General features: G+C 36.2%; 1 protein-coding gene and 1 pseudogene across 1 annotated transcript; one reads left to right on the forward strand and one right to left on the reverse strand.

Moving 5' to 3' along the window:
- Positions 1 to 48,941: 48,941 nt before the first annotated feature.
- Positions 48,942 to 53,084, reverse strand: LOC149229192 (uncharacterized). The gene is made up of 2 exons (XM_089380975.1): positions 51,836 to 53,084; positions 48,942 to 51,349 (listed from the first exon to the last, which is right to left on the reverse strand). The coding sequence occupies exons 1-2, from the start codon at positions 53,082 to 53,084 to the stop codon at positions 48,942 to 48,944; spliced, it is 3,657 nt and encodes a 1,218-aa protein (XP_089237101.1).
- A 130,103-nt stretch (positions 53,085 to 183,187) lies between these two features.
- LOC149229193 (xanthotoxin 5-hydroxylase CYP82C2-like) lies at positions 183,188 to 184,790 on the forward strand (annotated as a pseudogene).
- Positions 184,791 to 288,358: the final 103,568 nt, after the last annotated feature.

Consider the following 288,358-nt stretch of genomic DNA (forward strand, 5'->3'; position numbering starts at 1 on the left):
ATGGCTTGGAAATAGTCTTCATCCCTGTATTCCAACCACAATCCTTCGTGTAAAGCTCCTGAAACATCCATCTCCACACATATCCTCGCACAAGAAGTGTATCTTCTTTGCAGCGTGGCTTCCGAGGCTTTGATGAAAGTTCCTAGTTGATCCCCTATCTGCTTTAGAGCTGAAAAGCCCCAGTAGTCTATTGGAAGGGAGAAAAGACGGATCCACACTGGGACCTGTGTGAAAGTTTCTCTTTCTGGCACGAAGTTGGGTTTCCAGGGTCTCATGTAGAGACCTGCTGAAGCGAAGAAGAAGGGTCCCCCATCAAATACTCTATCCTTGTCCTCTAAATTCGTAAAAACAACAGTAAAAAAACCTTTCGCTCCGAGGTGTAGTTTAACATCACCTTTGGGTTCCAATTGTTACTTGATCTACTGACATAGCGCTCTTTCTGTTGGCCACAGTCCCATGAACTTGCAGATCACTACACGTTCGGACATATGTTCTCTGTAGGCTTGTATCTCCAGATCTGTGATCACTACTCTTAGGGATTCAGCTTTTTTCGGTTTGCATGCTCCTCATGCTACTCTATCATTGTTGGGGCTTGGTTCAATCCCCTTTTCCTCTTCTTCTTTTGATTGATTCCCTTCCTCTCGTTCCCCTTCCTCCTCTGCTTGTTTATCTTTGTGGATTGTGTGTTTCTGCCCTGTGTTTTCCTTCTTCCCGCTGTTCGCCTTTCTAGTGCTCTCTTTTCCTTTCATTCTTGGGTTTCTCATTTACTCCCTATTCTCCTTTTTTTTCTTCTCATTTCCTGTACCATTTTCTTGCTAAAGTTTTCCATACCCTATTATCTTCACTCCATCCTGCGCTGCTTGTTTCTGCATGACTATTTGTCTGAAGGATGGGGTCCCAATGGACCCCCCATTTATCATTTGTCGGGTAAATCTTTGTCCTCTTTTGTGTAGTTCCGCTATTCTGATCTTGTGCAGTTCTGCTATTCTGATCCTCTGCACTTCCAGTTCCGATCCTGGTTCTGCAGGCTTCAGAACCTAAACCCTAAACTTCGAGCCAGCTCCGCGCTCTCAAATTCAATTCTTTTTTAGAAACATTATTAATCTTAATATCAATATTATAAACAATTCTAAACCTGGAAAATAAAATTTTATTTAACTTTATTAATATTAGTAAATGTGTTTTAAACCATATTAATATTATTAAACATTTTTTGCAGCAGTCGTAGGGATCTTGTGAAACCATATCACTTTACCTTTTCTATGACCTACTAGCAATTTTAGTGTGGGCGATCACTCTCTATAGTGGTTGTGGGTTGGAAATTTTTTGCAGAAGGAATGTATCACTCTGTTCTATTTCACTTTTCGTGGGATAGGGTAAATTATCTTGGGGTTTTGTAGTTGATATAAGACAAGCATTTTTTCCCTTAGCTGGAGCCGAAAATATGGGCTTTTGCTAAGATGGAAGAAGAGTTGGTTGATTATTTATTTGGTCTGCTAGAATAAGTTTCCATCAATATATGGATCTCTTTCCCAGTTGTATCTCTGGAGCACGATATGTATTGTTCACTTTCAAATATTTCCGAAGGCCTTCACTTGTCTTCTTATTGGGGTTTCATTCCTACAATACCAATGTACCTGACTATGCACTCATCCTTATGGCTTTTCGTGAGTGTGGGCATGGGAAGTCATGCATGGGAGCCATCACAAGAGATATTGGTCAATCAGGTGGTGATTTATCCTGAAACCCTAAATTTTCTGGATACCTGCACAAACCCTAGTTGTTACATGGGGATTTGGCTCGAACTTCCCCCTCCTACACCATGTCAGGGTTTTTTTTTGCAAATTAGGGCAATGATTGGATGGATGAAGTTCCCTATTTGGCTTCAAGAGATGGCTCCCTACTAGGAAGTGGAGGTCTCTTAAACTAAAGGGAGCTGAGCATTTTCGGTGGTGGTCAATTTTGTGTGGATTTTGTATAATTTTTGGGTTGTTTTCAAGTTAGGGTATGAGAGGAGCTTCTGTCCAATCCTAGTGCAACGAATGTTTCCCCCAAAAAATACAATGATGAGATTCATTCTAGCCTAGAGAAGATCATAGAGGACCAGGGTCAAAAGAAGCTAGGTAAGAAATGAAAGAGAATGAAGGTAAAGGAAAAAGGTAGGATTCTATTTCTTGGTGATGGTCTAAAATGTGATGACATAATGGATATTGCAGTTAAGGTTTTGGAGGGTAGAGTTAGAGGACAAAACTATTATACTACTGGGTTGAAAAATGGATGTAGGAGGTTTAGGTTTAGGTATTGGATGATCTTCCATCAGTCTACACCATCTCTAAAGGATGATTTACTTTTTAATTTAGTTGGGTTGGACACACGTTTTTGGCTTTATCCATATATTGACACATCGAGATGGCCCCTAGTGTTATGATGACATGTACACCACTTTTGATGCTGAGTGCAAACAACTAGGTGAAGGTCCCATTTGGGTTAGACTACCTAGTCCATCGTTGCACTATTGGTTTGAACACATTTTTCAAAAAATTGGGGAGCAATTGGAGATTTTTTTGGATTATGACCAGTCTTATCTAGAGTCAGGGAAAATGGATTTTACTTGGATTCTTGTGCATTCGCGTACCTGGGAGGGCTCATTAAAAGTGTAATTCTTGAGGCATCAGGCAACTCTCAATTACAGAATCCAAAATATGATTGCATGCATTTTCAATGTCGTCATTGTCATGAAGTTGGTCATATTCTCAAGGAAAGTGCCTTGTGGGTGGAAGATAGAGTTGGGATGGACTTCTCTAAGGATGGGATTATAGGGAAGGAAGGTATAGTAAAGGGGGGGAATATTGGCAGTTCCCCTACAACATGATTTGCATGGACGGTAAGGGGCAATGGGAGGTAGAAATCAAAATGAAGGTGAACATCAATACAAGGGAAATCGAATTCCATGAATCTTTGATTGGGGTCTATTGCATCTATTTCACTCTCGGGTACTTCTTTCCCTAATCCTAGTTCTCCTCCTATTTGTATATGTATGTTCTCAGTGGATGTTCATGTTTCTTTAAATCTATTGTGTTCTGGGAATATTGTTTTTTTAAGTGATATGAAGGTTATTACTTGTCCACTAAGATCTACACTTCATAGTTTTCTGACACCCGCCCCATCAATCCCTTCATATTCTCCTTCTTCTTTTCCCTCATTCCATGATGATGTATCTAGTGAGAGTACAGGCCATAAGTATAGTCTTTTAGATTTGATCAAGTCTTCAAGCGATCTAGTTGGGGTTCTACGGCCACTCTTTCCACCCATGATCTCCCAAATCCTAGAGGTCACCAATCTTATATATCTAAAGCCATTCATAGGGCCACTTAGGATATCACTATTGGTTGACAACTATCTTTGGAAGGCATTCTTAGAGAAAGGAATACCCCAGTCTCTAGTTCATGACGAAGTGGCTCTCTTTTAATTGTAGAGATATGGCTAGCCCTCATAAAAACTATCTCAAAAGCATATTTTGGGCTCTCTTAAACATGCTATTTTCATGCTTTAGGAAATGATAGGTTTTGGTTGTGATGTGAATTTTTCTCTCGAGGGTATGCTTAAGGAATATTAATTCTTTTTTTTAGATGTGAGGGGGTGTTCAAGGGCAATGGCATTAAGGAATATTAATTCTTTTCTTTAGATGTGAGGGGGTGTTCTCGGGCATTGGCATTAAGGATTAATTGTAGAACCATTAAGGTATTAAATGTAGGGGGACGAGAACGGATTATTGACATTGATATATTTTTTGAAGAAATGGGCTTTGAGATCCATGTGGTAAATATGTATGGCCAATGACAGGATCATATAACCTTTTGGGACAATCTGATGGGACTTTCTTTTATGAAGGAAAATAATATAATCATGGGGGGTGATTTTAATTTTTCTGTGGGAAATTCAGAGATTTGGGGGGCTCATGCACATGTTGATCCACTCTCTGATTAATTTTCTCATCTCCTAGAGTACCATAACTTAACTGATATTGATATGCCTCTATATAAAACAACTTGGAGAAATCAGAGAGTTGGTCATGCTATGGTTGCTAGACATTTGGACCGGTACATGATATGATATATTATGCTAGATAGAATATCCTGTATAAGGTAGTGGGTTGGGGTTGGTGGTATTTCATAGCACCACCAAATATTTTTGAAGTTGGATGGAAGTTTTCAAAAGCCACATGCTCCTTTTAAATTTAATTTGACATGGTTGAAACAGGATGAATTTTGATCTATTGTCGCGGAAGTGTGGCATCCATTTTTGTTGATAAAGGATTGATCTTGTGCAAGCCTTTTTGAAGATAACCTCTTCAAATTAAGGAATTATATGATTGAATGGACGAGGATTAAAAAAAATAGGGATGATGAAGCACTTAAGAAGACATAGGAAGAATGAAGGTGTTTGGAGGAGCCAAGAAGATGACGATATGATTCTCGGGAGGCCACGCAACACATTTTTCAGATAGAATCTGTTGAATGTAGAATATTAGATGAGAATGAAGGAACTTGGAGGCTTAGGAGTTGAGAAATTTGGTTAAAGGTGAGGGATATAAACTCCACAATATTCTAGCAATATGTCAACGGAAGAAGAGAATTTAACATTACTTTGTCTCTAGAAGATGTTGATGGAGTAAGGGAAACAAATTTAAGGGATTTGGAAAGAATGGGAACTCGCCATTTTCAAGATCTATTCCAGGCCCCTAGGTAAGCTATCATGGCTGAAATAATTCAGATCTCTTGATTATTTCCTGGATTTGTAGATGATGGGACTAACCAAGAGGTTATTTCTCTAGTATCGATGGGTGAGCTTGAGGTTGTTATTCACTATTTTAAAAATGAAAAGAGCCAGGGGTTTGATTGATGGACCATGGAATTTTATTTTTATTTTCATGATATGATCAGTGTTGACCTTTTAAGTGTTATTCAATCATGTAGATCGTCTAGTTGTAGATATAAGGGCTTCAATTCGATACTCATTGTTTTGATTCCAAAGTCTGATGTTTTGAGAAATTTTAATGACTTCATGCCAATATTTTTATGAAATTTTATATATAAGATTGTTGAAAAAATCATCACCAAGAGGATCAAGCCCATTCTATCGTTGAACATATCCAAAGAGAAATTTACATTCCTAGAGGATCGTCAAACTCATGAAGCTATTGGATTTTCATAAAAGGGTCTCCGCTCCATGAAATAAAATAAAAAATCAAAGGTATGATCCTCAAAATAGACATGAAAAATCATATGATAGAACCAGTTGGTTGTATAGTTGTATGTTCCTCACCCACCTTGTCTTTTATATTAATTTCATTAACTCGATCATGTGTTGTATAACATTCATTTCGTTCAGTGTGGTTATAAAGAGATCTCCATATGATTTCTTTCAAGTTGAGTGTGGACTTTGTCAGGGATGTCCTCTCTCACCTCTATTATTAGTTTTGGTTATGGATGGTTTGAGTAGATTATTATTAGATGAAAGAATCAAGGATCATTTGAAAGGAGTACATGTTGCGGGAGATATCTTCTTTACACGCCTCCTATTTGCATATGATTTTTTCATCTTCATGAATGGATCTCTTGGTCATACAGTGAGAATTGATCAGATATTGAGTCTGTTGTGTAGAGCCATAGGGATGGTAATGAACTTTCAAAAATTGACCTTATCTGCTTTGGGATGTCACAACATGAATTAGTACATGTACTTGTTCAATTTCTATTTCGAACCATGAATTTTGGTGACGGTCTCAAATATTTAGTTTTTAATCGAATTATGTCAAATGATTATAAATCGACACATTGGATGTGGCTTGTGGCTAAAATAGAAAAGAGGATTAAAGTTTGCTTTCATCGTTGGATATTTTGTGTTAGGAGATTAGTTCTGATAAAATATTTCCTTGAGGCAATTCAGGTGTATTGGATATCTTTATCATGGATAAAAAAGGTATTATTATGAAAATCTAAAGATTATGTTGTGGATTCTTATGCAAAGGTTTGAAGGTGGGTCGTGCTTTTGAACTAGTGTGGTTTTGTGACTATATTAAAAAAATATCCTACAATATTCATGCTCATTTAATATGAAAACAAACAACACAAATGTTTACACGAAAAATTAATTATCTGTTCAATTAAAATGGCTATAGGAAATTAAAAAATGTTAAACAATATAAAAGGTGAAAAAGTAGTGATTAAGTGTGATCTTAAATCTTCAAAATCTAGAACTTTACAATTTGAAAGAATCATAGTGATGCACTAGGCCCGTCGTTCAATTTCCTACTTAACCCAACAAAGGTTTGGATATATAGAACTTAAAAATCTAGAACATATACATACCAAATATAACAGTAAAACATAACTCTCTTGACATTTTATTTCAGATCTGGTACGGGTTCGAACACTTATTCTTGTAGGTAAATGATTTCTCTGAGAACCTAAACTAGCTATAGTCATCTGACTACCAACAACAACCCTAGATAAGGAACCATTGTTTGATGTTTCTGTCTCCATATATAACTCAACTTGAAATGTATCCAAATGGGCATAATAAGCCAACAGTAATGTACATAATAACAAATAAAATACTTGTCAAGGACAATCCCCAAATATATTAACCAAGTATATATTTATGATTTAGCATTGGATACCTAAGGGTGTACAATTTGCTTATATTCCCCAAATAAACCAATACAAGTTAATAGGAACCCAATAAAATATAGAAGGCATTAATTTTTCTAATTTTTTTTTCTTTTTTTTTTTGTAAGCTACGACATTTCTATTATCTACATCAAATTTAAAAGTACAAACTTAGGAACCTAAATCTGCCCAACTGGGAAACCGGATCTGTTGGCTCCTATTCATCAGACGATCAATAATGTTTTTCATGCTTAATAATGTCAAAAAACTTTGCAGGACATTAAGCCCTATCTCGCCAGGTTTTTCCAAAAAACTGTTCTTTCCAAGTTCTACTAACAGACCCAATTTTACTACTACTGCTATGGCATACAAACTAATATTCAAAAACCAGAGCAATATCATTCTAAATTCAAAAAGAAGACAGTTAACAGGCCTCTCAATTCTCCGCATTTCCTTTTCCGGATTTATTGTTGTCGTTGGTCTTCCCCAGCTCCTTCAGCATCTCTTGAATTTCCTTGAGTTGTTCGTTCTGTTGACGAAGCAGCCCTTCAACGTTCGCCACCTCCTTTTTCGCTGTCGCCGTTTCCTGAGCCATTTCCACCATCTCAGCCGCTACTTGCTCCATGGCCTTTGCCAAGAGATGCTTCAGCACCCAGTAAGTGTGAAGGGCACGGTGGTAAAGGGTTAATCTGCCTCATGTGTTGCTTGGGTCCGGCAGCTGAGAAGTCCATTATTCCATCTCCGGGTCGGACTGTTACTCTAATAATATGTCCTCCATGACATCAATAATTTTTCTTATGTCTACATTTGTCTCCAGATTGTATGCCTGTTCAGCTTCATGCACCGCCATGCTGATCGATTTCTTCCCCCTTTTTCGTCTTCTCTATGCCTGATTACCCTCCTCGTTGATGATTGGTTGTTGGGGTCAACCTCTGCCTCTCTGCTCATGCGTCTTCCTTCTTCCGTCCTTTCTACCCCGCTTAGTTCCTTTTCTGCTCTGCCTTGTTTCAAAATGTTTGCTCCTGAAACCTTCCCTCTGGCTATACTCCATTTCATCTGAGCTTTCTATTTCGATTTTTACGCGACCCTGTTCGAAATTCCTGTCACCTACTGCCTCCCTCTCTGCCTGGACTGTCTTATCCCATTTCTTAGCCATTTTGGTACAGTTGAAGCGTTGATTTTGGTTCCTTTGCCAAGTCTCCCCTTCTCTCACCACCTTCTTCGACTTCTTACTGCCTGTCATCCTTCTCCTGTTCCGCCTTATAGAATTCTCGCCACCTTTTCGCTTATGATGGGTTTTCTCTCCACTTCTTTTCTCCCTTGCGCCTTGAATGATGCTTTCTTCGGTGTTTTTCGGTGTTTGTTTTGGGTTGTGTACCTGCTATTCTGAATTATCATTAAATGCTGATGTCAGGGAGTGAGGCCGCCGTCCTTCTGTCCTGTCTTCACTGCCGCATAAACCTGCCTTATTCTCCTTCTCCCGCTCCTCACGATTTTTTGATTACCATTATGTTGTTTCATGGTTATCGTTGTCTATGAGCTGTTTTAAGCTGTCCCATCTTGTCATCGCTGCTTGATTAGTCCAGCTGTCATCCACTTTCGCCAATTAGCCAAGCAATCCGCGGGCTTATTTCCTTCTCTTCTGACATGCGAGGTGATCTTGTATTCGATCCCTTTCAGTGTTTCCTCAATTTCTTGAACTATACTCGTTGTTCTCCAGCTTTTAACTACCCTCTCCCACTGTTTCCCTTGTATTAATTTTCTTATGGTGCTAATGACCAGGGCTGAATCACCTTCGATCTCTATCTTCCTATATCCATTTCTTATGGCAATTTTGAGACCCTGATAAGCTGCCATAAATTTTTCCTCGTTATTACTCATTGTTCCTCCATGTTCTGCATAGATCCATTCTACCTCTCCTTGTCTGTTTCTAAAGACTCCTCCAAATCCTGCTGGACCTGGGTTCCCCTTTGCTGCCCCATCGAAGTTGAGCTTGATAAACCCTTCCGGTGGCTTACGATAAACTGCATGACTTTGGCCCGCTATAGGTTGGTGCTGCCTTGCTTTTTGTTGGTAGATCATTCCTTGTTCCAAGTTCAGTATTTTTAGGATTTATGTTTCTTCCTCAGAGGTCTTCCAATCTTCTTCTGCCCAATTTTCCGCAAGGATTGATTCTCTGATTTTCCTTAGGGTTCTTTTCCAAACTTCTTCCAGATTTGATAATTTCCCCTTGAAGATTTGACCATTTCCCTCTTTCCAAAGATTCCACACATTGAAGCCTGCTATCATGTTCCAAGCTCTTCTTACTACCTTGCTTTTGAGCTTTCCTTCTCCCTAGTCACATAGGGTTTGAATTACATCCTGTGGATTTTGTTCTGTGGTCAAGAATAAGTTTCTAGTCTTTTCCCATTGGAATTGGACCGTGCTGCATCCATTGAGAAGGTGTTCCTAGTCTTCTTCATCTAGATAAAAAAGGCAACATCTTGATGGACCTGAGAAACCTCTTTTTTGTATTCGGTCCCAAGTTAGAATGTGTTTCCTTCCTACTAGCCATACGAACATCTTGATCTTCGGCCACCATTTATTTCTCCATATCTTCCTCCACTTATGCTCTTCCTCCCCCTGCTCTTGCTATATCTTTACATTATATGCTTCCTTTATGGTAAACGCTCCTTTGGTTTCTTTACCCCATCACAGAATGTCCCTACCTCCTCTATTTTTTATTTTCCTGGAATCTAATTCCTTGCTAAATATAGTTTTTTGATCCTCCATTGCGTTCCTGTTCCATTCTTCCATAGATTTCCATTCCCTCCATTCTTCGTTTCCTCTTTCTTCTATCCAATAATCTTTAACCCTAATGAGGTCTTTTTCCATACCTGTTCTGTAGATTTCCTGCATTCCTTGTAGGTCCAACATTTTCTCCCTTTGTTGCCATGCTTCCTCCCAAAATCTTACATTCTGACCTCCTCTGATTTCCCAAAAAATATGACCATCAACTAATTCTCTACTTTGAATGGTTAGGTTCCATATATCTGATCCCCGGGGTGCTTCTTGTTTCCTTAGTATTTCTTTCGGGGTTGATGGCATATTATATTTTGTTGTCCAGATTTCTTTCCATAGGTCCTTCCCTCCTTGCATCCATCTCCATCTTAACTTGGCTGCTAGAACTTGATTTAGGGTCCATGGCTCCCTTAGGCCAAGACCTCCTTTTTCTTTTGGTTTGGTTAGGCTGTCCCATGAATAGAGGGCCCATTTCTTTTGTTGCTTAGGTCCTCCCCAAAGAAATTTTCTGTAAATCTCTACCAGCTTATTGCATATCCCTTTTGGTACCGCCATCACTGATAAGGGATATATTGGGATCGCCTGAATGGTGGATTTAAGCAGAACAACCCTTGTTGCCAAGTTCAGAGTGTGAAAAGTCCAATTTTCCAGTCTTTTCATGATCTTTTCCAGGATGCTCTTCCAGTTTCCTATTTTGAGGGATGAGGAATCTAGCATAGTTCCTAAGTACTTAGTTTGGAGATCCCCTTTCCTATAACCCAAGATCCTGGTTAAATGATTTTTAATGGGTTCCACTGTATTAAAGAAGAATGTTCTTGATTTCTCATTGTTTACCTCCATACCTGAGCCTTCCATAAATACCTATAAATTTTTCTTTATCCTTCTCACCTCCTTCATGGAGGCTTTGCAGTATATCATGATGTCATCCACGAACTGTTGGTGGGTGACTGATGTTTGATTGCCCCATAGTCTCAGACCCTGGATTTTCCTTTCTCTTAATTCTTTTTTGAAGTATCTACCTAATCCTTCTGCTGCTATTATGAAGAGAAAGGGGGATAGGGGGTCCCCTTGTCGAAGTCCTCTTGTAGCATTAAACGTAGCAGATGGGGCTCCATTTAGCAAGATAGAGAAATTCGGGGTGGAAATCATGCTTAAGACCCATTTCACCCATCTGTCATAGAATCCAAAGGCTTTAAGGATGGTTTCTAGATAATTCCAGCTTAACCTATCATAGGCTTTTGACAGGTCTAATTTTATCAGCATTCCTTTTTCTTTCTTCGCTTTCAGAGTGTGGATTACTTCCTGGGCCACCACTAATCCATCCAAGATCTGTCTTCCTTCTACAAAACGAGTTTGCTCTGGGGAAATTATGCTTGGTAGAATAGATTTCAGCCTTTGTGCCACCACTGATGCCACTATCTTGTAGATAATGTTACATAAAGCTATAGGGAAAAAGCCTTCAGCTTGATCCGCTTGATTAGTTTTAGGAATAAGAGTCAGCAGGGTTGAGTTTATTCCTGGCCATATTCTTTGATTGATTCTAGCTTCCTCCACCACTTCTAAAACTTCTTCAGCAAGGAAATGCCACCCTGCTTGAAAGAATTCTACTGTATACCCATCCAGCCCGGGAGCTTTGTTCCTTTTCATGTTCCTGACTATATCCTCCACTTGTTCCATCGTAACTTTCCTCATTAAAGCCAAACTCTCATCTCTGGTTACCAGTTTAGGGATCTCCCTGCTTATCTTTGTTATGGCTTCTGATATATTATCCTGAGTTTCCTTTAATAAGTTATTGAAATGATTGACCAACACTTTTTCGATTTCTTCATGCTGGAGGACTCTCTGACCTTCTTGATTTTTTATTGAGAAGATTCAGTTTCTTTGTCTATGCTGTACCATTGCTTTATGGAAGAACTTAGTATTCTTTTCCCCTTCTGTAAGCCATTGAACCCTTGACTTCTGTCTCCATAAGATCTCTTCTTGTTTCCTTCTTTCTTCTAGCTGGTTCAATATAATTCCTTCTTCCTTTGTTATATCTTCCTGTATGCCTTCTAGGATATCCATCTGCTGCAGCTCTTCCATTCTCTGCTCCAGGCGCTTTTTCTCTTCTAGAATATTTCCAAATTCTTCTTTATTCCACTTTTTTAATTTATCCTTCATCTCCTTTAGTTTGCGTTAAAAGGTGTGCATCTTGTTTCTTCCTCTTTGGTCACTCTTCCTCCACCATTCTTCAAGTTTCTCTACCAGTCCTTCATTTCTTGGGCCAAAACGCCTCAAATCTAAAGGGTTTGTTGGATGCTCTTTGCTTTAGATCTATTTCCATTTTAATCGGCCAATGATCCGATCCTGCTACCCGGAGAATAACGTTTCTATGAATACATCCTTCATCATTATTTGTTCGGAGATTAAGAATCTGTCAAGTCGAGATGCAATTTGATTAGCTCCCCCTCTGCGGTTATTCCAGGTGTGGTTTCCATTTATGGTTTGAATATCGATCAGTCTCTGCTCCCTTATCAAGTCTCCGAACTGTTCCATTGCTTTATCCATTCTCCTTAGCCCTCCTCTTTTTTCCTCTGAGGTTTTAATCAGATTAAAATCCCCTCCTACGATCCATTGTTTTCCAGGGATTAGACTTCTCAATGCTTTTAAATTTTGCAGAAAGTTTTCCTTTTCTCCTTGGATATGTGGCCCATACACCCCTGTTATAATAACCTCCTCCATTGTTCCTATTATCTTTGTTGTCCCTGTTAGTATTCTTGGGAAGCTTATCCAATTACTTAATTGAATTTCTTCAGGGTTCCAAATTATTACCAGACCTCCTGCGCTCCCGATCGCATCCTGTCCCATCATTTCATATCTGTTCTTGTTTCTATTCAGAATTTCTCTCATTTTCTCAGTACTTATTTTTGTTTCTTGTACTATCATTATGCTAGGTTTTTCTTTTTTCAGTCTATCATTCAAATACCTCTGTTTGCCTCTGCTGTTGAGGCCTCTTATGTTCCAGCTTGTGATGATCATCGTAAAAGTTTCGGAGGGGATTGGAATACCTCTGAAAGAGGTATCACTCTTCCTGAATTTACTAGCATCTCTCCAACTTCTTGAATTGTTTCACTCATTGTTCTTCTACCTCTTTTTTTACCTCCCTTGCCAATGCTGCTCATTCCTAGATTTTGTGTTTCCTGCTTCGCCATTTTCCCCTCTTCTCTATCTTCCATTATTCCTTTTTTCTCTTTATATCTTTGGAAAGCTTCTTTTTACATCTGTTTCTGATCCTCTGGGATAAATCTTCCATCGAGCCTCTTCCATTCCTGCTGAAGCTTCGTCATTACTTGTTCTTCTTCTTCTCCTTTTGTTTTCTGTGGGTCTATTTCCATTTCTCGTTGATCCTCTTGGTTTTCTATTGGGCTTTCTGTCTTCTCTTAATCCTTATTCATTTGATCTATCTCTTTTTCTGCATTTTCCTTTATTACTTCCATTCCTTCTGATTCGTCCTCCTCGTATGCCTCTTTTTCTACTTCTTCATCCTGCAGTATTTGGAACTTGTTTTGGGATTCTGTACTATGGGTACCTTTTTGTTTGCCCGTCTGTGTCTTGTTGTTTCCTCTTTTTTTCTTCCTTTGCACTTCTCTGAAGTCCTCTTCCTCCTCTCTTGTTTTCCTTGCTGCATTTCTTCTCTCATTTTCAGCTTCCCTTTCCTTTTCTGCTAGCGTAATGGGACATTCTCAGTATAAATGGCCATACTCATGGCATCTTCTGCAACGAAATGGGATATGTTCGTAGTCAATTGGTTGGTGCCAGATCTCGTCATGATATTCCAATTCTATTGTATCTGGAAGTGGCTCTGTGATGTTCATGTATGCAAATATTCTCGCATATGTCGTATATCTTCCCCTCTTTGTCGATTTTGCCACTTTCACAAACGATCCTATTGTGTTTCCTATGCCCTTAAGGACCTCTGGGTCCCAAAATTCTGTTGGTAGGCCGAAGATTCTGATCCATATCGGGGCAGCTAATGTTCTTTCCTTCTCTGGGTTGTAGCAGTCTACCCACTCCCTCATAAATAGTCCAACGTTATTCATGAAGTAGGGTCCTTCCTCAAAGATCCTTTCCCTATATTCTAGATTGGAAAATATTACTGTAAAAAATCCTTTCACTCCCAACTTTACTTCCACATGTCCTTTTGGTTTCCACCTTTGCTGGATCCATCTGAGCAGATCTTTCTATGCTGGCCAATATCCTATGAACTTACAGATCAAAGTGTAATCCCTCATGTAACTTCTATATTTCTCTAATATATTGGGCGGAATTACAAACCTCGGTTTGTTCGTCGCCCTCGGCAGAAATTTACTTGTTACTCCCGTTCTCCTTTGCGCTCCCGCTGCTGAAGTTTCTCCTTCATTTGTTCTGTCTCCTTCCTTCTGCCGCTCCTTTCTCGCTTCCCCCGTTATTACTGCTTTGTAGGAGGGGATCTCTCCCCTCCCCTGCTCCGTTCCCATTTCTTTCGCTCAGAACTTGCACTTTGATTATCCCTCAATCCTTAGGTTTTTCGTCTTTATCTTCTCCAGATTCCTATGTTTCTGAGTTCCGCACCCAAGGTTTGTCCTGGTGCGTTGCTTCCGCCCTCAACAACCGTTCTTCCCTCCTTTGGATGAACCCTCGTCTGCGAAACCCTCATCTCGCATCCGCTCGAGCTTTCTCCCGACGATCTCTTTTCCCACCTTTCTCTCCCCTTTTCTAATTTTTTTTTCAACTAGATGAGAACAAACATCATTTTTTGAAACTAAAAAGCAATCATTGCTCAAGAACTAACATAATTTCAAACATTAATTAAGATTTACCTTAAAACCAACTAGAACTATGTATCTATTTATAGTTTCCATCTAGAACTTCTAACTCTTATCCTACTACTTAAACATGAATTTTGCAACCTGAAACTATAAAATTTTCTATATACAACTCAAAAACCAATAAGCATAACAAATAAATATTTTCTTATATCTATACTACTTATGAATTCTCCTTTCCATGATAAACTATTCTTTATTTACCTTCCTTCTATAAACAAAGTTAAAAGAAGTGTTACACTAAAAAAATGTCACCTTGACTACTCACAGTTAGTATGGCTCAAATCAACAGTCATGCTACCCTCTTAGGCAAGTCTCATGCCTCTGTTATCCATCTCAAACTCAAAGAAGAGAGAAAGTCTTGTAAAAACTATGTTTATCTCTGGGGTCGCAGGTTCTCTCTAGCCTTACCTGCGGGGACGCTGACCATGTTCACAAAATATGCGTCCATGGACGCTCTGTATGTTAAGGGACAGGTGCGTCCCTCTGTAAAAGGCAAAATGCGCGAGTTTTATCTTGAAAAAGTTACTTGTGGTTACTTCTAGAACATTCTAGAGGTCGGTTTGATGAAATGGATGCGCCTCCAGTTGGTTCATGTATCTCTATTAAGGGGGAACTTATCCCATCAATAAGGGAGCTATCCCACCTATAGAGGGGGATGATCCCATTGATAGTGGACCTGAATAACCTCTTTACAGCACTATAAATAAAGGCATTGAGCCAGAAGGAGAGGAGGTTGGAGCTATACATTTTCTTTGGGTAAATGCTGCAGGATTTAGGTCTTCCATTAGAGCCTTTGTGAGGAGAGATTGTCTTCACTTGATTCTACTTGGGAGAGGGTGAGCTTTGTCAAAGTAGAGGAAAACCCTTGATGGACCCTGGGAGGAACTTGCCGTTAGTTGATCAAGTGGTCGATTCAATTTCACATTCAGTCGATCCCACTTTCCCTTTAGAGAGTGAACTTCATACCGCTCAGGTTCTTCTTGTTACATCAGATTCTTCTATACCGGGGGGTATTTCACCTGTTTCTATAGAACCCTCTCCAAGCACTGAGGTCTTTTCCTTTGATTGGAATAGACTGACAGAACCTCGTCTTCCTTCCTCCATCCCTTTCCAAATCATTGTCAAGGCTGGTGGTAGGGACATACATCGTACTCAGGTAGATGAAGGTGCTTCTGTTAGTATTTTATCCTCAACTGTTTGGAAAGCTTTGGGTTCCCCTCAGCTTGCGCCTATTACGCAGAATCTGAAAGCTTTTAACAGAACCATTAGTGAACCTTTAGGGATCCTTCCTAAGTTTTCTATTACCTTGGAAGGTAAAACTGTCTGTATTGATCTTATGGTAGTTCGAGGTCCCTTGGATTTCAATTTACTCCTTGGGCGAGACTATGTTTATGCAATGAAAGCTGTCGTATCGACACTCTTTCGCGTGATGTCTTTCCCTCACAATGGCAGTATTGTGACTGTAGACCAGCTTTCGTTCCCTACTCTTATTTCAACTACCAATAATATGACACCCCTAAATGTTCCTGATTCTAAAGTGGTATCTACCCTGCCACGGGTTAATTATGTGGCAACTGGTCCCATGACTTCAGTTACCGATGTAAGTGAGCCTCTCACTGTTTGCTCATCTTCCTTTGATTTAGCTCCGGTAATTGACATGGAAAACTCTATGGGATTACTTGAACACGATGTTCTTATCCCTTTTGAGTCCCTTGACATGTGTTCCTTCCAAAGAAGTATTCTTCCTTCTGATGAAGACCTCTTGGAAGCCATGATCAAGGTATGTCCATTGACATGTCTTTCTTCCAGTTGGAAGCCATGATCAGTGGATACGAGGAGAGTTTTTTCCTGTATCAACCTCGTTAAAAAATGAAATAGGCTGTAGTGAGGATAGTTTCTTCTAGTCTCAACCTCGTTAAAAAATGAAACTGGAAGTCATGAGCATAGTTCCTTGTCTTGTGTCAAGCTCATTAAAAAATGAAACAAGGAGTTCCGAGGAAAGTTCCTTGTCTTGTGTCAACCTCGTTAAAAAATGAAACAAGGATAGGTTATATAGATAGTTAGAAAGTAGAATTGTGAGGAAAGTTCCTTTTACTGTGTCAACCTCATTAAAAAATGAATCAGTATGAACGAGGATAGTTTGTTCCTATCTCAACCTCGTTAAAAAATGAAATTGGATACGAGGAGAGTTTTTCCTGTATCAACCTCGTTAAAAAATGAAATAGGCTAGTACGAGGATAGTTTGTTCCTCTCTCAACCTCGTTAAAAAATGAAACTGGATGGTGAGGAAAGTTCCTGTTACTGAGTCAACCTCATTAAAAAATGAATCAGGTTTGAGGACAGTTCCTGTTACTGAGTCAACCTCATTAAAAAATGAATCAGGTACGAGGATAGTTCCTATTACTGAGTCAACCTCGTTAAAAAATGAATCAGGTCCGAGGAAAGTTCCTTTTACTGTGTCAACCTTGTTAAAAAATGAATCAATTGATGAGGATAGTTCTTTTACTGAGTCAACCTCATTAAAAAATGAATCAGGTAGGTTTTAGGACATGTAGGTAGATTGTAGAAAGTAAGTGTGTGCGAGGACAGTTCCTGTTACTGAGTCAACCTCGTTAAAAAATGAATCAGGTACGAGGATAGTTCCTGTTACTGAGTCAACCTCGTTAAAAAATGAATCAAGTATGAGGATAGTTCTTTTCTTGTGTCAACCTCCTTAAAAATGAAACAACTCCCTTTTCAAGTTAAATATTGAAAGTAAACCTTCATTTCATCCAGCCGGTTGAATGCAATGAAGCCTGGGGGGCATGTACCTCATTTTGCATCATTAAACTGGGGGCATGCGAAATTTTTGAGCATAGTTCCTTGTCTTGTGTCAAGCTTGTTAACAAATGAAACAAGGGTAGGTTAAGTAGGTAGATTCTAGATAGTAGTCATGAGCATAGTTCCTTGTCTTGTGTCAAGCTCATTAAAAAAATGAACCAAGGTTTTTAGAGCATAGTTCCTTGTCTTGTGTCAAGCTCGTTAAAAAAATGAATCAAGGTTTTTAGAGTAAAGTTTTTGTTAGGTAGATTGTAGAGAGTAGTTATGAGCAAAGTTCCTTGTCTTGTGTCAAGCTCGTTAAAAAATGAAACAACTCCCACAAGTCTTTCCAAGATATTGAAAGTAAAGCTTCATTCCATCCACCTCATTGAATGCAATGAAGCTTGGGGGGCATGTACCTTGCTTTGCATCATTATGCTGGGGGCATGTGAACTTATAACAAGCATAGTTTTTCATTTCAAGCTTGCATAAACATGAAACTGAATCCGAGCATAGTTCTTTTCCTGTGTCAAGCTCGTTAAAAAATGAAACAAATCCTCCTCTAATTGAGTCGAGAGTTTGACTAGACCTCATAGATGTTAGGTTGTACGTTTAGGTTAGTTATTTCAGTTTTTGCATAATTTTCTTACAGTTTTAGGTCGAGTCTTTCAAATGATCTCGTTCTTGAACCTTCATTTCATCCACCTTAGTTGAATGAAATGAAGCTGGGGGGCATGCGCTCTAACAGTTATGCTTAGGGGGCATCAAGCACAGTTTTATCTCTGTTTCAAGCTTGTGTAAAAATGAAACTACTTTGAAGCATAGTTTTTATTTGTTTCAAGCTTTTGTAAAAATGAAACCTATCTCGAGTCAATTTTAGTTATTTTCAAGACTCGTTAAACTCATGAAAATCCTGAGATTATTTTGCTATCTTTCATTCTCGTAAAACAAATGAAAATGCCGAGTTCTTTCCGTCTTTTCTTGCTCGTAAATTAAATTGAAAGTTGGCCATATGAGTACATTTTTATCCCTTTTTCGAACTCATTAAAACTTACGAAAAAGTGAAAACCATGAGTACATTTTTATCCCTTTTTCGAACTCGTTAAAACTTACGAAAAAGTGAAACCTCAGAGTCATCTTTTAAGCCCTTTTCTGACTCCTAAAATATGAAAAGATTGCCGAGCGTTTCTTTTACACTCGTTAAAACGGAATTAAAAGACGGTCCCCTTATAGCTCTTTTCTGACCGCAAAATCAGGAAAAGATTGCCGGGTTTTTGTCGTTTCAAACTCGATAAGGAAATAAAACGACGTGTCCTTGATCGCTTTTTACTTTTCAGGTCAACGACACTATTATGAAAGTACTCCTTGGTCGCAAGATCAAGCGGTTCCCCCAGGTATTATTTTATACTTTTTCGGGCTTGAGGGACACAAATGTACGAAAAAGTTCAACGTGGAGTCTCCTTTAGTTTTTTCAGACTCTCTAAAATTGAAAAACGCCGAGTTTCTCCTATACTGGGCTCGTTAAACTTTTACAGTAGAGGACCTGTTCAATTACAAACAGGAACGAACCACTCCTTCCTAGGGTTCGAATTTAAATTAGGTTGGACTCGTCCGAAGGATGAGCTTATAATCAAGCATATGTTATCCTCATCAAGCTTGTTAAAAATAAAGAGGTACTTGCCAGAAATGGTGGGGGAAAAGAGAGAAGAATGAACCTGTTTGTCACCTTTAGTCTCAGAAGAAACTTTATTACCACTCTTGAACACGACACTTTTTATTCACCTGGGTTGGGAAATCTTTTACCTCACAGTTGACCAAACCACTTTGAAAGTCTTTAACCGGGTTCCGGGAATTAACTTTGAGTTATTCGCCACCAAGCCATCTGTTGTGTCGTTATGTGTTCAAGAGGTCTGCAAGCAAAAACTTTCATCTGCAAAATACTTGTCATCCATTTGACCATCCCTGAGTCAGTCCTTACAGCAACATTTCTTCAACTTGAACAATGATTTCGTGTTGCGGCTTGCCTGCAACGGGTCGCTTTCTATCGACATCGACACATTATCTAGAAAGATGACTTAGGAATCGACAGTACCTTGAAGTCTGCATGCATCAATGGCAGGTTTCTCGCCTTTGACGTCAGTTTACATCATTGACTTTCGATCAGAGGATTCCGTGAAGTGTTCGACATCAAAACATCTATTCACATTTCACGGGTTGTGCTTGGTACTTTAAGAACCATTGACATTACTGGTGGTTTCTCTCACGCTTGTTAACAGTTTACATCATTGACTGGTAATCAAGTGGTTTCTACCATGTTCGACATCGAATCATTTAATCACATGGTTAGAATCGTACCAATTCGGGAAGTAGAAGTGAAGACCCTGGATCTAGTTTCTACCATCCAGGCTGCGAGGAGTTTTGTATTCATTATCTATGTAGACTAATCATAAACAGATGGCTGCATCCATACTGTGTCTACAAAAGTCTATAAAAATGATGTACTGCAAGATCATTCCTGTATCAGAATAGTTAGTCCATTAGTTAAAGTTTTGAATCTGAGTATGGGAATGCCTACCTCAGTAATGATATAATCTTATCCATGTATTTTGTGTTGAAAATTGCAGGTTCCAACCAGGCAATCCACAAGGCAATCCTTGAAATGATAAAGCGCTTCACCCTTCCTAGAATTACAAAACCCTATTCTATTCCAGGCTTCGCACTTTAGGGGGCAATCTGTTACACTAAAAAAATGTCACCTTGACTACTCACAGTTAGTATGGCTCAAATCAACAGTCATGCTACCCTCTTAGGCAAGTCTCATGCCTCTGTTATCCATCTCAAACTCAAAGAAGAGAGAAAGTCTTGTAAAAACTATGTTTATCTCTGGGGTCGCAGGTTCTCTCTAGCCTTACCTGCGGGGACGCTGACCATGTTCACAAAATATGCGTCCATGGACGCTCTGTATGTTAAGGGACAGGTGCGTCCCTCTGTAAAAGGCAAAATGCGCTAGTTTTATCTTGAAAAAGTTACTTGTGGTTACTTCTAGAACATTCTAGAGGTCGGTTTGATGAAATGGATGCGCCTCCAGTTGGTTCATGTATCTCTATTAAGGGGGAACTTATCCCATCAATAAGGGAGCTATCCCACCTATAGAGGGGGATGATCCCATTGATAGTGGACCTGAATAACCTCTTTACAGCACTATAAATAAAGGCATTGAGCCAGAAGGAGAGGAGGTTGGAGCTATACATTTTCTTTGGGTAAATGCTGCAGGATTTAGGTCTTCCATTAGAGCCTTTGTGAGGAGAGATTGTCTTCACTTGATTCTACTTGGGAGAGGGTGAGCTTTGTCAAAGTAGAGGAAAACCCTTGATGGACCCTGGGAGGAACTTGCACAACACCAAGGCCAGGTTGTAAGAGTTTCTTTGTTTCGTTATTAATACAAACTGGTTTATTTTTCTCAATAGCTTGTGTTAATGAGTTATTTCATGTGTTCCTTGGTCTGCATGTTGAATATATGTTTTATTATATGAAATGCAAGTGCTTGGTAATTGTTTGATTGTTTGTGGTTGCAGGAATTGACTTGAAGGAGGAGCTCATCCGGATCGTCAAGAACGGACCTCAACAACAGCGTTTTGGAATAAGGTAAGCCTAAACACTTGTAGTTTTCATGTTGTAAAAGGTGTATTTAGAGAAAGATCACTCCATTTTGTCTTGTTTGTCATTAGAATGTCTTAGACTTCTAGGAAGGTCAGCTGTGTCCGCACCCTTGACAAATTCCGTGTGACAAGAAGTAATAATTTTAGAATCATTTATTTAATACTTACAATTTTGATTTTATACCTAATCCTAAGACTTTATTCCTTTCTTTCTCCTCCAATTAATACTTATCTATCCTCTTCCTTTTTATAGGTTAGTGGAGACAACACCTATCGTGGAAGATTCATATAAAGCTAAATACAAAGAGGATGTGTTTTCCCAAAAAAATATTGGACTAAGATGGTTGAATTATAATCAAATGAAGGAAAAGTCCAAACTAATAAGAAACAAATTAAAAACGAATTATAAGATTTTGAAAATAGGTTCTCTCACCTACACAATGCATTAGGGGTAAAGAGGATGAAGTAGAGATCTACGGGTAATCTATAGTATTGGTTAATGACTATAATCCATCGGCTATGAATTTACTTGATCCCAAAGAATATTATAATGAGAAGATCTACTAGTTCCCTATAAACATCGTAAACCAAGATCGACTAATCTTCGAGTCAACATATCTATTTATGCTGAGTTGGACAACATAATAACATATTACCCTGAGATGATATCAACTTTTTATCCAACCAAATGAAAAATGTAATATCAATGATACCTTAGTAATAGCATGGTTGTAAAGGTAAAAGTCAAATATTGTTGGATGAAAATTTTTGGAGTCAACCAAACAACATAGCAGATCATGAAAAAGGACGATAATCACTAATTTTTCTGTGCAATAAAAGGAATATTACAATAAAGTTATGATCAATAGATGACTATCATAAACAGTATGCGACAAACGATAGTTTTTGTTCCATAAAAATTTTCATCTTACCCAGCAATATGTTTCTACTCTTATATGTAGCATTTCAATCCAGATGGTTCTTTCCAAAGAGTCCGGTATGGTGATGTTTTTGAACCACTAAAAAAGTAAGTAGAGGTTGACAATTTGGTGCAAGACATGCGTGGACCTAATATTACCACCACAAAAATTCAACTCACTGCACAAAGATAGTCATTTTAAGATGGATAAGGTGGATCCAAGGGTTTTCTCACAACTAGGAAAAAAATGGATTTTCAACCCGGAATTTTGAGTGTAACATTGCAAGGGTTCTCTAATAGTTGTATACAAATAATTAATTTGTACAAAAGAAGGCACAGGATTGATTTCAAGAGTATCTTCCTCAAACAAGAAACTATGAAATTTGATCATTTGCAAAAATTAACCTTAAAATCATAATTCTCTTCATGCATATCCCCAACCTGATGAGGACATTTATTTCTCTCTAGGAATTGAAGCCAATGAATACACCCGTTGATCATACAATGAAAAATAATGGTGCTTCCATTGATTACATATGGAAGTTGGGGGTTCTTTTCCTGCCATTATTTCACAAATTATAGTGCATGGTTCTTTGTTAATTAATATGGATGGTGCATGTAGATGTAATTATATATACCTTGCATAAATAAAGATGTCATTGGGATGGGAAAGTTAGATGGTTTGGAAAGATACTACAAGTTCTCAAGATGGTAGCTGAATGACTAAGAGTGAATTCTGCTAATGGAAGCTGACAAATTTATAATCTCTCGGCTTTCCCTATTTTACATCATACCTTTATCTGTACAAAATGTATCCGTTTTGAATTCAACTCTACTGAGGGAAATACAATTTCAAGTCGTTATACCGTGTCTCGGTACGAATTATAGATCAATTATGTAACAGGTTCCACAATTATGTCCTCGCCTGCAGAGCATATTATATAAGAGTTATATTTCCCGGATATAAATTATGCAATTATATTGCAATAACCCAAGAAAATAATGAGTGATACATATTTTATATGCCATGAATACTTACATGTATTTTGGAAGGGTGGAATCATAAAAGTATCCATACTTTAATAAATTCATGAACAGAAAAACTTATGGGAAGGGAAATTGATACCTCAACCTATTTAGTTTTGTTTATAAAAATCATCTTCTAAATATCCACATAAATTTAAATTTCATTTTCCAAAGACATTCAAATATTCAGAAAAGTTTCCATACCTTGGTTATTTGGAAACTCTGTATTCGACTTTGTCGGCATCCTAGTCATAAGAAACTGCTCCATTATAGGTAGTTAATGGTACATCTACTGACATTAGTGGGCTAGAGGAGAATAATTCATTACTAGGCACTGTAGCATATTGATTGAAACTCATGTTTCTCATGGATGAGGCATCCAATGAGGATGGTTTCATGAACACAAGCACTTCCGTGACCCTTTCAACCTGACTTGTGTATAGATTTGGGTCATTTTTCAATTGGTTTCTTTAAATGCAGGGCATAAAAATCATTGTATCACAAAAACATGTACATACTAACAAGGACAACATAAGCTAGATTCGAAATCTTACTTTCCAAAATTTTCAAGTGAAAAATGTGTGGTCTAGTGTGTAAGTTAAGTGGAGAGCTCACTAGAGACTAGATAATGTTGCTTTATTCTTTGAAGTTGTTGTGGTTGAATATATGGTGAATATGTGTAGACAATATTTCAATAATATTCTCAACACATTAGTTGCTATATCATTAAAAGTTTGTCAAAATGAACTGAATGCAGTAGTTAAACAATTATGAAAAGCTAGTTCCATGCAAAATTAAGGTTTCATACATAAAATGCTTTAAAAAATTCATATGTCCAAGTATGGAAAATTTGAACATAATTAAGGATGGTTAAGTACTCATTAACCTCAAGTCTTGATGCTTTAGCTTTCTAAACAAATAGAGATAGGAGGTTACCTAGTTCCATTTATGTCACTATGAAGTGGTGTTATTTTTGAAGAAAATGGTTGAATAACATGATCTTCTCTTTTAATTTCAACCATATGTAGTAATTCTTGAAAATATCATGATTTTCCCTCTCAAGCCTTTTCAACACTATAAAATTGAGTAACAATTTTCATGTCAATTTTAATGGAACAAATATAAAATTTAGGTTTTTTTAGAAGCTTGGAAATTTTATGGATCATGAAATAAATAATTTGATCGGCCTCGTCACTCATGCTATTAATACACATAAAATACTTTTTCACAAGTTAATCCATCAAAAATATATTAATTCCTCAACATAAATCATGGTTAATTTCTACACATACATTACTTTTTCTTCCACTAGCCTTCCGATTTGTGTTTGCATTTGTGCCAATAGTTCATGTCTTCCAAGCTAGCTTCTTGTCATGCCCAACCTCGTACTCTTTCACAAGTTAATCCATCAAAAATATATTAATTCCTCAACATAAATAATGGTTAATTTCTACACATACATTACTTTTTCTTCCACTAGCCTTCCGATTTGTGTTTACATTTGTGCCAATAGTTCATGTCTTCCAAGCTAGCTTCTTGTCATGCCCAACCTCGTATGAGGTTATGGGAAAAGTAATGTGATGTGTGACAAATGAAAAGGGAGTAGATCTAGAATAGTTAAATGACTATTAGCTAGACCAAAAGAAATATGAGAGTTCAAGTTGTGATAATTCATTGCACAGATTAATAGTCTCTTTATATAGAACTTGCAAAGAATATAATGTATGGGTGTAGGTGTGTAAGCCTAAAAACTAAAAATGGTTTTTTCTAGAAAAAATGAGATGCTTCACAATTATTAGACATATTGCTTGACTATGATTTACAACTCCAATATAATCTAGCTATAGGGGGATTACATTTCCCAAAAGGAAATTAGCTACGAAAAAATATATTAAAATGGAATCAGTTTCAAAAATCCATAGAAATAATTACAATACTAGTATATCTTCAACTATTTTGTGTAACAATTTTACCATTGTAAACACACCTATAGTTCGGTGCTCTACAATGAATATTTACATTAGAAAATAGGATATCCCAATTTACTAAAAATATATTAATGGATATTTTTTTCAAGAAACTTCTAAAACATCCATCAAATCGTAGATGTAAAAATGGAATCATCTAAACTCATATCTCCTTTTCCATCTCAATCACCCTACAAATGTACTTACCATCAGGGTCAAGAATTCTTGCCATATGAAGTGCATCAGAATTTGACAACTCTACATTTGCAAGTGAAATTGTTGGAATTATGCATGTATCATGCTTGATGTATGAAAAAATCATTTCTCTAATCTGGGCTTCAATATCAAAAGTTTTATCAAGCACATGAACCTTTGTTAAAGCAGGAAAGTCCACAAGAGTTATATTAACAACATTTGGAGAAATTATTTCAACCAAATTTTCTTATCTAATACCCCCTTGTTTACTCCAACTTCCCCCTATGTATCTAGATGCACCATTCTAATAGAAAGCCCCACCATTAGGTCACCCATAATTTTCATGAATAGAATACCTATTGCAGCCAAAGATGAGAACTTCATATTTGATCACCTCCTCCTTGAACTAAAATTGACAAGTACACTCATTTAGATTTGGAAATATTCATGGAGAAGCACCTGGAGCTGAAAACATATTATGGATGGCACACTTCCCGTCAAACTCATAATCCAATTGTCATTGGGTGTAGTCCTATCCCAATCTTAACAGACCCTCCACCTCCCATAGTATTCATTGCAGTTGCTTAGTGTCTATGTTTATCTTGAATGTGACTTGTTCTAATCGGTTTAGTCATGGACTTTGGCCATATGATTTATTTATGCACATAGTAAGTTAGTTTTTAGTAAACCCTTATGGCCTAGACTGTCCTAATTTTGTCTAGCCTATGAGATGCTACATTATTTTTGACTTATGGCCACTCCTTTGTGGCCCATCCTTTTCTGTATGAATTGTTCTAAAAAATATTATAAAGTTCAAGGAAGCATTTTATCCCACAAAAAAGGAAAACGTCGTATGTAAATAACATTATCACTCACATCAGGCTCAACTAGGGGCTAGGAGAGTTTTTATAGAACTTGGAAAACCAATGGAACAATTTCAATAGTGCATATCACCACCAAACCACATCTATGTGATGTTGAGAATAGACAAAATGATACTAGCAATGTAACCTCGGTAAAATAAATATTATATAAATGTACTTCCAAACAACATCATGAAAACTTAAAAGGTGAAAATAGATATGGAGTTAAAGGCTGAAATTTTTTTCTAAAAATTCCCAATAAAGTTGTTCAAGTAGCATGTGGATATTTTTATTTATTCTCCTTAACCTTAGAATATCCTAGAAATGTCTGAAAGGAGAAAAATAGTATAGACCATAATAATGTCCTCAAATTTCAAAATTCAATAGAGATCTCTCTAGAATCTCAAGTTAAAATTGATGCGCACTATCCATACATTTGGCCATTGAGAAGTCTTACAAAGAACAATTCTTTTATAATCTATCAACTTTTAAACATCTTATTTCCAACCTACTCAATTTGTCACAACTAATAAATTCATTTGAAAATGTATGGTCCTACTCAACACAAATAATGATATTATTTTTTAATTTTGAGCTTGTTATTGGAAGAAAATTTGAGAACCTTAAGGACCATATCATATATGAGGACTACAAATACCTTTTACATCAGTAGTATTCATGGCCCTAGAAAACTCATATTCTTCATGCAGGAACTGCCAAGTCTAACGATACCATGTCTTTGGTTTTTTCATAGGACTCATAGTCCCAAATTTAGATTTATACTTATTTTCTAAGAATTGTTCAACATAGAATGAGAATAATCATGTCACATATTTGAAAAACTATAAGACACAACATATAGTGTACTACACAACTGTGTTGAATAAATTTCATCTAAAGAAAGACAAGAAGAAAATTATATTTAGTTCAATGCTACCAACCTTCCTATCACCAAGAATTAGAGTGAGGCTTCCTGCAACCTTCTTTTCAAAAGTAGAAAAACCAATTCATAGGTCAATTTTTTTTCCTACAACATGAAAAAACATGGATAAGGCAATGTTAATATAATTCAATATTAGTTTGATAATGCTCAAATTAAAAGTACTCATGTTGTAACTACAAAGAAGATAAGAACACCTTAGTTAAATTTGAACACTAAGAACAATATAAGGAGTATGTAGCTTCTCTTGTATGTCACACATTTTTTCCATGGACATTAGAGTAGTACCCCCAATGTTCATATTCTTAAGATTCAATTCCTCGTGATCTGGTTTCATACATTTTTCTTATTTCATTTTTATAGGGCCTTTTCCATGTAACTTAGGTGATAGATTCCAAATATCTTCTTTAGGTGCCATATGTAGACTAATTTCATGTTTCTATGAATAAATATTAGACTAGGAGATCAACGAGCCTAAAGCACAAGGAAATTGTAATTTTCAAACAAAGAAACTTACAATATGACCAAACTCATATAAATAGTCTAACATATCTCTTTTGGTCCATCAATATCTCGTACTCCAACAAGTTTTCTCTTTTTTGTATCCATATTGCTTCCACCCCATTCTATAGGCTCTTTCAATGAAACCCTTTCCTTCAACAATTTCAAGGCCCCAACCAAACCTTTTCATATAGAAGCTTCTTTAAATATGTCATCTATCACCACTTCTAACTCTTCTTCTACGTTTTTATAACTGACATCTATGCAAATTTCCTTCACCTCAATCCAACCACTTTGGTTTCAACAACATTTTCTTATTTGGCAAGACTTAGACACTCATTTTTCTCTTTATAAATGTCTTCAATTTTAGGCTTGTGAGTATCTCGTTCCATGAGCACAAAATTATAATTATAAAACAATGAGGCATTACAAAGAAACATCATATAAAAATCAAATATCTACTATCATTAAGAGAGAACTCCTTACAGAATGAAATTTAATAATTCATATCATTAATTTCTAAATTCCTTTTGTTTTCCACACATATTTTGGTTTCCACACATCTTTTTCTTTCTACAATAATTTGCACAAGGAAACCTTTGCTCATTCCTTCACAAGTTCTCTTTCCCACAAACCATGTTCAAGAATAATGAATGCAAAGTGTGCCTTCAATCTCCTTATAATCACTTCTATTTGGCTATTGTTAGTGAGTTCTTAAATTAGGAAGTTGAACTAGGGAATTTCTAGTTAACAAAATTTAATACACTTAGTTAAATGTATCCTCTCTAAAATTGGAGGCTAACTCCACTTAAGCATTTAGTTCCCAATTTAAATCACACTAGAACACAAATGACTTGGTCATCCATAATGTTTCATTAACCAAATTACTTCTTGAACTTTTCCACATCAATGGTGTTATCCTCACTCTCACATTAAAAACAATTCTAAGTCCAAAGAATTAAATTAATTAAAATTATGAAAGTTAGGATTTAATCCTACTTTCTAGATTGAGTTTGTTCTAGTTAGGAGTCATTTTAGGCTTAGTTGGTTGAGAGATTCTCTCCAACTAGTTAGGATCCTAGATTAGTGTGTTGTTGAGATATTTTCTCAACCATAGTGTCCAATATAGACACACTATTTTGAGACCAATTTCCTCGTGTATTTATATGTATCATAAACATTATCTTAATAATGTGAATGCGAGGAATGTTGTAAGGCTGAGGCCTTTTCCGCCATGTCTCGTTTCTATATTTTTGAGTGTTTATTTTATGTGTGTTAGTTTACTTGATGTGGTATCAAAGCTAGTATTAAAGATTGAGCCCTCGTCCTGAAGCCTGCTTCTGAGCTCCTTATAATTCACAAGATTCCCATTGTGTGCAATGCCAATAGACCCAAACCTGTAGCCTGCCACGAAGGGATGAACATTTCTTGCCATAGAGGCCCTGGATGTGGCATACGTGACGTGGCCAATTGCTGAAGCACCACTCAATTGACATAGATTCTCTTCATTAAAGACGTCTGAGATGAGACCCATGCCAGTCATCGCCATCAGAGCACCGTTATCCGTAGACACAATACCAGCTCCTTCTTGCCCGCGGTGCTGCAGAGCATGTAGCGCCAGGTAACACAGATCCCCATTGACAGGTAAGCCTTGATAAATCTGAAGATTTTTGTTATAAGTTTTTGAATGGTAATTGAGAAATGGAGGTGGCACTATGCATGGGAACTTTTCTTTCCAGGAAAACTATTGTCTTTTTTATTTTCGAGTCCCACTAGGATTGGCAGCTATCCTAGAAATAAACAATCAAAGTTATTTTCGATTTCCTCTATGTATGATAGATAAGAGAGAAGCAAAGGGACCAACCTGGATCTTCCGCTTGACTCCTTGCTTGATTTCTCTCCCCCTGGATAGAGTCGGCAACTCCTCTCCTACTTGTCCCGCTTAGAGAATATCTGTAGAAACAAAGTAAGAAAACACCATCAAAGCATCTCGATCTATTATATCATAAACAATGCAGAATCAGAAATACATTAAACATATAATAGCATTCACAAATAACAAGATTCACAAATACACGATTGTATGGAGCAAAGCTCAAAGAGCTTTATTAAAATAAAGGGAGAATTACAACCCAGCTATCTGATCCAGCATCATCCTCCTAGCATCAAAGCCCTCTTCACCTCATGAAAAGCAAAATCACCCAAAAATACAATGCTCTTTCTCAAAGACAAACTATTAGCACTTCCTTACAAATTACAAAAGTCTAGCCTCCAAATCTCTGAGATGAGGGATCCATTTATAGATGTTTGCAAGGGTGTGAGTCATCTCAGGGTTTTTGATTAGTGTCATTCCACTTGTTGTTCTTGGTTCCACTTGGAGATTTCTTCGATCTCTTACTCATCCCTGGGTGAATTCAGAGAGGCAAGTGCCATATGAGAAGTTTCTGGAAGATTCCATGAGCATCCACTTAGAAAACTATCTCGGAAATTTTTCCATCCTCGCTCATCACACCCCAGAGAAGGCCTCTTCAGTATGCATCGCACCTGCTAGTGTAGAAGTCAGTATGCATCACACCCTCACAATGGAGCAGTGAGTATGGTCCAATTTTGGCCAGTTCTGAGTGGTTTTTCAGGTGGAACTTTTGGGGAATGATGTAATCAGTTGACCATGATCCTTTAGGGTATGAAACAACACTTTCAGTGGTTAAACATCCCTTGGTTTATCAACATATAAGATTGGGGTTGTAGTGCCAAAATATGTCTATAACAGCTGCCCCCTAAAGCATGAAGTCGTAAATCTTTTGATGTCAAGTGAAATGCTTTATCATGAGGATCCGAGGTATTCGAACTGGAAGGTGACCTATATAAGATGCAATACAATACATCATCATCATATTATTTTCATGATCTAGCTGAGGTGGGCATTCCCATGCTTAGCTTTAGAAATTCAATTTTCATGTACATAGAACAAATAATCATCTGCAATTCCAAACTGGTGGTTCTTCATATGAAGAGTCATCTTCCGTAGCTTAAATGACTATCTGTGAAGCTTATGTGTACATTTGATGTCTTTATATTCCTGAATATATTGCAGCCTGGATGGATGAAACTACATCCACTGTCTTCAAAACTCATTCAACCTTCACCCGATGTACAAGTTGATCCATGTGAAAAGATGTCATGAAGTCGAACATGGAAATACATCGCATGATTACCAGCCAATAATGTAAGCTATTAACAGGTGTGAGAGGAATCACTGATAATGATAATGACCCTGAAGGTACTACAGTACAATTCACGTGGTGTGAATATATGATCCGATGTCGAACACCATGCAAAATATTTCGTTTGAAGGCCATTGATGTAAACCTATCGCCGGAAGTGAGAAACCTACCATTGAGGCATGCAAGCTTCAAAGTACTGAAAGGGTTGTTTCTAAGTCAACTTCTTGGATAATGAGCTTATGTCAACAAGAAGTGACCCATCATAGGAGGGACTTAATGTATCCCACATCTATGACATTATATGAAGCAAATGATTTTCTGGAGGTGAAAATGATCTGATGATACAAGGTTCAAGAATGGTGGTCATGAAAAATGGAGGGTGAAAGCATTGCAGTGGATGAGGCATTGACTGGATGGTGAATTCTCTGAATGACTTCTATTGAACATATTAGTGACACGAAGATGGTTTGGTAACGTTAACCCCAAAATATGGATGGTATGGAGGACCAATGGCGATATGACCGGTGAATGAAATCCCAACCCGACTCAATCATGGTGATGGAGTGAAAGTGTCATGTTCAGGAGCGACCTGCTACCCATAAAATTCTTCAAGTTTTCTTCCCTTTTTCCCCAATCATTGTTGACCAATACCTCCTTATTTTTGTCAAGTTTTAGGAGGATAACATATGCTTATTCTATAATTTTCCCTTCGGGCAAACCTATCGCTATGTTTTAGTGAGTCTAACAACAATAAAACTCATTCTTGTCTGGGTGGACAAGTTTGTCGCAATTGGTTTAATGAGTTTAACGACAAAGATAACTCGGTCCTTTTCATGTTAAAAGAGTTTGTAAAGGAACGAAAAGGAAACTCTAGTAGTTCTTTTTCATAGCATAATCCCTTAATTCTGAAAAAGATTAAAATAATACAAAAGGGATGAGTTTTCGATAACTTTAGCGAGTCGAAAAGACAAGCGCTCAATATTTTTCATTAAAATAATCTCTCAGGTTCGAAAAAGATTAAAATATATAGGAGGAATGGCACTTCCAATCACTCTAGCAAGCTGGAGAGGCCAATAGCTCGACAATCTTTTCATATTTAGCGAGTCTGAAAAGAGTTTAAAGGAGACTCGTTTTTTAGGAACGAGTGGCATTTCAGGGTAGCAGTTGGTGTGGGTAAGCTTGGAACTTCTCAAAACATGGTGATGTGAAGAGGGTGGCTAACAAGACCACTCATCGCAGTTGTTCCTCAAAAAGGCAAACAATCAAGTGGAAGCGTATGATCGGCCAAAAGAATGGAGGTGAAGGCAGGAACACAACCAAGGCTCAAAAGGCTGATGTAATGGCAATCACAAAGGTTATTTACCAAAGGTGGGTTCATTTTCTAAAGAGCTTGAAATCTGGGGGAACATATGCTATGTTGGCAGTTTTTTTCTTAACGAGCTTGAACCTTGCGGAAACATTGCTCATTTAGCAGGTTTATTTCTTAACGAGCTTGAACCTTGCGAAAACATTGCTCATGTTGGCTGGTTTATTTTTTAACGAGCTTGAACCATGCAGAAAAATTGCTGATGTTGGCAAGTTTATTTTTTAATGAACTTGAACCTTGCAGAAACATTGCTCATTGCCTTTAATTGTAGGCTAGCAACGACCAAACTACAATGCTAAATTTTTTTATTAAAGCTAAGGAACTGTTGAGGTTAGGTAGGATGGTTTCATTAGGTGTTTATAAAAAACCCTTCCTTTGCTTCTTTGGTATAATAGACGGAGGTGAATGGTGTGACGGACCAACTACCTGACCTCATGAGTTAGAAAACTAAAAAGCTAAAAAAAATGAAATTGGTCGTTTTTCGCTTGCATAAAAAGGTTTGCATGCCCCCAGGCATCGAGAAAAGGAGAGTCTCCAGTAACCATATGGGAATCACTGTAGTTAAGCAGGATTGTTTTTGTCAGTGGCTAGACAAAAACACTTCCTTGGCTTTGTCCGCCAATTAGACAAAGGTGAGTGGTGTGTCAGACCAATCACTTAACTTACAGGGAAATTCATATGGTAGGATGGTTTCGTCCACAGAATAGACAAGACACTCCCTTGGCTTCATCTATAGTGCAGACGAAAGTGAATGGTGTTTCAAACCAATCACATAACCTACTGGGAAACCTATCTTTTTAGCTGGGTTCATCTGCCAAATGGATGAGGGTGCATGCCCCCTAAGCTTCGTTACATTCACCGGACTACCCGTGGTAATTAGCTAGATGTAATGAAGGTTGAAGAGACACTCTTGACATAAAAATACCATTTAGGTATGATAATCGACTCTGAGCTATGCTTGAGCCCAGAAATGAAAGCTGGTCAATAAGCTGGACAATTTTGCCTTCATGTGGGAAACACATCACTCGAAAGAGTATGGAAACAATAGCTTCCATGCTAGAAACATAGTCATGTCCAAGGAGTAGATTGTAATCTAATGGCCCTTGGACTACTATCACGTTCAAGCGAACGATTTTCCTTCTCAAAGTTATCGACAAGTCAGGAAGGATCCCTAATAGTCGAGTGGTTCCTTTGTTAAAACCCGACAAATTCTATGTAACAGGCATAACCGATGGCGAACCAAGTGCTCTCCAAGCAGTTGAGGAAAGGATACTCATTGAAGCCCCTTCATCTATGATAGTGCCAGACATGATCATTTTGTAAACTTGTGCTATGATTCAGAATGGTACATTAGAAGGAAGGCGGGATTTTGCTAGTCGATTTCAATCAAAGGAAGTAACCAGACTGCTCGGAGGGGGTACCGAATAAATGGTTGAACTAACCCCTTGAGTCGCAGGGACTGGAGGATTCTCTTCCTGTTGTGAAGGAACGGGTGCATTTCCCCCAAGTTCATCGGACTCTGACATGACAAAAAGAATTTGAATAGTATCGTTCTCACTCTCTTTGGGAATGATATCGTCTGAAGGTGGACCTTCTGAAGGAAATACTGGGTCGATTGCCATCTCGACCTATTGACTTTGGTCCGGTATGGACTTAGAAGATTCACTTTCAACGATAGGTGTTTCGACCGATGGTTGAGATATGTCAGTCGGGTTTTCAACTAGTAAAGGACTTGAGGTGAGTTTCTTATATCCAGACGGAAGTCACTGTGGTGAAGTAGGATGGTTACGTAAGACTCTTTTGGCCTCATCCAAAAAGGGACAACGAGGAAGGTGATGATCCCCTTCACATAATCCACATGGAATTTTGACCTTTCCTTTCTATCCAGGAATTTCATTTTCACTAGTTGATGGTGTGCTATCAACATGATCACTAGAGGTTGATGACACTTGATGGTGTGAACGGGGAGACCATTCTCTCAAGATCCACAAAATGTAAGGACAATCTTGATGAAAATGGTTCCATTTTCAAATTACAAAAGGATATTTTGGAGATTTAGTGTGCGGATTTTCACTAGATGATTCATGGTTGCCCCCTTGCTTAACTGACTTCTTCTTCTTCTTCTCCTTCCCTTTCTTCTTCTTCTCAGGCACTTGTTTACTAGCATCACTATTTTCACCAAGCGAAGATGAAGAAGGGGAGGGATAAACAAACGAAGAGGAAGGTGAAGGGTCAACTTCAGTATCAACTAGATGTTGATTCTATTGCTAAGGAATCACGTTATTTTGAACCACAAAGGTTGAGAATAGCCACACCGACAGGCCAATAGTCAGACCTGGCAGAGACAATGTGGCCATATGAGGAGCACCAATATTTCCCCAAAAAGAAAATGGACTAGGATTCCCCTCAAGAAGGATTCCATGATTGGTAGACTCCATTAACTCAACCTAAGATCAACGAAGGAATAGGGATGTTATTCTGAATTTAATAAATTTTTAATGACGCTTTGACACAACTTTTCTTTGTCAATTTTTAAGAGTCGAGAAAAAGCTATAGATGACTCTATTCCCCTTTGGTTTTTAAGGAACCTGGAGTGACAAGTGCTCAGATGGACCTTTTCTTTTAAGGAGTCGAAAAGGAATGAAAGTGACTACTCTAGAAATCTAGACAGAGGGACTACCAAACCAATCCAAAAACTACAAAATACACCTTGGTGATAAATTAAAGAGAAATTACCAAGGACTTATGTATGACAGTCAATCTTCCTGAATGTTGTGTTTAGTGCATTGCGATTGAAAGGGTGGTAGACATGGCTTCCTATGGATAAAGGATATAAGCCTATTGGGGTATCCCAATATATACTCGATGGTATAGGGAGCACAAGTCAATGATAGCACTTGTCGTATCAAAGAGGAGGAATCACCCAACCTTCGATGAAAATGATAGTTACTAGATTTTACAACACAGGAACACGTCTCTAGCCTAAACCTCTAGATGTGTTGCATTAGGTTCCAAAGCATTGTTAAGTTCACTGAAACTTATTTTAGAGCTGATCTTGCGTAGAAGTTTTCCTTTCAATGGTTCACCACGTGATGTATATGTAAAATTCCTAAATATGGAATTTAAAATGATAAACAATCATTGTTTATTTTTAGCAATGAAAATCCTAGCTACTAAGGAAAGAAGATTACGATTCCTTCAAACAGAGAGAGAACAACACACATTAAATGCACTTTTCCTAAATCATTTTGTGCACAAAGTCAAAATGAAAATGCAAATATGTGTATTTTTTTCGTTCCCTTAATGTGAGAAATGTCAAAAACAAAAACTGAGTATAGATCTGAAATATTTTCTTCAAAACGACATTTCGACAATTTCCCTTTTAGAATGAAAGGAAGACTTAAATGGAACTTTTCAATTTCGAATAGAAAATGCTTTTGACACTTCAAATATCAACAAATAAAATCAAATACATGATAAAAAATTCAATCGACTATCTAGAGGAGGAAGACTTTACGACACTCCTCTTTTTGACACAAAACGATAATTACGACACTTTTTGCATCAAAATGAGAAATCAATTTACAAAACTTTCCGACAAAGGATTGAAAATCATGGAAAAATACATAAAAACATTTACTAATACTAATCAATGGAAACTAGTCTATGTAAAGCAAGGAGGCTTCAGTAATGAGATATTATTCATAAGCAGCAAAACAATCAAACAGAGCTGAAAACAGACAAAAAACCAAAATTTCAAGGAAAGAAATAGGATTACTCAGTCATTGCACCTGTTCTTCACAGACACAGGGATGCATCTAACTTTCTACACTCGAGAAGTGTGATGCATACTCGTTTCTAGTGGCAAATAGTGCGATGGGCCAGGGAGGGCAACTGAGATGGGTTTTCGCTCAAAATTGCAGCTGATTTCAATGAGTTAAGCCGAGCTATTATGGACAGTAAAGAACAAAGTACAGGGGCATGATCTTGGGAGGTTATTGAGCTACTGAAAGGGCATCTAGAATATTTTTAAGTCAAATGTTCAAATCATAAACTAAACTAGAAATTGACTGAAGCAGCATTCACCTACTTTGCAATTATAGACCAAGAGCAATTTGAAGTCTATCTGGTTAACTTCAGGCTCTCTCTATAGTTTATAAAACAAACAATCAACAACAAACAAACAAAATGTTTGCTCCCTAGGGGAGTCGCCATTTAGTATCTGGGAAAACTAGTGTCTTTTCAATCTGCTAGTCCCATTAGGATTGGCAGCTATCCTAGAAACAAACAATCAAAGTAATTTGCGATTTCCTCTATGTATGATAGATAAGAGAGAAGCAAAGGGACCAACCCGGATCTTCCGCTTGACTCCTTGCTTGATTTCTCTGCCACTTGATAGAGCTGGAAACTCCTCTGCTACTTGTCCCACTTAGAGAATATCTGTAGAAGCAAAGTAAAAAAACACCATCAAAGCATCTCGATCTATTATATCATAAACAATGCAGAATAAGAAATACATTAAACATACAATAGAATTCACAAATAACAAGATTCACAAATACACGATCGTATGGAGGAAAAATCAATGAACTTTATTAAAATATAAGGGAGAATTACAACCGAGCCGTCTGATCCAGCATCATCCTCCTAGCATCAAAGCCCTCTTCACCTCATGAAAAGAAAAATCACCCAACAATACAATACTCTTTCTCAAAGACAAACTATCAGCACTTCCTTACAAATTACAAAATTCCAGCCTCCAGACCTCTCAGATGAGGGATCCATTTATAGATGTCTGTAAGGGTGTGAGTCAACTCTGGATTTTTTATTAGTGTCATTCCACTTGTTGTTCTTGGTTCCACTTAGATATTTCTTGGATCTCTTACTCATCCCTGGGTGAATTCAGAGAGGCACGTGTCATATGAGAAGTTTTTGGAAGATTCCATGAGCATCCACTTAGCAAACTATCTTGGACATTTGTCCATCCTCGCTCATCCCACCCCACGGAAGGCCTCTTCAGTATGCATCACACCTGGCTAGTGTAGAAGTCAGTATGCATCGTACCCTAACAATAGAACAGTTAGTATGGTGCAGTTTGGCCAGTTCTGAGTGGCTTTTCAGGTGGAACTTTTAGGGAGCGATGTAATCAGTTGACCATGATCCTTTAGGGTATGAAACAACACTTTTAGGGGTTAAAGAGCCCTTGGTTTATCAACATATAAGGTTGGGGTTGCAGTGCCCAAATATGTCTATAACAATTTTGAATTGAATTAATTCCTATGAACAAAGCGTGGCAATAACCAACAAATGAATACGACCAAGGCATGATCAAGTTTTGGAAGTTGAAATATTATTTGAGAGAAACATCGTAAGGTGTGATCATTGTTCAAAATGGAAATCACCATTTTTAACTCCACATTAGACGATCAAATTCTTTGAACTGTTTATCGATGGGATCCATCATAATCCATGGTAGTTCCTGTTTGATGTATGCTCATCAGAAATGAATACAATTTTGTGGCATAATATATTGTTCTTGAGATTTTGGGTTGTTGCTGATAGGGATACTCGTCATAATGGTCATTGATATAGCTTAGTGAAAGAATTATGGGGATGACCATGGAAATTTATTCGGACATCTTTTATGCTCTTAACTAATGGAGATTTCGTGAATTTCTACCCTTGAAACAATTGACAGATCAAGCAAGAATTTGTAGGTTTTTCAATGGTAATTACATTTGGAGGCTTGCGAATTTCTAAAAAAATTGTCAGTTTTGGTACATGCCAATTTCTTTTATGGAGGATGTGATCATGACAAATCAGTCTATTTAGCAACTGATGAGGTTCTATGCTGCTCAGTTACTCTCATAGAAAGTAAATTTAGAAACTAAGATCGTAGTTGAAGAATTTCAAGGTGAAATGTAATATAGCGGACCAACACGTATAGCACATGTGAACAAAGCCAGGTTTAATGGTGCAAGTACTAGAGCCTCCCAAAGGGATTAGAAATGAAGAATGTGAAGTTCTTAAATTAGCTTAATTTCAATCAACTTCCTAGACCTTGGGTTTTAACTCTTGTTTGAGGTTCTTTTACAATTGTAATGTGTATGGTTTTCGATACAATATGTGAAGTCTTTGCAACTTTGTATGATGCACGAACCAACTTATCCTAGGATTTAAAATATAGTTGGCTTCAATTGGATTGTAGTCACATTTTCAAAGTGACATGCCACGGAAAGTTGCAAGTAAGGGCTTATTTCCTTGTAGTGGAGTGATAAGGTGTATTTTGTTATGGAAGTAATTTTAATATTTTGTTAAAGAAAACAATTGAGTCAGTGCACGCATTTTTTGAAGACAAGTTGCTTCAAGCATTTGTAAGCTTGACATTCTCATTGTTTGAGAAATTCCAATCACAATGTCGTGAAGGTTGATGTACTTCAATAATTAATAAAATCATAATTTTTGTGGTGCTTGTGTCCTAGATCCGCCTGAATAAGTGGATCTTAGGTACACCATGTGTATGTTTGTGATGGTGCATGATTCTTGATATTGTTTTTGTTTTGTGTCTAGTTTTGACACTAACCCTCCTGTGGTATCTTTCTAATATGGTACACACAAAAAATCAGTGCATTGCATGCACATAGTCAATTCCATTCAATCTCCTGTAATCAAGCTTATGTACACAAGCACAAAGCATCACATCATCAACTTGATAAGATGATCTTCCAAGCAAGCACATTTCACATCATGTAATCAAAGAAATCAAGTTACGGATGCTACGACAATCAAGAATTTCAATCCAAGACGATATCAACATCTTCAACACTTTTTGTATCGCTTTAAAATACACATTTTTTAACTGAATTGTACGGGTGCATTCTCGGTTTTAACTGACACCCTAATTTGAATTGTTAAGGTGAATACATTAAGTCAATTAAGTCTTCAACTGAGTCATAAAGATTGAAATTTTCATTTGTCTCTTGCGTGCATTTTCGACAATGTTTCACACCCTTCCTTTTTTTAAAATCAACAGATTCAGTGAGTACATTCAAGAATGCACAAAGTGTCAGTAATCAATCAACTAAGTTCAAGCAAGCCAACTAGAAAGCAATCATCATCAAACGAGTGTGAATTATAGTGAGCATCAAATCAAGCCAGTGTTTAACGTAAGTGAAATAAACAACAAAGAAAGTGAGTGTGTCATTTAAACAACAAAGCAAGCGAGCCTGCCAAAATCAAGTGCAAAATTTCACAACACGACATCTACAACAAACGAGCTAGTGTAAATTTGATTGAATCATTCACAAAGTGTTAGTGAAGCATTCAAACAAAGCGATTGTCATCAAGTGAGCGTGAAATCAAGAGTTCAAGAAACCAAGTTATAGAAATCTAGCAAGTGTTTAAAGCATCAAAAATCAACAACACTACAATCGAGCCTGAATTCAAAGTAAGCAATCTAAAATGGCGACACACATTCAACTATCCCAAATTCTTAACAATTTGATTTTATCATCAGTTGGTGACATGGTGAACATAATCAAAACAACTCTTGCTGATATTCAAGTGCATCTTCAACATGCACATGAAATGATTGAGTTTCTTCAACTAGTGTTGCAACTTCAAAGAGATGAGTTGCAACAAAAGGGTGATGTTTTCAAGTCTTTCATCCATAAAGATGAATATAAATACATTGATTCCAAGTCACTGATTCGACCAACTTCAAGTGTCGAAGTGGCCCCTGATCCAGTTCAGCTTTCTTCCAAGCCAATCATGAGGCCATGGGAAGAACTTCAAAGTACAAAAAATGATGAGGAGTAGGATATGAAAAGATGAAAAAAACTTGTATATCCCCAATTATTCTAAGCAGATCAAGTTCAGAAGTGCAGGATTTCTTAATCAGATAACATCAACAAGCCATGGGAAAGTTGCAGACAAATAGACATATACACAAACTGAAGTTGCAGTCAAACCAAAATGCCTTCATTGTCAAAGAATCGGTCATCTGGAAGATCAGTGTTTTGATCTCCATCGTTGTCACCATTGTGGCAAGTCAAATAACTCATCAGCATAATGCATCAAACATCAACAATCAAGCAGATTGAAGATAAATTATTCATGGATTGATCCTTGGGAATGGCCCACGGTCAAAAGATTGTATAATATTTACAATCGAATTCACTCACACATAATGCAACCAACAGTAAAAATGAAGATGGTACTCTCATGCAGTTGAATGGGGGAGTACACTAGTGAAACACTCCTACACCTAAAGGGGGGGAGTTTAGAAATAATTTAAAGAAGATTGTCTCTCCCTTTAGCTGAGAAAGGGGAGAAAATGTCAATGAAATTGACAGTGGTTGTCAAACTAAAAGTCTCGACAACATTAGCGAAGCAGCCAGTGGAAATCTTCAAATCAGCCAGTGGGCATCAACAACAAAAGTTGCAGTCAGCAGTTTTTGACAGAAACAAATTCGCTAGTGGGTGATCGACAGCAAAGTTAGTAGTCAACAGTTTTCAAACACAGCAAAAGCAACATTGACTTCTTTTTAACTAGTGGGCGATCATCATCAGCAGATACACCGGTGGGTGTTCACCATATTTTATCAATGGACACAAGATGTTGATTGTAAGAAAAGTATAGATGGATCCTTTTGTATCTTGGCACATGATGGAGTTGTCAAGTGATATTCGGAGATCAATCAAACATGCAACTAGTTCATGTTCTCTTCAGATTTGAGTTTTTTCAGCATCCAACTTTGGCAGATTTTTAGGCAAATGTTTTTTGAGGATCAGTAGTTTCAGCATGAGAACTTGGAATATGGTTCCTGGTTCTTAATTTTGAGGGGGGGAATTTTAGCCTCACTCTCACAGTAAAAACAATTCTAAGTCCAAATAATTAAATTAATTAAAATCATGAAAGTTAGGATTTAATCCTACCTTTCTAGATTGAGTTTGTTCCTCATGGTTAGGAGTTAGTTTAGGCTTAGTTCATTGAGAGATTCTCTCCAACTAATTAGGATTCTAGATTAGTGTGTTGCTGAGATATTTTGTCAACCATAGTGTCCAAGATAGATCTACTATCTTGAGACCAATTTCCTCATGTATTTATATGTATCATAAACATTATTTTAATAATGAGAATGTGGGGAATGTTGTAAGGCTGAGGTCCTTTCCGCGATGTCTGGTTTCTATATGTCTAAGTTTTTAGTTTATTGAGTTTATTTTATGTGTGTTAGTTTCCTTCAAATGGAACTCATGCATGATTAAGGAGATCATAATATTCGATTCCTGGAATTAAGGAACAAATCAAGAAATCAATTCCTTCATTAATTTTCAACATTATTTTATTGCACTTCGTTTAATCACTGACAATTTCCTTTGTGTGATTTTTAGCTACTCATAAATGATCTACTTCCTAGGGTCTAGACTCATTACTTTCTACTTACCTCTTCAATTTCACTTGCCGTGCCTTCTCTATTGACTTGTAAAGATCTTCATCCTCCACAACATAAACACAATGTCTATTTTCATCGTTCTACATTGGATCTGATGACTTCTCATCTCGAAGCCCTCTAGAAGCCTCCGTTGCTTTCTCATATGCATTTTTATATGCACTTTCCATGAGTTCAAGTTCTCTTTTTGAATTTTCCTTGGAAAAATTTTATTTGGTATCATCCCTAGAACCAAGATCCCTAACAACTAATCCAACATTAATTTATTCTACTTCCAATGCATCAATGTCTAGCTTATATTTCTTCCAAATTATTTTCTTCTTCATAGGTTTCTTGAATTGAATCATTTCCTCTTGAGTATAATAATTAGATATAACTTTTCCTAGTTTGGCGAGTGACTCTTCAACTTGATCAGCCATAATTGCACCTTGCAGCCTTTTGTGTATCTAAAAAGACAATATCACATGAACATAAAAGATAATATCAACATTCAACATTTCTAAATAGAAGAATTTACAAAAACATAATAGGTGATATCAATATTCAACCATGCTTTAATCCTCCCCAAACTAGTGTTATTCTTCAAAATAACATGACATCTAAAACATGATTAACAAATAAACACCAAATAAAAATCAGGATGATGAGGCTTTAGGAGCTTCAACCATCCATGAATCCAAAATATGTTTATAATTAGGTGCCCACCTACTGTCCCTTAAGTCTCTCTAAATAGTTCTAATGTTCATAAATATCTCTCCCTTAGAGGTTTAATGATCTTTTAAGGGGAACAAATATATTCCCAACTTCACTCATCTCTAATTGTTCTTTACGATAGTCAAAAATAGGAAAGGACTTCATAATCAAGTTGAATTAGATGTTGCTTAAGTTTTGATTATTTCTCATAATTTGTGCCTGTTTGAAGATTCCATAGGATTTTTTGTAAAGGAACCCTCCATATGATCATAAAGGAATGGGTTGACTTGAATCTTAAGACATTTTCCCTCTTTTCCCTTGGAAAATGTTAAAAAAAAGGGAATATCAAATGATAGTCATGGATAAGGGTCCATGACTCGTAGATCATGGTGAGTTTCAAAAAATATACATTCAAAAGGAAGAATGCTTGCATGGAGAAAAGAAGCAATGGACCATGGAAAATTTTAGGGGCTAATGTTCGCCCAGTGGGCTAATTTTCCATGATTTTTCCACAAAAAAGATTCGCCAATTTCCAATTTTATAAAAGACGATTCGCCCAAATTTTAGAATATAAAATTATTTTACCTTAAAAATCGCCAAAATTATAGAGAGACTATATATAAATTAATTATAAATTTGATTAATTTTACAAATATATCAATAAACATTTATAATTTGCATATTAGGGATTAGTGAGATTCGCCAATGTTTTAAACTTCAAGAAAATTTTCCATCCTTAAAATTTTCCTTGCAATGGACCTCGTTTGGGATCCTATTCCAAAAGGATGGAGAAAGGGAGAAAAACTAGGTTAGAAACAAAAGAAATCAAATAAAATGTGCAAAATATCAAGAATAATAAAGGAAGAATAGGATGATGAAATGATGGACTACTGTTGAGGAAAATATTCGAGAGTACTTCTAGGATATCACATCTAAAACTCACCTCTTTGATATGATATTCAAAGCCACTATCTTCTATTAGTCTAAGGTGTAGGAAACAACATGATTTAAGTTCACTAGGTTTGAATGGAATGACTACAATTTCTTATTTTATTTTTCTTTCATTTAATACATGTAGAAGATCCTCAATACATCATCCAATCATGTTTAAAGGCACATGCTCTACAACCGGGGACCATTTTTTATACTAGTCTCTTCCTTGAGTGTTCAAATCCTTTGGGATTCTTCTTCATGGAAACTATGGTACCCCTATCTTGGTATTTTTTCCTTAGATTTCCATGTTTCTAGAAACCACACTATGTCGGTTTACTGGTGATTTTATAATGCCTCCAAGTTGCTTCAATCTATTTCCAAATCTCTTAATTTACTCCCCACATTCAAGTTCCTTCCAGACACTTTGGGCCACTTACTATTGTCAAAGCATGATCTTGATAGGGAAATGAAAGGGGAAATTCATAGAAAATCCATACAAATCACTCATATGGTACCTCTTTATGGGTTCTGTTAGTGTCAGTACTTTCAGCCTTCCTCCAGTGATCAAACATGCTCTTACACAACTGATTTTAAGGTGTCAAGGTAAAATTTTATCATTTCAGTGAGTCTTCAAGTAAAATTTGGTCACTAGGCATTAGGTCTAGGGTGTGATTTTACCCTTGTCAAAGTTGTCCAAATGATGTTCCATGTCACCATTTAGCTACGTCTACCATCATCCACAGGGTGCTCATCATCATTTCAAGTTCCATTGGGTCATTTCACACCTTGTTCATGCTTGAGTTGCACCTAGGCAAGGTTCATTTCCCTCTCCTAGGGTTTTGAAGCTAATTTCTCTTGGATGGTCAAATCATCGGAAAAGCTTGTATCCTGATGTTCATACACCATCCCCTATCCTTAAAATACCTTATAAAACACTTACCATCACTAATATCCCCCAAATTCCTCATTTTCGCACAAACCCTAGTTTCTTGCTACAACTTGGCAATTTTCTATGGTTGGGCCTGTGTTTTGCCTTTTTGGACCCCTTCCCATCTCTCAATTTCTAATATTCCACTTTCCCCTACTTCCTAACATCCCTCCATACTTCCTAAAATTTCCTCAAGAATTTAGAATCTCCCTGTCCCCTTCATTTCGCTTCATTTCGCTTCATTTCGACAAATCCCTTGTTCCACACATCGGATATGTTTCACTCAAATGATGTTTCTGAGAAATTGAAGACGAATTTGGGAAAACTGAAAGAGGTTTTTGTCCATAACAGACCGGGGAAAAAAACCCTCCTTCACTTTTTACACAGGTGTTATGGTTTTGAGAAAATGTCAAAAATACGGCTGCCTTGGGAGAATTGGTGCACCTCTGGAGTGACCTCAGGAAAATCAAGATTTCTGCTAAATTGGTTGGCCAAATTACTTACCTGATGATACAAATGATAGCTAGAGACAATTATATTTCCAATGAGATATCATGAGATCAATTTGGAGTTGCGGAAGACATTCAAAAGTTGACTGTAACAGAACTCTGCCTTTAGGCAGCCTCATTTGGCACAGTTTGACCAGTCTTGGGAGATTTGATTTTTGACAGGGAAAATGAACTCCAAATTGCAAAATTCTAGTTGGGATGGAAAGTAGACAGGACATGATTTCCAATGAGCTATCACAAGATTAATTTGAGATTGAGGAAGGCATTTAAAAGTTGACCGCAACAGCACTCTGCCTTGAGGCAACCTCATTTGGCACAATTCAACCAGTCTTGGGAGATTTACTTTTTGACAAAGCAAATAAACTCCAAATAGAAAAATTATGGTCGGGTTGGAAATTAGACTCAAATACCTTTTCAAAAAGCTATCGTGTGCTCAATTTGGACATCGAAAAGGCCTCCAAACGTCACCTGGAAAAGTGCACGATGCATAGGAGGAGGAGCGCAGCGGTTTTATAGATATTTTCACTCCATATGGTCAGTTATACAAGTGGCAAAGGAAGGCAAAGGGTCACCCAAGCCATGTGTCATGTTTTTGGTGCTGCACCTATAGCTGATGCTTGGCTCTCCACCTTCATTTTGTGAACCTTGGGTGTTCTATCTCTTCATGGCACATTCTATATATTGTATGCAAACCATTTGCAAAGCATTTTTTTTTGGTTGGTTGGCTTGTAACTTCTGGGAGACTGTTGGAAAGAAAGTTTTTTTCTGCATTGTATATTTTTACAGAGAATTAATGAAAGGTAGCGGCTTTGTTTCATGAGATTCTTGTGGTTGTGAGTGTAGAAAGTGTGTCTCTAATGTTTCATATGTATCTTGTTGTGTTCCATATTTCATTTCATATTCATTTCTGGTGAAATTTTTCGAATGAGATTAGTTAGAATTCAATTTTATTGCTCTACCTGTGGGAAAATTTCATGTATAGTGTTCATTCTTCTATTGAAAAGGATTCATGTTGTCCAAGCCCTTTTCACCTTCTTAATCAATCTCTCCATTCCGCCATATCTTAAAACTTAAATTGCTATGCTTTCCACCTACCTTGCCTCACAAAATAATATGTGCCTTTATGTTAAGTTCTCTGTTCATTGAGGTCCAGTGGTCCCATAACATCCCAGAAACACAGTAATTCATAAAAATCCCTCCTTATGTCCATTGTCACTTACTAGCCTAAGATAAATTATTCTTTGGAAAGTCATCTCAGTCCTTTTCGTTCATCTATTCACTGAGTGTGACTCGGAGAGAGCCCTCTCCTGTTCTGGTAGGGCTAGCTACCAGACTGAGCGTGGTTTGTGGTTACCCTGAATTTTTCCTTCTTTCAGCCTGAGGCAGATTTAGCTGCTAACAGGGTCAACCTAAGATATATTTCTACTTTGAGTACTTCTTGGAGTTGACAGATCACGCCCATTGTGATGACTACAATAGGCTACCTCCATGTTAATAGGTTGGTTCTTGGATTCTCCTCTGATTTCTCGACACTCTTGAAAATCCATTGTTCAAGGATCATGATCTCCACTCCCCCATGGAAGAAATAAGTCATCGCAGGAAGAGGAAAGGAAGATGGTTAGGGCCTCCCTCGAATACCATTTTAATATATCTCAATGGAGTATAAGTAGGATGTTCCATGAAAAAAAAATTATGAATGGTGAAAAAGGAGAATTAGAAGGGTATCCACAGCCAAGTGTTTGGATGGTCAAGGGGATGTGGGAAATCGAAAAACCCTAGAAGATGATGGCCTTATGTTAGTTCAAAGTGATATTTAAGAAACTCCAGGTCAAATGTGATTACTACCTCCTCGCCGACATGGGATTTGTCTATTACGCCATCTACAAAAGACAAAGTAGTACCCATTCAATATGAGAAATGAGGAGGTTTCATTAAATCTATTAGGATTCTTATGTCTTCATATCCATATTTAGGCATCCATATCAGACATGTCCATATTCTTCATCTTCATAACCATACATATTTCTATGATTGCAATATTTATGTCTTCTTTGTCCAAATTCTTCCAAGTCACGTCTTTATTTGCTATTATGCTACTAATATGTGTAGCAAGTTGATAACCAAAGCAATCTTCATCAGATATTAAATACATTTTACCTAAACACACTTTCTCCACCCCAGATAGTTATCCCCCTTATTTTTATATACTTTTGTAAATATATTATCCTAGACCCCACAATAAGCTTCATAATACTAGTAGGTAGAAGAATTATAGGATGGTCTAGTGTCTAAGACACAATTCCTCAGCTTAAACCTAAGAGAATAGTGATTCATTCAAAGAATCCTTTCCTTATAAGAGTAGTTCATCTCTTCAATCTAGGGATCACCCCAAGATACATTTTAGGATTACAGAAGCAAGCCCCCTCAGTCTCTGGTACTCTCAAGACGATCTCCTCAAATAGTGTATCAACCCCTTCAAGGTGATTGAAGACTTGGATGAGGATAACTTCTAATTCTCTCGGTTATCTCATCCTTAACATCTAATGAAAGAACCACATGATACACCCATATTGAGATGGAGATTTCACTTATGTATTTAGTTCATTTCAAATTTTCATGTATGTGTCCTTTTGTTTCTTTCTTTATGGCTCGATTCTTAGGTATTAGATCTTTTCTTGCTGATGGTATCTCAGAGATCGAAGCTTCCTTTGCATTCACACTTTCAAATATATAAATTGTACTTTATTTTATCCTCGTCCACCAACTTTTGTGATCATTTACTCGACATTGATAAAATTATCTTATATCATCTTTAATTATCTAGAACCTTTTCAATATTTTGTAGGTGAAAAACGTAGATGTAAAGTTTGCTGAAAATATATCGGCTGACGAGGCTAGTTTGGCGGATGTGCCACCTCTCTCTATCCCTTCTATTTCTGAAAAATATTTCTTATCCATATTATGATAGAGAGAATGAAAGTCCTCCCCCACCTTCTCGATATCCTCCTTCAGCTCCTGAGCTTCCAAAATGGGTTCATGCTACTTGGGATGTAGCAAGTGCTCTTGTAGGTGATCCTACAGATCATCGTCATACATGTTCTCAGTTCGATAGAGTCTCTTTTTTTTTTTTTTTGAAATGGTCGGTTGCTATATATTATATTCTGAAAAAAAAACAAGGATTTAGAATCCTCTGGTACATAGATTGCGCAGACTGAGCGGGAGCAAGGGGTTTACAAAATGTGGTTGCCCCCTTGGTCCTTAGATTGCTTTTTTTCCTACTGTTGAAGATAGCGCTAGTATAGATTCTAATAAAGGAAAATAACAGAAAAATACATTTGAAATTCATTCAATCAATCATGATGTGTTGGATGTGTCTTGCTGTTGATTCCTCTGGCTTATCATGTTTGGCTCCATGATTGACACTGGAGGAGCTGGTGGCGATGGCGTTCTTTTCCAGCCAGAATTTCAGAGTGGAAAGCGATTCCTCGACATGGCCGCAGCGGTTTGTGAGCTGCTCGAATTGCTCTTGGAGGGAGGACACCCTATGCATGAAAAGCTGGATTTCTGCTTTATACTTTTCAGTGTTAATGCGGTCCTGTTCAAAGAGTCTCCTGCTGTGCTCATCAAGACGCCTATCGTGCTCTTCTAGTCTTGCATCTAGAAGGCCCTGCTTTTCCTCTAACAATGACTAATGAGTCCTTATTTCTTCTAGCTTAGCTTGAAGATCAGCACGGTGTAAACAATCCTCACTGCGCGCCATTGAAGGGAGGAGGATACGATGAAGAAAAGAGGTCCAGAGGGCGGGAGAGTTTAGAACGTTATTGAAAGTTCTGACTTGGAGACAGAATTTGGAGACGTTGTCAGAGGAGACAGTGCTTCCCGCTTCCTGAGCAACAAGGATAGAAGGGAGGTTGGCCGGGGGATAAATGCACGAGCCAAAAAGAACCAGAGGTCTATGGGAAGAGAGGTAGTTGGGGCAGAGGGGAATATCAGAGGTGAGGGCGGTGAAAAGGAGGGAGGAGGGGGCAGCAGAGAGCTCGCTGAAGTGGCGACAGAGTAAGAGGGGAGATGCAGTAAGCGGCAGGCAGAGGCGGTGAGAGGAGAGCGTAGAATGAGAGGATGGAGGAGCAGCTAAACGAGCCACCCTGCAGAAACGGGCTTGGACTTTCCTGAGTAATACCCTGCAGAGACTAGCTTGGGCCTTTCTGAAAAACACCGCAACAGAAGTTAAAATGAATTTAAATAAAACAGAATGGGACGATACCAGAGTATGGTTTCTCCTGAGATTCTGAATAAGAGCGCCTGCTTCAAGCCGATGTAGCTGCTCTGTCGCTTGACCTTGATTGACAAATCTTGGCTTGCTACTGCCCATATTTATAGGTTGGATCCAACAATGGATAGAGTGCCTAGCTGGAGCCGGACTCTCAGAAATGGTGAGATATTTTTCCAAATCTTTCATGCAATCTCCATTTGCTGTATTTTCGATCTTCATGTCGGCGCTGTATTGATTTATTTTCCTTGGATGACAGGTGATTCTCTCTATCGTGGCTCGGATTTGACTGCTTATGCATATTATGCTCTCTGCAATTTGTCCTGCTGCTGTAGAGACCATGCCCTTCGCACACTTGATGAACCTGCGAATCTGGGCGGTGTCAGGATTTTCCTGAGTCATGGCAGGGGTTGAAAAGTATCTCTATTGTTGTGCCTTAGCGCACCTTCCTGCTTTCCCACTGCGTTATTCGCATGCTTGTCTGCTTCCGTGTTTAGCATGCGAAGAATGTGATAGAGTTTGATGTTTTCAAAATGTTTAAGGAGGAGTTTGATTCGCTCAATGTGTTGTTGGAGATTGCTGTTAGGAGATCGCTGATTGTAATTCATGAGGCGAATAAGAATTGAAGAGTCTCCAAAAACTAATGCCTTTCTGATACCCATATTTTTTAATTGTAACAGACCTTGATAAAGGGCTAAAGCCTCTGCATTGTTGTTTGTTTTTTTTCCCAAGCTCCATTCATAACTGCAGATTTCATCCCCTGACTCATTTAATATTACTCCTCCCGCTCTTGCTGGTCCTGGGTTGGACTTTGATGCACCATCGAAGTATAGAGTTGGACAATTACTGCTCTGAATCCACATCTTATAATCTTGGATTGGGAGTCTAATTTCCCACTCCCTAATTTGTTCATACTGCTGTCTGTCAGTTCTCTGAGTATCCTGCTGATGGCCTGGTCGGCCTAGAATGTGCCTGATAACTGATCTCTCTTCCACTGAATAATCTGCTGCTTTGATTTTTCCTGTATACTTTGCTGCAATTGTCTCTTGCGCCAAGATGTGAGCTTTGTTGCATGTCATTCGGACATTACTCTCTTTGTTTTGGAAGACCTTTTTATTTCTTGTGAGCCAAATTTTCCATAGAAGGTTATGAGGTATGATAGCCCAAATTCTTTTGACAATCTTGCTCCTCTTGTCTTTCCATGGGCAGTTCCTTCTCCATTCATGAATTGTCTCTGAAATGTTCTGTTGGGATTGCCATTTTATATTGCCCAGGTTGGACAAGATGATCCAGCATCTCTTCGCGAAGGGACAGTCAAGGAACAAATGATGGATGGTTTCCTCTGCTGAGCAGCAGTTGGGGCATATTGAAGGACCATTGATCCCTCTCTTTCTTAAGTTTTCAGATGTGAGGACTTTGCCTTTTAACAGCAGCCATGTGAAAAATTTAACTTTGGGAATGGCCTCGGATTTCCAGATTGTTCTCCATTGGTTCCAAATGGGAATCTGATAGGTGCTATTACAGATATATTGATAGCCGGACTTGATGGTGTAGCTTGAACCCGTGGGATCCCATCGAAATCCGTCTGCTGCTCCGTTTTTAATGGGTGCTCTATTCTGAAGGTTTTTTTGGAGGACTTTGAAGTTTGCTTCTAGATTTGGAGGGATGACTGGAAATTCCCAATTAATCCAAGCTCCTGTATCTACATCCCATTTTGATATTTGATCAAGCCTCTGGATGCCTTTACTATTGAGATGGAGAATGAAAGGGATGGCTTCTTCTATTGTATTTAGAGGTTGAAGACCCATTATCTTGTCTGCAGCATAGTTGATACTGTCCCCTCCCCCAGGGATCTTTGAGGTGTTTTGATTGAGGATGGGGATTGCTTTCTTGCAGAGATGCCAAATTTTGGTGGAATCTCTGTTGGGAATGTCTATTTCAAGAAGTCTTTGCCTTTTTCCGGTAAGGTATTTGCTTTCTATGACCTGTTTCCACCATGCTTTTGGCTCGTTAATTAACCTCCAAGCCATTTTGATCCCAAATGCCAAATTTAGGATTTTAGGGGCTCTAATTCCCAGACCACCTCTGTCCTGAGATTGAATTACACTTTTCCAACTGACCAAATTGAATCTATTTTTTTCTTTTTTCCCTCCTTGCCATAAGAAATTTCGGAGGGCGGTTTCCAGCTTATGATGAAATGTAGCAGGAGCTTGGTAAAGAGTAAATCGATATAGAGGTAAGGAGGATATACCTGATTTGAGCAGAATTATTCTGCCTGCTGGATTAAGCCATTGAGTTCCCCATTGCTGGATCTTCCTTTTGACTTTGTCTATTATTTCATTCCAGGTAGCGGCTTTTAAAGATCCCAGGGTGACCGGCATCCCAAGGTAGGTGAAGTGATCCCAGTTTGCTTTGTAGGCAACTCTAAAAATGTTAGCTATGCTGTGAGCAGTTTGATTGGAGATATTCCAGCCATAGATGCAACTTTTTTGAAAGTTGACCTCTCCCCCTGAGTACTCCATAAATTGATCGAGGAGAATCTTGAAGTGCCTTGCAATGGTAGTGGAAGCTCCTCCAATGAGCAGAGTGTCATCAGCAAATTGGGAGTGGTTGATGTTCTTGACTCCGTTCCTGAATTTGATGCCAGAGATGAGGCCAACTCTTCTGTTATGATCTAAAGTACTGCTGAATGATTCAGCCATAAGAAAAAAGAGATAAGGGGAAAGAGGGCAGCCTTGCCTTAACCCTCTTGAGGATTGGAAGGCCTCACAAGGGCGCCCATTTATGAGAGGCGAAATCCAGGGACCTGAAATACAAGCGGCAATGGTGCTAATGAAGGCATAATTGAATCCCATTTTCCTCAAGACAGCGAACAAGAAGGAATGTCTTACTCGGTCAAAGGCATTGGCTAAATCGAGCTTGAGAACAAAACCTTTCTCTTGCCTTGATGTGCTGGAATGAATGGCTTCTTGGACCAAGGTGATTGTGTCATGAATTTGCCTATTTGACATGAAGCCCCCTTGATTTTCAGATATAAGGGAAGGAAGGAGGGGTTGGAGTCTAGAAGCTATAATTTTTGTGAAAATCTTATAAGAGGAGTTACACAATGAAATTGGTCGAAACCTGGAGAAGGAAGTGGGACGATTTTCCTTGGGAATGAGGGCGAGGAATGTTGAATTTGTGAAGCCCCCCATTTTCCCTTTTCTTTGAATTCCCCTCAACATCTTTGCAAGGTCTTTTTTAATCAAATGCCAATGATCCCTGTAAAAATTGATTGGGAACCCATCTGGACCTGGAGACTTGTCCGGTTGCAGGGTCCAGATAGCTTTTCTGATTTCCTCCTCTGTTATTTCTCGATTTAGGCTGTCATTCGCCTCTGAAGAGATGCTTTTCGGTAGATGCTGTAAAAACGCAGAATAGTCAGCTTCTTCTTGATTTTCCGTGAGGAGGCTTTTGTAGTGAAGGGAGGCAGCTATTTTGATGGATTCTTGGTCGTTATGTTGGCTGCCTTGACTGTCCATTATAGTATTTACATTGTTTCTTATTTTTCTGACAGTGGCTTGCTTGTGGAAGTAAGCCGTGTTTTTGTCGCCTTCTTTCAGCCATAGCTGCCTTGATTTAATTCTCCACTTGATTTCTTCCGCTCTCTTGATGTGCATTAGCTGCCCTTGAGCTTCCCATTCTTTGCTTTTCAGCTGGTGGGTGAATCCTTGATCTTCTATTTGTTTTTGGATTTCCTCCAAGTCCTGCTGTATTTTTTTCCTAATTTTTTCTGGCTCTTGATAGCTGACTTTTGCCCAGTCTTTGAGGGCTTTTCTTGTATTTCTGATTTTTGTTTCCCATATATGGCTTGGAGAGCCTTCTACATGATGTTTCCAGGTTCCTTCTATGATAGCTTCAGCCTCAGCATTGTCTCTCCACAAAGGATTATACCTGAACGGAATTGGTCCCAATTGAGAATGGGAGTCCAACGTTAAGAGGATGGGAAAGTGGTCTGAAGCTGTGGCACTGAGAATTTTTGTGTGACCAGCAGCAAAGGAGGAAAGGAGAGAGACGTTAACCAGAATTCTGTCCAATCGTTCCATGATATTGCCTGGCCCCAACCTTCTGTTATTCCATGTGTATTTTCTATTTTTTGGGATAATATCCATCAATTCATGTTCGAACATTATCACTTCCATCTGTCTTCTGAAGGGGTCGGAGGTGAAATTGCCCCCTCTTTTCTCATTCGCATGGAGGACTAAGTTGAAGTCTCCAGCTAGTATGACATTTGTGTTCTGCTCGTTATCTATATCTTCTTTCAGATCCTTCCAGCACTGTTCCTTTTCTCGATAGTGGTTGGGGATATAGACATTGTAAATGATGAGGTCACGGCTCTCTTCTTTGTTACTAAGATTAGTCCTTAACCAGTTTTGATTGAGGATGGAAGACTTACAGTCCCAGTGTTGATTATTGCACATGGTTGTGATTCCTCCAGAAGCTCCTCTGGAGTTGCTACTGGCCCCTGAAAAGTTCTTTTGGGCATCTACAATTTTCTGCATTTCGCTTTGACTTTGTTTGGTTTCTTGTATCAGAACAATTTCAGGTCTTTCTATTTGGAGAAGATCTCGTAGGGCAGCTGATTTGGAGGGGTGCCCCATACCCCTACTGTTCCAGGATAAAAGCTTCATCATGAGGCATTCGAGCGGGGAGGTGCTCGCCTCTCATGGTCTTTTCCTGCTGTTTCTTTTTCTTGGGATCCTGTAATGAAGGAGTCCATAGGGTTTTGGATCCGAAGGGCAATATCCTTTTGCGTGCTTTCTTCCCGATGCTGTTTGGCTGACTTTCTTCCTGGTCCAAGCTTCTTGTGGAGGTCACTGGAGGCGCCAATGTCTTTTGAAGAACTTCTGGTAGTTCTAGGAGGGGGAGGGTCAGAGAAAGGCTGAGAAAGGATCGAGGTAATCAAGGGAGGGTCGGACAGTTCCAGAGAGGGCTGGTCAGGTTGAGGATCATGAGAGGATAAAATAAGAAAAGGGTTGGAAGATGAGGGGAAAGAGGGTTCTTGGGAAGGTCCTGGAGGATTGAGAGGGGGAGAGGTGGGGCGGAGGGAGGAAGAGCCCGGATGTTCAGAGGATGGTTCTTGTTTAGACAGGGGTGCTGCTTTCTTTTTTTTCAGAGTTTCCCATTGTCCTCCTTGGTCTTCAGATTCCAGATTGGTTACTTTAGTGCATTTATTAGCAAAATGACCGTATTCGTGACATACCTTGCATTTAAAGGGTATTTGTTCGTAGTCCAGCTACTGTATGTAGCTCCAATCATCCACCTTCAGCTTGATGGCTTCTGGCAGTCCTTTCCCGAGGTCCACTTCTACGCATATCCTTGCACAGGCTTGCATGTTATCTTTGGGCTCGCTTCTGTCAATGTATTTACCTACTGCGTTCCCGATTGCTTTGACCGATTCGTCTCCCCAACAATGCAGGGGCAGATGGGGAAGACGGACCCATACCGGAACCGCATTAGGGATGTCTAGCTCAGGGTCGAAATCAGGGGTCCACTTGTTCAGATATAGCCCTCGAGAGTCCATAAAATAGGGCCCGTTCCTGAATATCAGATCCTTGTCTGCCTTGGTTTCAAAATGAAAGGTATAGTAGCCTTTGCCACAGAAGCGAATCGAGATCTTTCCTTGTATTTTATCGGACCAATTCCTTTCCACCCATCGCTAGATTGTCTTTGGTGAAGGCCATAAGCCTGTAAACTGTCCTATGAGCCCTTTTTCTGCTAATGATAGAGCTGCCATTCGAGGAAGAGATGGAGGCAGCTGGACTTCTTGGAGAATATCCAACTTCTTAACAAATTTTGAAGTTGCTGGTTTCGGTCGGGCAGGGGGCAGAGATTTTACCAGGTCAGAAAAGGCTTTCTCCGCATCCCCAAGGGAAGGATCTGTTTGGGCCATGGCTGAAGCCAGGGCCCGGAAGGCAGGCCTCGCAGCCCAAGCCGAGGCGGCGGCGCTGCAGCTGCACGCAGAAGGTCTTCAGTCGACTCCGCTCCCGCGATCTCCAGCGCTCTTCTCCAAAAATCCGATAGAGTCTCTTCTTTACTAGCTCAAACTTTAGCGAATTATGATCCTGACACCTTTGAAGAAGCTTTAGGCCATACAAATTGGGATGCGGCTATGAATGAAGAATATCGTTCACTATTGGGAGATATGTGGAACGTTATTCCTCTTCCAAAGGGATGAAAACTTGTTAGCTTCAAATGGGCTTACAAAACCAAGTTTGGACGAGATGGAAAAGTTGATAAACATAAAGATCATTTTGTTCTAATGGTTTTCACAATTTTAAGGCATTGACTATACTTAAAACTTCTCCCCTGTTTCCAAAATGAAATCTATCCATCTTGTTCTTTCCCTTGCTACCTATCTCAAATAGGAACTCCATCAAATGGATGTTAAATCCACATTCTTGCAAGGGTCCTTGCACAGAGAAATCTATATGTCACAACCTATTGGCTTTATACAAACAGACTCAAGCTTTGTATGTCGGCTTAAGAAATCCCCTTGCAATCTTAAGCAAGCCCCTTGGGCTTGGTATTCCAAAATGAATAGCTTTCTTTTAAACATTGGCTTTTCTAGGTGTCATTTTGACAATAATGTCTACACCAAGAAAGTGGGTAAGTCTCTTATCATTCTTGTTCCTTATGTTGATGATCCTATCCTTACCGGTAGTGATATTAACCTTATAAACCATGTGAAGTCTTGCCTTAAAAAGAAGTTTGAAATGATAGGCTTAGGGCACTAGCATTATTTTCGTGGTCTTCAATTCTTGCAATCCAAATAAGGTATTTCCCTTTCCCAGTCCAAATATGCATATGAGTTTCGATTCCACTTTCACATGGAAGACTATTAGCCAAAGCCTTCGCCCTCTTAGTCACTTGTACTTCCCCTGAAGTTGATGCTACCTTATACCGTTAGCCTATTGGAAAACTTTTGTATCTAACACATATGTGTCCTGACCTTTCCTTTGTTGTTGGAATTATTTCTTGGTTTATGCAAAACCCACATGAAAGTCATTGGAAAGAAGCTAAAAGAATACTTTATTAGTACAATACAATGAAGAATCGTCGACTCTATTGGTTGGTTTCACTGATTCCAATTGGGATAGTGACCCTGATGATCGGAATTCTACTACGGGCTATGTATTCACTCTTGATTCGACCTATTACATGGGCTTGCAAGAAACAAAGTGCCATTTCTATTTCTTCAGCAGAAGAAGAGTATCAGGATGTCGTAGAAGCTAATAAGGAATCCCTGTGACTTTGTCACTTCTTGTGAGAGTTTGGTTTTCAACAGTAGCATTGAACTGCACTTTGGTATGATAATCAAAGTGTCATTCAACTATGCAAAGATCTAGTCCAACATCAGCACAAAAAAAGCATTGAACTATACATGCAATTCATTAGAAAGCTCATTAATCACCATGTTCTTGAAGTGAAATATTTTTCAACCGATGATCAAGTTGTAGACATCTTTACAAAGGCTCTCACAGCAACGAATTTTACTAAACTTCGCTTTATGGTTGGAGTTAAGGAAGTTTTCACTAAGGGGGTATAGGCTATAATGCCTCCTTCATTATCCTATTGTGTCATCTTCATACATCCTTCAATCCTATCCCAAGTTGTTCTTAAGGGGGGATTTTAGGATATTTCGACACATAGGAAATAGTCGAGTATAACTTGTTCTAGTGCATACATAGGTAAAGTGTGTTTCTTTACTATGTACTTTTTCTAACTTGCAATCCAACAGTCACGATATGTTCCATACATGAAGTGATTCGATGGTTCATTCTCTCCTCGGTATTACTAACACTTGATCTGTTCCGTAACCCTTGATTGGTCCATGATCTCTATTTAAAGAGCATGGAGGGTCATTTTTAAAGCGACCGTTCATGAGAGAATCTTATGTAAATTTTATTTCTTTTACTTTAATAAATTGCCCAAAGTGGACACATTGGCTCAGGTCATGGACTGTTTCCCTCTTTTAGGGTTTTAACCACGTCAAGATAACTGATGTACCAATCTGTGAGCTATTTCTGAGTGATGTCCTTTGGTGTTCTATTTAAGGAACTTACCCCGTAAGTTCCTACAAGAAGGAAAAATGGCCAAGGGTATGGAATCCTATATAGGAGCCTCCAAGTCAGTGAGCAACAAAACAATCCTTTAACTCTCATTTTCTTGAAAAGTAAGAAGATATTCTTCATAAAGTTGTAGGATGTTGTGATTTTTTTATTATTTTATTGGAAATTTTGAGCACAAGACTTTCCTAACAAGTAGGAAGTATGAAATCTCAATTATCATGGCCAGCGACTCACTAAGTAGTTTTTAGTATTGAAGCCACTCGTTAGCTAAGTACAAAAGTACCAGTTTTATTTCGAGGTTCTTTTGTTGATAGAAGTAGTTCCATTTAAAAAACTCACACACCTACCTACTATAAAATTCTTATGAAAAATATGAATCCAACATACCCCGTCTAGTTTTTTATGAGCTTATTCATTTATAACTCCCATTTTATCTATAGTTACCCCCTAAAAAAAATTTGCAAAAATTTCAAATAAACATGGTACAAAATGAATGCAAAGGCATTGAGTATGTTAGAAAAGCTGTGAATAGACTAAATATCTCAACAATATACATTGGAACATCAAGGGAAAAACTCACCTCCTCCTTAAAAGGGTAATCATATTTAGGAAGAATTGATTTCATAGTATTCATATCATTTTGAAAATTGTCACAAAACAATAGTGAGAAATTTGTAAGATAAAAATTAAAAACATTTAGAAAAAATGATTATCCAATAAATATCTAGCTTACTTGTATTTATAGATCCCAGTTTTGTTTTTAGCTACTTTGTAGGATTAATTTCTTACTTTTTTCTCTCCAATTTCAATGTTTTCTAGAATATAAATTGTTGTAGTAGGATGACAACATAATGAGCGAATCTTTAATCCCCAAAAATAACAGAAAGAGGAATACAGAGACCATTTTAGGTAAAGTAAAAATTTATGATGTGGCACACAAATTCAACATACCATCATTAAAATCATCACCAACAAGAATATTATGATCCTTGAGTGTCAATAAAACTACCCCTCCTTCCATTACACTATCAGGCTCGTGAAGGACCTTAAGTCCTACCATATCCTCTGGATATCAACAACACTACGCACTATTTGGAGCAAGGTATTGACAACATAACATGGACATACCATAAATTGATATCATAATGCATATGCTACAAACATATTTGCCAATTTTGGTTGTTTTAACATTGAATGCATCTACTTCTCTATTATTTATTTACATGGAAGATATCTCCTATAAATGTAAGATTCATAAATATAGTGAAATAGTAAGAACACAATAGAAGTCATTTTTCATTGGCTCAGTAGAGAATATTATACAAAGACTATTTCAGAAAGGATTTTTTATTTTGTTTTTGTTTTTTTGTAAGCTTGGTATATTCCATTTTCTATTAATATTTCATAATAATAAGTTTGATTTCAATAAAACTACAGGTGGCCTCAACCTACCCGCAGGAAACCAGGTTTGTTGGCCACTCGTCTGCATCAAACATTGTCCAAAAATTGAAAAAGGTTATTCTAATCATCCGTGCTACATTGGTGACTCTATCTTTTATATCTTTCTTGCTGAAAAATTAAATGCTAACTGTCATCAAAACAAAAATAAACTAGCAAGGTTGCTTCATTCATCTGAAGAATCAACTAGGGCTAGGGCCTTTGCGCTTGATCCTAGAAATTCACTTCACATTATATTGTGGAGACCCTGTTCGACCTTATTCAAGTAGATGTTATTTTGATAGAGCTACATTTGGACAGATTGTATCTCCCTCTGAAGATCCCTCATAATTCGCTCTTTTGGTCTATCCTCTTCTGGATCTTCTCCTTCCTTATAGGTGGTCATAGCACGGGCGAGGATGTTTTTCATGACCCAATACTGTTGGATGGTTTGCTGAAACAAAGTTTGGCAGCCTCTGGTATTACTTGCATTGTTGTCTATTATCTCCCTTTCCTCTACCTGAATCTCTTCATTTTTGATGTTAGCGTTTAGTTCTCCTTCCCATTCAGAGATGACATATTTCACCTTAGTTGGGTTTCCTACGTAGTATGTGTTGATAAGGTTCTGGATACTTTGCTTCCATATTTTCCTACCTCTTTTGATCGGTCCTTTGCTTGTAGTCGGTTCCAAGATTTTTATCTTTTCCTCTGTCTCTCCCCATCTTCTATTTCCTTTCCTTCCTTGTTTGTTTCCTTCCTTCGCCATCCATCTCTTCTTGCTGCTTTTTACTTTTTGGTCCAAGTGGCTCAGTTGGACTGGGGCTTGGTAGTGACTGGTGTGGTTCAAGTGTCATGCCCTCAAAGTCTTCTGCACACAATTTTTTAAGCTACATATAACAGAAACTAGAATTAAAACATCATGAACCATCATCAAATTTTCCATAGTGAACACATAATAATTTATGCTCTGTAATTTGGTCTTGATTTTGACATAATTCCTTATATTCTTGTTTTGATACTCAGCCTAAGAATGGCCTTGATCCTTTCAGGATTCCAAGCATGCTTCCCCAAATCTGGATGAGACTACTCAGGAGCGGTCTCTTTCATCCACTTCATTCCCTCTTTACCATTTTTGCCCCCATCGACACCTAGGTTCCACACACTTCCCTCAAGGTTTCATAGGATAGTGACAACACCATCCTCCATTTTGCTTCCCATGAGAAGTTGAATTTCCCCTCTGTCTGGCTCCAGTAAGACCACTGTGCATCTCCAACATTGTATGCTCCTGATCCTACCAACCAGTTTCCTGAAGTTCTTTCTTTCCCAGGTTTCGCCACCCGAGATGGCAAGACAATGCTTCTCTCTTTCCCACCAAACTAAATTTTTGTCCTTAGGCCATAAGATTCATACCCTTCGTCAGTGAATCCCCTCAAAGGAGCTGGGCCAAAGCCCAATTTGAACATTCTCCATTCCTCAGTTTTGGGGCCAGTTACTGCACCCTCTTATGCAAGCCCATTCTAGATCTCGAATTGAAATTAGACTAAGGATTTGCAACTAGGCCAACGGGCCCAAGGAGGTACCACGATAATATATCACTTCAAGCGTCCCATAGTTTTATTTGAATGCTTCCCTCTCAATCCACATACCCATCCTTAAACTGCCTAAATTTGTTTTCTGAGAGGCATAGTTGAAGCCGCTTGGGATGATGCTTCTGGCATCAATTTGACCCAACATTCTCCTTCTAACCCATGACCTAGCTTCCCTAAGATGAAAACCAAATGTCCTTCCCCCCTCCTGGGATGTCTAACCAGTCAATCCCACCATAGGTTGATAGGCCAATTACCCAATGATACCGAGAGGCCTCAGTTCCTAAATCGATAGGGAACACCATAATTATTAACTAGTAATCATCTAAATGATTCATTACAGTGCCTATTTCTATTTGAAGTCTTCACAGATTCCAATTCATATTTTTCGAACCAACACAAGTGAAGACAGGGAGCACATACCAGGTTTTCTAGGCAAAAATTTGAACACTCGTCGACATCCCCCAATACTTGACTCTTTCAACCTCCATCTGTGTGTCATGCATTTTCTTCCTCCATGCAAATTTTTCTTGACCTTACCACCTTTCCTTTTAGTTTTCTCGTCCACATGCCTGACATCCCTTCCAAGAAGCACACCACATGATCTTCTCCACTATCTGTCGCCCTTCCTCTTGCGTGTGGGTCTTAGGATGGGAGTACACATACTTTCCCATAAATTCCATTCATTAATTATTTCATACCATCGGATGTTCGTGCTGTCAATTTCTTGTTTCCCCCTCACCACTTGCCGGCTTCTGTGCCAGTTGTCTGATCCTGTGTCACTATACCCTCCATGCCATCTTGTTAGCTTCTCTTTCCTCTGCCCGCCTTGATAGTTGTTCCTGTCCTGCATTGCTCGTTCCTCCACTTCTGCTTGCCGATTCCCGTGGCCCCTGGCCAACCTCTCTTCCTTATGCCCATCATGCCATCTGGTTGACTTCCCTCTCCTCAGCCCACCATGACATCTAGTCGAACCCTCTCTCCTCTATCTTGCATGACTTGGCGCATACCAATCAGTGGTTTAAGAAAGAATTATTACTCCCACTATGCATTGTCATTTCTTCATCGTCACTTTATGTATCCTCAAAATTACCCAGAGTAAACAAGGAACCCATACCAAATATAGTTTTACATTCAAATGTATAAGTTAAATAACAATTATTATTAAAAGAACTTCGAAAATAGGATATAGGATCATTATAATATAAAAAAGAGCACTCATGTGCACCTCAAGTTGTTAGAAACATACTCTTGAAAATGTTGGCAAGACGTGGTGCTTTTTCCCTCACAAAATTTTTATGCTCCTTAATTTTGTACTCCTATTTACCCACAATAAAATTTCACACACACCTTGCATCCTTGTCTTCGCCTTTTCCTCCCTGATTCTGAAAAACATTGAAATTCAATTAATGAAAATTTTAAACAAAAAAACTTGTATAGGATCATAACCCCAAAACATGTAATTGATCAAAATAATGGAAACCTTTTAGATGATGGAGATGCATTTTATTTGTAATCAACTAATATCCAGTTATCCAGGATTGTATTTTCTCCATGATAATGAATTGAAAAACTAACTTTGTGGTCAGCAATTTTTCAAATTCATACTTGACATTGGAAAAGTACACTCACTATAATGGATCTTAATGATGGTATACAAACATTAATAGGAATTGGGAGCAATTAAAATAATCATAAATATATGATTTGTTGAAATATAACTTGTGAAATGACCCAATAAATATCAACATTAAAAAATGCAAGTTTGCAATAGGTGCTTAACATAAACACAATAATAAGCTAGCCATGCCTTTAAGATAGGAAAGTGGGTTATCGAGTGCCCACTAATATTATTTCTAATCCAAATCCATTTTTTTATCTTAGGATGGGTTCGTCTCAAGAAATTAAAAGTAGGAAAAAAAATCCTAGCTAGATTAGGAATCAACAAAAGAAATATGAGGCGGTCATTAGCAGAGAACTGGGAAAAAAAACTACGTGATAAGATAACAAATATGAAATGAAATAAGACATTTCAAGAGTATAGAAAATAAATATTATCATGGTTTGACATTCTAATAACATTCTAAACAATGTAGAGGCACCATGTCCCGTTCTCCTTATTTTTTCTTTGCAATCACAAAAGGTAGTTGCGTCAAAAACCTCAATCATAAAGAATGGAAAACCAAGATATCAAGGCACTCACATATAGGCTTGGTTGGGATGGTCCTCTTTAATTTATATGGTTTGAACGAGTTAATTTTCTTGTAATATATACACAATCCTAGTCAAGGGTTTAGATTTCCATATGTATTTGGATTACCTCTTCCTAGAAATATAGGCTATAGCCAGGGACTTACGGATATAGATAGTGCAAAAATTTTTGCGTATTTTTATTTTTCTGATTCTGTATTTTAATATAGTCCATTTTTTGTACAAGTGCCAAAAATTCCAATAAATCTTATTTCCTCATGTCCCCTCCATTACGATATCAGGATAGATATCAATGCTTATTTTGAGATTCAAGAGAGGCTCCATTTCCTCTTCTACTACCCAAAACAACAATGCCTTACTCCTTTCATGAAAATTTTGCAAGTATAGATATCATTCATTATGAGTCACACACCTTAAAGAGCATCACCTCATATTTCTCAGTTGTGACATCTAAGAGGATCAACAAGTAATAATTAGATACCTAGGATACATCAAGGCACAGATCACTGAGACCTATTTTCTCCTCTTGACTCCCTCTTGCAAGGGCCATCCTACTTTTGATCAAGGGAAATACACCACCATTAAAGTAGAAAACCACCTCCAAGTGGCCCCAAAATCAAATTCCACACCTACGAACATACTACTCACCAGGTTCAACTTAGTGGTCAGGACTTAGCTTCCTATCAGCATATTCCTCCCATCAACATTAGATGTTAGGATCATAAAGCTCCCATATTATTTTTCCCCCAAATACATACAACCAAACAACTTAATTATAGTCACTCCCTTATGGATCTAATCTACCAATGGATCACTATTTTGCAATGATTCACAACTCTAACAACAAGCCGAGATCTCAATCACATCCCTCATCCTTGCCCCCATCCCCATCAATGCTTAACATATTCTCTCTTTTTGATGAAAGAGGCAATGTAATGGACACTTCACACTACTTCATGACTTGAACAACAATCCCACTTCTTGGTCTTCTCACTCATCCTTAGCCACCAACTCCAATAGGGATTTAAATCCTCTTTAGATTAGTATCATTTTTTGTAGCCTTTGATCTATAAAGTTTCTATTGTACCAACACCTTATGTACATTATCTTCTACTAGCTAGACATATAGTGTCTAGTCCCTTCCCAGCTCTTATAACTTATATCATTGTTCTTTTAGTAGAAGATGCCTTAACTCCAACTTTGTACTAACAATAGATATACTTTTATAGTCCCATTGACGCATTTTTGTGATATTTTGTTGGATGTTAATATTATTTACTTATCTACCCACAATCACTACAAACAACTCATAGATATATAGAACATAATACCTTCATCAATTTCCTTATGAAGGAAAAAGGTTTTAAAAGAGTCATTTGACTGTGAAGTTGGGTCACGAAATTATTTTAATTTATCCATTTCTCAAGCTATTTTTTAAATACCTATCATTGGGGAGAAAGAATTCGACATAGAAAACAGTTAAGATACAATGATTTTCTTCACATCTAAGTTTTGTGGTGCATGTCCATACAACAACATCATCAATGAACAAAATAAACACTAAATAATTACAAAACACATAAGTAAAATAATAATTGTAGCATCAACAACAAATATTTTCCACAAAATGTAACCATAAATATAATGAATTTATAAAGAAAAGTATTCCCAAACATATTGCATAAGGAAAAAAAGTATATGACCTAAACCCACCATATATTGTGAAGAAAGAAATGTAATAACATTGATCATTAGCATAAATAGTAAATATAGTGAAATTTTTTTAGTTATTTATGTTTTAGTGACGTCTTCTCATATTTATTTAATTCAAGTTACATAATCTATTTGTAAGCACATTAACATCATATCACATATAAATGAATTATGGTTATAAGAAGCATTTATTTGAGTTATTTTCTGAGACAAAGGTTCCTATATTCCTAAAATGTTATAACATTAAAATTATAAAAAGAAATGTTGATTCGCAATTATTTCTAGATATACATTTCATCTTCGTCTTGTTGGGATGAGCTCAAAAATGAGAAGAAAAAGAAATCTGTATATATTTGTATCCATCTACATTTTCAATTTAGGAATATTACCTAGACAATTTCATATTATAGATTAGTTTTTAGATCTTATTCTCAAAGTTTATATCCAAAATAAGATCCCAAGGAAACAACTCTGGTTTTGCACTGTCGAATGTTATCTATCAAGAACCATTAAAATTTTAATGAAATTTCCAATTTAGAGTCCAATATTTAAATGTTAGCCATCTACCCTAGGAAATTTGCAAAATTAATAAAAAATGCCCAACGATGTGTATAATATTGGTCAAATTTGTCAGACTACATATCGATATTATCAGAGACAATTCCAATATATCTTTCAAAAAAGTTAAAATGAGGAAAGTTTGTCTCTTCCAATTGATTTTTCTTTTGAATTTCTAAATAAAATCAATATAAAATAAATATGTAAAATAATAATTGCAGCATTAACAAAAAAACATTTTCCACAAATTGGAACCATAAATAGAATGAGTTTAAAAAAAAAAGTATTTCCAAACATATTGCATAAGAAAAACAAGTAGATGACTTAAACACACCATATATTGTGAAGAAAGAAAGATAATAACATTGATCATGTGCATAAATGGTAAATACGGTGAAAATGTTTTAGATAGCTATGTTTTATTGATGTCTTATCAGATGTATTTAATGAAAGTTGCATACTCTATTCATAATCACATTAATATCATATCACATATACATGGAATATGGTTCTAGGAAGCATTTCTTTGAGTTATTTTCTTAGACAAATTTTAGTATATTCCTAAAATATTATAGCATTAAAATTATAAAAAGAGAAGTTTCTTAGATAGACATTTTTCTTGATGGGAAGAGATAAAAAATTAGAAGGAAAAATAATCCCCATATATTTATATCCATCTACATATTAAATTTACTAACTATACCTAGACAGTGTCATATTATAGGCTAGTCTCTTGATCTTATTATCTAAGTTTATATCCAAAATAAGAGCCCAAGGAAAAAACTATGGCTTGTCACTGTCAAATGTTAACCATCAAGAACCGTTAAAATTTTAATGAGATTTCCAATTTAAAGTCCAATATTTAAATGTTAGTCATCCACCATTTAGGGAAATTTGAAAAATTAATAAAAAATACATAACTATGTATCTAATGGTCAAATTTGTCATACTACATATCGATATCGTTAGAGGCAATTCCAATAGAACTTTCAAAAAAGTTAAAAGGAAGCAAGGCTGTCTCTTCCAATTGCTTTTTCTTTTGAATATGAAAATACAATCAATAGTAGTAGAAAACGACTCCTAGAGACTTTGTGAATTTGTTAATACATGACATAATGAGATGTCAATCAGTAATAGTTGTAGCAAGTTTGTGTAACTTCTTTTGAACTTGTATTAGCAGAGGAAAACATATTGATTCTCGAGAACCATATTGTCTTAGAACTCTCTAAAATTGTCAATTTGGTTACACTCTTGAGAGTTAAGACAAAATTTAGTTTCCTCTACAAATTAAGGATGAATGAAGGCCTACAGTCCTCAATGAAGAGGGAAAGATCAAAATATCCAATTATGGGCATGTTTTGGGGCAGCTGAGAAAATAAACTCAAAATTGGGGCTTCCAGTAAAATTTACTGAATAAATTAAGTAAAAGAGATCCGTCTTTGAAATCTATAAATATAGGAGGATTGAATTCATTTTGGTGTGCCATTGGAGATTATCTCATTATATTTTTGAGAATTTTCTCTGAGGGTTTTAAGACCCCTTTGTCCCTTTTCAATTTCTGTGTTGAAATATTCCACTCTATTTGACACTTTTCTCTTTCTTCCATCTGTCTGGGAATATGACTTCTAACTGAACCAGAAATGTCTATGATGATTAATATTTTATTTGAACAAAGAATCTTGTAAAAAATAATTTATGTCTATGTATCAAGTTTTTTTATCTTGGTATTATAGGTATCAAGTTCTATGGTTGTCTTCTGTTGGTAACAAAACCCTAATTTTGTGGGATATTAACTTTCTGGGCTCTGAGGAATACCATTTTTGTGGAAATAAAGTCTCTCTCTATGACTCACTAGATTGTTCTGTCACAGTAAAGAATATAAGCTGACCCCCTATGGTAGCTCCCACGAAGATTTTGTTGCTTGTTTCGTAGATCAAAACTCTGTCTAAGTTCGGTGGTTGATCTATGGCACAAGATAAGGTTTTGGGACTACTTTAGAGTGCATAGGTCCAATTATCAAAGCGCTTGGTTAGTCAACATATTGTGGATAAGGCTCGAGGGTTAGGGTTGAAGCGATAATCACGAGGCTTTGAAAACAAGTTCCTGTGGCATAAAATCTTGTGTATGTGGCTAACAAAATGACTCAAGCTTACGTGTGAAAAGTTGAAATTGGAGCAATCTTCACAAGGAACCTTCTGTTGTTCAGGATTTTGATGCAAATGGACTTAATATCAGTTGCAACAAAGTAAAACTAGAGGTCAGTGAAGGTGTTACTTGGGGCATGCAACAAGAAAGAGTTTGAATTGCCTAAAGGCCTAGGTTCATTAAATCGAGAAGTAGATTTTATTTCTTATATGACAATGTCATATAGTAGAAATTAGAGTAGTGAAGTATTGGGTCATAAAATGTTGAACTATTTAGTTTCTAATGAAACCAGATATAATTTCATTGTAATTGTGGACTTAGACTATCTAATGACGAACCGTTGAATTATATAGTGGTAAATCATATAGTATTGTTGTCATGTTAATATCATTTGAATCATATTTTGAGGGACTGTAGAGTTATATTGTGAACTATAATTGTAGTAATAAGTTAAAAAATAATTAATGTTATTTTGTATTAATGGAGAAAATGGTTACATTCTTGTAACGTTCTCCCTAGTTTAGGATTAGTTCCTAAAGTTTAGGGGTTTGGGTGTAACTTCCTAATTCCTAGTATTGTATTTAATAATGTAATCTTTCATTGATGAATATAGAGTGTACGAGAGTGATCTCTCTGTTTTGGTGAGTCTAGTCTCCAGGTGCAGGCCACACCTGAGAGCTACATCTCTTTCTTTTCAATTCTGTTCACATTTTATCTTGGTATCCGAGCTCAGATTGGGTGAGCCTGATGTTTTGTCACCTTGTTGTTGGGAAAAGTGTCTACTCAGAATGCCCCTATCCCACTAAGGTGTGATAGTGCCTTAGCAACAAACAAGGAAAACTACTTTCGTATTCTTCTTTATGAATTGTAAACGAAGAGGAATAGGATGAACCAACCTGTGTCTTTCGCTAGTCCTTTGATCCAATCTCTCTTCTCTTTGACAACTTCCAGCTACCTGCTCCCTTACTTGCCCAGCTTCACCAAGTTCCTGCAAGATCACAGAAGAGGAAAACTACACAAAGACATAGATTTACATTCATAAATAGCTTAGGATCAGATTTAAGCTAAACATGCAAATATAACAAAACATCATGGATACACAAGCATGTAGGAGAAACTCAAATAGTTTTATTGATATAACAAGAAGATCCACGAGGAGATACAACCAAGTGAGTCCCGATCCAACATCAACCTCCCAGCAAAGGAATCCCTTCATCACCTCCAACAAAGCATAAACCACCCAATGCACTGATCTCAATCTCAAGACCAACAACAATTCTCCGCAAAGTACAAAATTCCAGCCTCTAGATCTTTGGGATGAGGGATCCATATATAGATGTATGCAGAGAGGGTGAGTCAGCTTATGATTTGACTTGTGGCCTCTCTCTGTCAGTTCTTGCTTCCACTTGGAGACTGAGAGCCTCTTACTCATCCTTGGTCGAACTCAGTGAGGCAAGTGTCATTGAGGAAGATTCTGGAAGCTTCCATTGTCTGTCCACCTCGTGGAATGACACTGCAATTTGTCATTTCCCGCTCAGCGCACCCTGGTAGTGCATTTAGGTGCGTTTTAATGCACCTAGCTAGTGTACTGGGGTGCTATGCAACGTAGGTAGCTAGTGGAGCAGCTGAAATGATCCTGATTTGGCCGATTGTGAGCAGTTTCTGGTGGAGAACTTCTGGGAGAAGCTGTAATTGGTTGACCTTGTTCCTTTAGGGGCAGGAACAACACTTTTAGGGACTCAGGATCCCTTGGTTTATGGACATTTCATGCTTAGAGCTGTAAGGCACAAAAATGTCTATAATAGTTGCCCCCTAAAGTATGAGGCCGTTTATCGGGTGAAATGCTTTATTAGGAGGATCCAAAGTTCTTTCAATGCTGGGAGGAGACTGTAATAAGATACAATACAATACATTATCTTCATATTGTTTTCATGATCTAGCTGAGGCGGGAATTCCCATGCTCAGCTTTATAAATTCATTTTTATGTACACAGGACAGACAATCGTCTGATGGTAGACTGATGATTTTTGATGAAGTCATCATCCTTTTGGTAGGATGATTATCTGTGCTGCAATGCTGTACATGTCAATGTTTTTATTTTTCCTGAATATAAATCGCAGCCCAGATGGATGAAACTAGATCCGAGGTCTTCAATCTCGTCCGATCTTCACTCGAAGTATAAGTCGATCCATGTGAGAAATGTTTTGAAGTCGAACATGGAAAGACATCGCTTGATTACCAGTCAATGATGTAAACTGTTAACAAGCGTGAGAGGAATCACTGATAATGATGATGACCCTCAAGGTACTGCGGTACAATTCACGTGGTGTGAATAAAGGACTTGGCATCGAACACCACGCAAAATCTTTCGGTCGAAGGTCATTGATGTATACCTGTCGCTGGAAATGAGAAACTTGCCATTGAGGCATGCAAGATTCAAAGTACTCAATGGGGTGTTCGTAGATCAACTTCTTGGATAATGAGCTGATGTCGACAAGAAGCGATCCGTCAAAGGAGGGCCTTGATGAACCCCACATCAATGACACGGAATGAAGCAAATGATTTTGATGGAGGTGAAAACGATCTGATGATATATGGTTCAAGATGGCAGTCATGAAGAAATGAAGTATAATGTATGGTAGTGGATGGGATACGGGTGACTTCTCTGGATGACTTGTCTTGAACATGTCGGCGACACTTATGTGATGGATTGGTAGCATTTACCCCAAATGTGGATGGTATGGCGTGACCATGGTGATGTGACCGGTGAATGAAACAACCCAACCCGACTCAGGCACGGAGTGGAAATGTCATGTTCAAGAGCGACTTGCTACCAATAAAGATTCTCTGAGTTTCTTCCCAATTTTTCCCTAGTCATTGCTGACCAGTACCTCTTTATTTTTGTCAAGCTTGAGGAGGATAAATATGCTTGTTCTATAATTTTCCCTTCGGGCAAACCCATCGCTATGTTTTAACGAGCCTAGTGATAGTGAAACTCGTTCTCGTCTAAAGACAAGTTTTTCGCTATTAATCTTTTTAACGAGTCTAACGACAAAGATAACTCGGTCCTTTTCATTTTTAGAGAGTGTGAAAAGGTATGTAAAGTTAACTCCGAAATTCCTTTTTCATCATCTAATCCCTTAAGTCCGAAAAAGTATAAAACAATACAGAAGGGATGAATTTTCGATAGTTTTAACGAGCTGAACAACACAAGCGCTCGATCTTTTTGTGCAATAATCCCTTAGGTCCAAAAATATTAAAATCTAGAGGAGGGATAGCACTTCCGGTCGCTTTAACGATCTGGAAGGCCAAAACTCGGCAATCTTTTCATATTTTACAAGTCAAATGAAAAGAGCTTAAAGAAGACTCGTCTTTTGAGGAACGAGTGATAAAATGGGTAGCAGCTAATTCCAGGTAAGGGTTGGAATTTTCCAATCACGACAGTGTCACAAGGATGGCTAGTGAAATCACTCTTCGCAACTGTTCCTCAAAATGGGTAAACAATCAAATGGAGGTGAATGATCGGCCAATGGAAAAGTGGAGGTGACGGTGCAAACACGACCAAGGCTTTAATGGCTGATAATGTTACATTCACGGTGGTTATTTACCGGAGGATAGTTCATTTTTTAATGAGCTTAAACGCGGATTGAAACACTTGCTCGGTCTTATGTTTATTTTTTAAGGAGCATGAACTATGTGCTAAAACTGCTCGATAATCCAGTCATATGATAAGAATGTCTCATATAAAATGGCAACATTTAAATTTTTGCCCCACATCCTTTCTTTCTGCAAGTTAGGAAACGACTAATCCTACGAGTTTAAAGGGTTAGCCTACGGGTTTAAAGGGAGGACCTAAAAATTTAAAAAATAAATAGCCGCCCCTTGCTTGCATTCCAAAAGGTTTGCATGCCCCCAGGTATAAAATACGATTTCAAGGTTACCCCTCAATTTGTAGACAAAACATTTGTTCTATCAGGAAAGGCCTACGTCTTTCAGGTTACCAAAGATTGCTCGATTCGCGATGCAAACAAAACACTTCTTCGGCGATGTCTACCGAGATAAACAAAGGTGATTGACTCAGTTCTGTCAACTCACATAACTTTGACAAAAGAATCTTGTTCTAGAATAACCCCTTTTCCACCCACGGACGGGGTACAGACTAGTCATATTCTCCCGCGGAAACCTACCCTATACCCGAAGTTTTCCTGCCGAAGCAGACCAGGACGCATGCCCCCTGGGTTTCAGTCATATCCCTCCGAATTAATCGCGCTCATCGGGAGGACGGACTGGGGGTTGAGACATTTCTTGCGTGAAGAGACCATTTAGGGATGGTATATGACTATTTGCTATGCGTTATCCGAGAAATGAAAGCTGGTCTATGAGCTTGACCACTCTTCCTTCGTGCGGAAAACACATTACTCTAAAGAGTGAGGAGACGATGGCTCCCATGCAATAAATATAGTCTCATCCAAGGAGTAGGTTATAATCCAAGGGTCCTTGAACGACCATTACGTTCATTTGAATTGTCTTCCCTTTCAATGTTATGGGCACATTGGGGAGGATCCCTAAAGGTCGACTGGTTCCTTTATCAAAGCCTGTCAGATTTCTCATCTCAGGAAAAAGCGATGGCGAACCAAGCGCTTTCCAAGCAGTAGAGGAAAGGATACTCACAGAAGCCCCCTCATCTATGATGGTACCAGCCATGACCATTCTATAGATTTGGACGATAATTCTGAATGGTATGCTTGCTGGTAAACGGGGTCTGCCTAGTTGATTCCAGTCAAAGGAGACAACTAGGTTGCTTGGAGGTGGGACCGAGTAGACGGCAGGGTACGGCTCTGACGAACTTCCTTCCTGTGGTAAAGAAATGGGTAGGTTGCCCCCGTGTTCGTCGAAGTCTGTGTTGATGAAGAGAATTTGGACGGTGTCATCCTTATTCTCTCCAGTGACTGTGTCATTCGAAGATAAAACCTCTGAAGGCAAGACCGGGTGAACTACCGCCTCGACCTTTTGACTTCCGTCGGGTATGGATTCAGTTGGTTCGTCTTCAATGACAGGCGCTTAAGCTGACCACTTGAGCGGGCCAGCTGGATTCTCAACTAACGAAGGAATCGACAAGAGTTTTTTATATCCAGGAGGAAGTCGTAACGGTGAAACCGGACGACCATCCAAAACTCTTTTAGCTTCGTCTAAGAAGGGACAATGGTGGATGGCGTGATCACCTTCGCACAATTTACAGGGAGATATAACTCTCCATTTTTGTCCTGGGGCTTCTCTTTCGCTAGTTGACGGTGTGCTTTCAACATGGCCATCAGAGGTTGACGACACCAGATTGTGCAAACGAGGAGACCAGTCCCTTAATATCCGAGGGATGCAAGGACAATCTCTGTGAAAGTGGTCTCCCTTGCAAATGACACATGGCGATTTAGGCCTGGTCGGTGCAGTGTGCTGATTTTCGTTAGACGACACTCGTTTGCCCCCATTCGCTTTTGGCTCCTTCTTCTTCTTCTCTTTCTTCTTCTTTTCCTTCTTCTCCTTAGGAACTTGACTTTTGGCTTTGTGAGCCCCATCAAGCGAAGAGGAAGGAGGAGAGGAAGAATTAGATGAAGTAGAAGGTTGGTGGGTAACTCTGGACTGGTGTAACTGATGATTCGATTGTTCAGGAATAGTGGTGTTCTAAACGACATTGGTTGAGAAGAGCCAGACTGGCAAGCCAATTGTCAGTCCTAGAAGCGACAATGTGGCCATATGGGGTGCACCAACATCTCCCCAAGAGGAGAAGGGACTAGGATTTCCACCAAGGGGAATTCCTTGGTTGGTAGACTCCATTTTCTCAACCTAAGATCAACGTAGGAAAAGGGTATGAATATTCCATTTAAAATAAATTTTAAGACTCTTGGACACAACTTGTTTTTTCAGTTCTTAAGAGTCGAGAAAAAACAAAAGATGACTCTAGTCTCCTTCGATTTTTAATGAGCCTGAACTGACAAGTGCTCAGATGGACCTTTTCCGTTAAGGAGTCTGAAAAGGAATGAAAGGGACTGCTCTGGAGATCTAGGTAGAGGGTGTGCCAAACCAATCACAAAACTGCAGAATACGTTTTACGGTACGACAGTCAATCTTCCCGAATGCTGTGTTCGGTGCATTGCGATTAGTAGGGCGGCCGACATGGCTTCCTATGGATAAAAGGTTTTAAGCCTATAGGGGTCTCCCAATATATACTCGACGGTACGTGGGAGCACAAGTCCATACTGGCACTTATCGTCTCACAGTGGAGGAATCACCCAACCATCAGTGAGGACAACAGTTACCAGGCTTTACGACGCCGGAACACGTCTCTAGCCTAGACCTCTATGTTGTGCGTTAAGTTCCAAAGCGTTGTTAGATTCATTCAATTTATTTTAAGTTGATCTTTCTTAGAAATTTTCCTTTTGGGATCACCACGAGATGTAGATGTAATTCCTAAATTCAATCTAAAGATGATAAGCAAGCTTTTATCTCTTTTCAACAATGAAAATCCTAGCTACAAGGGGAAAAGAAAGACACAATCTTTTCTCAAAGAGCAAAGAGCACACTGTAGATGCACTTTTCCTAAATCAAGCCATACAAACTATCAATATGAAAATGCACATATGCATGTATTTGTTTTCACTTTTTTAATATTGATGCCTAAAAAGAAAGTTGATGTACAAATCTGAATTTTCTTTCAAGTGAAAAACACAAACAAGCTTCTTTTTGAAATCAAAAAGGTAGAGAATATTATGACACTCTATGATTTTGAAATAAACTCTCGTTTCGACACTAGAAAGTGACAAATTCAAACCAAAGGTAAAAGTAAAAGTATAATCAACTGTCAACAACAAATAAACTTTCTCCTAAGATCAAAATCGACACTTACGACAGATCTAAATCCAAGGACGACAGTATGACTATTTTACTCTTTCAATGGAAAATTGTAAATGATGTAACAAACACACAAAGAACATCTACAGTCTTTTTGTACAAAGGAGGCGGAATTAAGGCAAAGAAAAAAGGTTTTCAGACAGGTACACACACTGATAACAGGCTGCAAAAATCAGAGAGAAAACTGGACAAAATGAAGCAAATAACCTCAACTGCACAGGGCAAAGGCTGATCAGTGCACCGGTTGCACAGAGAAACTGAATTGCAGCGCAGGTAGCCCTCTCAGGACCTGCGTCGAAATGCAGAACCTCTTCACAGAGCCTGCGCTGGGGCAGAAACGAGACTTCTATCCGGGTTCTGGGTCACGGTTTGCAGTTTAATCTATGGTTTTTGGCCGAGTAAAAGCAATCAGTAAGGTAAAATCAGAGGGATGATTTAAAGGAGGACTAAGAGCTATCACAAAGTGTAATCAGATCATTTGTGAATCAGCTGTTCTAATCATAAACAAATCCAGTGAGTGGATTGAAGTAGCAGGTGTCTACTTTGCATTTGATAATGGCAAATGCAGCTCAATTGCCACTTCTGTGTTTATGAAACAAACAAGAAGAGAAACACAGACAAACTAACTAGACACGCTCCCCAGTGGAGTCAGCATTTTGTTGTTGGGAAAAGTGTCTACTCAGAACGCCCCTATCCCACTAAGGTGTGATAGTGCCTTAGCAACAAACAAGGAAAACTACTTTCGTATTCTTCTTTATGAATTGTAAACGAAGAGGAATAGGATGAACCAACCTGTGTCTTTCGCTAGTCCTTTGATCCAATCTCTCTTCTCTTTGACAGCTTCCAGCTACCTGCTCCCTTACTTGCCCAGCTTCACCAAGTTCCTGCAAGATCACAGAAGAGGAAAGCTACATAAAGACATAGATTTACATTCATAAATAGCTTAGGATCAGATTTAAGCTAAACATGCAAATATAACAAAACATCATGGATACACAAGCATGTAGGAGAAACTCAAATAGTTTTATTGATATAACAAGAAGATCCAGGAGGAGATACAACCAAGTGAGTCCCGATCCAACATCAACCTCCTAGCAAAGGAATCCCTTCTTCACCTCCAACAAAACATAAAGCACCTAATGCACTGATCTCAATCTCAAAACCAACAACAATTCTCTGCAAAGTACAAAATTCCAGCCTCTGGATCTCTGGGATGAGGGATCCATATATAGATGTATGCAGAGAGGATGAGTCAGCTTATGATTTGACTTGTGGCCTCTCTCTGTCAGTTCTTTCTTCCACTTGGAGACTGAGAACCTCTTACTCATCCTTGGTCGAACTCAGTGAGGCAAGTGTCATTGAGGAAGATTCTGGAAGCTTCCATTGTCTGCCCACCTAGCGGAATGACACTGAAATTTGTCATTTCCCACTCAGCGCACCCTGGTAGTGCATTTAGGTGCGTTGCAACGCACCTAGCTAGTGTACTGGGGTGCTATGCAACGCAGGTAGCTAGTGGAGCAGCTGAAATGATCCTGATTTGACTGATTCTGAGCAGTTTCTGGTGGAGAACTTCTGGGAGAAGTTGTAATTGGTTGACCTTGTTCCTTTAGGGGCAGGAACAACACTTATAGGGACTTAGAATCCCTTGGTTTATGGACATTTCATGCTTAGAGCTATAAGGCACGAAAATGTCTATAACACACCTGTGTGGCTGAAGTGCCTTTTTTGTAGCTAGCTTACCTGTGTGGTAGAATTGCCTGTGTGGCTTGAAGTGCCTTTGTGGCCGCGTGTACACAAGAGCTCTGTGCTCAATTGAGCAGGTGGACTGCAGAACACCTGGCTCGGACTCAGATATTTTTTTCCTGAGTGGAGAGGATATTGGCGTGCTTTTTGCACTGACAGAAGCACCAGAAGGAAGAATTAGCACAAATTTGTTGGGATTAATCATGCCAGAGCGCCAGAACATCCAATTGGCGCGAAATTTAAGGAGGAAATCATGCCAGAAAAGATACTGTAACCGATTTTTAATTGGCGCAGATTTTTCGCTCAAGAAAGCACCAACACAAAGGGGATTTTTCGCACGCTGATTGACGACGCGCCAATCTTCCTTCAAGGGGATCTGGGGGAAGCCTCAACTTCGTTTGGCGGTTTGCAAGGGGTGCAGATCGGCAAAGTTGCAGATCTATTTGGGCGAGGCAGATCGGATCAATTTTGATCAGATCAATTCTTCGGCTATATTGGAAACGCCGAATTTTCTCGTTGGAGCGGGATTGCCAGACACTGTAGATCAGTGGCAGAGGTGACAGATCGATCTGACAGGTATTGTTTTTTTTGTTGTTGGGTAGATTCAGAATGAGTAATACGATGGAATCTTACCTTAACGAGTCTAGTAAACTTAATGGATCTAACTTCACGAATTGGAAGTTTAAGATCCAGACCTGCTCGAGGGTGCAAATGATTGGTCCATAGTTACAGGCGATGAGCAGAAGCTGAACGGAGGGTGATAGGGGAAAGATTGGGAAAAACGAGAGAACAAGGCCAAGGTCTTGTTGAAGATGTCTGTGAAAGACAATGTCATTGCACACATAAGAGACTGTAAAACGTCTGCGGACATCTGAACGAAAATCAAAAGTCGTTATGAGACCCAGAATACAAGCAGAGTCTTGGCACTTAAAAGCAAGCTATTTTCAATGAGGATGGACGAAAGGGAGATTGCTACTGAATTTTTTGCGCGAATTAAAGATGTGAAAGACGGATTGGGGGCCATCGGAGTGGCGGTGTCTGATGAAGATCTTGTTGCAATCACAATGAACGGGATGCATGATGATTTTCAAACGTTCATCATTGGAGTGTCGGCAAGGGAGAAAGCGCCCTCATTTGATGATCTCACTAGGATGTTGCAGCAAGAGGAGGAGCGGCGGCAGAACTTGAACCCCCAGAGTGATGATCTTCCACTGATGGCGAAACGGCGATCATCCAATGAAAAGCAGTCACAACAACAAACAAAGCAGAAAGGAGGAACATCACATAAGAATCTGCATTCTCATAAAGGTATGCTTGCAAATCGTTCTAAAAAGAAATGTTATTATTGTGGAAAGAAGGGTCATATACAGAGTGAATGTTATAAGAAGCAGGCTGATGATGCAAAGAGGAGGCAGGAAAATGCAAAGCACAGAGGATACTTTGTTGAAGAAGAAGACTTCAGTCATGAATTTTGACTGTTCACAGTCGACTGTGCCCTTTCAGCATCTAATGAAGATGATATTTGGTATGTCGATTCCGGAGCATCCTCTCACATGACAGGTAAAAAGGAATTTTTTGATAGTCTTGAAGAAAGTATAAATGGATCAAAAATATATCTAGGAGATGATAGTGGATACGAGATTAAAGGTCATGGGGTGATTTTAGTTAAGTTACCAAATGGAAAAATTAGTCACCTTACAAATGTTTTATATGTACCTGGAATTAAGAAAACTCTGATATCTGTATCCATGATGGCTGATCAAGATATGCAAGACGAGTTCTTCAAGACTCATTGTGTGATAAAGGATTTTAGGAATGAAATAGTTGCAATGGGCATGTGAGTTGGAAGCCTATACAGACTCGATGCAAAAAGCATACCAAAGCAAGCCATGGTTGCAGGAGCATCGACAGCCGAACAACTCTGGCATCAGAGGTTTGATCATGTGAATTTGCAGGACCTATGTTATTGCAGAAGAAAGGTATGGTCAAGGGACTCCCTATCTTTCGTAATATTCAGTTAAATTGTGATGGTTGTGCCTTAGGAAAAATTCATAGAGAACAGTTTCCTGTGCATGATAGGAGGAAGGGAACAGATGTTTTAGAACTAGTGCACACTGATGTATGCAGACCTATGCGGATAAGGTCGCTAGGAGGAGCATATTATTTTATGTTAGTTACTGATGACTGCACTAGATATTCATGGGTTTACTTTTTGAACAAGAAAAGTCAGACTTTCCAGTGCTTTATAGAATTTAAAACCTTGGTGGAAAAGCAGTTTGGTAAGAGTATAAAAATTCTCCGATCTGATCAAGGGGAAGAATACAAGCTAAAGGAATTCATGAAATTCTGCAAATCACACGGGATTGTTCAACAGTATACAATGCCACACACACCACAGCAGAATGGAGTTTCAAAGCACAAAAATAGAACCTTGGTGGAGTGCGCAAGGAGCACGTTACAGGGTAAGGGTCTGTCTAATAGATTTTGGGCAGAGGCTATTAATACTGCTGTATAATTGAAGAACAGAAGTCCTACCAGGTATCTTGGCTTCAAAACCCCTTTTGAAGCTTTATATGGATTTAAACCAGCAGTAAACCATCTAAGAGTATTTGGGTCAAAAGCATACGCCCATATACCCAAAGCTGATAAGAAGAAATTAGATCCTAAAGTTGTGAAATGCATCTTTGTTGGTTATGGCACAAAATTTAAAGCATATAAATTGTTCAATCCTAAGTCTCGTAAGACATTTGCAAGCAGGGATGTAGTGTTTCACGAACAGGTACAGGAAGGGAAAGATGACGTTGGTGATGATTGGCACATTCCATTGTTGTTGGAGGAAAGCAGCGAGGATGAAAGAGAGCAGGAGTAGAAAGAAGAGCAAAAAGAAGAGCAAAAAGAAGAACAACAAGAAGGTGATAATGCAAGCCCAGTTATATCAAAAGAAAACAAATTTGAGGTAAGTCCCCTACCAAGGAGGTTAGGTAGGAAGACTCAATCACCATTGAAATTGAGAAACTATGCTTTTATGTCAAAGGTTTTGAACATTGTAGAACCCTCTAATTACAAAGAAGCTAGTCAATTTAAGGAATGGAGAGCTGCAATGAATGAAGAGATGGAATCAATTCTTAGAAATGATACTTGGGATTTAGTTGAGCTGCCTAAGAATAAAACACCCATAGGATGCAAATGGTTGTTTAAAACAAAAATGAATGCAGACAGAAGTATAGAAAAGTTAAAAGCTAGGCTGGTTGCAAAAGGATATTCACAGTAGGGAGGTATAGATTTTGATGATACTTTTGCGCCTATAGCAAAGTTAAATACAATCAGAATGCTTATTGCTTTAGCTACTAAATGTAATTGGGAATTACACCGGCTTGATGTTAAATCTGCATTTTTAAATGGTGATTTAAAAGAGGAAATTTACTTAGTACAGCTAGAAGGGTTTGTAAAGCAGGGGCAGGAACATCTTGTTTGCAGATTGAAAAAGGCTTTATATGGTTTAAAGCAAGCATCCAGGTCTTGGTACGAAAAGGTTGATTCTTTCTTTGTAGATCATGGTTTCCATAGATGTTTAAATGACCCAAATTTGTATACCAAGTACAATAATCAGGGGCATATTATTTTGATTTCTTTGTATGTGGATGACATGATTATAATAGGAAATGCAGATGATTTAATCAGAGGAATCAAAAGGCTTATGGCACAAGTTTTTGAGATGAAATATCTCAGAAGCCTTCACTATTATCTGGGATTAGAAGTATGCAGAGATACAGGGCAAACTTTTCTTACCCAAGGGAAGTATGCCAGAAATCTGTTGGAAAAGTTTGGTATGGATCAGTGTAGATCAACAACGACACCTTTGCAGCAGAATCTGAAATTGAGCAGTGACGATGGCACTAAGGAGGTTGATGCCACAATGTACAGACATTTGGTTGGTATCTTGATATATCTTACAACAACCAGACCTGACTTGGCATACTCTGTTAGTGTGTTGAGCCAATTCATGTCGAAACCACTTGAAAGTCACTGGATAGCAGCAAAGAGTGCGTTAAGGTATCTTTGTGGTACTGTTAATTATGGTATTTTATACACTGATTTATCTGATGTCACTCTAGCAGGTTTTTCAGACTCAGACTGGGCAGGTAACCTGGATGATCGGAGGTCCATCATAGGTTATACATTCAACATAGGTTCCGGGGTCATAGCTTGGAGCAGTAAGAAGCTGAGTATTGTAGCCTTGTCTTCATGTGAAGCTGAGTATCAAGCATTGTGTGCAGCAACATGTGAAGCGATCTGGTTGAGAAGGATTCTCAAAGATGCAGGAAAAGAACAGAAGAATCCCACTTCCATCAAAAGCGACAACCAGAGCACCATTAAATTAGCATACAGTCCAGTGCTTCACAAAAACACCAAACATATAGACACTCAGTTTCATTTTGTTAGAGATAAAATACAGTCAAAAGAAATTGCTGTTGAATATTGTAAAACTTGTTTCAATGTGGCTGATATTTTCAAAAAGCCTCTTGCACGAGTGAAATTTGAATTGTTTAGAAAGATGCTAGGAGTCTAGGAGAACCCTTTCTCCATTAAGGGGGGGAGTTAAAAAATAATTAATATTATTTTGTATTAATGGAGAAAATGGTTACATTGTTGTAACGTTCTCCCTAGTTTAGGATTAGTTCCTAAAGTTTAGGGGTTTGGGTGCAACTTCCTAATTCCTAGTATTGTATTTAATGATGTAATCTTTCATTGATGAACATAGAGTGTACGAGAGTGATCTCTCTGTTTCGGTGAGTGTAGTCTCCAGGTGCAGGCCACACCCGAGAGCTACATCTCTTTCTTTTCAATTTTGTTCACATTTTATCTTAATAATTATTATAACTTATTGTTACTATCTGGTTGTATACTCATGAAATTATATGGACCCCTTGGGTGAACTAGGGAACAAAATTATTTTCCCTATTACATAGAATAAACAACGGAGATAAAAAAAGGATTAATAAATTTTGAGATCCTTTCTAGGGGATAGAGGAAAGACAATAAAACAACATATTATAGTTGTATATGCAATTCTAGGGCACCAACAACTCTAATGTATCTGACTTTATCGTAGGCACACTAACCCATGGTGTTTTTGTACACAAAGGGGATAGTTGACGGCTGACCAAGTGGTCAAGAAACATGTGACCATGGAGGTACCACCCAATTTCCATGGCCATCATGGAAAGTAAGGACTGTTAAAGCGCCAAGGGCCAGACCCAAGCACTAGGGTGGAACCGGAGAAAAATGAAGATGAAAACTAAAGGCTTCGTGTTGACTAAACCTCAAAGGACCAACAACATTCCAAGCCCTTCATAAAATTTATTATTCATTTATTATTATTTGCTGAAACTTCAAAGGTTTTAATCCAGAAATATATAACATGATATTTTTTTTCCAAAATCTCCTTAAAACTTACACAAATTTCACATCACTAGAATCCCCAACAATTAAATAAAATGTGTAGACCATAAATGAAAACTCTACGACTCTGCCATTATTTTATTGAAGGAATTCTTCGAAGAATTTTAAATAATAGTTAAGAAAAATGCCTACCGAGAATATTGTATTTATCAACCCTTTCACTCAGAATTTGGCAAGGAAATTTGACCCTCTTCATTGATGTGATTTGGCCTAGAAAATAATCTTATCTATTGCAATCGCAAAAGAACAATTAATATGCCTTTGACCATCAACTAATCCTCCTCTTAGCTCAAGAAATTCAACCCAAATCATAATGGTAATTTTTCGTTCTCGCACTGGATAAATTCGTGTTCCATGAAATAAGAAAATTATTTTATTATAATTATTTGAGCTTTATAAAATGATGAAACTCTACCCCAACAAAATGATGAACTATTCACTTTAAATACTCGTGAACTCAACCATTATAAACCCACAATTTGTCCCCTGCAGATACCATAAACTCGGTACTAGTGAATGATGGATTCAACCTCAACCGCTGAGGAGCTTAACCCTTCAATTACGATAAACTAACAAGACTGAGGTGGTTAGTGAACTCAACCTCCAAAAATCTTCAATATCTATATCATTATATCATTAGTTTTCTCAATGTCGAGGAAATTGGGAAAGGTGTTTCTTGATTAAGCTTTCAATGTGGGTTTGTGGTTTCTTATTACAATAATAACTAATTGGGATTTATTTCAAACAAGGAAATTTTTTTGCATTCCCATCAACAAAATTTCATGACCACAAGACGATCTCAAGAATTCATTATTTACAACCTTTGTTAATGACCTCCATGAGGTTGATCATATTTCACATGCATCAATGAATAAAAATAATTATATTTGTCCCTTCTCGAATTAGGGTTGAATTAATATGGTGACAAGAGGTTATGAACTATATTCACACCAATCACATTATATTTTTCCTAGTTCCTTGAGGTGGTTATAAGATCCCTTAGAGATAGAGGTTAAATTTATTACCATGAAAAGTTTTGATATTTGTTTATGTTACAAATAGAGGCACACTTTTAAGTCTCTTTTTTTAAAGTTGTGATATGTGTTTACTTTATAAATCCAAGCACACTCTCCAGTTTCTTGCTAGGAAAATATTATTTACTAGGTTATTTTCACATGGATCTTCATCCGTCATCTTGAAGTTTCCATGCACAACTAAAATGAATAACATAAACAATTGATTTGTATTATTGTAGTACATGTTATATAGTAATATATTTGTTGCTAGACTAAATTAAGAATTCATGTTATTCATTTTTAGTTCTATTACTTATTAGCTAGTCATATATTTTAACCCTAGACTAAATTAGTCATTATGTTAGTCATTTTAGGTGGGTCACTAAATATTAGTCATTTTCTGTAGTATTTTTCTTAGAAAAGTTGCAATGATTAACTTTTTTAGTCACCTAGTCACTAATTTCTCATCTTCTACTAGTGACAACCTTTGTTACATTCTCCTCCAATTATATTTTTCTTTCAAATTCAATTTCAATTTCATTTTCCACATGTGTATCTTCATTGTGGGATTCAATATATTCACCGAGTTCATGTTCTACATCTTGTACATGATCACTTTTTTCTTCTCCAAATTCCTAAAAACGAATCTTTGTAGTGCCCATGATATTTACACTCTCCATTTATTGTCTATCTTCTTTCACTTCTATAAGATCTTCCATAGTTTCTCCAAGTATTTTTTCAATATGAAAATCTTATAGTTCTTTTTTCACAATAGTCCATTCATAAAAAACTACAACACTTTGTTAATTAGTGATGCTCACCTTTCAGTGTATGTGATTTCTAGAATATTTTGAGCTTCTATATAGTTTCTTATTATTGCAATATTTGAAAGAATGTTATAAGCCAAGAATTGCATAATAAAATACAACATATTGTATCAAAAAACCTATGCTCAAAGGGAGAAGTAATAGGTCACCTATAATTGTAGTCATATATAATAAATAAAACCATATTAATCCTAAAATCATTATACAATGCCTAAAAAAGTCACATACATTCAACAAGATAACCCTAGACCCCACATAGTGAGCTCAAATTAGGCACTTACACTTAAATCTAGGTGTCAATGATGTAACCTTAGCTTCTGGAAAAAGAAACATTGAACAACAACAAGGAAAGAAAACAAAAAAAATGCACCTTTCGTGGGAAACAAAAAAGGTAGCAGTGACAATGAATAGAAAAATATTGTAATAGGAAGACCTACTAAGATTCCAAGGAACAAAATAATAAGACAATGACCATGACATATCAACACTCCACCAAGCACCCAACAAATGACCCAAGTGGGTAATTAGTTTTAGCCACACTAGCAAGGCAATTGTGGCCAGGGAATTTAATCACTCACTCCACACACACCAAAAACTATAACACAAAAATAGGTTTGACATCCTGAAATTGGGGAAAACGACTACAAAATGAAAGCATGTTCAACACCCCTAAATAGGGGACAACAAAAACTAGGGTTTCCCTAGTGGTCGAGCTCCAAAAAGGGGTGGGAAAACAATATCCAGTAGTTCATTATTATTAATTCACATCCAATACTTGTTGAATGAGAATCAATGTTATTTTCTCATCCTTCTTGCTCAATTGTTATTCTTCCTTCCTCTATTAAATCATGCCCTTATAGGTTTTCCCAATTGAGACTTCTTCAACACAAAATCACAATATCCAATAAATATTATACACAATGTGATCCTCATCTTAGTAACCCAAAAATCATAATTTGTAACAACTAAAATACAAATTCGTGAAAGATAAGAATCGATAAACAAGATCGTAATAATAAAAAGAGAAACTGTAACTATAACTCTGGTACTGAATCTATAAATATAATTGCTTTTGGTTTATATTTTGTTTGTCGTTGATGAATTATTCTCTTACTCATTTAAAATTTCCCAAAACAAATGTCTCCTACATATTATGAAGATTATCATTTTGCATAAGAATAATCCACAAATAATATAAAATAACTATCGTTTAAAAACTCATGTAGATGAAACACTTGAATCCTAATGATAAAATAAACAAAACATTGATTAAAAATAAAAACATGTTTTACAGAAAATTATTTTCCTTGTTAATAAATTGTTACCTAATATGGGAGTAATAAAATTAAGATGGCAGTGAAACTGGGTGATTTTAGATTAAAGTTACACACTTAGATACCACTAAGCTTAGTTGAGTATCTAGGAAACAATTCAACAATAACCTATAAATAATTGTCCATAAATCCTTTGTAGAGTCTATATGCTACTATAATAAATCAAAAGTTCATTTTATAGACCAATCATATTTTAAAAATTTATTTGTTTTTATCCAAGAGGATGGTTAAAAAAAATTATCAGTGTACTACTTAAAAATAATAGGATGTGTAATAATTTCAATTTTCAAATCTCTCAAATTATAAATATTTTTCAAAGTTTACACTATTAAAAAAAAATTGCTCTAGGAAATATAATACCTCTAAATTGAACCTAAATGTGTTAGGTAAATTTTTGGAATCTTTTTCCTTTTGAAGCCTTGTTCATAAATTTCTTCTTCTTCTAATGTTTTATTTCCATAAACTAAATGGTATAAAAGTTTTCTTCTCCATAAATTAAATATATCTTTATATGTTAGATATCTCTTCATGAACCAACTATTTCAATTTTTTATTTAATTTATCCTCATTCAAAATATGCTTAAGTTATTCATGTTTTCGACATCCTTTTCACTTTTGAAACCTTTTTCATTAAATATCTCATTCTTCATGATAATAAATGTGGCTTGAATGAAATACCACCACAGTTATTCTTTCTAAGAGTACTAAGGCATCCATGGGGTTGGACCATGGGGATTTGTACTTTCTCCATGATCCTTATAATCCACTTTGAATGTCACATCTTCCTCTGCAAACTCCATTGGACTAGTTTTATTCTAAAATGCCTACTCATTTTTAGTGACTTTCTCATATTTTGCATGTTACATATCCAACTTCTGCCATATATATATATATATATATATATATATATATATATACACACACTCTTGTTAAAATGATAATTACTTTACAATTCATGCCCAATCCTTAAATTTATTCCTTCAATATTAAATATCTTTAAAATAAGTGGTCATTTTGATTGGGTGTGTTATTACCAAAAAATGATCACCTATGCATTTCTAAATAGGTGGACCAAAATACACTATGTAGGATTAATTTTACCATATTAAAATAACTTTCACCATGGTAAATAATTTAGTAAACCACTTTTATTAAATTATTTTTCTGATTAAAACCAAAAAACCCCCATGAGAATAATTGAATAAATCATTACTTATTTAATTTTCTCTATGAATAATTATTAAATCATTGTTTGGTAATTATTCCTTGCCACATTTGACTAAATCTTCTAGGAATAATTAAATAAATCACTATTTATTTTCTATTCCTTATTTCCATTATTATAATAATTTTGAAATCACTATTTAATAATTATTTCAATTTCACTCTATTCTTTTTTTTAATGGAATAAGAGTCGATCCTTCTATTGATTTTTCTTAAAAAACAATAAACATATTATGCAAAATGCCCGAAGGCAGAGTGGTCCACAAAGAGCCATGGAAAACGAGCCAAAGGCCCACAATTTAGGCTAAGGGCCCACCAAGCAAAACCGCAATACCTCCGAAATGCCAACACTCACCCAAACCATACGATCATCTTCAAGAGATCTTACAGTCGGGAAACGATTTCGGAGAGCATAACTGCACACCCAATAAATGTTAAATCGAACCCGATATGTTTTATGGGTTAATGCTCTAAGAGATTTTGGCTTCACCAGGCACAATAACCCTCGGGCATGTTGTCCGCCCAAAATCCCCTAGATGGCTGCGATCCCAGCCCTGACACAAAACCTCCATGGGATTTAACATCCAAACCGGACCCAAAACCTTATTAAGTCACCATTCATGTGTATTTCGGGTCCGATATTCTATTAACTTCTTAGTTGTTTGCCTCGCGAAATTCCTCCGATTGTTTCTAATCTATCTAGCTACCGGCGCGTTAATGACACGCTCAACATTACTAATTAAGAGTCCATATTTAATATTTTCCTACATTGCTTCAAAGAGCTAGTAATGCTACCCATATCCCTTTCTATTTGTTTGAATATTGCAGCTACCCAGCTCCACAAGGTAGAGGTAAAAGAGCAGAGGTTGAGTAGGTGATCCATAGTTTCTTCTTGTAGTTCACATCGCTGGGATCTAGATGGACCAGATACTCCTATTTTCCTGACGTTTTCCCAAGTTAGAATTTTTTTTTTGTTGCACTAACCATGTGAAGAGTTTTATTTTCATCCATCTTTGGTTCCGTCATAGGTCCTTCGATACCCTATCAGGGTTTGGAAAGTCCAACCCAAGGGACATTCGTTTGACCTCTTTAAGATTAAAGTTGCCTTCATTGTTTTTGCCCCATCTTAGTTGGTGTGAAGATGCTACAATCATAATCTTTCTCTGGTCTAAGATGGTTCTTAAAGCTTCTTCCTGTGCCTTCAATGGGGAATCATCATTGTAAGCCAGGTTCTTCCATATTCTTCATTTTACCTCTCTTTTATCTAGATCCCAAAAGTCATTTACCTTGAGTAACCCTCTGTTGTCAGTTTCATTCTTGATATTGATAAATTCTTCTTTAAACAATTTAGGTTCTCGTTGCCAACTATCTTCCCAAAACCAAGCAAGGTTTCCATCTCTCATTTCCCAGAAGCTATGTTTCTGTACAATTTCTCTGTTCTCCCAGGATTTATTCCAAATGCGGGAGCCTTTAATGAACTCAGACATTCTGATATGATCCCTTTCTTGCCAATTGTTTGCATATTTCTGTTTCCAAATTTTGGCCCAAGGGGAAGCCGATTCTTTTAGCCATCTCCACCATAGTTTTTCCCTCAAGACTTTGTCTAGTGTTTTAGGGTCATCAAGCCCTAAGCCTCCATGTGTCTTAGGTTTATAGATCTTATCCAAGGCCACTAAAGCCCATTTTCTTTTCTCTTCCCCTTTACCACAAAGAAAATCTCTTTGGATATTTTTGAATTGTTGCATGACTCCTTTAGGAGCTGGAAGGGATGAAACATAAAGATGAGGATCGTTTGGAGGATAGAGTTTGTGAGCACAAGTCTTCCTGCTAAATTCAAAGACCTCTTTGTCCACTTCTAGATTTTATCTTGGAGTTTATTAGTAACAGGCTCCCAAATTGCTTTGCTCAGAGGTTTGTCTCGTAGTGATACTCCCAAATATTTGGAGGGTAGCCTATCTCTTTGAAAGCCTAGAATTCTAGAGATATTTCTCTTAATAGAAATGTCAATGTTAAAAAATAAAATCTTTGATTTCATTAGGCTTACCTCTATACCCGCAGCCTTTGCAGAGTCAATAACGATTTCCTTGTAGGCTAGAGCTTCCTTGACCGTGGGTATCCCTTGCAACATGGTATCATCCACAAATTGTTGATGGGTTTGAGTATCTCCATTCAGGGTAAGTTTGATACCCTAGATTTTTGCTTTTGCTTTGGCAAATTTGATAGTTTTTCCCAACCCTTCCATCATGAGAATAAAGAGGAAGGGAGAGAGTGGGTCTCCTTGCTTAAGCCCTCTTGAAGGTTTAAATGTTTTGGACGGCGAACCATTTAACACGATTGAAAAACTGGATGTGGTTACCAGAGCCGTTACCCATCTTACCCAGTTATGATGAAAGCCATATGCAATTAGAACTTCCGTGATGTATGCCCAACTTATTTTATCATAATACTTCTCTAGATAAAGTTGAATAATCACTCATGGCTACCTATTGCTCTTGAGTGAGTGCACCACCTCATGAGCGTGAATGATGTTGTTGAGAATTTGCCTGCCCTCCACATATCCAGTTTGCTCCTCAGACATGAGAGTTCGAAGAACGAACCTAAGCTTGTTTACAATTATTTTGGAGATGATTTTGTACACCACATTGCATAATGATATTCATCTAAATCTATCTGGTGTTATGGCATTGTCCTTCTTTTGAATCGAGGCTATGAAAGAGGTGTTGAGCGCCTTCAAAACTGTTTCATTTTTCCTTGAGTCCTCCACCACATTGCAGATGTCGTGCTTGACAATGTCCCAACATGCTTTGAGGAAGTCAACATTGAAACCATCCAGACCTATCGCTTTCCCATTTTTCATCTCTTTGATTACTTCGATAACTTCCTCTTCATTCACGGGTTCATTTAGATTATAATTGTCTTCTCTTGTCACCAGCTTAGGAATGTGCCTTGTGAATTCATTGATGAATTGTGATCTGTCTATGAGAGGTTCCTCTGCTATTCCTTGGAAATTTTGAACCAGAGAAGCTTCTATTTCTTTGTGGGTGTTGAGTTGATTTCCTTGAGAATCTTTGATTTTTGAGATTCTATTATGGAACCTATGATCCATGGTTGATTTATGAAAGAACCTTGTATTCCTTTATCCTTCTCTTAACCATTGTACCCTCAATTTATGTTTCCAGAATATCTCCTCTTACTTTAATAATCCTCCCCTTTCCTATTGATGATATTTAGCTTGTTCATTTCTCTCCACGTTGAAGCCTTCTGTGATGAGGTTTTGATTAATTTCCTATAGCTTCAACTCAACTACTTTTTTTGCTTCAAAGATGTTAGCAAATTCATTCTTATTCCAATATTTAAGCTTCAGTTTGATGTGTTTCAATCTCTACTGCAGAAGGAACATTTTAATACCTTCACCTTTGTATATCCTTTCTCCACCATTTTTCAATATTGCTAATGAAGTCAGGATGGGTAAGCAAAATGTTTTCAAACCTGAAAGGTCTATTTCTTGGAGTTCCTATAAAGGACGCTTCAAGTTGAATAGGCCAGTGATCCGAGCCACCATAAAGGAGTATCATAGTTGACAAGTCAGTACCTATAAGGATAAGGTCCTTTGAGATAATAAATCTCTCTAGTTTTGAGGCCACTTGAGCCTCTCCTCCCCTTTTATTATTCCATGTGAAGAGGTCATTACTAGTCTTTGTATCTACTAGCCTCATGTTGTTTATAAAATTCTAAAAAGCTATGGAATCTCTGCCAAGTGATCTGGTTCCACCTTTTTCTTCCGAGAGAGATCTGATCATGTTAAAGTCCCCTCCCAGAATCCAGGGGATACCTGAATGTCTTTCTCTTAATTCCTCCAATGAGGTAAGAAGCCTGAGTTTATCCTTAGGTTTTTGTGGACCATAAACATTTGTGATTAAATAAACTTCCTTGTCTCCCAAAGGTTGGATCACCATTGGTAGATAGTTCCTGGATGATTCATCATCTAGAATACCTATTCTCTGAGGCTTCGAAAGTGTGAGAATTCCTCATGTTTCATTATCCTCTTTAACTTCTAGATATTCATATTTAATCAGTCATTTGCTATGTATTTGTCTTTTTTTGTCAATTGAACATTTTGTTTCGTGGATAAATATCATATCTATATTTTCCTCTTTCATTCTATTACTAAGATTTCTTTGTTTCCTTTTGCTCCCTAGACCCCTAATATTTCATGTTGTGAGCTTCATTAAAAAATATTTGTAAATTAATAACTAGTTAGGTCTTTCATCTTACCTGAGTTGATCATGAGTTTCCCACACTCTATTAGCAACACATTCTGTCTTTTTCTACCTCTTTTCCTACCCGGGTTCTTGGGATTTTTTCCCATTGTTACCTCCATCATTTTAACTCCTCTGTCATCCTAACTATCATAATTTCTTTTCACCCCCAAACATTTTTCTTGAGTTCTTTAGAGGAATAGCTATTGCACTCTGTTAAATTCCTCTTGAGGTAATGACTCCACTCCTTTGGTTTGTCCTTGCTCTAGGAACTTTTCCAGATTGAGATGTTCCCTTTCAAGAATATCCTACAATTCATGCCTCAATTCCTACTTCACTTGGGGTCATCTCTTGGTCCCTGTCAAGTTCCATAGTGCTTGGCAGATCCTCCTTGTGTTGGTTGTTTTTAGTTCTATCCTCCATGCTATCATCCTTTTCCTTTTCTACATGGCTATCCTCTAGTTCGTGGTTCTCTTTATCATGCCCCTCTTCCTCTGCTAAAATATTGCACCTATTCTGATTAAGCTGCTTTTCCCCGTTATATTTTCTCTAGTTCTTTCTCCCTCATCTACCTTTACCTCCCATTTTGGTGAAACTTCCTATTTCCTTCCCTATGGTGGCTTTAATAATGCTCTAGATTTTGTTTAAAGGGTAGTCTCTGAAGAGATTCCCGTGTTCATGGCTTTTTCGACACCCGAAAGGGACATGATCGTAGTCCACTGTCTGCACCCATTCTTCATCGTACACTTCTAGAATTATCTCATTTGGTACAGCTCCTGAAATATCGATTTCTACACATATACGTGCAAAGGAGGTGTATTTTCCCCAGAGTGTGACCTCTAATATTTTCAAACATACCCTAGTTTATTTCCTATGCCTTTCAATGATTCTAGTTTCCAATAATCCAGAGGTAGGGAATAGAGTCTTACCCAAACCAGAATCGAAGTAAATGTCTCTCTTTCTGAGACAAAATTCATCATCCATGGCCTCATATAGAGGCCTACAGCAGCATAGAAGTACGGTCCTCCTTCAAACGCCCTTCCTTTAGCCTCTATGTTAGTAAAAATGACTGTGAAAAAGCCTTGGATCCAAGGTGCAAATCTATGTCTCCCTTAGGTTTCCAATGATTAATTATCCATGCATTTAAAGCTTTCTTTGTAGGCCATAACTGCATGAATTTACATATCACTGCATAATTCACCATGTGCTCTCTATGCGCCTATAGCGCTAGATCACTTAACACCACTCGGGGTGTGATGTTCGCCCTAGGTTTACATGGTCCTGCCCTACTTCTATGCTCCGCTTTCTAACTTTATCCCTCTGTTCGCTTCTCTTTTTTGACTTCTTCCTGCTTACCTTCCCACCCCTGTGCATTCTTGTTCTCCTATTTCCCTTTTCTCGAACTCCCGGTTTCGACACTGCCTTCTTGTAAGAGGGAGTTGAGCTCCCCCACTGTCACCCATCCATGGTACGCAACCATGGTTTTTCTTAACAAACCCTATCTTTGTGCATCTTTTAATTTCACTCTCTTCTTAATCTGAAGGAAATAATTAATAAATCATTTTATTTGTTAATTATTTCTAAATAAAGTTATTTGACCATTTTGAATATCTTTTGCCTCTCCAAAAAATAAAATAAAGTATTCCTAAGAGTTAGATTTTGATTTGGTCAATATTGTTTTATTGTTCTCCATTTTTTATATTAACTCAATACTTTGTTATAAATATGAAATTCTTTCATTCATTCTTCAGCATGATCATTATCATCATCAATATTATGAGCTCTTTTCATTTGAACTCCCATTTGAGTTCTCCACACTGTTTTGGGTTTTTCACATATTGAGAGAGAGAATTGATTATTGAAACATCAAGGACATCAAAGGACCCATCCCACAGAGGGGGATTTGTAGACCCTTTTGTAGATATCCTTCACCAGTTGTTATCAATAAAAGATTTATTCATATTGAAATTATTTCCATTTGAGTTATTGCATTGGATATCTATATTGTTGTTTACTATTTAGATCATATATGTTATTTTTATTGCAGGTTTTCCAAGTTTTATCGTAGCTCTGAAGCGTAACAAGTCACAAATTGTTGTTAGGGTAATGTGTCACCTAGTGACTTAAGTGAAGTACTTTTGGTACACCTTCCATGAAATTTCACACTAACACATGGGATCTCCACTGGTGTAATAACATAATTCTTGGGTGTCTAAAGTTTCAGTAAATTTCAAGGTTCCCTATAGCTGTTTTTAGCGTCTCAATTTCTATTTATAGTATTATTTCCTCTTTTGTCAAATTTTTGAATTATGGTGGTTTTCTGGTTCTTTCTGTGGGGTCACAGGTACCATCCGAGTAGGATACTTCAAAACATGTCCGTGATTTGATGACCAAGAGTCTTGAGAGAAAAACACACTTTTCAACCCGAGATTTGCATTCGAGAGTGCACTTTTTGGCCCAAAAACTATGTTTTCCATTATTCTAGGTCAACACATGCGTTTTGGAATTTTTCTAGAAAATTTTTAGAACTTTTTCAAATTTTCCAAGAGTGTTGTGTGTAGATTGGGAAGGGTACTTCATCTCTATTTTCAGACTCCCCTAGGCATAGAATATCTTATTTTTCCTCTTTCTAGGAAGGAAAACTCCCCCTACATTTTAGAGTACACCTCCACGTTGTTAAGAAAATATTTATTGAGTGAGGAGTCAAGGGTTTCAACATTCCTAGCCACTAATTTTAAGAGCTTGATCCATTACTTTTCAACACTTTTGGACAGGTTTATTTCAAATTTTCTCCATTTACATTTTGGGTTTCTCCTTTTCCCCCTTATGATCCCATTGAGCATCTTAGGTTTTAGAGATTCACACCTATCCTTTGCATGATTTTTAACCTCTTACTTTTGTTGATTGTCTGGACCATTTACAGTAGATTAGTGCCTCTAGATCTCAATCCTTTTGATATTATGTGTTTTAGACATTTTATGTGTCTTTGAGTAGCTTGTTTTCCCTCTCTTTCTTAGGTGCTTGATAGCATTTTTGGGTGGGGTTTTGTGTGCTTGATTGGATATTTAATTTTTCTCATTTTTAGCATTATTTACAGTATTTCAGCACTTTATTTTCTGCATCACATGACATCATAAAAAATGCTCAATTAACTCATCCACTCAACACATTATTTGCACACATTCACACCCTAAGTGAACATCAACTTCGTTAACACTGCCAAGGCAAAACTTGAAACACTACACCTTAATAATTCAACCTACATAGGTTAAGCCCACTTGGACATTAGGGCCAAACAATCTTTTCAGTTTAGGTGTAGGATCAATGCAATAGGATTCCAATAACACCTATCAATCACTTTCATTAAGACATATAAGTTGACATATTAGGGAACTTAAAATACTTCACCATCCCATGGTCCAAATCCAGAGTGCATCAGAAACCAGATTCAGAGGGTGTTAGGCTAGGTCATCATGAGAACGACTCTCCTCTGGGTTGCCCAACCCATGGGAGGGAATCTTATGTGTTGGATGACTACCAAGATTCTTACGACTCGAAAACCCCCGTGGGACAAATGTAATCGTAGTAACCAATCATAGGAAAACACCTTTTAGCACTGGTTGTGGGAAGCAGTTGGTTCTTTGCCCTACCTTTCTTTGGACATCTCTACTTGTGGTTATTACATTTCGTAAAGAAAGAAGCCCTTTGGAAGGCCATCTAAAATAATAGATTTAGGATTGTCTTAGGATTTAGAAAACCTATAGGCTAGAGGTAATTTTCTTTGATAGGATGTGTTTTCTTGTATTAGAGTAACATCATTAATATATTTAGTTTACACTTCGCACCACTGCACTAGGTTTTTTCTTGTCTTTTGTTTCTCTTTTATTCCTACCATCACCCTTTAGTCCTTAGAGTCGTCATTTTCTTGACATTATTGTGCATATATGTCTTTGTCACGGAGGCTTCGAGGCCTTCACCCTCAGTTCCCATTAGGACATATTCCTCATCCCCGTCGAGTTAGAGTACATCTTCCCAATCCTCCATCGAGTCATCATTATTATTCCAATTCTACTGGTTCTTTCGGTTCTTCCTTTGATTCTGTGTCTTCTCAACCCTGTACAACGACCATGTCATGCACTAATGTTGGTGTAAGAAACCAAGGTGGTAGCCCAGGTAACAACTAGGGTAACTCCACAAGAGCAACCCCCACTGGTGTGGTCACTTCTCCTCCATTGCTTCCTTTTATGGCTGGATTGAGTCTCCCTTATTTTAGTTAGCTCATCAACGATCCTCTTCTCCATGATCCCAATTGGCTATTTATGCCTACTAAACTTCCTTCAGGCATCTCTAAGTTTGAAGGTAATCCTAGAGAATATCCCACCAATAATATTCACTCATTCCATATGTGGTTTTCATCCAATTATATTACTAAAGACTCCATTTATCATTGTTTGTTCCAATGCACTCTTACACGAGTTCCTGCTAAGTGGTATGTCGATCAAACCAGAGCTACTTATTCAACCTTTTTGACTCTTACTAAATATTTATTGCCTATTTCCAATTACCTCTTTGTTATGACACCGATACCAAACTATTGACTTATTTTCATAAAACTTCTATCATTCACGTATCTGACCATGTTCAGAAATAGCGTAAAAGGAGGAGCATAGGTAGAGCTTTTGAATTCAAAGACCGTGTCTATATGGGTTGGTTCCTTGTATCTCTTTTGGCCCCCATTGCTAAATATGTTGCTTCACACATCCCCTCATCTAAGGAATATGTGCTCCAAGTAGCCTTGAAATTTTATATGATCAATGGTCAATCAAGTTATGTTTATATTATCATCCCCAATCTACCTCAGCTTGGTGCTACTATTGCACCAGGGGCATCTCATTCCATAGATGGCATAGTTGGAACCATTTCACACCCTCAACCATATTCTCCACCTTTGATGAGTTATGGTGAAGCCCAAGGAGGGACGAGTTCCTCTTACACCTATCTCACTGCCAATATTCCACATGGAGACTCTTATCCATGTCCAACATGCCATATGCATATCCCTATCCGCAACAAAAGATGCCAAGACCAACTGTTGCACCACCTATTTATCTTAATGATTCCCCATCTACTTACTCTCATTATTCACACCGAATGCTCGAACCCCTTCGAAAATAGTGCCCCAAACCCCATGCCTACTCCACTTCTTCCCTAACAGCGACCTCCTCCATAGGGTCAAGTGTATTCTTAGGAGAGCACAACCAATCTCCCCAAACCCAATAAAAGGAAGAAGGGGAAAGGTAACCAAAACCAACAATCTCAAGATAATAAATGTAGCCAGGGTCCACCAACCAATGCACCTTAGGTACCCCATCCTAGTCCCAGAAACCCATGATAGTGAAAACAACCAAAGGAAAAAAAAGTTCTTCATACAAACAAGCCTTGTGCATGTTCCAACATATATTTCCATTATACTCATGAGTGTCTCCTTTTACTTTAGATGTGCCAAGTATGGGAAGATCAAGAAACTTCTTTTCGAGGATCGCAACCCATAGCTCCTCCTCCTCCTACTTCATCTCAACTAGAAATGCTTACCAATCCTTATTCTCACCAAAAATATATTGTTTCTCAACCTACACAAGGTCGGGAAGCTCCCACAGCTCCCCCATCTGGTCACCATGATTACCAAATTCTAATGAAGAATTATGATGATGTCAATACCGCATAAGTATACCTCGAGACACGATCGCAACAATATGAAAAGCCACTTGTTGAGTCAACAAATGAGTCCCAATCACAATTTTCCACTGAGGCTTTATCATCATCCAATGATACCTTACAAATCTCTCTACATAAGGTAGAGGTTATTCCCAATATCCCCAAAGTTATGCTATGTCAAAACATTTCTTCTGCTAAAGCCAACCATACCTATAGCATAGTAGATGACTTGGCATAGTCTCCTATTGCCATGTCAACACTGGAAGTTCTCCAAATGTGCCGATCCCAATGGAAATCTCTACTTTCTTCTTTGGGTGTTGTTGATCCCCAAGATGATAATATGATTTTCTTTCATGTTGGAAAGTCAGAAATCCTCCCCTACCTTCCTCCATTGTGTTTCAAATACCAGTCTCCATTAGAAACGCCACTGTTCAATGGTTTATCATAGACGAAGGTGCCTCCACCTATGTGATGGATGCTAGTTTTCAGAAGTGACCTGGTTCCCCAGATATGTCCCCATCCACCATTACTCTCTATGCTTGGGATGGTCATCCTTCATAGCCACTTGGCTTATATTGCAACTACTAATCATTGTTATCGGCAAGACTATCTCTATTGATATCAAAGTCATCGATGCCCCCTTAGATTACAACACATTTTTAGGTCATAAATATACCTATGCTATGGCATTTTCTGCATTTGCAGTTCACTGTAAGATATGATTTCCCCACAATGGAAATATCGTTGCTGTCGATCAGTTGATGTAATACGATCCCAAATCTTATAATTCACCTCAATCCAATCTCTCATTAGTGACTGGTAATAAGAATTTCTCATCCTTCACCAATGTCTCTCGTGGGGTCTACAAAAATTCTAGTTTTCTTGGTGCTTATTATGGTCCACCACATACTCCTTTTGAGCCTATCTCATGTAGTGTTCGCATCCTCCAATCATCACGGGGTGTCGAAAAATGATATGGTATGCCTTCATAGTAGACAACACCTCCACAACCTATTATTTCCAACTCAACCCATCTTTTTCTTATTACTCGTCAAGGAAATTTTCCTTCTACTTGTGTCTCTCCTAATACATTTTCGCCTGAAACCGTTCCCCAGGTCTTAACCATCTCGGAGTTGTTCCCCCATGCCATTATCCTTCTAGTGAGATACCATTCATATCTCCACCCTGGGGAGTTTATTCTACACCTCTCATGGCTATGTTTAGTTTACATAACATCACTGTAAGGATCCCAATCTGGTACATTGATCCTCCCACAAACACTCCCCTCAATAAACTCAAACATTACACTACTTTTACCTCAGTAAAAATTATTTTCCCACTTCTAATTTTTATTTAGTTACACAACAACCTTAATAGAAACCTACTCCTATTGCGAAAGCATGTGGGGATGAGGACAAATCCTAGAAAAAGGGAACCAAAGACAAGGCACCCCTAGCAACTCCAGCTCCTCCTACGCCACCAAAGCCTATTCCTCCATGTGCTATGTGTGACTTTGTTGGTCATGCCACGATTAATTATCCCAAGCTCCCTGATATCAAGAATTTGGTCTCTAATACTCTCCCTAATTATAAAATTCCTAAGGTCCCTGGCACCTTATATTAGTCAGCTAAGAATAATAGATCATTATGCACGAATCACCCTTTTGCTTTGTGTGATTATTTGGTCATCTTTCTCATCATTGTAATGATTTTGAATATTTATTGATACATTTAAAGTGATTCATGAATTAGAGGTTTCTCGTAGTGATTCCACCTCTCCTCTCCCTGCATATTCTAGTCCCATTCCTACACTAGAATAGGATGCCTCTCAACCACCCATTGTGATACTCACCATGATGTCGAGATGAAGGATAGTACCTCTACCATTCTCTCACCATCATTGTCCATGCGATCGATGCATTGGAAGTCCCTTGATGTCTTCTATTATTATTATGTTTAACCTTCTTCGATGAACACTCTAGTCTCAACATCAGTAGATCTTCCATTTACTAGTCATATGTCTCCTAACATATGTGATACTTGTCTCTCTGGTAGCTCTTCTTCATCATGTGATATCTCTTCCTCCAATTCCCTCATTTTCCATTCTAATAAATACATTATGGAAGCCATAACCAACTCGAATTATCCTTGGGATGATATGCACCATTGTACGCACTTCCTTCCGTAACAAACCCATGACCAATATGTTGTGGAGTCACAAGACTTCATTCATGGTGAATTTGATTTGTTTAGAAATACCATTCCAACACTATATTATTTTGAAGAAGGAAATATAGCTAATATTTCCCCTACAATAAAAATTAACATTTTGAATAAACCAGGGATTGAAGAAAATATCATCTTGGGGGTATAACACACCTCAGAAGAAATTTATGCTTACACCAAGTTATTCAAAGAATTCTATGATTTTTTCACCTTGCCTAATTATGAAATGCTTGGACTTGATCAAACAATTTTTGAACATCACATATACACTTGGCTTGATTCCATGCCTATCTTCCAAAATAAAAGACCTATCTAGCCTTCCAAACGTGATGCTATCAAAGCTGAAATCGATAAGATCAAGCAGGTTGGTTTCATCTATCCCATTGAATACACCAATGGAGGAAAAATATATTTTTTTATTGTCTAGAGACCTAAATAATCTCTTGGATATATAATTTGGATATATAAATTATATGGGGAAATTACCTTTTCTTTTTTTTTCAATTGAATATGCTATAATTCTTACCACCATTGGTTTCCTAATTTCCCTCAATAATTTCATGGTTTTCCCCTAATATATCTCCAACACCATGGGACTTCTCCATTTCTAATTACGTAAAGGTAATAAAAAATATTTTTGTTCAAAGGTTTATCAAATGTAAGTTTTTGTTAGCTACACTATTTTATTAGTAATTTTTCTATCGTAACATTATTCTTCTTAATTTTCTATTATCCGAGTCTCAAGTATATATGTACCATTCTGGGTAGTTCATTTTATCCAGTGTGAATTCATGTAGGTCAACTTGGCTTAGGATGAAGATTATTTAAGGTAAATATTCTATTGCCTTTAAAGACTTTGCATTGGTTTTATATTTCATTTTTTTAGCACACTCTTACTCACTTCAATCAGGTTTTTTAGAGAATTGACAGTTGTAGAGTTTATTTTTCAGCCTCTTGCAATACATATGAAAAATTTGCAAGGAGTGGGGTAATTCATTCGAACTGTTTCTCTTATTGGTTTAATAGGAAATTGACTAGCATCATTGGCCCAAGGTAAGTCTTCGAGTTACATTTCTTCCAATCATTTTCTCTTTTAATTATTCTTATGTCATTTCTAGTTTGGGCAAAATTAGCTCGAATAGGAAATTTAATGTCCTTATTTTTTTCGAGGTGATATGCCATCCTACCTAAACTGATTTCCATGGTGGGCTCTCTTCTTGGTCTAACAAGAAACACAAATTAAACCACGTTACCCAAATATGCTATCCACCATTGGGGTCATGATTTCTACTACTTTTTTCCCAAGGAAAAATAGTAATTTTATTAATGAAAACAAAATTACATGTTGTAGATGCTTGAAAGAATTCCATTATCTAGTCAAAGACTAATGATCATAATTTCATACAAAATAATCAACCAAATTAATGAATAAGAAGGGTAAGACTTTTCTCCATTTTTTTTCCCACCTTTCACCATTCTCCTTGAGATGGAGAGGAGGAGATGATGGCTAGCTAATTTCGTTCTTCTATTCTTGGAATTTCCTTATCTGAATCAGAATTATCTAATGCATGATGACATTTGTATCCACTAGAATCCTTTTCTTCTAGTATCCTTGCTATATGTGTTGCAGTGGCCTGTAAATCAGTTGGTTCTTGTGATACTTCCCTCTTTCCTTATTTTTCTTGCAATTTATGATTTTGCACATTGGAAATGGGCGTTGTTTCTAGTTCATCCTCTTCCACATCTAGCTCATTTGGGGTAAATTTCCATCCTTTGGGATTTTTTTCCTGGTTTCTTCTTCCTTCATGATTATTTCTTTGCTTCAAGGCACATGTTTTGTAGATGCCATGTTTTTCGACATGTTTGGCATCTAAGGGTTGTGCTCTCGAAATCTAGGAAATTAGTCTAGTTCTTCTTGTTGTGTGTCAATTATATGAAATCTAGAAGGCCATTACTAAGGTCCACTTCTACACATATTCGAGAAAAATTATATATTTGTTCCTCCACTCTTTGTGTGTCTATATTTATGTATCTTCTAAAATATTCCCAACGCCTTAGAACACTTGGTCATGCAAAAATTGTAGGGGGTGTCATGCGGAAAGAGTCAATTTTGCGGACAAAACCGACCTCCCTAGAAGCTAAGGCTTTCTAGTGACAAACAAGACAATCAAGCACTATCTTTCCCTAAATATGCATTTAAAATACAAGCAACCTGGTGTTTAAAGCATACCTTTAGTCCAACGCTGTTTGTAGCAGTCCAGCCTCTCCGATCCAGATGAGCTCCTCCTTCTCTTTGAAACCTGCATTCACTAACAAGCAAACGATTACATAGCACCTAAATAACTCATAGAATAAAACATATTCATCATAAAGACCAAGGAGTATATGAAACAAATTATATATAACAACTTGTTGAGAAAAATGAACTTAATTGTATTAAGTGGAAACAAAAGAAACCATTACAACCAGTGCCTTGGTGTTGTGCAAGTCCCTCCCAAGGTCCAGCAAGAGTTCTCCGTTACTTTGATCAGCTCACCCACTTCCAAATGAAGCTAGGAAAGGATCGTAATATCTCCTCTCAAGCTCTATAAGGGAGTCCTAATTTCAGCAGCATCTACCTTTAGGAATGTTCAGCTTTCAACCTCCCCTCCCTCTGGCCCCATTCCTGTATTTATAATGCTTTGGAGGAAGTTAATCAGGTCCGCCATCAATGGGATAAGCCCCTCTTTCAATGGGATAGCTCCCCTCTTGATGGGATAAGTTCCTCTTCCATAGGGATGCATGAACCATCTGGAGGCGCTCAGTACACGTCAAACCATCTTCTAGAATGCTCTAGAATCGACCACAAGTAACTTTTTTGAAGTAAAAGTCGCGCCTTTTGACCTTCACAGGAGTACGCACCCACCGTTTTACAGACAGAGCGTACAAGTACGCAGGTATTGTGAACTTGAGGTGCGTACACGCAGGTAAGGGTAAGAGAAACTGTGTAACCAGAGTTAATTGACTTTTTAAGGACTTTCTCTTTTTCTTGGGGTTTGACATGAGGAGCAGAGGTATAAGACTTGCCAAGGAGGGATAGTATGACAGTTGATGGAGCCATACTAACTACAAATAGTCATGGTGACAAATTTTAGTGTAACATATTGCCCCCTAAAGTGTGAAGCATGTAGTAGATTAGGGTTTCATATCATCTAGGAAGGGTGAAGTACTTTATCATTTCAAGGATTATCTTGTGGAAAGCCCAGTTGGAACCTACAAATATTCAACACAAAATTCATATATAAGATCATATCATCGCTGAGGTAGGCATTCCCATACTCAGATTGAAAACATTAACTAACAAACTAACTACTGCTCTGATACAGGAATAATTTCACAGTACATCATAATCATATACTCATGTAGACACAGTATGGACGCAGCCATCTGTTTATGATTAGTCTACTGTATAATGAATACAAAACTCCTCGCAGCCTAGATGGTGGAAACTAGATCCAGGGTCTTCATTTCTACTTCCCGAAATAGTACGATTCTATCCATGTGAATAAATGAGTTGATCTCGAACATGGTAGAAACCACTTGATTACGAGTCGATTATGTAAACTGTTAACAAGTGTGAGAGAGACCACCAGTGATGTCAATGGTTCTCAAAGTACCCAGTACAATCCATGAGATGTGAATGAATGTGTTGATGTCGAACATGTCACGGAATCCTTCGATCGAAAGTCAATGATGTAAACTGTCGTCAAAGGCAAGAAACCTGCCATTGATGCATGCAGATTTCAAGGTACTGATGATTTCTAGGTCATATTTCTAGATAATGTGCGGATTTCGATAGAAAGCGACCCGTTGCAGGCAAGCCCACAACACGAAATCATAGATCAAGTTGAAGAAATGTAGCTGTAAGGACTGACTCAGCGATGGTCAAAATGGATGACAGGTATTTTGCAGATGAATGGTTTATTTGCAGTGACCTCTTGAACACATAACGACACAACAGATGGCTTGGTGACAATTGACCCAAAGTTAATACCCAGAAACTGGCTGAAGACTTTCAATGTGGTTTGATCAACTGTTAGGCAAAGGATTTCCCAACCCAGGTGAATAAAAAGTGTCGTGATCAAGAGTGGTGATAAGGTTTTTCTGAGACAAAGTATAACAAATAGGCTCATTTTCCTCTCTTTTCCCCCACCATTTCTGGAAAGAACCTCTTTATTTTTTTACAAGCTTGAGGAGGATGACATATGCTTGATTATAAGCTCATCCTTCGGATGAGTCCAACTTAGTTTAGATTCGAACCCTAAGAAGGAGTGGTCCGTTGCTGTTTGTAATCGAACAGGTCCTTTACTGTGAAATTTTAACGAGTCCAGTATAGGAGAAACTCGACGTTTTTCAATTTTAGAGAGTCTGAAAAAACTTAAGAAGACTCCACGGTTGACCTTTTTCATAAATTTGTGTCTCCCAAGCCCGAAAAACTATAAAATAATACTTGAGAGAACCGCTTGATCTTTTACGACCAAGGAGTACCTTTTGTTATTAGTGTCACTGATCCAAAAAAGTAAAAAAGCGATCAACGACACGTCGTTTTATAACCAATATCGAATTTGAAACGACAAACATCCGGCAATCTTTTCGTACTTTTGCAGTCGGAAAAGAGCTGTAAGTGGACCATCTTTTTAGTTCCATTTTAACGAGTTTAAAAAGAAAAACTCGGCGACCTTTTCATGTTTTAGGACTCATAAAAGAGCTTAAAGATGACTCTACGGTGTCACTTTTTCGTAAGTTTTAATGAGTTCGAAAAAATGATAAAAATGTACTCATATGGCCGAATTTCAATTTAATTTATGAGCAGGAAACGACGGAAAGAACTCGGCATTTTCATTTGTTTTACGAGAATGAAAGATAGCAAAATAATCTCGAGATTTTCATGAGTTTAACAAGTCTTGAAAATAACTAAAATTGACTCGAGATAGGTTTCATTTTTACAAAAGCTTGAAACAGAGAAAAACTATGCTTTCAAAGTAGTTTCATTTTTACGCAAGCTTGAAACAGAGAGGAAACTGTGCTTGATGCCCCCTAAGCGTAACTGCTAGAGCGCATGCCCCCCAGCTTCATTTCATTCAACCAGTTGGATGAAATGAAGGTTGAGTTACGAGATCATTTGAAAGACTCGACCTAAACTGTAAGAAAATTATGCAAAAAACTGAAATAACTAACCTAAATATACAACTTAACATTTATGAGATCTAGTCAAACTCTCCACTCAATTAGAGGAGGATTAGTTTCATTTTTTAACGAGCTTGACATAGGAAAAGAACTATGCTCGGATTCAGTTTCATGTTTATGCAAGCTTGAAACAAAAAACTATGCTTGTTATAAGTTCGCATGCCCCCAGCATAATGACGCAAATCAAGGTACATGACCCCCAAGCTTCATTGCATTCAACCAGGTGGATGAAATGAAGGTTTACTTTCGAAATCTTGGAAAGACTCGTGGGAGTTGTTCCATTTTGTCATGCGGAAAGAGTCAATTTTGCGAACAAAACCGACCTCCCTAGAAGCTATGGCTTTCTAGTGACAAACAAGACAATCAAGCACTATATTTCCCTAAATATGCATTTACAATACAAGCAACCAGGTGTTTAAAGCATACCTTTAGTCCAATGCTATTTGTAGCAGTCCAGCCTCTCTGATCTAGACGAGCTCCTCCTTCTCTTTGAAACTTGCATTCACTAACAAGCAAACGATTACATAGCACCTAAATAACTCATAAAATAAAACATATTCATCATAAAGACCAAGGAGTATATGAAACAAATTATATATAACAACTTGTTGAGAAAAATGAACTTAATTGTATTAAGTGGAAACAAAAGAAACCATTACAACCAGTGCCTTGGTGTTGTGCAGGTCCCTCCCAGGGTCCAGCAAGAGTTCTCCGTTACCTTGATCAGCTCACCCACTTCCAAATGAAGCTAAGAAAGGATGGGAATCTCTCCTCTCAAGCTCTATAAGGGAGTCCTAATTTCAGCAACATCTACCCTTAGGAATGTTCAGCTTTGAACCTCCCCTCCCTCTGGCCCAATGCCTACTTTTATAATGCTTTAGAGGAAGCTAATCAGGTCCACCATCAATGGGATAAGCCCCTCTTTCAATGGGATAGCTCCCCTCTTGATGCGATAAGTTCCTCTTCCATAGGGATGCATGAACCATCTGGAAGCGCTCAATACACGTCAAACCATCTTCTAGAATGCTCTAGAATCGACCACAAGTAACTTTTTTGAAGTAAAACTCGCGCCTTTTGACCTTTACAGGAGTATGCACCCACCCTTTTATAGACAGAGCATACAAGTACGTAGGTATTGTGAACTTGAGGTGCGTACACCCAGGTAAGGGTAAGAGAAACTACGTAACGAGAGTTAATTGACTTTTTATGGACTTCCTCTTTTTCTTGGGGTTTGACATGAAGAGCAGAGGTATAAGACTTGCCAAGGAGGGATAGTATGACAGTTGATGGAGCCATACTAACTACAAATAGTCGTGGTGACAAATTTTAGTGTAACAGGGGGCACTATGAAGCCTAAACGACACTAGCATTTTTCATTCAAGCATGGTGTTTCGCATCAAAATATTGGAACCATGGGGTAATCAAATTTTCATTCATCCCCAAAACCATGGGCCTTCTAAAGCACAATTTCCCGATCCCCGATGATGCAAACATTACGATGAAGAATCCTTTGGAGCAAAGATGTATTACATAGTTTGTTGTCTAATTTGTAAAGATCCAATTGAAAGATCCATTTGTTTTGGATATAAACTATTAAATATTCATATGATGTCTCTAGCTTCATATGTTTTGCAAAGATCATTTATTTTTTGAAACATCCTTGATGAGTTCTCATACGTAATTCAATTGTTCCACTATGTAGGGACTCAGAGCATTGAGTTTTTTTCTAGCTTTTCTATACTTGTTGGTTCTCCTTGTAGAAATCTTTTGTAGGAGAGACCACCCTTGATATGATATTTGTTTGGTTTTCTACCCTTGGATATACTAGATCCGGGAACCCCACATGCTCCCTTTGACATACATGATCCTGTTTCTCTACCTCTCAGTCTCATATTTAGGATGATGGGGGTCGTGGGATGCATTAATTTGTAATATTGAAGACTCTAATCATACTATATAGATATGCCATTGTATATCAGGTTTTGTAGGTGTAGTGGGTAGCCTAGATTGATCATGATATTATGCGTATGATGATGATATTTTAAGGTAATTATTATATTTCATTTAAATCCTTTTCATTGGTCTTATATTTAATTTTTTCAGCATACTCTTACTCACTCCAATCATGTTTTTCAGAGAAATTTCAATTCTCGTGTTTATTGTTGAGCCTCTTGCACTACATGTGAAAAATTTGCAAGGTGTGGGGTAATTCATTTCAATTTTTTCTCTTAGTGGTTTAATAGGAAATTGACTAGCATTGTTGGCCCAAGGTAGGTTTTCGAGTTACATTTATTCCAATAATTTTCTCCTTTAATGATGCCTATGTCATTTCGAGTTTGGGCACAATTCTCTCAGATAGAAAATTTAATGTCCTTATTTCTTTTTGAGGTGATATACCATCTTGCCTAAACTAATTTCCATTGTGGGATCTCTTCTTGGTATAACTAGCAACACAAATTCAACCATGTTACCCAAATATGTTATCCTCCATTTAGGCCATGATTTCTACTACTGTTTTCCCAAGGAAACATAGTAAGCTTTTTAATGAAAACAAAATTACATGTTGTAGAAGCTTGAAAGCATTCCATCATCTAGGCAAAGGTTGATGATCATAATTCCATACAAAATAATCCACCAAGAAGATGAAGGAAAAAGGTTAAACATTTCTCCATTTATTTTTTTCATCCTTTCACAATTCTCCTTGAGATGGAAAGGAGGAGATGATGGCTAGCTAATTTCCATCGTCCATTCTTGGAATTTCCTTATCTGAATTAGAATTGTCTGATGCATGATGACGTTTGTCTCTGCTAAAATCTTTTTCTTATAGTATCCTTGCTATTTGTGCTGCAGTGACCTATAAATCAATTGGTTCTTCTGATACTTCCCCCTTTTTCTCTTTTTCTTGTGATTTATGACTTTCCACATTGGAAATGGTAGCTCTTTCTGCTTCATCCTCTTCCTCATCTAGCTCATTAGGGGCAAATTTTCATCCTTTGGGTTGTTTTCTTGATTTCTTCTTCCTTCGTGATTATTTCTTTCCTTCAAGGCATTTTTTTTGTAGATGTCATGTTTTTTGGCATGTTCGACATCCAAAGGTTGTGTTCTCGAAATCTAGGAATTGAGTCCAATTCTTCTTGTTGTGTGCCAATTGTATGTCATCTAGAAGGAATTTACTGAGGTCCACTTCTGCGCATATTCGAGAAAAATTATATATTCATTACTCCATTCTTTGTGTGTCTTTCTTTATGTATCATCCTAAAATGTTCCCAACGCTTTATAGCACTTGGTCATGCCAAATGTGTAGAAGGATATTATGATACCTAACCCACACCATCATTTTTTATACAACTATAGTGTTGGCATCAAAATAGGGAACCATGGGGTAATGAAAAGTTTTTTTGATCCCCAAAAACATGGGCCTTCCTGAAGTGCAATTTCTCGATTCTCCAATGATGCAAACATTACGATGAAGAATCCTTTCGAGCAAAGACGTATTTCATAGTTTGTTGTCTAATTTATGATATACAATGGAAAAGATCCATTTGTTTTGGACAGAAATTATTAAATACAGAGAAGATGGCTCGGGCTTCATAACTTTTGCAGATATCATTTGTTTCTGAAATATCTATGACTAGTTCTCGAACATAATTCAGTTGTTCCACTATGCGGTGACTCAGAGTGTTGGGTGTTCTTTCTAGCTTTTCTATACTTTTTCGTTCTCCTTGTAGAATGTTTTTGTAGGAGAGACCACCCATAATATGTTCATTGTTTGTTTTTGTACCCTTGGGTAGACTAGATCCGACACCCCACTTCCTCCCTTTGACTTATTTGATCCCATTGACTTGCCTCTCAGTATCATATTTAGGATGATGGTGGTTGTCGGATGTATTAATTTATAATCTTGAAGACTTTGATAATCCTACATAGATCTTCCACCACAGATTAGATTTTTCTGGTGGATTGGATAACCCATATTCATCATGATATTTAGCTTCAATTAAGAAATGTTGTCAAATGTTTGTACCCAAATTGAGGTTGAATTGCTAGCAGGGGTCTTTAAAAAAAATTTGATAGTGTTCTGGTCTTCCAATTCTTCATGATCCATGGGGACGTAAGATACAATTTTGATTGTAGTGACATATGGCACCTCAGAATCCCATAACGGAGTTTTCATTGTGGGCATAAGATATACTATGTTGTCTTCTCTGACGAAATAGGGTTGAGCCGCCGAAAAGGGTTCTAATAGCCATAGATTTTATTTTGATCTAAATTTCCTGGAAGAAAATAACTTTGGATCTAATAAGGACATATATATCATAGATTGAATTAACTTTATATAAGATATTTGTGTTTCCAGTGGAGCCATGAAAAAACAGCCAACCACTTCGACAAAGAAAAAAATCTCACTAATTTGATGAGATCTCATGTTGAGTGTGATCACGGATGAATATATCCAAACCCATGCAAAACATAGGTGAGATCTGAGCGTGCATTGACACGACTCTGCAGGTTGATATATAACCCAGACAGTAAATCAATTAGAATATAAAAAATCCCCTCTTTTGTAGATAGTAACCAAATTAAATCTAATGTATGTAAGAAATCAAAGGGAGATAGCATGGCTTCCTACTCCATTTGGCTCAGTACAATTGTTCCAAATTCATCCATCCATGAACTAAGAAAGAGACACAGACCCAATGTCAACAATCTCCTCATCTACAAAGAGATGTGAAACCCTAGATTTCTCCATCCTCTGAAGAGAAACAAATATCTGATTCACATCATTCTAGAGGAGGGAGCCATAGACACTCGCTCTCTCCACATAACCTTCATCGCAAACTCTCTCCATCCCCTCACTACCTCCATTGCCATAGATCACCGGTGCCTCAGATCCTCTGTCGTTTGAGATATTTTTTGTTGCAGATCTATCCCTAACCAACATTATATGATTTTCCATAGTTTCTACTCCTCATTCACACGTAATTTTTATTAAAAATATCCCTTGTTTATTTTGGTACATGATGGGTATGGAAAAAGATTGACCGCGTCATGTTTCCTAGTTCTGTCTAGCAACACTACCCTTTTGTTAGAATGGAGTCAACACCCTTCCAGGTAAGAAACACAATCTCCACTTTTTTCCATTGTGGAATCCTTTAACTTTAATTAATATTATATTAATCATAACCTTGGTTTATTGTTATAGGTACAAATATTTTTATTTTAATTCCAAGAATGGTGCAGGGTGAAGGCTTCCATTTTTTGTCCCATTTGAGAATAAATTCTCCCTCCATGATTTTTCCAGGTTCGTGAACTATTGTGGTTCGCTTTACTTCGAGGAATGGAATCATTAAGCTATTTTAGGGTTTTCAAATGTTGGCACAAATGACCTTAGGGGATATGGAATGTACCTCTAATGTTCTTGTCAATCTGTCCTACCCACACTAGCCTGTAATGTTTAGAGATGATCTTTAAACGCTTGAGAAAAGGGATATATATATATATATATATATATATATATATATATATATATATATATATATATATATATATATATATATATATATATATATATATAGATAGATAGATAGATAGATAGATAGATAGATATCTTTTTCTGTACAACCCAAGGCACAATGTATAGTATATTTTCTTAAGTTCATATTTATCTCTTTACCTTTGTGTTCTCAAAACTAATGATCTCTAGTTATGAATCTCACCACTCTAGTTAGCATATTATAAATTCTTGTTTAGTGAGTTGTAAATTATCTTGAATGCATCCAACAATGCTACTGGAGATATAATGTTATTTAATGATATTGTTATTTTTCTTTACTGTCATGTTCATTTTCTAATAAGCAACCAATATTTACCGTGCTTATCTATTATAGTGTCTAATGCATGATATTCCAATTCATTATGGTTCATTAATTGAAATGCATGGGAGCTTTTATTAATCTACAAAAGATGGTCACTTTCTAGTATATAGTAGTCATCTATAACTATCATTGTTGACTTCTATTTTCTTTTTTATTTCTAATTATGGAAAGGTACAGTGATGAATTTATATATTTTGTACAATCCCAATTTCATCTCTCTCTCTCTATCTTCCTCATACTATAGCAAGTCATTTCATTGCTGTGGTATGTAAATATTACCTCAAAGGTGTTTTATATAATAATATGAATATTTTCACCTATAGTTACTATTAGATCCTACTAGGCTTTTTCTTTTCTCAGCATATGGTCCTGTAATCTCAAGCTAATTAGAATATTGGGTTATCTAATTCTTATTCTTTGATTCCTGTATACTTTAGAGGAATAGTATATGTTTAGCACTCTTTGTTAGTAACCCACCCTTATAACACTCTTGTTTTCATCTACTTCTTAGCAATTAATCTTGTTTGCATGTGTTTGAGAGAGTAAGGAACTTAAGGAAAGTCACGTCACAATAATAGTTTCCTTCTTCTGAACCGCAACCCAGTCTTTAGAAATGATTTAATAAATGTCCAGTATACATGCATAAAAAATCCCATACATGTTTTATAATTCCATATATAATTTCAATTTATGAATCAACTATTAGAGAAAACTAAATACAAAGGACACCATACAATTTACAAGTCTATACATATTCTGAAGTTTTGAAACCCTCATCCATACATGTTAATTTACAACTCACGTAAAATCAATACAATTTTACACCATAGGATATTAATTCAATACTATCACTAATGACTCTACCAATAGTTTAACAAAAATAAATTCTATAACACAACAGAAACAGAATACCTCCAAAGTAATTTATAACGAAAAAAATCATATTTTTGAACTAATTTATAGACTCCACATCATTAATTTACTACCTAAGATTTCTCATATATTTTTCATAGCTTATTGGCCCTTATTCCCTCTTTACTAGGAAAATAATAATTAGTAAGTTTCATATAAAGAAATGAATCAGTTTGCTTAAGCTCCCCTTCAAGCTCCCTTTCAAGTCTTTTCTTATGGTAATGTGATCCCATTAATTTGTTACCTTTTAAAGTTGGTTTACAATTGAGCATAATTGAGTGGAAAGAAGCATTAAAGTAATGATAGTGATGGAAGTTGCACAAATATTTTTTAATTAACATATTTTTTTATTTAATTTTTTAACAAGTAGTTTTTTAAATAATAAAGAATTATTAACTTGGTTGATTAATATTCTATTTTTTTATTAAACAATTTGTATATTATTGGTTTGTTAAATTACTTTCCTATGTTAATGACAATAACATGACATTATCATGACCTTGGCGTTATTACATGTTTTATGGCTTGAACTACATGGAATTGTGTGCGCCAATGGGAAATTATGTGATCCATCTAGGTCATAAGTGATGGATTTTTTTTTAATTGATAATTTCCTAATACGGAGGGACATACAATGACTCATGAATTATTATTTTCCAGGAAATCACGTGATGGCCACATTGATCAGATGAACCCCCCCACCCCCCAACACCAAGTTTTGATCAACGGTGAGGAAATATCATTCTGCATCCAACGGTAAATATTTTTCTTGGGATCCCCATATAACGCTAACCTTAATTTTCCATGGCATGTTCCCCTCTATTCCTACTTTGTTGCATTGTAGAGCACCTCTATAGATGAAGATGGCTCCTTTACACATCTTACAAGTTACGGGGATATTCACTTCCTACCTTCTATAGAAGTAATATTGCAGCATTTAGAATGCACCAGAACAAGTGCTCCACTTGCAAGTAGTGTTTGCACTCATTCTTGTCTCCCTTCTCTTAAATTTTCATTATATGAGGTTCTTAGTATATCTCTCTATTTTCCATAATGTTTTGCCTAAAATATCATACATTATACCCTTGTTTCTCATTAGGATCCAAAAAATGGCTCTTGGCGTTTACAACTAGAAGTATTACCTAAGCTAAATTCTCCACTCCAGGTGTGTAAACGCAAGCTAATCTAGGTCGTCACTTCTATGGGGAAATTATCCTTTTGTTTTTCTTCAATTGAATCTTCTATAATTCTGAGCACCATTTTTTTTCTCAATTTTCCTCGATAATTTCATGGTTTTCCCCTAATATATCTCCAACACCATGGGAATTCTCCATATGTCATTCTATAAAGGTAATACAAATTATTTTCATTCAAAGGTTTATCAAATGTAATTTTTTGTTAGATGCACTATTCTTGTTATGAAACGAGCTCAGGAAAAGATAGAAAAGATAGATCAACGCCTTAGAATTCAGCCTCTTCGAGGGGGAAACCTCCTTTACATTACATAAATGAACAATTCTTGGATGATACAAATGACAAAACCTCCTTTCTACATATAGGAGTCTAAGGAGTCACAATATAATCCAGCCGACCTAACAATAATAATATAAAGGCACAAAAATAACAATAGAGGGATTCTATGGGGCACAGTAATAACAATATGGGGGCAATAGGGGCACAACAATATTAATAATGGTTATAGCTACAATAGTAATGGGGTATTCATTAGTATTATAGGGACCCAACATGCCCCTCTCCTTCAAAAAAGTGTTGTCCTCAATGCTTGAGTAGTTTTGGATACTTCTACATAAAGTTCTCATCCTTCCATGTGGAATCTTTAGTGGATAAGTTCTTCCACTTGATAAGATACTCTGAACTTGAACGATTTCGTAGCTGTCGAGTTCTTGTTTCTGTGACTGCTTCCTGTTCCAATATAATTTTTCCTTCCTCGTCAAGTTCTGGAAATATTGTTTGAACTAGGAGCTTGGCACCCATAACCTTCTTTAAACATGAAACATGGAAAACTAGGTGCAATCGAGAAGTTGCAGGAAGCTCCAATTTGTATGCCATAATACCAATCTTTTGCAACAACTTGTATGGACCATAATACTTTGGTGATAATTTATTATCCTTCTTAGCTTGCTTGAGGGACATTTGCTTATATGGTTGTAGCCGTAGGAATACCCAATCACCTACATCAAAACTTCTTTCACTGCGATGTTGATCTGCCTGCTATTTCATTCTATTATGTGCCAACACGAGGTTATCCTTTAAGAGTTGGAGGACTTGTTGCTGATGTTCGATGTGATGTTCCACTTCCTGAACCTTAGAATTTTCTCTTAAATATGATGTTATGGATGGTGGTTGATACCCATAAAGTGACATAAATGGGGTCATTTTTGTTGCTGTATGGAAGGAAGTCTTATACCACCATTCAGCCAGAGGAAACCATTTGACCCATTGTGTCTGTTTATCAGATACAAAGCAACGAAGATATCCTTCCAAACATTTGTTTACTATCTCAGTTTGCCCATCAGATTGAGGATGATAAGATGAGCTATGAGCTAACTGAGTACCAAGACAAGAAAATAATTTTGTCCAAAAATTTCCAGTGAAAATGGGATCTCTGTCATTTACAATAATCTTTGGGTTTCCATGTAGCTTTTGAATTGTTTCCATAAATGCAGTAGAAACTGTACTGGCTTTAAATGGATGTCATAATGCACAAAAGTGTGCATACTTGGTAAGTCTGTCAACTACCACCATGATGACTCTCTTTCCCTTAGACTTGGGTAAACTTGTGATAAAATCCATTGAAACCTCCTCCCAATGTTGGCTTGGAATGGATAAAGGTTGTAATAGACCTGGTGTCTTAATTGTTTCAACTTTATTTTTTTGGCAAACCAAACATTCAGCCACAAACTTTTGAATATCTGATTTAAGGCCATCCCAAAAAAATTCCTTCTTAACCCTGTGGTAAGTTTTTAAAATTCCTGAGTGCCCTCCTAAGGGAGAAGTGTGCAATTCCATAAGAATCTTTTGTTTTAGCCGGGAATTCTTACAAAGGTATAAGAGATCTTTGTACCATAGCGAATCATTTTGCCTGCTAAATGTACCAGACGTATTGGAATCTTGTTGTAAATTTTGAATAAGTGCCCACACTTCTTCGTCATTCTTCCATTCCTCCCTTGCTTCGTTTATCCAATCTGGTTGGATAATAGAAATGGCGCACAACAATGCTTCCACATCCTCATCCTTTCTTGAGAGTGCATCTGCCACCACATTTTGATTCCCTTTTTTTTAGATGATTTCAAAGTCATAACCCAACATCTTTGTGACCCACTTTTGTTGCTCTTAAGAGGATAATCTTTTTTGTAAAAATTATTTAAGGCTATCATGATCATTTTTTACCTTGAAGTGTCTACCCATTAGGTAGGGTCGCCATTTCTTAAGTGCATGGAGTATTGCCAACATTTCCTTCTCGTAAATAGCTTTGCTTAAAAACTTTCCCTTGATTGGATCACTTTCAAAAGCAATGGGTCTTTCATCTTGCATTAGAACAGCACCAATTCCATTTACTTAAGCATCACATTCCACAATAAAGGTTTTCGTGAAGTCCGGTGCAGCTAAGACCAGTTCTTGGCACATTGCCTCTTTAAGATGTTCAAAGGCCTTTGTTGCTTCCGAAGTCCATGAAAATGCATCTTTCTTCAATAATGTTGTTAGAGGTGCTGCTATTCTCCCATAATTCTTAAAAAACTTGCGATAATACCCTATAAACCCGAGAAATCCTCGCAGATGCTTTATGGATGTGGGGATTTTCCATTCCTTAATGGCTTTAATTTTGCTAGGGTCTACCTTAACTCCTTCATGAGATACAATATGACCCAAATATTCCACCTCCTGGACTCCAAAGAAACATTTTGATCTTTTTGCATATAATTGTTTCTCCCTCAATAGTTGTAGCACCTTGCCAACATGTTCAACATGATCCTTCCAAGACTTGCTGTAGATTAGTATATCATCAAAAAATACTAACACAAATTTTCTAAGGAATGGTTTGAAAATTGAATTCATCAAACCTTGAAATGTTGAAGGTGCATTGGTAAGGCCAAAAGGCATGACCAAAAATTCATAATGACCCTCATGAGTTCTAAATGATGTTTTTGGAATGTCTTAAGTCTTCATTCTGATTTGATGATATCCTGAATGAGGATCCAACTTGGTGAAGTAAATTGATCCATGCAATTCATCCAGTAATTCATCAATGACAGGAATGGGGAACTTATCTTTAATAGTGAGCTTGTTGAGCTCCCTATAATCCGGACACATGTGCCATGATCCATCCTTCTTGTGCACCAATACTACTGGAGCAGAGAAAGAACTTTGACTCGGTTGAATTATACCAGCCTCTAGTATTTCTACAACCATACATTAATTTTCACTCTTTTGGACATAGGGATATCTGTACGACCTGATGTTTGGAGGAACACTTCCTGGAATCAGATGAATAGCATGAGCATGATCATGCATAGGTGGGAGACCTTTGGGAGTCTCAAATACCTTGGAATAATTGTCCAGGACTTTTTGGAGATCTGGAGAAATAGATGATTTCGATCTGGACACATCTAGTGAGCATAATTGTGCAATTAAACCTCTTTGCTCCTTTTTTAGAAGCTTTGTCATACTATCAGAGCTGATTATCTTTCCTGGTTTCCCTGCAATACCCCTTAATTCAACTTCCTTTCCTTCCGTAGAAAATTTGATGAAAAGTTCTTGAAAATTAAAAGCTATTGTACCTAGGGATTGTAGCCATTGGACTCCTAGTACATCATCAACACCTCCCATTGGAATGGAAAGCATTGGGCTAGTCAATACATATTCTCCCATGGATAGCTTTATATTATGGCACTTTACAGAGAAATTTATTGTTCCTCCATTTGCAATCATTACTTGACACTCTGATGCTTGATATAGGAAGTAATTCAATTCTTTTGCTACCTTACAATGAATAAAATTGTGGGTGCTTCCGGAATCAATCAACATTATTACCTTTTTCTTCTTGATTTGTCCTTCTATCTTGATGGTTTGAGGAGTGGTAATTCCCACCAATGCATTACAAGATATGGTCGGATTTATTTGTTCTTCATCTAGGCTTTGTTCCTAGAGTATATCCTCTTCTTTTGACCTTTCTTGCTCCTTTTCTTCTTCCTCTTCACAATCTATGTAGAATAATTTCTTCTCAGCACACTTATGACCTTTAGTGTATTTTCTATCACAACTGTAACAAAGCCCTTTTGCTCTTTTTTCTTCCAATTGTTGTGGTGTTAACCTTATAGGTTGTGGAAGACTAGGGGAAACAACACTTCCGTCCTTATAGTAGTGAGTGATATGCTTCCTGGTTGCCATAATTTTGCTTTCAATTTTTCTTGCTAACCTGAATGCCTTCTCTAATTAATCAGGTTCCCAAAGGTGAACATCATGTTGGATATTATCCTTTAAAGACCCTATGAACAAATCAATCCTATGCTCCTCTGGAATATCTTTTACCCTTATGTTCAGTTTTTGGAACTCCTCAATGTGCTCCATTATTGAACCCTTTTGTTTGAGACTTATCAATTTGCTAAAAAAAGTGTTTCTTTTTGTATCCTCATAATGTGCTATCAATTCTTCCGTAAAAATTGCCCAAGTGATAAATGGTTTACGAGAGCAAAGCCATTGATACCATACAAACTGATTTGGTTCCAAATATAAAGTTGCCATACGTACCTTTTGTGTGTTTTGCACATTATTGAGATCGAAGAATTGCTCCATCTGTAATATCCATGTGGCAAGATCCTTACCATCAAACTTCCTCATATCGATTTTTGGAATATGGTGAGTCTTCAATCCAACATTATCGTCTATGGAATCATGATTAACATTTCTTTTGTTCTCATCATGAGTTTCCTTTAGTACCCTTTCACCCCTAGCGACCATTTCTTGTAGCAACTTATTCATATTTATCTTCAATTCGTCCATGTTTGTCTTCAAATCTATCTTCAAATCATCCATCTTAGCTTCCACGTCAATCATCTTTGCTTCTACGCCTTTCTTTAAACAGTCCATCTTAGCTTCTACACCTTTCTTTAAACCATCCATCTTAGCTTCTACATCCTTCTTTAAACCACCCATCTTAGATTCTGTTCCTTTTTGTGCAAGGACAGTTGTTGCACTTGGTGTTGTAATTTTGATATATCATGTTGTATTTCTTCCTCTTCTTCATGATTCATGCTAGAGCTTTTAGGCTCATTACTAGGTGTTTACATTTTCCTTCCTCGGGGCATCAGCTATCGATAATAATGCTCTACTATGCCCTTTGAATTCCTTGAGAATAAATTTTCAAACCTAGCTTAAGCAAAAATTTAAGAAAATATACACACCTTTTTTCACTTTGTAGGCGCTTGATATTGCCTCTGATGTATCTCTATACTTTCCAATCATCTAGTTCCGAATTTGTGAGTTGTAGTAGCCCTGTGTGTCCTCTTTCCTATGCCACACGTCTGACTCAAATTGGATTCTCCAAGAAAGAGTTATGTGAAATCTCCCACAGTGACTCGCTTATAGACTAGTTCAGTAGAGCAAACTTGTGTGACCTGCCACGAGTCACTGTTTCGTCCTTTTGATCTGAAACATGCATACAAGAAAATGCAGTCCATACTCTTTTTGTACCTTCCTACAAAATTTCAATCCGATCCCCATAGAGAATTTTATGACGATTTTCCCCAGGTCACCTATTTTGAATGTAATTCAGGAGTCTCCAAAAAGACCAAATTCCTCAGATCATATCTACGCAAACGTCACGCAAAAAGCTCTGAAATTCAGACCCAAGGTTCAGCGCGATTTCTTCTCAAATGGGTTTTTCTTGTGACTTCTGAAACGTCATAGAAAGAAAGTTATAGCGAAAATTCCACGATGACCTGTTTGGAGCAGTGAAACCCTAGAATCCAAAGCTCTAATACCAAATGTTATGAAACAAGCTCAAGAAAAGATAGAAAAGATAGATTGACGCCTTAGAATCCAGCCTCTTCGAGGGGCAACCTCCTTTACATTACATAAATGAACAATTCTTGGATGATACAAATGACAAAACCTCCTTTGTATATATAGGAGTCTAAGGAGTCACAATATAATCGAGCCGACCTAATAATAATAATATAAAGCCACAAAAATAACAATAGATGGATTCTATGGGGCACAGTAATAACAATATGGGGGCAATAGGGGCAAAAAAATATTAATAAGGGGTATAACTACAATAGTAATGGGGTAATCACTAGTATTATAGGGACCCAACAATTCTATTAGAAATTTGTCTACCGTAACATTATACTTCGTAATTTTCTATTATCTGAGTCCAAGGTGCATATATACCATTCTGGGTAGCTCATTTTGTCCAGTGTGAATTTGTGTAAGTTGACTTCTATTAGGATGATGATATTTTAAGGTGAATATTGTCTTTCCTTTAAAGCCTTTGATTTGGTTTTATATTTCATTTTTTACACATACTCTTACTTACCTCAATCGGGTTTTTTAGAGAAATGACACTTCCGGAGTTTATTGTTCAGCCTCTCACACTACATACGAAAATTTTGCAAGGTGTGGGGTAATTCATTTCAACTATTTCTCTTAGTGGTTTAATAGGAAATTGACTATCATCATTGGCCCAAGGTAAGTTTTTGAGTTACACATCTTCCAAGAAATTTCTCCTTTAATTATGCTTATGCCATTTACAGTTTGGGCAAAATTCGCCCGTATAGGAAATTTAATGTTCTTATTTCTTTTCGAGGTGATATGTCATCCCACCAAAACTAATTTCCATAGTCGAATCTCTTCTTGGTCTAACTGGCAACACAAATTCAACTACATTACCGAGATATGATATCTACCATTTGGTTCATGATTTCTACTACTTTTTTCCCAAGCATAAATCATAATTTTATTAATGAAAACAAAATTAAATGTTGTAGATGCTTGAAAGAATTCCATCATCTATTCAAAGGCTGATGATCATAATTTCATACAAAATAATCAAATAAAAAAATGAATAAAAAAGGTTTAACTTTTCTCCATTCCTTTTTTCAACCTTTCACCATTCTCCTTGACATGAAGAGGAGGAGACGATGGCTAGCTAATTTCCTTCTTATATTCTTGGAATCTCCTTATATGAATCAAAATTTTCTGATGCACAATGATGTTTGTATCCACTAGAATCCTTTGCTTCTCGTATCCTTTCTATCCTTGCCGGAGTGACCTATAAATCAGTTGTTTCTTGTGATACTTCACCCTTTCCTTGTTTTTATTGTGATTTATGATTTTCCACATTGGAAATGGGAGCTCTTTCTGCTTCATCCTCTTCCTCATCTAGCTCATTCGGGGTAAATTTCCATCCTTTGGGTTTCTTTCCTTGTTTCTTAATTCCTTCGTGATTATTTCTTGGCTTTAGGGCACGTGTTTTGTAGATGTCATGTTTTTCAACACATTCGACATCTAAACATTGTGTTCTCGAAATCTAGGATCTGAGTCAAGTTCTGTTTGTTGTGTGTCAATTATATGAAATAAGGAAGGCCTTTATGAAGGTCCACTTCAAAGCATATTCAAGAAAAATTATATATTCTTTCCTCCATTATTTGATTGTGTGTCTTTATGTATCATCCTAAAATACTCCCAATGCCTTACAACACTTGGTCATGCCAAAAGTGTAGGGGGGCATTATCAAGACTAAACCACACCAACATGTTTGATACAACCATGTTGTTTGCATCAAATTTAGGGAACCATGGGGTAATGAAAAGTTATTTTGATCCCCAAAACCATGGGCCTTCCTTAAGTACAATTTCTCGATCCTTCGATGATGTAGACATTACGATGAAGAATCCTTTGGAGCAAAGATGTATTACATTGTTTATTGTCTAATTTGCAAAGATCCAATGGAAAGGATCCATTGGTTTTGGATAAAAACTATTAAATATGCCAATCATGGCTTGGGCTTCATATGTTTTATAGAGATCATTTGTTTATGAAATATCTATGACCAGATCTAGAACGTAATTGAATTGTTCCACTATGTAGGGACTCAGAGCATTCAATTTTTTTCATGGCTTTTCTATAGTTGTTGGTTCTCCTTCTAGAATTTTTTGTAGGAGAGACCACCCTTGATATCTAATTCATTTGGTTTTATACCCTTGGGTAGACTAGATCTCGCAACCACACCTGCTCCCTTTAACTTACTTGTTCTCATTGCTCGGTACCCAAACCGATGTTGATTTCCTAGTAGGGGTCTTTAAAAAAATTTAGATGGTGTTCTCATCTTCCAGTTCTTCTGGATCTAGGGAGATGTAAGATATGGTTTTGGTATCAATTACATATGGTGCCTCAGAGGCCTGCAACATAGTTTGCATTGTGGGCATAAGCGATATTGTGTTGTATTCTCTGACGAAAGAGAGTTGAGCCACCGAAAAGGGTTCCAATAGCCATAGATTTTACTCTGGTCTGACTTGCCTCGAAGAAAATGGATTTGGATCTAATAAGCATAGACCTATCATATATCGCATAAAATTTATACATGATATTTTTGTTTAGACTAGTAGAGCCATGACAAAATCACCAACCACTTCGAAAGAGAAAAAAATCTCATTAATTTTATGAGATCTTGTGGCGAGTGTGATCATGGATGAATATGTCCGAACCCATACAAGACATAGGTAAGATGTGAGTGTGCATTAACACGGCTCTCTGGATTCATATCTAACCCATAAAAATAAACCAATTAAAAGATAAAAAATCCCCTCTTTCGTAGATAGTAACTAAATTAAATCTAATATATGTAAGAAATTGGAGGGAGATCTCATGTTGTCCTAATCCATCTAGCTCAATACAATGGTTTCAAATCCATCCATCCACGAATTTGGAAAGAGACACAGTCCCAATTTCAACAATCTCCTCATCTATGGAGATATGCAAAACCCAAGCTTTCTTCATCCTTAGAGAAAACAATATTTGATTCACATCGTTCTAGACGAGGGAATCATAGAAACTCACCCTCTCCATAGACCCTTCACCGTAGACCCTCACCATTGCCTCACACCCTCCATTTCCATAGATCACAAATGCCTCAGATCCTTCATTATTGTAAATATTCATCATCGCAGATCCCTCCCTAACCAATGTTATATTATTTTCCATGGTTTCTACTATGCTAAAATTGGAAACTAGGGAAAAACTTCATGTGGGTCATCTTATTCATGGCTGATAATATTTTTATTAGATTCCTCTCGTTGAGAGGTGTAGGATTGATATAAATATCATCTGATTTTGATAAAGTATTCATGGAGATATGAATTTATTTTGATTATGGAATTATTATCAAGTTGACCTACAACTCATGTAGGATCAGAAGCCCAATAGTCGCATCTATTCAAACACCAAAGTTGTGTATAAATATAAGAGTACTTTTCCTCATTTGGACTCACTCATATCATCACATCTCTCTCTCTCTCTACTATGCAGAAATGAGTCTCTTTCTACTGCACAGAAATGGGTCTCTCGCTCACACCTTGAAGCTGCAACTACTGAAGTAAAGATTGACTTGCGTGGCCTATAATATCTCCTCTTTGGAACTACATTGTAGGTTCATTTGAACCTCCTATGAAAGCCGCAACTTTTGGTGGTGGAATGAAGTCAATCCGATGAACGGTTTGCAAAATATCCACTGTCCTAGTTTGAAGCCAGAAACTGCTGAAACTAAAGCTGCAACTACAGAAGTAAAGATTGACCTACGTGGCCTAGAAGATCTCCTCATCTGAACTATGCTCTAGGTTCATTTGAACCTTCTCTGGAATCTGCAACGTTTGGTGGTGGAATGAAGTCAATACGACAGTCGGTTTGTGAGATATCGTCTGCCCTAATTTGATAATGAAGCCGCTAATGCTGATGCTGCTGATCTATGGTTTGCTACTGCTGATATGAATCAGATTTATTGTACTATTTCTCTCTACTGAATTATTGAAAATAAAAGAAGATTTGATCAAAGGGTTTCCCCACACATTGTGGGGTTTGTCCCTGGGTAGGCGCCACATCTTGTGTCTCTTGTCTTGGCTTGTTTTTGTTGATCGTTTAATGTTCTATCTGCACTTTACTTTATGTACATGTGATTTCTAATCTGTGGAATATAATAAGAAAAAGAAGTAAACTGTTACAAGAATAGAGCATACCATAACTTAACATACTACTTATTCACGGGTATTGTATATTAAACATTTTCCTTGTTTATTGTTGTACATGATGAGTATCGAAAAAAATTGACCATGTCATGTTTTCTAGTTCTGTCGAGAACCACAACCCTTGGGATAGAATGGAGCGAACACCCTTCCAGGTAAGAAACGAGATCTCCGCTTTTTTCCACTGTTGACTATGTTACCTTTAATTAATATTCTATTAATCATAACCTTGGTTGATTGTTACAGGTACAAGTTTTGTTATTCTATGTGCAAGAGTGGTGCATTTGAGGATGAAGGCTTCCATTTTCCATCCTAGTTGAGAATAAATTCTCCCTTTATTATATTTCTAGGTTGGTGAACTATTGTGGTTCCCTTTATTTCGAGGAATGAAATCACTCGGCTATTTTAGGGTTTTGAAATGTTGGCACAAATGTATTTGGGGGATATGGAATGTACATCTATTGTTCTTGTCAATCTGCCCTACCCATACTAGTCTATAATGTTTAGACATGATCTTGAGAACCCTTCAGAAGAGGGATATATATATATATATATATATATATATATATATATATATATATATATATATATATATATATATATATATATATATGTACAACCCAAGGCATAATGTATACTATATTTTCTTAAGTTCATAGCTATCTCTTTACCTCTGTGTTCTCAAAAGTAATGATCTCTAGTTATGGAGATGGCCACCCTGTTTAGCAGATTTTAAATTATTGTTTAGGGAGTTGTAGATTATATTCTTGAACGTATCGAATAATGCTATTGTAGATAAAATGTTTATTTAATGATATCATTCCTTTTCTTTACTTTCATGTTCGTTGTCTACTAAGCAACCAATATTTATTGTGCTTATCCATTATAATGTCTAGTGTGAAAAACTCACATTCATTATGGTTGAATAATTGAAATGCATCGGATCTTAGATTAATCTACAAAAAATGGTCACTTTTGAATATATAGTAGTCATCTATAAATATCATTGTGGAATTCTATTTTTTTTTAATTTCTAAGTATGGAAAGATATAGTGATAAATTTAAATATTTTCTACAATCCCAATTTCGTCTCTCTTGCTCTCTCTCTCTCTTCCTCATACTATTGTAAGTCATTGCATTGTCATGGTATATACATATTACCTGATAGGTGTGTTTATATAATAATATCAATATGCTCACTTGTAGTTACTGTTATATCCTACTGTGCTTTTATTTTTCTTAGCATATGGTCGTGTAATAGCATGCTAATTACAATATTGGGTTATCTATTTTTTATTCTTTGACTCCTGTAGAGTTTAGAGGAATAGTATCTATTTAGTTCTCTTTGTTAGTAGCCCAACCTTATAACACTCTCGTTTTGATTTACTTCTTAACCATTAATATTGGTTGCATGTGTTTAAGAGAGTAAGGAACTTGAGAAAAGTCATGTCACAATAATAGTTTCCTTCTTCTCAACCACAACTGAGTCTTTAGCAAATATTTAATAAAATGTCTTGTATGCATGCATGAAATATCCCATACATGTTTGATAATTCCATATATCATTTCCACTTATCAATCAACTATTAGATGAAAGTGGATACAAAGGACGTCATACAATTGTCAAGTGTATACATATTCTGACACTTCGAAACCCTCATCCATACATGTTAAAGTGAAACTCACACAAAATCAATACAATTTTCCACCATAGGGTATTAATTCAATGCTATCACTAATGACTCTAGCAATAGTTTAACGAAAATAAATTATATATCACGCGAGATTCAACAGAAACGAAATAACTCCAAAGTAATTAGTAACAAAAGAAATCAAAAAACTTTCTTTATCATATTGTTAGGTTGATCTATAGACACCACATCATTAATTTACTGCCTAATATTTCCCAAATAATTTTCATACCTTATTAGTTTATATTCCCTTTGCACTAGGAAAATAATGATTAGTAACTTTGTATAAAGAAAGGAATTAGTTAATTTAATCTCCCCTTCAAGCTCTCCTTCAAGTCTTTTCTTATGGTAATGTGATCCTGTTAATTTTTTTACCTTCTAGAGTTGGTTTACAATTGAGCATAATTGAGTGGAAAGAAGCATTAAACTAATGATAGTGATGGAAGTTGCACAATTTTTTTTAATTAAGATATTTTCTTTATTTAATACTTTAACATGTAGTTTTCTAAATAATAAAGAATTGTTAACTCGGTTGATTAATATTCTACTTTTTTATTAAAGAATCTATATACTAATGGTTTGTTAAAGCACTTTCCTATGTTAATGAAAATAACATGAAAATTTCATGAACTTGGTGATTACTTGTTTTATGGCTTGAACTACATGGCATTTTATGCCCCAATGGGAAATTACTCAATCCATCGATATCATAGGTGATGCATTTTTTTTAATTGATACTTTCCTAATATGGAGGGGTGCACGGTGACTCATGAATGATTATGTTCATTGAAGAAACGTGATGGTCACATTGATCACTTTAAAACCCCCCCCCCCCCCCCCCCCCCCCCCCCCCACTTCAAGTTTTGATCAACAGTGAGGAAATTGCATTTTGCATCCAATGATAAAAAAAATTCTTGGGATCCCCTTCTAACCCTAACCTTAATTCTCCATGACACGTTCCCCTTTATTCCTACCTTGTTGCATTGTAGATCACCTCTACAGGGGAAGAGGGTTCCTCCACATCTATTAGGAGTTACGGGGATATTCACTTCCTACCTCCTAGAGAAGTAAGGTTGCAGCATTTAGAATGCACCAGAACAAGTGCCCCACTTGCAGGTAGCGTTTGTGCTCATTCTTGGCTCCCTTCTCTTAAATTTGTATTATATGAGGTTCTTATTATAGCTCTCTATTTTCCATAAGATTTTTCTGAAATATTCCTAAATTATACCATTGTTTCTCAATAGTATACGAAAAATGGCTCTTCGCATTTACAACTAGAAGTATTCCTTGAGATAAATTCTCCACTCCAGGTGTATGAACACAAGCTAATGTGGGTTGTCCCTTCTATGGGGAAATTATCATTTTGTTTTTTTCAATTCAATCTCCTATAGTTATTACCACCATTTTCGTCCCAATTTTCATCTATAATTTCATGGTTTTCCCATAGTATACCTCCAACGCGATGAGACTTCTCCATTTCTCACAACATAAAGGTAATACAAATTATTTTCCTTCAAAGGTTTATCAAATCAAATTTTTTGTTAGATGCACGATTATGTTAGTAATTTGTCTACGTAACATTATTCTTCTTAATTTTCTATTATCCGAGTCCTAGGTGCACATGTATCATTCTATGTAGTTCATTTTATCCAATGTGAAATCATGTAGGTCGACTTCACTTAGGATGACGATATTTTAAGGTAAATATTCTATTACCTATAAACCCTTTTCATTGGTTTTACATTTCATTTTTTCAGCATACGCTTACTCACTTCAATCAGGATTTTCACAGAAATGACAGTTATGGAGTTTATTTTCTAGCCTCTTAAACTACATAACAAAAATTTGCAAGGTGTGGGGTAATTCATTTCAACTGTTTCTCTTAGTAGTTTAATAGGAAACTGACTGGCATTATTGGCACAAGGTAATTTTTTGAGTTACATTTCTTCCAAGAATTTTTCTTTTAATTATGCTTATGTCATTTCCAGTTTGGGCACAATTCGCTCAGATAGGAATTTAATGTCCTTATTTCTTTTCAAGGTGATATGTCATCCCGCCTAAACTAATCTCCATGTTGGGATCTCTTCTTGGTATAACTAGCAACATAAATTAAACCACGATACCTAGATATACTATTCGCCATTTGGGTCATGATTTTTGTTGCCGTTTCCTAAGGAAAAACTGTATTTTTATTAATGTAAAAAAAATTATAGGTTGTAGATTCTTGAAAGCATTCCATCATCTAGTTAAGGACTGATATTCATAATTTTATACAAAATAATCAACCAAAGAGATGAAGAAAAAAAGTTGAAATTTTCTCCATTTATTTCTTTCAACCTTTCACCATTCCCCTCGAGATGGAGAGGAGGAGACTATGGCTAGCTAATTTCCTTCTTCTATTCTTGGAATCTCCTTATCTAAATTAGAATTCTTTGATGTGTGATGATGTCTGTATCTACTAGAAACCTTTGCTTCTTGCATCCTTTCCATTTGTGCCGCAATGAATTGTATATCAGTTGGTTCTTGTGATACTTCTCCCTTTCCTTCTTTTTCTTGCGATTTATGATTTTTCACATTGGAAATGGGAGCTCTTTCTGCTTTATCCTATTCCTCATCTAGCTCTTCTAGGGTAAATTCCTATCCTTTGGGTTGCTTTGCTCGTTTCTTCTTCCTTCATGATTATTTCTTGACTTCATGTCACGTGTTTTGTAGATGTCATATTTTTCAGAATATTCGACATGTAAAGGTTGTTCTCTCCAAATATAGGAACTAAGTCTAGTTCTACTTGTTGTATGTCAATTAAAGTGATTCAAAAGGTCTTTACTCGACTATTACCCATATTGAAGAAAAAGTATATATTCATTCGTCCATTCTTTATGTGTTTGTCTTTATGTGTCATCCTAAAATATTTCCAACACCTTATAGCACTTGGTCATGCCAAAAGTGTAGAGGGTTGCTATGAAGCCTAACCCACACTAGCGTTTTTTATACAACCATGGTGTTTCCATCAAAATCTGGAAACCATGGGGTAATGAAAAGTTTCATTCATCCCCAAAACCATGGGCCTTCCTAAAGTACAATTTCGTGATCCTCCAATGATGCTAACATTATGATGAAGAATCCTTTGGAGAAAAGATGTATATCAAAGTTTGTTGTCTGATTTGTGAAGATCCAATGAAAAAACTCCATTGGTTTTGGATAGAAACTGTTAAATATGCGTATAATGGCTTGGCTTCATAAGGTTTGCAGAGATCATTTATTTCTAAAATATCTATGAACAGTTCTTAGATGTAATTCAATTGTTACACTATGGAGGGACTCGAAGTGTTGGGTGTTTTTTTTTGGATTTTTCTATTGTTTTTGGTTCTTCTTGTAGAATGTTTTGTACAAGATACCACCCTTGACATGTTATTTGTTTGGTTTTGTACCCTTCGATATAATAGATCTGACAACGCTACCTGCTCCCTTTGACTTACTTGATCCCGTTGCTCTAACTCTCAGTCTCATATTTAAGATGATGTGGTCATGGGATGCATTAATTTGTAATCTTGAAGACTTTGTTCATCCAACATATATCTTCCACCATATATCAAGTTTTGTAGGTGCAGTGGATATCCCATATTCATCATGATATTCTGCTTCAATTGAGAAACGTTGTGAACTATCTGTACCCAAACTGATGTTGATTTGCTAGTAGGGGTCTTTAAAAAAAATTGGGCAGTGTTCTAGTCTTCCAATTCTTCCTGATCTAGGGGGATGTAAGATATGGTTTTGGTATCAATGACATATGGTGCCTTAGAATCCTACAACGAAGTTTGAATTGTGGGTGTAATCAATATTGTGTAGTGTTATCTCACGAAAGAGGGTCGAGCTGCCAGAAAGGGTTTCAATAGCCATAGATTTTATTTTGATCTGACTTGCCTAGAAGAAAATAAATTTGTATCTAATAAGGACCCATCTATCATAAATCAAATTAAATTTATACATGATATTTTTGTTTCTAATGGAGCCATGACAAAAATGACCAACCACTTTGATAGAGAAAAAATGCTCACTAATTTGATGAGATCTCGTTACGAGTGCGATCACGGATGAATATATCCAAACCCATACAACATAGAGGTGATATCTGAGTGTGAATTGACATGAATGTGTAGGTTCATATCTAAAGCAGAACAATAAATCGATTAGAAGATAACAAAATACCCTCTTTTGCAGATAATGACCAAATTAAATCTAATGTTTGTAAGAAATCAGATGGATATCTCATGGCGTGCTAATCCATCTAGCTCAATACAATGGTTACAGGTTCGTCCATCTACGAACTCAGCGAGAGACAGTCCCAATGTCAAAAATATCCTCATCTACGGGGAGCTGTGAAACCCTAGCTTTCTCCATCTTTTGAAGAGAAACAAATATCTAATTCACATTGTTTGTTAGGTCCTTATACTACTAATGTAACCCCTTATTGTTATTAGTACAACCCCCTTATTATATTGTTGTGCCCATGTAGTCCCCATATTGTTATTGTTGTGCCCCATAGAAGCCCACTATTTTTATTATTGTGCACTTACATTATTATTGTTATGTCAGCTCTGATTATATTATGACCCCTTAGACTCCTATATATAGAAAGGAGGTCTTGTTATTTAAATCATCCAAGAATTGTTCATTTGTGTAATGTAAAGGAGGTTGCCCCCTCGAAGAGGCTAATTTGTAAGGCGTTCATATATCTTTTCTATCATTTTGTGAGCTGGTTTCATAACATTTGGTATCAGAGCTTTGGATTCTAGGGTTTCACTGCTCCAAACAAGTCATCGTGTCATTCTCACTATAACTTTTTTCTACAATGTTTCTGACGCAAACAAAAAAAACCCATTTGGGCTGAAATCATGATGAACCTTGGATCGAAATTTCAGAGCCTTTTGTGCTATATTTGCAGAGATACGGTCTGAGGAATTTGGCCCTTTTGCAGACTCCCAAATTTCATTCCAAACAGGTGACCTTGGGAAAATATTCATAACTTTCTCTCTGAGAAACAAATTGAAATTTCATAAGAAGTTACAGAAAGAGGACAAACTGTAGTTTTCTGTGCATAGTTTTCAGATCCGAAGGTCAAAACAATGACACGTGGAACGTCATACAAATTCCCTCTACTGAAACATTATATAATTAGGGCATCTTAGGAGATTAGGCATAACTCTTTCTTGGAGAATCAAATTCTGATAAGACTTGCCAGGTTAGGAAGAGGACTCAGAGTGCTACTACAGGAGATAATTTCAGAAGTTTGAGATCTAAAAGTACAGAGTTACAGCCATTTCAAGATCGAGCTCCTGAAATCAGGAAAAGGAGGTATGAGGAAGTTTGATGGAAAGGATCCAGTAAATTGGATACTACAGATGGAGCAATATTTTGATCTACATGGTGTACCACTGTTACAAAAGGTATGTATTGCATCTTCATATTTACAACCAGATCAAATTTTATGGTATAAAGGGCTTTGTTCTCGTTTGTTACGTGGTCAATTTTCACGGAGGAAATGATAGCACATTATGAGGATACAAAGAGCAACACCTTCTTTAGAGCATCACCACGAAAATTGGAAGAAAAAAGAGAAAAAGGGTTTTGTTACAAAGTGGAAATAAAAATTATGGCAACAAGGAAGTCTACCCCTCACAACTATAAAGATGGAAGTGTTGTTTCTCTTAGCCTTCCACAACCTACAAGGGTTACACCACAACAATTGGAAGAAAAAAGAGAAAAAGGGCTTTGTTACAATTGTGATAACAAATACATTAAAGGTCATAAGTGTGCTGAGAAGAAATTATTTTACATTCATTGTGGAGAGGGGGAAGAAAATGATCAAGAACTGTCAAAAGAAGAGTATATACACCAAGAACCAACCCTAGAGAAAGAAGAAATTGATCTAACCATATCTTGTAAAGCATTGTAAAGAATTACCACTCCTAAAACTCTCAAGATAGAAGGACATATCAAGAAGAAAAAGGTTCAAGAAGTGAAAGATCACATTGAGAAAGAGGAAATGAATCCGACCATATCTTGTAATGCATTGGATGGAATTACCACTCCTCAAAATATCAATATAGAAGGACATATCAAGAAGAAAAATGTTCAAGAACTGAAAGATCACATTGAGTCTCAAGAAATCAATCTGACCATATCTTGTAATGCATTGGAAGAAATTACGACTCCTCAAACTATCAAGATAGAAGGACATATCAAGACGAAAAAGGTAAGAGTGTTGATTGATTCGGGCAGTACCCATAATTTTATTGATTATAAGATAGCCAAGGAATTCAATTTCTTCCTATATCTAGCATCGGAGTGTCAAGTGATGGTTGCAAGTGGAGGAACCATAAATTGCTTTCGAAAGTGCCATAATATCAAGCTATCCATGGGATAATATGTATTGAATAGCCCAATGCTTTCCATTCCAATGGGTGGTCATGATGTTTTACTAGGGATCTAATGGCTACAATCTTTGGGTACGATAGCTTTTCATTTTCAAGAACTTTTCTTGAAATTTTTTTGGGAAGGAAAGGAAGTTGGATTGAGGGGTATCGAAGGAAAACCTAGAAAGATAATCAACTATAACAGCATGAAAAAGCTTCTAATAAAGAACAACATGGTGTAATTGCACTATTATGTTCACTAGAGGATTCCACATCAAAATCATGTATTTCTCCAGATTTCCAAAGTGTTTTGTACAATCATTCCAAGGTATTTGAGACTCCCAAAGGCCTCCCACCTATTCGTGATCATAATCATGCTATTCATTTGATTCGATGAAGTGTTCCTCCAAACATCAGGCCTTACATATATCCATATTCCCAAAGGAGTGGGAACTCGTTCAAAAGTTGCAGAAGGCCCCAGTTTAAACAATATTGCAAGAACTTGACAAGGAAGGAAAAATATTATTGAAACCTGAAGCAATCACAGAACTGAGAAATTGATAGCTACAAAATAGATCAATTTTAGAGTATCTCATCAAGTGGAAGAACTTACCCACTGAAGATTACACATGGGAGGACAAGAATGTATACAAAAGCATCAAGAACTACTGAAGCGTTGAGGACAACACTTTTTAAAGGAGAGGGGTGTGTTAGGTCACTATACTACTAGTGTAACCCCTTATTGTTATTAGTACAACTCCCTTATTATATTTTTGTGCCCAAGTAGTCCCCATATTGTTATTACGTGCCCCATAGAAGCCCACTATTGTTATTATTGTGCCCTTACATTATTATTGTTATGTGGGCTCTGATTATATTATGACCCCTTAGACTCCTATATATAGAAAGGAGGTCTTGTCATTTAATTCATCCAAGAATTATTCATTTTTGTAATGTAAAGGAGGTTGCCCCCTCGAAGAGGCTGATTTCTAAGGCACTCATCTATTTTTGTATCATTTTGTGAGCTGGTTTCATAACATTTTCTAAGGCATTCATCTATCTTTCGTATCATTTTGTGAGCTGGTTTCATAACATTGTTCTAGATGAGGGAGTCGCAGACACTCACTCTCTCTACAAGCCCTTCATTGCAGACCTTCGCGATCACCTCACGCCCTCCATTTCCATAGATCACCAACGCCTCATATCCTCTGTTGTTGTAGATATTTTCCATCACAAATCCATCCCTAACCAACATTCTATTATTTTCCATGGTTTCTACAACTTACTAACATGTATTGTGTATTCAAAAATTCGCTTGTTTATTGTGGTACAAGATGAGTATGGAAAAAAATTCACCGTGTCATGTTTTCTAGTTCTGTCCAGCACCAGAACACTTTAAATAGAATGGAGTCAACAGTTTCTAGGTAATAAATACAATCTCTGCTTTTTTCCATTGTCCATTCATTTACCTTTAATTCATATTCTATTAATCATAACCTTGGTTGATTGTTACAGGTACAAATTTTTTTATTTTATTTCCAAGAATGGTGCATTCGAGGGTGAAGACTTCCATTTTTTGTCCCAGTTGAGAATAAATTCTCCCTTCAAGAGTTTTCCACATTGGGGAACTATTGTGGTTCCCTTTACTTCGAGGAATGAAATCATTCAACTATTTTAGGGTGTTGAAATGTTTCCACAAATTACTTTGGGGGTTATGGAATGTATCTCTAATGTTATTTTGAATCCATCCTACCCACACTAGTGTGTAATGTTTAGACATGATCTTGAGAGCCCTTGAGAAGAGTGATTTATGCGTATATATATATTTCTATATTTCTATACAAGCCAAGGCAGAATGTATATTATATTTGTTTAAAGTCATATTTATCTCTTTACCTCCATGTTCTCAAAACTAATGATCTCTAGTTATGAATTTGGCCACTCTAGCTAGAAAATTATAAATTCTTGTTTAGTGATTCCTAGATTATTGTGAATGCATCCAAATATTCTAGTATAGATAAAATGTTTGTTTAATGATATCATTATGTATCTTTACTAACATGTTCGTTGTCTACTAAATAACCGATATTTACCATGCTTATCCATTATAGTGTATAATGCACAAAATTCACATTTATTATGGTTGAATAATTGAAATGCATGGGAGCTTAGATTAATCTACAAAAAATGGTCACTTCGAATATATAGTAGTCATCTATAACTATCATTGTGGACTTCTATTTTTTTTTTTCTAAGAATGACAAGGTACAATGATAAATTTATATATTTTCTACAATCTCAATTTCGTCTCTCTCTCTCTTGCTCTTCCTCATACTATAGTAAGTAGTTTCATTGTCGTGGTATGTAAATATTACCTCACAAGTGTTTTTATATAATAATATGAATATTTTCACCCGTAGATACTAATATATCTTACTGTGCTTCTCTTTTTCTCACCATATGATCCTGTAATCTCAAGCTAATTATAATACTGGGTTATCTAACTTTTATTCTTTGACTCCCATATACTTTAGAGGAATAATATATGTTCAGTTCTCTTTGTTAGTAACCCAACATTATAATACTCTCATTTTCATTTACTTCTTAACAATTAATCTTGGTTTCATGTGTTTAAGAGAGTAAGGAACTTAAGAAAAGTCACATCACACTAATAGTTTCCTTCTCCTGAACCACAATCTAGTCTTTAGCAAAGATTTTATAAAATGTCGAGTATGCATGCATAAAAAATCGCATACATGTTTGATAATTCCATTTAGAATTTCCATTTATCAATCAACTATTAAAGGAAAGTGGATACAAAGGATGCCATACACTTGTCAAGTCTATACGTATTCTCACATTTTCAAACCCTCATCCATACATGTTAATGTAAAACTCATGCATAATCAATACAATTTTCCACCATAGGATATCAATTCAATACTAACACTAATGAATCTACCATTTGTTTAATGAAACTAAATTATATATCACGCTAGATTCAATAGAAACCAAATACCTGCAAAGTAATTAATAACAAAAAAAATCAACTAGTTTTCTTTATCATATTATTAGGCTAATTTATAGACTCCACATGGTTAATTTATGACCTAAGATTTCCCATTTAATTTTCATACCTTATTGGCTTGTAGTCTCTCTTTACTAGGAAAATAATAATTAGTAAGTTTCATATAAACAAATGAATTAGTTTATTTAAGCTCCCCTACAAGTCTTTTCTGATGGTAATGTGATCGTGTAAATTTGTTACCTTCTAGAGTTGGTTTACAATTGAGCATAACTCAGTGGAAAGAAGCATTAAAGTAATGATAGTGATGGAAGTTGCACAAATATTTTTCTATTAAGATAATTTCTTTATTTAATTCTTTAACATGTGGCTTTCTAAATAATGAAGAATTGTTAACTTGGTTGATTAATATTCTATTTTTTTATTAAAGAATGTGTATACTAATGGTTTGTTAAAGTAATTTCCTATGTTAATGACAATAAAATGACAGTTTCATGACCTTGGCATTATTATTTGTTGTATGGCTTCAACTACATGGCATTGTATGCCCCAATGGGAAATTACGTGATCCATCTAGGTCATAAGTGATTTATTCTTTTTAATTGATACTTTCCTAATATAGAGATACACACAGTGAATCGTGAATGATTATGTTTAAGGAAATCACGTGATAGTCAAATTGATCACATGACACCCCCCACTCCAAGTTTTGACCAACGGTTAGAAAATCTTATTTTTCATCCAAGGGTAAAAGTTTTTCTTGGGATCCCCATCTAACCGTAACCTTAATTTTCCATGGCACGTTCCCCTCTATTCCTACTTTTTGCATTGTAGATCACCTTTACGTAGAGTACCTCTACAGGGGAAGATGGTTCCTCCACATCTACTATGAGTTACGGGGATATTCACTTCATGCCTCCTAGAGAAGTAAGGTTGTAGCATTTAGAATGCACCCGAATTAGTGCTCCACTTGTAGGTAGCATTTGCACTTATTCTTGGCTCCCTTATCTTAAATTTGTATTATATTAGGTTCTTAGTATAACTCTCTATTTTACATAACATGTTGCCTAAATTTTCCTAAATTTTACCTTTGTCTCTCAGTAGTATATAAAAAATGGCTCTTGGCATTTCCAACTAGAAGTATTCCCTTAGGTAAATTCTCTAGTCTAGGTGTATGAATGCAAGATAATTTGGGTCGTCACTTCTATGCGGAAATTATACTTTTGTTTCTTTCTCAGTTGAATCTAGTATAATTCTTACCACCAATTTTTACCCAATTTCCCTCGATAATTTCATGGTTTTCCCTAGTATATCTCCAACACCACGGGACTTCTCCATTTCTCATTGTGTAAAGGAAATACAAATTATTTTCGTTTAAAGGTTTATAAAATGTATGTTTTTTTAGATGCACTATTTTGTTAGTAATTTGTCTACTGTAACATTATTCTTCTTAATTTTCTATTATCTGAGTCCCAGGTCCATATATACCATTCTCGGTAGTTCATTTTATCCTGTGTGAATTTGTGTAGGTCAACTTCGCTTAGGAAGATGATATTTTAAGGTAAATATTATATTTCCTTTAAACCATTTTCACTGGTTTTATATTTCATTTTTTCAGCATACTCTTACTCTCTTCAATAAGGTTTTCCAGAGAAATGACACTTGTGGAGTTTATTGTTCAACCTCTTGCACTACATATGAAAAATTTGCAAGGTGTGGGGTAATTCATTTCAATTGTTGCTCTTAGTGGTTTAATAGGAAATCGACTAGCATCATTGGCCCAAGGTAATTCTTCGAGTTACATTTCTTCCAAGAATTTTTTCTTTTCTTTATTCTTATGTCATTTCCAATTTGGGAAAAATTCGGTCGGATAGAAAATTTAATGTCCTTGTGATATGTCATTCCACATAAATTAATTTCCATGATGGGATCTCTTCTTGGTCCAACTAGAAACACACATTCAACCACATTAATGAGATATGTTATCCGCCATTTGGGTCACGATTTCTACTACTTTTTTTCCCAAGGAAAAAACATAATTTTATTAATGAAAACAAAATTACATGTTGTATATGCTTGAAAGCATTCCATCATCTAGTCAAAGACTGCTGATCATAATTTCATACAAAATAATCAACCAAACAGATGAAGAAAAAATGTTAAACTTTTCTCCATTTCATATTTTCATCCTTTCACCATTCTCATTGACATGGAGAGGAGATGATGGCTAGATAATTTCCTTCTTCTATTCTTGGAATTTCCTTATCTAAATCAAAATTGTCTGATGCATGATGACGTTTGTATCCACTAGAATCCCTTTCTTCCGGTATCCTTGCTATCTGTTCCACAGTGACATGTAACGTAGTTGGTTCTTGTGATACTTCCCGCTTTCCTTCTTTTTCTTGTGATTTATGGTTTTCCACATTGGAAATGGGAGCTCTTTCTACCTTATCCTCTTCCTCATCTAGTTCATTTGGGGTAAATTTCCATCCTTTGGGTTTATTTCCTGGTTTCTTCTTCCTTCATGATTATTTCTTGACTTCACAGCACATGTTTTGTAGATGTCATGTTGTTTTGACATAATCCACATCTAAAGGTTGTGTTCTTGTGATCTAGGAACTAAGTCGAGTTATGATTGTTGTGTGTCAATAATATGTGATGTAGTAGGCCTTTACTGAGGTCCACTTATATGCATATTAGAGAAAAATTATATATTCTTTCCTCCATTCTTTGTGTGTCTGTCTCTATGTATCATCCTAAAATATTCCCAACACCCTATAGCACTTGGTCATGCCAAAAGTGTAGGGGGGTGTTATGAAGCCTAACCCACACCAACATTTTTTATACAACCATTGTTTTTGCTTCAAAATCTTGGAACCATGGCGTAATGAAAAGTTTTGTTGATCCTCAAAACCATGGGCCTTCCTTAAGTACAATTTCTTGATCCTCTCATAATGCAAATATTACGGTGAACAATCCTTTGGAGAAAAGATGTATTTCATAGTTTGTTGTCTAATTTGTGAGGATCCAATGGAAAGATCCATTGGCTTTGGATAGAAAGTGTTAAATATGTAGATGTTGGCTTGGGCTTCATAAGTTTTGCAAAGATCATTTGTTTCTGAAATATTTATTACTAGTTCTCTGACAATATTCAATTTTTCCACTATGTAGGGACTCAAGGCGTTGGGTGTTTTTCCTATATTTTCTATAGTTGTTGGTTCTCCTTATATAATGCTTTTTAAGGAGATACCACCCTTCATATGTTCTTTGTTTGGTTTTTTACACTTGGGTAGACTAGATCGGACAACCCCAACTGCTCCCTTTGACTCACTTGATCTTGTTGCTCCACCTCTTAGTCTCATATATATGATGATGGTGGTCAGGGGATGAATTAATTTGTAATCTTCAAGACTCTAATCATCCTACGTAGATCTACCACCATAGATCAGGTTTTTTAGGTGCAGTGGATAGTCGAGATTCATCATGATATTCTGATTCAATTGAGAAACTTTCCCAAATGTTTGTACCCAAATTGATGTTGATTTGCTGGCAGGGGTCTTTAAAAAAATTGGTAAGTGTTTTGGTCTTCCAATTCTTCCTGATCTAGGGGGATGCAAGTTACAATTTTGATATCAGTGACATATGGCACCTCAGAAGCCAGCAACAAAGTTTGCATTGTGGGCATAAGCCATACTATGTTGTGTTCTCTGATGAAATAGGGTTGAGCCAACGGAAAGGGTTCCAATAGCCATAGATTATATTCTGATCCGAATTTCCTAGAAGAAAATAACTTTAGATCTAATAAGAACAGATCTATCATAGATCGAATTACATTATATAGGATATTTTTGTTTCTTTGACAAAACAACCAACCACTTCGACAAAGACAAAAATATCACTAATTTGATGAGATCTTGTTTCGAGTGTGATCAGAGGTGAATTTATCCAAACCCATACAAAACATAGGTAAGATCTCAGTGTGCATTGACATGACTCTGCAGGTTCATATCTAACCAAGATCATAAATCGATTAGAAGATAAAAAATCCCCTCTTTCGTAGATAGTAACCAAATTAAATCTAGTGTCTATAAGAAATCAGAGGGAGATCTCATGGCTTCCTAATCGATCTGGCTCAATATAATTGTTCCAAATCCTTCCGTCCATGAATCGGGCAAGAGACATGGTTCCATTGTCAACAATCTCCTCATCTATGAAGAGTTGTGAAACCCTAGCTTTCTCCATCCTTTCAAGAGAAACAAATATCTGATTCACATCATTCTAGAGGAGGGAGAAAAAGACACTCGCTCTTTCCACAGAACCTTCATTGCAGACTCTCGCCATCACCTCATGCCCTCCATTTCCATATATCACGAGTGCCTCAGATCCTCCATTGTTGTCGATATTTGCCATCGCAAATCCCTCCCTAACCAACATTCTATTATTTTCCATGGTTTCTACTACTCATTCACATGTATTGTGTATTAAGAATTTCTCTTGTTTAGTGTGGTACATGATGAGTATGGAAAAATATTAACCGTGTCATGTTTTCTAGTTCTATCGAGCACCACAAACCATTGCATAAAATGGATTCAGCACACTTCTAGGTAAGAAATACAATATCCACTTTTTTCAACTATCAAATCCTTACCTTTAATTAATATTCTATTAATCACAACCTTGGTTGATCATTACAGGTACAATTTTTTTTCTTTATTTCCAAAAATGGTGCATTCGAGGGTGAAGGCTTCCATTTTTCATCCGAGTTGAGAATAAATTCTCCCTTCATGAGTTTTCCAGGTTGGTGAACTATTTTGGTTCCCTTCACTTCAAGGAACGAAATCATTTAGCTATTTTAGTGTTTTGAAATGTTGGCACAAATGGATTTTACAAATATGTAATGTACCTCTAGTGTTCTTTTCAAGCCATCCTACCCACACTAGTGTGTAATGTTTAGACATGATCTTGAGAACCCTTGCGAAGAGGGATTCTTATATATATATATATATAACCCAAGGCACAATTTATACTATATTTTCTCAAGTTCATGTTTATCTCTTTACCTCTGTGTTCTCAAAACTAATGATCTCTAGTTATAAATCTAGCCACTCTAGGTAGCAGATTATAAATGCGTGTTAAGTGAGTTCTAGATTATCGTGAATGCATCCAACAATGATAGTATAGATAAAATGTTTATTTAGTGATACCGTTATGTTTCCATAATGTCATGTTCATTGTCTAATAAGCAACCAATATTTACCGTGCTTGTCCATGATAGTGTCTAATGCGTGAAATTCACATTCATTATAGTTCAATAATTGAAATGCATGGGAGCTTTGATTAATCTACAAGAAATGTTTGTTTTTGAAAATATAGTAGTTATTTCTAACTATCATTGTGGACTTCTATTTTTTTGTTTGAATTTCTAAGTATGGAAAGGTACAGTGATAAATTTATATTTTTTCTACAATCCCAATTTCATCTCTCTCTCTCTCTCTCCCTCATACTATATTAAGTCGTTGCATTGTCGTGGTATGTAAATATTAACTCACATGTGTGTTTATGTAATAATATGAATATGTTCACCTATAGTAAGTATTGTATCCTACTGTGATTTTCCTTTTCTCTGCATATGGTCTTGTAATCTCAAGCTAATTACAATACTAGGTTATCTATTTTTTATGTTTCACTCCTGTATACTATAGAGGAATAGTATATGTTTAGTTCTATTTGTTAGTAACCAAACCTTCTAACACTCTCATTTTCATTTACTTCTTAGCAATTAATCTTGGTTGCATGTGTTTAAGAGAGTAAGAAACTTAATAAAAGTCACGTCATAATAATAGTTTCCTTCTTTCAAACCGCAACCCAGTCTTTAGCAAAGATTTAATAAAACATACACTATGCATGGGTAAAAAATCCCATACATGTTCGATAATTCCATATAGCATTTTCATTTATCAATCAACTATTAGAATAAAGTAGATACAAAGGATTTCATACAATTGTCAAGTCTATACATATTCTCACACTTTGAAATCCTCATCCATACATGTTAATTTACAACTCATGAAAAATCAATACAATTTTCCACCCTAGCATATTAATTCAATACTATCACTAATGACTCCACCCATAGTTTAACAAAAATAAATTCTATATGATGCGAGATTGAACAGAAACCAAATACGTGCAAAGTTATTGATTACAAAAAATAGTTAACCATTTTTCTTTATCATATTGTTAGGCTAATTTATATATTCCACATCGTTAATTTACTACCTAATATTTCGAAGATAATTTTCATACCTTATTGGCTTGTATTATTTGTGCACTAGGAAAATAATAATTAGTAAGTTTCGTATAAAGAAATGAATCAATTTATTTAAGCTCCCCTTCAAGTCTTTTCTTATGTTAATGTGATCCCATTAATTTTCTACCTTCTAGAGTTGGTTTACAATTGAGCATAGCTCATTGGAAAGGAGCATTAAAATAATGATAGTGATGGAAGTTGCACAAATATTTTTTAATTAAAATATTTTCTTTATTTAATTCTTTAACATGTATTTTTCTAAATAATTAAAAAAATTTAACTCAATACAATCATATTAATGTTATGTTATGTTCATATATATAATTAGTCAATACAAAGAGTTAAACAATTAACTTCATATATTTACTTACTTATATCTGTATCATTATTTGAGTTTAGATTTTCATTATATTATTGTATAGTTTTTAGTTTTTAGAATTGTGAGAGCTTTTCTTTTCTAAATTTGTTAAATTTCTCTCATTTACATATAGCTTTTATAATTAATAACTATTATGAAAATTAGTTATTAGTTTTTAAAATGTTTTGAAAAGTTCTTTCCTATTTTTATTAAAAAGCTATTTATATCTAGTTACTGATTTTTAGGAGCTAATAATCATAGGTTAACTCAACACAATCATATTAATGCTATACTATCTCCATATTTACAAGTAGTCAATAAAAAGAGTTAATTAATAAAAACTAGTTTGAATTATAGTTATTTATATATAGTTACTAATTTTTAGGAGCTAATAAAGATAGGTTAACTTAGCACAACCATAATAATGTTATATTATCTCCTACAAATAGTCAATACAAAGAGTTAATTAATAAAAATTAGTTTGAATTATTGATTTTTTTTACTTTCATTGGAAGATGTGAGTTTATAATTACAAATTTATTTTTTAATATATTTTTCTCTAATTTAACTTTAACAAAAACTAATGTCAAATAATTTGATTTAAATAAATAGTATATCTATTTTAATTAGGACATTTTATTTCTTTGATTCTTTATCATGTAGATTTCTAAATAATAAAAACACAACCATATCAATGTTATGTTATGTCAATATTAACAATTAGTAAATACAAAGAGTTAACTAATAAAAAATTGTTTGAATTATTGATTTGTTTCATGTTGATTACAAGTTTTCAACCATGATCCCCATGAAAATTGTTGAATTGTCACTGTTTTTTACTTTACTAATCTCATGTTATTTTAGTATTTATAATTAGTTCTTTACACTAAATATATTTTTTCATGATCCTTAAAATCTATTACTATACAATCTCATATAATCACCTATAATTTCATGTATTAATTTACTTTTTAAATGTGTGATTATTTGAGTTTATATAGCCATCATCTTATTTGTTTATAATTACAATTTTTTTAAGTATATATTTCTCTAATTTAACTTTTATAGAAAGTAATATCCACTAATTTTATTTTAATAAATAAAATATATATTTTAATTAAGATATTTTCTTTATTTGATTGTAACATGTAGATTTATAAATAATAAAGATATGTTAACTCAACACAACCATATTAACATTATGTTATGTTTGTATTTACAATTAGTCAATACAAAGGGTTAATTAATGAAAATTGGTTTTAATTATGGATTTGTTTTATTTTTATTACAAGATGCGAAGTTTCATGGGTTACATGGGACACATGTCAAAAAAATCTAAAATAAGTCACCCAGACTTTTATGTAAATGACATGGTAACAAATTTTTAACTAAAAAGACTTTAATGGTTTCTAAAGTTAAACATTAGAAATTGTCATGGTTAACCCTAAACAATTAATAGAAAACAAGAAAATTGATTGATGCACACACTAATAAAATGGAGTTAAATGCTCAATTAAAATTTTGAAACATTTTTCTTATATATGTATTCCATATATTATTATTATTTTTAATTAATAATAAAAAAATTTAATAAGATTATAATTAAGTTATTTTTATGATGTACTGGGTAAATGTTTTGCTAGAAACATTTATTAATATTTGTGAATTATTTCATTTATATAGCTAATTATAGCTAACACATATTCAAATAGATAAATATAATTATGTTTTTGTTGTAATTATCTCGATGGTATTTGTATGATTACTTCAAAGATATCGATATAAGTAAATCTTGTGAATCCTTCTCATTATATATCTCCTCTTGGTACTTATTACTTTAGTGATTTGGTTAGTAAATGTTGTAAATCCATCTGATTATATATCTCTCTGCGAAACATATAGCCAGCGGTGACATTACTTCCAAGTTTGAGAGTTTTCAGGGAACGGTTTGGATGACGACCACACATTAAACTACGATTCTGTTTCACACACTTGTGTGTGATTTTCAGTGTCCTACTATAGTTTCCTACACTTGTGTGTAGTATTATCGGGTGGAGGAAGAGCGTGGGTCCATAGTTCGCAGGTTTCTCAATGAATTTTCTTTCCCGTATAATATATTTGAGCAAGCTAGGTCCCCAATGACTCCTGTTGTTATATGTAATATCTTGAAATTTTGTAAAAGGAATACAATAGTTTCGTAAGAAGGAGGATGGTTACCGCAAAATTTTTTTGTGCAGCATTCAGTTATTTGTGTTGCAGAATAGTAGAGAATGGTGGATTTTCAATTTTGCTAATACAATATTTTAAGGTTGTAAGTATTGTGTGGTTTTTCTATGCAATAAAGGTAATATATTTCGAGAATGTGCATTCCCAGTTTTGCATAAAAAAATATTTCCACTAATTTACTCTTATGGAAAATAGGTTAACTATCATGTCATTTTCGATGATAGGTTTAATTGTGTCAAGACCTTATGCACCGTTGATAAAATTGTTAGAGCCTGAAATTTTTCACATGGACCAATGAATTTGATCTAGCTAAAATATTTCTTAGATAGGTTCGATATATGTAAAGGTATGTTCTGGGGATAGATTTTAATTTCAATTTATTTATGATTTAGAAATGTTAAAGATATTTGTGTACGATTTGATTATATGTTTACCTTTTCCACTATATGAATGTAGCAATGTAAATTAATATATAATATGTATGAAAATTACTTAGATTTTCATCATAAAAAAAATCAAGATATTATTATTATAATTATTATTATGATGGATTCATCTAAATCATGAATCTAATAAATTTTGAGAGCAATAATATAGTAAGCTTTGAGAGCTATTAGATCTCTTAAGAAAGTATATATATATATATATATATATATATATATATATATATATATATATATCTATATATATATATATATATCTATATATATATATATATATATATATATATATATATATTTATTGATAACTAACTATTAGAATTTATTTATTTTTCAGTTAATCATATGTTTTTTTAATCATAAATTATATATGTGCAAGTTGATATTAAAATATTTTATTTATATATAACTTTGTCGTAAAAAAAATGTACTTTTATTATGAATATATTTTAAAACAAGTATATTTTTTATTGTAAGGTTGCATATTGAAATCATGCAGGAAGCAGAAGTTGGTGGCTTTGAGCGCTGCCGAGTATATTGCTGGCATTAATCCACTACAAAGAAAATTGATTGGTCTCTTGTTGTTCACTTCGTTTTTCCCTCACTCCTCACTAGCATCGCTATCCCTTTGTTCCTTGACACCCTAAATCTCTCTAGGAAAATTCCCTAGTAGAATTTGGAGTGATTTTTGGTGTTGTTAACTAGGCCACCCACCTTCCCTTCATGGTGTCATTTATCTCAATTGTTTTATGAATTTTGTAATGGGATCATGCCCCCATCTCACTTTTTGTAGCCAATTTTCCTATAGCAACCTCTACAACAAACAACTAACACCCATCACCATTAGCATAAGAGGGACAAAGGTAGGTTTGTGCATCATCCACTAGTGCATTGGAAGTTGGTCAAAGAATTTCAGTGAGGTGTGGCACAAAATTCTACTTCCTAGTGTAGGTTGTATCCCTAAGGTAGTTCTCTCTGGCATACCTTGCATCCCTTAGATAAGGCTCTCTAGCATAGGTTACATCCCTCAAGTGGTGTTGTCTAGCATAGGCTACATTTACTATATGGTGTCTCACTAGGTATTTAATCCCTAATTAGAGGTACTATAAAGCCATGTATTCCTTTAGCAATTGTTTCAAAAACTTGTTTCCAACTTTTAAGATTTAGCACAATAAATTATTGAGGTTCTAGTTCCTATGGATTACCACATTCATGATCTATTTATCATATGGGTACACCGAGTTGACTTTATTTCTTTCCACATTACATAGTCTTGGGCACCCAACTTATATATAGCATCCTGCAACTCTCTTTCAACCTCACACACACCTCCTCCTACAACGTATTGACATCTTGTTATGTCTCTTGACATTATACTGATCTCTTCCCTATTATTGATTGTTGAATACATGTTGCAGTGCCACTCACTGTAAATTTTTTTGTGTCACTCATAACCCCTTCCTCTTGGGGCCCATCTCAATAGAATGGCATTATCCCACATGCAACCCCCAGCCACTCTCACAATATGCCTCATAAAATAATGTGTTGCCACAAGGGCTCCTCTAGTCATAGTCTCGTCAAACTCTGAGCTTGTTTTAGAATCTTCTCAATTCTTAGAGAATTAAAATCCCTCACTTTGGATCCAACTCAAATTGACTTGAACAAAGCTAATCTGTCTCCATGGTAAAAAGAAAAGAGTTCAATAATTCATATATTTTGGCTTCACTTGTTCAAGAAAAAGGGTTGTAAAATATAACTATAAACACTATATATATATCTACATAAACATGCCACAAAAAAAAAATTACACTTTTTTAATTTCTTTTGAGATAAATTTCATTTCTCTATCCATTTTCATAAAACTAAATTTATATCCATTTAACAATTATTAATAATTAAATTAAAATTTTATGTTTGGAAACCTATATCAAAATAAACATAAAAATTAAATATTCACTATATAATTATTAGTTATCAATAATTAAATTAAAATTATAAAACACATATTCCAAAATGCACAAGGTTACCAACATAGTTACAATCAACTTAATAGTAAGATTACGAAAAACAGTATTATTAAATGAAAAATTGGATTTGTGAAGATATATCTTCTATAAATATGAAAACTTTGTATGGGTGATTTTTATGTATCTCTTCTAGACAAGATTCGGAGTGTGGTAGGATCATTGCATGACTTATGGCATGACAATACCAAAACCAACAGGGTATAGATTTTATGGGTACTCATACGATGTCAAATAATTTTTTTTTTAATTTCCCTTTCCTTGTTTTATTTTTATTTGTTCCTCTCATTTAAATATCATGTCTTATGTGTTTTTGTTAGTTTTTTTCTTGTGAATATAAAAAGATTCTTTTGTTGATATAAATTATGTATTGTCTTTGTAATTTATTTCATGGTGATTTTGACCAAGAAAGAAAAGATGCTTTAACCAAGTAATATATTAGATGTATATGCCTTATATTACTTTATAAATATCAACAATTCTCATTCCTAATGCTAGACTAATGATTTGGTGCAACTATATGTTGTTACTATTTATGTAATTTCAATGATTGTACAAATTATATTAAGCAATTCGCGAAACGTTTTCAAGTAGCTCCCTTAAAACCATTGAGTTAAATATATTTTGAATAGAAAAATTGTGTCTTACCTTTCAATGTGGTGACTTGGGATAAAGAAGAACCTTATAAGTAATAAAACAAAATTGAATCCACTTTGAAATAGAAATTTGAGAGGATCCTAACATTTCAAAGATAATATGAATGGCATGCATTTTGTAGAAATTCTTAATCCTCTAATAATGACAAGAACTCTCTTTGAGACCCAATAACATATAAAAGGCCCTAACTTAGATGTGTTTAAACTCAAATATTGATATATATAGGGCATCATAGCCTTGGTAGTTCCACATTTTAGATTTCCATATCGAACTACAAAATGGATTTGTTTTATCACCAATGGGTCAATATTTAAAAAACTACATAAAAATTCATTACTTCTACCAAATAAACAAGAAAATCCAGTTAAAGTTTTATACAAAATATTAATGTTCCATGAATATGGACATGTTGTATAAGTCTCAAATTTAAGCTCTAGGCTTCAATGATCATGATTTGGACTTAATTGTGTACAATCCATGATTATATGATGTGCCTGAAGATAGATATGAGCTGACTATTGGGCCATTATATGCTTATCTTGAAGCCTCATAGTAAGAATTACCATTGTGCATGTTGCATAGTGCAACAAGTATGTTGGAGATTCAAATAATCTTAACAACTAACTTCTTTTTTATGCAATTTTATCACTAAGTAATAAAATTTTAAATCATTTATCAAAATGAAATTTTTCGAAATTAAATAATAATCATAAAATAAAATGCAAATTTTAACATGATCCATATTTGACAGCTAAATAAAACAAAATTAGATGGACACCCACCAAATTTAAATATAAGAAATAATAAGAAATGATAGAATTTGATGGCGAAATGTAAGTTGGGAAATTATTTCCATGATCAATGATTTTAAATTTATACCTTCAAGCATTTATTTGATTTTCCAACTTTGATTGAAATATAAATTTATCTAAGAAACCAAGCCAACAAATCCAATATTTGATAGCGTTCAAGAAATACAATATTTTACATATTAGATATCTTGATTGAGGGCTGCGGGGGAAGCACAGAATGAGGGTTTGGTTACCATGAAAAGGTGAGGAGGGGGAGTTCTACTCCCTCCTACAACCACGTAGTGGTGAACAAAAGCAAGGAAGCGGGCTTGAATCACTTCAAAAAGCCAATGGAAGCCGGAATGGAGAGGATCAACATGGAAAAAATAGAAAATAACAGTTCTCCTAAGTAGGAAAAAAATCATGAGGAGATTAGAGTGGAGAAAAGAACAGAAAGAATCAGTGAGAAAGCTCAGAACAAGAGTGGGACAAGACTCTGCAAACCCAGGACAGCCATTAATCCCCGTGTTGTTTTAAATAATCTTGCATTACAGGAGCACAGGGATCATATGGAGAAATATGCCCTTATATGTAAATTTATGGGGATATGGCAAATGGAGAAGGTGTTGAATGTGTGGATAAGAAACCAATGGAAACCTAAGGGGGAAATAACCATCCACCTTAGGTCCAAGGGTTTCTTCACAATGGTATTCACAAACCTAGAAGACAAAGACAGAGTGCTCAAAGGAGGACCATACTTCTATGCATTGGCTGGCCTCTATATGTGACCATGGGTAATGAATTTTGTCCTAGAATGAGAAGCATTCACTTCAGTACCAGTATGGATACGACTATACTCCCTACCTTTAGATTACTGGCTGCCTGAATCCTTAAAGGCCATAGCCAATAAATTAGGTCGTTTTTTAAAAATTTCACAGGCGACTCTGCGAGGAAAATATACCTCCTTTGCGCACATATGTGTAGAAATTGACCTATCAGGGGCACTTTCGAATGAAACCATTCTAGAAGTGTATGACAAAGAATGGGTGCAAGCGGTGGACTATGAACATATCTCATTGAGATGCTGCAAATGTCATGAGCATGGGCACCCCATCAGAGATTGCCCTTTAAACAAACTGGAGGACAATATGAAGGCCAACAAAGGAAAAAACCTCGAAGGCTTTACCAAGATTGGAGGAAAAAGGAAAGGGGGAAAAGGTACCAAAGGAAAACTAGTGAGGATAAACACTCAAGTCACAACAGTTTCAAGATTTTAGAAGAAGAAGAGGAGAACAAGGCGATGAACCAAGCATCGGAGGATAATCCTGTAGAGAAGGAAAAAGATGTCATCATGGAGGATGTGTCGGAGAACATCAAACTAAAGGAAAATATGTTGAACACCATGGAATTTGGTAGGGAATGTGAGATGACCCCAAGAGAAGTGTGAACAGAGGACCACAAACTACAAGAGATTCTTGAGTGGGAAAGCCTCAATCTAGAAAAGTTCTTGGAGCAGGCAACCACCAAAGGGGTTGATTCTCCACCACAAGAGGAGTTTGAAAGAGTATAATAGCTCTTCCTCTCGAGATCTCAAGAAACTGGCTTTGGAATCAAAAGAAACCATGACAACCATGAAAACGGAGGGGTTAAAATGATGGAGGCAATATCAGGACACACTTCCAAGAACCCAGGTAGGAAAAGAGGAAGGAAAAGATAGAATTAGTTACTGACAGAGTGTGAGACACTCATGATTAACTCAGGTACAATGAAAGATCTTACTAGTTACTCGTTCACTAAACTTTCATAATGAAGTTCACAACCTGGAACATTAGGGGTCTAGGAAGTAAAAGGAAACAAATATATCTTAGAAATAGAATAACAGAAGAAAAGCCGAACATGGTGTTGATCCACGAGACAAAATGTTCAATAGATAAAATCAGAGAGATTAATAGTAAATTCCTCATTAAGTTTTAGTATCTAGAAGTTAAAGCAAACAACATGGCAAGCGGAATTCTCACCCTTTGGAATCCCCAGAAACTTGGAATCATGGATGCTAAGGCATCCGGGAACTACCTTTCAATGGTGATCCAACCTTTGGGTGATAAGGAAATATATATGATCACAAATGTCTATGGTCCTCAAAAACTAGAAGACAAACTCAGGCTTCTCACCTCATTGGAGGAGTTGAGAGGGAGACATCCTATTATGCACTGGATTCTAGGAGGGGATTTTAATATGATCGGATCTCTTATTAAAAAAAATGGTGGGACTAGAACACTAGGTAAAGACTCCATTGCCTTCCAGAACTTCCTAATCGACATGAGGCTAGTGGATACAGAGACAATAGATAGTACCTTCACATGGAACAATAAGAGGGGAGGAACTTCTCAAGTTGCCTATAAACTAGATAGATTTATAATCTCGAAGGACCTGTTCCTCACTAGCCCTAACTTGACTACATTAGTCCTTCCTTTTGGAGGCTCAAATCACTGGCCTATCCAACTTGAAGCTTCGTTTATGGGTACTCCAAGGAATATACCTTTCAGGTTTGAAAATGTCTGGCTCACTCACTGTGACTTCATGAGTAATATTGGTAAATGGTAGATGGAATATTCACCCGTTCAAGGCACTAAGATGTTTCTCCTACAACATAGACTGAAACACATCAAACTCGGGCTTAAAGAATAGAACAAAAAGGAGTTTGGCAACATTTTCAAAGCTAAAAGAGAGGTTGAACAGAAACTATGATGGGGACCCAGCCCACGTGGCCTTCACTCCCGCACCTTACGTGGACTTGTGTGATTATATTGCAATGAGATATTTGTTGATTGTGTAATTAAGGGTTAGGTGATATTTAATCACCCGCTTGTACCTCTCCGCCTCTCCACGCTCCACCTGTCCGCCTTGGGACTTGACAAAACCCTAATCCTCACTTGGCCTTTTCTCCGGATTGTTCGCGGTCATTCGGTCATTTTCACGGTTTGTTTGTTCTCTGTGGTTATGCTGGTGTTCGGCTCTGTGCATGAGCTTGGTTATTCTCTGCAATGCCCCGCCCTCTGTGGCTCTGTTCTGGTATTTGATTCTGCTTATGAGTTCTGTCACTCTCTGCAACACTCCGCCCTCTGTGGCTCTGTTATGGTATTTCGGTTCTGCTTATGGGTTCTGTTCAGAGGTTCGGCTCCGTCTCGGTGGGGAACTCAAACTTGCAGCTCCGTCTCTGGCTTCAAACCGTCGCCCAACTCCGTCGATTCAGGTAAGAATTCGTTGCATGCTATATATTCGTATTCTCAACTCGAATGCTCGCCTAACCCTTCACAGCTCCTCTGTGGTTAGGTTGTCACTGAGCATTCTGCGGTTTATGGACCTGGTTACAACTGGTAAGGTCCTACCCGTCTGGTCTTTCCTTCCTCTGTTCTGTCTATTCGGCTTTCATTGATTATTTACTATTGCATGAGCTTATTTATGTCCGCGACCCTAACATTGTTTGTCACGGTGGTTGCAGGTAACTGTTTCCGTGGCCTTGCAGGGGATTCGACCGCCTATCTTCCGGGTAGCTCTGTTTCTATTTCACCTTTCTCTGTGTCTTTTGGTCTGCACGGGATTTGTTTGCCATGGGTGTCTGTATTTCGTTAATGAGTCAAGTATTTTTTGGGGGTTCGACCCACTCTGTAATCTTCAGAGGGTTTCTGTGGTATTGGTCGACGAATGTTTCGGTCCTTTGCCTTCTATCACTTGGTCATGCTACAGCCGTGCTTAGTTAGCCTTGTGAGCTCTCGCTTGCTTGGCCGTTGGCAATGTTATGTCTGGATAATAATTTTTTTTACACAGCAAATGTAATAATTCCTTTTTGGACTTCGGTGTGGTTGCTTACCTGTGGTTTGAGGACCATGGCTCTTCTTGCTTGATTGCTCGACTCCTTTTGTTCTTCGCTTGACTTCGCTTCGGCTGGTTGTGAGACGCTTGTACTTGGAGTTACCCTGTCACTGTTTGACCTGCAATTTATTGTAATGAACAGAACTTTATGTATGCATGCGTTTGCCTCTCGACTTAATGAAATTTGGTTACAATGTTACTTTGCAATGGATGGATGTAAACAGTAAATGGAATTAGATGTTTTGTGCGTGGATGCTGTGTGAAACTCTGTCACGGTTCGCATTCATAATAGATGCATTGATAAGAATTTCTGTAGATGTAAGATATGTTTTGAGGACATAAAATCACAATCTGTAAGTTAGTTAGGATGCACTGAATAATATATATGAAGGAAAAAGAATAGTATTCTGTTATTTCTCTTATTTCAATGTCGCACTCCAGAACCTTTTACATGTATTTTCCCTCTCTTCTTATACCATAACTCAGTGGTTAGGTAACTGGTAGTTAGTTCCAGATTACAGTTACCTGACAGTTACTCCAGTTACATGATTTGGCTATTATTAGTTTATATGTGCTTGCTGTCCCGTAAGGGTTTGATGCTTTACCATGATTTATGGTCTTTTGTCTAATTCTCTAATAATCTTAATTCAAAACCTATAACTACAAGTCCTTAACAATTATAGTTAGGACCTGTTATTACAACTGAAACAGAAACAAGTTAACAAGTCATTTAAGCTAAGAAACTAAATGCTGTAGTCCAATCCTTAAAGAACAAAAAAGATAATAATGAAAAAAAACTAAGACAGTCTTGCTGTCCTTCTGTAGAAATATTCACTTCTCCCAATCTTCTTCAGAAACCTATTCTGCCTCTCCTCGGTCTGTGCCCTGTCGACCAGATGCTCCTGCATCAGGCTGCCGGGGTAAAAGAGAGTTCTCATGGCTCCGTTCCATGAGTTCTTCCACCGAGTAACCTGCCTTTCGGATCTGCATCTCGTCAAGCCAAGAACTGTCCTCCATTGGGCGGTCCTTCCATTTAACGAGATAACGCAGATATTCCTTTCTGCGCGTCTTTTTGGCCACCTGCGTGCTGATGATTCCTTCTATCTCATGAGTCTTGACCGATGGTAACTGTTTCTTCCAAAGATTGTCCTCGAACTGGGTGTCCCGTTGTGGTTGTACCACTCGTCCTTCCTCTGCTTGGGCATGGTATGGAAACAGGTCTGCCACATTGAATATGGGTGATATGCCTATATCAGGTGGCAGCTGAATTTCATATGCATTTGCTGAGAATTTTCGCAGAATTTTGCATGGGCCGATTTTTTTAAACTTCAGTTTGTTGTACGTGCCCTTAGGAAACCGTTCCCGGCGCAAATGTGCAAGGACTTCGTCCCCAATTTCAAAGTTTACCTCTCGCCGCCTTATTTCTGCATGTTGTTTATATTTCTGCGTGCTGTCCTGTAGTCTTGTCTTGACCTTTTCATGCAGCTCACTCATTGCTTCTGCAAAATCTTCCCCGTCTGCACTCCTTCTTTCTAGCTGTCCCAAATCTCGTAATTCATGTATTCCTCGCGGATGCATACCATACAAGATTTGAAATGGGCTAAGACCGGTACTCCTGTTTGGCGAATCGTTATAAGCGAATTCTGCCTGGGCAAGAGCTCGGTCCCACAATCGTGAGTTTTCTCCCGTCAAGCTGCGTAATAAGTTGCCCAAACTCCTGTTTACCACCTCTGTCTGTCCATCAGTCTGCGGGTGATACGCAGAGCTGAAGTTTAATTGTGTGCCCAGCTTTTTCCACAGGGTGCGCCAAAAATGTCCTGTAAATTTCACATCCCTGTCGGAAACAATAGTTTTTGGTAAGCCATGTAGTCGAACTACTTCTGTAAAAAAAAGATGTGCCACGTTCGTGGCGTCGCTTGTCTTCCGGCAAGGAATGAAATGAGCCATCTTTGAAAACCTGTCCACCACTACCATCACCGAATCATACCCCCTCTGTGTTCTAGGCAATCCTAGGACAAAATCAATGCTGACTGAATCCCACGGTCTGCTTGGAACAGGTAGGGGTGTATACAGCCCCGTGTTCTAGCTGTGTCCCTTTGCTAGTTGGCAGATTTTACACCTGGTTATATATCGCTGCACGTCTCGATTCATCCTTAGCCAGTAATAAAAATGCGCGAGCTGCTCCACTGTCTTATTGACGCCAAAATGTCCCGCTAGTCCGCCACTGTGTTTCTCTCTCACCAGATTTTCCCTCATCGAACAATCTGGAACACACAGCTGTCCCCCTCGAAACAACAATCCCTCCTGTAGATTGTAATCTAGCCATGGGCTTGTATTTCTCAATACGGGATTCTGGCATGCTTCAAAAGCTTCCTTGAAATCCACGTCCATCTGGTATAAATCTTTCAAGTATTCAAATCCCATCACCTGTATGCCACTTTCCTGTAAGAGCAGGGCTCTTCTACTCAACGCGTCCGCCAATTTGTTGGCTTGCCCACTTATGTGTTTCAACACAAAGGTGAAACTCTGTAGGTACTCCACCCACTTGGCATGTTTATGGTTCAGTTTGTGCTGCTGAGTTATATACTGCAAAGCAGAATTATCAGAGAACAAAACGAACTCATTTCCCAGTAAGTAGTGCCTCCAATGTTTCAAGGCTTGAACCACTGCATAAAATTCCTTATCATATGACGAATACTTCTGCCGACTCTCATTCAGCTTCTCGCTAAAGAATGCCATTGGTCTGTCCTCTTGACTGAGTACAGCGCCAATAGCTGTCCCGCTGGCATCACACCGAACCTGAAAAGGTTTGCTGAAATCGGGCAGTCTCAAGATTGGCCTTTCCGTTATCTTACGCTTCAGGAGTTGGAAATTGTTTTCTGCCGCCTTAGTCCAGCAAAAAGGTTGGCTGGCCTTCTTGATGGTCTCCAACATGGGTGCGCAGATCTCACTAAAATTCCTGATAAACTTCCGGTAAAAACTTGCTAAACCGTGAAAACTACGTACCTCGAACAAACTCTTGGGTGACGGCCAACTCATGATCGCTTCAATCTTTTCTGGGTCCATCTTCAACTCATTCTGTGCTACCACGAATCCCAGATAAATCAACTCCTTCTGCAAGAAAGTGCATTTCTTTAAATTCACCAGCAGTTTGTTCTGCTGCAGCTTTTCGAACACCCTCCGGATATGCTGAAGGTGGTCTCTTTTCGTCCTGCTGAAAATCAAAATATCATCCAGATAGACTATGACAAATTTTCCTATAAACTCTTTTAACATCTCGTTCATCAATCTCATAAAAGTGATTGGAGCATTACTCAATCCAAATGGCATGACCAGCCATTCGTACAGTCCTTCGTTGGTCTTGAAGGCTGTCTTCCACTCATCTCCCTCTCTTATCCTGATCTGATGGTACCCACTTTTCAGATCGATCTTAGTAAAATACGCTGCCCCACTAAGACAGTCCATCATATCATCCATTCTAGGCAAGGGAAACCTGTATCGAATGGTGATCTTGTTTATGGCCCGCGAATCTGTGCACATTCGCCATTCTCCCCCCTTCTTGGGTGCAAGGACTGTAGGTACCGCACAGGGGCTTAAACTCTCTCTGATCAGTCCCTTGTCTAACAGTTCCTGCACTTGTTTGCGTACCTCCTCATTGTCCTTGGGGCTCATTCTGTACGCTGCCTTGTTCGGTAAACTTGATCCGGGTATAAAGTCAATATGGTGGCTGATGCTCCTCTTGGGAGGTAACTTATCAGGTAACTCCTCAGCCGCAATTTCATTGAATTCTTCTAACAGCTCCTGGATCTCCTTAGGAAGTTCTGACCTTTCCACGCTCAGTAATACTGGCTTCATTCTCCTTACCACTGCAAAATTAATCTCATTTTCTTCAATCTGTTTTATATACTGCTTTCCTCCAAGTAATAATGCTTTTGTCCCACTGGATTCAGCTGTATCTTCCTCCTTGATGGGTACAAGAGTATGTTTGACCCCATCCTTCGTAAATTTATAACAATTTGTTTTTCCATCGTGTGTCACCTTCCTGTCATACTGCCATGGCCTTCCGAGCAGTATGTGACACACGTCCATTGGCATGACATCACAGACCACTGTATCGTGATACTTGCCAATGCGGAACTCCACTTCACATTGTTCATCGACCAACAACTGGTGTCCTTTCTGCAGCCACGACACCTTATAAGGTGTGGGGTGCTTCAGCCGCTTCAACCCCAACTTTTCCACCATTTCCGTGGCTACCAAGTTTTCAGTGCTCCCGCTGTCTATAATTACCTTACAGCACTTTCCATGCGACTTACAAACTGTCCGGAATAGTGCCTTCCTCTGGGTTGTTTCAGCCACTTCCTTGGTTGGCTTTATCAACACTTTATTCAAAATTAAAGCTTCCCCCGTTTCTGCCATGTCCTCCACTTCCCGGGGTTGTGCTTCAGCTTCTTCAGGCTGTGCCATCAGCGTTCCCCTTTGACCAGCTTGTTCAACTTCTGGACACTCAAAGGTTCTGTGCCCCCACTTGTGGCACCTGTAGCACTGGACATTCGCCCCTCTTCCGCGGCCATTTCCTCGTCCTCTCTGGTATGACCGACCTCCTCTGGTGCTATCTCCTTTTTCGGCTGTCCCTGAAGCTTTTGAACTGCTGCTTTCTTCACTGTTTGCAGCACTCTTACCTCTTCCGTAGGACTGTCCTCGTCCTCTGCTACTTCCTCTCCCTCTTCTGCTGTTCTGTTTTCTGTTAATCTTTTCCTCCGCCTTAACAGCGCTCTGAAAGGCTTCTTCAATATTCCGGGGAGAAAGAATACTAATTTCATCTAGTATCTCCATCCTTAATCCATTTACGTACCTTGCTGTCTTTTCTGGGTTATCATCAGTATAGCTAGCACGTAAATTTACTCTGTAAAATTCTTCTGTATATTCTCTAACTGTCATTCCTTTTTGTCTTAGACTCTGAACTCGCCGATATAATTCCACCTGGTAATCTTTCGGCAGAAATCTGCCCTTCAACTTCGCTATCATCCTGGACCATAGTCGTATCGGCGTCTTGTTCATCTTCTTTCTGTCTGCTTGGACACTGTCCCACCATAATAGTGCGTGTCCCTTCAACTTAGTGGCAGCGAACTTAACCCTCTTATCCTCACTGACTTCTTCATTTTCAAAATATTTATCCAGTTCGCTTATCCAGTCCAACAGGACTTCTGCAGACAGACTGCCATCATAATTTGAGATTTCTGTTTTTGGTTTGCTGCTGGCCATCAAAACCTGTCGTAGCAACCTCAATTCTGGAGCTTCCTCATCAGACCCTTCTGCAGCTGTCATCACCTCTTCTTCACTGGTGTCTCCCAGTTCTGGGTCTCTTCGTCTACCCGCTTCTACTGCTTCCAAGCAAGCTGTAAGAACTCTAATTTTCTCTCGCAATCCTTCATCTGCTCCTCTACGTGCACCTCTTCCACGTCCTCGTCTTGGCACTTGTCCTTCTGCCATCTTCTCTTAACTAAAGAAAAAAAAACTTCTCTGATACCAATTGATGGGGACCCAGCCCACGTGGCCTTCACTCCCGCACCTTACGTGGACTTGTGTGATTATATTGCAATGAGATATTTGTTGATTGTGTAATTAAGGGTTAGGTGATATTTAATCACCCGCTTGTACCTCTCCGCCTCTCCACGCTCCACCTGTCCGCCTTGGGACTTGACAAAACCCTAATCCTCACTTGGCCTTTTCTCCGGATTGTTCGCGGTCATTCGGTCATTTTCACGGTTTGTTTGTTCTCTGTGGTTATGCTGGTGTTCGGCTCTATGCATGAGCTTGGTTATTCTCTGCAATGCCCCGCCCTCTGTGGCTCTGTTCTGGTATTTGATTCTGCTTATGAGTTCTGTCACTCTCTGCAACACTCCGCCCTCTGTGGCTCTGTTATGGTATTTCGGTTCTGCTTATGGGTTCTGTTCAGAGGTTCGGCTCCGTCTCGGTGGGGAACTCAAACTTGCAGCTCCGTCTCTGGCTTCAAACCGTCGCCCAACTCCGTCGATTCAGGTAAGAATTCGTTGCATGCTATATATTCGTATTCTCAACTCGAATGCTCGCCTAACCCTTCACAGCTCCTCTGTGGTTAGGTTGTCACTGAGCATTCTGCGGTTTATGGACCTGGTTACAACTGGTAAGGTCCTACCCGTCTGGTCTTTCCTTCCTCTGTTCTGTCTATTCGGCTTTCATTGATTATTTACTATTGCATGAGCTTATTTATGTCCGCGACCCTAACATTGTTTGTCATGGTGGTTGCAGGTAACTGTTTCCGTGGCCTTGCAGGGGATTCGACCGCCTATCTTCCGAGTAGCTCTGTTTCTATTTCACCTTTCTCTGTGTCTTTTGGTCTGCACGGGATTTGTTTGCCATGGGTGTCTGTATTTCGTTAATGAGTCAAGTATTTTTTGGGGGTTCGACCCACTCTGTAATCTTCAGAGGGTTTCTGTGGTATTGGTCGATGAATGTTTCGGTCCTTTGCCTTTTATCACTTGGTCATGCTACAGCCGTGCTTAGTTAGCCTTGTGAGCTCTCGCTTGCTTGGCCGTTGGCAATGTTATGTCTGGATAATAATTTTTTTTACACAGCAAATGTAATAATTCCTTTTTGGACTTCGGTGTGGTTGCTTACCTGTGGTTTGAGGACCATGGCTCTTCTTGCTTGATTGCTCGACTCATTTTGTTCTTCGCTTGACTTCGCTTCGGCTGGTTGTGAGACGCTTGTACTTGGAGTTACCCTGTCACTGTTTGACCTGCAATTTATTGTAATGAACAGAACTTTATGTATGCATGCGTTTGCCTCTCGACTTAATGAAATTTGGTTACAATGTTACTTTGCAATGGATGGATGTAAACAGTAAATGGAATTAGATGTTTTGTGCGTGGATGCTGTGTGAAACTCTGTCACGGTTCGCATTCATAATAGATGCATTGATAAGAATTTCTGTAGATGTAAGATATGTTTTGAGGACATAAAATCACAATCTGTAAGTTAGTTAGGATGCACTGAATAATATATATGAAGGAAAAAGAATAGTATTCTGTTATTTCTCTTATTTCAATGTCGCACTCGAGAACCTTTTACATGTATTTTCCCTCTCTTCTTATACCATAACTCAGTGGTTAGGTAACTGGTAGTTAGTTCCAGATTACAGTTACCTGACAGTTACTCCAGTTACATGATTTGGCTATTATTAGTTTATCTGTGCTTGCTGTCCCGTAAGGGTTTGATGCTTTACCATGATTTATGGTCTTTTGTCTAATTCTCTAATAATCTTAATTCAAAACCTATAACTACAAGTCCTTAACAATTATAGTTAGGACCTATTATTACAACTGAAACAGAAACAAGTTAACAAGTCATTTAAGCTAAGAAACTAAATGTTGTAGTCCAATCCTTAAAGAACAAAAAAGATAATAATGAAAAAAAACTAAGACAGTCTTGCTGTCCTTCTGTAGAAATATTCACTTCTCCCAATCTTCTTCAGAAACCTGTTCTGCCTCTCCTCGGTCTGTGCCCTGTCGACCAGATGCTCCTGCATCAAACTACAAGGAATTAATCAGATCCTTATCAGAGATGGCTTTATAGATGAAATAAAAAAGCAAGCGGACACTCTACAATAGGAATGGGATGACAGATGCCAGCAAGGGGAGATCTTCTAGAGGTAAAAATTGAGAGTGCAATGGCTTAAAGAAGGGGACCAAAACACCAAGTTTTTTCAAAAGTCAACCTTGGATCACAGGGCACATAATAGGATTTCAAAGCTCAAAGACACTCAATGGAAAGAGCTCAACACCCAAAAAGAAATGGAATGTGCAATGGTACAAAATTTCGAAAGCATTACAGAGGATCCGCTCGTAAACAGATCACAATTTATCAACAAATTCACAAAGTATATTCCAAAGCTTGTAACGAGGGAAGATAATTTCAATCTTAACACGCAACTCACTGAAGAGGAAGTTTCTGAAGTTATTAAAGAAATACAAAATGGGAAAGCTCCAGGACTGGATCAGTTCAATGTTGACCTTTTTAAAGCATGCTGGGAAATAGTCAAGTAAGATATCCTTGAAATTGTGGAGGACTCTAGAAGATCCAAAACCGTTTTGAGTGTGCTTAACACTTCGTTCATATGTTTGATTCCAAAGAAGGAAAAAGATATGACATCAGACAGATTCAGACCCATAGCTTTATGCAATGTGGTGTACAAAATTATTTCCAAAGTAATTGCGAACGCACTCAAGCCCCTACTTCCAACACTTGTGTCTAAGGAGCAAACTGCTTATGTGGAAGGAAGGCAGATTCTAAACAACATAATTCAAGCTCATGAAGTGGTTCATTCTTTGAAGAGCAATAAGCAAGCGTGGATGATCATACATCTTGACATGGCGAAAGCTTATGACAAGCTTAACTTGTCGAACATAAGGGAAGTACTAATAACATATGGCTTCGACCACAACTGGATAAGATGGTTAATTGCCCTGGTTACGACAACTAATTTTTCGATCCTTCTTAATGGCTCTCCATCCAGAACCTTTAGGCCTTCAAGATGCCTCCGACAACGAGATCCACTCTCCCCCTTCCTATTTATTCTGATGATGGAAGGATTAGGCAGAGCCATCTAATCCACCAACATAGAAGGACGAATCCACGGTCTCAAACTCACCCCAAATGGGGACGCCTAGACTCATCAACAATTTGTGGATGACAATATGCTGCAGGGTACACTTATAGTCAAGGAAGCTAAAGCATTCAAGCAAATCTTGAACGACTTTGATATGGTTGTTGGTACAGAGGTAAGCCTCACCAAATAAAAAAATTTCTTTTTTAATACTTACATTGTTGTTCAGAGAAACCTCTTAAGAATTCTAGGATTTCAAAGAGATTAGCTACCATCCGAATATCTGGGAATACCTCTCACTAATAAACCTTTGAGGAAGGAAGTTTGGGAGCCATTGACTAATAGATTGTAGGACAAAACCAACAAATGGACAAGCAGATCTTTGAATTTAGCTGGATGGCTAGTGCTTACAAAGTCTTTCCTACAAACTATTCGCACCTTTATGTTCTCAGCTCTGCTTGCTCCAAAAGGAGTTTTTCAACTAACCAGAAATATTTGAAGACATTTTCTTTGGGGCAAAGGGGAAGAGAAAAATAAATGGGCTTTGGTAGCTTTGGAGAAGCTATATAAACATAAGAACCATGGGGGCCTGGGACCTCAGGACCCTGAAGCCCTTAGCAAAGTCTTGGGGGAAAAACTTTGGTGGAGATGGCTAAAGGAGTCGGCAACCCCATGGGCCAAGCTCTGGATGCAAAAGTATGCAAACAGTTGGCAAGAAAGGGATCATGTTCGGATATCTAGACACATTAAAGGCTCCCACATTTTGAACAGGGCTTGGGAAAATAGAGTCGTAGTTCAGAAGCACAGTTTCTAGGAGATCAGAGATGGAAACCTAGCATGGTTTTTGGAGGATAACTAGCAACGGGAACCTAACCTACGTAGAGAAGAATTAGCCAATATTAAGGATGACACAGATAATAAATGGTTACTCAGGGTAAGGGATTTCTGGGATCAAACAAGATACAAGGACAAATGAAGAACATCGAAGAACCTGGGATACAGTGAAGAAAACCCTTTGAAAGCCCAAGTAGAAACTCTTGCAGGCATCTTGGATCAGAGAAAGATATTGAGATCTACATTGTCTGACCAACTAATATGGGGAAGAAACAATGAAGGCAACTTCAACCTCAAAGAAGCCAAAAGGATTGCCATTGGGCTTGAGTTTCCAAACCCTAATAAAATATGGAAGGACCTATGGCAGAACTCACACTAGATGAAAATTAAACTATTCATGTGGTTGGTGCATCAAAAAACAATTCTAACTTGGGAGAATCTTCAGAAAAGAGGTCTAGTTGGTCCATCTAGATGCCATTTGTGTGTTCTATAAGAAGAAACGATGGATCATATACTCAACATCTTCTCATTCACCTCTACCTTGTGGAATTGGGTAGCCTCAATCTTCAAGAAAAATCACTGGGGTGAATCCAACATTACTGGCACTTTAAAGAATTGGCAAAACGATTTCTGAGAAAATGAAATCGTCAATAAAGCATGGACTCTGATCCCTGGTTTCTTGATCTGGGATGTCTGGAAAGAATGCAATAAAAGGATTTTCAAGGACAAAATTTGTTCGACACGGAGCATCATAGAAACTGTAAGCACCTGTCTTAAGCAACCCCTGAAAACCCTCCTCTAAACAAGGATGCACATATACTTATGCATTTGGGTCTCGAGTTGATGATCCCCCAGGGCACAAGCAAGAACACAAGCTATATAACAGTAGGCAAGGACTTCTTGCAACCTCCTCCACATGGTTTTCTGAAATTCAATATAGTGGGAGCCTCCAAAGGAAACCCTGGAGTGGCTGGTTATGGTGGAGTCATAAGAGATGAGAAGGGATGCATACAAATTATCTTTCACAGTCATTTGGGAAATGCCACTAACAATATGGTGGAACTCATGTCCTTAGATACATGCCAAGAAATATTGATTGAATCAAACTGACACAATGCCATTGTAGAAGCAGACTCTGAATCGATAATTAACTCGGTCAAGAAGATATGCAATGGTACAACACCAGAGAAAGTGTCAAAACACTGGTGGTTATTGTAGGATTATCAACACATCCAATCCCACCTAAGTTCCCTAAGAACACTCCAATTTGTTTGCGTTCGCAGAAAAACTAACAAATTAGCAGATCAGGTGGCGAAAGAAGGAGTACTATGTTCTAAGAACAATAGAAGATATGCCTTGATGAGGATGCCTTTAGGGAAAATGCGAGAGGACTGCCACAGGCAAGCTATCGAAGATAGGGAGCACTTTTTAAAAAATGAGAACTGAGCCAGAGAAAAGACCAATGAAAATAGTAGGTAGTGGATCATTCATAGGGCCGAAGAGAGTTATAAAGTGTGGGCACACTGGAAAGAGGCTCACTGGAGATTCCTGTGAAATCCTTCATCCTATGCATTTCGGACATAAAATTGCACGAAGGCTAATCTCCCAAATGGACCCGAACTATTATAAAGTTGTGGCCTATTTAATTTTCAGGTTCGTAAGAAATGGTAAAAAGTGTGCAAGTTAACAAGATCTCGTGAGAAATCCTTAATCTATGGGATTTCGGGCGGAAAGATGCACGAGGAATAATTCCCAAAAAGGACTCGAAAAATTAATGTGTGGTGGCTTATAAACCTTTCGGGTCCGTAAGACATGTTAAAAAGTGGACTTGTTGGAGGGATCACTTTGGTAATCTGGTAGAGAAAAAAATCGACGGTTAATTTGTGAGTCAGACCCGAAATAGTTTAGAGCAGTGGCTTAGTTTCTTTTTGGGTCCACCAAAAAGGTTAAAGTACAGGCGAGGTTTGGGCTCGAAATCATTCAGGATCGTTAGATCTCCAAGGGTGGGATCGTATGGTCTTTAAGTTTGAATTTTAATTGAAAAATAAGGATATTTCATTGTGGATAGCTTTGGGTCTGTGTGGGCCCACCTTCAAGGGTCGATAAGCACTTTTTTAATTCATTGGTCCTTTAGGGCAGACTGTTTTGGTTTAGCTTAGGCACTCGACACTCTTCGTAGGGAGGATCATCTTGTCCTAGTTTCTTTTGCAGTCTTGTTTGAAATTGGGTTATGCCATCCCAGGTTTCTGTTGAAATATCACAGAGCCGGGTTATACTATATGTATTTTGTTCAGATTAATGGAAGGATTCACACTTATTTGATAAAAAAAAGAGAAATACAATATTTTGCTATATTGTCATCCCAATGTGAAACATGGGTACCTAACTTGCTAAAATTCCTTTTTGCGAATATTGTTTCTTGTGAAATATCCATCTTCATTCGATAAAAAAGGCATGACTCCAATGTTTAGAAGACTAAAATCCATATTCAAATTGAATCTTGTTTAAAATGACTATCCTTCGTGACAACGTTTAAACTGGTTTTGATAACCTTTTTCTCTTTTAGTTTTGTGTTCCCAATCAGCGCAATCAACCCATCTCCCCTGTAGTCCATTGTGATCATTAATCCTTATTTAAATTAGATGAAATTTGTACAAGCCACAATTTTTACACCTATCATTGGAATTGAGAATTAAGAATTTATTTTTTTATTAAACATAGGATTAAGGTTTTATGGGAGGAAATATTATTGGCCTAATATCAACATTGATGGATAAGTTGGCGTATATTAATCCATCACTTACAGTTCTATTGCGTCAGCATTTCGTTGTGCTCAATGTATTCTAGCATAGACTATTTGACATTATACTCGATTCCTATTTCACCAATTTTAGTTTTGGAGGTTTGATATGCCTAGGTTCGTTTTTGCAAGATCGTTGTGCCTGCATTCTATTTCATTTGTTTCCAAGTCAGTATACCCAAGATCGATTTTTTAGGTTAAATTTGTACAAGGACGATTTCGTATATTCAAATAATTTAAATCGAACTTGGAACTATGTTAAATTTAAATCCCACGTTACATCCATCGAATCCAACATCACAATTTAATTTTTTAATGGATCAATTTGGTGAAACATTAATGAATATATTTTATACTTAGGTTAAATATAATAGCTTATGATGGAAGCAATCGTGCTTAATATTGGAACCCTTGCTTGTGCTGCTCTGCATTAAAGATTGAGCAAGCGTGCAAACCCTAGAACCAACATCAAAATCTAATTATTAGTTTTGTTGGTTTCAATCTTGTCATTCTAATAATCTAATTAATTTATTAGTTATTACTCTATTTTTTTTCCATATGTTAGGTCACAACTTCTCATTATGTTAGAAACTTCCACTCTATGGAGAATAGGCTTGTAGTTTGGAATGATCGATCCTACAATATTTTTTTGGGTCAAAGTATTTTGAAGCTTATAATATTTTCTACTTCTCGAAACATATTTTGGTGAAAGGAGGGCATATTGAAGGTGCTCATGTAGAAGTCAAATCATCCATTATTTTTCTGTGTGAAGTATTTGTATTCTTTAAATTTCTTTGCTCATCAAGGTTTGAGATTTGGCTGTGAGTTCCATTTACCACTTTCATGTAATAAATATGTAATAAACTAATAAGGCAGGAAAGAATAAAGATGACTATGTGCATCAATGGTTTGGTATCATGTGAACAGAGTACATATTTTCATGTATACTCAGCGATATGAAAATTGATAACATAATTGACAATTTCATGGTGTTTATTGTTTCTATGGTGTAAAACGGTAAAAATCACGTAGCACTTACCACTTTCATGTTTATGACGATTTCAATTATTTTTTATGTTTAAACAATTTTTGAGTTTGACAATTCACTTTTGTAATAAGCCATCAGCCATTGTATTCCTTGTGAAATATGCATACTATGGCTAGATTTTATTTTCTTTAATACTATATGAACTATTGTGTATTTAAGGGTGCAAATCAAAACATGGTGTAAGATATGCAAATTGTATATATCAAAATAAAAGGTTTTTAGTGATTTTTTTTCTCTATTAATAAATGTTTCAATTTCCACTTCGGATAACATATATGATCATGTCCAATGTAAGATTTTATAAATCTTGTTGAAATTATGATCTATTAATGTGCCGATGTGAATATTTATTTTTCATTTTATATTGGTATTTTATTCATCATAAATAAAAGAATCATAAAAGAATCATTCAAAATTATGATTCACCATGGGTGAAAGTTATCTTACCTTAATCTAAAATATCTACCATAGTTTTAAAAATATACTTAAATTTGAATAAAATATATCCATATCCCCATATGTTGTTTTGAATTTACAACTTTTGTAACATCCCTTAATATGCCTAGTACAAAATACACCCGATTAGAAGTTTTTACCAATTTTACCACCATGTAATATTCCCAATAGACTTATCTCATACTCCTTAACTTATAACCAAATGATATAATCATGATCATTCAGTGAATTAACCTTCGAAAAAGGAATATCAAATCTCATAAAATAATAACCATTAATGTGAATTGTTAACATAATGTTTTATGTTGTAGTTTTTCATCATTAAAGTCATTTATTTAATCGGGCTTATTAATAAAACATTAAGTGATGTAACTTCCAACTTTGTGCAAGATAGCTATATCATCAAGATAATAGGATAGGAAAACACATAAATGGACATTGATATATTACTAAAAACTAAAGGGGTTCACTCCCCACTTAATGGAAACAAGAGATTTCATCCCTCATCCACTATTGAATTCTTTCAAAAGAAACATAATCCTTAATTAAAACATAATTAAATAGAGGCCATTACATTAAACATGATCTCATGTTTCTCAAGCACATTACCCAAAGTCTTCAAAGCATGGTTGTTTCTTGCATTAAGTTACCCCTTGAAAAGTGTGTGTGACAATCCTTCACTCTTCATGTAACCATAGTTAAACATAATGACGTTGTTGCATGCCATAATTTTAATCATATTTCAAATAGTTGCAAAAGGGATATATTAGAAGATATCAATCCATTTTTGGCATAATTCATGATTCTTTCATGCAACCCCTATAGTCACCAAGCTATAACATCATAATTATGCAAATAATAATTTATAGAGAACCAAGTATTCAATATATACCCATTATCATTTTTATGTCATAATTGCTAACGATATTTCATGCTTTATACATCTCTTCGTGTATCACTTTCTTGCACATGCATAAATAAAAGTAAAAGTTATTTTACTTTTACATGCATCACCAAGTACAAAAATATAACTCTTTAACACATGCAAACCATAAATTTAATGTTTTCAATCAAAATGTAAAACCTATGGGAACAAATATGCTCAACCATGGAATTGTTTTCTAGTTATTCTTCTTGTTGTTAGACCATGTGTAATATTCTACTTGTTCCATTTACCATTCTTGTTACCAATGTAATAACATTAGTTAATAATGGAGGGCACAAGTAAAGTATTGTTGTTTGTATTTCAATGTGTTATACAAATGCACATACTTATAAATGGATGTATGATTTTTCATATTTGAATGCATTAATAAATGCATACAATTCTAAAACTAGGCTTACTTATCTTGCATTAAATAAATGCATAAAATTATAAAAGCAAGGGTTCTAATGCACATTTCACATACTTTAAATACAATAATATAATTAAAAAGCATGTTTTCTTATCCACATCACATATGCATTAAATAAAATGCAGAAAGAAGATCAAGCATAGATGTTCATCTGCATTTCACATGCACTAATTAAATGCATAAAATTATAAAATCTCCTCTATTCATCTATTCATCCTTATTCCAACTGCAAAACCACCTATAACTATAAAATACTAACTTACAATCTGCATGTGTATAAATAACTTTTATGCAATCATAAAACCATGACATTTTATCCACATCTCAAGTACAAACCATGTTTCTCTTAGCTCGCATCTGACTAAAGAACATGCATGCAATTACAAAACCTTGTCTATTCAAAAAAATCACCATAGTTAACTTATCATGGAACCATACAATATTACTTTTAGAGAGATTAATACATAAGAACCATGCATTGTCATGAACAATTTAGAAAATAATAATGATCATTGCATAAGATATATGTTACTTTTGACATTAGATATATTTATTAACTTTGGTTGTTAGAAAATTTCTCTTAATGTTTATAATATTAATTTTAGGGTTTGTAATATGAGTGTTTTTAATTTAAATTCTAGTAAACTTTGATATTCATATCTGAATAAAATAGATAGATTATTATATATAATATTAATGATATAAACTAATTAACCTTAACCATTTTAATTATGGTAAAGCATAATTAACTAAGATTAATTATGCCAATCTAGATCAACAATAGTCACCCTTTTTCAACAGTTAATGTATCGTTAACATTACTGTTACATCCAACATGGTTAACATTAATGTGACAATGTAACAATGTTCAACATTGATTTAACGTTGTCACATGAATGTAACATAAATATATTTTTAGATTAATAGTTTATTATTGTCAAACTTTTGCAGCTATGGTCAACCTTGATCAACCCTCTCGAACATCGGTAAACCTTGCTAGCCATGTTCAAGCAATGTCAACCATGGTCAACCCTCATTTACCAATTTTAAATATAGTCAACTAATGGTAATCATGGCTAACCATCATCTACGAATGAACCCCATGCACATTGGTTCTCAACTAGCACATCCACATTAGTAAATTTGGTTGATAGATGTTTATGGACAACATTTTCCCCCCTTTTATAAAACAATCAACTTATGAAAATGACAATGATCGATAATATGTTTGTGCTTAAAAATGTATAAATTGAATATATTTAAATTTGATTCACATAATTAACATTACAATAAATTTAGAATGTAAAATAAAATCTTAAATTTATAATATAAATATTTAAAAGCTTTATAATATTAATCCTAGGGTTTATAGCAACAGTCCTCACGTTTGCAACATTAGCCTTAAGGTGTGATATTAATCCTAGCTTTAACAACAACAACAACAACAACAACAACAACAACAATAATAATAATAGGGTATACAATATTATAGTTTATAATATTATTGTTACATTTTATAATATTAATCCATGGTTTAACATTAATCTTTAGGTTTATAATTTTAGGCTTTCATATATGAAACCTAGGGTTTAATGTCAATCCTATGGTATACAATATTGGTTTTTAGAATGTTAGGGTTTTATAATATCAATATATTAATCTTAGGGTTTATAATAATGGGTTATATAATGCCCACGTGGCTTTGGATTGAGAGTGAATGGGTGTGCTTTTAAGGCACTCCTTGTGATAGATCACTGGTTCAAACTCGTGGGTGCTTAGGTTAGTCTAATAGATAAAAAAATAATAATGTGTTATATAATATTAGGGTTTTAATATTAGGTTTAATATTAATGTTTATAATTTTAGTGTTTATAATCCTACGGCTTTAATATATTAACCTTAGGATTTATAATCTTAGACTTTTTAATATTAATCTTGTTTTTTATAATATTAATCCTAAGGTTTATAATCTTATGGTTTATTATATTAGTCAAGTATTGTCTATGATATTGATCATAGGTTTAATATTAATTATAGGGTTTATAATATTAACCGTAGGGTTTAATAATTTTAGTCATAGGGTTTTATGATATTAATCCTAGGGTTAATTTTAATCCGAGTAACCTTAGAGTTTATTAGTGTTAGGGTTTATACTATTAATCCTAGGGTTTCATATTAATCTTAGGTTTTATAATATTAATCTTAGGGTTTAGAACCTTATTGTTTAGTATATTAAACCTAAGACTCATATCTTCGGTTTAATAATATTGATGTTAGGGTTTATTGTATTCAGTTTTATAATGTTATGATTTTATATTAAGATTTAATACTCTAATGTTGGAATAGTACAAAAATCTATTGAATGTTGCATCATGAAAAACATGGTGTTAATGTGATAATCAATCTCACAATCGTTGTCATAATATTATATTGCATTGTGATTTATCCAACGTCACATTGTGATACTACAAAATCAGGGTTTAATATTATGATATATAAAATTAGGGTTTTTAATATTACAGTTTAATGTTGTGTTTATAATTTAAAATATTACAGTTTGTAATATAATTCCAAGATTTATATTCCTAGGGTTTAATAGGTTTAATATAGGGTTTATAATCTTAGGATTTATAATATTAATCCTAGCATTTAATATTAATATTAAGGGTTATAATCCTATACTTTAATATATAAATCTTAGGGTTTATAATTTTAGAGTTTATAGAATTAATTTTAGGGTTTATTATAACATATTTTTTAATATTAGTGTTTTATATTAGGTTTTAATATTGTGACATTGGAGTGATACAAAAATATATCTAATTTCGCATAGTAACAAAAATTGTGTCAATGTAATAATCAATATGACAATCATTGTCGAAATTTTGATTACATTGCAATTTATTCAACATCACATTGTGACATTACAAAATTGGGGTTTAATATTAGGATTTTTGATATTAGGGTTTTTAAAAATAGATTTATGATATTACGATTTAATATTCGGTTTATAATTTATAATATTATGGTTTATAGTATTCATAATATGGTTTATAATCCTAGTGTTTATAGTATTAATCTTAGGGATTATAATATTGATCCTATGGTTTATAATCCTAGGTTTTATAATGTTAATTAGGGTTTTTAATTATAGGGTTTAATATATTAAATTTAGTGTTTAATATATTAATATTAGTGTTGATAATACTAATATCAGGGTTTATAATAATAATCTTAGGAGTTATTGTATTGAGTTTTATACTAGGAAATAATATTGTGACATTGGAATAGTACAAATATATATCCAACATCACATTGGGACAAACATTGTCTCAATGTGATAATTATTTTTTGCAATGTTACATTACATTACAAATTGTTTAATGTTGCATTGTGACGTTACAAAATTGGGGTTCAATATTAGGGTTTTTAATATTGATTTTATAAAATTTGTGTTACATATTGAATTTATAATTTATAGTAGTAGTGTTTAATATTAGGGTTTATAATATTAATATTAGAGTTTACTATATGGGGTTTTATAATGTTAGGGTTTAATATTTTGACGTTGGATGATACAAAAATCTATCCAACATCACATTGTAAAAAACATTGTCTCAATGTTAGAATCAATCTCACAATCATTCTTGCAAAGTTACATTAAAATGTAGTTTATTCAATGTTGCATTGAAACATTACAAAATTGGGGTTTAGTATTAAGGTTTTTCATATTTTGTTTATAATATTAACATCCTAAATCCAATATTAAGGTTTAATATTAGGATTTATAGTATTAATTTAGGATATATAACATTAATCATACGATTTAATATATTAAATTTAGAGTTTATAATGTTAAGGTTTTATATTAGGGTATAATCCTGAGTTGGAAAGGTACACAAATCTATCGAGCATCACATTGTGCTAAGCATTGTCTCAATAAGACAATCAATCTAATAATCATTGTAGCAATGCTACATTAGATTGTAATTTATTCAATGTCACATTAAGACTTTACAAAATTGGGGTTTAATATTAGAGTTTATAATGCTATGGAGCTTAACATCACATTCATAATATTCAACTTTAATATTAGGGTTTATAGTATTAATCTTAGGGTCTATAACCCTAAGGTTTATTATTTTAATAAGGCTTATAATATTAATCCGAGGGTCTAATATTGTTCCTAGGGTTTACAATATTAATTTTAGGGTATATAATATTAATCTTAGGGTTTATAATCTTAACCTTAAAGTTTATAATATTAATATCTTGGTTTAATATTCATTCTATGGTTTATAATAATGATTTTAGATTTTATATACAACATTCAAATATAATATTAATCCTAGGGTTTATAATATTAATACTACGGTTTATAATTCTAGTGTTTATAATATTAATCCTAGAGTTTAATATTAATCATATATGTTCTATAATACGAATCCTATGGTTTATAATATTAATACTAGGGTTTATAATGCTAATCTTATGGCTTATTATTAATCTTCTCATTTATAATATTATTCTAGTGTTTACTATTATTTTAGTCTTTATAATATTTATCCTATGGTTTAATATATTAATGTACAGATTTTATGGTTTTATATATTAAATTTAAGACTTAATATATTAATCTTAGGATTTATAATATTAATCCTAGGGTTTGTAATCTTAGGGTTTAATATTAATTTAAGTGTTTATAATATTAATTTTAGGATTTATAATTCTAGGGTTTAATATATTAAATTTATAGTATATAATAGTATATTGGGTTTTTTTAATATTGGTGTTTATAATAATTAGGGTTTGATATCAATACCACTATTTATGACATTTAGTTTATGACCCTAGGTTGTATAATATTAGTCTTATTGTTTATAATATTAGTCCTATGATTTATAATCTTAGGGTTTATAATATTAAAGTTTATGATATTAATACTAGGGTTCTATATTAATCATAAGATTTACAATATTGATCCGAGTTAATATTAATCTCAAGTTTTATGATTTTAAAATTAAGATTTATATATTAATTTTTGGATTTATAATTTTCTTCTTTTAAGATTGATATTAGAGTTGGGTTTTATAATGTTACTGTTTTATAATAACAATATATTAATATTAAAGTTTATAATATTTATTTTAAGGTTTATAATTTTAAAATTTAATAAATTAATATTAAAAATTATAATATTAATTTTTATAATCTTAATATTTAAAATTATTAATGTGACATCACATATATGAATCACAATTATTAATATAATTGTACTTGTACATGTAATTGACATATGTATATGTTATATCAACCACATTTATTTATATTATCGTACTACTCATCAAATGGTTACCTACTTTCTTCTCCACAACTTATCAAACGAGCTATTTCTCCTTCCAAAGTTAATAAAACTAAATCACGACTCATTATGGTGTAATTATGTAGGGAGCTCCCTCACTTTCTATTTGGGATGGCTAATGTTAATTTTTTGAGTCGACTGGCGAGCGATTATTTTACCCTTCAGAATCTTGCCAAGAGGAGTAAATGTTAATCGTTACTTGGTTATTTTTTAAATTAAAGATATAATACTGTTTTTTACCACTTTCAACTTGTATATTTGTTATATACTAGCAATTGTACCAAAAGGTACAAAGAGAGGCCGATAGATTTATGAAGTTGGAATTGTTGAATTTTTATAAAAGGTCGGACCACCTTCTCTGTTGCTATTGATATTGTACAGTTTATTAAATATGAGATAGAGTAAAAGATATACGAGACAGAACGGACTGGGAATGTAATATCTTTATACTAGAAGTGAAAAAGAGAACAAAGCAGCATGTCAAAGCATAAATACTTAAAGAAAACCACAAGACTTTCTATTCATTCACATGTATTTAAAAATGCTCACATGACTGAAACAAAAAAGAAGAGAATTAGAAAATTTCATGTAAATGTATTTTATTTTAAAAACAAACAACTAACCACTCTATAAATGTCATTACAGAAGCCCATGTAAGGTATACATATTCCTATATAACTTTTTTGAAAACAAAAACAAAGATAACTTAACGTGAGTAGCATAACATCTAGCATTCCATGAACAATAGAAACCACACTCAAAAGTCCAAATCTATGTAAACTGAGTTTTTATCAAAATTGTAGGTACAAAAAAACTTATGACAGTCCATAACTATGCATCATGTTTGGTGGAACATAGTAGACTTATTACAGTTGAATACTTCTAAATATTTTACTTGGTATTGTGTGTTTATCACAAGCAATTATACATGAGATAGTTACATGCTTTGCAATGTATTTTTTGAAATTTTACATATGGTCTACACATAGAGACATGTTTGGTAGCTAATAACTAAACATATATACAATGAAAGTATTATTTGGCTTCTAAACATATGTACAATAAGAGACTTTTATTACATATAGATGTAATTGACAATGAGCAGGTAATCATATATGCATGATGGGGCATGGCATCGACAATAGAGTTGTTCCTGCAATCGACGTTGCATTTTTCTGTGTGTGTCACTTTCATGGATGTGAATTGTTATCTTGAGTATTTCTTTTACCTTCTTTAACAATTCAATGGTTGGATGCAAACGGTAAAGAGGCAATGTTTTCTCGGGTAGGATGCTGAATTTCTTGGCAATACTCATACAACAATCATAAATAGCTTGTATCCATACCTGTTTCCATCAAAAAATAAGATATTGTAAGTGACAATGGATGTGTTTGACGAAAGCATGTTTTTTAAAGTGCTGAAGTAAAATAAATAATTTTTTAAAGAAATTTCTAAATTGCAATGAATGCTAGACCTTGTTGTTCTTGGCGGGAAATATTTTGTTTGAATATTTGAAATAAAATAAATGATTTCAAACTAATATAAAATCATATGAGGTTAAATGTAATAGAAATCAAATGTATGTGAAATTTGGTTATTGCAGCAAGTGGTGTTTACCATGTGGGTAATTCTGGAAAGCAGGTTGTATGATTGGCTAGAGTATATTCTCCTGCATAGATTTTGATGCAAGCGATGATTCCTCTTGTTGTCTACGCTTAAGATATGGATTCTTGTGCATTTCTACAATGTGTGAGAATGGGAATGCTGGATTGATTTGAATATCTTCCAATGAACGCACTATTGAAATTGCAGTGAACATTATCCCTTGTCATTCTTTGGTGCCGATGTCTACTGTTGCTTTTTCTAATGTCATTCCTTGTGACTTGTGTATCATTAAAGCCCATGCCATTTGAAGTGGTATCTGACGGCGTGCACCCCTTGTGATGGGAGAAATGGATACATATGTTGGGTGTGAAATGTCCCATGGTGTTCCTTTGTATTATATAAAGTCGACAACCACGAAGGATGGTAATTCTGGGGGATTTGAACCAATATAATAAAATATTGAGATGACCTTCCCAAGTGCGCCATTGACGAGGCCTGCATGTACCCATAAGTTGCTGGTGAGCATAACTTTTTGTTCATTGCATAAGAGCACTTTTGCAGGCAAATGCTCATCTTCCGTTGTAGTAGGATTTCTCTGCCTTTGTTGTTCTGCAGAGCAAAGCGCTACTGGGATGTTCAATTTTTTAAGCATTTTCTTATTATGCAAAACAACTGAGTTGTTTATTGCATATAGGTGCATGGATTCTTCAAATGTGCGTTGCTCTTCATGTGTAAGAGACGAACTTGTTCTTGACATTAGGTGTTGCCAATCTTCAAGTGTAGATATTCCATTTCTGAGATTTGTGAGTATTTGCCGGAAAGCAACCTAGGACGGGCTAGCTCCTTGTTGACGAAAAACGGTTGAAAGTGTTATGAATATGTCGAAGCTGCGCCAAAGTGCAGTGCCACGTGATGTCCCAGAGTATAAAGGAATGTCTTTTACAGGTGGTAGCTGGCCTAAATCTCCGACAAGGGTAATCGAGCGATTACCAAATGGTGCATTTCGGTGAAGAGGGAATGCCTCTCTTAGACGATCATCAATGCGAGTAAGCATTTTTGGACCAATGAAGCTCATTTCATCAATGAGAATGTACTCTACATGACGGAGTTGCTCTTGCAGTTGTAGGAGTGGTTGGCCTTCAAGAGGATGCATTGTTTGGATAGGGATACAAAGGGCAGAGTGAATTGTGAGGGCATTTATGTTGAAAGTTGCAACGCCTGTTGGTACAAGTAACAACAAAGGGTTTTTTTTTGCTGGTGAGTTTTCCACAAATGCATGGTGCAGACATTTAATCAAATGGGATTTTCCTGTCCGAGCTGTTCCTTGTATGATGATTTTGCGTGGGGGTTTTGGCGAAGGGGTTTTAAAGTGTGAAAAAATAGTGATGAAGGCTATGTTTTGGGTAGGAGATAATGTGTGATCTTGGGGAAGGTTGCAAAAAGAATGATGTTCCTTTTGAATCGTTGAGCGGTTGAATTCAACAAAATTTATGGCAGTTTCTTGCAAGTGGGGAGGGATAGTAATATGTGACCAATTGTGGTTGGCATCGAAGTCGCGGTAGCCAATCATGTCAAGGTCATCAATTGCAATATTGTAACCTGGGTGCAGCTGAGAGAGGATTTTCCATTCGTTCATCTGCATGGAATCAGGAGGGATGTCGGGGGTAGTTTGATCTTCAGTATGTGGGGCTTGTGGGTTTTCAATTTCTCGATGGACATGCCATGGTGTATATCTACCCTTTTTTTTTTCCCGGTGTGCAATAATTTCTGCATCAGTTGAACCAATATCATTGGGGAGTGTCCGGAAGGGGAAATACAATAGTAATTCACTCCAGCAAAAGGTGGCATAAGAAGGATCATCAGAGGAAGGAATGACATTGTAATGGGGCAATACATGTACAATCATTGGTGGGAATATGTGTTTCCATTGGTTTTTTTTCCGCTGGGAAGAATATGACCATGAGTGTGAAGCTTCAAGGAGGGGCAATGATTCCAATGAGACAGGCCTGTTCATGTATGCAAGGATAAAGTTTGGTGTCAAACTAGGGTTCTCAGTATCTTGTGAAACATGTTTGAAAATAGACTTGTTGACATTCAAAGACCGAAATGTATGACTGCTCAGAGAAAGAGGTAGCTTTAGTAACATATGGCATATTTCTTGTGCTCTAATGTCTTTATCTGCAATGGTTTCTGTAAGGAGTTTTCGGATAACAACAACCATAGGTGCTTCTGGAATGTCACTTTGTGATAGTCGTGATAGCATTTGACGATATCTCTCAGATCTTGTTTCAGATTTTGCTGCATATTTTGAAATATATTTTAACACAGCATGGCGAGAAAGGATTGGTTGGCAATTAACATTTTCTCTCCAAATAGAGAGGAGATCGGCATTGTGAATATTCAATCTTTCATCATTGCATGCAGGGACATAGGTTTTATGACATTTATCATCAATGAAAAGTGAAGATGTGGACTTAAACTCACATGGTACTCCATACCGACAACTAAGTACATTGTCTTTCTTGCGAAGACAAGAAGACTCATGACACTTTGTATGACGTTGAATGCAGTTGGCAAGCTCTGTATAGTCTTCAAACTAATTGGATGTGAATATTGATGTTGTGTCAAGAAGACATGGGTTATGAATTGTTGATTGCTGAAGCAGAATATTTCGGTGCTCTGCTTGACGTGGATTCTAGGCAGTTATGTAGTGGTCGAAATATTTCTGTGCATTAGCAATTTCTAATGCATTGTTCCAGTCAATTGTGTCCATGTTTGGTGCATTTTGCAGCCAGAGGAAGCCATGAATGTGTGCGGATCCTCTATGTTTCCATTCGTATCTAAATATAATATGAAGGTAAAATCTCGTTAAAACATATATATGAAATGTATAAAATTAATGTAGAAGAAAATGGATATTAAAAAATACCTGCACCAATAGTCTACTGCATGGAGGCCTTTTTGCAGGATTTCTTCGACAAAAATTGTAAATATGCAGTGCATATATTGGGCTGTTAGATGTGGGTTCTTAATTATGTTTTGGATTTTCCATTGGAAGTGGTTGACTGAATTGGAAGGAATACTGGCATGCATGATCATGTGCAAGTCATGCAATTTAGTATCAGCTGCACTGAGAGTGAAAAAGAATGTAGGACTTCCTATTTGCATGATCATGTCAATCAGCTCAGATTGTCGTCTGTTCCAGAAATATCGTGTTCCTCGTATGGCTGAACCGAACCGCATTATTTTCTCTAGCAATCTTGAATCTGGAGAGTCACAAAGACACTATCGTAGGTCTGAAACCGTTGTTGGCAAGTTGTTCTCAATGTACTTTTTCACAAAAACACTAGCAGAAGTTTGACTACAATGGCGCATCAGAATGTTATAAACATAGTGGCGGAATCTTGGGTGTTGGCCAAATCGGTTATCATGGTAGTGAAACAAGTGTAAAGCATATTCATGCATCTCAACTTTTGTAACTCTTGGCTGCATGATCATGGCAATTCCTGTAAGGAAGAGTGTGGGGAATGCCATGGCAAAGAGGCCTATGGTGTTGTATTCATTCATCACTGTTAAAGATATTGGAGGCCAATCGATAGAGCTTGTTGAGTTTGAATGGGTCAAGTGCAAATAATTACAAATGTGCTCAAGCTCAGTACTTGAATTTGGGAGTATTGGAACGAAAGAAGAGGGTTGGATTTCTAATGGAGGTAGCATGACATCAGTATCATAAGTAGAATCAATATTGGTTTGATGGGGTTCAAAAGAGGAGTTGGTTACATTATGGAGAAGAGAAGAAATATCGGTAGGGTGATCTGGTAGTGCAGAAATAGTAGATGAATTGAATTGAACATCACAGTAGTAAGGGTCATTTTTTTTTTGTATTCAAGCACTGCAAGGACACCTGATTTGCAAACGAAGAATTCATAAGCCTTTTCAGATGGATTTTGCCTTTTCACAATGAGGATGTCTAAGTCAGAAATCATTCGGGGTAAGTATTTGGCAATAGTGGTGATGTCTTGAGGGAAGCTAATTGTATGGCCACTATATTTGTATTGACCACCACGAGCATGAGTGACTTGTACAATGGGGTTTACACGTGCAATGAGCATTTCTTCAACTTGTGTTAACTGTTGAAGGACATAGGGTTGTTCACCAGGGTTCATGTTGTTTAGTTCAGAAAAACGATTGGTAAATTTAGATGATGCACAATGAAAACAAGAAAGTCTACCATGTAAAAGCTTTGTTTTCATTCTTGGGTATGCTTCTTTTCATATTGTGCAAACATGCATGCTAGAAAGTTCATCAATCCTTTCTCGAAAGTGACAGTGTTCTTCATTAAGGGGAGGGTTATATTGGATTTGATGAAGCTGAGAAGGGTTGGTTTGTATAGTTGGGAGAGCATTTGAGGTGGGAAGGGATGTAGAGGAGGTAGTAGGGTTGTTGCGGTTTTTATAAAGTAGTCGCCACCGTGCATTTATTGTATCCTTTTGTTGTGCATAAAGAAGACGTCACCGCTCATGTTTGTCCACATTTTGATTGTTTTTTGACATATCTAAACAAGTACAAAAAAATAGTGTTAGTTTTCATAAACAAGTATTGCATGTTTGGAGAATGTATTACAAGTTCTAGAATTTTTTTTTCTTATTTGAACATCAGTGAATGTAGGTAGATTAGGTAGAAGGAAAAACATGCAATTATGAGTACTATAAAATCATATGTTATTATGGCATCTATTATTGAGAGGAGAGGAGCAAGATAACCAATATTTTGCTTCCTTCTTCTTTTCTTTTTTTTCAAGTTTGAACAATAGCATGAATAGATTAGCAAGCAAGAGATCAATGTATAGACATGTAAACAACGAACCGGAAAATTATGTAGTAAGTCTTTACAAATGTTGATATCTATATTATGTAAAATGAAAAGTGGTAAACATACATATTTTGGAATAACTGGAAGAGAGTATTTGCAGCAACAGTGTGCATCATAATAACATGGGTGCAATTCACAACAATATGAAACAATGAGTTGTGCAAAAATGTTTGTTTATGTAAAAATAGTAGTGTTTGAAGAGACCCAAAAAAACTTTTCAAAGGCGGCGAACAACAGGTCGTTTTGAAGTGGACATTGCTTGAATGTCATTGAGGGCTTCTTTGCATGTAGAGGCATATTGAATTTCTTCTGAATTTATCAGTATTGGTTATAAGCGTTGAACACCATTGAAGTAATCTGCTTTAATGGAAAGTGTTAGCAGGAAGTGGCATCCCGAAATTTGGCCACAAATTTCCTGCAGATCAGCTGGTTCGATAGAAAGAAGGAACAGGTCTTTTGTCGTGATGCCCATGAGCTCGTTTCCTGCATCATTGAACGTTGTGACATTCTACAGATGCCTGGTGTGGTCATGTAGCTCAATTTTAAGTTTGTAACGGTAGTCACATTCTGGGAAGTCGCCTTTACATTTTGTACAATGCCAAAGATTGTTAGGATGCTCCACAACCTTCTTCATGCATTGTTTTCCATTGAAATCTAATGGACATCCTAGAAAGTAGAAGTCATCCATGTGAAGAGCAGTTATTGTTGCACAAATTGAAACCCATATTGCTTTAGCAGAGGTTTGCATGCCAGCAATTTCATGGAACGTCTTTCGTGGTAGGGCATGTTTCGAGGCAACACCATAATTTCTACTCAAAGATGGAGAAGAAGAGCTATAACCTGTTTCACGGAACCATGCATGTAGTTGGTGAGTTTCTTCAACTTGTGGATTTATGATGAGAGTGCTTGCTGATATCGTCCCTATTGTGGTGCCATTAAATTTAGATACACGACCTCCTTTGATTGCAAGGATTGGTGGGTTGTCGAAAGAGTATAATTCAGCAAGGTTTTGTCCTATAGAGTCACAATGGTCTCCCCATAATGTTACATCAATGCTAAAACCCGACTTGTCTTTTAATATGAGTGTTCTCCTTAATGTCTCACTTTCGTCTTTTCGTCGAATTGTTGACGCAGGGGAGGTGGAAGTAACAACACCAATGACATTCACATTCGTATTTGGACTTGCACTTTTTATTTCAGCAATAGTCTTGAAGTGAAATCTCTCGTAAGGAAACGTTGTATCATCTATGGGACATGGATTGATAGTGGAAGCAGCAAACAAGTAAATTTCCCATTTGTTCTTAAGGTGGTTGTAGTTTGGATTTGCTTCTTTAATTGTGCCATTTGAAACAATGTATAGCTGCCCAACTTGAATTAGACTGTAAAGAGACTCAGCCAATTCAGCAAATGTAGAAAGGTGGATCTCTTCCTTATCACGATGGATCAGGTCAAACCCAAAAACTTTTCTTGATCCTCGCACATTGTTGTAAGTCTTCAATGATGTTTTTGCAAATGCTCTACCTTGGATTGACCAATATTTTCGAGCAGGATTGAGTGTCGTGAATGGAATTGTTCTAGTCATTGCCGTAATTGGTGGAGTAACTACAGAGGGCAAGGTATCTTCTGTTGATGAAGAGATAACTTGGGATGTACCTGCCTTTTCATGTAGTAGTGTTGATGAGTCCTTCGTCAATGCTGATCAGCGCATCACAACTTCAAGCTCAACCACTCGGATGGACCTTATGTAAATAAATGAGAAATGAATTAATGAAGATTTTTTTATTTTTTTTTTGTGTAATGCAGGAAGCGTATAGAAGACAAAAAATAGAAATGGGTAAATTCAAAAGTTGGGCCTTACGAGGAGTTTTGAAGCACCGTGCAAGCGGCTTTTTTAAGCAGAATTATTGAGCCAATTTGAATGTCTTCAAATGCAACTTGTTGGCTATATGTTGATGGTAGCAAAGTCTTGTGTTGATGTGTTCCATCAGATAGTGTAATGCAAAAGTGTGAGGATGTTGTTTTTAATTATGTAACAAAACCAATATCGATTATCTGCAGCAGCGGTTGAATATCAGTGGAACCATTCAACAGCAGAGGAATGGCATTTGTAGTCAATGCTGGATCCATAATATTAATAGATGGATTCTATTTCTATGATAGTAGTACCTGTAATTTATCAAATCACCACAGCACAAAACTCATGTAAAGAATAATATGATGTGAATGAGGGAACTAATCTAACAAGGCTAACTTTCGATGGTGAAACAATAATAAGGGCAGAAGGTTTGAGAGTAAATTTTCATTCACAACACTATTAAAGATGAGATGACCTTGTAGGTGTTGTCAGTTAAGGTTAGCTTAGGTAGAAGTACTAATGCATCAAAAGATCCATGTGATATTAATTTGGACTCATTTGTTTTTTCAATAGTCACACCTATTGCTTCCATCAATTCTGATAAGATTTGAAATAGAGCTGTTGCTGAATCAAATAAAAAAATCGTTGGTTGTCCACATAGATCCCGTGTGCAATTTAGGAGACTGATTCCTCGGAGATGAAGAATCTGAGTCAGTGGATCTCGACAGATTCTCCAAAGTGAGTGGAGGAAGTCCTAACAACCATCTGGATTCACGGTGAGGGACGAATGTAGTCACAATGACTGCTATATTTTCTCAGATAAATTTTAAGGTGATATTCTTTAGGTCTCAAAAACGATAACACTCAGGTACTAAAAAAGAAAAAATACACTAAAAATGACAATCAGCAAACAAAGTGAAATTACCTTGTCTAATAAACACCAATTACTGGAGATGAAACCCAGTCCCTCAATGAGTAACAAAGAAGGATGGCCAAATGTACGGTTACGGTTACTTTTGAGCTTCGTCTGAACCTCAAATTAAGGGGCCAAGTACTCTCGCGAAGACGAGCACCCTCCCAAAAAATGAAGACAAAGTAGGTCTATCTGTTTGAGGTACCAAGACAGCCCGTCCCAGTCACCTTAGGTAAGTACCTAGAAGTATTGGCCACTAGAGATACCTCAAATCACAGACATTACGAGGGGGGACATAGTCGTAGACAGCACGCTGTGTGGGCAGGATACCTGAGTCCCCGACTCAGTTCCGAAATCCTCGAAGGGACCCCCGTTACACAGAATGCCCAAATGAGTTGTAAAAGAAGGCGGGCTACCTTCAATTACAATCCAATGTTGTCTCGCATTTCGCTCCGTTTTTAGTGGAGCGGTCGTGGTAATATGAGTGCAGAAGGATTTTTCACTCTTTAACGACACTAGTTTGATTTGCAACCTTGGGTAGTTGACTCACTCTCTTATCCCAAGGTCCTAATATATCTAATGTTTGTTTGCTCTAAAAAAGAGTATCTGATTGATTTTAGTGTAAATTTTAGTGTACTTTCTTATTTGTCTTCGGAGGCGGTATTGACGTATGAATATGATGATACTCTCGACTCATTAAACCTTGCAGAACAATGCTATAAAAAAATTTCAATTTCTTATGCAAACAAGTCTTATTCTACACATGTATTATTTCACATATTCATGTATTCATCAGTGCATATAACGTCATTCAACACTTTGCATAGCCGAAAGTTCCTTTTCTCAATATTCCCTAACAACTATTGAACCAAAACAAAGTAGCCTACAACTATTTCGATTGAAGGAGATATACAGTTTATCAGCTTTTCTTTCAACAAAAAGTTCTTTTATGAGAGAAAAACTAAAGAATTTTCTTAAAAAATAAATTTTAAGACATCAAATTTGTTAGCATAATAATGTTGCATATCCTAATTTAGCCCTTGGGACAAGTTCCCCCCCCCCCCCTTTTGGTCCACAAAGTCACTTGGAAAACATGGAAATGGGTCACTAACGCACAACTGAAAGTTCATTTTCTCAATATTCCCTAACAACTATTGAACCAAAACAAAGCAACCTACAACTATTTTGACAGAAGTAGATATACAGTTTATCAGCTTTTCTTTCAACAAGAATTTCTTTTATGAGAGAAAAACTAAAGCATTTACAAACCGTAAGGTTATCTGAAAAAGGTACCTGTTACACACATCTTCATCTATTTGACATATATTGACAGGAAGTGTAGAAAGGATCACCTTTGGTTCTTTCTAGATTCGCTTAGGGATCTTTGTGCGATAAGAAGAACTCCTCCTGACTGGCTCCAAGATGATTCCTGCACAAAAGAATGATTGCGACGTTAACTAAAGAAGCTCGAAAGCCAAACATGATACTGAGGAATATTAAACTTTATCATGTCTTAGTCCAAGACCATTAGTATTGAGAATCCCAGAGAGGGAGGTATTGGGTATTCTAGCAATAGCAACACGTTTTTATACACTGAATCCTTGCCTCAAGAGCATCATAAAATGTCATGAACCTATACTTGAAGTCTGATTGTTTTTCAAAACTAAAAGAAACTCACAGCATGAAAACTGAAACTTTGAAACTTAAATATATATAATATGAACTTACAAACCATATTATTCAGAGGTAGGATTAAATATGAGTGAAAAAGGGTCTCTTCATAGTGAATATATAGCGAATACATACTCATATCACAAGTGTTTGTACTAATATCATTGATTCTGATGATGAATTAGTAAAATGGTAAAAGATACAAGTTGGATGGATCCCATTCATTACATAAATATATATTGGAAAAATAAAATAAAAAATAGATGTCGTTGATCAAGAATGACATGCACTATCATATTGATGGGGACATAATTTAATTTTATAAAAATGTCAAGTTCAAACGCGATACACATTTTTATCATCAACCTTTATTAATCACAATTGTGTGATTCAGCAGCATAGTATTAAAGAGATATGCCTTCCCATGCCTACAGTGAAATTTCTGGCAAAATAAAAAACAATAAATAGTGAGTTTGTCTTAAACTACAGACAAAAACAAGAAAAAAAATTCACGTATGGCAAAATTGAAATCAAAAAGCTTGAAATGTTTATTATCACACCCACATAAAACAACAATGTGTATTAGCTGAAATCTTAATGCATATGCAACGCTGCATCTCACGTTGATTTAGCAATACGTTGATGTTAATTTCAATTATTTCTTCACAAAATGCGAGCTCACTTGCTAAGGCTCATTCCATCCTTGCCTAGAAAAGCACGGAAGACATCGAAAATGTTAAAATCAATCTATCAACTTGAACATTAGGACTTTCTATGGCAGCTTTTGGAGGGAATAGTAGGCATAAAAAATAGATGTCGTTGATCAAGAATGACATGTACTATCATATTGATGGGGACATAATTTAAGTTTATAAAAATGTCAAGTTCAAACGTGATACACATTTCGATCATCAACCTTCATTAATCACAATTGTGTGATTCAGCAGCATAATATTAAAGAGATATGCCTTCCCATGCCTACAGTGAAATGTCTGGCAAAATAAAAAAACAATAAATAGTCAGTTTGTCTTAAACTACAGACAAAAACAGGAAAAAAAATACACGTATGGCAAAATTGCAATCTGCAAGCTTGAAATGTTTATTATCACACCCACATAAAACAACAATGTGTATTAGATGAAATCCTAATGCATATGCAACGCTGCATCTGAGGTTGATTTAGCAATATGTTGATGGTAATTACAATTATTTCTTCACAAAATGCCAGATCAGTTGCTAAGGTTCGTTCTGTCCTTGCCTAGAAAAGCACGAAAGACATCGAAAATGTTAAAATCAATCTATCAACTTGAACATTAGGACTTTCTATGGCAGCTTTCGGAGGGAATAGTAGGCATAAGAAATAGATGTCGTTGATCAAGAATGACACGTACTATCATATTGATGGGGACATAATTTAAGTTTATAAAAATGTCAAGTTCAAACGCGATACACATTTTGATCATCAACCTTTATTAATCACAATTGTGTGATTCAGCAGCATAGTATTAAACAGATATGCCTTCCCATGCCTACAGTGAAATGTCTGGCAAAATAAAAAACAATAAATAGTCAGTTTGTCTTAAACTACAAAGACAAACTACTTTGTTGATTCATTCGCCCCTACAGTCACAAAACCAGATCCCTAAAACTCACCTAATTAAACTCGTACAAGGAGACATAATTTACCCTTAACATTGGGTGATATAATATTGGTGTATCTTATGACTCTCTTCATGACAATCGGTGGAGCACTCCCAGTTAACTGCTATATGAAATATACTGACTAATATTTTTATCTAAATGCTGGATGACACCAAAAATGCTAATACCATTCAAAATTACCTTGAATAGTGCAAACCTATGGCCATGGAAACAAATTTATACAAATCACTATTTCTGTCTCTCACCCACAATATACAGAGACCATATAACCTTACTTTTGTATTTCGTATCTGAACAGTGACTTTATACAAATCACTAGTCCACATTTATTATATATATTCTGCTACAAAACTTCAAACGAACCAAAGACCATCACTCACTTTTGTGCTTCTAATCTAAACACTCGTTGCATCCAGCCCATGCGTGGGAGATATATATGTGTACATATAACACATACGAAACAATAGAAAGAAAATGGGAAAATATAAAAATACCCTGATAGTGACCTATTTGTTTCCAGTGATAAATATCTTGAAGAAAGATTAAATCAAGGAATTTATCACTAAATATAAAATACACTATGTCAAGCAGGTTGTGGTCAGCTGGTTAGATCAAAACAATAGCAATGCTCAGACCTCGGTTCAAAACTTTCTGAAGACATGTTTTCTGTTCATATATGTCAAGCAGGTTGTGGTCAGCTGGTTAGATCAAAACAATAGCAATGCTCAGACCTGGGTTCAAAACTTTCTGAAGACATGTTTTCTGTTCATATGGGGCAAGACAAAAGAAACAAACACTCTTCAACAACAATACTCAAATCTATTAGATGATGTCCTGTAGCAACCATCAGTAGACATGTTCCCTTGATTCTGAAGACATGTTTTCTATTCATATGGGTCAAGACAAAAGAAACAAACACTCTTCAACAACAATACTCAAATCTATTAAATGATGGCCTGTAGCAACCATCTGTAACCTTACTTTTTGTATTTCGAATCTGAACAGTGACTTTATACAAATCACCATTCCACATTTATTATATATATTATGCTACAAAATTTCAAACGAACCAAAGATCATCACTCACTTTTGTGATTCTAATCTAAACACTCGTTGCATCCAGCCCATGCGTGGGAGATATATATGTGTACATACCACACATACGAAACAATAGAAAGAAAATGGGAAAATATAAAAACACCCTGATAGTGACCTATTTGTTTCGATTGATAAAGAAAGGTATCCGCCGAGGATTGCAGGAGACAGAGTATCTAGATCCACTGCTGAGGTCAATGTTATAAGTTTCCCATCAAAGTTGATGGTAGATGAAGCTTGGTAGATGAAGCTTAGTGCTTGCGAAAAAGCTGCCAAAAGCCAGGGAAGAAGAACATAAACAACGACTGTCAAGGAAGAAGCAGTGAAAATATCTTCGAGAGTGACAAAAGAATTGGAAAAAGCAGTAATGCATATCTTCGAGAGTGACAAAAGAATTGGAAAAAATAGTAATGCAACTCAAAGGGCCAGGTTCAATGCACAACAGAACTGGAGGTGAAAAGAAGGCAACTCAAATATTTGGAAAAAGCAATCAACTTCGAATCAACGGTTCAAACTGTCAAACTTGATCAAACGGTTCAGGTTAAAAGTGTTGACAATTGTTGATGCATAGGAAGGCCTATCGGCCTAAATATAACATTTTTATCTCTACTGCAGATTCGATACATCATACAAATTCACTTTAGTGTAAGCTCGTCCTATTGATCTTTATCCATTCAATATCATATCCAAATTGGATGACCGAGGTAGAGATAAGCTGGTAATGGTGACGGCCAAATTCCCATTTTATCTTCCAAAGAGTACAAGAGACTTTCAGCGTTGATTTTTAAATCAAACTGTGGGTATTAGCGGGCTTCTTGTATCTTGCCTTTCCTTTATGTATTCCATTTGATATATGTAACTCCGAGATTTCAATCACCCAAAGATATTCTGTTCCTCATATTGTTAGTCTGTCGTTAGAATGGGCGGAATAGCCAGCTTAATTGAAGGAGGTAGAATGCGAAAAATACCCATGTTAATTAAAGGAGGTCCATTGGAGGCCATTGTCAATTTTTCCTTTACATGTATCATTCTGCTCCTAATAATTCACTATGATAAATGGTTATTATTCCAGAAGTGTGTGTGCACGCTTCCAGGGCCTATGGCCTGGCCAAGAATTGGGCACATCGATATGCTGGAGGGGAATCGACCTCTTCATTAAACGCTTTACGATCTCGCTCGGCGCCACGGCCACAAAATTCTCCTCCAACTCAGCTCTTGCAAGGTGCTAGTTGTGACCTCCTTGGAATTAGCCAGGGAATGTCTCACAACCCACAACATGAACTTCAGCTCCAGGTCACGTATCTCGGGAATTAAGTATTTGGGCTACGATTGTACATTGCTGGGTATCAATTCATATAACCTCCGTTATAGAAACATTCGTAGGATCTGTAAATCGTACCTTTTATCCACTTCCAGGGTAGAATAATCTCAAAACATTCAAAGGGAGGAGGTGTCAAAGTTGGCGCCTGCCCTGTTCGGTTCCAGATGGGAATTAAAGAGGCTATTGTGGTTGATTGATGATGTTTGATCTTTTATTTGATATTATTGTGCGATCAATGGTACATGACAAGAGCTATATGGGCAGGGTAGAAGACGTGAAAGAGTTGAAGGAGATGATCCACACATATTTCCTGCTATTGCAAGGATTTAATGTGGGAGATTATATTCCCTTCGTCAGATGGAAGGATCTCTAGGGCTACCAGAGGACAATGAAGAAGTATAGCAGGCTGAGGGATGCGATTCTCCAAACAGTGGTAGATAAGTAACGTCTTTATGTGAAGGAAACTAATGAGAGTTTGATAGATGTGCTTCTACGCTTAGTGGTTAAAGCCCAAGATTTTTGTCGCGACGATACCACCGTCAAGAGCACCATGATTGTATGTGCCTCCTTCCTTTCGATCTTCAAGGCAATTTTAGCTACTCCGCTCATGAAAGTTTTCCTTCTTTCAAATTGGGAATGTTGTTGAAAGAATATAAATGACTTGTCTCTTATTTTGCAGAGCATGCTACTGAGATCAATCGATACGATATCCAACCCAACGGAATGGGAAATTTCATCGCTGGTGCAATGCCTAGAGGTGTTGAAGAGGGCACAGGAAGAGCTGGATATCGTAGTTGATAGAGAGCGAGTGTTAGTCAGATCTCCCCGAGTTGAAATATTTGGAGGCCATTATTAGAGACTCTTCGACTTTATCCCGAGGGCAGATTGTCTTGTAGAGTTGGAGGGTATCATGTACTGACGAACACTAAACTTTTGGTAAACTTGTGGGGTATTGACAGAAGTGGGAGGGTATCATTGGTAAAGAGGTGGGGTATTGACAGAAATGGGAGGTATCATGTACAGGCAAACACTAAGCTTTTGGTAAATGTGTAGGGTATTCACATACACCTCGCTAAGTGGGAACACCCCCTAAAATTCGAAACAGAAAGGTTTGAATTCTTATGGCCCAGACGTGACTCGGCATGATTTCAAATATATGCCATTTGAGTATGGGAGGAGAGCCTTACACGGAAAATTTTAAGATGCCCTTAAATTTACATATATAATAAATTGGCAAATCTCCATGATATCTAGGAAAAATGGAAGGCTATTTTATCAATAATATGATATGTATATATAAATTTTTGGCGAATCTTTCACCAGCCATGAATATTTTAGTCAATTATAAAATCTTGTGTTTATTGAATACACAAATAAAATCATTGCATTTCTTTAAAATATCTTTTGAAATCAAAATTACGGAAATTAAACCTAGCGGGTGTAGGATAAAATTCACTAATGCCATTCACAGAAAGCATGAGAAAAAACCTAATACTATATATAGAACCAAGAAAAATTCAAATTCATCACTTCTAGGGACCTCATAACCACCCTACCAATACACAAGTATGTTCCTATTTGCAATTAGAAAAATTACCCAAATTACAATCTGTTTACTCCAGCATATGTTGGAAAGTTATAGAAGGATGGCTACTATAATCAATCCATTCCTTTTAGCCCTAGATTTGTTTCAGTTTAAAAAAGAGGTATACAAATATACTTTTCCAATGTCTATGCTTTAACCATTCACCTTAAGATGTTTTTACAATATAATTTCCTAAGTCTATTTAGTATCTTCATTATCATAAAAACCAACCTATATCCATCTTAACTCCACATCTACCACTCTTAGGGGATGAAATCTATTTATTCCTATGAGCACTTGGTAGACCCAGAATTAAGATGGCTTTAAGATTATAGAATTTCCCCTTTAAATAGTCTATGCTCACATGAATACCATGATATTACCATGGGTTATCATAAACGAGCTTAAAAATTACTATTAGTAATTTATAAAAATTAATAAAATTAATAGTTGATTTTTATTTTATTTTTTATTTCAACCAAGCTAAAATGTTTAACATACATTAAATTACAACATTCATTTTTACTCTTCATCTGATCAAATAATTTTTCACTCTATGCGAGTTTGCATATCGCGATATTTGATACCTCTCGGGGGTTAGTAGATCGAGAGTAAAGATCGATCTATGATGGTTTAATTGCCCCATTTAATAGGGTACATTGGAGGTGAATACCATGGGTCAATACCATGTGCCATTTTGGTGAATACCATGGGTCAACACCATGTGCCATTTTTATTTTTATTAATACTAATATTAGGGTTAATAATGTTTTTTTGCATGGTATTAATAACAATCTAGTCCATGGTATTTGTTCCATAGTATTTTTCCCATAGGTTTCACCTAAATATAACACATTTTTTTAGTGTTCTTAAATATAAGGTGACTTATGGAGTAAATATAAAAAAATGTTTTATTTGTTTACCATACCTCTCATTTATTTATATTTTTATTAATTTACCATACCTCTTTTACAAATATGGTATTTGGCCCATAGGATTCACTTAAATAAAACCTCTTTCTTGAGCCTTCATAAATAGAACGAGGGTTATGGACTAAATATAAAAAGAGGTTTTATTTATTTACCATGCGTCTAGTTTATTTATATTTTTATTTATTTACCATACCTTTTGAGTAAGTATAAAAAGATGTTTTATTTATTTACCATACCTCCACTTTACTTATATTTTTATTTGTTTACACCCTTGCATGTATATAAGGTGACTTATGAAGTAAATATAAAAAATGTTTTATTTATTTACCATACCTCTAATTTATTTATATTTTTATTAAGTTACCATACCTCTTTTATAAATATGGTATTTGAGCCTTTGGCCCATAGGATTCACTTAAATAAAACCTATTCTTGAAAATGGGCAAATGGAACATTGTAACTCCTAATTTCAAGGGCTAAATTTACCTTTTTTACCCTCTCCCTCAAAATAAGGTGGGCTATTTGAGGTGATTTGTAAAAATGTACTATGATACAAAATATTCGCCCACTAAAAATTTAAAACACCTTAATTTCGCCAGAGGGTGAACATTCGCCCCTAAAATTTTCTATGGTGTTTATGACCATGCTCATGAGTGAAGGACGTGGCAAGGATCCATTGAAGGATGCCTTTGTTAAAGAATGAAAAACTTATACCCCATTAAAAAAATGAAAAAATTTGTAGGACAGATGCTCTTCAGTTATATAAATTATATAGGGGAAATCAACGATAAATAATGGTAGCGAGACTAAATTGGAGTTTCCATTGAAGGATGCCTTTGTTAAAGAATGAAAAACTTATACCCCGTTAAAAAAATGAAAAAATTTGGAGGACGGATGCTCTTCGGTTATATAAATTATATAGGGGAAATCAACCATAAATAATGGTAGCGAGACTAAATTGGAATTTAATCTAATTATACTGATTTAAAACTAGTTATTACATTTGGATCGATGGTTATAAGTGGGGAATTAGATTCTCTTAACACTCTAGGGTAATGGCAACTACAAATATTTAAAATAAAATGTATGGTGTAAGTCTCACTAAGTGTTACCTTTTTCTTTTTCTTTTCTTCCATATCATGTATCATCTAAATTGCTTTAACATTTTTTTTTTGTATGTTTTAAATTTCATATTAAAAGATTAGAGAGTTAATCCAATGGAACACTTTATTAATTCAGCCCTAAGCCTGCTCACACTCCCTCCTTTCCAATACATCATAATGTGTCCCATTATATAATGATGGGATCACTAGACTCAATCAACATAATGACATGGAAGGTAGATTCTATGACTTATACAACTCACTTACACTCGAAATAAATGACTTCTAAAACATCTAGTGACTCACATATATCTAATAAGACATCTTAACAAACCTATCACATTACTAGACACTTCCATTTCTGCACTATTCTAACATCCCTCCTTAATCGAGAAATGGAGCTAGGATTACAAATATGACTTCATTTTAACTTTCTCTGCATCAACATATTGATGAAATTTCTTCTTCGACTTGATGCTACAAACTCTCACACTTTCAACCTATTTAGTCTTCTGCTTACTCCATATCATGAAGTATGGATATTGCTTCTTATTCCAAGCACGATGAAACCAAACCATCTTAACGCCTTTCTCAATAAGTTCATTTTCATCATCAATAGTTTCTTGTTTTACTTGGTCGTTGCCTCATCAATCCATAATATGTTTTATTTCGTGAGGGCTCCAATATATTAAATAGCACCAACTTCTTCAAATGTGTCCACCACTCGTTCAAGTTCCATAACATATGAATCATTCATTGATTTACCATTGTGCTCATTTTCAAGAGCCTTCATTCTTTTGGTTGCTACTTTGAGACCTACATCAAATTGTTCAAAAGGTTTCTCAAACCATTCTTCAATAAGATTTATCTCTGCATCATAATCAAGTTTGACATTTTCATACTTTTTTTTCCCTTTAATGGTTGCTACAATTTCCTCTTCTTATTCTTCCACTTGATTATCAAAAACAAACAACAGTTTATCAATTTCAAATATAACTTGCAATTCATTTTCATAAAACAAATATCCCTCATCAAATTTAATTGTGAATACATCTCTTGTAGCTATATACCATATTATATAATGATGGGATCACTAGACTCAATCAACATAACAACATGGAAGGTATAGTCTATGGCGATACAACTCACTTACACTGGAAATCAATGACTTCTAGAACATCTTGTGACTCACATACATCTAATAAGACAACTCAACAAACCTATCACATTACTAGAATCTTCCATTTCTACATTATTCTAACATTTCAAATTCTTGATTTGCTCGTGTAGCTCTTACATCTTTCCAAGTTGCCTAAGAATCTACTAGGCTTCTTCATCAAATATAGTGTTCTATGTGGACTTATCAGCCATGTCATCTTGTTATGTACTTCTCATCATCAATGTTTTGCTGCAACATAAGTCTATAGTAAAAATTTATGTCTTGAGAACTCCAATACCTAAAAATTTCATTAATGTTTTCAAGGTCCAAGTTGTCTTCAAGGTTCATTGCTACAACCTCTACTCATACTTCATCAAGACATTATATTGCAAGTGATGCTTCAAGGAACATCAATTGTTCTCAAAAATTTATTTCTTCCTCCTCTTGCTTACATTTGCACAATCAAAATCAAAATTAAGATTAAAAACATTTGCACGATCATATTCTTTCTACTCTGCAATGAGATTTTTCTTTTCATGAACTTCCTTCTCTCCCTGTTTATGTCTTTTCCACTTCTTTACTAATTTGAGTCGCTGCAAAAAAGGTTATCTTCCACTTGGTTTCTAGACTCAAGTGGGATTCTCTCACAGAACAGCATCATGTCTATATCGTGTTTTTGTTGCATCATCTACAACCATTCATCTTTAGCGAAGAAGTCTTCTTCAAAGCTAGTGCCAAAAAATTGAATTGGTGGGTTCAACATAACAGGTAGTGTTACAATGAGAGCTTCATTGTCATCAACAAACATTGTTGCTCAATTCACCAAATCTTGATCCACTTCCAAGTGTGCATAGTGGGATTCAAGAGCATCTATTTGTTCCTTCTCAACTTCTTTCGCAAATTGTTCTTAGTCATCATCCACTTGTGGCTCAAGAGAGTGGGATTCACCTAACTCTTCATTTTCAGCTCAACCTTTCCCTTACACTAAAATTATTCTCAAAGGTGTCCAAGGCCATCTTGGTTGGGTGCCCAAGGCCATCTTGGTTGTTTCTGCATCTACAATGAGAGGATGAACGTTGGAATCTACACATTATTTTATGCATTTCAATGTCAATGCGCTATTTTGTCTTATGGTTTCCAAATATTTAGACAATATAGATTTTGAGCCTCTTGACTTTTCCCATTTGTTGAACACCTAGTGAGTATGACTTAACAAACAAATTAACTTGCAAACATCGTGCTGTGTGACCATGAACTACCTCGTCTTCTGCTATTTCTATGTGAGCACAAAAAAAAATCAAATTATGTTCTCCTTTCGGTGTTAAGCAACCTCACCTCTTCTCTATGCTGCTCTCAAGGAGACTTATGCAGGCTCGACTCTAATGCCATGTTAAAGAATGAAAAAATTATACCTTTGTTAAAAAATTAAAAAGCGTGGAGTACTCTCTTTTGTTTTTTATTGCATTAAAATAGTGGCGATGTTTTTGTCTCAGCGAATGCACCTTTAAAAAGTGAAAAACTCATTTATTTCTTATTAGATTAAAATATTTTTGTTATTATTATATAGTTTTTAATATTATAATAAAAACAACTCTTTTCTGGAAATTAAGTTTTTATAAAATTTGTAAATTGATATAAAAATTAATAAAATTAGTTTTCCATTAAGTAGCAAGGATTTGTATAAATTTTTGGTGGATAGTAATTATTAATAAATTTGTATTTTATTTATTTATTTTTATTATAGTGTTTAAGAAAATATAAATAATGGTAAGTAATAACTTCTAAAATTATATTTATTTACAATTTGTTTATATTTAAATATTATTTTTTTATAATATTGAAAACAAAATATTTGTTTTTCAATGTTAAACATTATAACTTGTATTGGTTAATGCTAAGCCAATAATCTTTATTACAATATATAAAATTCCATACACTAAAAAAATAAATAATATGATAGATATAACATTATAAATTAGATTATGTTTAACGAGTAAATCTATAAAATAAATAATTAATAATCATTCAATGTAAAAAGTATCTTATTTATTAATAAATCCCAAATTAATACTCCAAATAAATTAAAAGAATTATTACTTAATTTCTATTTTATATAACTAGCAATTGCACCAAAAGTTGCAAAGGAAACGCCGTAAGGCATAAATTGGAGAAGCCTCATTGTACATTACCATGAAATTAATAGCCCAATGTCTACTATATATATATGTGTGTGCGTGTGGGTGTGTTCCACTTAAAATTTCTAAGACCATGAAATCCATATTCTAATTTTCGATCAAGAAAGCTAAAGGAAGAATGAGGTATGTATGCTTGTACTTGTATTTAATATTGTGATGTCATGACATATGGTTTCACATAACATGGATTAGGCATGATCAAAAGGAAAAAGGCTCTCCCTATGAAGGAAGCCCTAGATGTAAAGGAGGATACTTTCCGGGAAAGAAGGAATGACATGGAGGAAAGTGATGGATGGATGAACCCTACATATGAAGAAATTGATGACATCGAGTTCTTGGATCATCAATCAACTAGGAGACCCTATAAAGTACTGATGATAGAGTCCCTTGGTAACAGGGAGCTCTCGGAGGTTCCTATGAGTAAAGGAACTTGAGTAAGTTTCTAAGTAAAAAAAAACTTGGAACTCATCCCTCGTTAAGAGGGAGAGTTAGACACAACATTCTTGTCTTTAGTTTGGAAGAAAGAATGGAGGATTGTGTAATCATCTAGCATTTGACACTTCCTTGAGGATGTGCTAGGGTATCCAAGACAAGAGTGGCCAAGAGGGTCGATATTCTTGAGGGCTCGGAACCCAAGATGAGAATATTCCTAGTAGGGAATACTCAGAGAACACCCCGGTGGGTATGACCCTAAGAGAGACAATGATGATTGATGCAGGAGCATCAAGGGCGTTTTTTTATTTTGTAAATATGTTAAATGGGGGTGTGACAAATTTTAATATTTTAATAAATTAATTTGTTATTTTAAATAAAATAGTAGTAAGTGAGGATTTTTGTAAATATCTTTTTAATTAATAAAAGGATATGAGAGAATTTGGGTAGTTAATGATATAAAGGGATAAGATTCTAGATATCAGGATTTGTTGAGATATTTTAGTGATATTGAGATATTAAGGGGATTGAGCATTAAATTAGATCATTTTCAAAATTGTATAAATAGGAAGGGGTTTTGAGAGAAAAATACATTGAGATTGTGAGTACAGTGTAAGGTTTTCTACTTGGAAGCCTTAGGGATTATGTAAAAAGGGCCATCGATTTGCATATCTCGCGAGGAAGAACAAGAATTGTAAGTATTTTTTTATGATAAATGTGTTTATAACTTTATTGGCGGAATTGTATTTATTTTCAGTGATTAGAATGAAACCGAAGTTCGGTGTAGGTTAAGATTTTAATGCTAGTTTGGAAAGGTCGATTTCACTGTTTGTACAGCACATTGGCAGATTATATATATATATGAATATCTGCAGTATTGAACAGAGGTATATTGAAGCCGTGAAAGAAGCTGAAGTGGCAGAGGCTAAAAGAGAAGTGGAATCATCAGGTAAATATGCAATTGATAAAGGAACTAAGGGAACTTGAACAGGTTATTGATGCGAGACAGAGGATAGAGAAGCTCGAAACAGTTGAGCTACAGCAAAAGGAAGATGTTGAAGAAGATGTTGAGGTTTCGATATGTTAGAGAGTGGACCATTACTTTTTGAAAGTGATGAGAGCTAGAGGAGTTGAATCATATGAATGATTCGAAGCAGCCGGAAGATTTGATGACTGAAGCATAAAACAAGACCGTAAGGTCTTGTGATTTTAAAACTAACGATTTGTGTATGATTGCAGGTTTGGAAGAACATCTGCTGAAGGATGTTAAGGAAGATTTAGTAGAAGAAAGACAATGCGAGGAAATGGAAGATGTGTAAAATTTCTAGAGTCTACTCCGAGTAAAATCATTGAGTTATATAAAGAATTAGACTTTCAAAGGAGGAAATTGGAAGAACAGAGGATGAATGTCCAAGATAGATTGCTGAAGAAGGATGACAAAGCAGTTGTCATAAATGATAATCAAAAAGAAATTGCAGATGATGAGCAAAGGAATGTTGCATAGGGAAAGGAAGTTTGGGAGGCCGCAACATTTATAGTAGCAGCAGCAGAAAAGGTGCAAAACAGTAGTAAGGGTGAAAAGGAAGCAATGAAAACAAGTAAAGAACAAGTAAGAGTGAGAGTTTAGCAATCAAGAGATGGAAACAAACAACAGATAGAGGACATACTCGACAGAGAAATGGAGTTGATAAGGAGGTTAATGATAAAAACATCCGAGAGAAAGACAAAATAAAGAAAAGGAGCAACAACAAGAGAATGACAGTGAAAGATTGCAAGAGCAGAGCAAGTGGAGTATTACAACACAAAATATGGAAACCTGGAAGACAACAACATATGACAATAGTAGTAAAGCAATCGACAAGCACAGAAAGATTACAAAATAAAATTTGGGATCGAGGAGGAAATATCGAATGACGAGGTGGTCATGAATTTTCTTACATGGGGAGTCTATGGAGGAGCATCAAGGGCGTTTTTTATTTATTTTGTAAATATGTTAAAAGGGGGTGTGACAATTTTTAATATTTTATTAAATTAATTTGTTATTTTAAATAAAATAGGAGGAGGTGAGCATTTTTGTAAATATCTTTTTAATTAATAAAAGGATATTAGAGAATTTGGGTAGTTAAGGATATAAAGGGATAAGATTCTAGATAAGAGGATTTGTTGAGATATTTTAGTGATATTGAGATATTAAGGGGATTGAGCATTAAATTAGACCATTTTCAAAATTGTATAAATAGGAAGGGGTTTTGAGAGAAAAATACATTGAGATTGTGACTACAGTCTAAGGTTTTCTACTTGGAAGCCTTAGGGCTTATGTAAAAAGGGCCATAGATTTGCATATGTTGCTAGGAAGAACAAGAATTGTAAGTATTTTTTTATGATAAATGTGTTTATAACTTTATTGGCGGAATTGTATTTATTTTCAGTGATTGGAATGAAACCGAAGTTCGGTGTAGGTTAAGATTTTAATGCGAGTTTGGAAAGGTTGATTTCACTGTTTGTACAACACATTGGCAGATTATATATATGAATATCTGCAGTATTGAACAGAGGTATATTGAAGCCGTGAAAGGGTAGGACATGACGAACGCTCTTCTCATTTAATTTTAATGGCTTGATAATGTGTATGAAAATGGATTCTGGAGTTTTAATCGATTAATTGTGATTCTAAGTTGTGAGGAGGTTTTAATTATTGGAAAGCGCTTCAGAAATTAAGAGTTGTTTGCATTAAAAGGACCAATGAATAGCATCATTTGTTGGAACAGTGTCCGCTGGAACAAATGGCGCTGTGGTGAAATCGATTAAAAGGTAAATGCAGAGGGTAACCTATTAGCTGTAATGATTATTCCAAACTAAAATTGAATCCATAAGTTTGTATTGTCATCCTGAATGCTATCATTAGAAGATACAATATTCACAATTCCGGAATGAATGCATTGGTTGAATTATTAAACTGAAAGTTGTTTAGATGGTGGCTCGACTGTAATTGAAAGAAGGATTGCAAGTGGTATAAAATTCAGAGGTAAAAGGTATGCGGAGCGTGTTAAAACAATAACCAATTGCGTAAATCATAGCACAATCAATTTGTTGAAGTGTGGAACCAGAATTGAATCTGGTAATTGGAAACTGAAATTAATAAAAAACGCAGAGTTCTGGTATTAAAGGCAGAGTTTTGGTATTAAACGCAGAGTTCTATCCAATGACCGGACAATCTGTCCATTAGCAATGAAACAATCATGTATTGAAATGCGAAATGAAGAAATTAGGATGGAAATTAACTTGCAGTAAATTTTGAAATCGATCTGTGGTATTGCAAAATAAATTGTTGTGTTGAACATTTTCTGATGGATGGAGCAGGTGAGACGCATTCTAAATGAGAGGTAAGCGCATTTACAAACATGTGTTAACATTATGGTTGGGCATCATTGCGTTTTTCAGATATGTGAATGAGTTGCTGAATGAAACGCAGTATTGTATATTTGAAACTGTTTTGACAATGAGTTGAAGATTCATTTGCAAAGATGTGAAAGGCGCAGTAAGGACGCTGGCAATTTGATATAGAAGTGAAAAACATTATGGTAGTAAGGGCATATGAAGGTGAAAGGCATCCAAGTAATCAGAAAAGCAATTGATGAATTCTACTACAGCTTGGCAAGTGGTAAGAATGTCTTATGTTGTATTAAATAGAGATTGAAGACAGATTTTCAAAATCTGAATGACTGAATGTTTGAAAAGGGCGCATTTGAGTAAGAATTAGTCTAACCATTCCATTGCTTAAAATAATGTCAAATTAATAATTTCGCATTTGGTCATGTTTGTTGGATTAATGAGCATGTACAAGATTTGACATTGGGATTGAAATGAAGTCTCTAAATTGGATTGAGAATGTAGATTGTAGTTGGATGATGTGTATAAACACATGAGCATGTTGATAATTATGGTTAAAGTTAAATGTGAAGAAAAGATTCAACATAAATGGCATAGATGTGAATTTGCCAGGAATGTGAAATTACAAGCTTCTGCAAATCTAAATGGGAGAAAATTGAGGGGTGTACAAGTGAATTGGGCAATTATTTGAGGTGCATGCTTTGTATGTTAAAGGGAGAAAGTTCCTCGGTAATGCAAGCTTCAGGCTTGCATCAATGATGCCTGTCAGAAAGTCAAATACTACTTTGTGTTCTTGTTTGTTTTGTTTTGATAGCAGTTTGAATCACACACTAACAATAATATGATGATCAAGAACTTCATAAATTGTTATCAAGAACAAGAAGAATCTCACTAATTCCTCAATGCCCTAGATTCTTCAACACACCCTTCATATTCTTGGGTCAAGTGGGTCTTTTACAGATCTAAGGGAGCTCGGGATGGTATTTAAAGTCCTAAACGTTGAAGCCCCCTTATGCTTCCTTAGGAGCCTCGCAATCTTTTCAGTTTAAGAAATCTTGTGAGTTTAAGATATTTCTGCAAAGTTTTAGATATTTGACATTTTTGTAACTTGGTATATTAATGATAATTGAGAAATTTGACTTAAAATGTCAGTAACACCTCCTATAACCCATAAAAACAAAAGTGATATGATAAGTAGTGTTACAAATTATATCCCTAGAATCCCATTGAAATTTGACTGCATTATTTTAGTTAGTATAGTTTAACTATTAGACCTTCTTATCATTTTTTAACAATCTAATCTACACAATCTAAGGGTTCAAAAATACAATTCAAATAACAAAAAAAACTTACAATCTCACCCAATATAGATATAACTTTGCATATATATACACCACTTTGATTTTTAATTTTTTAAATTCAAATGAATCAATTTATATAATAAATAATAGCCAATACTAAATTAAATTATCACTCTATGAATTAAGATATAATTTATTAAATTATCAATCAATCAATCAAGATATAGTTTAACCATATTGTAGTGTTACAAATTATATCCCTAAAACCCCATTGAAATTTGTTTTCTTAAATTTTGAAAAAAAAAAAAAAAAAAAAACTTTTTATAATTAGGCTGCATTATTTTAATTAGTATAGTTTAACTATTAAACATTTTTATATTTTTTAGTTATCTAATCTACAAAATCTAAGAGTTCAAAAATACAATCAAAATAACAGAAAAAACATACAATCTCACCCAATATAAATATAACTTTACATATGTTAAACAATGAAAAAATTATACCTTTGTTAAAAAATTAAAAAGCTTGGAGTACTCTCTTTTGTTTTTTATTGCATTAAAATAGTGGCGATGTTTTTGTCTCGGCGAATGCACCTTTAAAAAGTGAAGAACGCATTTATTTCTTATTAGATTAAAATATTTTTATTATTATATAGTTTTTAATATTATAATAAAAACAACTCTTTTCTGGAAATTAAGTTTTTATAAAATTTGTAAATTGATATAGAAATTAATAAAATTAGTTTTCCATTAAGTAGCAAGGATTTGTATAAATTTTTGGTGGATAGTAATTATTAATAAATTTGTATTTTATATTTTTATTTTTATTATAGTGTTTAAAAAAATATAAATAATGGTAAGTAATAATTTCTAAAATTATATTTATTTACAATTTGTTTATATTTAAATATTATTTTTTTATAATATTGAAAACAAAATATTTGTTTTTCAATGTTAAACATTATAACTTGTATTGGTTAATGCTAAGCCAATAATCTTTATTACAATATATAAAATTCCATACACTAATAGAATAAATAATATGATAGATATAACATTATAAATTAGATTATGTTTAACCAGTAAATCTATAAAATAAATAATTAATAATCATTCAATGTAAAAAGTATCTTATTTATTAATAAATCCCAAATTAATACTCCAAATAAGTTAAAAGAATTATTACTTAATTTCTATTTTATATAAAAATAGTTCCCATACAAAATGAATTATTGAAATAAAAAATGAGATAATATAACAAGGTAAAAGAGACTTGCTTTAATTTGGAAATTTGGAAGTTAATGTGAGGGACAGTAACTCAACCCTTCTCATTTAAGTGTGGAAATTAATGCTTTGTGCTAACTAAAAATAACAAATAAATTAAAAGAATTATTACTTAATTTCTATTTTATATAAAAATAGTTCTCACACAAAATGAATTATTAAAATAAAAAATGAGATAATATAACAAGGTAAAAGAGGCTTGTTTTAATTTGGAAGTTTGGAAGTTAATGTGAGGGACAGTAACTCAACTCTTCTCATTTAAGTGTGGAAATTAATGCTTTGTGCTAACTAAAAATAACAAGATAAAACATTAAAAAGATAAAACATTAAGAAAATATAAAGTTAGAAAGTTCTTAGTATTCGAAAGACAGAATAACTAACGGCAAGAAGGTTCCTAAATTTAATTGATTTAAGGGTATCTAACACCAATGCACTCTTTAAATCTTATCAAAGAAATTATAGTGAACAAAACAAAGTGAATTTATGAAACATCACGTCGATTTCGATGCTAACTGTGAATTGTTCTTACATTATTTCAAAAATGTGCAACACCGTGCAAGTTAAAAATTGTAATATTCACATCACCATAACGAAAATTAAATGTTCAGTTTTAAAAATTAACGGAGTGCCAGAGTTGTGCAGTAAATTCCAATTTTCCAAAGCTGAAAGGGCTTAGAGTTTAGTTTTATCGATTTGAAAATTGTAGATAATTTTATCTAGTTTTGTAGGCAATAGCACATATTTCAATAGAAATAACCACAAATTGATACATAGCTGCATATCACGTTATTGAAGAGGTTCAATGTTAATAGAAGAGGATGAATGTTATTGAACCCATCTACAACTTCAATTAGCGTCTGAAGCCCGATATCTCATTGGGAATTTTGTTAAGTATCAAAGCTCTGGTTGAATGGCACTACTTAATATGCAATAATGAAAGTATTGCTGAGGTGTATGTAGCTTGGAAAGGCCAACTAGTGTTTGGTCTAGTGAAGGAAACCATGGTCTAATGCCCATGGCACTACCATCAGCAGTGGAGAGTAATTTTGTGGAACACGCTTATGTTCCTGGAGTTTGCAACTGCCTACTGTATCACTAGGATCGACGTAACTGGGTTAATTTCGTTGAGAACAATGGGACTTGGTAACACTTGTAATAGCATTAGTTCTTGAAGCTTCACTAATTAGATTTCAATAATCATTTTATTTACTTTAGAAAATCCAATAACATATGATTCAAATGAATAAAAACTTGCCACTGGAGACAGGTGACTCGTATTTTATTAGTCAAAAGCACAAAGAGGAATAATGGAGGCGAGCTTCGTTGAAATAATTTGCAAAAAGCACCTTTCGAGATATTAATATAATCAAAGCGAAGAAATGGAATCTTATTATCATGGGCCATTTTAACTAAGGTAATTCAAACCTTCACCTCGCTCTTTAAGGACTACACATAGTTGATGATTTCCCAAAGTTACGTATGATTGTAGCTATCATGGAAGAATTGGATTTAAATGCGAGGGGGACCATGTTGGTCCATAGTTGATGATTTCCCAGAGTTTCGTTTGGCTACAACTTTAATGGGAGAAATTTCTTTGAATTCCACGGAGGCCATGTCTATCCCAGAGAGCACAAAATGAATCTTGGACTAAATCTACCTCTCGTCCGCCGAAAAAGGATTGATTTGACGCCTAATGTACAGGTAGTCGGCATGATGGATGAAATGTAAAGGATTGTCCAACATGAGTTCTATCACATGCATTTACAATGCCAGGAGTCGTGGCGCACAAGAATCACAAACCATGGTGGTTGCATAGAATGCAGTTGAAAGAACGATTATCAAATGCATGTTCCTTCAAGGTGGAAATAACATCTTTTGAACCCATAGAAATATTACAATTTTTATTTTTAATATTGTTTATATATTAAAAAGTAAAACATTATAAAATGTACTGGTCAAATCTCAACTAATGGATAGTCAAAAGAAAAAATGGGTAGTCAAAAGAAAATTGAGCTTACTTTAGTTATCTAAATTAAATAATTATTTGGTTATAAATATTGTGTTGCTAATATTTTAAAAGTTATAAAAATAACTAAATTATAAATTTATTTGTAGTAATGATAATATATAAGTTAAGCATATATACATGTAAAAAAAATATATAACAAGATTTTTAATCACGAAAATTCATTCCTATTTTACCCTATTTGCAGATAGGCCTTCTTACAATATTAGGGCTAATACCATGACTTATCAATACTATATGCCCATAAAAATAATAATTTATTTAGTGTTACACTCGTTCATATGGCATTTTATTTATTTAATTAATTTAATTCAAAAGATAAAAATAGCATAACTTCTTTGAAGATAAATATCAACATTTACATGTGTATTACACTACAAATATATTAGAATATTTAGTGGAGGCTAAATCTCCACTATCCACTTAATAAATTTTAATCATTAAATTAAAATTATTGAAGCAATGTTCCAAAATAGAAACACATATCTACCTACTTAGAATAACTACATTATTAAATGTGGTTGATATACATCGATTGACGTCTTTTTCATATGGCTATTGGTGTAGAAGAGGTGGAAAATGCCAACGATCAATGTATATCAAACACATTTACTAATGTGGTTGTGCTAGTAGATGATCAATGTGCATGAGGAGTAGTACACCATGCTTGACTACGGTTAAAAATGGTTAAATATGTTAATGTTATGGTTAAGGAGCATTTATTGTGCTTAATATAGAGTCAACTAGAAGCGACCATGATTGTCCACAACTAACTATATATGAATATGATATATTGTGGTTGACTATGGTTGATGATGGGTGTTCAATTTTAAGCATGGTTGCCCATTGTTGACTATAGTTTGGTATGTTACCCATGTCTCAACATGGTTTGACCTATTTGACAATGGTTGACCATAGTTTTCTATTATAGATTATGCTTGTCCATGTTGACAATGGACGACCATATTTGACTATGTTTGATCATGGTGACCTTGGTTGAGCATGTTTGATCATTCTAACAATGGTTGACCATGGTTTTCCAAGGTTGAATATGGTCAACCAAAGATTACCATGGTTGGTCATGGTTAATCATCATTGACTAAGGTTGATCATGAATAACTAAAGTTGATGGCTAACCATTGTCGACCATAGTTGCATGGAGGCTAGACTCAACTATGGTTAGGAATGTTGACCCTAGTTATCTATGGATTACCATAGTTGACAACAGTCTACCATAGTTAACCATAGTAATCCATGTTGAACATAGCTAACTATGGTTGACCACATTGACTATGGTTGAGAATGGTTGACCATGGTTGACTATGGCCAAGGTGGTTGATTGAAGATTTCCATGCTTGCTCATGGTCGACCCAAGTTGATAATGGCTAACTGTGGTTGACTATATGTTGGGTATGGTTGGTTGAAGATAACCATGCTTTCTTATGGTCTTCTAAGGTTAGCCATGGTGGACTATGATTTCCCATGGTTGACTATCGGTGACTAAGATTGACATGGATGACTATGGCTAACTATGCTAAACCTTATTAAAGTGTGATCAACCATTCCTTGCTTTTTGTTTATCACATTAAAATGTTGATTTTTTCTTTGTCACATTATAATGAACTGATTATTGTTTGTCGCTTTGTGATGCAAATTTTTGCTCATCACATGTGATGTCACTTTTTATTCATCACATTGTGATGTTAATTGTTTTTTGTTATATTCTAGCGTTGATATTTTTTTATACATTATGACGTTGATGTTTATTTTTCATATTGCAGTGCCAATTTTTTAACATAATTGTTTATGGTCGATTTTGGTTAACTATGGGTAGACATTTTTTACAGTGGTTTTTAATGTGTAAGTATAGATGATTATGGATGGCCATGTTAACTATGGATTACCATCAATGACCATGATCAAGTTGGTTTAATCATAATTGAATATGGTTACATTGTCTATACAAATTATAATAGTTATATTAAAAATTAAATATTGAAAAAATTAAATATAAAATTAACCTTAAAATATTCCTAAGCCTTAATATTAACAGAAAAAAATTTGTAAGATGGGTAAGTCCATCTTCATTCATTAAAGTAAAAGAAGGTTACAAACATGTAAAAGATGTTCAATTGCTTCAACTTGCACTATGGGAAACCAAGTTTATTGGCCACCAAAACGCATTATATGCCATAAAAAATCTGAAAGTTTTATGTTTTTCCATCAAGGCTCTATATGCCTGTAAATCTAACCAAAAATTTCTACTAATATATCTACAAAATTCGATATTATCTGACATACATAATTGTTAAAAACTAGCAAAATTCCACCACAACTAAACATCAAAATATTAACTAATCAGAAGACTCCACTTGAGCTGGGTCTCGTGCACTCGAATTCCAGCAGCTCTGTCTAAGGTAGGCATTGAGTGTGCTCCTCAATGCTTCCTAGGAACTTGTTTTGATGCAGAATCTGAACCTAGATGAATTGTAGCTCTCTTTTTAATTTCTTGTAGTCCTAGATCTGGCTCTGTGGCATGCCCCTAATGGGTCATTATGGCTCTGCCCACCATGCTTTTCATAATCCAATAGAGGTGGACCATGTGCTTGTACTATGTGAGACGGCTACAGGTGTTACCCAGGTCTGGGACAAGATCCTTCCATTCCTCCACCCTGACTTCCATGGCTGCCTGATGGTGAATATAATTTTACCAGGTTTTAACCAAATGTTTCACATTTGAAGGCATACCTGAATCATAGGCCTACCTTCCTCCTAAGGTCTCCAAGCATCGGTGCACTGACCACTCTTTCTTGGTATTCTAACTAAGGGTACTGCATTCTCCCTCATCTTCCTATACCTGCTGTCATTTCGATGGCCTCCAACCCTTGTCGTTTTTGTACCTCGAACCATCCTATATCAAACATTGTCACATTGAGCAGAGTTGGGCTGGTCGCGAAGCCCCACCACCAACCCGAACCAAGATATATTCACGCAATCACAGAAGACACTAATATTATAGAGACCTTCTCTATAATCATTAGAGAGAATCACAAGATAGTCATGTTCCAAGTTATGCCACCAAAATAGAGTCCAATTCATCTCATGTGGGCCACTCTATCATATATCAACTCGATGGAACATCGATTAAACCAAAAGGCCATAGAAACATCCTCTATGCATGCAACAACAAAGTTGAATATTATCACCATTGAGGAGTTTCTTGTCATACTGAGGCCTCAACCAAAACATGCCTGAAGACACAAATGACCATAACAGACCCTTACCCAACGAAATTTTTAGTGAAACCCATTGCTTGAAAAATGTACTACCTTTTTCAGGCTGCATGGAACTTAACCTACCTCGACACCCCCGAAGAGAGAGAAACATGCACATGCAGGAGAGAATAATTCTGAACACAACTGAGACATGGATAAACATAATGTACTTGATATATGTAACTTCGCGCCATGACACCCGATATAGATGACTAGAATACCGAACTAGAGCAGGCCATCCCATAACCCTGGCATTTTCGCAACTAGACACACATTCTTCAGGCCTAGAGGGGAGGTAAGAGAAAAAACATACCTAGTATCACTTTCAATTCTTTTTTATTACAATGAACTTTCGGCGAGCACAACCTCCACCACGAACTCGCCAGCGCAGAACACCAACACCAATCATCAATCCAACTAAAACTAATTTAGGGAGAAATGCCCAATGATTGAGGTGCCCTCCACCAAAACAACTCGGAAGGGTACTGCTTCCCTCATGGGACCTTTCCGATCACACACCATGTGCCCTTTCTCTTAACTCCACATCGTTCTCTTATGCATGTATTGACGATTGGTCGCTTCCAAACCTTATCTCCCAATGTTACACCCATCACCTAGATCACAAAGAAGATTACCCTATTTTCTGTCTCCTCAATAAGGGGAATCCTAATAATAATAATAATAATAATAATAATTTCCATATTTAGATTTTATAAATCTTTCTAAAGTTAATTATTAAATAAACCTTAAATCTTATTAAATGTAAACGTTAATAAACTTTATTGTAAAACCTTATTAATAAAACCGTATTGAACTTTATTAATAAAACTTATATCAATGTTATTATTAAACCTTATTCATATTTATATTAATATCATTAAACAATTTTGAACCTTCACTATGACTCACTAGGATTGACTATGATTAACTATAGTTGAATATGATCTACTAAAGCTGATTGAGAATGGTTACACGTGAACATGATTGACTATCATTGACTATGGTAAATATATGGTTCAGTAAGGTTTACCATGGTTCACTATTTAAACATTGACTATAATTATTGACTATGTCATCACATTGTAACATTGTTATTTGTTTGTCACAATGCAACATCATTTATTTATTTGTCACATTGTGATATTGATTTCAATTTTCCCATGATGTGATCTTGAATTTTTGTATGCCCCATTACGAAATAATTTTTTTCTTGTCATATTGAAATGTTGAATTTTTATGTGTCATATTATGATGTTGAGTTTGGTTCATCGCACAATTATGTTGTGAATGATTTACTAGCATCAATGTTAATTTTTATTCATCACATTGTGATACCAATTAAATATGAAAGAAACATTTAACATTATTAAATATAAATATTAAACCTTATTAAAAAACATTAATATTAATATTATTAATAAACTTTATTAATATGAATATTAATAATAATATGTCGAGTCCAAGTAGCACAACTAGTTGAGAAAAGTTTTTTGTTAGCAAGGAGACCTCTGTTGAAACCTCTGCAAGGACACATCTGACTTGCAAAAAAAAGGAATATTAATAAAATATATATATATATTTTTTGCTTGTAGAATTTTCTATTAAATAACTTTGAATCTTATTAAATAATTTTTGTATTATTAAACTTTATTAAATATGAAACTTTAAAAATAAAATATTATTAAAATTTATTAATAAGAATAAACTTTATCATTAAAACATTTTAAATATTATTAATAACTATATCAATATTATTTAATAATTAATATTTTTAAACCTTGATTATGAATGACTAAGGTTCATTAAGATTGACTATAATTTCTGATAGTCAACCATGGTTGGCTATAGTTTAATATGATTTTCCAATGTTGATTGAGGACGACTATGTATGAACAAGGTTAACTACCATTGAGTATGGTACACATGTGGTTGACTATAAAAGTTAGCTATAAAGATTAATTGTTTTCGACTATGTCATCATGTTGTAACATTATTATCCGTTTCAAGTTCTTACATCATTTTTTGAATCAAAATATTGTGATGTTGATTTCAAGTTGTCAATTTGTGATGTTTGTTTTTGTTTGTCACATTATGACGAAGATATTTGTTTGTCATATTGCGATGTTGTTTTTTTTTCACATTGCAATGTTGGGCTTTCTTCATATGAGTTGATGAAAATTATTTTTCATGACATGGTAATGCAAGGGTTTTCTCATTTGATTGTGATGTTGATTTTTTGCTTTGTAGATTGTGATGCAATATCAATTTATAAGCATGGTTTTCTATTGTCAATTGTGTTTGATTATGGTTGAACATTATTGGTCATGGTTTTTGAATGTTTAACTTAGATGAATATGGTTGACTATGTTAACCCTGGATTATCATAATAATCCTAGGTGACTATCATTGAATTGATTTAATTATAATTGAATATATTTGTATTATTGATAGAAATTATATTAAAAATTAAATAACTAAAAAAACTTAAATATTAATTAAACCTTAAACCTTATTAGAACACCTTCATATTAATATTCATATGGTTAAAAAATTAGATAAATATGAATAATAATAAAACTTATTATTAAATGTTTTAACATACTTTGTAATAGTAATATTAATATTATTAAATAATTTTGAATTTTACAAATAATTTTTAATGGAACTTATAATAAATATTTATAAAAGATTTTAATATAATATCAATATTATACACAATATTAACCTTACAGATTTATTTTATTTTATTAATATTAGTAAATGCATTTTAAATCATATTAATATTAGTAAAAAAAATTGAACTTTAGATTTATTTAATTTCATTAATATTAGTAAATGTGCTTTAAACCATACTAATATTATTAAAAAAATTGAACTTTGTTTATGGTTCAATAAAATTGATTATAGTTTAATATAGTAGATGAAGGTTTAGTGGGGATGACTATAAATAAACAAGGTTGACTATGTTGGGTTATGATAAATATATGGTTGACTAAAGTCGAGCATAATTGATATCTTAACATTGAATATAAAGATTAATTTTAAAAGTTAACTATGTTTGACTATTACCATCATGTTTAATTATACCATTAATTTTAAATAATATATATCTATATATTTTTTTTGAATTTAGATACTTTACATTATATCAAATTAAGATTACATAAACCAAAAAATGTTGCTACTTGTCAAAAAAAAAAAAAAAAAAAGACATCATATGTAACATAAATTTAGAATCTTGAAGTGTTAAAACTTTGTCCAATTAAAACATATTGTATAAAACATATCGTATATAGAAATTTATCAAAATAAATTGGTTATATGATAACTTAACATGCTTCGACACAAACAGACAAAAAGATAAATAGGCACGCTAATGAAGTATAGAATCGAAGACCATAATATTACCCATAGATGATTATAAGTCATTTTTCTTTATAAAATTCCATTTTTCTCCTTTGTCGATCTCAAATGTCAAGATAAATAGTTTTCTGATGGATAATTTGCAATAGTTGTCTTATATTATTTTTATCACGAATTTTAATTCATTATAAAAATATAGCAAATATAACCAAAAGAAAAATGAATAAACATAGAAATTGTGACAATTTGTCATAAAATATAATTTAATATACGCATCAAATATGGGTAACTAAAATACATATATGTATATTTTTCGCCTTAAAGTCTACTTCAACAATGTTTACTTCCACGTGTTTAGGGATGGAAAGCATTAAAAAATATTTCAATGTGAATATAATAAAGTGCCAAAGGATGAAAAAGGAAGTGGCTCTAATTCCTAGAATTCGTGGATTCTATTAACTTTTTTTAGACTTAGGATTAATGCACCATAATTCCTAGAATTGATTTCTGAAAATAGATATCTTATGAGAACGTCACCTTAAATAACTCGGAGTGTTTCAAATTATACCAAACTTCCCTATTTCATTCCCTTGTCCCCTACGTTTTATGGAAGACATGTTGGTTGAATCCTTTATGTCTAGAAATTAAGCTGTAAACAATTATGGTCACACGTTTAGGGTGCTTCAGGCAAAGGAATGGGAAACATGGACCTAAAATAGTTTGCAATGGTGGTGGTTTTTGGTGGTTATAATAGTTCCAATTCTTGGTGACGTTATTGCTTTTACTTTCAAACATTTAGCAATAAAGACAAAGTTCATTGAGATTCAAATACACATAATGTTACTCCCATGTACATAACAATCCTGAGATATAAAGGATAGATTGTTTTGTTCACATATGCCTATTTTATGAATTTTGTAATGTTTTGAAGTAATTATCTCACTCTTATACGATTTGTGAATTTATGCAAGTGTAGTGATGATTTAAAAGGATGGTGAGTTTTTTTGTGCATTTATATTGATGGAAATGTCGTGATTTTGAAAGATAATAGAGTAGATAATTTTAATTTAACTCGTATAGATCCACATTAACTTTGGATCTGCCAAGTACTGATAGGCATCAAGTACCTCAAGGTGCAAACTTTTTTTTGAATGGAAAAAGAGAGGAAATGATTTAACATCAAGAGATTTGATTCCTCTCAGTGCTTGGTAGATCCAGATTTAAGATAGATCTGCAGTGGTTCTTAGTAATATTATTTATATGTTTATAAATTTCACATCTCTATATATTAAAGTATCCTTATTTTAATTCTATAAAACCCATATATATATATATATATATATATATATATATATATTTTATTTATATATATATTTATGTTTTTTATAATTAAATTTTTTAATTTACATGATCATAGAAGACTTTCGAAGAGATCAAGAAAGATTTGGGGAACGATGGCAATGGCAGTGGCAGGTGCAGGTTGCAGTAGCGTGGTCTCCTCTGGCGATCTTACTTTCAGAAACAAAGTCGATGCTGGAAGCCAAAAGCCCAAGGGCAAGTAGGTTCATCAGCTGACCAACAAATATGGCGCAAATGTTGATGGATTCAGCCCCATTTACGACACAAAAGATTGGTCTCCCTCTAGTGATGTCTATGTGGGAACCACGATTTCAGGTTATTCGAGACCTCGGTTTCATGACGAGGCCTTGCAACTATTTAATTAGCTGGAAAGAGCAGGCGGGCGACCAGATGAGCTTGCTTTCGCCAGCGTCCTCCCTGTAATGGCCCATTTGGGTTCGCTGGAGAGGGGCAGAGATGTTCTTAGGAATGTGATTGTAGAGGGGTTTTTAGTGTGATGCTTTTGTGAGGAGTGGGCTCATGGGCATGTATTTTAAATGGGGAAAAATGGAGGATGCATACAAAGTGTTTGAGAAAAGTCCTGAACGAGATGTTATTGATGGGAATGTGTTGCTTTCTGATTATGTGAAGAATGGGTGAGTGGAAGACGTGCTGGAGCTGTTTTGGGCAATGCGTGAGAGAAATGTGGTCTCATGGACTACCATGACTACAGGATACGCGCAAAAGGGCTGTATGGACAAGGTGCTGGAGCTGTTTCAGAGGATGTCGGAATGGAATGATGTCTCGTGGAAAGCCATGGTTGCAGGATATGCTCGGAGTGGGCTTGTTGAAGAGGCGATGGAACTCTTTTCGCAAATGAAGATGACGGATGTGGAGGCGGATTCAGAAACTTTAGCAAATATTCTGCCGGGATGTGCCAACTTGGGAGCTCCAGAGCAGGATAGAGAGGTTCATGAGGAAATAATTAGAAGTGGTTTTCAAGCCAATGTCTTTACTCATTCTGCCTCGTTCCCAGATCCAGATCGTGCTCCTTTCTGGTAAAACTCTGCTACAATGGGTACGCTCTTAGGATCTAGTAAAGGATCTCAAGCAAAGCGTGGAATTTAGGTTGGGGATTCCCTTTTCTTCTCAACGACTCCTCCACAAAGGCAAACAACTTAAGGATATATATCCCCTTTCTTTTTACAGCATTAAGAGAAATGCCACCATTATTCTTACCCTTCATTTGAGAGGGGGAGCTGTTGGACAGTCATCTTCGGCTACGGCTTTTTCATACAAAGATGTTGTCCATGCTCAGGAGCCCAAGCAAACGGCTCCACCAACTCAGGCTCCCAAACCTTTTTTGGTGGACAAACTAGAGGAAACCCCCTCCATTGAAATAATGCATCCTTCGCTGGATGAGCAAATCCAAAAGTATGCAGAGGATGCCATTATTTGCAGGTTCAATGGGCTATGGCCACGCACAGCAGATCTCTACCGATGGATTCACTCTAACTCGACCAACAACTGCAAGGTTCTTCTCTACTCAAAGGGTTTCTTCATTGTAGTATTTGCTTTTAGTGAAGACTACCAAAAAGAATTAAGTGATGGCCCATGGTTTTGGGGCTCAGCAGGTTTATTCCTCACCCCTTGGTTCCCAGATTTCGATCCATCTTCAGCAATCATCACCAAGATCCCCATTTGGGTCAGACTTCCTAATCTCCCGGCGCATCTATGGCACTTTGATGTATTCCAAGCAATTGGCGATTCTCTAGGCCGCTTTCTAGCCACAGACACCTCTAGAGGGGAAAAGGCATATACACCTTCACCAGAATTTGTGCAGAAATAGACATGAGAAAAGGTCTACCTGATCAAATTAATCTCAAAATTGGGGACTTCCATTGGACTCAGTCCCTAGATTACGAGAACACAGCCTTTCGCTGCCAAAATTGCCATCACACAGGGCACCTTCAAAGCTCTTGTCCCTTTATGCCTGCCCAAAAGAAGAAAGCCAATCCTAAGCCAAAATCGAAAAGCTGGAAACCTCATGATCCTCCTCCCATGGATGATTTTGATTCCAGCTCAGATGAAGAGGAAGGGGTTGCGGAAGGAATGGAAGCATAGGATCCACCCTCGACTGGTCCTGAGGATTCTACTGTCCCTCCAAACTCACAGAAAAGAACTCATGAGTCTTCTCCCTCGGATTCAGACAAGGAGACCTCTCCATCAGCCCAGCTTAGTTTGCAAATCATGCGAGCTCAGCAAAGTCATCTTGATTGGGTCAAAGTTGGTAAAAAGAAAGGAAAAATATGTCGAATAGTTGACTCTACCCACGTTGGGTAGAATCCTCTATTCTGCTCTAGTTACTCTGTTCTTCTTGTTACTTCTTGCTTAGCACTGCTTTCCACTTGTTTTCTCTTAGGGGCCGAGGTGGATAATGAGTCCTTTCCGGCTGCCCGTTTTCTTGCTTCTCTTGGTTGTAACTTCATATTGTACCATACTTCCTCTTAATAGAATAGTTTTTACCGAGAAAAGAAAAAGAATTTACATGATCATGGTATTTTAGTTCACAATTACTATTTTTATTATATATATTTCACATTTATATATTTAGAAATATTTTTCTCTCCAATTATAAGTTTATTAATTAAATTTATTAAGTTCTTATATGTTTATTGATTTTATATTCAAAACATAATAGTTAATAATACGAACCATCGTAGATTCATCTAACTCTAGATATGTCATGAGTTAAGAGGGATCAAATCTCTCGAGGTGCAAATATTTTCTAAAGTTCTACTTGTGCAAACCTTCTTTCTGGAGTGTAGAACTAGAAGAAAGGTTTGTACCTCGAGAGATTTGATGCCTCCTGGGACATAATAGATTTGTATTTAGATTGATTTAGGGTGGTGTATATATTCAAAAAGACATAATTGTTGTTTTTCGGTAGGTGAGATTGGTCATTTAATTATATATTTATTATGTAAAAATATTTGTTAAAAGTGAGATAACCAACCTATGGGAGGAAAGAAGCACAACAATCCATTCGTAGGGTAGGAATACCATGTTTTTAGTTAGTAGGCTAATGAAGAAAAGAAATATCAATATTTCTACGTATAACAGAAACAAAGATACTATATGACAAATTCAATTAAAACGATTTATTACTATTACTTTTATTGATGTGACATTATGTTTTATTTTCAATATTCTTTTATTGCGTCGAGCGGTGCTCTCCAACTATGTAAGGAAGAGTTGTTGTAATTTCCTCTCCTTTCTTGTCCTATAAACATTTTGACTCTGTCAAATTCCATTAAAAATATAAATAAAAAGTAAATTAAACTTAAGAAAATGAATGTTAAAAATAATGTTAATAACTAAAAAAAAATGGGGTAAAATAGTCAATTTAGCTTTTTGGGTTCAAAACCTATGTTCTTTTTCCATGGTATTCTTAAGCCATGTTTTTTTTTTCCATGGATAAAGAGCATGGTGATCGAAGGAGGCCTATGGTGCTAAGGGTTTTAAATTACCAATTTCTAATTTTAATTTGTTGTAGAAATTCCATAGCCTCTGAAGTGGAATACAATTTTCTACTCTAATAATTACTTCGTAAGGATTTTCAAACAACATTTCACATCCCACTAATATCATTGAAAATTTATGTACATAAAATGTCAACTGTATATTCAACATAAAAAATAAAGATCAAATAAAGATAGACATCCACAATAGACACAATATTTTTCACCTAGAAAACCTAAATCGAGAGAAAACCTAGCAATCGTTTTGTTAAGGAGAAACTATCTTTTCAGCAAGGTATACAAATCATAAATTTGTGTAAAAATATATGTTAACATTATAAGTCAAATAATAAGTCAAACATGGTCAAATTGTTGTTGATCAATGTTTGTCAAACTACTATTGGTCAACGTTGGTCAAACGAGTCAAAATTCAACTCAAATATATGTGGTCAACATTGGTCTACACTCAAAATTGCATGTGTAGACTATGGTCAAACTTCCTACAGTTAAACTAATGTGTGTAAACTATAAGAACACCATGTGGTTAAACTCAGTTAAAGCTTGTGGTCAAAACCCGATCAACCTATGCTCTAACTATCAGTTAAGCCTCACATGTGCAGCTATCAAAGAGATCGTAAAACTTGGTCAACTTGGTCACATGTACAACCTTCAAGAAGTACACAAATGATGATGACAAAGAATGAGGGATAAGCCCTAGAACAAACTATCCTTGACTAAATTTCTACTCCACTAGAAACACTTGAATGAGCTTGCGATGTTGATGATTTGTCTCCTCACATGCACCCATTTTTATATATAGATCTAATGTTGAGTAAACCTCATTAGGAAACCCTCATAAGAAAGAGACCCTTCACTTATTGAGACTACATGAAAACTCAACATTGGATAAGAATTTTTTATTCCATAAATGGGTGAAAAACCACGCTAAATAAATAAATTAGCTTTTCTCTTCAAAAAATAGATCACTCCATCCAGAAGCAAGAAATGTGAATATCATGGGCCAATTTCCCCTAGAAAAATTAGCATGGCCCGATGGGAGAAATATTTCCTATGGCCCATTCACTCCTAGCCAAATAAACATTGCCCCCATGGTGAATGTATCATTCCCCTACTAGTCAAATCAAAATTACCCCATGCGAGAGTGTATGCCCAATGTTGCAGACATAAACACTCCCTCTTAGCAAGGGAGACATTCTGCATCATGCCAATATTGTCTCTAAAGTATACAAACTTCCCCATATCTAGTGGCTTAGTGAGAATGTTTACAATATGCTCATCTATGCATATGTAATGGAGCTTCACTACTCCCTTGTTGGCTTAGTGGGGCTTGACCCAGGTTCAGAGTTAATTTATCCAAACAATTCTTGCTACTACTGGCCTTTTCGACAATAGTCCATAGAGTGCAGACTGAGGTCTCACCCGAAGTTGTATGGGAGGGTGCTAGAACCAAGTTTCCGCACCCTGGAGATGTTTGATGAGTTCGACTAGTCCGCGGTTTGACCCTTCGCACAGGTTGCTTCACGCACTCTCCCGCACCTCACAACCTGATATACTGCCTTCACATAGCCCTACCTAGGGGCTAAACACTGCGCTCTGCGTTATTACCAAAAATATTACTGGTATTCCAATGTTAGTTTATTATTTTAGCCTACTTGCATGCTTTAAGTTACACTTAACAATATAAATCATTCATACAAGTGCGCACAGTAAATAGACAGTATATTTACAAATTCTATCAAACATGTATTAACCCAAGAAAAAATACACAGAATTATGACAAAACTTCTCTTTATTACTTCCTTCTTCGGTTACAGACTCAACTTTACCTTGCATAGTTAGCTGAAGGGGTCAGCGCACTCAGTTACAGACTACTAGGCCTCTGCGCATGCAGCTACAGAGCATTCTCCTACTCTACAACCAAAAAACACAATTCACACTTCGACTCAATCACTTAGACTTCTCATGCTCATCTTCTATTCTATTCCTTCTTTACTTAGAGCTTCTCTCTATTTATACAATCCCATCATTCGTGGACCATGGGTAGGTCTCTCTAGCCAACATAACGTTACAAAACTAGGGCAGACAACCCTGTGACTCTGTTGAGGGCCCCGAAATCGGGTCAACAACAAGGGGGATACCCACCCGGTCGGGAACCTGGTTGGCGGCTCGGTGCCCGTTTGGTGTAGCGGGTCTGACTGGGGATGACGCGACCAGCTTCCCGTTCTAGGGGTGTGTGTATGTGTAGAAAATAGTGATGTGTGTGTGTGTAGGAAATGATAGTAGAAAATAAGTAATTGTTCCTTAACTAATCTAATTCTAAATTCTGAGATGACTTTATACTACTTTAATCTAACAAAAACAATACATCTAATCTACACTAACCCGGGATAGAATTTTTCCATTATGCAATCTAGAAAGATTTCACAGAATAACTGGTAATGAAGATTATTCAGCTATTATGAGAATATAAATCAATTGAGATGAACCATCTTGCGTAAGAAGTTAAGCAAAACGGTTGTGAACAACATATTACATAATCAGCTATTCATGTATTAAGCACAAATCAATGACTCCACCGTACAAAAGTGCCAAATGGTAGTCCACTCATTCATACGTTAACATATAAATAACATCCGCTGTATATTACTCTAAGAATGCAAGCAGAAACTAGTCAAGAGATAAAAGTACCATTTATGACTGATTTTAAACTTACATACCTTAAGCAATAATGATCTATTTCTACTTGCTTCTAATGCCTACTAAGAGTACAGAAGTGCAACATCAGTAGCAGGTATTTAAAATGCAAACATAAATAAATCTTGATCCGTCCATTCATCAAAAACCCCCTCCGAGGGTGCAAAAGTGCCTGTTCTGAGGACAAGTTTTTTGACAAAATTTCGGACCCTTCTCCAATGCAACGAGAAGGGTTAAATACTAGTAACTGACTAATTTTACTTTACACAAATTCAGGGAACGGCTTCAAATGACCACCCTTTTACTAAAAACAAATTTATTTCTAAAAACTGAATCTAATTTCTAACCGTTTCTGTATCTGCTCCTTAGGGTTGTAAGCAATGTGCTGTTCGCCCTGAAAGAGTCGGCTGGTTGTCCTTTCCTTTTGTTCGAACTTGAAAATTAGAAACAACAAGCGTTGGCACCTCTTTCTGTTAGATTAGAAGATATTTTCGAAAACCTTTCTCTAGCTGGGTGTATTCGCTGTGTGCACACTTAGTACAATCCAGTTTCTTTTCGAACTGATTTTGCTGTTGCTATTTCGGTTTCCAGTCGTGTGAATGACTCAATGGGTTAGAAGCTGCGCTGTATGGACAATCCCCTGTTTCGAGAACTGTTTCCGTTCTTTGTTCCAGGCTTTTCTGGAGCGTCTTTCTTCTCTTGCGCTTCTTTCTCTGCTTTACCAAGTCTGAGCTTCAGGATCTTTTGTAAACACGCTGCTTTTGTGCGCCTTTGACTCTGAGTCTTGGACAGTCTATTTTCATCAGTGCCTATTGGGCGATACTCTGGAATCCGCGGTTCTCCTGCATGCGGCATCCAATTGCGGAGGCATCTTCTCTGTGTTGTCTTATTGGCGCTCTTCCCTTCTCCTTAGATGTTTCCTGCATCTAGATTTATATAGGTTGCATGTCTTGCAGTTTACGCAAAGAAGAAGGGAAATGATGAAAAGATTGACATGAAAGCATTAAATTCTAATGAATGCGAAATTAATGACATTCATCATAACTTGACTCTTCGATAAATGCGATGCAATCAGTTCTGGATATTCGAGCATGTGGTCATTAATTTCACTTAAGGCACGCTTTCATTTTTGGATCTACCATGTATGTCGGAGAATTCTTGCGATGAGTTTTTTCTGCGATTGGTATCACAGTATCGATGGCTGCGACGTTATTAAGTGTTATCGTAGATCGCAGATATCGCAGATCGCAGATCGCTGATATCGTAGATAGCATATCACTAATATCGCAGATCGCAGCTTTGCATGGTCGCAGATCGCAGATCGCAACATCGCAAGGTTTTCACTTTGTCATTTTGTGCCGCTCGTGTGGCATTGCGACGTGCGACGTCGCATATCGGCCATCGGCGTTTCTTTAGGTTCTCCTTTTTCAAACCCTCTTAATGCGCGCGATGCGATGGGTTCTCGCGTCGCTCCTTTTTAGTGTATTTATGCGCTTTGGGCAAGCGCTCCTTTTTCCGTTGCGACGCGATATAGCTTTTAGGGAGCTGATACAAAAGAATTTTCAAACAAAAATATTTTTTGGTTTTTTGGCTAAGGGTCCCCCTTTGATTGATGTTATTACTAATATCAAACGAAGAGGGGGGTTGTTGGTAACCACAACAGACTCTATCATACTTTCACACTCTGCGCCCGCAATTCGAAGAGCTTTACAATAAGATTGGGTCAAAAATTGGGCTTTAAGCCCCAAAACATGCCTTGGGGGGATTCTGTGCCCAACAGGACCCCAACACAAACATCATGACTCGCCCTTGAGTCACTCTGTCAGCGCGATGATCTTTGCGTGGAGTCCCTCCAACTATTCTCGAACTGCATGGAGGTCGGTAGCACACTGAGCTGCTTCTTACTGGATCTGCTGCATACGTTGTTCTGAGACCTCTCTTATAGAGTGCTTCTCTGCATTAATGTGTGCATCCCCTGTATGTGCACAAGCTTGCCTTCAATGTCTGCCCCTGATGGTGAAGGCCTCCATGATCCAAGGTTGGACACGCACTTTTAGGACTACCTGCTTATGTCGTGCTGCATCCATCTACTCCTTCAATGCTTTAGCCTGCTGCATCCTCGCAAGCCACTGGGTGAGGACCACTATCTGCACATTTCATCAGATGCTATCATACTGTTGTTTGAGTTCTCGCGCCTCTGTCTCTAAGCGTTGGATGTTAGGGTCTCTTACACAGTTGTGATGACCTCAAGTGATTCTTTCAACATGCTCGTGCATTTTCACACTGCACCTTCGATTTCCTCCAATCCCGCTGTGATAGCACTAACACATTGTTCTCTGACTTCTAGGGGAGTGGATGGCTACGCCTTTAACCGTAGCTTGACGATCTGAATATTCAGCTCCAGCTGAACCTTTATGGTTTCCTCCTTGGCCTCGTGGACTCCTGTTGCTAACTTGTGGATCTGCACCTCTGTTAGTAAATCTGATAGGATGCCCGACTCCGGGATGCTTCGGAAAGCATCACTAATCACCTGCACCAAATGTTTATTTTTTGACACCAATTCGTCACACTGTAACCTTTACTCTTCCATTATCCCATTCTGCAATAGATATAATGTCTCGTGTGGAAGGGAAGCTAGATTCACACGGAGACCTTTCATAGTGCTAACCAAAAACCTGTCGGTCTCATTTGATGTAACTAGAGCCCCTTTCGGAAACACTATTGTGATCGTCATCCATGTGCGCAACATATGTTCTGTTGCCATGGATCCGACTGCGTGGTTGGTCGAAAGGGTACCAACCTGAGGGGGCATGCCTGTAATTCGTACAACTATGCTCTGAGGGTCCCCAACACAATCTGGTTCTCTTACATGAAATCTTGGAGAGCCTCATTTGTGACATCACACACCATCTCACCGATGTCATGCAAATCACCCTCGGTTAGGGTGATCAGGCCAATGGACAATTTCAAGGCCTTGACCTTCATCCGTAGTCCTGCCCGCTCCATTGGGTGTTTTCACTTCAACTGTGTGGACGCGGTTCATAAGTCCGTGCCTCCTTCTTATGTTTCTGCTTCCTCTACTTCCTGCACCTACGATGTCGTTGTCTAGCCCTCACCCATCTTCATGGCTGCTTCCTGTGCTATTACTACTGCTGCAGCCTTTTCCTGCTTAGTTCCTTTCTGTGTTGTGTCCCATGTTGCCCGCACTTCTACTACTGCTATTTCCTTCCTTTGTTTTTCAGCCAACTATGCGATGCACAACTTGGCATCATCTTTCCTCTTTTACACTGTCAACTTCTCGATTTCTACCATGTTTGGGGCACGCCATTCCAGTGGCCATGCCTCCAAGAAATTGAAAATGATTTCGTCAATGGCTACACAGGGTAGCTTTGTCCACTTCTTCATTAGGTCCTTGCGCGTCCTAATATAGACGTTATGCATGTCTGCTTTAAATTTTGCAAAACTCTACACAATGTTGTAAACTATCAATGACAACTGTGGCTTATGGTTGATCCACATTTGCATGTTCATCTCCATGAGCACCCAGAATATCTAACTGTCGCGTATCCTTTTCGCATCCTTTGTGGCCCAAAGCAAAGCATACTTCGCGGCTTCTGGTAAATCTCTATCAATTATGGGGAATTGACTATCCTCTAGCAATTCCTTAGCTACGAGCACTATGGACAGCAATATCCATGCATAGTGGAACATTTTTCCCTATTCCTGGGCTTCACGACAATTCTCTAAAAATTTTGTGCAGAGGAATTCGGACCAATTAAACTAGACCCCCTATAAGCACTTCTCGGCGAGTGCGATCACCAACGCGGGTACCTCGTCCACGCGACACTTCCGCATAACTTTACCTACCAGAATTTGGGTTGTTACACATACTGCTTTGTCCTTGATGGTGGAGATGGCGTAGCCCCTCTTCTTCTTTTCCAGCTTGTACTTCGTCTTCATGGCCTTTGCGAGAGCCAAATCACTACCCTTCCCTTTTGGTATGGTCACGGGGTCCTTTCCTTTATATGGAAGTCGAGAAATGCGATGAATCAAGTCTTCCATGATGGGGTTGGGCTCCTCCAGCCACAAATAGCCATCATGCACTAGGCAGAGCACCTGCCTCATGATGAAAATGGCTGATAGGGCGCGGTGGAAATGTGGCACCCATAGTAGGCTTAGTAGCTCGGCCTTTTCCACTCCGCACAACCACTTCCATGGCTCTAATGTTGTCACCACCCCCGCGGTGTTCTACCTCATGAGGTTGCCAGTCTGAAGGTGAGGGAACTTCTCGCGGTCAGCGTGGTCTCAATCTTCGAATTTCATGGTCGGCACATGGCCCAAGTGCGTGCCTTTAAACATAATGCCATCTGGGAGGAGTGGGGTGTGGAGCAAACTCTTCGTCTCATCTAGGTCTTTGGGCACTTTGGCCTTCCCTTTTCGTAGGGGGACATAGGCGGGCATTTTTGTCGCAGACCGTGTAGTTTGAGTATCCACCTCCATGCCTTCGTCTTCTTCCTCTGTGATGATAAGTTCTTGCATATCTTCTTCTTCTTTGTCTATTTCTATAGTGACAGCTTTCCCTTTCTCCTCCATTGACAATTTACTGTGCAGCGGGTTCTGCGGGGACACACGTACGAGAGCCATTTCTTGCTTATCCTTCTTGGGTCCTAGTGTGCACGGTGAATTTGGGATTTTTGCCACAATCCCGGCACCTTCTAAAACATCCTCCACAGTTAGGGCCTGCGCAGCCTCACCGGTGGTCACCTCTTCTATCCCCATACCATCCTTAATTGTTGTCATTGTAGCTGTGCAACAATCTATCACTCATGCATTCAGGTGCTTAATCAATGCTCAACTCACAATACTCAGGGCTCTGCTTAATCGCTCAATTCGAAAATGACCAAGTGTTGTTTTTTGGACATCCCTTTTTATTTTATAGTGCTTTTTGAATTTGAATTCGACCGTTCACCCCCATTCCAGTTCATTAATGCTTTCTTGGTGGAAGATTTTCCCAAATATTTCCCATAATTCACGACTTAAATACCTGTCACCCGCTCCATTTGGCCTCAAGTCAAGCATCCCATCATGAATAGTGGCTTCAATGGTCACTTTTTGGCCAACCCATGTGGCAGCGCAATCCCCCGTGCGCGGTTGCACACCTTGCGACTCTCTTCTTCTGTGCACATCTCCAACATTGCGCAGCTCCTCGGCAGGATAGTTTATAGTCCCGCGCTCCCTTCCAACTACTTGGAGCAGTAAGACTGTCCTTCCCTTGGCTAGTCAGGTGGTCGCACCACCCATGTGGAGTTCCATCCTGTCCTCTATCATGGTTCCTAGAGAATCCCCACCTTTTATTGTTATGGTCAGCATCGTGCACTTCACCATTTCCAACACGCTACCCTGGTTACTATGCTTAGCAATATGAAGTCCAAGCCAAGGCATCAGACTGAGCCATTCACGGCAATAGGTCTGAACCCTATCATCGTGGTTGCATGCACCCTATCTTAGCAGCCTCTTCTTTTTTCCGAAAAAATATTTCGTTCTTTCTTCCTCTAGCTTCTTGACTTCCGCATCCATCAAAACGCCTTTCTTCCTCAACCACACCCTTTCTTCTTCAAGTTCGTTGAGTCTAAGGTTCCCCTGTTGGATTTCTTCCTCAAGTCCCATGCGTTCTGTTTCTTAAGGTTGTGTGATCCCCTGTTCCACGGCTTCGCGAACTATCGTATCTGCGGGTGCTACTGTGCATGGACTAGGCTTCGTATGCTCCATAGGGATTACAACATCTGCTTCATATTTTAGCTTCGGAATTTCCCACGCGGTCAAGGTTTTGTGCGTGGTCCTATAAACCCATACAATCGCTGGCACATGCACGTCCCAATCAGTGCGTTTCACATGGTGGACCACATTCAGTACTTTGCATACATTATCAAAAGTTTCCACATGGATGATCTTCAGCGTGCTTGGTCTTATCATACCTCTTGGTCATCGTTAGCATCATCATCTTGCGTGCTCTTGCTTGTTTATTGCTAGGATGGTGTGCGTTCATGAAGGTTACACACCATACACCTGTACCCATCTGGAAAGGTGGGTGCGCAGGTTGTTTCGTCCATCATGCTTGGTTTTCATCTGCATCTGAGGCTTTCCAAACCACATGAGCATCATCCTTTTGCATTCCCACCAGTTCTCAAAATTCTACTGGTGTGTACCCCACCACCTTGCGGGTGTAGCACGCAGTGCCCTTTTCAGAGCATCGAAACGTTGTTGTTCCTGTACTTCTCTTTCAAATTGGTTTAGGAAATCATCCACCTCAGTCAATGTCATACACAGGTAGATCTCTTACCTCTATTTCCATGCAGTGTAGTGACCTTATCATCATGTTGCAATTGAGCGTGGTTACCTCATGTAACCTGTTTTGCCATCTTTCTATCTCCTCGTCTGAGTCTGAGGTGCAGGAGCTTTCACGCTCCCACGAGATCTTGTCATCTGAAGTTGGATTTATCCAATCTTACTCCCACATGGTTATTTTATAGATACAATCTAGATCATTGTCGTTATTGTAGTCATGCACTGGCTCTCTATAGCGTGATCCTTCCACAGGGTCTAAGGGTACCACTACGCGCAGTGACGTTTTCTCAAAAATCATCTTATGCTTCTTCATATTTATCACTCCATTCATGTCAGTGGCCCAATCTATTCCCAGTAGGGCAGGATAGGGATTGTTGTCATCAACAATCTCTATTACTTCGAAATCTGCTAGCGCGCTTTCACCTTCGATATCTATCATTATTCCTTGCAATCTCCCCATAGGTAGGATCTTTTGTTGGTTCTTCATTCATAATTGAATAAGAGACCATTGCAGCATAGGCCTTCCCATGCGCTCCCATGTTTGCTTTGACAGGACGTTTGCATCCGATCCTAGATCCAAAATTACTTGATCCATTTCATATTCCCTAATCTGCGTTGTCAATCTCATCCCTCTTCCTATTTAAGTTGTGTGCTTCCTGAGCTTCCAGACTACGCGCGAATCTCCTGGCATAGTCCCAACACATCTAGTGATCAGTTCTTGTAGTCCCTTCACACCTTTGTTGTCACGGAGTAGCTTGATGCATGTCTCCAAAAAGGTAGTGAGCATTGATGGGTCCATTGCTGGTTCTAATTTGTCTTTACTACCTGAATTGGAGGCCTCCACGAAGCTCTTCTTAGCTTCAATGAGTGTCTCCTTAGTGCGCTCCAGATCAGATTCAGGTTCCTTCGTCAGAGCCTTGCGAACCCAGGCACTCTCCTCGAGTTGCTTGCTTTTGTCATCCCCTGTTGTAATATTGCTTCTGAGCACGATGTTTACATTTGGGTCTTCCTAGCGTGGCTCAGACCTCATCATTTGTAGGTTCTATGTCAGGGGAGGTTGGAGTGTTCCTTATCACACAACCTCACTATCAGCATGGGGAAGTCCTCCGTCTCATGATTAAACTAGGTACAATATAAGCACGATGCTCTCATTGGATTTGTACAATCACAAGCATAATGCCCTGGCCCTCAGTAATTGTAACATACCAGCTGGCCGTGACCCCTTCTTGGCCCCATTCCACCTCAACCTCATTCGCGCCACTGAAATCCAGTGCGGGCCATCCCTACATTTTGATCAAGGGCTTGTGTTTCAGTATGAACTCTATAGGTAGGAGTCCTATCCATCATCAGTTAATGACTTCTACAGGTATGCTCATCATGGTCTACTCACCAGTAGAAGTTACAAAACAACTGCTAGGAACTCTGCGGATACTTTTGCAATATATAGCAGTTATCTGTATCATGCTTTCCTCCTACCTGATAAATCACGCACCATAATGCAGGTGCCACGCTCAGTCCTGCTTGTGCCTCTGGTCTCAATGGAATTGGTTCTCCTACCACCAGGTAGTTCTCGAATACTCGACAATGGTCCTTGTCATGTCGCTAGCCTCTGAACTTTATGCACCATACCTCCTTATGCACTTCTGGGCGGGTCGTCCTATCTTATTTTGAACTCTGCATCTCAAGGCACAAGTTTTTCAACCACGCATGGATTTGTTGAACTCCTAGGGATACGATCTTGTATCGGGGTCTCGTGTAGTCTCATTGTGTTCTCCAAGGTCTCGCCCTGAGTGGATAGCTTCTGCTGTGAAAATGCATTCCTTATATGCGACATTAGTGATGCTACAAACCATGAGCGATGTTGCCTATCCGTCAAGGTCATGTTTTCTTCGCGAATCATACACTTCAGTCTCTAGTCTAGCTCCCAGGGGGTCTCGCTAGGAAGCATCATGATCTCCTTAAATCTAATAATCGACTGTGTCTCTGATTTTGGCCTACTAAATTCCTTGTTTAGCGCAGCTTGGATATCTGCGATCCATGTGTTTGGATTGTCATTGGAATGCTTAATGTACCACATCAGTGCACGATCTTTAAAAGCACTTACGAGTGTGGCTTTCTGTATATTGTAATCCATGACTCCCTACGCTTCCCATACAGCTTTTTCCATGAACCAAAATTGGTCCAGATCTTCGTTCCCTACTCCTTTGAACACTGGCAACTTTATCATGCTTAGCATATTGAACTATGGTGGTGGCAGAGCTGGTGTGGGTGAAGACGGGGGTGAAGATGGTGAAACTGGTGGTGATGTAGGTGGGGGTGGTATGTGTGTAATTCTTTGCTTTATCAGATTGATCGCACTTCTTGGTGAAACTTTCACAAGCTCTTCCTCGCTTTCTTGCAGAGGTGAAATCAAGGGGCTAGTTTCTAGTTCTGTGATACCTTCATTTCTGTAGATCCTCCCTCTTCACGTAACCCCGAGCATCAATTTGTTCACATAAAATTCTTTTCACACAGTAGCATTTTAATCCATGTGTTCAAATATTTAACGTACTTACCTCGCGGTCCTTTGAGGAACCGTCGTTTCGCCCCACTATAGCTGACTGAAGTATCTATCGCGAACTAGGTGATATAGTGCACACGATCTTATCTTCTGATGCTTCCAGTCTACGCACCAACTCTGGAGTGCACACAATAGGTTTGTCGAGCCAGTGATCTACACTGCACACGATCTTATCTTCCGATGCTTCCAGTCTATGTACCAACTCTTGAGTACACACAATAGATTTGTCAAGCCTACACCTTCCTTGATTGTTTGCTAGCTTTTCGATCCACTCGTACAGCTCAGAGGGGAAGGATGCAAAGAAAATTTTGTGGATTTCCGTATATAAGTATAAATCTAACCACTCTTCCTTCGATAACCGTGGATTACTATTTTCCTACACCGCGAACTCATGAATCTTTATGTTCAACCACTCTTCAATTCCTTTCTATGTCAAATTCTAGTGATACAACATCAGACATCTCTTATGCAGATCTTGCTCGTGGCAATGGAGCCATTTGTTCGCTTAGTGGGGCCTGACCTAGGTTTAGAGTTGGTTTAGCCAAACAAATCTTGGTACTATTGGCCCTTTCGACAACAGCCCATGTAGTGTGGGCTGAGGTCTCACCCAAAGAGGTATGGGAGGATGCTAGAACCAAGTTTTCGCACCCTAGAGATGTCTGATGAGTTCGACTAGTCCGTGGTTTCACCCTTCACGCAAGTTTCTTTGCGCACTCTCCCACACCTCGCAACCTAATATACTACCTTCACAAAACCCTACCCAGAGGTTGAACATTGCGCTCTGCATTATTACCCAAAATCTTACTGGTATTCCAATGTTACCTGATTATCTTAGCCTACTTGTGTGCTTTAAGTTATACTTAACAATATAAATCATTTATACAAGTATGCGGAGTAAATAAACAATATATTTGCAAAGTATATCAAACATGTATTAACCTAAGAACATATACACAAAATTATGACAAAAAATCTCTTTATTACTTCCTTCTTTGGCTACGGACTCAACTTTACCCTGCGCACTCAGCTGCAGGGGTCCGCGCACTCAAATGAGGAATAAAACGCCTTTGCACACTCAGCTGCAGAGTTTTCTCCTACTTTAGTACCCAAAAACACACTTTGCACTTCAACTCAATCACTTAGACTTCTCATGCTCATCTTATATTATATTCCTTCTTTACTTACAACCTCACTCTATTTATACAATCCCATGGTATGCAGACCATTGGTAGGTCTCTCTAGCTGACATAACATTACAAAACTAGGGTGGATAACCCTATGACTCTATCATACTTTCGTGCTCCACCTACAATTTGCGGAGCTTTACAACAATATTGGGTCAAAACTTGGGCTTTGAGCCCCAAAACATGCCTTTGGGGGATTCCATGCCCAACATCCCTTATGCACCATGTCTCAGATGAAGTGATATTTGATCTCAATGTGTTTCAATCTATCATGAAATACTGGATTCTCTAAAAGATTGACATAGATTTTTTTATCACAATATAATAAGTTCATCTTCAACACCTAATAAAATACTATTATAAGTAGATTCTAAACCCACGCTACTTCTTAGCTTGCAACAATATATGTGATATACTCTAGTTATGTTGTATTGAGTGTGAATAAAGTTTGCTTCCTGCTAAACTAGGATATCATAGTTGATCCCAAGTTGAAGCATCAACCTAAGGTGCTCCTTCGTCCACTGCACTCCCAACCTAATCAGAATCAGTATATCCTTGCAACCTTACTTCACTATTTAACACATATCTCAAAAAATATAGAATTTTACCACATAGGTACCTCAACACATGCCTCACCACGACCCAATGTACACGCCTCAGCTCAACCATAAACTAGCTCTAGGAGTTCACTATAAAGAGATTATCTAGCCTATTATTAACTACATACATCAAGGATCCAATCAACTACCTTTACATAATGGAATCAACGAAATTTGAGTCTAAATTGAAGGCACTTAGGTTTTTCGAATTTGCCACCATAGGTGTATCCATGGATTGTAGTCTATCATATCTCAGACCATATCCAACTTTATCATGTAGGTTTCTTAACACATGCTTCACTACAACTAAATGTACATGCCTCGGCTCAACCATAAACTTAATCATTTGTTCACTACAAAGAAAATAATTGTCTAGTATTAACCAGGTACATAAAGGATCCAATCAACTTCATGTACATAGTGGGATCCATGAAATATGAATAGAAATTGAAATCAATCAGCTTCTTCAATATTTTCACCATCATTGTAACCATGGACTTCTAGTTCGTCATATCAAATATCCTCAATACTTGAACTATGTACTTCCCTTGTCTGAGGAAAATCTCACCTGGCCTTTGCCACAACTCCAATCCTAAGAGATAATGCATCAAGCCAATATTCTTCATCTCACACTTCAAACCCAACTCCCAATTGCACCTAACAATGAGCCTCTCTTCCCTAGTAAGGAACAAATCATCAACATACAACACCAAGATTAAAGGATCACCATCAACAACCTTGTAGTAAAGGTTAGAATATACATCACTCTCGATGAAGCCCAAACTAATTAAGTGTCCATCAATTCTTGAATACCATGAAATGGATACATGATTGAGTTCTTACAAAGCCCTCTTCAATCTACAAACCTGTGACTTCTTCCTATGTATCATAAAGCCGTGAGGTTTCTCTATGTACAATTCCTCCTCAACCACACCATTGATGAACATGGTATTTACATCCATCTTATGTAACCTCCAATCGATAACTAAAGAAAGAGAAATAATAGTCCTAATGTAATTGTACCTATAAACAAGATCAAAATTCTCCTCATAGTCCTCTCGCTCTCTCTAGGAGAACACTCTTGCTGGAAACCTCACTTTGTACTTCTTCATGCTACCATTTTTTGCATTGCTAATCTTATATATGCACTTGGAAGTTAATATTAGCTTCAATTATGGTGCCAAAACTATATCCCACACATCATTCTTCATGATGGACTAATATGCCTCCATCGTGGAATCCTTCCAAACCTGTTGGCCTATTTCCTCCTCATAATAGATAGGTTTAGAATCAATGATGTGGATCATAAATTTTGTATGAATTGAAAGCCTTTATCTTCGTATTGTCTTCTTGAAAGAACCACTAGGATTTGTATACCCCTTTGCATCCTGTGAATTGTCACGAATCCATGCCAACCTCTTCCTAGTCTTTGCAACATCTCTAGGTGGGTCCACTTGATCTGCTGACTCTAATGGATCCCCCTAATAGTTTGAAGGATGAACAACTAGACTAAAGGGATCTATACCCACATAATTCTCATCCTCTTGCTACTGACTATCAATATCCACTCTATAGAACTTTTGAAGGCAAACTCTTCATCAAAAGTAACAACCCAGCTAACCTCAATATGAGGTTTTCTTTGAATGTATATCCTATAGCTTTTCAAAATATCATTGTATCCCACAAATGTACCCTTCTTCATAGAAGTTTCTAATTTGTTCCTCTTCTCATTGGGCACACAAATGTATACTAGACAACCAAAGATCTTGAAATGAATGACCTATGGATTCAATCCTATGAATTCCTTTTCAGGAGTCTTATCCCCAAATATTTGGTGACGACTCATGTTCTAAACATACATTTTTGTGTTGGATTCCTCTACCCATAAGAACGTGTGTAAATCCTAATAATGAATCATCTCCTTGGAAGCACTATTATGTTAGATGCACTATTATGTTAGTAATTTGTCTACCGTAACATAATTCTTCTTAATTTTCTATTATCCGAGTCCCAGGTGCATATATATCATTCTGGGTAATTAAATTTATCCAGTGTGAATTCGTGTAGGTCGACTTCGCTTAGGATGACGATATTTTAAGGTGAATATCATATTTCCTTTAAACCCTTTTCATTGGTTTTATATTTCATTTTTTCAGCATACTCTTACTCCAATAAGGTTTTTCAGAGAAATGATAGTTCTGGAGTTTATTTTCCAGCCTCTTGCACTACATATGAAAAATTTGCAAGGTGTGGGGTAATTCATTCCAACTGTTTCTCTTAGTGGTTTAATAGGAAATTGACTAGCATCGTTGGCCCAAGGTAATTTTCTGAGTTACGTTTCTTCCAAGAATTTTCTCTTTTAATTATGCTTATGTCATTTCTAGTTTGGGCACAATTCATTCGGATGGGAAATTTGATGTCCTTATTTCTCTTCGAGGTGATATTCCATCCCGCCTAAACTATTTTCCATGGTGGGATATCTTATTGGTCTAACTAGAAACACAAATTCAACCACGTTACCTAGATATCCTATCCGCCATATGGGTCATGATTTCTACTACCTTTTTCCCAAGGAAAATCTATAATTTTATTAATGAAAACAAAATTACAGGTTGTAGATGCTTGAAAGCATTCCATCATCTAGTCAAGGTCTAATGATCATAATTTTATACAAAATAATAATCCAAAAAGATGAAGAAAAAAGGTTAAAATTTTCTCCATTTCTTTTTTTCAACCTTTCACCATTCTCCTTGAGATGGAGAGGAGGAGACTATGGCTAGCTAACTTCCTTCTTCTATTCTTGGAATCTCCTTATCTAAATGAGAATTCTCTGATGCATGAGGACTTTTGTATCTGCTAGAAACCTTTCCTTCTCATATCCTTTCTATCTGTGGCATAGTGAATTGTATATCAGTTGGTTGTTGTGATACTTCCCCCTGTCCTTGTTTTCTTGTGATTTATGATTTTTCAGATTGGAAATGGGAGCTCTCTCTGCTTCATCCTATTCCTCATCTAGCTCTTTTAGGCTAAATTCTCATCCTTTTGGTTGCTTTCCTAGTTTCTTCTTCCTTCGTGATTATTTCTTTTCTTCATGGCATGTGTTTTCTAGATGTCATGTTTTTCGAATATTCGACATATAAAGGTTGTGCTCTCGAAATCTAGGAACTGAGTCTACTTCTTCTTGTTGTGTGTCAATTATATGCGATCCAGAAGGCCCTTACTAAGGACCACTTCTACGCATATTCAAGAAAAATTATATATTCATTCCTCCATTCTTTATGGGTCTGTCTATATGCGTCATCCTAAAATATTTCCAACGCCTTATAGCACTTGGTCATGCCAAACGTGTAGAGGATTGTTATGAAGCCTAACCAACACCAGGATTTTTTATACAACCATGGTGTTTGCATCAAAATATGGTAACCATGAGGTAATGAAAAGTTCCATTCATCCCCAAAACCATGGGCATTCCTAAAGTACAATTTCTCGATCCTCCAATGATGCAAACATTAAAATGAATAATCCTTTGGAAAAAAGATGTATTCACAGTTTGTTGTCTGATTTTTGAAGATCCAATGGAAAAACTCCATTGGTTTTGGACAAAAACTATTAAAAATGCATATGATGGCTTGGGCTTCATAAGGTTTGCAGAGATCATTTGTTTCTAAAATATCCATGACCAGTTCTTGGGTGTAATTAAATTGTTTCAATATGTAGGGACTTAGAGCATTGGGTGTTTTTTTTGTCTTTTCTATAGTTTTTGTTTCTCCTTGTAGAATGTTTTTGTAGGAGATACCACCCTTGATATGTTCTCTATTTGTTTTTGTACTCTTGGGTAGACTAGATCCGGCAACCCTACCTGCTCCCTTTAACATACTTGATCCCATTGCTTCGTATCTTACTCTCAAAGTTATGATGATGGTGGTTGTGGGATGCAACACTTTGTACTCTTGAAGAATTTGATCTTCCAACATATATCTTCCACCATATATTAGGTTCCTAGGTGTAGTGGATATCCCAGATTCATCACGATATTTTGTTTCAATTGAGAAACCTTGTCAAATATCTGTACCCAAACTGATGTTGATTTGCTAGCAGGGGTTTTTAAAAAAAATTGGATAGTGTTCTGGCCTTCCAATTCTTCATGATCCAGGGGGATCTAAGATACGGTTTTGGTATTAGTGACATATGGCGCCTTAGAAACCTGCAGTGGAGTTTGAATTGTGGGCATAAGCCATATTGTGTTGTGTTATCTCACGGAAGAGGGTCGAGTCACCGAAAAGGGTTCCAATAGCCATAGATTTTATTCTGATCCAACTTGCCTTGAAGAAAATAGCTTTGGATCTAATAAGGACCCATATATCATAGATCAAATTAAATTTATACAAGATATTTGTGTTTTCAGTGGAGCCATGAAAAAACGGCCAACCACTTCGACAGAGAAAAAATGGTCACTAATTTGATGAGATCTCATTGCTAGGGCAATCACATATTAATATATCCAAACCCATATAGCATATAGGTGATATATGAGTGTGCATTGACATGACTCCATGGGTTCATATCTAACCCACAACAATAAATCAATTAGAAGATAAAAAATCCCCTCTTTTGCATATAGTAACCAAATTAAATCTAATGTCTGTAAGAAATCGGAGGGAGATCTCATGGCATCCTAATCCATTTGCCTCAATACAATGGTTCCAAATCCATCCATCCATGAACTGGGAAAGAGACATTGTCCCTATGTCAACAATCTCCTCATCTACGGAGAGATGTGAAACCCTAGCTTTCTCCATCATTTGAAGAGAAGCAAATATCTGATTCACATCGTTATGGAAGAGGGAGCCACAAAAACTCACTCTCTCCATAGACCCTTCATCGTAGACCCTCACCATCACCTCACTCCCTCCATTTCCATATATCACCAATGTCTGATATCCTTTGTTGTTGTAGATATTCGCCATCACAGATCCCTCCTGAACCAATAGTCTATTATTTTCCACGGTTTCTACAACTTATTCTAATGTATTGTGTATTAAAAACGTGGCTTGTTTATTGTGGTACAAGATGAGTATGGAAAAACATTGACCATGTAACGTTTTCTAGTTCTATCGAGCACCACAACCCTTTAAATAGGATAGAGTCAACACCCTTCTAGGTATGAAATACAATCTACACTTTTGTCCAATGTCCACTCATTTACCTTTAATTAATATTCTATTAATCATAACCTTGGTTGATTTTTTTTTCTCAGTAAATACTAATTCTATTAAAAGAGAGTAACAGTAAATTTACAAGGAGGACTAAGCCTCAACATAGAAGAGCTGCATGCGTTCAACCTTACAGGAACTGTCCCATGATTGGGAAAGTTAGTTATAGAGTTCAGAAAACCAGATATAGGAACATGAGGATTAGGAAGGAACCCAAAAAGAGCATTAATCTTCATGAAGTTAACTTGAGCAGTAGTGAAGGCTGTCAAAAATAGCATAAGAACGTCAAACTGCCAAACTGCATGGAATATAGACAAAGCCAGAGAGACACCCCACCAGACTGCTTCAGCAAAAACAAAGAGTCAAGGAACTAGAAAATATGAGTCAGAAAGAAAACATTGGAGATGTCCATGGGAACTAAGTGTTGTCACATGACTACATCCTAGTCCAGTGGCTCCTCCCCCACTGGAGACTAATTGCCATACCAGAAGTTTTCGTCCTTGGCAGCATCACCATCTCTGCTACCACCTGGAAGAATCAAAACCGGAGAAGTGCTACAAGAGTTTCCTTCAACAACAATTGATGATGAAGCTCCATGGGGGTTTCCACCTGGAGAAAAAGCTACCCCCTTATCCTTGTCTGCTGCCTGTAAATCGCTCTGCAAATTTTCCTGAAAATCCTCATTCTGTTGCCGCTCCAAACCAGGGCTACCCACTATTTTGAAGCCTCCCTGAGAAGATTCAACCACATTGTGAGCTGAAACAAGAGGCGGGGATTCCTGATCCATGAAGATAATGGAGATATTTGGAGAGATAATAGGCCTGATTAAACTACTCTGGAACCTAAAATGATAATTCTGAAAGGCATGATACAGATATGGACGGCGGGGGGGGGCTAGACGGAGGCATCATCGCTTGAAAGGCAGGGGAATTCGACTGATTAGCAGCTTGAGTGGGCTGAGAACGCCTATTTCCTCCACGAATCCCACAATTATGACTCCTCATTCTGTTCCTCACCATCACTCGATTACAAGAGAAGAGATTAGTAGACTAGATGGTGGTATTGGATGAATACAGCCTACAGGGAATAAAACAAGCTATATTCCCAAAACAGGGCAGACCAGGGGAGGAATAACACTGGTGATCAATTGCCAGAGCCGGAGAACATAGCATGAGGAGAAAAGCAGAAGACTCCATGACCAATATCGCCTGAGCCTTGAAATTACTGAGGTTAACGATTAATTCATCCTTCAAGATGATTTGAATTTGCGACGAGTGAGCCTGCTTGGGCCTGACGCCATCCTGGATAAGGGAGCTCATCTACAGTTGACAGGACAAAACGCCGACTATCATTAATATTGTTATTAACTTTGAATTGAATCACCCGCATCCAAGTGCTCTTCTCCTTCCTGCTTCATTTCCTTCTTCACAATATTTTGAAAGTCCAGATATTGGGTTTGAGTGGCTAGTCCTAAAATAGAACCTATGTGAAGAATCAACCCACATTCCACTCCAATGTTTGCTAGAAGGTCCGCAACTTTATTTCCTTCCCATCTGATATGCTTAAGAGTGATCACCCTGTGATTGATGAGCCAAGTTTCGATGAGCTCCAACCTCTTCGCCATTCTCCAACTACTAATTACTTTGCTTGAGGGAGTGCCTTGAAAAATTTTGGTGACCATATTTATGATGATCTGAGAGTCGCCTTCGATGACCAGAGGAAAGAATCCCTTACTTTGAGCTAGAATGAGCCCTTGCCACAGGCCTTCCAGTTCCACCGAGTTATTGGTGTCCCATCCTTTTGATCCTAAGAACGTTAGCAAAGGAGTTCCCTTCCATTCTCTGAAAATTCCTCCAAAGCCCGAATTTTCGGGATTACCTTTCGAGGCCCCATCAAAGTTTAGCTGGACCATGTTCTTGGGTGGGGAAATCCACTTTTTAGGTGACCAAACTATCCGAGGATTGGTTCCTTTGGCTATATGAGTTTGGTTCCACTGAAGGTTCCAATTAGCCCAGATGTTTTGTTCTTGGGAAGAGAAGGAAGATCCTCCTGATGCCATGTATGAAGAGATAAGGTTTCCTTGATGTTTTGACAGATGATTCTCCAGAGATTCTCCATAGGGGAAGATTGGTCCTTGAATATTCTTTGATTCCTCTCCTTCCAAAAGGTCCACATGAGGAAGCCCGGAATGAGCTTCCAAAGGAAATTTAAGATCTTAATCTAATAAGGTTCCTGCTCCCAGCTACGTACCGTGGTTATGACATCTTCATGAATTCTTCCTTCCTTTTGACAGTGAAAGCTAACCTTTTCCGAAAGCTTACGCACTGTGGTGCAAGATTGCATAAGATGCTTTATTGTCTCCTCCTCTTGTCTGCAATTTGGTCAAATTGAGGGCCCGTGGTAGTTCCTTTTCCAGAGATTATCCCAGGTGAGAATCTTGTTGTGACATAAGAGCCAAAGAAAAGTTGAGACTTTCGGCTAGATGGTAGGGTCCCAAACTTTACTCTAGAGGTGTCTTTGACCATATGCTCCTTGATAATGATATTATATGCTTCCTTTGTAGAGAAGGTGCCTTTTTCTCCATATCCCCATCTGAGGATGTATTTTTCCTCCGAGAATTGAATTTTCCTCTTCAATAATTCCGTGTCAAAAGTTTTTTGGGCTTGTTCTATTTCATTTCTTAAGATTTGAGCAGCATTTAACCATTGCCTATAGTTTTGAGTGGGAGAAGGTTTCGAGAATTTTTTTACCTTGTTGTGGTCCTGTAGGTACTGTTCTGCTATTTGCAAGGGATGGAGAAGGTCCTTTAACTTTGGTAACTTCTGCCAAGAATCCTCCCAAAACCTTATTGCTTCACCATCATTCACTTCCCAAAAGTTGTGCTACTGAATTAAGTTCCTATGCTGCTTAGCCGAGTTCCAAATAACAGATCCCATGCTGACATCTAATATTCTTATTAGCTCTTTTCTCGGTCGATTATTTTCATATTTAGTTGTCCATAAAGATGCCCAGGGGGTGGATGGCACGGTAAGCCATTTCCACCAAATACGAGCCCCCATGACCTCATTACTGTGAGAAGGGTTCCTCAAACCAATGCCTCCGACGCTCTTAGGAAGGAAAACTGTGTCCCATTTAACCAAAGCCCATTTATGAATTTGACCTGAGATTCCCCATAAAAGGGATCTTTAAAGATGCTTGATTTCTTTTAGAACCCATTTTGGAGTAGCCATGATTGAGAACAGGTAGAGCGGCATGGAATGAAGAACAACTTTGATGAGAACTATCCGACTCACCATATTAAGGGTTTGGTGGGTCCAAAGGGAAAGGCGATTCTACAACTTTTCTAATAGGATTTTCCAGGAAGAATGTCTTAGAGCTGAGGCTGTTAGAGGAGCTCCAAGATATTTGGATGTGAGCGAAGCAATTGAAAAGCATAGTATGCGAGCTATAGTAGATTGAGTGCTTAGAGGCGTATTGAAAAAGAAGACTTGGGATTTGGAACTATTGATAGTGGCTCCAGAGGCATCCGAGAAATCTTAAAGAAGAGACTTTAGTTGGCGAGCTTCCTAAACCGAGGGATGACCAAAAATCATGTTGTCGTCAACAAATTGCTTGGGAGTGAAGGATGATGAGTTGTGAAAAGACAGAGCTCTAAGAAGCTGAGAGTGCTGAGCCTTTTTAATGCTTCGAGCCAATCCTTCCGCCATTATGATGAATAGGAAGGGAGAAAGAGGGTCTCCATATTTGATTCCTCGAGAAGGTTGAAAAGTGGAAGAAGGGATGCCATTGATAAGAACAAAGAAAAACGATGAGGATAACAAACTCATGACCCATCTGATCCAAGGGGGAGAAAAACCAAAAGTAGTAAGGGTTTTTTTAATGTACACCCAGCTTAAGCTATCAAAGGCCTTTGAAAGATCAATTTTAAGGAGCATACCTTGCTTCTTGGGTTGCTTTAAGGAGTGGATTATTTCATGAGTGAGGATAATACCATCCGTGATATGTCTCCCTTGGACATATCCAGATTGCTCAGGTAAGATTATGAGCGGGAATAATAGTTTGAGTCTGGAGGCTATGATTTTGGAGACAATCTTGTAAATAATGTTGCATAGGGCGATAGGCCTGTATTTATCAAGAGTTCTGGGCTAAGCTTCATTAGGAATGAGGGTGTTGAATGTGGCGTTCATTGCAAGAAACATCCATCTCGAAGATCTTGATTCCTCGATGACCTGCCAAACTTTCGTTTTGATCAAATCCTAGAAGTTGTGAAAAATGTGCGAGGTGAACCCATCCAGTCCAAGTGCTTTCCCATCTTTCAATTGACGAACTACCGCTTCAACCTCCTGCAGATTGATAGGTTTGAGAAGAAGTTGGTTATGCTCCTATGTAATTAATTTCAGAATATTTCTTGTGATTTTTTCTATGGAAATTGATCTATTGATATGTGGTTCTTGATGAGCCTCCTTGAAATGGGTTACAAAAGCGCTTTCGATTTCTTCATGGGTTTCCACTTTATCCCCTTGCTCATTTTGTATGTGAGTTATGTTATTGTTCATTCTGCGTTGGATGGTGGTACTATGAAAATTTTTTGTGTTTTTTTCTCAATCCTTAAGCCATTTGATTCTTGATTTTTGTCTCCACAGCGTTTCTTCCTGTTTTGCCCTTTCTAAGATTTGTGACTCAAGAATTTTTTCCTGTTCTGATAAGTCTTCTGATCGGCCTTCATTTATGATCCTCTGCTGTAGGCATTTCATATCTTGATCAAGAGAATTCTGAGCCTGAAATATATTTCAAGAGGAAGTATGATTCTAGTGTTTAATCTTACCCTTGAGATACTTGAGCTTCTCTTGAAACTGAAACATCTTGGTTCCTTTTGGAGGTGTGAAATTGTTCCATTCTGTATTGATTAGATTGTTGAAGTCTAGATGGGAAGGCCAGAAAGCTTCAAATCGAAATGGTCGTCGGATGGTGTTTTTCCGGACGAGTCCATTGAAGTGATATTGGCCAATGATCTGCCAGAGATCGGTAGGATGGACGCAGAAAAATCTCCCCGTAAGTGAATGGCATTATTTGATAATAGAAATCTATCCAGACAAGAAGAGACCTGCTACAACCCTACTCTTTTGCTATTCCATGTGAAAATTCCGTTGTTGAAATGCATGTCAATAAGGAAATTATTCTGAATGAACTCCTTTAGGTGAATCCCATCCTTGTTCCCACTGTGCCTGCCTCCCCTCTTTTCTTCCAGCCTGGTAATCATGTTAAAATCACCTCCAACGATCCACAAAGGGTGCGTTCTAGCTGAGTTGATTACCGAAAGGGTATCTAGTATTTCTATCTTGTGCATGGTCTCCTGGGGGAAATACACATTGGTAAGATGCCCATATGTATTGGTCCCTATGATGTGAAATATTGCTTTGATGAAATTCTTGTTGGCATGAATTTTGTTGAGCATAATAGCACGGGCATCCCATAAGACTGCTAGACCTCCGGATGCTCCATCTACATCTACAGCTACATTCTGAACCCCTCACCATGCTTTTGCTGCAATCCTTTCTAAAGCACTTGAATTACATTTTGTTTCTTGCAAGAATAGAATTTTTGGTTTTTCTTGCATGATCATTTTTTTGAGTAATCTTCCTTTCCCTGGGCTATTAAGCCCTCTAATATTCCATGATATTAACTTCATTGGGAAGAGTTTTGGAGGTATTCATAATACTTAGTCAGCTTGGAGTACCGGCTTGACTCCACTAACATTGCTCCTATTTTGATTGTGCGTTGAAGATCTATTTTTCTTCCATGTTTTTTGATGTCTTTGGTGATAACTCTTCCATCCCAAGGGCTGCCAGTTTGAATACCTAGAGATTTTTGCCTGTGTGCCCTGGATAATATCTCCTCCAGATCCTCTACTTGTTGATGTAGAATTTTATCAAAATTTTTTGTTCTGCATGCCTGTTCGAGGCTTTGAATGTTTAGCTCCCCTCTGTATATGTTTTCTCGATCCTCCTCCATGAGCTGAGAGTCATTTTGCTTTTCATTGATGTCTGCTATTATTCTTGAGTCAGATTGTGTATTGTCTACTTCCATTCCTTGAATATACCATTCTAGGGTTTTAAGCTTAGTGTAGAATGTATCTTTGAGCAACGGAACTTCTGGGATCAACTTGGAAACTGTGTGTGCAATTTTTTTGTCCTTCTTTGCTTCCTGCTTTGAGAGATTTGGATTTTCAAGATTGAGATCTGGATTTTCAAGATTGAGATCAAGTTCATTGGCTAATGCTTCAAAGCTATTGCTTGTTGAAGGCTTGGAAGAGCTGGCTTGAGGCTTCCTGGGATTTGGAGCGGCTTTTTGGTGGTTTGTTCTGTGGTTGGGTACTTTAGTGAAGCCATCAAATTCAGGCTTATCAGAGGCACTTGGGGGTGAGGGTTTTTGAGTTAAAGGACAATCCCTGAATAAGTGGCCCAGGGCATGACATCTCCTACATCTAAACGGCACATGCTCATAGTCAACCAGCTGAATCCATTCATTATCATCGTGAAATAAACTTACCGCATTCGGGAGTGCCTTGTTGAGATTCATGTACACGCATATTCTTGCATAAGAGGTGTATCTTTTGATTTTTGTTTCCTCTGCTACTTTGATGAATTCTCCCAGAACATTGCCAATTTCTTGTAAGGAGATTTCCTCCCAATACTCCACAAGAAGAGAATTGAGCCGAATCCAAACCAGAGCCCAGCTAAGGTCCTCTTTGGCAGGGTTGAAGTGCTCTACCCATCCTCTGAGATACAAACTAGCAGTATTGAAGAAATATGGACCTCCATTCAATACCTTTTTCTTGTCCTCCAAGCAGTTAAAAATGGCTGTAAAGAATCCTTTAGGCCCCAGCTGCAAGCTAATGTGTCCTTTTGGGCTCCATTTCGCTGCGATCCAACCCCACAATGCCTTCTCAGTCAGCCAGATTCAGATGAACTTGCCTATTAGTGCATGATCCCTCATATATTGTATTTGTGCATTTATCCGATGGCTGGGAAACTCTACTTTCGGCCTTTCTGCTGCCACTGTTTTTCATGTGGTCAAACTCACTCTGGATTTCTCTTTGTCACCTTTTTTTTCTATCTACTGGTTTAGATCTGCACGATCCCCATTCTGGATCTCTCGTTGCTCGCTTTCCTTGTTCTTCTACCTTTCTTCATCGTTCATTGGGGGAGGTACTTCGTCCTCCCCCCGAGGGGGATTCATAGTACCTTAAGCTGCTTTGAAGGATTTGGAGTAGCGCGATTTTGTTGTATCTGGCAGGTCTATAGTGCTCTAGTGAGGTCTGTTGTGATAGAGGACTCAGAAACCCTAGCGAGCTAGTTTACTCTCTCTCACTTCTTTCTCAGGGACTTTACAACCTTGAGATGATGAAGTGGTTTCATTGGATTATTATCACAACCTTGGTTGATTGTTATAGGTAGAATTTTTATTTTATTTTATTTCCAAGAATGGTACATTTAAGGGTGAAGAATTCCATTTTTCATCCTAATTGGGAATAAATTCTCCCTTCAGAGTTTTCTGGGTTGGGGAACTATTGTGGTTCCCTTTACTTTGAGGAATGAAATCATTCAACTATTTTAGGGTTTTTAAATGTTTCCACAAATTACTTTGGGCGATATGGAATGTACCTCTAATGTTGTTTTCAATCCATCCTACCCACACTAGTCTGTACTGTTTAGACATGATCTTGAGATTCCTTGAGAAGACTGATTTATGTATATATATATACACACACACACAACCCACGGCAGAATGTACACTATATTTGTTTAAGCTCATATTTATCTCTTTACCTCCATGTTCTCAAAACTAATGATCACTAGTTATGAATCTGGCCACTCTAGTTAGCAGATTATAAATGCTTGTTTAGTGAGTTTTAGATTATCCTCAATCCATCCAACAATGATAGTATAGATAGAATATTTATTTAATGATACCGTTATTTTTCTTTACCGTCATTTTCGTTGTGTACTAAAAAACCAATATTTATTGTGCTTATCCATTATAGTGTCTAATGCCCAAAATTCACATTCAGTATGGTTCAATAATTGAAATGCATGGGAGCTTAGATTAAGCTACAAAAAGGGGTCACTTTCAAGTATGTAGTAGGCATCTATAACTATCGTTGTGGACATCTATTTTTTATTTTATTTCTAAGAATGGCAAGGTACAATGATAAATTTATATATTTTCTACAATCCCAATTTCCTCTCTCTCTCTCACTCTTCCTCATACTATAGTAAGTCATTGCATTGTCATGGTATGTAAATATTAACTCATAGGTGTTTTTATATAATAATGTGAATATTTTCACATGTAGTTACTATTATATCCTATCATGGTTTTCTTTTTCCCACCATATGGTCCTGTCATCTCAAGCTAATTACAAGACTAGGTTATCTAATTTCTATTCTTTGACTCTCGTATACTTTAGAGGAATAGCATATGTTTAGTTCTCTTTGTTAGTAACCCAACATTATATGACTTTTATTTTCGTTTACTTCTTAACAATTAATCTTGGTTTCGTGTGTTTAAGAGAGTAAGGAACTTAATAAAAGTCACGTCACAATAATAGTTTCCTTCTTCTGAACCAAAACCCACTGTTTAGCAAAGATTTAATAAAATGTCTAGTATGCATGCATAAAAAATCCCATACATGTTTGATAATTCCATATAGAATTTCCTTTTATCAATCAACTATTAGAAGAAAGTTGATACAAAGGATTCCATACAATTTTCATGTCTATACATATTCTGACATTTTAAAAACCCTCATCCATACATGTTAATGTACAACTCATGCAAAATAAATACAATTTTCCAACACAGAGTATTAATTCAATACTACAACTAATGAATATACCAATAGTTTGACGAAAATAAATTCTATATCATGATACATTGAATAGAAACCAAATACCTGCAAAGTGATTAATAACAAAAAAAATCAACTAGTTTTCTTTATCATATTGTTAGGCTAATTTATAGACTTCACATCGTTAATTTACTACCTAAGATTTCTTAGATAATTTTCATACCTTATTGCCTTGTATTCCCTCTGCGCTAGGAAAATAATGATTAGTAAGTTTCGTATAACGAAATGAATCAGTTTATTTAAGCTCCCCTTCAAGTCTTTTCTGATGGTAATGTGATCCTGTTAATTAATTTACTTCTAGAGTTGGTTTACAATTGAGCATAACTGAGTCGAAAGAAGCATTAAAGTAATCATAGTGATGGAAGTTGCACAAATATTTTTCTATTAAGATATTTTCTTTATTTAATTCTTTAACATGTAGTTTTCTAAATAATAAAGAATTGTTAACTTGGTTGATTAATATTCTATCTTTTTATTAAAGGATTTGTATAGCAATGTTTTGTTAAAGTAATTTCCTATGTTAATGACAATAACATGACAGTTTCATGACCTTGGTGTTTTTACCTGTTTTATGGCTTGAACTACATGGCATTGTATGCCCCAATGTGAAATTACGTGATCCATCTAGGTCATAAGTGATGTATTTTTTATTAATTGATACTTTCGTAATACAGAGGGACAAACTGTAACTCGTGAATGATTATGTCTCAGTAAATCATGTCATGGTCACATTAATTGCATGAACCCCCCCCTCCCACACTCCAAGTTTTGACTAACGATGAGCAAATCTCATTTTTCATCCAACAGTAAAATTTTTTCTTAGGATCCCCATCTAACCCTAACCTTAATTTTACATGGCACGTTCCCCTGTATTCCTACTTTGTTGCGTTGTAGGGCACCTCTATAGGGGAAGAGGGTTCCTCCACATCTATTAGGAGTTACGGGGATATTCACTTCCTACTTCCTAGAAAAGTAAGGTTGAAACATTTAGAATGCACCAAAATAAGTGCTCCACTTGTAGGTAGCGTTTGCACTCATTCATGGCTCCCTTCTCTTACATTTGTATTATATGAGTTTCTTAGTATAGCTCTCTATTTTACATAATATTTTGCCTATATTTCCATAAATTATACCCTTGTTTATGAGTAGTATACAAAAAATGGCTCTTGGCATTTACAACTAGAAGTATTCCCTGAGCTAAATTCTCTAGTCTAGGTGTATGAACGTAAGCTAATGTGGGTCGTCACTTCTATGGGGAGATTCTAATTTTGTTTCCTTTTCAATTGAATCTGCTATAATTCTTACCATCAATTTTTTTACCAATTTCCCTCGATAATTTCGTGGTTTTCCCCTAATATATCTCAAGCACCACAAGACTTCTCCATTTCTCATTGCATAAAGGAAATACAAATTGTTTTCGTTTAAAGGTTTATCAAATGTATTTTTTTGGTTAGATGCACTATTCTATTAGTAATTTGTCTACTGTAACATTATTCTTCTTAATTTTCTATTATCTGAGTCGCAAGTCCATATATACCATTCTCGGTAGTTCATTTTATCCATTGTGAATTCTTGTAGGTCGACTTCGCTTAGGATGATGATATTTTAAGGTAGATATTCTATTCCTTTAAACCCTTTTCACTGGTTTTATATTTGATTTTTCAACATACTCTTACTGACTTCAATAAGGCTTTTAAGAGAAATGACACTTATGGAGTTTATTGTTTAGCCTCTTGCACTAAATATGAAAAAATTGCAAGGTGTGGAGTAATTCATTTCAACTCTTGCTCTTAGTGGTTTAATAGGAAATTGACTAGCATTGTTGGCCCAAGGTAGGTCTTCGATTTACAGTTCTTCCAAGAATTTTCTCTTTTAATTATTCTTATGTCATCTCTAGTTTGGGCAAAATTCGCTCGGATAGGAAATTTATTGTCCTTATTTCTTTTCAAGGTGGTATGCCATTCTGCCTAAAGTAATTTCCATGGTGGGATCTCTTCCTAGTCGGACTACCAACACATATTCAATCACATTACCCATCTATTCTATCCGCTATTTGGGTCACAATTTCTACTACTTATTTCCCAAGGAAAAATTGTAATTTTATGAATGAAAACAAAATTACATGTTGTATATGCTTGAAAGCATTCCATCACCTAGTCAAAGACTCGTGATCATAATTTCATACAAAATAATCAACCAAACAGATGAATAAAAATGGTTAAGCTTTTCTCCATTTCTTTTTTTCAATGTTTCACCATTCTCATTGAGATGGAAAGGAAGAGATGATGGCTAGCTAATTTCCTTCTTCTATTCTTGGAATTTCCTTATCCGAATCAGAATTGTCTGATGCATGATGACGTTTGTATCCCCTAGAATACTTTTCTTCTGGTATCCTTGCTATTTTTTCCGCAGTGACCTGTAAATGAGTTGGTTCTTGTGATACGCCCCCCTTTCCTTCTTTTTCTTGTGATTTCTGATTTTCCACATTGGAGATGGGAGCTCTTTCTACTTCATCCTCTTCCTCATCTAGTTCATTTAGGGTAAATTTCCATCCTTTGGGTTTCTTCCCTGGTTTCTTCTTCCTTCGTGATTATTTCTTGACTTCAGTGCACATGTTTTGTAGATGTCATGTTTTTTGACATAATTGACATCTAAAGGTTGTGTTCTTCAAATCTAGGAACTGAGTCTAGTTATGCTTGTTGTGTGTCAATAATATGTTATCTAGAAGGCCTTTACTGAGGTCCACTTCTATGCATATTTAAGCAAAATTATATATACTTTCCCCCATTATTTGCGTGTCTGTCTCTATGTAACATCCTAAATTTACACATTGCCTTATAGCACTTGGTCATGCCAAAAGTGTAGGGGGGCATTATGAAGCCTAACCCATGCCAACATTTTTTATACAACCATGGTGTTTTCATCAAAATTTCGGAACCACGGGGTAATGAAAAGTTTTGTTGATCTCCAAAACCATGGGCCTTCCTGAAGTACAATTTCTCGATCCTTCGATAATGCAAATATTACGTGAACAATCCTTTGGAGCAAAGATGTATTTCAAAGTTTGTTGTCTAATTTGTGAAGATCCAATGGAAAAGATCCATTGGTTTTAGATATAAAGTGTTAAATATGCAGATGATGGCTTGGGCTTCATAAGTTTTGCAGAGATCATTTGTTTTTGAAATATCTATGACCAGTTATCGGACATAATTCAATTTTTCCACTATGTAGCGACTGAGAGCATTGGGTGTTTTTCCTAGATTTTATATAGTTGTTGGTTCTCCTTGTAGAATGTTTTTGTAGGAGAGACCACCCTTCATATGTTCTCTGTTTCGTTTTTTAACCTTGGTTATATTAGATCCGACAACCCCACCTGCTCCCTTTGACTCACTTAATCTTGTTGCTCTGCCTCTTAGTCTCATATAGAGGATGATGGTGGCCGTGGGATGAATTAATTTGTAATCTTTGTGACTCTAATCATCCTGCGTAGATATGACACCATAGATTAGGTTTTTTAGGTGCAGTGGATAGTCGATATTCATCATGATATTCTGCTTCAATTGAGAAACATTGTCAAATGTTTGTACCCAAACTGATGTTGGTTTTCTAGCAGGGGTCTTTAAAAAAAAATTGGCAGTGTTCTAGTCTTCCAGGTGTTCTTGATCCATGGGGATGTAAGATATGGTTTTGGTATCAGTGACATATGGCTCCTTAGAAGCCTGCAACAGAGTTTGCATTGTGGGCATAAGCCACGTTGTGTTGTGTTCTCTCACGAAAGAGGGTCGAGCTGCAGGAAAGGGTTCTAATAGCCATAGATTTCATTCTCATCCGACCTGCCTAGAAGAAAATAGATTTGGATCTAATAAGGACAGATCTATCATAAAATGACTTAACTCTATATAGGATATTTTTGTCTCTCATGGAGCCGTGAAAAAACACCCAACCACTTCGACATAGAAAAAAAACTCACTAATTTGATGAGATCTCGTGGCGAGCGTGATCACATATGAATATATCCAAACCCATAAAACACAGAGGTGATATCTGAGTGTTCATTGATATGACTCTACGAGTTCATATCTAAACCATAAAAATAAATTGATTAGAAGATAAAAAGTCCCCTCTTTCGGAGATAGTAACCAAATTAAATCTAGTGTCTGTAAGAAATCAGAGGGAGATCTCATGGCGTCCTAATACATCCATCTCAACACAATGGTTCCAAATCCATCCATCGACAAATTGGGCAAGAGACACATTCCCAATATCAACAATCTCCTCACCTACGGAGAGGTGCGAAACCTTAACTTTCTCCATCTTTTGAAGACAAACAAATATGTAATTCACATTGTTATGTAGGAGCAAGCCACAGACACTCTCTCTCTCCATAGACCCTTCACCGCAGATCCTCACCATCACCTCACACCCTCCATTTCCATAAATCAGCAGCACCTTAGATCCTCCATTTTTGTAGATATTCACCATCACAGGTCCCTCCCTAACCAACATTCTATTATTTTCCACATTTTTTACTACTTTTGTTTACACATGTTATTCACAGACACTCGCGGTCACTCGGTGGCCACTACGTCTATGGAAATATCTAATATTGATCAAGGGTATCAAGCCCCGCAGCCAATAGCTAGGCCTAACCCCAAGGGCTTATGGGAGAATTGACACTGTGACCTCTCGAACGATGAGGCACTTATTGGACCAGTTGAGCTAACCCTTGCGGATACGATTTCTAATACTTATTCACACGTATTGTGTATTAAAAATTTCTCTTGTTTATTCTGGCACATGATGAGTATGGAAGAACATTGACCATGTCATATTTTCTAGTTCTATCAAGCACCACAACCCATTAGATAGAATGGAGTCAACACCCTTCCACGTAAGAAATACAATCTCCACTTTTTTCCACTATCGACTCCTTTACCTTTAATTAATATTCTATTAATCATAATCTTGGTTGATTGTTACAGGTACAATTTTTTTATTTTATTTCCAAGAATGGTGCATTTGAGGGTGAAGGCTTCCATTTTTTGTCCCAGTTGAGAATAAATCCTCCCGTCATGGGTTTTCCAAGTTGGTGAACTATTTCGGTTCCCTTTACTTCGAGGAATGAAATAATTTGGTTATTTTAGGCTTTTGAAATGTTGCCACAAATTTATTTTGGAGATATGTAATGTACCTCTAATGTTCTCGTGAAGCCATCCTACCCACACTAGTGTGTAATGTTTAGACATGATGTTGAGAACCATTGCGAAGAGGGCTTTATATCTGTGTGTGTGTGTGTGTCAACCCAAGGCACAATTTATACTATATTTTCTTAAGCTCATATTTATCTCTTTACCTTTGTGTTCTCAAAACTAATGATCTCTAGTTATGAATTTGACCACTCTAGTTAGCATATTATAAATTCTTGTTTCGTGAGTTTTAGATTATCCTGGATGCATACAACAATGCCAGTATAGATAAAATGTTTATTTAATGATACCGTTCCATTTCTTTAATGTCACGTTCATTTTCTAATAAGCAACCAATATTTATCGTGATTGTCCATTATAGTGTCTAATGCACGAAATTCACATTCATTATGGTTCAATAATTGAAATGCATGGGAGCTTAGATTAATCTACAAGAAATGGTCACTTTCGAATATATAGTAGTCATTTATAACTATCATTGTGGACATATATTTTTTTGTTTGAATTTGTAAGTATGGCAAGGTACACTGATAAATTTATATATTATCTACAATCCCAATTTCGTCTCTCTCTTTCTCTTCCTCATACTCTATTAAGTCGTTGCATTGTCGTGGTATGTAATTATTACCTCACATGTGCGTTTATATAATAATATGAATATGTAATCTCCACACATGGTCATGTAATCTCAAGCTAATTACAATACTAGGTTATCTATATTTTATTCTATGACTCCTGTATACTGTAGAGGAATAGTATACGTTTAGTTCTATTTTTTAGTAACCCAACCTTATAACACTGTGATTTTCATTTACTTCTTAACAACTAATCTTGGTTGCATGTGTTTAAGAGGGTAAGGAACTTAACAAAACTCATGTCATAATAATAATTTCCTTCTTCTGAACCGCTACCTAGTCTTTAGCAAAGATTTAATAAAACATCCACTATGCATGCATAAAAAATCCCATACATGTTTGATAATTCCATATATCATCTATGACTGTGGCCCTTCTGCTTCTTCTGCGGACAGTGTCAGCAATACTGCAATGATCTAGGGTTTTTTTCTGCATCCAACATGACTGCGGCCCTTCCGTTTCTTCTGCAGCTAGAGGGAGATAACCCATTAACATTTCTTCTTTTCATAGTTATTACTGCGGTGATCTAGAGTTTCTTTTGCAGCTAGCGTGAGTAATCTGCAGCCCTTCTGTCTTCTGTTGCCAGAGGGTTTCTTCCGTGACCCTTCTGTTTCTTCTGGGGCCAGAGGGTTTCTTCTAAGACCTTCTCGTTGGACCTTCGGCTAATGGATTGCATATTCCAGATTTACAGATCTAAGACATAGATCTGAACGGCTTGTGTGGCTCCCTTTTGTAAAATTCTTCAGGAACATTTTTATACTCAGCAAGACAGCATTCTCCACATGGATCCCAGCTTGACAAAAATAGTTGTTGGCTTAGATCCGTCTACCTCTGAGGGGCAAGCTCTTGCCCATATCGTTAGTGAAGCCCTAGCTCCCATTGTCCAGGTGGACCAGGCTTCACTCGATGAGGCTTTGAAGTTTTCTGAAAGTGCCCTAATCTACCAATTCAATGGTTTTTGGCCATGGCTGACAGCTCCCCATAGTTGGATATCGGAGGTATGGAACCTATCATTTCTGATGCAATTAATATCTACCCTTGTGCTAGGGGTTTCATTATAGTAGATTTTGAAAACCCTGAAAGCAAACAATATATTCTAGATTTTGGCCCTTGGTTTTGGGAAAATTCAGGCCTATTCATGAAGCCATGGAACCCATCACTTGATCCCTCAACAACAATCGTAACCTCAGCACCGGTTTAGGTGAGATTGCCAAACCTACCCTTACATCTTTGGAATTCCTCCTCACTAAAAGCTATTGGAAATGCAATTAGGAAATTTTACTTCAGGTGCCCAGAAACAAAGGAATATGTCAGAACCGCTTATGCACACATCTGTGTGGAAATGGACTTCAGTGTCAGATTCCCAACTGAAATACACCTAACAAGTAAAGACTATTTGTGGAACTAGAAACTTGATTATGAAAGTGTCCTCTTCAGATGTCGATCGTGCTTTGAGATAGGCCATCTAGCAAAAAATTTCCCAAAAGCCTCCCAAAAAAATTCTTCTAGAAATACTCAACATAGATCTACATGGTGGGAAGGAGCCCAAAAAGAACACGACACTATCATCAAAGAAGAATACTCTTGAGAAAACTCTGAATCACAAGAAATTGGGCAAGAAAGAAACAACTCTCAAGACAAGCAAGGGGAAATCCCCGCCCAACAACAAAAAAGTGAACTCGACAACACCTCAGGCATCAATAGTTATGAGGATTCGAATACCGCACAAAAGAAATCTTCATTTAACAGCAAAGCAAATCTCCTAGACCAAAATTCTTCTCTGACTATCTTCAAAAGGACGAACACAATAGATCGCGATGCTAAGAAACCAATGTTTGAAGAACGAGAAGAGATGAAGAAGATGCAAGATAAAGGAGGTTGGAAGACCGTAGAGAAAAAAAAGAAAGCTACAACACCAATCTTGCGAAGAAAGACGAGGAGCCAGATAATTAAAAACTAAGAAAATTATAGGTCCGATAGACCAATTTGGTCTGAGTGGAATTTAACCACCACCACCATCATCATCATCATATCATTTCCATTTATGAGTTAACTATTAGAGGAAAGTGGATACAAAGAACGTCATACAATTCTCAAGTCTATACATATTCTCACACTTTGAAACCCTCATCCATACATGTTAATGTACAACTCATGCAAAATCAATATAATTTTCCTCCATAGGATATTAATTTAGTACTATCACCAATGACTCTACCAATAGTTTAACGAAAACAAATTCTATATGCTCTGAGATTCAAAAGAAACCAAATACCCACAAAGTAATTAATTACAAAAAAATCAACCGTTTTTATTTATCATATTGTTAGGCTAATTTATAGACTCCACATTGTTAATTTACTACCTAATATTTATGAGATAATTTTTATACCTTATTGGCTTGTATTATCTCTGCACTAGGAAAATCATAATTATTAAGTTTCGTATAAAGAAATGAATGAGTTTATTTAAGCTCCCCTTCAAGTCTTTTCTTATGGTAAGGTGATCCCGTTAATTTGCTACCTTCTAGAGTCGGTTTAGAATTGAGCATAACTCATTGGAAAGAAGCATTAAGGTAATAACACTGATGGAAGTTGCACAAATCTTTTTTAATAAAGATTTTTTTTTATTTAACTCTTTAACATGTAGTTTTATAAATAATGAAGAATTGTTAACTCAATACAACCATATTAATGTTATGTTATGTTCATTTATATAATTAGTCAATACAAAGAGTTAAATAATTAAATTCATATATATATATATATATATATATATATATCATCATTATTTGAGTTTAGATAGTCATTATGTTATTGTACAGTTTTTAGTTTTTAGTTTGTAGAATCGTGTGAGCTTTTGTTTTCTAACTCTGTTAAATTTGTCTCATTTACATATAGCCTTTATAATTAATAACTATTATGAAAATTAGTTATTAGTTTTTAAAATGTTGTCAAAAGTTCTTTCTTATTTTTATTAAAAGGTTATTTAAGCTAATAAAGATAGGATAACTCAACACAACCATATTAATGCTATATTATCTCCATATTTACAAGTAGTCAATAAAAAGAGTTAATTAATAAAAATTAGTTTGAATTATAGTTATTTATATATAGTTACTAATTTTTAGGAGGTAATAAATAAAGGTTAACTCAACACAACCATAATAGTGTTATATTATCTCTCTATTTACAAGTAGTCAATGGAAAGAGTTAATTAACAAAAATTAGTTTGAATTATTGATTTGTTTTACTTTGATTGGAAGATGTGAGTTTATAATTACAAATTTATTTTTTTAGTATCTCTTGCTCTAATTTAACTTTAATAAAAACTAATGTCAACTAATTTGATTTAAATAAATAGTATATATATTTTAATTAAGACATCTTCTTTAATTGATTATTTAACATGTAGATTTCTAAATAATAACGATATGTTAGCTCAACACAACCATATGAATGTTATGTTATGTTAATATTAACAATTAGTCAATACAAAGAGTTAATTAATAAAAAATCGTTTGAATTATTGATTTGTTTTATGTTGATTACCATTTGTCAACCATGATCCCCATGAAAATTGTTGAATTGTCACGATTTTTTACTTTAATAATCTCATGTTATTTTAGTATTTATAATTAGTTATTTACATTAAATATATTTTTTCATGATTATTAAAATCTATTACTATACAATTTCATATAATCATGTATAATTTCATGTATTTATTTACTTTAAAAATGTATGATTATTTGAGTTTATATAATCATCATCTTATTTGTTTATAATTACATTATTTTTAAGTATATATTTCTCTAATTTAACTTTAATCAAAAGTAAAATCCACTAATTTTACTTTAATAAATAAAATATATATTTTAATTAAGATATTATTCTAAGATATAGATTTCTAAATAATAAATATATGTTAACTCAACACAATCATATTAACATTATGTTATATTTGTATTTACAATTAGTCAATACAAAGGATCATTTATAATTTCATGTATTTATTTACTTTAAAAATGTATGATTATTTCAGTTTATATAATCATTATCCTATTTGTTTATGGACGGGAGTTGGGCTGTATACCAGAACGACCCACGTTGGGCAGCGCTACAAAACATTCTCCAAAAAGATTATGATGAGGCCATCACCTTACATGAAATTCATTAATTGTTTCCTGATTATGAATGGGAGAAGAATTGACAGGGTAGTTAAGGGTGGACAAATGTTTATGAACTGTGTTGAGGGGAGTAACCGTAGGGGCGGCGATAGTAATTACCAAACGAGTGGGATGATCATCCCAAGGGCAGATTCGGGTACGCCTTCGAGGACGAGAGGGAGTTGTGCTCAAAACACTGGGTACACTTCACATCATCATTCAACAGACGGGGCAAGTGTTGATGCTGATGACAGACGGGCTCTTGGTATTAACTTGAAAGGGTGGCGGACGAGGGGCCTATGCTATGTATACATCCGTGAGGAGCGTCGAGGGATATTCATAGTTATCTCTAGGAGGCGAGACTACAGCATGCAGCCATCGACAATGTCCAGTATGGAAGGGAGTCTGGTGCAGGGAGAAGGCCGCTCGACTCGCAGTAAGGGTAAGTCTGTTGAGCAGAAAGGAAAGGGTTTGCCCGAGGCGGCAACACGAGGCAAATGTGTTTCTGAGGAATTCTTACCGCGGATATATTTGGATCTTACGGAGGAATCTGACCAGGAATTCGACCTCAAGGATTACCGCATAGATGAGGAACCGAGGGCGACCGGAGGGAAGGTGGGTAAGTGGCGGCGTAGGAGTGTTGAACCAGATGAATCAGAGGATCAGAGGGAGGAGCCGGAAGACTTTGACGAGGACGCGGGTATAAGGCGACGGCACGGGAGGCCAGCGAAGGGACCGGGGACTCAATGGAGTCGGGGAAGGTCCAGTGGAACCGGGGTTAGAGGGAGTAGACAGTCGCGCATGGAAGACGAAGATGGAGCAGGGCGGGAGCGCAGAGGTAGAGGCAGGGGAAAGCGAGACATGAGAAGGAAGCTGAATGAAGCAGAAGCTGCTTATGTTCAGGACACTCATCCACATGTCAGGAACATCATTGAAGATTTAGAAGAGGAAGCCATGCAGGCTGCTTCCGACCCGGAAATGGAGGACTGGGAGAGCTTCATCCCTGATCCAGGTCATACTAGAGGAAGGCTGTCACTATATAAACAGTCTTTGCATGCCTATTGGGGCATGAAAAGACTCCTTGCTAAAGCCATGGAGCAAGTTGCAGGTGAAATGGTGGAATTAGCTCAGAATTTCCCCAACTTTAAAAGGGAATTAAGGAATATCCAGATGACCCTGATAATGCAGGACCGTAAGATGGATAAACTTCTGCAGTTGTTCAAACAGAATGCATCTGAGATCAAGACTGAGAGTGGACCAAAGCTGGACACCCCGAAGAAATAGGTGCAGAACAATGCTGTCTTGAGGTTTTTTGTTGTTTTCAGTTTTTGATTTTTGTCAACTTGCATGGTAATGACTCAACCATGAAACTGGATGCTTGTGGAAGATGTAGATGGTTATTTTGTATGGTTAGATAGTTTGGACATGTATTTTCTGTGGATGGCAGTTAAAAACTATAGATGGGTCCCGGTTTCCCTTATGGGCGGGCAGTAATCAGCTCTTGTTTGTAAATTTTCCTTTATGTTGAAGTAATAGAATCTCGACTCAGTTTACAAAAAAAATAATTACATTATTTTTAAGTATATATTTCTCTAATTTAACTTTAATCAAAAGTAAAATCCACTAATTTTATTTTAATCAATAAAATATATATTTTAATTAAGATATTTTCTTTATTTGATTCTAAGATATAGATTTCTAAATAATAAAGATATGTTAACTCAACAGAATAACATTAACATTATGTTATGTTTGTATTTACAGTTAGTCAATACAAAGGGTTAATTAATAAAATTCGGTTTCAATTATTGATTTGTTTTATTTTTATTACAAGATGCCAAGTTTTATGGGTTACATGGAACACATGTCAAAAAATCTAAAATAAGTTACCCAAACTTTTATGTAAATGACATAGTAACAAATTAGTATTTTTAACTAAAAAAACTTTAATAATTTATAAAGTTAAACATTAGAAATATGATTCACCCTAAACTATTAATAGAAAACAAGAAAATTGATTGGTACAGGCACTAATAAAATGGAGGTAAATGCTCATATATTATTAATTTTTAATTAATAATAATAATTTAAAATAAAATTATAATTAAATTAATTTTTATGATTTATTGGGTAAATATTTTGTTAAAACATTTATTAATATTTATAAATTATTTCATTTATATAGATAATTATACATAACACATATGCAAATATATAAATATAATTATGTTTTTGTTGTAACTATCTAGATGGTATTGGTACGATTACTTCAAAGATATCGATAGTAAATCTTCTGAATCCCTCTCATTATATATCTCATCTTGGTACTTATTACTTTAGTGATTTCGTTAGTAAATGTTGTAAATCCATCTGATTATATATCTCTATGCGAAACAGATAGCCAGAGGTGAAATTATTTCCATGTTTGAGAGTTTTTCAGGGAACGGTTTGGGTGACGACCACACATTAAACTACGATTCTGTTTCACACACTTGTGTGTGATTTTTAGTGTCTACTGTAGTTTCCTACACTTGTGTGTAGTATTACCTGGTGGAGGAAGAGAGTGGGTCCATAGCCTGCAGGTTTCTCCATGAATTTTCTTGCCCATATAATATCTTTGAGCAAGCTAGGTCCCCAGTGATTCCTGTTGTTATATGTAATATCCTGAAATTTTGTTAAAGGAATAAAATAGTTTCGTACGAAGGAGGGGGGTTAGTGCAGATTTTTGTTGTGTAGGATTGAGTTATTTCCCCAGTGATTCCTGTTGTTATATGTAATATCTTGAAATTTCGTAAAAGGAATACAATAGTTTCGTACGAAGGAGGGTTAGTGCAGATTTTTGTTGCGTAGGATTCAGTTATTTGTGCTGCAGAATAGTAGAGAATGATGGATTTTCAATTTTGATAATACAATATTTTAAGGTTGAGTTACAATATTTAAGGTTGTAACTATTGTGTAGTTTTTCTATGCAAGAAAGGTAATATATTTCGAAAATGTGCATTCCCAGCTTTGCATAAAAAAAATATTTCCGCTCTGAATTTACTCTTATGGGAAATAGGTTGACTATCATGGCATTTTCGATGACAGGTTTAATTGTGTCAAGACCTTATACATCGTTGATAAAATTGTTAATGCCTGAAATTTTTCACATGGACCAACGAATTTGATCTAGCTGAAATTTTTCTTAGATAGGTTCGATATATGTAAAGGTAGGTTCAGGGAGTAGATTTTTGTTTCAATTTATTTCTGATTTAGAAATGTTAAAGATATTTGTGTATAATTTGATTATATGTTCACATTTTTTTTCACTATATATGAGTGTAAAAATGTAAATTAATATATAATATGTATGAAAATTACTTAGATTTCAAACTTCATAAAAAATAAAGAAATTATTATTATTATTATTATTATTATTATTATTATTATTATTATTATTATTATTATTATTATTATTATTATCAATTCATTTAAATGACGAATCTAATAAATTTTTAGAGCAATAATCTAGTAAGCTTTGAGAATTATTAGATCTCTTAATATATATATATATATATATATATATATATATATATATATATATATATATATATATATATGCCTATATATATGCCCAGTTGACATTAAAATATTTTATTTTTATATAACTTTGTCCCCAAAAATATGTATTTTTATTATGAATATATTTTTAAATAAGTATAATTTTTATTATAAGGTTGCATCCACCTCTTCAACATGTCACCCTAAGTATTAATCCACTACAAAGAAAGTTGATTTGTCTCTTGCAGGGACGTGTTATTCACTTCATTTTTCGCTCACTAGCATCCCCATCCCTTTGTTCCTTGACACCCTGAATCTCTCTCCTAAAATTTCTATTTCCCTCTTAGAATTTGGAGTGATTTTGGTGTTGTTAACTTGGCCACGAGCCTTCTCTTCATGGTTTCACTTCTCTCAATTGTCTTATGAATTTTCTAATGGGATCATGCACCAATCTCACCTTTTGTAGCTAGTGTTCTCACCTTTTGTAGCAGGTGTTCCTATAGTAACCTCTGCAACAAACAATTAACACCCATCTCCATTAGCATAAGAGGGACATATGTAGGTTTGTGAATCATCCACAAGTGCATTGGAAGTTAGTGAAAGAATTTAGGTGAGGTTTGGCACAAAAATCTACTTCCTAATGCAAGTTGTAGCTCTAAGGTAGTTCTCTCTGGCATACCTTGCATCCCATAGATAGGGCTCCCTAGCATAAGTTACATTCCTCAAGTGGTGCTCTCTAGCATAGGCTGCATCTCTTATATGGTGTCTCACTAGGTATTTAATCCCCAATTAGAGGTACTATAAATCCATGTATTCCTTTAGCAATTGTTTCACAAACTTGTTCCCAACTTTTAGGATTTAGCACAATAAATTATTGAGGTTCTTGCTTCTATGGATTACGACATTCATGGTCTATTTAGCATATGGGTACACCTGGTGGGTTTCCCTCTTACCACATTACATATCCTTGGGCACCAAAGTTATATATAGTATAGCCCAACTCCCTTTAGACCCCACACACATCCTCCTACAACTTATTGACATCTTGTTATGTCTCTTGACATCATAAGGATCTCTTCCCTATTACTGAGTGTTGAATACATATTGCAGTACCACTCACTGTAAATTTTTTGTGTCACTCATCACCCTTTCCTCTTGGGGCCCATCTAGCTATATTAGCATTATCCCACATGCAACCCCCACCACTCTCACAATATGACTCATAAAATAATGTGTTGCCACAAGGGCTCCTCTAGTCATAGCCTGGGAAAAGTCTGAGCTTGTCTTAGAATCTTCTAGATTGTTAGAGAATTAAAATCCCTCACCTTAGATCCAACTCAAATTAAATTGAACAAAGGCTAATATCTTTCCATGGCAGAAAGAAATGAGTTCAATAATTCATATATTTTGGCTTCAATTGTTGAGTGGCTCCACAATTTCGGTCATACTAGTGGTTTTTAGAACCAATATCTTTTAACATTAGAACTCTATTAGTGCATAAACCAATATCTTTTAGCATTAGAACTCTATTAGTGCATAAACCAATATATTTTAACATTAGAACTATATTAGTGCATTAAATATTTTCTTGGACACATGTTGACAAAGAATCATGATGTCCATTGTGAGGTATCCCTACAGCTCAACCACCTCATCAAAAAGAGTAGAGACCAATACATGGATCACAGATATAGCCATGTGCTTGGATTGCATTGAAGGAATCCTCCTTGAGGAAAGTGCTTTGCCTCCCTCAACACTCCAACATTGTTGATTGATGCCTCTAGATCAACTTGATTTCTAGGGTGAAATTAAAGTATATTTTAAAATAAGAAATCAAATGTTCAAATCTTTCAAAATAGTGTGATCTACATTTAAATGTTTAAATTCATTTATAAACACTACAACAACACTACAATATCTCTCACATATACATATATTAGTTAATATTGGCATTCAAATATTTTATTCAAGCCATGGATATTTTTTGAATATAAAAATTATATATAAGTTCTTTTATAATTTTAATTCCATTATATCCATGTATCATAGAATGAATTACACATGTCTATCATACTATTTGTAGAATTTGTTTTTTCTCCTAAGTAACAAAGAGAGCATAGTGGTAGTGGGATTATTAATGTTATATAATGGTTTTCATTAAAAGATAACTCTTTTATTATGACTTAGTTTGTTTTTTTATTTAAAATTATTTTATTTTTATTTAAAAGAATTGGTTGAACATTGAAGAAATTAGGCATCTCTTTCATAAAGGGTTGTAAAATTTACATCTAAACACTATATGTATATATATGAACATGCCACTAAAAAAAAATTACACTTTTTTAATTTATTTTGAGACAGATTTCATTTCGCTATCCATTTTCATAGAAGCTAAATTTATATCCATTTAATAATTATTAATAATTAAATTAAAATTCTATGTTTGGAAACCTATATCAAAATAAACATATAAATTAAATACTTACTATCTACTTAATAATTATTAGTTATCAATAATTAAATTACAATTATAAAACACCTATTCCAAAATGCACAAGGTTATCAACATAATTACAATCAACTTAATAGTAAGGTTTCTAAAAAAATATTAGTAAATGAAGAAGTGGATTTGTGAAGATATATGTTCTATAAATATGTAAACTTTGTATGGGTGATAAATATACCTTTTACGTATGTGTTCTAGACAAGATTCATGTGGCAGGATTATTGCATGACAATACCAAAACCAATAGGGTATATATTCTATGGGCACTCCTACCTCTCAAGTATTTTTTTTTATGATGTTTTTTTTTTTTTAATTTCCCTTTCTTTGATGTTTTATTTTGATTTTTACCTCTCATTTAAATATTATGTCTTATGTGTTTTTGTTATTTTTTTTCTCATGAATATAAAAAGATTTTTTTGTTGATATAAATTATGCATTGTCTTTGTAATTTTTTTCATTGACTCTAACAAAAAAAGATGCTTCAACCAAGTAATATATTAGATGTTTATGTCTTATATTACTTTAGGAATATCAACAATTCTCATTCCTAATGGGAGATTAATGATTTGGTGCAACTATATATTGTCACTATTTATGTAATTTCAAAGAGTACAAATTATGTTAAACCATTCTTGAAATGTTTTCAAGTAGCTCCCTCAAAACCATTGACTTAAATATATTTTGAATAGAAAAAATGTGTCTTACCTTCATAACCTTATAAGTAAGGAAACAGGATCGAATCCACTTTCAAATAGAGATTTGAGAGGATCCTAACATTTCAAACAATGATAATATGAAGGGCATGCATTTTGTGGAAATTCTTAATCCCCTAAGAATGACAAGAACTCTATTTGAGACCCAATAACACATAAAAGGCCCAAACTTAGATGTGTTTAAACTCAAATATTGATATATAGGGCATCATAGTCTTGGTATCTCCACATTTGATACTTCCACATCCAACTAAAAAATGGATTTTTTTTTATCACCAACGGGTCAATATTTGAAAAACTACATAAAAATTCATTACTTCTCCCAAATAAACAAGAAAGTCCAGTTAATGTTTTATAAAGAATATTAATGTCTCATGGATATGGACATGTTGTATAAGTCGCAACTTTAATCTCTAGGCTTCAATGATCCTGATTTGGACTTAAATGTGTACAATCCATGATTATATGCTTTGAGTGAAGAGAGATATGAGCTCACTATTGGGCCATTCTATGCTTATCTTGAAAGTCTTATGGTAAGAATTAGTATTTTACATGTTGCACAGTGCAACATTTATCTTGGAGTCTCGAATAATCTTATCACTAATTTCTTTTTATGCAATTTTATTACTAAATAATAAAATTTTAAATCATTTATCCAAATTAAATAATAATTATAAAATAAAATGCAAATTTTAACATGACGAGTGTTTGATAGCTAAATAAAAAAAATAAGGTAGACACCAACCAAATTTAAATCTAAACTACTAAGAAGAAATGATAGAATTTGATGGCGAAATGTGCCTTGGGCCATTTTTCCCATGATCAATGATTTTAAATTTCTACCTTCAAGCATTTATTTGATTTTCCAACTTTGACCGAAATATAAATTTATCTAAGACACCAAGCCGACAAATCCGATATTTGATAGCATTCTAGAAATACAATATTCTACTATATTGTCATGCCACTCTGAAACATGGGCGCCTAACTTGTTGGAAATTTCAATTGATTTCAAACACAAAAGAAATTGCACATAGAACAACGCTTTATTTCTACTACAGGATCTTTATTAGAAAACAACAAAGATAAAACTGTTACAAAATAGTCTTCCTCTACTCAGAGGGATTTACAACAGGAACTTCAGTTCCAGAATCTGATTCCACTATCTCAGAAAATTATATCTTAAGCACTGTTGTGCGTTGCAGAGAAGAAAGAACTCTTCTTGCTAATACTCTCCACACGCCTCTGCTCTTGCATTTTTTTTATATGATGAACAACACAAAATATCTTTACAATACGTGTTGCTTTTCCCATACTTCCGTGAAATAAAAAATAATAAAATTTAAAATTTCACCTACATTTACCAACCCTAGTAAATATCATTAATTACACGGCTCAAAATATCTTACTCGAATTTAATGCATGGCTTATCACACCATCGCATCGCAAGAAGAGTAAGGATGTTCCACCGCTTCTATAACCTTTAAATCATGCGATTTGCGATATGCGATCAGATCGCATCGCGAAATCGCAATTGCATACAATCTAAAGGGCGCGGTGAATGTTGACAAGAAAGGAAGTGCGATATGCGATCTGCGATCGCATCGCAGAGGAAAAATCTGCAAGTTGAAATTACCATTCCAACACTCCCCTTTAATTTTAACTGCTGGGTTTTTTCTGCATACCCAGGCATTTCCTAAAATGATCAAAGCTTTTCTTTGCCAATGGTTTTGTCAAGATATCAGCTAGCTGATCCTCTATTCTGCAGTGCTGCAAAACAATCTCACCATTGTTAACCAATTCACATATGAAGTGAAATTTGGTGTCTATGTGCTTTGTCCTTTTATAAAAAACAATTTTTTTAGACAATGCTATTGCTGAGCTATTGTCACAGTAAATGGTTGTGTTATTTTCTTGTTCATGACACAAATCTCTGAGAACTCTTCTCAGCCATACTGCTTGGCATGCTGCTGCTGTTGCTGCCACATACTCTGCCTCTGTTGTTGACAAAGCCACAACTGGTTGCTTCTTGGAAGCCCATGAGATGGCTCCCGATCCCATATGAAACACATATCCCGATGTGCTTTTCGTATCATCAACACTTCCAGCCCAATCACTGTCAGTGTAACCTGTCAATATGAAACTTTCAGAAGAGGAGTATAAAATACCAAACCCCTTCGTTCCATTCACATACCTTAGAATCCTCTTGGCTGCCTGCCAATGAGTCTCTTTTGGTCTTTCCATAAATCTAGAAATTAAACTCACAGCGTGCATAATGTCCGGCCTAGTTGCAGTCAAGTACATAAGGCTGCCAACAATGCTCTTGTACAGTTTTGGATCAAGATATTTGTTGCTGTCTTCTTTGGTTAATTTTAACCCCACTACAGTTGGAGTCACAACTGCCTTACTGTTCTGCATGTTGAATCTCTTCAACACTGCTTCTACATATTTATCTTGAGAAATGAAAATGCCATTTTCACTTTGGTCTACTTCAATTCCAAGAAAATATCTTAAGAAGCCCAAGTGAGTCATTTCAAATTCACTTTTCATGACTACTTTAAAATCAGCAATGAGAGAAGCATCATTGCTTGTAAAAATCAAATCATCTACATATAGAACAACGATAAGAATCTTACCATCATTATCCTTTATGTAGAGTGTGGGTTCACCATCACACTTATCAAACCCATTGTTAATCAGATAAGCATCTATTCTGCTGTACCATGCTCTTGGAGCTTGCTTCAGCCCATAAAGAGCCTTCTTCATTTTGCAAACTTTATGCTCTTGGCCTTCAACTTCATAGCCCGGAGGTTGATCAACATAAACCTCTTCTTTTAACACTCCATTCAGGAATGCAGATTTAACATCCATCTGATAAATCTTCCATTTGTGTTGTGCCGCAATAGACAACACTGTTCTGACTGTTTCCATCCTTACTACTGGTGCAAAGGTTTCATCATAGTCTTTGCCTTGTTGCTGCTTGTAGCCTTTCACAACAAGTCTTGCTTTGTGCCTGTCAATCTTGCCTTCAGCATTGCTTTTGGTCTTGTAGACCCACTTAACTCCAATGGAACCTTTGCCTACAGGGAGGTCCACTAACTCCCATGTTTTACTCTTCTTAATTGCACCAATTTCTTCATTCATTGCTTCAATCCATTTATCTTCATTTACAGCATCTTCAAAATGAACTGGGTCATCGACATGACAATATAAAGCGAATAATGAATTCAGACCGGTATTGTTACTTACCTCTCCTTGTTCATAAATCTCATTCAGATTTATGAATCTTGGTCTTCTTGGTGTGTTTGGAGTTCCATCCGAACTTGAGGGTATTTCTGATCCCTGTGATGTGTTTTGAGAAGCACTTCCTTGACTTCTTAAGGCTGTTTGAATTCCAACCTGTGGTGTGGTTTGTTGTACTTGTAGTGGTGGAGGAGGAGCCACCAAAGAAGGATTATTTGCTTATGTCCCTTCCTCTTCTTCTTCGTGAGACACAACTGTCTTCACATTCACTGTCTTCTCTAAGCTTCCATCCCAAGCTTCATCTTCAATGAACTGCACATCTCTGCTTACTATCAATTTCTTGGTGGATGGATTATAGAGTTTGTATGCTTTTGACTCATCACAATAGCCAATAAAGACACACTTCTCCCCCTTACTATCAAGCTTTTTCCTTAGTTAATCTGGTACATGTGCATATGCCACACAACCGAATACTCTCATGTGAGTGATAGTTTGCTTTTGACCACTCCATGCTTCTTCTGGTATTTTGTTCATGACAGCTTTTGTTAGGCATCTATTCAAGATGTAAACTGCGCAAGTGACAGCTTCTGCCCAATACTCATGCGGGAAGTGTTTTTCCTTCATCATACTTCTGACCATGTCAAGAATGGTCATATTCTTTCTTTCAGCAACACCGTTTTGCTGAGGTGTATACCTTGTGGTGAACTGCTTTTGTATGCCATTCTCTCTGCAAAAACGTAGAAAGTCTTGGGAGATGTACTCTCCTCCTCTATCTGTTCTGAGCACTTTGATATAATGCCCACACTGCTCTTCAAGAAGAGTTTTGAAGTGGCGGAATTTCTCAAACACTTCACTCTTCTGTTTCAGCATATACACCCATGTCTTTCTGGTGTAATCATCAATGAAAGTTAAAACATATTTATTTCCGGCAAATGATGGTGTTTGCATTGGTCCACACACATCGAAGTGAACAATTTCCAATGGTGCTTTTGCTCTTATACTCTTTCCTGCTGGAAAGCTTTCTTTGTGTTGTTTTCCTAAGATGCAGCCTTCACAAAGGCTGTCTGGTTTTTCGATCAATGGTAATCCCTTTACCATTCCCTTTCTATGCAACAGATTTAGGCCTCCGAAATTGAGATGTCCAAATCTCAAATGCCACAACAATTCACATCTTTCACTTGTTCCTGAAAGACTTCTTGTGTTACAGCCGCAATAGTTTTGCCTTCCTTCAAATCTGCCCTGAGTTTGAGAGGAAACATTCTATTGCTGGTCATCTGCACGTGTGCAATTATCTTCTTACTTGGAGGTATGTCTCTGATTGTACACAAATCATCTTTGAAGAACACGTTGTAACCTTTGTTTATGAGCTGTCCAATGCTCAAAAGATTACATTTCAGACCAAGTACAAATTATACATCTGGCACAATCATCTGTTCTCCATTTTTTGCTCGGATACTGACTCTGCCCTTACCCTTGACAAATATCGTATCATCAGTCCCTGTTGTTACCTCAGATTTCACATTTTCATCCAGATTGGCAAACATTGCAATATTTCCAGTCATGTGATTACTACAACCTGAGTCTAAGAACCAAAAATCTTCTTGTTTGTCTTGTGCTATGTTACATCTTAACAGCACGTTCTTTGGGTTCTTATCTTCTTCATTTGCAAAATTAGCATTCTGCCTATTATTCATGTCACTTTGCTTTTTCCTACATTCATTGGCATAGTGCCCATATTTCTTACAATAATGACATTGTACTTGGGATTTGTCATACCTTTGTCCATGAGCTTGGTGTTTGCTTGAACCTTCATCTTGGTTCTGATTGCAGCTCCTTCCGCTTGTGCTTGCAGGATAATTTCTGCCTCTATTTTGGCTTCTTCCACAACCTCTGTTATTTTCTTTGCCTCGACCTCTTCCTTGGCCAAAAGAAATCTGAGTCTTGAATGCTTGCTCAAATGAGGAATCTGTTCCTCTACTCAGTTTATGTTCATGAGACAAAAGAGAAGCACTCAGTTCATCTTTAGTGAACTGTGAGAGATCCTTTGTTTCTTCTATTGCTACCACAATAGATTCAAACCTTGAGGGTAAACATCTCAAGATTTTCTCTACAAACCTTCTATCTTCAAGAATCTCACCATGAGATATTATCTGGGTTATCAAGCCAATAACGTGAGTGAAGAATGAATCTATTGTGTCAGATTCCTTCATGCTGAGATTTTCAAAGTCTTTCCTCAACATCTGCAACTTTGCAGTCTTCACCTTCTCCATGCCTTGATAGGCAGTTTTGAGAATATCCCATGCCTCCTTAGATTTTGTTGCTGCTGCAATCCGTGAAAAAACACTTTCATGTACTGATTGGAAGAGGAAAAAGAGGGCTTTGGCATCCTTCTTCTTGTCACTCTTCAACTAGTCTCTTTGTGCTACTGTCAGAGCAGCCAACGATATTGCATATGCAGGTTAAGCATAGCGTGTTTCAATCAGCTCCCATATTCCTTGAGAATCAAACAATGTTTTCATTGTTATGGACCAATAACTGTAATTTTTTCCATTAAACTATGGCAGTTGGGGATTCGTAGAACCAGTTCGAGCATCTGCCATCTTAACTTGTGAAAAATAAAGAAGAGATACTGAATGTAGAAAAAAAACAAGAACTTTCTATGCTAGGAAAAATCTACTCAATAAGCTTCTTACAGCTCCTACAGTGAAAAAACAAACTCTTGTTTTTCTTGACTCACTCAGTGCCTAGACTAGCTCTGATACCATGTTGGAAATTTCAATTGATTTCAAACACAAAAGAAATTGCACATAGAACAACGCTCTATTTCTACTACACGATGTTTATTAGAAAACAACAAAGATAAAACTGTTACAAAATATCTTCCTCTACTCAGAGGGATTTACAACAGGAACTTCAGTTCCAGAATCTCATTCCACTATCTCAGAAAATTATATCTTCAGCATTGCTGTGCATTGCAGAGAAGAAAGAACTCTTCTTGCTAGTACTCTCCACACGTCTCTCCTCTTGCATTTTTTTATATGATGAACAACACAAAATATCTTTACAATACGTGTTGATTTTCCCATACTTCCGTGAAATAAAAAATAATAAAATTTAAAATTTCACCTACATTTACCAACCCTAGTAAATATCATTAATTACATGGCTCAAAATATCTTAGTCGAATTTAATGCATGGCTAGGATGTTCCACGGCTTTTATAACCTTTAAATCATGCTTAATGCATGGCTAGGATGTTCCACGGCTTCTATAACCTTTAAATCATGCTATTTGCGATATGCGATCACATCGCATCGCGAAATCGCAATTGCATACAATCTAAATGACGCGGTGAATGGTGACAAGAAAGGAAGTGCGATATGCGATCTGCGATGGCATCGCAGAGGAAAAATCTGCAAGTTGAAATTAACATTCCAACATAACTTGCTAAAATTACTTTTGCGAATATTGTTTGTTGTGAAATATCCATCTTCATTCGATCAACCCATATACCGTGTAGTCCATTGTGATCATTAATGCTTAGATGAAATTTCTACCAGCCACAATTTTTACACCGATTATTGGAATTGGGCTTTAAGAATTTATTTGTTTATTAAACATAGGGTTAAGGTTTTATGGGACGAAATATTATTTGCCTAATATCACCATCGATGGATGAGATTTAGCCACAATGAACATGTTTGTCCTCCACATGGATGCGTTGATGGATAAGTTGGCGTGATATACTAATCCATCGCTTACATTTTTATTGCGTCAGCATTTCGATGAGTTCGATGTATTCTAGCATTGACTATATCACGTTACACTCGATTCCTATTCCACCAATTTTAATTTGAGGTTTGATATGCCTAAGTTCGTTTTAGCAAGATCGTTGTGCCTGCATTCTATTTCATTTGTTTCCAAGTCACTATACCGAGGATCGATTTCATATTTTTGATGCTAGATTTTTTAGGTTACATTTGTACAAGGACGATTTCGTATATTCAAATAATTTAAATAGAACTTGGAACTAGCTTAAATTTAAATCCCAGGTTACATCCCATGAATCCAACGTCACAGTTTAATTTTTTAATGGATCAATTTGGTGAAACATTAATGAATATATTTTATACTTAGGTTAAATATAATAGCTTATGATGGAAGCAATAGTGCTTAATATTGGAACCCTTGCTTGTACGGTTCCGCATTAAAGATTGAGCGAGCCTGCAAACCCAAGAGCCAACATCAAAATCTAATTATTAGTTTCGTTGGTTTCAACCTTGTCAATCTAATCATCTAATTAATTTATTAGTTATTAATCTTTTTTTTTTTTTATATGTTAGGTCACAACTTCTCATTATGTTAGAAACTGCCACTTTATGGAGAATAGGCTTGTAGTTTGGAATGCTCCATCCTACGACGTGTCATAATATTTTTTGTGTCAAAGTATTTTGAAGCTGATAATATTTTCTACTTATCGAAACATATATTCGTGAAAGGAGGGCACATCGAACGTGATCATGTACAAGTTAAATCCTTCTTCATTTTTCTCTTTGAAGTCTTTGTATTCTTTAGATTTCTTTGCTCATCAAGCTTTGAGATTTTCGCTGTGAGTTCCATTTACCACTTTCATGTAATAGCCATATGTAGTAAACTAATAAGGCAGGAAAGAATAAACACGCACAAATGTGCATTAATGGTTTGATAATATAATTGATACTTTCATGGTGTTTATTGTTTCTATGGTTTAAAATGGTAAAAATCACCTACCATTGAACTACCACTTACTACTGTCACGTTTATGAGGATTTTAATTATTTTGTGAGTTTAAACAATTTTTGAGAGACACAATTCACTTTTATAATAAGCCATTGTATTCGTTGTGAAATATGCATACTATGGCTAGATTGTATTTTCTTTAAAACTATAAGAACTATTGTGTATTTAAGGGTGCAAATCAAAACATGGTGTAAGATATGCAAATTGTATATATCAAAATAACACTTTTTTAGTGTTTTTTTTTCTCTATTAATATATGTTTCAATTTCCACTTCCCATAACATATATGATCATGTCCAAGGTAATCTTTTATAAATCTTGTTGAAATTAAGATTTATTAATTTGTGATGTGAATATTTATTACATTGGTATTTTTATTCATCATAATTAAAGGAATCATAAAAAAATGATTCAAAATTATGATTCACCATGGATGAAACTTACCTTATCTTAATCTAAAATTTCTACCATATTTCGGAAAAATATGCTTAAATTTGAATAAAATATATGCATATCCCCCTATGTTGTTTTCAAGGTACAACTTTTGTAACATCCCTCAGTATGCCTAGTACTAAATACACCGGATTAGAAGTTTTTACCAATTTTAGCACCATGGAATATTCCCAATACACTTACCCATACTCCTTAACTTATAACCAAATGATATAATCATGATCATTTAGTGAATTAATCTAGGAAAAGGAATATCAAATCTAGTAAAATAATAACCATTAATGTGAATTGTTAACTTAATGTTTTTTGTTGCAATTTTTCATGGTTAAAGTTGTTTATTTAATCGGGCTTATTAATAACACATTAAGTGATGTAAGTTCCTTGCATAACACATTAAGTGATGTAAGTTCCAACTTTGTGCAAGGTAGCTATATCATCAAGATAATAGGATAGGAAAACACATAAATGGACATTGATACACCACTCAAACATGAAGGGAAAAACAAACAAAAAATTATTTATTAAAAGTTTCATGAGGGGGTTCACTCATCACTTAATGGAAACAATAGATTTCATCCCTCATCCACTATTGAATTCTTTCAAAAGAAACATAATCCTTAATTAAAACATAATTAAATAGAGGCCATTACATTAAACATGATGTCATGTTTCTCAAGCACATTACCCAATGTCTTCAAGGCATGGTTGTTTCTTGCATTAAGTTACCCCTTGAAAAGTGTTTGTGACAATCCTTCACTCTTCATGTAATCATAGTGAAATATAATTACCTTGTTGCATGCCATAATATTAATCATAATTCAATTGTTGCAAAAGCTATAGAATAAAAGCAATCAATCCATTTTTGGCATAACTCATGATTCTTTCATGCAACCCCTATAGTCACCAAGCTATAACATCATAGTTATGTAAAATAATAATTTATCCAAAACCAAGATAGTATTCAATCTATACCCATTATCATTTTTATGTCATAATTGCTAACAATATTTCATGCTTTATACATCTCTTCATGTATCATTTTCATGCACATGCATAAATAAAAGTAAAAGTCATCTCTAGTATTTTACTTTTACATGCATCATCAAGTACAAAAATATAACTCTTTAACACATGCAACACCTTAATTACTATATGCAAAGCAATAAATTTAATGCTTTTAATCAAAATGTAAAAAACTATGGGAACAAATATGCTCAACCATGGAATTTTTTTTCTAGTTATTCTTCTTGTTGGTAAACCATGTGTAATATTCTACTTGTTCCCTTTACCATTCTTGTTTTCACCAATGTAATAACATTAGTTAATAATGGAAGGTACAACTAAAATATTTTTGTTTGTATTTTAATGCATTATACAAATGCACATACTTATAAATGGATGTCTAGTTTTTCATATTTCAATGCATTAATAAATGCTTACAATTTGAAAACAAGCTTACTTATCTTGGGTTGAATATATGCATAAAATTATAAAAGCAAGGTTTCTTATGTACATTTCACATACTTTAAATACAATCATATAATTAAAAAACATGTTTTCTTATCCACATCACATATGCATTAAATAAAATGCAGAAAAATATCAAACATGCATACTCATCCTCATTTCACATGTACTAATTAAATGCATACAATTATAAAATCTCCTCTATTCATCCTTATTCCAACCACCTGTAACTATAAAATACTAACTTGCAATCTGCATGTGAATAAATAACTTTTATGCAATCATAAAATCATGACTTTTTATCTACATCTCAAGTACAAACCATGGTTCTCTTAACTTGCATCTGAATAGAGAACATGCATGCAATTACAAAACCTTGTCTATTAAAAAAAATCACCATGTTAACTTATAGTGGAACCATGTAATATTATTTTTAGAGGGATTAATGCATAAGAACCCTGCAATATTTTTCAAAGAAATTAACATAGTAAACTTATATTTCTACCCATACAACCATCTAATCTTTTCAATGTAATAATCATAATTAACCTATGTCTCTGTGCCCAAGAATTCATGAAATTTTTTCCAATAATTTCATAGAAGTAAGTAGTCTCTACGAACAAGAATTATTGAAATCTTTTCAACAGAGTAAACATATTTTACCTATGTCTATGCGCATAAGAATTCATGAAAGGTTTCCCAAGAACATTAACACATACCCCTAAAATATGCTCAATTGACCTCCTCACAGGTTTGTTCCCCCGCTTTCAACTAGTGTGAAGGAAGGACGATGAAATAGAGCCTGAGGCTTTCCTTTTACGAAGCCTTGAGGCATTGTAGCCTTTAAAACTACTAGGGACACAATATAAATCACATGGTCTACATTCATAACAAAACTGGCTTCGAAGTGTAGGTGAGCCGACATTTCAGCTTATGCTTCTTCTGAATCTTGACATGCTCGGCCTTTGCGACCAAGGCCAACATGACTAACATGAGTTCAAAGAATACGACCACTGAGCATATCAAGTATTTCAACGTCTTCATTATGGATTCTATGCTCGGAATGCTTGTGAGGAATTGATCACAAAATAATACAAAACACAAGAAACTAAAATGCTTCGTATGTAAACTCTCGGTGTTCACCGAAAATAACCAAAAATTCAAATGTTATGTCTCGTTTCTATTCATATTTTTTTCTTTTAACGGCCATTGTTATGTCGCGTACGCCAATAACTTGCAGAAGTCTTTTTGTATGCAAAATACCGTGACCATACCTGTATGGGGGATATATTTGAAGTGGTAAGACCTTTTTTGTTGAGCAGTTCAGTTAGAACAGTTTGGTTACTTATTCTTGGAGGTAACCTAAGTACTTTTAGAACGCATCAAATTATTTTTCATGTAATTAAAATTACACGTCTAGGTCTAGGGATGTTACAATTTTGTTATATCCCAAATCTCATCATGATTTTGATTTATATGTATTGCTTGTCAAACACGCATGCCATGGATAACAATTAATATTTCAAATCATAATATGATGTAAGGTGCAGAGGTTGTAACATGAAATATAAGTTTTCCCTCAAATATTTTATTCTATTAATAACGATGTTTCACTTCTTGTTCCGTATAGCCTAGCGCGGTCATGCACAATTTAGAAAATAATAATCATCGTTGCATTAGATATATGTGTTACCTTTGACATTAGATATATCCATTACTTTTGGGTGTTAGAAAATTTCTCTTAACGTTTATAATATTAATTTTACGGTCTGTAAGATGAGTGTGTAATTTCAATTCTAGTAAACATTGATATTAATATGTGAATAAAATAGATAGATTATTATATATAATATTAAGTAATTAATTAATGTTAACCATTTTAATTATGGTCAAGCATAATTTACTAAGGTTAATTATGTCAATCTAGATCAATAATAGTTACCCCTCTTCAACAATTAATGTATCATTAACATTAATGTTACATCCAATATGGTTAACATTAATGTGACAATGTAATAGTGGTTAACATTGTCATATGAATGTAACATAAATATAATTTTAGATTAATAGTTTATTATTGTCAAAATTTTGCAACTATGGTCAACCTTGATCAACCCTCTCAAACATTGATAAACCTTGCTAGCCATGTTCAAGCAATGTCAACCATGGTCAACCCTCATTTACCAATTAAATATGGTCAACGAATGGTAATCATGGCTAACCATCATGTGTGAATCCACCCCATGCACATTGGTTGTCAACTAGCACATCCACATTAGTAAATTTGGTTGATATATGTCTATGGACAACATTTTTCCACCTTTTATACAACAATCAACTTATGAAAATGACAATGATCGATAATATGTTTGTGCTTAAAAATGTATAAGTTGAATATATTTAAAGTCGATTCACATAATTAACATTATAATAAATTTAGAATGTAAAATAAAATCTTAAATTTATAATATAAATATTTAAAAGGTTTATAATATTAATCCTAGGGTTTATAGTAATAATACTCACATTTACAACATTAGCCTTAAGGTTTGATATTAATCCTAGGGTTAATAATAATAATAATAATAATAGGGTTTATAATATTATAGTTTATAGTATTAATGTTACATTTTATAATATTAATCCATGGTTTAACATTAATCTTTAGGTTTATAATTTTAGGGTTTCATATATGAAACCTAGGGTTTAATGTTAATCCTATGGTATACAATATTGGTTTTTAGAATGTTAGGGTTTTATAATATCAATATGTTTATCTTACGGTTTATAATAATGGGTTATTGATGTGCTAATCACTCTATGAGTGACATCAATTAAAGATTTATTGATTAAAGGTATTACAGACTCAAGTGTTGTGTGTGTGTCTACGTTATTTAAGCAACAGATCGATCAGATTACCAATACACAAACAACTAAATGGAAAGACAATAGAGAAATACAGTAAGCAAATACAAGAATGCAAGAAATTAATAAGGAGTTCACCCTATTCTCCATGGCTACATCTCTGGTCTAGCTTCAGTGGTGGCCTTATTTTATTGTGTTTTAAGCAGAGAATTACAATGCAGGAGCTCAATATGAGTCACCTGAAACAGATTTTCTTGGCAGGGTGGTTCTTGGATTCCCCAAGCCACTGGAGTGCACAGACTTGTTTTCCTACCACCTCTGTGACCTTCTGGTCTATAATGGAAAGAACCCAATGTGGTGCTCAATCTCGAGAGATCCTCTATGGGATGGCTTGAATCCCTCAAGCTCTTTGGTGCTCGACGCTGCTTTTGGTCAGCTCGGCCCTCTGTCCTCTTCTGCTTTTGTTTCACTATCTTTTTCCCTGTGTTCCGTCCTCCTCTTAGGATTCTGGTTCCTTTGTCTCTCTTTCTGCCGATGTATTCTGTCTTTGTTCATGGCTTTAATCCATTTGTTTCCATGTCTGTTTAGTTCCTCTTCCACCTCTTTCGAATCGCCCTCTGCAGCTGTGCTTGGAGTTCCCTGGCTTGGCATCATCATCGACTCACAGGGAGTGGCCACATGTCCTCCTCTAACACGCCAGCTTGCTTCGTCAGTTCAGTTCTTCGGTTACATCGTGGATGAAGTCTTCCTCCACCGTGGTGGTCAAAACGGACTTCAAATCCTTCTAAATCATAGTTCATTCCTTCTTCGATTCTGATTCCCCCATCGGGCGCGATCTCAGTCGTCTTATCTGGGGCCTCCAGATCCGACACCATAAGCACGTTTCGTGTGGTTGACAAGGTCGACCTTTAGCTCATGATTAAGGGCGGTCTTCTCTCTTCTCTACTTGCCACGCATCGATCGTTGAGTGGGATCGCTCCAATTTCTCCAAAACTGCTTACCGTTTGAGAGCGCCTCGATCAATACAGCCGGTTTTTCGGTGCGCGAGTCCTCCCTTATCCTTTAGTGTTTTTTCACTTTTCGCCCATGGTTCTCCAGCTCCCCATGCATCTGAGTGCTGGAGGTTTCTCCATTTCAACCCTTTTCACCTAGCGATACGTGATTAGCACTAAGTGCATGAAAATCCACCTCTGTTTCCTGATCCGGGGCTCCCAGGGGCTAACTCGGCCTCCCACGCAGTCTCCATGGGCCTTGGTTCGTGCGCTTTGACCAAGGTCCTCATCGTTCCACGCTGGCTACCATTTCCACTGGTTCAGGGTGTTTTTGATCACTGTTTAAATTCTTTGAAGTCTGTCCCGACCTGATACAGCCATGGCTCTGTTAATCACTCTTTATGGATCCAATTCGGATCATGGCCTTCCCACTGAAAAGCTTTTGGACCACCAAAATTTGGTTTTCTTTCAAGCATCGACTAAGTAAAGGTATTGCTATCTCACTTGCCCAATCTCAATCCACTTTGCACTGCTCGACTTTGAACATTTGAGTCCAATTTTGAGGTACTCAGCATTTCCTCTGTGCATTGTCCTCACCTTCCTATCGAAGATTGTGTCTTCCTAAAATTCATTCAGATATTCATGTAGTAGATCATCAATAGAAGGTAATTGACTTTGCTCTTCAGGATCCTCAATCATTGAAGGTTTGAACAATCTCAAGCAATCTCCATTTACTACTAAGTAGATGTGCATGTAGGCGGTAGATCAAGGCAAAAATCATTTTCACCAATCTTCTCAAGTATCCTAAAAGGTCCATACCTGATAGGCTTTAGCTTTTTACTTTCACCTTGCATCCTGTCCTTGCTGATATACAACTAGACCTGGTCACCAACTTGGAAACTATGCTCCTTCCAATGCTTGTCATGCCTAGCCTTGTATTTGGCTTGGCTATTTTCCAGCTGTTCTTGTACTGCCTCGGGGATCTCTTGGATCTGTTCAATGAACCTAGTTTCCTTGTCCACATCATTGTGTCCATAACCCATGGTATCTTTACCAAAGACAAAATCCAAAGGAGACCTTGGGGTGAAACCAAAGCAAGTTTCAAAAGGAGATCTCTGTGTGGAAGAATGTTTTGCTCTATTGTAAGCCTGCTACACATAACACAAGTGTTCATCCCAAAGTTTAGGATGTTTGCTGCAATATCCTCTGACCAATTGGATCACTGTCTTGTTGACTACTTCTGTCCGGCCATTGGTTTGTGGATGAAAAGTTTTGCTCTTCTTCAGTTTGGTGTCCATCAGTTCCCACAGACTTGCCCAAAACATTCCCACAAATCGGGTGTCTCGATCAGATACAATGGAAGTGGGTAATCCAAAATGAACCAATACATGCTTAAAGAGCAGTTTTTCAATTTGTTCAGCTGTAATCTGCTTATTGCAAGGTATCAAAATACACATTTTGCTGAACCTATCCACAACAACATATAGATAATCATGACCTTTCCTAGTTTTAGGCAGTCCTCCAACAAAATCCATGGAAACATTTTCCCAAGGGCAAGAAGGAACTGATAATGGAGTGTACAGGCCTAATTTTCTATTGTTGGGCTTACTTTTAGCGCACATAGTACACCCTCTTACATATCTAGAAATTGTCTCATTCATTTTCAACCAATAACAAAATATTTGCAGTTGTGCAACTGTTTTACTTACCCCAAAGTGACCTGATATCAGAGAAGTGTGTGCCTCTCTAATTATCTTTACTCTCTCTGTTTGTGGAATGCAGAGTTTCCCACAATAATACAAGAGTTGGTCCTTCACATGATAATCCAATTCTTCTACCTTTTTGCCTTGACTCAAAGTTGCATATACATCTTTAAAGTCTATATCTTGAGCATATTGTTCAATATATCTTTCATGTAGTACAAAATTATGCTTAAGTATAGTAGATGCATTTATAATGGGTCTAGATAACATGTCTGCAACTTTGTTATGTAAGCCATTTTTATATCTGATGACTAAATGAAATTGTTGTAGAAAACCCATCCACCTGTAATGTCTTGATTCCTGCAACTTAGTTTGGGAGTGTAGATGTTGAAGTGGTTGATGATCAATATGTATTACTTTCTCTTTGCCCATTAAATAATGTTTCCACTTTTTCACACTCTGCACTAATGCATACAATTCTTTATCATATGTAGGATAGTTAACTACTGCAGGATTAAAAATCTCAGAATGATAACATATGGGTTTACCGTGTTGTGTCAACACTGCTCCCATGGCATAGTCACTGGCATCTATTTGGATCTCTTTGTAGATCAGGCAGTGCTAGTACAAGTTCTATACTAATATTTTCCTTTAAGGTGTTGAAGGCTTTCTCATGTTTGCCTCCCCACTGAAACACCTTGTTCAATCATGTTAAGGCACGTAAGGGAGTTGCAATTGAGGAAAAGTTAGAGATGAACTTCCTCCAATATTGTGCTACTCCTAAGAAGCTTCTCACTTTTGTAGCAGACTTGGGTTTAGGATAGTTTACAATGACTGCCACTTTAGAGGGATTTATTTTCAATTCACCACCCCCTACCATATGACCCAAATAATTTAGAGAGGTTTTGCCAAATTCACATTTGGAGATTTTAACATAAAGTTTTTCTCTTTTCAAAACATCTAATTTCTTCTTAACATGCTCTAAGTGTTCTTCCCACATTTTACTAAAAATCAGAATGTCATCTAGATACATAATAACAAAATCATCAAGAAAAGGCATGAGTACATCATTCATTAATCTCATGAAAGTAGCAGGGGCATTGGTCAACCCAAAAGGCATAACCAGCCACTCATACAATCTCTGCTTTGTTTTGAAAGCATTCTTCCATGCATCTTGGTCTGCAACTCTGACTTGATGGTATCCACCATGAAAATCCAGCTTGGTGAAATAAACATCTTCCTTTAATTGATCTAAAATATCATCTACGCGAGGAAGGGGATAACGATTTTTGATTGTTATCTTATTCAATGCTTGGTAGTCAATGCACATTCTCCACGAGCGATCTTTCTTTCTCACCAAATTGATTGGTAATCCACATGGTGATGTGCTAGGCTTGATAAACCCCTTCTCGAGCAACTCCTGCACCTGCTTCTTGATTTTAGCATTCTCTAAAGCAGACAACCTGTACATTCCAATGTTATTCAATGGAACATCTTGCTTCAAAATAATATCATGTACTATTTCCCTTTTGGGTGGCACACCTTTAGGTTCTTGAAACAGAACATCATACTCTAAAACAATATTTTCTATATCATCTTGTTGCTTAGCATTACAGCCCTCAAATACATTGGTTTTATTAGGCTTCTTTTCCTTTACGACCATTAGTAAGAATTGTTTGCATGGATTTATCATTCTTTTCATTTGCCCTGAGTTTATGAGAGTGTAATTATTCTTGAGCTTATGAGCTCTTACAAAGTATTCGATTCCATCTTTAACAACTAGATACTTATTCTCGGCTCTATAGAAAATGGCTTTTCTATCATACAAGTAAGGACTTCCTAAAACAATTCCACATATATCGAAAGGAATTATGCCTAACTTAACCTCATCTACAAATGCTGACCCAAAAGAAAACTTGAGTTTGCACTACCTAATCACTTGTAGCTGTGCTTTATCATTCAACCATCCTAATGGGTATGGTTTCTTGTGAGGTGTATTAGCTAATCCCAATTTCTTTACAATTACTTCAGAAATAAAATTTCCTTGTGAGCCACTATCAAACAAAGTATTAATCTTTTGATATTTGGAAACAACTTGAATATGGAAAAGTTCATGTCTTTTTCTCTCATGTTCTTCATCAATAATAGATTGAGCAGAATTACTAGTAGATGCTTCAGAATTCTTACCTTTTATACCTGTGGCTGCAATGATTGTTGCATCAACTGATTCTGACCCCAAATATTTCTAAATAGCTGCAGTAGTCTTCTTCTTCTTTCCCTTGGACTTCTTAGGTCTCAGCTCTAGATGCAGAATCCAACAGTGCTCATCATCATGCCCATCCTTTTTACAGTGAGTGCATGAAGCTTTGCTTTTTTGTGCAGTGTTAGCCTTCCTTTCTTTCCACTTCTGCTTTCTTTTCTTCTTGCTCTTGCTTGCACTGGGTTGGGATGGTCCACCAACTTCTATATTTCCATTCTTTCCTCTAGCCTCTAGATGAGTAGCTTGTACAGATACCTCATCTATACTAGTGGGATTAAACATGAGGATGGTATGCCTCATGTAGCTGTGTAGACTAGCAATGTACTTCAAAAGAGTCTCTGGTGAGTCTAATGAGATCCCTAGAATCAATGCTCTCTTTCTAAATTCTTGAGTGTACCCTTGCACACTTTTCCCTTTCAACTGCCGAAGAGTTTGCCAACTCATCATTGCTTGTTACATGTAGGCCAATGGGTAGAATTGCTTCTTGATGGCAGAAGCAAATTCACTCTAGACAGAGATAGTCTTACCATATCTTTTCATGTCAGCTTGGGTTCTACCTTCCCACCAAACCAAGGCAATGCCTCCTATTTGTAGGCTTGCCAGCTGAAATTTTCTCTTGTCTAAGTCGATGTTCTGCACTCTGCAATACACATCAATTTGTCTAATCCAATTGTCTAACTTTTTAGCATTTAGCTCTCCATCATATATGGGAAAATCAAATTTAACATCTAGCTTAATCAAAAATGCTTTCTTATTATGCACAGGGCTATTAGGAGGTGTGAGAAAGTTTTCCTCTTTCCCTTTTCCCTTTGAGTGGTTATGGGAATGAGACTCATCTTCTTCTTTATCTTGCTTGGAACCTCATGCATCTTCATCCTTATGCTTTCTAAAGTCCCTATACATTTCTTCTACCATAGACTTTATAGCTAGGAAACTCTTTATGAATTGAGGGTTTAGCCCCATAGAACCTTCATCTGACATTGTCTTCTGAGGATAGACTCTCCCAATTTCAATATTAGTTTCGACCAACTCTCCTTCTCCTAATTTGAGCTTTGATCTAGTGAGCATTCAATAGCTAAACCAACAAAAGCTTGTCTAACCTTACAGCCTAAAGCTCTGATACCACTTGATCTGATAATCACTCTATGAGTGACATCAGTTAAAGATTTATTGATTAAAGGTATTAAAGACTCATGTGTTGTGTGTGTGTCTACGTTATTTAAGCAACAGATCGATCAGATTGCCAATACACAGACAATTAAATGGAAATACAACAGAGAAATATAGTAAGCAAATACAAGAATGCATGAAATTAATATGGATTTCACCCTATTTTACAGGGCTACATCTCTGATCCAACTTCAGTGGTGGCCTTATTTTATTGTTTTTTAAGTAGAGAATTACAATGCAGGAGCTCAATATGAGTCACCTCAAACAGATTTTCTTGGCAGGGTGGTTCTTGGATTCCCCAAGCCAGTGGAGTGCACAGACTCATTTTCCTACCAGCGCTGTGACCTTCTGGTCTACAATGGAAAGAGCCCAATGTGGTGCTTAGTCTGGACAGATCCTCTATGGGATGGCTTGAATCCCTCAAGCTCTCTGGTGCTCAACACTGCCTTTAGTGAGCTCGGCCCTCTGTCCTCTTCTACTTTTGCTTCACTATCTTTTTCCCTGTGTTCTGTCCTCCTCTCAAGATTTTGGTTCCTCTATCTCTCTCTCTGCCTATGTATTCTGTCTCTATTCATGGCTTTACGCCATTTGTTTCCATGTCCGTTCAGTTCCTCTTCCACCTCCGTTGAATCGCCTTCTGCAGCTACAATTGGAGTTCCCTGGCTCGGCGTCATCATCAGCTCACACGGAGTGGCCACATGTCCTCCTGTAACGCGCCAGCCTACTTCATCAATTCAGTTCTTTGGTTACATCATGGATGAAGTCTTCCTCCCCCATGGCAGTCAAAACGGACTTCAAATCCTTCTAAATCGCAGCTCATTCCTTCATCGATTCGACTTCCCCCATCGGGCGCAATCTCAGCCGTCCAATCTGTGGCCTCCAGATCTAACGCCATACGTACGTTTCGCATGGTTGACTTTCTCAACCTTTGGCTCGTGATCAATGGCAGTCTTCTCTCTCCTCTGCTTACCACACATCGATTGTTGAGTGTGATCTCTCCAATTTCACCAAAACCGCTTACTGTTTGAGGGCACCCCGATCAATGCTGCTGATTTTTCGGAGCACAGGTCCCACCTTGTCGTTTAATGCTTTTTCACTTTTTGCCCGTGGTTCTCTGGCTCCCCACATGTCTGAGTGCTCGAGGCTTCTCCATTTTGACCCTTTTCACCTAGTGATGTGTAATTAGCACTAATCGCACATCAAAATCCACTTATGTTTCCCGATCCAAGGCTCCCAGGGGCTAATCCGGCCTCCCACGTAGTCTGCATGGGCCTCTGTCAACGTGCTTTGACCAGTGTCCTCGTCGTTCCACGCTGGTTACCATTGCCACTAGTTCAGGGTGTTTTTGATCACTCTTTAAATTCTTTGAAGTCTGTCCTGACCTGATACAGCCATGGCTCTGTTAATCACTCTTTATGGATCCAATTCAGATCAGTTATATAATATTAGGATTTTAATATTAGGTTTAATATTAATGCTTATAATTTTAGTGTTTATAATCCTACGGTTTAATATATTAACCTTAGGATTTTTAATCTTAGGCTTTATAATATTAATCCTATGCTTTATAATATTATGGTGTATTATATTAGTCAAGTATTGTTTATGATATTATTTATGGGTTTAATATTAATTATAGGGTTTATAGGGTTTATAATATTAATTGTAGGGTTTAATAATTTTAGTCATAGGGTTTTATGATATTCATGCTAGGGTTAATTTTAATCTTAGTAACCTTAGATTTTATTAGTATTAGGGTTTATACTATTAATCCTAGGGTTTCATATTAATCTTAGGTTGTATAATATTAATCTTGGTGGTGATCCCAAGGAGGGACACGTAGCTGTGACCGTTTAATTCTTTCGGTTCCGAATTAAGTTTGGTGGCAGGGTTTTGGTGTATGACTTTAATGTGGTTTATTGTTTGTTGTCCGCCTACTGTACTGACCTCAGGCTTGCGACTATGGGTTATCACTTTCGCCGAGGGTGTTTGGAAGTCATTTCTCCTTTGCGATGGTTTGGCTCTGTGGGTGGTCAGTGCTTTCACCTGGTATTTGCGATGGTTGGTAGGTTTCGTGCCTTGCTTGTCCTGTATGGTGGTTTACTATGCTTTGCTGGTTCTCTTTGGTCTGTTGGTGTTGTGCCTTTGCTTACTCTCTATAGTAATTCACTGCTCTGGTTTTTGGAGGGTTTCAGGTCATTTTCCACCCGCAAGTCTATTTGTCTCTGTCATTTGCTTGAAGCCTCATCTCTACTCTGTTTTTGGTGATTTTTATATTGATGTTGGGTCTCGTGATGGTTCAGCTCTGCAAATTCAGGTTTTTGTCTTGCTGTTGCATGTGACAACTCTGCAAACTCGCTCTCAGGTAAGCTTCTCATTCCAATTACAATTTCACCCCTTGTTTTTGAGGTTCTAACGCTCTGGCTCCTTATTGAGTAGGCAGAACACATCCATGGCTCTTCTACTGGTGGAAACCCTCTGTTGCGGGTCTCGGCTCTCGTCATTCGTCACTGAATCATTCCTCCTCCAAGTAAAAACCCTCGTTCCTCATCTAGTTGGCTATTCACAGTTGTTTTGGTTTTGTGGCTCCAACTAACTACTGCCTTGCTCTGTGGTGGTGTGCAGGCCCTTCCAGGGGAACGCTTCTCCACAACTTCGACCTAGAGACTGTTCGTGGGCTTAGGGAAAACTCGGGTAGGCTCTTTCCATGGTTGTAGCAGTTTCTTGCTTGCTTTGCTTCTTGTTCTGTCGATACTTGCTCTGTTGCTTGCTCTTGTATGTATTCGGTTATGCCCTTGGGGTTTTGGTTCCTTTGTATCTGTATGTGGTCTCTAAGGTGTTCATGCCCTTGTTGTTTGATTTGGGCCTAGCCTGTGCACTGTAATTTTGTTTGTTTGCATGGGCTTGGAACCCTCCATGATTTCCAGGTTATAGAATTTGTATAGTGAATTTTGTTGAATGAAAAATGAAAATGCAATGTACAGGAAATTCTTTTAAATGTTGAATATAATAGTACCTAGATTTTGTTTTGTTGAGAAAAGAAGAAATATATATGCTAGTGTACCTCTGTTTGGTTCTCAGTTCTGAAATGCTTCGTGTTACAAATGCTTATCGATGATTATTTGGATCTTTTGAATAAATGGTTTCACTATCTTTCTTTCATTTTGATGCGTGAAACATCTATGCATAGGGAATATAATAAAAATTAATCGACTTCCTTAGTGACAGATTTTGAATTGTTTTCTACTATAGAAATTCAAATAATGGTGAATTACAACTTCTGGACTCTCTCTCCTCTCTGGATGGCAGCCCTTCCATCCAGATTTTGAATTGTTTTCTACTATAGAAATTCAAATAATGGTGAATTACAACTTCTGGACTCTCTCTCCTCTCTGGATGGCAGCCCTTCCATCCAGATTTTGAATTGTTTTCTGCTATAGAAATTCAAATAATGGTGAATTACAACTTCTGGACTCTCTCTCCTCTCTGGATGGCAGCCCTTCCATCCTCTCTGATTTTTCCTCTTCAATGCATTATTAGCAGTTTCTTTACAGCTGAGGAACTATTCCTTAGTTACTTTTCAATTGTTTACCAGTTTCTTCAAACAAGTTCCTAACTAATCCTATCTTGATTTATTTGCCTAATATTAAAAACTAACAATGGTTGAGTCAACCTTAATTTTAAATGAAACAAAATGAAACAAAAATGAAACAGAAACTCAAAGTGTTTTCCTCTCTGTCCAGAAAAAATAAAAATAAAATAAAAACATTTCCCAACTGTTGCCTCTTCACTCGGGTGCTCCTACATCAGGCTCCCTGGGAAAATTAAACTCATGACTCTTGTCCATGTGCTCTTCAATAGAGTACCCGGTGCTTTGAATCCGGCCAACATCTAACCACGAACTATCTTCAATAGGATGACCCTTCCACTTGATAAGGTACTGCAAATATTCTTTCCTTCGAGTCCGTCTGGCCACTTGGGTATCTAGGATCTGTTCGATCTCTAGAGGCTTCCCTCAGGGCATTTGTTTAATCCATGAATCACTCTCATTCTAGGTGTCCTGTGTTCGTCTTTCCGAACTGTCTTCTTCATCTGCCGCAATGTATGAGTACAGATTCACCACATTGAAAATGGGTGAAATCCCAGTACCTCGGGGTAACTGCAATTCATAAGCATTCGCAGAAAACTTCTGAAGTATCTCGCAAGGCCCAATTTTTTTCCATTTCAACTTGTTGTATTCACCTTTAGGAAACCTCTCCTTGCATAGGTGTGCTAATACCGGGTCTCCTACGCTGAATTATACATCCCACCTTTTCAAATTTTCTTTCTGCTTGTATCTTTGGCTGTCATCTTGTCATTTTAATTTCACCTGTTCATGAAGACTGCTGATTTCCTTTGCGAAATCTTCACCATCAGCGCTCCTACACTCCAACTATCCCAAATCCCGTAACTCATGTACTCCACGTGGGTTCATTTCGTATAGGATCTGGAAAGGACTACTGCCCGTGCTTCGGTTGGGCGAATCGTTATAAGAAAATTTCGCTTGTGCAAGCACATGATCCCACTGTCGAGAATTTTCTCCAGCCAAACTCCTCAATAAATTTCCCAGACTTCAGGTCACCACTTAGGTTTGACCATCAGTCTGCAGATGATAAGCTGAGCTGAAGTTTAGTTTGGTGTCTAATTTTTTCCATAAGGTTCTCCAAAAATGTCTTGTAAACTTAACGTCTCGATCTAAAACAATAGACTTCAGCAAGCCATGTAATCTGATTATCTCAGTGAAGAACAAATGTACTACATGTGTGGCATCACTGGTTTTCCTACATGGAATGAAATGTGCCATTTTGGTGAAACAATCCACCACCACCATGATGGAATTGAATCTCCGTTGTGTCTTCAATAGACCTAAGACAAAGTCTAAGCTGACTGAGCCGCATGGTTTGTTCAGAATAGGTAAGGACATATACAACCCTGTGTTCTCACTATGTAGCTTTGCAAGCTGACGCACTTTGCATCTAGTCACAAACCTCTGTACATCTTTGTGCATCTTTGGCCAATAGTAAAAGTGGCTCAACTGATCCAAGGTCTTCTCTATGCCAAAATTCTCGGCTAAACCTCCATTATTCTTTTCCTGGATTAAGTTCTCTCTAATATAACATTCTGGAATACACAACTGCCCTCCTTTGAACATCAACCCTTCCTGCATATTATAGTCTAGCCATCAACTGTTATCTCTCAACAATGTATTTTGGCAAGCTTCATAAGCTTCCTTAAAATCTACATCTGCCTCATACAAGTCCTTAAGATGTTCGAATCCTAATACTTGTATCGTACTTTCCTGTAGGATCAAATTCCTCCTGCTTAACGCATCTGCCACTTTGTTGGCTTGACCATTGATGTCTTTCAACACAAACGTAAAACTTTCTGAGTACTCCACCCACTTCGCATGTTTATGGTTCAGCTTATGCTACTGCATAATATATTGCAACGCACAGTTGTCTGAAAATAAGATAATTTCATTGGCCAATAGATAATGTCTCCAATGCTTTAGTGCTTGAACCACTGCTTAAAATTCCTTGCCATAAGATGTGTACTTATGCCTACTTTCATTTAGTTTCTCACTGAAATAGGCTACTGGCTTGTCCTCTTGGCTGGGTACTACACCAATGGCTATCCCACTACCGTCACAACAAACTTGAAAAAGTTTGTTAAATTCTGGTAATCTCAAAATCAGTTTTTTAGTAATTTTCCTTTTGAGCAACTAAAAACTCTTCTCTACCATTTCTGTCCAATGGAAAGGCTGATTTGCCTTCTTAATGGTGTCCACCATGGGTGCACAAATCCCACTCAAATTTTTAATAAATTTCCAATAAAAACTTGCCAATCCATGAAAACTCCGTACCTCAAACAAACTTTTGGGAGACGCCCAGGTAACTATGACTACAACCTTTTCTGGATCCATTTGTAGTTCATTCTAAAAAGTCACAAATCCCAAATAAATTAACTCTTTCTTAAAAAAAGAACATTTCTTCAAATTTATCAGTAATTTATTCTGTTGCAATTTTCCCAATACATACCCCACGTGTTGAAAATGCTCTTCCTTCATCTTGCTGAATATAATTATATCATCTAGATATAAAATCACAAATTTACCAATGAATTCCTTCAGCATCTCGTTCATCAACCGCATGAATGTGGTGGGGGCCTTGCTCAATCCAAATGGCATGACCAGCCATTCGTACAAGCCTTCATTAGTCTTGAAAGCTATCTTCCACTTGTCACCTTCTCGAATTCTGATTTGGTGGTATCCACTTTTCAGGTCTATCTTTGAAAAGTATGCTGCTCCAATCAAAAAATCCATCATATCATCCATCCGAGGTAAAGGGAACCTGTACCTGATAGTAATCTTGTCAATGGCCCGCGAATCCATGCACATTCGCCACTCACCTCCTTTCTTGGGAGCTAAAATAGTCGGAACTACACAAGGGCTTAAAGTATCCCGAATCAGTCCTTTATCCAAAAACTCCTTCACATGCTTCTCGATTTCTTCATTATATTTCAGACTTATCTAGTAGGCAGCCTTGTTTGGCAAACTGGCTCTTGGAATAAAATCAATATGGTGACTAATGCTCCGCTTCGGTGGTAATTTGTTCGGTAGATCATCTACCACAATATCACTAAATTCTTGCAGCATGTCCTTTATCTCTTTAGGTAAGTCAGTGACTTTTGTATAGATCAATTCTGATTTTGGCCTTCGCACAACTACATACTTCACCTCATCATCCTCCATCTATCGCAAAAACTCTTTTCTGCCTAACAGTAATGCTTTTGTCCCACTAGTTTCTGCAACATCCTCTTCCTTCATGGGCACTAGGGTATGCTTTATCCCATCTTTAACAAACTTGTAACAACTTGTTGCCCCGTCATGGACGACCTTCCAATCCTATTGCCATAGTCTACCCAACAAAATATGGCACACATCCATAGGCATGATATTTCAGGTCACCTTGTCCTTGTACTTGCCAATATGAAACTCTACTTCACACTGCTCATCAACCAGTAGTTGGTGACCTTTCTATAACCAAGACAACGTATATGGAGTTGGGTGCTTCAACTTCTTCAAACCCAATTTTCCCACCATTTCAGTAGCTACCAGATTATCACTACTTCCACTATCTATAATTAATTTGCAGCATTTCCCATGCGACTTGCACACAGTCTGGAACAATTCCTTCCTCTATGTCTAATCATCTATTTCCTTAGCTGATTTTAATAATACGTTGTTCAACACCAAGGTTTCCCCAATTTCTGGCATATTTTCCACCTCCTGTGGTGGTGCCTCTGCTTCATTGGGCTAAGCGACATGCTCCTCTCTGCCCAGTTTGGTCATTTTCAGGACATTCAAAGGACCTGTGTCCCCACTTGTGACACTTGTAACACTGATAGGAATTTCCTCTACCTCTGCCATTACCTCTTCCTCACTGGTATGACTTTCCTCCTCTGGTGTTACCTTCCCTTTCACTCTGTCCCAAGGTTTTCGAACTACTGCTCTATCCATTGCTGTTGGTAGTCCTACCTCTGCCAAAGGTATGTCCTTGACCTCTATGAGAACCACATCCTCTTCTGGTATTTTGTTTCCTAGCAATCTTTTCCTCCGCCTTCAAAGCACTTTGATAAGCTTCCTCTATGGTCTTATGGGAAATGATACTAATTTCATCTAGGATCTCCATCCATAGACCATTTACAAACCTCATTGTTTTCTTAGGGGTATCTTCAACATAACCAACTCTTAGGTTAACTTTAAAAAATTCTTCAGTATATTCCTTCACGGTCATCATTCGCTGCCTCAGGTTCTGTACTTGTCTATAAAGGGCAATTTGATAATCTTCAGGCAGAAATTTGCTCTTCATTCTAGCAACCATCCTGTCCCATTTTTTAATCAATGATTTGGTTAATCTCCTCCTTTTTGCTTGTACATTGTCCCACCATTGTACTGCATGTCCCTTCAATTTGGTGACAGCAAACCTGATCCTCTTGTCTTCATCGATTTCTTCATACTCAAAATATTTATATAGTTCACTTATCAAGTCTAACAATGCCTCTGTGGACAAACTGCCATCATAATTAGAGAGCTCCAGTCTTGGCTTGCTACTAGCCAACAAAACTGACTTCAATAGTTTAATTTCTGGTCCTTCATCATCTGACCCATCTATTGTGGCTATGTTTTCCTCCTCACTGTCATCCCCACCCTCTGGATCTTTATGCCTTCCTCCTTCCACTACCAAACGTGCAGTTAAATTCCTAATTTCTTCTCGTAACCCTTCATCTGCTACTCTTTTGATGGCTCTCCCTCGACCCCTTCTTCCTACCTCCATATTTACTAAGAGAAAGGAACGATTTGCTCTGATACCAAAAATTTGTGGCGATCCTGAGGAGGGACACGTAGCTGTGACTGTTTAATTATTTCAGTTCCGAATTAAGTTTGGTGATATGGTTTTGGTGTATGACTTTAATGTGGTTTATTTTTTGCTATCCACAAGTTGTACTGACCTCAGGCTTACGACTATGGGTTATCACTTTCGTCGAGGGTGTTTGGAAGTCGTTTTTCCTTTGCCATGGTTTGGCTCTATGGGTGCTCAGTGCTTTCACCTGGTATTTGTGATGGTTGGTAGGTTTCATGCCTTGCTTGTCCTGTATGGTGGTTTATTGTGCTTTAGTCATTCTCTGTGGTCTGTTGGTGCTGTGCCTCTGCTCGTTCTCTATAGCAATTCACTACTTTACTTTTTGGAGGGTTTTAGGTCATTTTCCACCCGCAAGTCTATTTGTCTCTGTCATTTGCTTCAAGCTTCTTCTCTTCTCTGTTTTTGGTGATTTGTATGTTGATGTTGGGTCTAGTGACGGTTCAGCTTTGCAAATTTAGGTTCCTGTCTAGCTGCTGCACGAGACGACTCGGTGAACTCGCTCTAAGGTAAGCTTCTCCTTCCAATTTCAATTTCACCCCTTGTTTTTGAGGTTCTAATGCTTTGGCTCCTTGGTGAGTAGGCAGAACGCGTCCATGGCTCTTCTGTTAGTGGAAACCATCTATTATAGGTCTCGGCTCTCGTCCTTCATCACGGAATCATTCCTCCTCCACGTAAAAACCCTTGTTCCTCTTCCAGTTGGCTATTCACTCTTATTTTGTTTTTGTGGCTCGAAATAACTGTTGCCCTGCTCTGTGGTGGTGTGTAGGCCCTTCTAAGGGAACGCTACTCCACAGCTTTGACCTGGGGACTATTCGTGGGCTGGGAAAACCCAGGTAGGGTCTTTCTGTGGCTTTAGCAATTTCTTGCTTGCTTTGTTTCTTGTTTTGTCGATACTTGCTTTGTCGCTTGCTCTTGTCTATATTCGGTCATGCCCTTGGGGTTTTGGTTCCTTTGTGTGTGTATGTGGTCTCCGAGGTGTTCATGCCCTTGCTGTTTGATTTGGGCCTAGCCTGTGGACTGCAATTTTGTTGGTTTGCGTGGGCTTGGACCCCTCCTCTATTTCTGGGTTATAGGATTTGTAGAGTGAATTTTGCTTTTTTTTAATCTATTAGACTAACCTAAGTACGCATGGGGATTTGAACCGGTGACCTATCGCAAGGAGTGCCTTAACAGTGCACCCATTCACCATCAATCCAAAGCCCTGTGGGTGTAGAGTGAATTTTGTTGAATGAAAAATGAAAATGAAATCTACAGGAAATGCTTTTAAATGTTGAATATAATAGTACCTAGACTGTTGTTTTGTTGAGAAAAAAGAAATATATATGCTAGTGTACCTCTATTTGGTTCTCGGCTTTGAAACGCTTCGTGTTACAAATGCTTTTCGATGCTTATTTGGATATTTTGAATAAATGGTTTTACTGTCTTGCTTTCATTTTAATGCCTGAAACATCTATGCACAGGGAATATAATAAAAATTAATCTACTTCCTTAGCGACATATTTTGAATTGTTTGCTACTATAGAAATTCAAATAATTGTGAATTACAACTTCTGTGCTCTCTCTCCTCTCTGGATGGTAGCCCTTCCATCCTCTCTAATTTTTCCTTTTCGATGCATTATTAGCAGTTTCTTTATAGTTGAGGAACTATTCCTCAATTACTTTTTAGTTGTTTACGAGTTTCTTCAAATAAGCTCCTAACTAATCCTATCTTGATCTGTTTTCCTAATTTTAAAAACTAACAATAGCTGAGTCAGCCTTAATTTTAAATGAAACAAAGTGAAACAGAAACTCAAAGTGTTTTCCTCTCTGTCCAGCAAAAATAAGAATAAAATAAAACATTTCCTACCTGTAGCCTCTTCACTTAGGTTCTCCTGCATCAAATCTTAAGGTTTAGAATCCTACTGTTTAGTATATTAAACTTTGGATTCATAATCTTCAGTTTAATAATATTGATATTAGGGTTTGTTCTATTGAGTTTTATAACGTTATGGTTTTATATTAAGATTTAATACTCTAACGTTGGAATAGTATAAAAATCTATTGAGTGTCGCATTATGACAAACATGCTGTTAATGTGATAATCAATCTCACAATCATTGCGATAATATTAGATTATTTTGTGATTTATCCAACATCACATTGTGATATTACAAAATTAGGGTTTAATATTATGATTTATAAAATTACGGTTTTTAATATTGGGTTTATAATATTATTGTTTAATGTTGTATTTATAATTTAAAATATTAGGGTTTATAATATAATTCTAGGATTTATACTCCTAGGGTTTAATAGGTTTAATATACAGTTTATAATCTTAGGATTTATAATATTAATTTATGATTTATTATATTAATCTTAGTGTTTAATATTAATCTTAAGGGTTATAATCCTATAGTTTAATATATAAATCTTAGGGTTTATAATTTTAGAGTTTATAACATTAATTTTAGGGTTTTTTATAACATATTTTTTAATATTAGTGTTTTATATTAGGTTTTCGTATTGTGACATTGGAGTGGTACAGAAATCTATCCAAATTCACATAGTAACAAACATTGTGTCAATGTAATAATCAATATGACAATCATTGTCGAAATTTTGATTACATTGCAATTTATTCAACATCACGTTGTGACATTACAAAATTGGTTTTAATATTAGGATTTTTGATATTAGGGTTTTTAAAAAGAGGTTTATGATATTACGATTTAATACTTAGTTTATAATTTATAATATTATGGTTTATAATATTCATAATATGGTTTTTAATTCTAGCATTTATAGTATTAATCTTAAGGATTATAATATTGAACCTATGGTTTATAATCCTAGGGTTTATAATGTTAATTAGGGTTTTTAATTATAGGGTTTAATATATTAAATTTAGTGTTTAATATATTAACATTAGTGTTTATAATATCAATATTAGGATTTATAATCCTAGCGCTTAATATATTAAACTTACGGTTTACTATATTAATATTATTTTTTATAATCCTAAGGCTTATAAGATTAATCCTAAAGTTTATAGTCTTAGGGATTAATATCTTGAACATAGGGTTTATAATTATAATCTTAGGATTTATTGTATTGAGTTTTATACTAAGAAATAATATTGTGACATTGGAATAGTACAAATATATATCCAACATCACATTGGGACAAACATTGTCTCAATGTGATAATTATTTTTGCAATGTTACATTACATTACAAATTATTTAACAGTGCATTGTGACATTACAAAATTGGGGTTCAATATTAGGGTTTTTAATATTGGATTTATAATATTTGTGTTACATATTGAATTTATAATTTATAGTAGTAGTGTTTATATTAGGATTTATAATATTAATCCTAGGGTTTACTATATGGGGTTTTATAATGTTAGGGTTTAATATTTTGATGTTGGATGATACAAAAATCTATCCAACATCACATTGTGAAAAACATTGTGTGAATGTTAGAATCAATCTGACAATCATTCTTGTAATGTTACATTATAGTGCAATTTATTCAATGTTGTATTACAACATTACAAATTTGGGGTTTAGTATTAAGGTTTTTAATATTTTGTTTATAATATTAACGTTTAATAATGGATTTCTAATTTACAATATTAAGGTTTAATATTAGGATTTATAATATTAATTTAGGATATATAATACTAATCATAGGGTTTAATATATTAAATTTAGAGTTTATAATGTTAAGGTTTTATATTAGGGTATAATACTGAGGAACTCGAAAGGTTCACAAATCTATCGAGCATCACATTGTGCTAAACAATGTCTCAATAAGACAATCAATCTAATAAGCATTGTAGCAATGTTACATTACATTGTAATTTATTCAATGTGACATTAAGACTTTAAAAAATTGGGGTTTAATATTAGGGTTTATAGTATTAATCTTAGTGTTTATAACCCTAAGGTTTATAATATTAATCCTAGGGTTTGATATTGTTCGTAGGGTTTACAATATTAATGTTAGGGTATATAATATTAATCTTAGGGTTTATAATCTTAATCTTAATGTTGATAATATTAATATTGGTGTTTAATATTCATCCTATGCTTTATAATAATGGTTTTAGGTTTTATATACAACATTAAAATATAATATTAATCCCAGGGTTTATAATATTAATGCTACCGTTTATAATTCTATTGTTTATAATATTAATCCTAGAGTTTAATATTAATCCTATATGTTCTATAATATTAATCTTATGGTTTATAATATTAATACTAGGGTTTATAATGCTAATCTTATGGCTTATTATTAATCTTATGATTTATAATATTATTCTAGGGTTTAATATTATTTTAGTGTTTATAATATTTATCCTATGGTTTAATATATTAATGTAGAGATTTTAATCCTATGGTTTTATATATTAAATTTAGGACTTAATATATTAATCTTAGGAGTTATAATATTAATCTTACGGTTTGTAATCTTAGGGTTTAACATTAATTTATGGGTTTATAATATTAATTTTAGGATTCTTAACTCTAGGGTTTAATATATTAAATTTATAGTTTATAATATTATATTGGGGTTTTTTAATGCTCATGTTTATAATAATTACGGTTTAATATTAATACGAAGGTTTATGATATTGATTCTATGGTTTATAACCCTAAGTTCTATAATATTAGTCTTAGTGTTTACAATATTAATCTTATGGTTTATAATCCTAAGGTTTATAATCTTAAAGTTTATGATATTAATACTAGGGTTTTATATTAATCATAGAGTTTACAATATTAATCCATGTGTTTAATATTAATCTTAGGTTCTATAATCTTAAAATTAAAGTTTATATATTAATCTTTGGATTTATAATTTTCTTCTTTTAATATTGATGTTAGAGTTGGGTTTTATAATGTTAATGTTTTATAATAACAATATATTAATATTGAAATTTATAATCTTAGGGTTTATAATATTTATTTTAGAGTTTATAATATTAGTTTTTTTAATCTTAATATTCAAAATTATTAATGTGACATCACATATGAATCACAATTATTACTATAGTTTTACATGTGATTGATATATGTATATGTTATATCAACCACATTTATTTATATTATTGTACTACTCATCAAATGGTTACCTACTTTCTTCTCCACAACTTATCAACTAGCAGTTTCTCCTTCCAAAGTTAATAAAACTAAAACACCACTTATTAATGGTGTAATTATGGGGCATCTTTAAGTCAATTGCAAATTCCCCTGAATATTCGGGAACAGTCAATTTTTTGACCGCACCCATGTCCTTCGGATTCCAAATATTCAGGAAATCTGCAATAGACTTAAACTCATGATTAATTATGAAGGGAGCTCCCTCACTTTTTATTTTGGATGGCTAATGTTAATTTTCTGAGGAGACTAGGAGCGATCATTTTACCCTTCAATCTTGCCAATAGCAGTAAATGTTAATCGTTACTTGGTTATTTTTTAAGTTAAAAATATAACACTGTTTTTTTACCACATTCAACTTGTATATTTGTTTTATAATATAACATTTTTATCTCTACTGCAGATTCTATACATCATACAAATTCACTTTAATGCAAGCTCATTCTATTGATCTTTATCCATTCAATATCATATCCAAAATAGATGACCGAGGTAGAGATAAGCTGGTAATGGTGACCAAATTCCCACTTTATCTTCTAAAGAGTACAAGAGACTTTCATCGTTGATTTTTAAATCAAACTATGGCGATTAGTGGGCTTTTTGTATCTTGTCTTGCCTTCATGTATTCCATTTGTTATATGTAACTCCGAGATTTCAATCACCCATAGATATTCTGTTCCTTGTATTTTCAGTCTGTCATTAGAATGGGCGGAATACCCAGTTTAATTGAAGGAGGTAGAATGGGCAGAATACCCAGGTTAATTAAAGGAGGTCTATTGGAGGCCATTGTCGATTTTTCCTTTACAGGTATCACTCTACTTAAATGGTTATTATTCTAGAAGCATGTGTGCACGCCTCCAGGGCCTATGGCCTGGCCAATAATTGGGCACATCGATATGCTGGGTGCGAATTGACCTCTTCATCAAACGCTTTACGATCTCGCTCGGCGCTACGGCCACACAATTCTCCTCCTACTCGGCTCTTGCAAGGTGTTGGTTGTGACCTCCTCGGAATTAGCCAGGGAA

This window comes from Pinus tabuliformis, chromosome J, assembly GCF_031772625.1.
Source record: "Pinus tabuliformis cultivar Carrire ecotype Pingquan chromosome J, CPIR1, whole genome shotgun sequence".
NCBI lineage: Eukaryota > Viridiplantae > Streptophyta > Pinopsida > Pinales > Pinaceae > Pinus > Pinus tabuliformis.

Excerpts from the sequence above, each read along its gene's own strand:
- LOC149229192 (XM_089380975.1), bottom strand. The coding sequence starts at position 53,084 with ATGCAGAAAATTGTAGATGCCCAAAAGAACTTTTCAGGGGCCAGTAGC. Across the intron at positions 51,350-51,835 it reads GCAACCGGACAAGTCTCCAG|GTCCCTGGATTTCGCCTCTC; the intron begins GTCCAGATGGGT and ends CTTGTATTTCAG.